At 52.0% G+C, this 278460-nt stretch overlaps 9 protein-coding genes and 1 long non-coding RNA gene across 32 annotated transcripts; 3 read left to right on the top strand and 7 right to left on the bottom strand.

Annotated features, from left to right (window-relative positions):
- The first annotated feature begins 4254 nt into the window (after window positions 1-4254).
- On the top strand, window positions 4255-33198 carry IL12B (interleukin 12B). 4 transcript variants are annotated; one of them, XM_085591607.1, is made up of 11 exons: window positions 4255-7270; window positions 14368-14470; window positions 15470-15544; window positions 23523-23617; window positions 23795-23865; window positions 26944-27028; window positions 27832-28107; window positions 28799-28913; window positions 29831-30024; window positions 30793-30938; window positions 33076-33198. In XM_085591607.1, the coding sequence occupies exons 6-11, from the start codon at window positions 26944-26946 to the stop codon at window positions 33196-33198; spliced, it is 939 nt and encodes a 312-aa protein (XP_085447733.1). In that variant the 5' UTR covers window positions 4255-7270; window positions 14368-14470; window positions 15470-15544; window positions 23523-23617; window positions 23795-23865. The 4 variants fall into 4 exon arrangements, with proteins under 4 accessions (XP_085447733.1, XP_085447732.1, XP_085447731.1 ...); XM_085591606.1 differs by having other exon boundaries at window positions 15291-15544; XM_085591605.1 differs by having other exon boundaries at window positions 14304-14470; window positions 15291-15544.
- LOC110479712 (uncharacterized) lies at window positions 31661-44628 on the bottom strand. Its single transcript, XR_014958354.1, has 3 exons — window positions 41120-44628; window positions 40105-40207; window positions 31661-39997 (listed from the first exon to the last, which is right to left on the bottom strand). It is a non-coding gene; the product is annotated as an uncharacterized LOC110479712 (long non-coding RNA).
- Window positions 41102-46279, top strand: SPINK9 (serine peptidase inhibitor Kazal type 9). Its single transcript, XM_085591608.1, has 4 exons — window positions 41102-41260; window positions 43345-43376; window positions 44624-44751; window positions 45826-46279. Exons 1-4 carry the CDS (start codon window positions 41212-41214, stop codon window positions 45869-45871), a joined length of 255 nt encoding a protein of 84 aa, XP_085447734.1. The 5' UTR covers window positions 41102-41211; the 3' UTR covers window positions 45872-46279.
- Window positions 46280-51724: 5445 nt separating this feature from the next.
- Window positions 51725-72267, top strand: FBXO38 (F-box protein 38). Of its 10 annotated transcripts, none has more exons than XM_085591598.1 (22): window positions 51725-51801; window positions 53975-54110; window positions 55047-55180; window positions 56327-56414; window positions 56756-56921; window positions 57253-57390; window positions 57666-57803; window positions 58146-58239; window positions 58495-58625; window positions 58889-59059; window positions 59301-59443; window positions 60275-60500; window positions 60767-60886; window positions 61570-61749; window positions 62976-63665; window positions 65319-65419; window positions 65600-65702; window positions 66628-66794; window positions 67897-68042; window positions 68950-69053; window positions 69275-69388; window positions 70325-72267. In XM_085591598.1, the coding sequence occupies exons 5-22, from the start codon at window positions 56804-56806 to the stop codon at window positions 70501-70503; spliced, it is 3063 nt and encodes a 1020-aa protein (XP_085447724.1). In that variant the 5' UTR covers window positions 51725-51801; window positions 53975-54110; window positions 55047-55180; window positions 56327-56414; window positions 56756-56803; the 3' UTR covers window positions 70504-72267. The 10 variants fall into 10 exon arrangements, with proteins under 10 accessions (XP_085447724.1, XP_021402864.3, XP_085447723.1 ...); XM_021547189.4 differs by having other exon boundaries at window positions 56251-56414; XM_085591597.1 differs by having other exon boundaries at window positions 53972-54110.
- A 2726-nt stretch (window positions 72268-74993) lies between these two features.
- Window positions 74994-149975, bottom strand: HTR4 (5-hydroxytryptamine receptor 4). Of its 6 annotated transcripts, XR_014958352.1 has the most exons (9): window positions 145517-149975; window positions 125619-125700; window positions 113269-113394; window positions 110660-110860; window positions 101702-101855; window positions 100154-100911; window positions 91029-91104; window positions 78458-78636; window positions 74994-77540 (listed from the first exon to the last, which is right to left on the bottom strand). XR_014958352.1 is itself a non-coding variant. In XM_085591604.1 (8 exons), the coding sequence occupies exons 2-7, from the start codon at window positions 125642-125644 to the stop codon at window positions 91044-91046; spliced, it is 1326 nt and encodes a 441-aa protein (XP_085447730.1). In that variant the 5' UTR covers window positions 125645-125700; window positions 145517-149975; the 3' UTR covers window positions 74994-77540; window positions 91029-91043. The 6 variants fall into 6 exon arrangements, 4 of the variants coding, with proteins under 4 accessions (XP_085447730.1, XP_085447729.1, XP_021402869.3 ...); XR_002466981.4 differs by lacking the exon at window positions 91029-91104 and having other exon boundaries at window positions 145517-149965; XM_085591604.1 differs by lacking the exon at window positions 78458-78636.
- Window positions 149976-153302: 3327 nt separating this feature from the next.
- On the bottom strand, window positions 153303-165782 carry LOC110479710 (sulfate transporter). 2 transcript variants are annotated; one of them, XM_085591600.1, is made up of 3 exons: window positions 160329-165782; window positions 158954-159566; window positions 153303-158234 (listed from the first exon to the last, which is right to left on the bottom strand). In XM_085591600.1, exons 2-3 carry the CDS (start codon window positions 159551-159553, stop codon window positions 156654-156656), a joined length of 2181 nt encoding a protein of 726 aa, XP_085447726.1. In that variant the 5' UTR covers window positions 159554-159566; window positions 160329-165782; the 3' UTR covers window positions 153303-156653. The 2 variants fall into 2 exon arrangements, with proteins under 2 accessions (XP_085447726.1, XP_021402861.3); XM_021547186.4 differs by having other exon boundaries at window positions 158954-165782.
- Window positions 165783-165919: 137 nt separating this feature from the next.
- On the bottom strand, window positions 165920-180157 carry SLC26A2 (solute carrier family 26 member 2). The gene is made up of 3 exons (XM_021547182.4): window positions 179198-180157; window positions 173635-174273; window positions 165920-171410 (listed from the first exon to the last, which is right to left on the bottom strand). The coding sequence occupies exons 2-3, from the start codon at window positions 174259-174261 to the stop codon at window positions 169920-169922; spliced, it is 2118 nt and encodes a 705-aa protein (XP_021402857.3). The 5' UTR covers window positions 174262-174273; window positions 179198-180157; the 3' UTR covers window positions 165920-169919.
- A 3257-nt stretch (window positions 180158-183414) lies between these two features.
- On the bottom strand, window positions 183415-190946 carry LOC110479709 (E3 ubiquitin/ISG15 ligase TRIM25). Its single transcript, XM_021547185.3, has 6 exons — window positions 189849-190946; window positions 189161-189256; window positions 188558-188791; window positions 188447-188469; window positions 187372-187541; window positions 183415-186741 (listed from the first exon to the last, which is right to left on the bottom strand). The coding sequence occupies exons 1-6, from the start codon at window positions 190434-190436 to the stop codon at window positions 186422-186424; spliced, it is 1431 nt and encodes a 476-aa protein (XP_021402860.3). The 5' UTR covers window positions 190437-190946; the 3' UTR covers window positions 183415-186421.
- Window positions 190947-194027: 3081 nt separating this feature from the next.
- Window positions 194028-241738, bottom strand: PPARGC1B (PPARG coactivator 1 beta). Its single transcript, XM_021547184.4, has 12 exons — window positions 241561-241738; window positions 210750-210923; window positions 208198-208410; window positions 206359-206469; window positions 204605-205676; window positions 204078-204114; window positions 203361-203425; window positions 202218-202962; window positions 201628-201703; window positions 200771-200892; window positions 200352-200506; window positions 194028-198790 (listed from the first exon to the last, which is right to left on the bottom strand). The coding sequence occupies exons 1-12, from the start codon at window positions 241642-241644 to the stop codon at window positions 198687-198689; spliced, it is 2958 nt and encodes a 985-aa protein (XP_021402859.3). The 5' UTR covers window positions 241645-241738; the 3' UTR covers window positions 194028-198686.
- Window positions 241739-256054: 14316 nt separating this feature from the next.
- ARHGEF37 (Rho guanine nucleotide exchange factor 37) lies at window positions 256055-271920 on the bottom strand. 5 transcript variants are annotated; one of them, XM_085591590.1, is made up of 13 exons: window positions 271333-271920; window positions 267355-267548; window positions 266902-267025; window positions 266551-266698; window positions 265647-265846; window positions 265034-265164; window positions 264423-264527; window positions 263684-263794; window positions 262755-263081; window positions 261990-262118; window positions 261443-261638; window positions 260864-261036; window positions 256055-260569 (listed from the first exon to the last, which is right to left on the bottom strand). In XM_085591590.1, exons 2-13 carry the CDS (start codon window positions 267544-267546, stop codon window positions 260360-260362), a joined length of 2046 nt encoding a protein of 681 aa, XP_085447716.1. In that variant the 5' UTR covers window positions 267547-267548; window positions 271333-271920; the 3' UTR covers window positions 256055-260359. The 5 variants fall into 5 exon arrangements, with proteins under 5 accessions (XP_085447716.1, XP_085447714.1, XP_021402858.1 ...); XM_085591588.1 differs by having other exon boundaries at window positions 262755-263084; window positions 271333-271919; XM_021547183.4 differs by lacking the exon at window positions 271333-271920 and adding an exon at window positions 269563-269698 and having other exon boundaries at window positions 262755-263084.
- Window positions 271921-278460: the final 6540 nt, after the last annotated feature.

The raw sequence follows: 278460 nt of genomic DNA, 5'->3' as shown, positions 1-278460 counted from the left end.
TCTGAATGCCAACAGGGCTAAAATTCCCTCATTAATACACAAAGATTCTTAACTGTGACCTGTGTGCTCTTTCTGAGCTGCAGATTTTCTCCCTAAGGAATGATCCAGGTGTTCTTTGGCCTCCCCTGAGGTTCCTTGGGCATCCCATCTCCCAGAAAAGCAGAATTGCTTCCTGGCAGGGAATTGTTGGTGCAGTCTGACTGAAGGGAATATTTTATTCCATGTTTAGTGACAGCCCTGCACGAAGGATTTTGCAAGATGGATAATTCAGAATGGGCCTTGCTCAAAGAATTTGACCCACAACTCCAAAATTCAGCTCAGCAAGCAGGGAGAAATTGGGATTATATCCAATAAACAGCAAACAAGAGCAGCAGGGGAGCAGCAGAGGGTCAGAATCTCAACTGGTGGTGGCTTTTCTTGTTCCCTCCAGCTTGTTAATTAGCAAATGAAAGTGCAATGAGTTAGCAAATCCAATAACCTGGGATTTCTCAGAGTCTTTGTGAGTCCTTCCCTGTTCCTGCCAGGCTTGGACTGGCTCCACACTCCAGGCACGAGGATTTCCATGGGAATGGGCTGGTGTTGTCACAGGCAGCAGCCCTGGCTCTGAGAGCACTGAGCAGCTGAGATTAAAAACTTCTTAAGTCACAGCAGAGCAGCAGCAGAGGAAACAAAGAAACCACACTGTAAAAACTTCCTTGTTGCTTTGTTGGGCTTTTTTAAGTCTGAGATAAATTGAAAAGCCTTTCAGCACCTGACTAGGAATTTGGTCCCTGTCTCTCTTGAGCCTTTCCTGCTCAATTGGCCAAAATATTTTGGAGATCAGTGGTTCCCTCTACCCACAGAGTGCCAGGATGGGTCAGGCTGGGAGGGACCCCACAGGTTCCAGCAGGGCCATCCCAGAGCCCAGGGACAGGATTGTGTCCATCCAACTGCTCTGAACATCCCAGAGCCCAGGGACAGGATTGTGTCCATGCAACTGCTCTGAACATCCCAGAGCCCAGGGACAGGATATGTCCATCCAACTGCTCTGAACATCCCAGAGCCCAGGGACAGGATTGTGTCCATCCAACTGCTCTGAACATCCCAGAGCTCAGGGACAGGATTGTGTCAGACTGCTCTGAACATCCCAGAGCTCAGGGACAGGATTGTGTCCATGCAACTGCTCTGAACATCCCAGAGCTCAGGGACAGGATTGTGTCAGACTGCTCTGAACATCCCAGAGCTCAGGGACAGGATTGTGTCCATGCAACTGCTCTGAACATCCCAGAGCTCAGGGACAGGATTGTGTCAGACTGCTCTGAACATCCCAGAGCTCAGGGACAGGATTGTGTCCATGCAACTGCTCTGAACATCCCAGAGCCCAGGGACAGGATTGTGTCAGACTGCTCTGAACATCCCAGAGCCCAGGGACAGGATTGTGTCAGACTGCTCTGAACATCCCAGAACCCAGGGACAGGATATGTCCATCCAACTGCTCTGAACATCCCAGAGCTCAGGGACAGGATTGTGTCCAACTGCTCTGAACATCCCAGAGCCCAGGGACAGGATTGTGTCCAGCTCAGGGCTGATTCAATTCCATAAAAGAGCTGTAAAGTCTCTTCCTGTCCCATCCCCAGCTGACTCCAAGCTCCAGGTCCATGAACTTAATTAGCACTGGCCTTGATGAACCTGCAAGGTGCTTTGCATTTCTCTGAGATTTCACAGCTTCCTTGCTTCAGGAAAGCCATGGAGGGTGTGCCTGGCTGGGCTCTGTGGGAGCTGCTGCCACAGCCTTTGCTGCTTCAGAAACTTCCTCAGTTTCATGCCCAGAGAGAAAAAAAAGAAGAAATGTTTCCCTTTTGACTGAATGCAGAGGCATTTGAGGGTAATGAGGAGCTGAATTCCCAGCATCCATCCCCAGCAGTGATGGATTTTTGGGTGGGAGATGATGGGAGCAATCATTTGACTGGAGCAGTCAGACATGGTTTAGCACCTGCAGTAATGACCCAGGAGCACTCTCAGCTTGATCAGCTCCTCTCATTTCCCTCTGGAATGCTGGAGATGTTCTGTTGTGGAAGTGCCAGCCCGTGCAGGGGCTCTCAGGGGCTGGGACAGCCCAGGCCCCCCTGGCCCTGAGCAGAGCACTGCAGAGGGGCCCTGCTGCTGGGGAGCTTTCCTGCCAAAAAGGACTTTTTAAGGCCTTTTCTGCTAAGGCCGAGGCTAATCCAAGAGTAGGTCCTGGTGGGAATAAGCAATGATTCTTCCTGAGTAAGAATAGCACAATCAGGCCCTAAATGAGACATTTATTCAACCTTTCTCATCTGCCTTCTGTAAATCACCTTCCCTGCGCTGGCACCTCGTGTCCCTGGAGGAAAGGACTGACTAACTCCAGCTTTATTCCAGAAGGCAACAGCAGGAGCAGGGAGGATGCTTGAAATGATATTTCAGGCATATTCTAATAGCCCTGGTTGGTCCGTCCCAGCAGGGAGTGGGAAGTGACCTTCAAACAGGGTCAGTGCAGTGCAAATGCAGACGGGGAGGGCAGGAGGAGCCTCTGAGCATCTCCAGAATCCCTGCTCAAGGTTCAGAGTGACATCTGCAGTGTCCAAAGGGACACGGAGGCACAGATTGCTCCTGCTCTTTTCAAGCTGAGATGCTCAAACGGAGATTTTTCACTACCTGTATTAATGAAGAGTTCAAAGTTTGGTATTAGCACAATCTCCTCCTGACTCCAGAGACCTTCCTGCACTTCCCACAGCTGTCCATTTGTTCTTTCCAAATGTCCTCTCCCTCCGATAGGGAAGGAATTTTCTAGGTTAAAATCACAGATAGATAATACACCACTTATCACCCCCAGCCTCTGTCTGGGCCATTTCTTGGTGCTCTGCTCCAGGTTTCAGTTTCATGATCCTTCTGCAGGAGTGTGTAAAACTTCCTGGGTGCAGAGGCTGCACTCACCAAAGCATGGCTAAAAGGGCTTAGAGAGGACAGAAATTCCAAGGAAAAAAAAATCCTTGGGCACAAGAAAAGAACAAATCCTCTTTTAATTGAGCTTTCCAAGTGGAACCAGCAGCCCTGAGAGAAATAAAAATTTCAGGATGTCCCATAAAGAGCAGAGAAAGAAAGGACAGAGGCAGCAACCCTTGGGTGGCTCTGGGATGAGGGTGGGGTTAATGGAGAGATGGAAAATGTACATTACTTTTACATCAATGCCCAAAATACACAGCCAGCTATTTTCTCAAGTGACTAGGAATAGTTTAGAGATTTTTTTTTCTCAATCAAATAGCACAAGGAAAAATAGTCTGCAGGGGCTGGTGAGGAATGAGGGGATTATGAGGGAGGATGTTACAGAACATAATAACTGCCCTTTTCTGCCATTTCTGTCCCTAAAATCCAAGCTGCTTTCTGTGCTTTTGGAAGAGGAGTGTCCAAGTGAGGAAATGAAAAGCTGACAATGCCTTTGCTCCCTTCGAGCTGACAGGAGCTCAGGAGATCACAAAAAACAAACGAAATGAGCCCAAGGAGAAGGGGAGCAGAGGAATTGCTCAGCACCACCTCCAATTTCTGCAGCTTTGCCTTAAAGCAAAATGCAGATTTTGAGGGAAAACGCCGAAGAACAGAAGCAAACGAACCAGAATAAGCAGAAGCAGCTTTTCCCTGCTTCCTTGGGGGGAATTCAACAGCTCCAAGTGGGTTTTAGATCTTGAGCCATTCCCATTCATGTGTGGCCTCCCTCACTTCACCCTGTCGCTTTTGTTGAGCTGCTCTGCATGAAAAGTGCTTGTGATGTTTGGCAGGGGCCCAGCAGCAGAGAGGCATTTCAGCAGCTTAAATGTCCCTGTGGGGACGGAGCTGCTGGCTGCAGGTCTGCCTGGGAACGGCCTGGGGCTCACTCCATGCAGCCCCTCCAGTGCAGCCCCTCCAGTGCAGCCCCTCCTGTGCAGCTCCTCCTGTGCAGCCCCTCCTGTGCAGCCCCTCCTGTGCAGCTCCTCCTGTGCAGCCCCTCCTGTGCAGCCCCTCCTGTGCAGCTCCTCCAGTGCAGCCCCTCCTGTGCAGCCCCTCCAGTGCAGCCCCTCCTGTGCAGCTCCTCCAGTGCAGCCCCTCCTGTGCAGCTCCTCCAGTGCAGCGCTGCCAGCTCGGAGCTGGGCCCCCTTGCAGGGCAGGGAGCTGCTGGGCCATGGGAGCTGCTGCACCTGGGCTGCACTGCTGGGCCAGGGCTGTGCTGCTGCCAGGACTGCACTGCTGCACCTGGGCTGCTGCACCCTGGCTGCACTGCTGCACCTGGGCTGCACTGCTGCCAGGGTAAGGAGCACTCTGCAGGGCTGCAAGTGAGGATAACAGCCAGGAATTGATCAGTGAGAGAGGGGATTGAGCACAGGGATTGATCAGTGAGAGCAGGGACTGATCAGGGAGAGAGGGCATTGATCACAGGAACTGATCACTGAGCAGAGAGATTGATCACAGGAACTGATCACTGAGCACAGGAATTGATCACTGAGCATAGGAATTGATCATTGAACACAGGGAACAAGGGAGAAAAGGCACCTTCACTTGTCACCTTCCTGGCTTTGTTTCACCTGTCCTTGGCCAGCTTTTTCCTCACTAGAACAGCTTTAATGCTCTCTGTCTCATCCAGAGCAGCAGAAAACACTTCCATATTTTATTTCTATTTTTCTGGAGAGGAATAGAAAGGAGAATGAGACAAACTACTCCTGAAAAACTTGGTGGGACAATGCCAAGGAGAGGAGCTGCAGCCCTGGGGGAGAAAGGGCTGGGTAGGGTCTTGGAGGACCCCAAGCTTGGCACCAAATCTTTCCCTTTCTTCTCACTCAGTCAGGGAAAAGCGCTCAGGATTTATTCCCTGCTCCCTTTGTACCAACAGAGCCATTTTTATCAAGTGGCCATTTCCCAGAGCTTCAATTTCCTGCTGAAGATTTAGGTTTTTAATTCTTGTAATGAAGCTCATCCCAGAGGTCCATAAATTCCTAATTAACTTTAGGATTATACATCAAACCGTGCTCCCAGTGCTGTGCTGGCACAGAGGCTTTGGGGCAGAAGTTCTGGGATGTCACTGCTGGCAGTGCTTGGAGGCCTGGGCTTGTGGAGATGCCACAAGCTCCAAACTCTCTTTTAAAGTAAACACCCCTGGGCTCCAGCCCCCAATTTCATCTCCCAGTTGAACTTGTTTGAGGAAGAAAATGATATTTTTAGGCTTATAAGGCTGGATTTTCTGCCAGCAGCACTGTGAGGCTGGATTGCACAGAGATGGAAATGAGTCTTTACCTTGCCCCACACACTCCTGATGGAGCTCTGGAGGAAAATGTGACTTTATGGCAAAATCAGGCAGTAAAGCTTCACCTCTCTCTCCCCATTGGGTGAGAGAACCTTAAAGTGCATATGCTCCTGGAGAAGCAGCCTTGGGGAGAGGCTGAGTCCCTGCTGGAGCAGAGAGCTGCTCCCACGTCCCTGGCTGTCATCTCCCCTGCACATGAACGGGGCAGGAGCACAGCAAACACAAGAACCTGGCCTGGTGACCTTCAGGGGCTCCAGGACCAGCACAAATCTGACATCCCCCTGTGACTGATCCAGATCAGAGTCCAAATTACCCCAAACCACTTCTCCACAAGGGGAGCTGGGGGAATATTGAACATCCTCCCCATGGCAGGTGTTGGGTACAGGAGATAACAACCTGAATTCCTGTAAAAGGAGCATCTCTGTGGCTTTTAAAGCACTCATTTCACAGTCTCTGAGAGCATTTGATGGAAATGAAGCACTGGGATCATCCATAAAGGTGTCAAAGCAAACCCTGCAGCTGCTCCTGCCTGCTGAACAGGAAATCTTTGTGCATTCCAGGGCAAGCCTTAATTACCTGCTTGCATTCCGTGCTGATGAGGATCTGCCTCAAGCACTGCCCCGGGAATTCTGTGGGATAAATCAGCGCCCAGCAAGGCACTGCTGGAGGGCAGGACTCTTGGAAAGGCTGGGCTGAGGCACTGGGATGTGCCCTGGGGACAGCAAGCTCAGGAGCTGCTGAGCAAATCCTGAAATCCAACTCCTGAGCTGTCTCCAGTGCGAGCTGCTGACACACCCAGGGATGTCTGTGCAGTGCTGGCAGTGCAGGAACAAAGCTGACACTGATCCAGGGGGCAGTGGGGCAGAAAACTGCTGAGGGCATCCCAAAATGTGCTCCTCAGCACCACCCCCTTCTTGGGTGCTTGGGGTGAGCAGTGGGAGCGGTGCCAAAGCCAGGAAGGCAAAGGAACACCAGAGATGGGAAGCTCCCAGACTGGTGCCATAAGTGACTTTTAAAAAGTCATTAAAAGCTGCATGTTGTGAGGAGAAAGGTCCTGTGGAGTGGGATTTGGTGTGGATAGGAAAGGCCATCCCATGTGGCATCTTCATTGCAAAGCCAGCCAGAACAGGAATCCCATTCCACTGCCATCCTCAGGTACTCGTTCAAGCAGACCCAGGTAATTCCATTTCTTGTCCCTTTTGATCAATTCTTATCTTGTGAGCAAGACCTGTCACTAAACAGAGCTTTTCCCTCTCCTCTGCAGTGAATGGCTGTCTCCACTGATTCTCTCCAGCTGGTTATGTCCTAATTCTGCCTCGAAAATGAAATTATTTTGTTACCCAAAGGGCTTTGCTTTAAGAACATCTCTGCAACCATTTAAAGTGTTATCAGGGTTAATGTAATATAACTGCTTTCTCTTTCTCCACTTTAAAAAGAAGAATTCAAAGATAAAATGCTCTGCCTATTGCTCCATCCCTGTAGCTTTTCCTTTCTTCCCAAAACCCATTTTTCAAAATACTAAATACATTTTGTCAGTAAACTCTGATCTCTGAAGTTTTGGAAAGAAAGTACAGCTCCAACGGGAAAGGGTTAAGTTCCCTTTTCTCTTATCTTACATTTCCCTCTAGTGGCTGAGCCCGCGAGCATCAGCAGCCAAAGAGAGGAATTCAAGGTTTTCCTGCTTTGCCCTTTTTTTTAGTAAAATATTTCTCTTTAACCTGTTTGTCTTGCTTTGCTCTGTGTGAAAACTCTGTTTTGCAGTTCCCTTCCCAGGGATAACAGGACACAGGTGCTCCCAACCACCCTTTTAGGAGTTAAAAGGAGGAGTTAAAGGGGAGTGTGAGGAGGAATGATTTTGGTTCAAGGCTCTCCTGGGACTCTCAGCTTTGCACAGACCCGGAAATGTTGTTCTGGTAAGACAAGACCCAAAATTTCCTCTTTCTAGCATGGTTTTCTTCCAGAGAAGTTCCCCAAGGCAAGGCTGGACTTCCAACCTGGGTAAGTCTGGCTGGATTTCAACATAGTAAAAAGCAAGAAAATATTTAAGAGAAAATATTATCAGTGCTCCCCTGCCTCACTCCTCCACTTCATGGCACGTCAATAATGTGAAGAAAATGAAATTTTAAAAAATACCCTGTTTAATAAGTTAGTTTGGTATTTTAAAGCCATTCTTGGTTACTATACTTTCTATTCAATGTTTGTTAGGGGCAGAGAGGATGTAAAGTGTCAATGTCTGAAGCCTGTGGGATGCACCAAAAAAGCTCCAGGAGAGACTGCAGGCTGTGGATCAGACATGCTGGGCCTGGCAGAGCCACCTCCACGCTGGAAAATTTTATGGCACAAAATCTGGGCTCTGAGGGTTCAGAAGCTGAGAGTTTATTTCACTCTCCATCTGAAATGAGTCTCCACAAGAAGCTTTTTCAACGAAAAGGGCTTCTTTCTCATAAATACTTGAAAGCAAACATGGAATTTCTGTTCGCCTCAGGAAGATGATGCCATTCCTCAGCCCTGTCTATCTTGTACTCGTGTGTGTGGGTTTTTTTTGCCCTCAAACCACACTGATTTTGTCAAAACTGTCCGAGTGTGAAAGCCTCTCGAGCAACCATTGCAGAACTGAGACTGTGCCTTGGGAATGCTGGGGAGAGGAGCTCTGCCAGGGGATGCACAAAGCAGAGGGAAACCTCCAGGGACACTGGGCTGAGACAGGGGAGGTGCAGGGGGAGAAGAGAGGGGATGTGTTTGTTTGGGATCCACTGCTGGGTGATGAGAAAATTGCCCAACAGGGATTGGCAGAGCAGGGCCAGCTTTAATTGGGGGTGTTTTTTTTAGCCAGGGTGATAAAGGAGCTGTGAACAGGAGCGGAGGTGAAGGGGGAAGCCTCTCCCATGCAGCATTTTCAGAGCAGACCCTGCAGATTTGGGTGCCTGGACACAGTTTGGGGTCAGGAGCAGCAGAGGGGAGGGAATTTGAAGGCTGAGCCTGCAGGTTTTTATCTGGACCTGCCTGGGGGAGGCTGAGCTGCTGCAGGAGGAGCCTTCAGCAACCCAGGGAACCCCAACGTCACAGTGCTTGCTCTGCTTTCAACAGCCCCCTGCTCTGAGGGGGGATTAAAGGGCTGGAGATGCTGGTTTTGCTCGCCCTGTTGGTTTGTGGCCTTGCTTCTCTCAGAGAAATGGAGTTAAGGCCATCTTGTGCTCACATGTTTGGTGTTAAACCAACCCACAGAACCCCCGAGGTGGGAAAAGCCCTCCCAGCCCATGGAGCCCCAGCTGTGCCCGTCCCCACCTTGTCCCCAGCCCAGAGCTCCCAGTGCCACCTCCAGGGATGGGCACTCCAAACTCCCCTGGGCAAGGCCTGAGCACCCCTTCCATGGAGAAATTCCTGCTGATCCAGCCTGAGCCTGCCCTAAGAAGGGGCAAAGCCAGGTCTGTGTTCAGGCTCTGGCTCCTGGAAGCCCTTTGGGCACGGAGCAGCTGCAGGGTGGATGCCCAGCAGAGCCTTGGGAATGGGCACAGCTGCCCAGAGCCTTCTGATTCAGTCAAAAACCTGAACTGAATACAGGGAAAATAACAAAAAGAGGAACTAGACTGAAGAAAATGACTGATTGTACATTTTTTTTGAAGGAATTGCTCTGGAGCTTGTTCATTCTGAGATGAATTGGGAGCTTTAGCCTTGCCAGTGAGCTCACCCTTGGTCTGAGTCTCTAATGGGGATTTATCCATCAGAGAGTGCCCTGAAACTGCTCCACTTTCTATGAAGCTCCCCCTGGCAGAGCAGTGCCTGCAGATTAAAGCTGGGAGTGAATTTCTGACTCAGAGGTAAAAGACACAATGTCATCCTCGATGACGGAAATTCTTTGTAGGATTTCTTTCCCCTTTTGAAAGTTATTTGCCTAAAAGAAGAAGACTGAGGTTGTAACTGGAGCACATGACAGAAACAAATGGTGTGTTTGTGTTCCTTCAGTCAGGTAGCTTAATCTTTCAGTATTTTAATTGTGCAATATCAAATACCCTGGTAAATCCCCCCCGAGACTGTGAGAGTGCCGAGACTGTCAATGTGAAATTCTTGGAGGGAAGGTAAAAATAATTGAATGAGATTATTAAAACAATGAAGGGACTTGCAGAAGTGGAAGAGGGAAGTGGTGCCATTTTCTGCTCTAAATTAGGTTTTGGTGCACCGAGCTTGGACAGCACTGATGCTTTGGGTGCCTCTGAATGTCAGAGCCCATGAGAAGAGCCTGGAGTGCCAGGATGAGGGGGAATGGCTGAAAACTGCCAGGCAGGGCTGGGTGGGATATTGGGAATTGGGAATTGTTCCCTGGCAGGGTGGGCAGCCCTGGCACAGGGTGCCCAGAGCAGCTGTGGCTGCCCCTGGATCCCTGGCAGTGCCCAAGGCCAGGATGGACATTGGGGTTTGGAGCAGCCTGGGATGGTGGAAAGTGTCCTTTCCCTTCTCCTCTGCTCCCCATTCCTCTCTCCATTTCTGCCTTTTCCTCAAAAACAACACATCTGCCACAGTGAGAGACAATCTCACTCCATTTTTACCATGAGTGCAGGGTTTTTCCCTCTTCCCAAATCTGTTATCCCAGAGAATAACCACCATGGCTGGGCTGTCTTGGAGCAGCAGGGCAAAGACCAGTGGGGTAAAAATACCAGTTTAATTCATGACATGAACTGTGTGCCCTTTGCAGGGGAGTCCAAAGCCAATCCCCTTGTCCAGAGCAGGTTCCTGGGTTTTATCCCCCCAGTTCAGTTCTTTTGATCTGAAATTGGCCACGCTTTGAGCTTGAACAATTTTTCATTTCCTAAAAAAAGCCATTGGCAGGACTTTGTTGTGATGTCACCTCAAGGCCTTGCAGACTTGCACTGGGTCATGTGAGTTTTGTTGGCACCAGAAGTGAGACTTGGACTCACGGTGGGAAATGCATTCGTTGCCCAATTTGAATGTCAGCAGCAAAGCCGAAGTTTCTGATGCCAGCAGTGACCTCAAAAGTGTTAATGAGGTCAGAAAATGTACACAAAGTCAGAGAAAATGTTCACAAAGTTTGGTTAAACTGCAGCTTCTCTTGGGCTTTTTTGGAAATCACTGAGCTTTGGCAGTTCAGGATCTGGCTGAACACTGCAGATAAAACACAGGGTAAACCAAGGCCTGGCATGAAATACAAGGAAAAGTTAAAAATGGGTGTAAAAAATGGGTGTAAACTGTATAAATTTCAGGCAAGGGACACGATTCAAGTCAAGTGTTAAATGCAACTTTATTTTTATTTCCTTCAAAGCAGGGGAGGTTCTGCTGAATGCCCTTGAGGGAAGGAAGTGTGGAGGGAATGAAAAGGAATAAAAAAGGAATAAAAGGCTCGGTGTGGTGGGGAAATGCAGACATTCCACACGGGAATGGAGGCCAGGCTGTGCTCAGAGGAGGGAGGCAGGGGCTGGCAGGCTGGGGGCAGCTGGGCACGGCGAGGAGGGGATGGCCACAGGGTGGGCACAGGGAGCCTGGCCAGCCCCAAGCAGGTTCTTGTCAGGGACACCCTGGGGCTTCTGCTGGTCAGGGTGGCCACTCAGGAACAAAACCTTTATTGCAGTGGTGGCCATGACTCCTCCTTGCTCTTTCCTGTCCCTGTGTGTGGCTCTGCCCCCTCTGGGGGTGCCCAGAGGCTCCTGGTGACACAGTGACAACGTGACACGGTGGGACTTCCATGCTTTCAGTTTGGGTTTGCTTTTGGAAAGTGCTGCAAGCTTCTGACAGAGCAGCCAGCAAAGCTGACTGCAACCACAAGTCCATTACTGAATATGTGTAAAAGCCCAAAGGAATAACTTCCTTTGGAAGGGGGTGCTGTGGATATGGGGGATGAAAGTCACGCAGCTGCAGTTTGTAGCAGAGAATTGGTGACTTTTTGTCTAATTACAAATTCTATTGAAAAAAATAATCTTCAGACTTTATTCTGATGTTTTACTTTGCCACCAGCTAAGCACTGATGAGAATTTGGAGTTGTGTACCTTTAGCTTTGCTTCTTATGGAATGAAGATCCTCCTTGTTTGTATTTAATCTCCACGTTAACTCCTACTGCCATTCCCCAGGTCTCAAATATAAATCACAGGAGGGAAATCCTAACCAGGGGAGTTGAACACAAAGGTTTTGTTCATTGTGAGTTAAATATTCTGTTAATTAAATGACCGGAAAGATAACTGCAATTCTTCAGCACCTGCAAACCAAAGCAGCCAAATCCTGACTCCAAAATTGGTGCCAGTCACCATCCATAGGTACAGGACTGTGCTGACATGGAAAATACGTGACAAGAATTGACTGGTCAATGTCCAGTGGAACGTGCTGGGGTTTTATGTCAAAGGGAAGCATTGGAAACTCATATTTGAAAAGGTTTTCTTAGCAAATGGAGAAAATCGGTTTCTTTACCACGGTCTGTAAGGGAAAACCCAGTGCAATCCCTGCAGAATGTGGCTCAGGCTGGATCAGCAGGAGTTTCTCCATGGAAGGGGTGCTCAGGACTTGCCCAGGGGGGTTTGGAGTGCCCATCCCTGCAGGTGGCACTGGGTGCTCTGGGCTGGGGACAGGGTGGATGGGCACAGCTGGGGCTCCATGGGCTGGGAGGGCTTTCCCAGCTCGGGGATCCCGGGATTCCGGGGCAGCAGAGGTGCCCCATCCTTGGGCACAGCCCAGCACAGGGACAAGGGCTCGCTCTGCTGGGACAGGAGCCAGTTTCAGGCTTGTGGCTTTTGAGGTCAGGCCAGGTCTCCCAGCCCGTCCTGGGGGAAGCTGTGCAGGCACCCTGGGTCATTACGGAGCGGAGCTGCCCTCTGCAGCCACCCCAGCACGGCCCTGCAGGCACAGAGCTGCTGCCAGGGGCTGCTCTGCCAGCCTGGAGAGCCCCTCCGGAGCCCTGCCAAGCAGGGGCAGCCAGCAGAGCTCACACAGAGCCAAACCCTCCAGGACTTCCCAACAAACTCTGGGAACGGGGGGCTGGCTCCTGGGGGGCAGTGCCAGGCTGAGGGGGGATCCCAGCACACAGATCCAGGCTGGGGTTGCAGCAAAACATGGATTATCCAGGAGCAATCCCAGGGTTATCCAGGAGCAATCCCAGCGTTATCCAGGCAGTAATCCCAGGGTTATCCAGGAGCAATCCCAGGGTTATCCAGGAGCAATCCCAGCGTTATCCAGGCAACAATCCCAGCGTTATCCAGGCAACAATCCCAGCGTTATCCAGGAGCAATCCCAGCGTTATCCAGGAGCAATCCCAGGATTGTCCAGGAGCAATCCCAGGATTATCCAGGCAGCAATCCCAGGATTATCCAGGAGCAATCCCAGGGTTATCCAGGAGCAATCCCAGCGTTATCCAGGAGCAATCCCAGCGTTATCCAGGAGGAATCCCAGCGTTATCCAGGCAGCAATCCCAGCACTATCCAGGCAGCAATCCCAGCACTATCCAGGCAGCAATCCCAGCACTATCCAGGCAGCAATCCCAGCACTATCCAGGCAGCAATCCCAGTGTTATCCAGGAGCAATCCCAGCGTTATCCAGGAGCAATCCCAGGGTTATCCAGGAGCAATCCCAGCGTTATCCAGGAGCAATCCCAGCGTTATCCAGGAGCAATCCCAGGGTTATCCAGGAGCAATCCCAGGGTTATCCAGGAGCAATCCCAGGGTTATCCAGGAGCAATCCCAGGGTTATCCAGGAGCAATCCCAGGGTTATCCAGGAGCAATCCCAGGGTTATCCAGGAGCAATCCCAGGATTATCCAGGAGCAAATTCCTTCCTGGAATGGATGCCCAGGCACTGCCTGGGGGGATCCAATCCTCGTCCCTGGAGGTGGCACCGGGATGTGGCACTCGGAGCTGGGGCCAAGCTTGGACTCCAGGGCCTGGGAGGGATTTTCCAGCCCCAGGAATTGCTGGGGTCGCTGCCTCCTGCCAGGCCATCACATCCCCGGGCTGTTCCTGCCTGAGAACCTGCTGCGCTCCCCTGGGAAATGCTGGGCTCTGCTTCCTCTTTCCCTCTGGGCTTTCAGCACAGTTTTTACATCTCCAGCACGTTCAGAAAGCAACCAAAAAATGCTGCCGAAACTCGGAGCCAGGGAGTTTCTTTTCAGTGGAATTGTGAGTGAAGGTGGACTTTCCTTTTTTTTTTTTTTAATTTTATTTTATTTTTTTTTACCAAATGCTTCATTACCCCAGAAAGTCCTCAGTAAGGGGAAGGAGATCCAGACACTTGGGAAGAATTTTTGATCAAAACTGATCAAGGCTGGAATCACAGGCAAAAAAGACTTGGAATGGGTTGTGTCAGTAATTTTGTTTTAAGTCCCTAAAAATAAGATTCCCCAAAAGTAGATTTTGAAATTTTAATGTCGCTGCTTTTTTTTCCTTCTGTTTCTTTTTTTGTTTTTCTGATTTTCTTTATTTCTTGTCTCTGCCTCCCTCCCTAAATCTATCATGACAACCTTCAGTGCCTCATGTTCTCCTAATAATTATGGTGAGACTTGAAACTGTTCTGAAGGAAATCTAAAATCCTTCCTATCTCTGTATGGCCATTTCAGCTGCCCAAACCTGAAGTGATGTGAACAAATTTCAGCACTTTTCCCTTTCAGCCCAGCCTGAACCTTTCTGAAGGGCAGTGTTCTCCTGGGGATCTGTGCATCCACACTGCTGGGATTTAGTGATAATTATTGGGCACTTGCAAACAGCCTGAGCATCACCTGGATTTTTAAATTAATTAATTTAAAAATTAATTTTAAAATGAATTTAAATTATTTAATTTGAAGTTAATGAATGGGATAGTGCCTGTTTTATTCCCCATGTGCTCCAGTGGGATCCTGGGGGGAATCCAGCTCAGCTTCCCAGCCTCCTCCAAGGGCAGCAGTGGCACCACCTGGGATGGTTTTCCTTGGGGCTGGATCAGATCAAGAGCTCTCAGTGCCACATCAGCTGTTCCTTGAACCCTTCCAGGGATGGGGACTCCACCCCCTCCCCAGCGTTAAACAAAGGGGATTTTAAATATATTTTTTTTATTTTTGTTTTGACCAGGATTCCCCTCCCAACTGAAAATCTCAGTTCTTTTAAGAGAAGTGGTTTGAAATTTCCTCCCCAGACGCAGACACGCTGAAGTGGGTGGTGAGGAAGGTTCCTCGAGCTGCTCTGCTGGATCTCAACACGAGGCACGGCGGGGCTTTTGTATAAAATGAGAAGTGGAGGTGAGGAGTCTCATGGTTTGTGTTTGCAGTGACGACAGAGGTTGTACAGAGTCCCACGGAGCTTTCTGTGCTCTCACACCAGGTGTTCCACCAGGAGCTGGAGCTCTGCTCTTCCAGCCATGTCGCTGCCCTGCCAGGGCTCTGATGTCCCAGCCCAGCTGCCTCCAGCTCAGCTCGGTGCAGGGTGAGGTAATGGCACTTCCATTCCCTTCACAAAAATCAAGGTTATATAGCAGAATTTGTGGGTTTCTTCATCCCCATCTTTCCTTTTCTTTGGTTTTTTAAATATAAATAAATCTGCAGTGCAAGTGAGTGAAGTTCTCTCTCCCCTGCTCGGCCACAGGTGTTCTAAAGAGATGTTTGTGCATCAGATAGGAACCCCACAAATATTGTACTTTCTTCCCGTTTCCCTCTCCATGAAAAATCAACTGTCAGGAAAGGGCAGTGCAGATGCAGCCCCTGCAATTAAATGATAATTACAGAATTGTGCCAGTGGGAACCCAGGGCTGTTCCCAAATCCCGGCTGTTCCCAAATCCCGGCTGTTCCCAAATCCCGGCTGTGCCTTTGTGAACAAAGGTGTGGAGCCACTCCCAGCCTGGAATGAACTTTGCCCTGGGTTATTCCAAGCCTTGCAGCAGGTCTGAGGTTTGGCTTTCCTTGGAATGCCAGCCTGGTGCAGAGTTCTCTGCAGGGCTGGGTGGGGACTCCAGGGATGGGGCTGGTTTTGGGTCCCATCCCACATCCCGGGGCTGTGGTGGTTCCAGCTGGGCCCCTGGGGCAGTGCCAGGCTCACCACAGCTTACTCTTGAATTCCTGCAGATCCAGGTGGAAATGTTTCCATGAGGATGCTCGGAACACTGGAGCAGAGTGTTCATTAAATTCAGCTGGTTGAGGAAAGAATTCTCCTCCCCGTGTGCTCCATCCCCTCTGGGCACCAGTAACTGGTTTATACTGGGCTGCACTCTCTGGTGAAAGTGGTTTTCTGCTGAACTCTCCAGACAGGATCCCAGGAGCAATGTCAATCAGGACTGAAGCTAATTTCCTCGGGGCAAACAGTAATTCCTTTGACAAAGGTATTTATGGTTACAACTAGAACTCTCTCAAGTGGTTCTTAATCTCGGGCATTAATTAGAGGTGGAGGAAATTGTCACATGATGTTTAAAGTTGATATTATATTCATGACAGGTGCAAACAAATATTGCACAAGAATATCAGTGTTTGACTGCTGAGCTTGTCCCGGGTGTGTTTCTGGAGGGATTCTGCAATTCAGGGCTTTTCCTGCTGGCTCTCCCTTGCCTCAGGAGCTCCACAACTGATGGGGAGTCAGCACAGCTTTCCCTCGCTGCCACACTGCTGCAAGAGAAACAGATGGGACTCTTGATTTTTTTATCTAGGAAAGCTGAATCTTTATTGCATAGCTCCTATTTTTATAGGAATATTAGAAGGTACTGTGTTAATCTAATTGGGTAACAATACACTGACAGTATTTTGGCTAACAATGTCCAATCTAATTGGTTAACAATACACTGTATTGTTTATTGCTCAGTAAATGGTGAGGGTGCATGTTCCTTAAACCCCTCTACTTTTGGCTAGTTTACATGTTTTCTTCATGGACTCTTACGGGTTTTTTACAGGTGCAGACTGTTTTTCTTACTAGAATCAGTTATTTAAACTGATTCTCCTTCTCTTAATTCCATCTCAAGGGAGCTAAAGCTAGTTCCTAGCAGTACTTAGCTGAAGTAAGGCTTGAGCTGGGATTCTATAAATCTTTTCTTTTGTAAGATTTGTGTAACATCGGAGGGATTTGGAGCATGGCAAAGGCTCTGCAGGAGCCCGAGGAGGCAGAGGCAGGTGCTGGCTTTCCAGCTGTCCCTGCAGTGGCTGTCACCACAGAGGAAAGTCGTGTCCCTTGTGCTGGAAGCCACTCCTGGGTGACTCCTGCTGCTGGGGGAAGCTCTGGTGGAGATCAAAGTGCCCAGTCCTGGGTCACTCCCTGAGCTCTGCTCACAGACTGCAGCACTGCCAGGAGTGTCCTGGCCATTTCACTGTAGGAATAAGCAGGAAAAGGCAGAAGCGTAGGGACAAGTGGAGTGATGAGTTTCTGGCTGAAATAGCTGATAAACCAATGGCTTTGGGGGCAGTGAATGTTTGTGCCCTGCAGCTCTGCACTGTGGAGTTGGAAAGTGAGGTTTGTGCATTTTCCAGCTGGAAAGAGTGAGGGTTGTCCCCCCAGACCCCTTCAGAGCAGAGTCAGGAAGGCACAGAGGAGAGCCCACACTCGCTGTGTGAGGGCTGCAGGGCTCATTTATTTATTGGCAGGAAAACATCCTCTTCTCCCTGAAATGTGCAAGTTCCTGGTTTCAGCCCTTCATATCCTGCCCATAATGAGAGCAAAACCCAGCAGAGACCTCCTCCCCTGGCACAAGGTCAGATGAGCTCCCAGATGTGCAAAAAGCAGTGATTTTTACTTAAATTATGTTTCAATAGCCCTGTGTACAGGATCACCCCCAAAAAAAGCTTTTTTTTTTTTTTTTTGGCAAACAGCAGCCCAAACTACAAATCCATGAGCATTTTAAATGTGAAACACATCCCTTACTTGTTTTGTTGTTTTTTTTTTTCCCATATCTCCTCAGGCAAATCACAAAATTCCTGCTCTGCTCCAGGAATTTACTGGCATGAGTCAATTATTCCACCTGGGTGAAGGACACTTTTTCTGTGGGGCTGTTGAGGTGTTTAACCAGGGTGATGTCAGAGCACAGGGAGGAGCAAGGCAGCACAATTCCCAAAATGAGCAACTCCAGGCACATCCTCATCCTCCCTGGCCCCAGCAGGAACAGATGTGCTCACTCCAAGCAGGCAGTTTCATCATTCTCCTGGGAAAATCCTTGCTGGAAGTTCCCTCATGCAAAGCTTTCTCCTCACTCTGAATTATTCACAGCTCCTCAGCCTGGTGCCACTGAGCTGCAGGAACAGGGATGTGCTCCTGGGACAGCCCAGGACAGGGAAATGTGAGAAATGGATTTGTAAAGAAATCCCAAGGCTGACAAAGCTCACACAGCCTGGTTACACCTGTGTGCAAACTCTGAGAAAAGGTGTGCTGCCTTAGGGAGGCCGTGGAACAGAGGTGCCATTGCTGAGAGAGAGATTGAGCTGGAAACAAGTTTCAAAAAATAGCCTTGCAAAAAGATCAGGTGTTTTAGAGAACTAGAATGGTGAAAGGTGCATTGCAGCAGGACCACGTGGGGTAAAAGAATAGGAGCTTGGTGTTAAATGTATGTTAAAATAGAGGTACAAATACAGTTGATTGGTGTTAGAGGTATTAGCAGCGTTGTGTGGCAAAAGCTAGTAGGCTGAAAAACATTTCTGAGGTGTTGTGACCAGGAAATGGGCTGGCGTTGGGTTTTACATCTCTTATGTCTCACCCTTCATTGAGATTGATAATGGAATAAAACCTTTTAAAATGCCTCTGTTACCCTGGCTCTGGAAAAGTAGGAAAATCAACAGGGGACCATGGAGATTGTCCCAATTCCTGAGGTGTTGGCACCAAAATCTGCCCTGTCCCAGTCAGAAATGTGTGGTAGCACCAAACTGGGTTGGAGGAGGATTTGCCATTCCACAGTCCCTCTCTTCTGCTCTGGGTCCTGGAAACCCTCCCGTGTCAGAGCCCTTGAATTTTAATTTTAAGGGGTTGGTTACAGCATTGTCCCATTTGTAACAACACAAATGCAGCAAAGGGGCTACAGGAGTGAATGTGATGTCACAGAGCAACCCTGGAGTAATTCCAAAATTTTCTTTGGCTTTCAGAAGTTCAGGGATGCTTCAGTGGTTCACTGGTGAAAAGTTTTTGCTTTCCAAATAGGTCTTGTATGACCTCATTCCCTCACAGTCATGGGAGGTGTCAGAGCTCTTATTACATAATTTAAAGTTTCTTTTCCCCACCTTGAGGAACTTGGAATTTTCTGACAGATAAAAAATGATGTAACAAGATGCCTGGATCCTGCTTGGGCATTGAGTGTTCCTGTGAGCTCCTGAATCCCTTATCCTGCTATGCCATTCTCAGTTTGGGTCCCCAGGCTTTAGCATTAAATAAATATTTATATATTAATAATTAATAGCAAAATAGGAAGTTGTCACAACTTCCTTTTGCTTCCAGGTATATCCCTGAGTGCTTTAATTACAGAATCATGGAATATCCTGGGCTGGAAGGGATTCTCAAGGATCATCACTCCAACTCCTGGACCCCCCAGCAACCCCACCCTGTCCCTGAGAGCATTGTCCAAACTCCCCTTGGACCTAGAATGGCCTGGCTGGGCTTTGTCCGAAAACTCCTTTTCTAGGAGCTGTCAGACAAAGAAAATGCTGCTTGAATTTCAGTCAATGAAATGAATTTACTGGGCTTTCCCCTTGACTTTCAGTTTGCAATGTTCTTTCCCCACCCCCAGCACTGTAACATGGCCCAAGCACCGCTGCTGGTGGAGTTCAGAGTTACAACATCCCCAAGAAATGAGCCCAGCTCCAGAGAAGAGCCCAGCCTGCAGCTGGCTCCTCCAGCTGGGTGCTGCCAGGTTTGTCGCAGTGGCAGATATATCAATTATATCATTATCAGATCTCAGTGGCAGGTTTATCTCAGTGTCAGGTTTATCTCAATGTCAGATATATCAATTATATCAGTGAGGTCTCAGTGTCAGGTTTATATCAGTGTCAGGTTTATCTCAGGGGCAGATATATCAATTATATCACTGTCAGGTTTATCTCAGTGGCAGATATATCAATTATATCATTATCAGATCTCAGTGTCAGGTTTATCTCGGTGTTAGGTTTATCTCAATGTCAGATTTATATCAGTGTCAGATTGATCTCAGGGTGAGATTGATGTCAGGTTTATATCAATGTCAGGTTTTTATTAATGTCAGATTTATATAAATGCCAGACTGATCCCAGTGCCAGGTTAATCCCAGTGCCAGGTTAATCCCAGTGTCAGGTTTATATCCATGCCAGGTTAATCCCAGTGCCAGGTTAATCCCAGTGTCAGGTTTATATCCATGCCAGGTTAATCCCAGTGCCAGGTTAATATCCATGCCAGGTTAATCCCAGTGCCAGGTTTGGGATGGCAGCAGTGGGCTGGCACTAGAGGAGCAGAGACCAGAGCACTTTGGAGCAGCACTGACCCATCTCCCTGTGCCTGCCCTCCCTGTGCCAGAGAGGATTGATAACTCTAATTCTGCACTAAATCCATCAGAAATACCAATTCCTCTTGGATCCCTGACCCACATTCCCTGAGCACCTGTAAAGAGTTGCAAAAGCACCTCATGGATTTGAGCACCCAAATCCCACTGACTCTGAGAGTCATTTACTGTAGAAGATGAGATTTGGTTCTTAAACCCCTTTGGAAATGTCACCCTGCATTTGCCTTTCTTTCAAAGTCCTTGTGCAAGGCACTTCTGGCTCTTCCTGCCCTTTCCATCCCCCTGGTGCTGTTTCCAAACCCAGGGGTTTGTGCAGAGGCACCCAAAGCTCTGGGGGTTGCACGCTGAGAGCTCCTGGGCAGGACCAGGAGGTGAAATCTCCTTTTCTCCTCTCGGGGGCTCCTGCTCCGTGTCTGCCCCATCCCAGGTCCCACCCTGCCCTGGGCACAGCTCCCAGCTGGAACTGGAGGAACTGCATCAGCCTGGGCTCGGCTGGGGCACACTCTGCCCATCCTCCTGTCCCCTCCACCCAAGGAGGGGGAGATTCCCAACATCCCCATCCTGGCCAGCTGCTCCAGTGGTACCAAAATCAAATTCATCCTGCCCTATAAGCTTCTTGCTTCTTGGCAGAAGTTGGAAATCTTTTCCCCCTGTGTTTTGTATTTTTCTCAAGGTTGGAGCTTGGTTCAGTGATTCCGTGGAGTGGCTTAAAGGGGAGTTTTTTAGGAAAATTCATTGGTACACTAATATTACACAGTATTTCCTGATGAATTCACATAAATGACTGAATTATAGATTAAGAATGATTTATAGATATTAGAATAGTTAATTGTAGATTAAGAACAATATATAGAATTACAGATAAAGAACAGTGTTCCCTTCTCAGTGCTACAGCATTAAAAATCTTGGGAATAAAAGTTGATCCTTGGCATTAATCTGCCAACGGACATCCATGGAAAATGGATTCCATATAGAGGAATCATACAGATTATACACTTTTTATAATTATTCATTTTCTCTAAGTTACACAGGGTTTTTTCTTTGTCATTGCACAAAGCAAAAACGCTAAGAAAGGAAACCTGTTTTTACATGGGCTTTTTCTGCCAAAAAGGAGATTTTCCTTGGCATTAAATAAAGCACGGACAGGGTTTGCACATTCTCTGTCAGTGTCATAGGGGAAGCAGAGGAAGAAGATTGGGAGAAGCTGCTCCTCTCCGAATTTCCCCTTCAGAATCAATGAGCTCATAGTGGAAAACCAGGCAGTCATCGAAAGAGCTTTTCACAATCTCTACGTTTTAATATTTAAAAATTCCTCTGATGGATCACAGGAAACCATCCCAGCATGGAAGTTCCACCCAGAGGTGTCTGTGCTCCAGGAATGGTTTTTGGGATTCTTGGCATAAAGCTTGGGCATCGAGGCACTGGGAGCTGAGCTGAGGGAATTAGGAAGGCTTGATGCAAACGCACACTGCAAATGTGCATTTGTTTGCATTAATTATTTGGTTCATTTGTATTAAGGAGCAACTGTCCACGTTTCAGCAGCGAGCAGGCACTCGAAGAGCTCTGTTAAGCTCTGCATTAGTCACAGTGACTACAGAGAAGTGCATCCATGGGAGCAGAAAGGGGCTGGTGAGCTGAGGAGAAGGAAACGCACAGAAATTCACTGCTGCCCTTATTTGTACCAGTGACTGACCTCAGCTCCCAGGCTGCCTGTTGCTGCTGGCTTGCTGGAATCACAAAAGGGATTTTGGATGCTGCAAATTGTCTTAAATGGGAACAAATCTGTGCCCATCTCTGTGCCTTGTGCCCGGGGCTGTGGCTGCAGCAGGAGGGGAGCTGCTCCTGCTCCTCATTCCCAGAGTGAGCCAGGACAAGGAGCTGAGCTGGGGATCGGTGCCAGCACAGCCTCCTTTGAGCTGCCCTCCAAGGCAGTCAGGGGCCAGCACGGGGAGGGGACACCTCTGTCACCTGGAGTGCTCTGTGTCCCTTTGGGAGTGCCCAGAGCTCCATCCTGTCCATCCTGGCACTGGCACAGAGCTCAGGTGAGCAGCCCCGTGCTGCTGGCCAGGTCTGTGTCAGGCATGGCCCCGTGACCCCTCTGAGCCACATTCAGCTTTTGGGATGGGAAGGGAGCAGCTTTTGGGCTGTTCAGGATTTGGGATGGGAAGGGAGCAGCTTTTGGGCTGTTCAGGATTTGGGATGGGAAGGGAGCAGCTTTTGGGATGGGAAGGGAGCAGCTTTTGGGATGGGAAGGGAGCAGGTTTATTGGGCTGTTCAGGATTTGGGATGGGAAGGGAGCAGCTTTTGGGCTGTTCAGGATTTGGGATGAGAAGGGAGATTTGGGGTTGTTCAGGATTTGGGATGGGAAGGGAGCATTTTTGGGATAGGAAGAGAGCAGGTTTATTGGGCTGTTCAGGATTTGGGATGGGAAGGGAGCAGCTTTTGGGATGGGAAGGGAGCAGCTTTTGGGCTGTTCAGGATTTGGGATGGGAAGGGAGCAGCTTTTGGGATGGGAAGGGAGCAGCTTTATTGGGCTGTTCAGGATTTGGGATGGGAAGGGAGCAGGTTTATTGGGCTGTTCAGGATTTGGGATGGGAAGGGAGCAGCTTTTGGGCTGTTCAGGGTTTGGGATGGGAAGGGAGCAGTTTTTGGGATGGGAGGGAGCAGCTTTTGGGCTGTTCAGGATTTGGGATGGGAAGGGAGCAGTTTTTGGGATGGGAGGGAGCAGCTTTTGGGCTGTTCAGGATTTTGGGATGGGAAGGGAGCAGTTTTTGGGATGGGAAGGGAGCAGCTTTTCTCCTGCTCAGAGCTGCTCCCAGGGCTGCCCTCCCCGCAGCCCTAGCGCTCCGCCCGTGCCCAGCTCTGCCAGCAGCTCTGGCACAGGGAATTCCCGTGTTTGAGGAGCAGGCTGGGCACTCTGGGATGGGCAGGGAGTCATCAGGGCCACCCGGGAATGCAGAGCCTGGGGCTCTGTGGGGTGGGAAGGAGTCACAGCTCAGCCACCAGAGGTGAGCGTGGCCCCATTCCAGCCCCGGTTCTTGCCTGGCCCCAGCCTGGAGGGACAGGACCCAGGGAATGGCCCCCAGTGCCAGGGGGCAGGGATGGACGGGATTTTGGGAAGGAATTGTTCCCTCTGAGACCCTGGCACACATCTCCCAGAGCAGCTGGGGCTGCCCCTGGATTCCTGGCAGTGCCCAAGGCCAGGCTGGAGAGGGCTTGGAGCAGCCTGGGACAGTGGGAGGTGTCTCTGCCATGGCAGAGGTGGAATAAATTCTTTTTAAGGTCCCTTCCAACCCAAACCATTCTGGGATTCTGTAGGAAAGGATCAGGATTCCAGCACTATAATCCCTGCACTGTGGGAACCCTGCCCCTGGAAAGCACCTGGAATGGAGTTGTGTCTCTCCATTAATCCCTAAAGTGTGTCAGGTTGAGTTTCAAACCTTTTTAAAGCACTGTTTGCCTGGCAAATAATGAGAATTGTGTTCAATTCCTTCACAAACAAACAAACAAACAAATCCACACAGCCTTTCATCATTTTCAAAGCCCATGTGGAGCACAGAACTCTTCTTATGCCTGAGGTGTACAAGGAACACCAGGTTCAGATTATATCTAAAATCTGCAGGCTAATGACGTGCAAATATCAGGTGTCTCTAAGATGGAACTAATTGTTTATTTTTTGGTTAAGTCTCAATTAATGGAACAAACACAACTCAAAACCAGCAATTAAAAATCATTGTTCCCTTTCCTGCTGATTGATGTGGGAGCTGAGATTAGAGGTCACATAATTATCTCATGCTTATCAAGTAGAAAGAGTTTTAGATTATTGAACTTTCTCTTTCTGTCTTCATTCTGTGTTTCCCATCAGACGCTCTGGAAGTTTATTTGGTCTCTTCACTCTTCCTCTGTGATGAAGACAGAAAACCAGCGAGGAAAGGAAATGACTCTGGGAAACCACTAAAGGTCGCTTTAAAATCTCATAATTTCATTTCCTCCTCGAAGTTTACCTGGGACTCCCAAATATTTTTTTTTTTGGCTGTAGCTGTGGCCCAATGTAAAATAGGAACTGGACCCACGTGTTGCAATCCTGTGGTATTGCGGTGGCAGGGAGCGTTTATAAGGCACCCCTTTCCTCTGCAGACCTTGGCACCAGAACTTTGTTTCCTTCACCTCCCAGAGCCAAGCTCCAGCCAGAGGCTTCCCAGGAAACGGTGAGAACTCATTTCTTCTTCTTTACTCTAATGCAAATTCAACATCATTTACTTGGGAGTGCATTGAAATAGTCACTGGGACGTTTTCTTCAGGGCAGTGTTTATATCCTGATAAAGTTTAGCACATGATGTAGATGTGTAAATACTGCTGGTAATCTGGGCCACCAGGCAGCAAGGATCCTGGCATTGGAGCAGGGTCGGTGTTTCTGGGCTGGGAGTGTTGCCAAACTCCTTTTTATGGCTGCTCTGTTCCACTGGCTCCTGCCAGGAGCTGGGACTGGCCCAGGTGAGGTCCAGAGCTCCTTCCTGGCAGGAATCACTCGGAGATTCTCCCTGAAGGAACCTGGGCTCAGCCCCAGCCCTCGAGCTCCAGAGCAGCGGGGACACGCAGGGGACACCAAGGACACTGTGCCCCTGTGCCCCCGGGCTCAGGTGAGAGCCCACCTGCCCTGGGGTCTCCACCAGCAGCAGCACCTGGAGCTGCTGGAGAGAGTCCAGAGGAAAGCACGGAGCTGCTGAGGGGCTGGAGCCAGGCTGGGAGAGCTGGGGGGGCTCACCTGGAGAGGAGAAGGATCCAGGGAGAGCTGGGGGGGCTCACCTGGAGAGGAGAAACTCCAGGCAGAGCTGGGGGGGCTCACCTGGAGAGGAGAAGGATCCAGGGAGAGCTGGGGGGGCTCACCTGGAGAGGAGAAACTCCAGGCAGAGCTGGGGGGGCTCACCTGGAGAGGAGAAACTCCAGGCAGAGCTCAGAGCCCCTGCAGGGCCTGGAGGGGCTCCAGGAGAGCTGCAGAGGGGCTGGGGACGAGGATGGAGGGACAGGAGCCAGGGAATGGCTCCCAGTGCCAGAGGGCAGGGCTGGCTGGGAGATTGGGAATTGGGAATTGTTCCCTGGCAGGGTGCGCAGGGGCTGGGCTGGAATTCCCAGAGCAGCTCCTAGCATGGATGGGATTTTGGGAAGGAATTATCCAGCAGTGGCTGCCCCTGGATCCCTGGCAGTGCCCAAGGCCAGGCTGGACACTGGGGCTGGGAGCACCCGGGACAGTGGGGGGGTCCCTGCCATGGCAGGGTGGCACTGGAAGGGCTTTGAGGTCCTTCCAACCCAAACTGTTCCACGATTTTGTGATTTCCTGAACGTTTGGAGCTGGAATATTCTCATTTCTGAAGTGCTCAGGCACTCCCTGGTGTTGCTCAGAATCTGAGTTTGTTTCTGATTAATTTTTCAATAAAATTTGGAGATGGGGGAGGGGTGCTTTCCCACATCTACAATGTGAATAATCTCCATGCAAATTGTTGGCTGGTTTAATCAAAAACCCGATTCATGCAGCTTCAGCTTCTCTCTGAAAGCAGGAGAAACTTTTCTGCTTTGGATGTTTTAATTGTGATGAATGGAAGAGAAGGCACAAGTCCCACTGCTCTCCCCCAGTCTGAGGTGCTGTTTTGATGTTTGGATGTTCAGTTTCAGGTTTATGAAGTGTGCTGATGAATTTCATGTTTCGTGACAGAAACCAGCAGCTTTCAGAAAGCTGACAAATGAATCTTCCTGTTGGAAATTCCAGCCAATCCTGCCTGAAATCTGAGAGTGTGATGAAGCAGTTATTAGCACTGCTAATGGGATATGATATATTTTAGAGCTCTTTTCCAACCTAAATTTTTCTGTCATTTCTGGCCAATAATAACTGGCTTTTCCCTGAGCCTTGTGCCCCTCTCTGAGCACAGCAGGAGCTGCTGCCTTTCCTGGACACCCTCCAGACACTTCATTGTAGCTTCTGGTCCCACTAAGAGCTGGGTGCAAATCCAAAGGGCACTGGATGATTTGTGACCAGGATTTAGGATGCCCAGAACAGCAGGAGCTGCACTAGGAATTGATCTGCACAGGAACATACTCTGCTCTCAAAGAATCAGGAGGGCTACTCCTCTTTCATTACAAAAAAGAATGGTTTGGGAGGAAAAAAATAACTCCAACCACTTAATTTTGTGTGAAAATTTTAATTTTCCACCTGCATTCAGCCTCCTACTGCAGTTAGAATAGGGCTTTGAAAATGATATTCACCATCTCCGTCTTGAAGAGATTCTGTTAATTTGGTTTTCTCTCCAGTTTGAAAAGGTCTGGAAGTGCACCTAAATAACTGTTATTCAAGTTTTTATGCACCCAGTAGTTATGACAATATTTGGCAAAGGTGTTTTATGTTTTCTGGAGGGTTCTGGTGGTATTTGGAACAAATTCAGCAGAAATATCCATTTATATCTTGGACACAGGGCAGTGATGACCTCCACTCCCAGCCCTCGCTGCAGACAGAGCCGTGGCACTGAATGCAGGAGGATTTTTGCCTGAAGTTGTTCCCAGCTCAGACTGGGGGAGCTCAGCTGGACACCAGAACTGGAGTGGAGCTGGAGCTGGCAGCAGCTCTGCCCTGAGCTCTGGCTCTGCTTCGTTCAGAGATGGAGACAGAGCCCAGCAGAAGCCTCCAGCAGCTCCTTGGGGTTGTCCTCAAGCCTCTGTTTAATGGGACTCCTGAGCTGAGCCAAAGGAGGCTCTGGATGGGTGGGATGGGGTGGCCATTGGTCCTTCAGGGCAGTGCCTTGGGCACCACCGAGGCTGGGGAAGAGCTTTGGGATCACCAGCCCAGGCTGTGCCCATGCCCAGCCTGTCCCCAGAGCCTGAGTGCCACCTCCAGGTGCCACCCGCAGGGGTGGGGATCCAAACCTGCCTTCAGCCCACTGAGCCTTCATCCAGTGCCTTTTCCATGGAATTGGCCTCGCTGCACCAAGCAGGGCTTTTCCTGCACGAGGAGCTTTCAGCGAGGGACCAGCCCAGAGCCACCCGCACAATTCCCTGGGTGATTCCTTCTCTAAACTGCCTGGGGATGAGAATCCCGAGTGGGTCAAAATCAGGGCTGCAGCTCCAGCACAACGCTGAGATTCCACTGTTATGGAACCCCAGAGTTCTCCGAATGGGAAGATGTTCCTCAGCTCACTGGGACTGATTTTGTCCTTGTCACCCTGCCCAGCCCCAGCCTGATTTTGGAGCACACTCAGCCAACCTCAGTGAAGTTTTATAATTTTTTTTTACCCCTATAGATGTCTCACCTCCTCTGTGCCTTACTGTCCCTGCTTTCCTTTGCTGCCATACTGGGAAGTGCCCAGTGGAAACTGCAGGAAAATGGTAAGGAATATTTAGTCAGACCTAAAACTTTGGAATTCTAATTGTGGCCACTAGCACAGGATTTGTTAACTGCAGTATCTTAGGCCAAGGCTAAATATGTTTACTTGTTTGACCATAATTAATTGGAGTTCATAGAAAAATATTTAAAAGTTCTAAAATGTATTCCAACAGCATATTTGCATATTTGCAGTATTTGCATTAGCAAATGTTTTATTTCCTATTTCTTCCTTTTTTTTTCTGCTCGTGTTCAAAGTCTCAGTCACACAGCCTGGATACAAAAACTGTGACTAAGGGAACAGCCCTAAAAAAAACAAGTGAAGAATTAGTTGTGAAAAAGAACATCTATTTCTGAGTAAAACCTAAAACCTATAAATAGTTTATCAGCTTCTCTGGTAAAGAACTTAAATGTACATCCATTTGTAAAAATACAGGGAATATACAATTCTTTTGAATAACTTATCAGAAGATTGGGCAAAATTCAGATTGTCCTCTCTTTCAAGGACTTATCTTTACGTTAACAAGAATATTTATCCTGGGTGTTCCCTGGGAGGGATTTGATGCTGACAGCAGCAGATCTGTTTGCCAACGTTGAGTTTGAAGATCCCCTTTGCCCTGTCCATAGGGAGTTTGGGAGACTCCCAGACTTCCTAGAGCCGAGTGTTTCTGCCAGTTTAGAGTCCGTATTTGACAGGTTTCTCGGTGTCTGACCTTTGAGGAAAAGCCTCCCTGGGGCTCCCCCCGAGCTGCAGGAAGGGCTCGGCCCTGGCCGTGAGCAGCTCCTGAATCTCCTCTGCCATTCCCAGTGTTTGTCGTAGATTCCCAGTGGGACGCCGAGGCCGCGGCCACCACGGTGGAGCTCAGCTGTGCCAGCTCTGAGGAGGCAGTGTACTGGAGGAAGGACTCGGAGGGCAAGCAGAAAGGGAAGACCCTGAGCGTGGCAGTGAAGGAGCTCCCGGACGCCGGCAACTACAGCTGTGTGAGCGAGGAGAGCCACAGCGTGCTCAGCTCCAGCCTCCTCCTCATCGCCAGGATCGGCCCCGACGGCCACCTCCTCAGGGACATCCTCAAGAGCTTTAAGGGTACGGCGCTGCGGTGCTGGCATTGTCCTGCTCAGCCTGGGAAATGGCCTTGCACAGATGTTCTCTGCAGCAGCTCTGCCGCCAGCGGCAGGAGAATCGTCCCTCCTGCAGCTCCGGGCGCTGCAGCTGATGGGCAGCACAGGGAGAGGGGCTGTGGGATTTCTTGGGGATTCTCCAGGCTGATAGGGTGGAGGGGTGGGAGGAATCGGTTTGGAAAGCCAGGGCTACGTGACAGGAGCCAGGGAAGGGCTGGGGATGGGCCAGGGGAGGTTTGGGTTGGATTTTGGGAAATTTCTTCCCCCAGAGGGTGCTGGCACTGCTCTCCAGGGAATGGGCACGGCCCCAAGGCTGCCAGAGCTCCAGGAGGGCTTGGACACCACTCCAGGGATGCCAGGGTGGGATTTTGGGGCTGTGCAGCTGGACTCCATTGTCCTTATGGGTTTCTTCCAGCTCAGGAGGTTCCAGGATTCTGAGGTTTGGCAGAACCAGGGCCTGCCCCAGGTTTGAAGTGCTGTCATTTGGGCCTCTCCATTCAGGAGACAAGCCTGGGATGTTTTGCATTTTCTGCATGAACCTCTTTGAGTCCCTCATGGTACTGCCAGGGAATCTGTGAATTCATGGATTGTTTCTCTCTGCCTCGGCCATTTTGGCAAACGAGTAAATAACTCCTGGTTTCTGTCTTTCTGTCTAGAGCCCAACAGGACATTTCTGAAGTGTGAGGCAAAAAACTACTCTGGAATTTTCACATGTTCCTGGATGACAGAAAATAATCCAAATGTGAAGTTCACCATCAGAAGCCTGGAAGGGTAAGAGTTTGTACTTCCCTTCACAGCCCCACAGAGCAGCCCTTGGTGTTACTCTGTGTAGGATTTCAGGCTGTTAGGGGCATGAAATGGGGGGGAGATCTCTTTTCCAAGTCTGAACATCCTCAAAACATTTTGAGCCATTACTGGGACAAAGTTAACTCGGTAAGGGCATGGAAGTCGCTCAGAAATTAATAAAGCCTTGAAAAAGGAATGAGTCCATTGGGCTGGAGTAGCCACTGGGTAACTTAAGCAACAGCAAAAGAGTCGGTGCAGGGCAGAGAGGAAGTGGAGCCGAGGCAGAGAGAACCACAGCTCGCAGTGCAGGGTGGAGTGGGAGTGGGAGGCTGCTCCCACTGCAGAGCACATGGCTGTGCTGAGGAACCCTGCAGGAACCTGCAGGGAAATGGTGCTGGGAACCCTGGGGGGATTTCCTGCCTCCCACTGCCCTGGGGGGTTCTCCAAAACGTGGAGTGCTCCAGCAAAGGTCACCCCAGCCTGCCAGAGGAGAAACAGCTGCCAGGGGGTGCAGCACAAACAGAGCCAGGCTCAGGTGGTGCTTTGGCAGCTTTTGGTGTTTGTTTCCCAAGGGAGACTTCTCAGCCCTCATTTCTTCAGCAGGGTTTGGGAGAGGGCAGGGGGACAAAGGAGGAAACTGGAGCTTGCCATGGGATGGCGGAAATGAGAGATCCTGGTTTAGGTTTAAAGATTAATTCCTCCTGAAGGCAAGGGTGAGCTGAGGCTGAGAACCGACATTAATCCATCCCAAACACTGGGGATGTGGCAGCCCCACTGACCCTTTTCTGCAGCAGACAAACTACAGGCAAACCAAAACATTTCCTCACCAAACACACGAGGTTTTGGAGCCCCATTCCCAGGACAAAGCAGCATTCCCAGTGCCTCTCCCTGCTCTGTTCCAGCCCCCAGGGAGACGTGTCCTGCAGCAGCCCCGTGGCCCTGAGCGAGGGGGCCCTGACCACCTACACGGCCCAGTGCCACAAGGAGAACTTCTGTCCCTTTGCTGAGGAGCACCAGCCCATTGACATCCTCCTGGAGGCCATTGATGAGGTGCTATATGAGAACTACACTGCCAGCTTCTTCATCAGGGACATCAGTGAGTAGCCCAGCAGTGGGGGTTGATTTTGAGCTTTATTTTGCTGCAGCCCAGCCCTGGGAATCCCTGCCCCGTGCTCTGTAAATGTCCACCAAGCTCCAGTTACAGGAACAGGGGGCCAGGACAGAAAAGGATGAGGAAGTGAAGCAGCAGCATCTTCCTGGCTTGTGACCTCCAATGTCTCAACACCCACAGGTCCCTGAATGTCCCCAAAGGATGCACCTGGTTGGGAAGGGACAAGCCAGAGAATAATCCAGCAGGCTCCTCTCTGAGAACTGTTCAGGCTAGGGATGCTTCCCTCCTCAGCCATCCCTAGCTGGGCAGTCAGGGCAGGTTCACAGAAAGGGACAGGAATGAGAGGGCTCTGAGTTGTGGCCACAGGACACAGGAAAATGAGGCAGCATCCTAAAGAAACAGAGGTTTGCCTAAATGCATTAATGGTCAGCAGGTGCTGAAGATATTCCTGTGTGTCCAGCGGAGCCCTCTGCAACCCTGCAGGCCAAAGAAAGAATGATCTTATGCAGACTGAGTCTAGGGTTGTGCTTAATTTTCCATAAAAAGCACCCAAGGCTACTCCTTGGGTGCTAATTATTACTACTATTACTATTACTTATTATTACTGCTACTCCTTATTACACCTCAAGGCTACTCCTCTCTTAACCTGGAGGTTCCCAAAGCTCCCTCCCATGAAACTATCACCAGTAACACAGCAACAGCTGACTTCCAGTTCTCCACATGAATGAATTCCCTCTGTGTTTTCTCTTGCAGTAAAGCCTGACCCCCCCCAGTGTCAGTACGTGGCCACCAATGGAACAGTGACCTGGACTTATCCCAGGACCTGGAGCACCCCAAACTCCTACTTCCCTTTGACTTTCAAGGTCAAAGTTAAAAGCACAAGGAGACGCAGATACCAGGTAGAAACACAACATTTGAGACACATTTTTTTTGCCTGAACAGTAGAAATAATTTTTGTATGTGAGAATAATGAACTGAAATGAAAAATGAAAAAAAAAAAAAAATAGTGCTGAGCCCCAAAAGTGGCAAATTCTATCCGGGCAGGAAAAACCTTTCCCAGTTCCATGAGCTGGAAAATCCCTGAGGCAACTGAGGACAGAAAACCCTGTCCAGCATTGCATGGTTGTGTTTACTAATTCACTAGGAGGCTGTGCAGGGCCTCATGTGGGAAAATCCCAATTTCCAAACCCAGAACCCCAGGATCCGTGACACAAATTTCCTCCTGTGTTGTTCATCCCTGGGCAGCTCAGGCTTTATAGATGAATTGGAAATCAGGGATCAGTGACTCACCTGGAAGCATTTCCATGGAGAGTCTGGTCTTTGCCCCTCGATTCCCCATTAATTACTGGGATTAATTAACTGTCAGGGTTAAATCCCCGATGTGAGCCCAAATTGCTCTCGGACACACGACACCTGCCTTGGAGAAGAGCTGGAAAATCACTTGAGCAGCTGAAATGAGCCAGGGCTGCCCTTCCTCAGCCCAGCACGAGCAAAGCAGGCATCAGGAATGGTTATCCCGGGTTTATCCCGGGTTTATCCCAGGTTTATCCTGGGTTTATCCCGGTTTTCCAGGGGGAAACTAAAGGTGTCGCTATTGGACACAAAATAAATACACAAACGCTTGGCAAGTTTAAAGGCTAAGAAAGAGAGCCTTTTATTCGAGCATCTGATATTTCTAGAATTCTAGAGGTGGCCGTGGATTGGAGGGTGGAATTGCCACCTCTCCAGCCACACTGGTCAAGCCAACAGCCCATCAATTCTCTCCTCCCACCAAGAAAAATGTAAAACAATTATTATTTACATGAACAGTGCGTGAGAACTCTAGCAGAAATATGTCAAGAGATCAGAAGGTTGAAGAAGTTTTATGAGAACTTTAAGACTCTCCAAAGGACTATAAAAGAAAAGTTAACCCTTTCAAAAACCAGGGCAACAAAAGGCACCAGGGAATGTTTTCTGCTGGGGACGGGACCATCTGCACCAGCAGATGGGGCTCAGTCCCTGGTCCCTGCAGCCTCCGGAGGGAACTGCTGGGGCTGGGGATGCTCCTGTGCCACCCTGCCCAGCCCCCGGGGAACATTTCAACCACCCCGAGGAGGGGCAGCTTCTGGAGTTTAGGGTTCCTGCTCTGGGAGAAGGAGGAAAAAGGGAAAAACCCAGATAAACAAACGACCCCTTTGTTTAATGAGAGTTTGGGTTTGGGGTTTGGGTCATTTAGAACACCAAGCTCAGTGGGTTTGGGTCATTCAGAACATTCAGCTCAGTGGGTTTGGGACATTTAGAACACCAAGCTCAGTAGGTTTGGGTCATTTAAAGCACCCCTTTGATGAGTTTGGGTCACTGTGGGACACCCCCTCAGTGGGTTTGGGTCACTGTGGAACATCCCCTCAGTGGGTTTGGGTCATTGTGGAACACCCCCTCAGTGGGTTTGGGTCATTTAGAACATCCAGCTCAGTAGGTTTGGATCATTTACACCCCCAGTGAGTTTGGGTCGCTGTGGGACACCCCCTCAGTGGGTTTGGGTCATTTAGAACATCCAGCTCAGTAGGTTTGGGTCATCTACACCCTCAGTGGGTTTGGGTCACTGTGGGACACCCCCTCAGTGGGTTTGGGTCATTTAGAACATCCAGCTCAGTAGGTTTGGGTCATCTACACCCTCAGTGGGTTTGGGTCACTGTGGGACACCCCCTCAGTGGGTTTGGGTCATTTAGAACATCCAGCTCAGTAGGTTTGGATCATTTACACCCTCAGTGGGTTTGGGTCACTGTGGGACACCCCCTCAGTGGGTTTGGGTCATTTAGAACATCCAGCTCAGTAGGTTTGGGTCATCTACACCCTCAGTGGGTTTGGGTCACTGTGGGACACCCCCTCAGTGCTACCTGAGCTTTCCAGCTCTCTCTGCCGAGCCCCAGGACCCTGGGACCCACCGGAGCCTTTGGGGCAGCAGCGGGGGCTCAGTGCCCCTTGCTGCTGCCCTGTGTGGTGCCGTGCCCCGGGCTGGCCCTGAAGGAGCGTCGCTGTCCCTGTCGCTGTCCCCAGGTGTACGACAGCGAGGAGCAGGCCGTGCAGCTGCCAGCCCCCGGGCCAGCAGAGGTGTGGGTGCAGGCCAGGGACCGCTGCTACCTCAGCTCCTGGAGCCAGTGGTCCTCGCTCTGCGGGTGAGGATCCCCCAGCCGGGCTGCCGCTCCTGCTCCCCGATGGGAATCCACGCGGAAATTCAATTCCTGACCTGATTTCACAGGTAACCTGGAAGGAGGGTGGCACAGTGCTCCTAGAGAAAGCAGAGAATGAATTAGCACAAGAACAGAAGCACAATTAGAAGAAAAGTTTCCATTTGAGATTCTTAAGAAGCTATAACTTGGTTTTTTTAAAATTTTTTGGTCTTTTTTGGTTTTGTTTGTTTGTTTTTTGGTAACAGTTGAATGTGGTCCTGATTTTGGCAGCTCCTAAATCCCCCAGATTCAAGTTACACTTTTTTTATCCATCATGCTACACTAACATGATTTTCACAGGTTGCTGGCAGCTCTTATTGTATGTCCTGCATATTATTATTGTGCCTTTATTTATTTCATATTTATTTATTTGTTATTTATTTATCTAGTATTTATTTATTATTTAATTTATTTATTTGTAATTGTTTATTTAGTTTTATTTATTTATTTATTTATTTATTTATTTATTTATTGACTTGCAAGGCCAGGGGATGGCAGTTGCTGTTCAAACCACTGCATGTGTTAACTTATTTGGAAAGTCACTTCCTGAAAGAATTGCTTGAGTCTTCCACTGTTTAATGGTTCAATTATTTCTTTATTTACTATTTATTAGTATTTATTTCTGTGGGACTGTGCAAGCACAGAAAGCCTTGGCTGCCCGAGGAGCTGGGTGTGGGGTACCCAGGCCATCCCCATCCTCCAGGATATTGGGGAAGAGAAGGAATTGCAGGCGCAGGGCCCTGGGGATGTTTCCTGCTGCCCTGTCAGCTCTGTGCCCACAGCTGCTGATGCCCAGCTGCAGAGCCCTCCCCGAGGGCTCCGTGGGGCTGGAGCCCACTGGGAGCACTGGGAGCACTGGTGTGAAGGAGCTCTGAGCCTCCTCTCACCCCCCAGGAGCACGGAAGGCACTGGGAGCCAGGAGCTGCATTTGTCACCTCCTGCCAGTCCTGTGGCCTTCTCCATGCTCCAGCTGTGCACTGGAACAGCTGGAATTCCGTGGGATGAATTGCACAGGAGCAGCACAGGGGTCAGGAACCCCCAGGGCAGCTGGAACTGCACCCCCAGTGTCTGCAACGCCCCGGATGCCAGCTGGGAGCTTGGTGTGCATGCTCCTGATCTCATGGAATCAGACTTCCACAGAGATTTCTGTAGCCCGGCGTGCCCCAGTGGCTGTTGGTGTGCTCACAGAGGCTCAGGGAAACCTCCTGGCAGAGCCAGGGCCCAGCTCTGGGAGGAAGCAGAAGCAGAGTTGAAATTTTTGTATTTTTCATGGAATCCTGGAATTGTTTGGGTTGGGAGGACCTTGAAGCTCATCTGTGTGGGCAGGGACACATCCCACTGTCCCAGGGTGCTCAGAGTTCCACCCAGCCTGGGCCTGGACACTGCCAGGGATGGATCCTTTGTCAGAACACTGAGCCCTCACTTCCAGGAGGGAAAAATACTCTGAAATATCTCTGAGGACTCAGAACCACTGACATTAAAGTCTTCCATTGCAACCATGCTTCCTTTTCCCCAGTCTTAGCCATGGGTGTTAATTTAAAGATATTTAAGATATTTAAACATTGAAATGTGTGAAGTATCTGATATTTCAGAAAACTGCTGATAATTTATTTACAGGTCCTGTTGGTATTTATTAAGTTTATATATCTTATTTTGGCTATAAAGGCAACTTATGTGCTTGTTTACAAATGAGCTAATAATAAATAGACCAGAAAACAAGAAAATTTGGTTTATTTGGGATCTTTTATGAATGGTTTGTGTCGCTGTTCACTTTTGCACCAGAGGATCAGACGCTATTTTTGTCTCAATGTCTGTAGGGCAAATGAATTGTTACTAATTAATAATACCAAATTCCCAGCCTGTAAAACTGTCAGGGAGCAGGGCGTGGCAGCAGGATCTGCTGAGCCCTGCCTGCAGGAGGGGAGAACTCGGAGCTTCTTTGTGCTCTGAGTCCTCCTGGCCCACACCTGGAGGGCTCTGAGGCCACAGAACCTTCCTGATCCTCAGGGTTTAAACCTTGGCACCAATCCCTGAAACCTCTCCTGAGCTTGGGCCCAGCCCAGTCTCCATTCGTGGAATATTCAGCTGGATTTTGGTGTCCTGACAAAGCCTAAATCGATCTTTGCCTTTCAGAATTTGTGCCACGATGGCAGAAAATGAGAGAGGCTTCAGGGGGAAGTCACTGGCTGAGTTTATTCAGGAAAAGAACAAAGCTCAGCTCGGAGCTGCCCCTTTCCCTGCAGGAATCAGCTCATTGCCAGGTGGCTGCTCTCTAAGGCATAAAGTTGGCTTTGATTCCAAATTATCCATGGCCTTCCATGGATCCAAGTGCCAGTGAATGTCTCCTCTGGGAATTGTCAGGCTCCCACCTCTGTCTAGATTGGATAAAAAGCAAAAAATATTCACTATGGTGGCTCCACACACAGGAGATCACATTCTAACATACTCCATCTGTCCAAGAACATAATAATTGATGTGTCAGTCAGTCCCTGGGCTTCTCTTCCTTCTTTCCTCTCCTTTTGCACTGTAAATAATCTGGAAACCTCTGGATAAATGTCAAATGCACAGACTCAGGCTGCACAATGTACAAAATTCCCCCCGCTCCCCAAGAAAAAAAAACAACTTTAGATTGCAAAATCCAAAGTTCTGACATAAAATTTCAGATCTAATTTATTTCTGAGAAGAGAGTCATTGCCTTTATGGAAACAAGAATTTTTTGCTGGCCCTGCTCCTTTCCCTGTGCCCCACCGATCCCTGGGAAGGGGCAGCTTCTCCAGCTTTCCATTCATCCCCATCACTCAACCCCTGGCTTTGGGTTCTGCTACCACACCTCCCGAAATCTGCTCTGAGCAGAGCCTGACTAATTCCCCCCGGGCCTTTCTTGGGTGCTGCTCAGCTCAAGGAATGCTCACAGATAAAGACTCGGTGTCCTTAATGAGGCACTAATTGGTCACTGTAGGAATTTGCTGTTCTCCAAGAGCTTCAGCCCCTAAGCTGGGCAAGCAGGCACTTGCTGAGAGCAAAAGGGGAAAAAAGCTGATGTTTAATTAGGGGTTCTGGGGGAGAACACAGATTTCAGCTCCAAATGTTTCATATCCACCCCTTCTCCGTGCTGATCTTCCTCCCATCCCTCTTCTTCATAAGTTGTAGCTTCTCTTTTAGAAATGTTTTATTTTTAATAAAGGGAAAGCCAGTGCACGTGCTCCAGCCTTGTGAGGCATGAAAAAACCTCGAGACCTTTCTTGAAATGTCAGTTTGATTGACTTTGGTGTGGCAAGAAAGGCAAAGTCCAAACACCTGGAAATTGCATCTTAAGGTGATTTCAGATCAGTCCTGTTCAAAGCCCTTTCAGTGGAAGTGTTAAGCCATTAATACTTCGTTTTTGTGAAGAATCAACCCAGAACCATCAATGGTCTTGATGCCTTGTGAAGGCTGAGCTAGAACAGAAGCTAGGTGGAGAAAAAGAATAAAGCAGGGATTTATTAGAGGCCTCAATGGATGCACCTTGGGCAGCACAAGAGCCCAGCCAGGGCCACACCCAAGATGAACCAAAATGGCACAAAGTGAGCCCAAGATGAACCAAAATGGCACAAAATGAACCCAAGATGGACCAAAATGGTCACAGAAATGAATGACTGGGCATGAGGTCTCACTTTAATCGGTTCTGCTCCATTGGCACCTTGGAGTTCATTGTCCCATTCCAGCTCCAGCCCATCAGTCCCATCCTGCTTGTTTTTCTCTCTCCAGCCCACGCTGTTTGTGCTCCTGGGCTGAGGTTTGGATCATTGTCCTTGGTGCCCAGCTGGAGCAGGAATTGTCTCTACTCTGTGCAGAGAGCTCAGCATCCCCTCATGTGAATCCCAGACCCACACACTGAAGCAGCTCAGAATCTGAAAATTAGAAAAGCCAAACCTGAGGCATTAGTCTGACACAGGAATCAAAGGATCCCCAAGCTGCCTGCAGGATCCCAGGACCACTCCTGGCACTGTGTCCCAGAGATCAGGAGGCACAAAGGAAAACAAAGATCAGCTCCAGCCTTTGCACAGCATCTTGGGTTTATTTTTAGTTTCTGAGACAACGCATAAGATCTTCAGCAGGGCTCTGGCCTGGCCTGATACCTGCAGTGCTGAAGAAAGGCTCCTCTGATCTCCACAGGGGTGCAAAATGGGGAATTCACTGATGTCTTCAGAGGCTGCCTGGAGCAGAGGCTGGGCAGAGGCACGGGAATAAAGCAGGGATTTATGGAAAGGCCTTCACAGGATGCACCTTGGGCAGTGCAAGATGGACTCCTGCTCACGAGTTTTGACACTTTTATGAGTTTGGGTCCATTTCCATGTTGGGGTTCATTGTCCAATTCCAGCTCCAGGTGATGCAGTCCCACCCTCCCAGGCTGCTCTCCTCCATTCCCTGTTTGCACTTTTTGGGCTGAAGCTGCAGCATGTCCTTGGTTCTGGGCTGGAAAAGGATTGTTCAGTGTGCCTGAGCTGGTTCTGGGCTGGTTCAGGATTGTTCAGTGTGCCTGAGCTGGTTCTGGGCTGGAGAAGGATTGTTCAGTGTGCCTGAGCTGGTTCTGGGCTGGAGAAGGATTGTTCAGTGTGCTGAGCTGGTTCTGGGCTGGTTCAGGATTGTTCTGTGTGCTGAGCTGTGAGGAGAACTTGCTGACACTTCACATGGAGTTCAGAGTTCTGTACCAATGCAGTACAGAGCGTGGAAAATATGAAAGCTCAAAGTGAAGGCATCATCTCCTTTCCCAGGCAAACACCCAAAGGCTGTGCCACAGCCTGAACAAAGGCAGCCCTTGGTTCTCAAACCCTGAATTGAGCAAGACTTCAAAATCTGATGCTTTAATTGCACCTGGGCGGACAACCCTGAGCCACCCACCCTCCTGGGCCTGGGGATAGAAACACCCCGGGATACCAGGGAGGGGAGGTCCCTCTGTGACTGCAGCAGCCTGGCCAGACCCTCCCTCCCAGGGACAACGTGGTTTTTCACCTTCTCCACGTGCTATTCGTCATCTCTGAGGATGCCCTGCATGGGAGGCTCTCCACGGATGAGTGGGAGCAGGTTCCTCCTCTGGAATGCAGCCAGGGAACATCCTGCACTTAACTAATGACCTGCTGCAGCAGCATTTTTGGCATCCCAGTGGTGCTCCAACCAGGCCTCCAAAACTAAAAGCAATCTAAAATTTGGAATAAATAATAATTGGGAAAAAATTTGTTACCCTCAGAAAAATACACACTAATATTTTACCACAAGTAACACTATGGAATTGCTTTTTCTTCTTGTAAAGATCAACTTGTACGGATAAGAATTTGGGAAAAAATCAAGATATAATGGCAAAGGTATAAAATTACAGGAGTTCCACAATTAACTTACAGGTATTCATGGGTTTGCTGATGAGGGCAAAATTGCCCTCACAATTCTTCGATATAAACTATTTGTTTTCCATATTTACCCTAAATTTCAGAATGAGTTCAGCAATTAGGCCTTACTACCCCAGCTTTGGGAAGCAGCTGTTCCCATACACATCCCAACAGTTGCTTCCCAATGAACTTTTTTCCCATTGTGGTGCTTCAGTGCCCATGTTTGCTTTGTGAAACGTTAATTTCTGAGGACATAGACACCACAAGGTCTCTTGGAATGGCCCACGGAGGTCACCTGGATGCCCACGCCCTTTACCCAGACCCATTTTCACTATCTCCACTGATCTCTGTGGGCAACCTGTCTCCGTGATTGACTCCTCCCGTTGTGAAATTTGTTTTGCTCCAATTCATAATTGGAATTTCTCTCCCTGCAATTTGCTCTGTTCCCTCTTCCTTTCACCCTGCAGCTCCAGGAGGGTTCTGGCTTCTGTTTCCTCCATCTCCAAATGGAACCAACCCCTTCTCCCAAGTTTTCCTCTGTTTCATCCCCTCAGCACTTGGTGCTCCCTCACTGCCTCTGCTCCAGCATTTCAGTGCCTTTCCCTGCCAGGGAGCCCAGAATTGTCCCAGAGCAGCAGCTCCAGCCTCGCCAGGGACACTTTGGGAATTATGGACTGAAATTCAAGTGCAGAGCTGGAAAATCTTCCTGCATGAACTGGGCATGGTTCAGAGAGAGGCTTGTATTCCCTTAGAGGGATGGGATGGGATGGGATGGGATGGGATGGGATGGGATGGGATGGGATGGGATGGGATGGGATGGGATGGGATGGGATGGGATGGGATGGGATGGGATGGGGTGGGGTGGGATGGGATGGGATGGATGCTGGGGCTGCATCCCAGGGGACACTGGGAGCACTGGGTGGGGCCTTTCTTCATCCCAGGGTCAGGATCTGCCAGGCTGCAGTTTTAGTGTCAGGACACCCCTGGGAGCTGTGTGTGCCCAAAACCCTCCAGATCAGGGGGAACTTCCTGCATGGTTTGGGTTTTGCTCCCGTTGCCCTGATTGCTTATAATTGTCCATCAACCAAAGAGGTGTCCTGAATATTCCTCATGAGTTCCTGCATGTTCCTTGCCAGGATTTTCTCCAGAAAAGCTCCTCAGAACCCAAAGTCACTGACAGGCCCAGGCAGGGGGATCCAGACAAACCCCACCCTGCCTTTTGTCCTCTCAGCCTCGCAAGAACAGATGGCCAAATTATGAAAGGAAAAAAAAAAAAAAGAAAAGAAAAAAATTAGAACAAAACCAAATAAAATTCCAGGCTTCCAGATCCAACTGGATCTTTGCTCATCCTGGAATTCAGGTTTGATGGCATTTATGATTTTCATCCTGTTAAGCAATGAGAAATTAAACGTTTATTAATTACCAACTATATTCTTTAAAGACAAAATTGTTCATATCCCTCTTGGGATGTGTTAGAAGGGCCCAAGGCTTACCTGACCTATTGAAATCTTTTCTGCAGGAGCTTTCAGGCCCTTGTTTTAGTGGAATGAGCACTTCTGGCCCAAATCCTGCACAGGGAGAAAGCCTTGGGCTGCCCTGCAGTGAGGGAAGGTGATTGCTGAAATACTGAGAATTGAGGTGGTGTGCAGGGATTTTTCTTGTTGAGATTTTTGCACATTTAGGTGGTAAATCACTAAGAGAAGGCAGCTCTGGAAGGAAGGGTTGAAACCAAACTATCACCTCCAAACTCCACATTACTTTGGATTTATGAAAATGAAGCCTCAGCTCTGAGTGTCCCATGGGCACTCCCCCAGGGCTCTGTGATAAAAGACAGAAATTGCTGCCTTTTGGTAAAGTCACCAACAAATGCAGGGTTTGTTTAAGGAATCCCTCCTGCTGTGCTGGAAACAGGGACATGGGAGCAGAGGGATGTCCCCTGTGCCCAAGGCTGGGCAGGAGCTCAGGGGATGCCCAGGGCTGGAACTCCTCTCTTGCCCTGGCCAGGCAGTGCCCAGAGGTGTCTCTGCTGCTCCTCTCCCAAAAAATCAGGGCTGGCCCCAAACTGGGCACATTTGAAAGGAAAAGGAGCCCCGGGGATGCTCAGGGCTGGATGTGAAGGGCTTCAAGCAGAACACAGATTTCCCAGAGCAGCTGAAGGGCTCAGTGCATGGCCACAAGCAGCTCAGCTCCAGCCACAGCTGAGAAACGGCTCCAGAACGCCCCAAACAATAAGAATTGAGCTCTTCTGGGATGAATATTTTGGCAAAGACCCAGGCAGGATTATTTTTTCCCTGGGAACTGCGTTCAGCTCCGAGTCCCCACGGCAATAACAGAGCAGCAGCCCTGAGTCAGAGCCTGGCTGCTGGGCTGGAACAGTTAATTAGGCTGGTTAATTAGGCTGGGCTCAGGCAGGACAATGCCTGCTCCATCAGCACCGGGACACGCAGCCCTGCCCCGTGCCCAGGACACATCCCACTGACCTGCCCTGGCAACACCTTCCCTAATTACCTGCACGGGCATTCCATCACCAGCTCCTGCCTATAAATGCCTCCTCCTGGCCATGGGCCACTGCAGGGAGCTGAGGTGGCTCTGGGACAGCCATGAAGGTCACCCTGGTGCTCCTGGCACTGGCAGCCCTGTGCCTGGCGTGTGAGTAACTCCCCTGGGCTCCTGCGAGGCTCTCGGGTGGTTCCTGCACTGCGTGGGAGGGAGAAAAAGGGAATTTTCTAGTTAAAATCCGATCTTTGATCACCATCATCGTTTATAAGGCAGCTGGGGCTGGGGTGGATGGAAGCTGCTCCTTGCTGGGGGTAGCTCAGAGCTGTGTTCTGCGACTCAAAAGTGCTGTGATGCCTCAGAACCACCTGGTTTTATCAATTTAATTTTAAATTTCGATCTGAGAAGGGAGCTGGGAGCTGGTGAGGTCCTGCCCCTGCCAAACTGACCAAGCAGGGGACAGCTGATGATGCTCAGGCCACATCAAACAGCTGGGAATCATGTGGTTTTAATCTTATTTTTCCAGGCTGCAGAGAGATTTGAGGGACATGTTGCTCTAAAAAAGAGGGATCTGGAGGAATTTCTTCAGCCTTTACTTGGCAATTTTGTTTTTACTAAAAACTTGCAGTAAAAATGTGTTTTTAGAGAAAAATAATGCATTAAAAATAACTGAACGACTCCACACCTCCACAGGTAGTATAGAAGTTTAAAAGCATTATGAACATTAAAGAAGCAAAATAATGAAAATGTTAAATGCAAAATCATGAAGCAAAAGAATCTTTTGATAGCTCTGAAGAGGTTGCTTTGAAAATTGTCTCAACCCCCAAATTCTTATGAAAAACAGCAGTTTAAATGAAATGTGATGGAAATAATTCAGTGTTTCATTAGCTGCAGGAAAATAAATAAACATTCCTTCCATTAGAATTCCAGAAAATCTCTTCCTTGAACTTTCTGGTTTATCTTGTCTGCTTAAAAACCTCATGAATCAGCACTTTCTGAGCCACACCTTTTTTGCATTCATCCCATTTGCAGAGTGGCTCCTAAAAGGTTACCAGAGAAAAAATCACATCTGAACGTTTGGGGGGAAGTGGAATAGAATCCAATTCCAGAATAATGAAATCTCAGTCAGCCTCTGGTGACAGAGATGGAAACCTGACCTAGAGCTTAGTTCTGCTCATTTTCTTTATACTGAACAACTGTATTTGATGTGAGGATGTAAACAGGTTTATGAAAGGAAGCTTTTGTGGAAATTTAACCTTTGAAGATCAAAAAAAGCTAAATTTATTCTGAAAGACAATTGCTAGAGCTCTGCTCCAGAACACATTTGGAAAGTTTAACCTTTAAAGATAAAAAAAGAAATCCAAATTTAATCCAAAAAAGAAGTGCTAGAGCTCTGCTCCAGAACACATTCCTGCTCCTTCTGCACAGAAATTTCTCCCTGGTACTTTTACCCCCTGGAAGCCCCAGGATGATGATTGTGGGACAGCAGAGAGACAAATACATTCCTAAAGAAAGTAAGAAATGTGTCAGCAGCATGGAGCCACGCCAAGCAGCTGATTACTTTGTGGGAGGTGTAATTAGCATTGTTTGGAAGGAGCTCCTTGAAGCCCCACCTGAGGACAGGGCTCTGTTCCAGAGGAATGAGGTAAAAATAGGAGCCAGTCACTTTAAAACCTATATTGAAACAAGGGAAACACTTCCTAACGTGGGATTATGAGCCAAATTGTATTATCGTTGTTATTTACAGTCAATATTGTATTTTAGTCTCATTATTGACAGAAAATACAGATATAAAAGGGACATGTGGTTTGCTCACAGCCACACACAGCTCTTGATAAGCTCAGGAATTAAACTCCAGTCATGCTCAACCACCAGTTAATCCTGGACATTAAATATAAAATAACGTAAAGGTATTATCTATCATTATGAAATAATGATGAGCAGTAAATACAATCCTGACTGCTGGGTTGTCAGTGGTTTTGTGCTGAGCAGTGGGACAACAGCTCCATTCCCCTCTCCAGCAAAGGCTGCTCCAACAGTGCCACAAGTTTCTGAGGTAAAAAATGCTCCAAACCCCACTTGTTCTTCTGACACCTGGGCCCTGCTGACCCCTGCACAGCCCTGTCACTATTGACATTTAAGGGGATAAAAGATTCACAGCTGCTGAGTGAAATCATCCTGGCTTGCACCTGAGTGTTCATTAACTCTGGGTTTCCATTTTCTCTTTCGTGGTTCAGTTTCCACTGCAGATGCTGCCACACAGCAGGAGGTGAGTGATTTCCTTTTTTCTGGATAAAAAAATATAGAACAAGAGGTAAAAAAATTGTAATATGATAACATGAGGCCAGAAAAGAAACCTGTTAAACTGTAATTAAATGCTGCCAATTTATTGAGGTTTCAGTGAAAGTTCCTGAGCTGGGGATATGAGGTTTCCATAGAGTTATCTTGACAACTTCCAGATGTTTTCACCTGTTTGGCATTCTGGGCAAGAAATTGGGCAAGGACAAATTTTAAGCCAGAGAAATCTAGATTAAAAAAATAATATTTGATGACCCTATTAAGCTTTTTGATGACTTTTAGTTCCTAAATCAGGTACCTGGAGATTTTCGTTCTCTCCGAGTACTCTGGGGTCAATGTCTGGAAGAAATGAGGCACCAAGGAATAAAAATCCTTCCTGGGGTGAGCAGGAAAGTCCTGGCAGAGTGGATAGTGGTGGGGAGAGAAAATTCATCCACACACAGAGCTGGGCCCATATTGGTACAAATCAGCAGGAATTTCTCCATGGAAAGGGTGGTTAGGCATGGAAAGGCTGCCCAGGGAGGAGGTGGAATCCATCCCTGAAGTGGCCAAGGAAGGGCTGGATGTGAATTGATCCCACCTCAATTTACTGATTGTTGTGATCAGATAATAAAAAATTCCAACACTCTACTCCTCTGCCCAGTCCCTGTCACAGGCAGCAGCACTCACACCTCTGAGCAGAAATGTTTAATTTTTGGGGCTTAGCCTCTGCCAACAGAGGTGGTGCAGCCCCCCTGACTGCCCCAAAAATCCATATATTCATGATTTCTGTGTATGGTGGATGTGTCTCAATAAAGCATACAGGGCACAGTTTCTTCATGCAGAAAAAGCCAGTTTTTATTCCCTCAGCTCGTATTTATAGGAATTCTAAAGGCTGTGTTAAACCTAGCTGGATAACAATACACTATCAGTTCACTGGTCAGTAAATGGAATTTTGTGCACCCATCAAATCTCTTTATCCTTGGATTGTTTACACATCCTCTTCAGTGATTCTCATCGGACCAATTTCTTGGTTTTGCGGGTGCAAAACCTTCTCACAAGAAGAAGCTGTTGTGTTACCTGACTTGTCACTCTCAGGATTTTTCTCACGGGGCCAGGCAGATTAGCTGCCCCAGGCGAACCAGCAGGCCTAAGGCACGAGAGTGGAATGCCTTTCTGTGAGAAGGTTTTTACCTTGTGGCCCAGAGGGTGTGGGACTCGGGGCTGCCCTCCTTGCAGGTGGACTGCAGCGAGTACAGGAGGCTGGAGAAGGGGAGGCCCATTTACTGTGAGAGGCTCTACCAACCCTTCTGCGGCTCCGACGGCAAAACCTACAACAACAAATGCTCCTTCTGCAAGGCTGTGCTGTGAGTACTGAGCTGGGCAGCTGGGACTGCCACCCCCCAAACTGCTGGGTTCCTCTAGGGTTGGTACCTCTCTGCTCCTCTGCTTTGCCTTTACACAGTGATTGTTCCTCCAGCTGATCGTGTCCAACTGATCTAAACAACAAATGGTGGTGATGGTTGGGTGAGAGCTTCCTATTCTGGCAGGAAGCACGAAATAGGCAACTAAAAATGACCCAGATATTTGGGTCTGAACTTCCTATTCCAGCAGGAATTGTAAAGTTGGACACTAAAAAGTTACTTGGATAGTTGTGTGAACAACTTCCTATTCCAGCAGGAATTGTAAAGTTGGACACTAAGAAGTTACTTGGATATTTGTGTGAACAACTTCTTATTCCAGAAGAAATGGTGAAGTTGGACACTAAAAAATTACTTGAATATTTGTGTGAACAACTTCCTATTCCAGCAGGAATTGTAAAGTTGGACACTAAAAAGTTACTTGGATATTTGTGTGGACAACTTCTTATTCCAGAAGAAATGGTGAAGTTGGACACTAAAAATTTACTTGAATATTTGTGTGAACAACTTCCTATTCCAGCAGGAATTGTAAAGTTGGACACTAAAAAACTACTTGGATATTCATGTGAGCAATGTTCTATTCTGGCAGGAAATGTAAAATAGCGAACCAAAAAATGACACAAATACTTGCGTGAGCAACTTGCAGCAGGCACTGTAAAGTTGAACACTAAAAAATTCTTTCTATTTGTGTGAGGAACTTGCTGCAGGTCACTAAAGATTTAGTCACTAAAAAATAACCCTGATATTTTGTGAGCAAATTCCTATTCCAGCAGAAACTGTAAACTTGGGCAGTAAAGAGTCCAATGAAAACAGAGACGTGACAAAGCCAACGCAGGTCACACAAAAATTCAGAAGTGGCACTGGCAATGTCTTGGGTTCATGGGTAAAATGTGTAATATTGCACGGGGAGCTGTTTACAGATCAGTGCCCTGCTTACAGACCAGTGAACGCTGCTGTGTCTCCTCTGTCAGCAGAGGCTTCCAGAGGATTTTGGTGCAGTGCCCATGTTTCTCCTTGCAGGAGGAGCAGAGGAGCCCTGCACATGAAGCAGGCAGGAGCGTGCTGAGGACAGCTCCGTGCTGCCCGTCCCTGCCCAGCCCAGGAGAAGTGCCAGCTCTGCTCTCCCTGCTCCCGAGCTGGCTCTGGCACTGCCACCCTCGCAGCCAAACCTTCCTGCTGGCTCCCACAGCCCTTCCTCAGCTGTTCTCCTCCATGGCTGAAGTTCAAATCCTCTGACAATGCCCCAGGTCTCTCCCCATCGCTGATCAAATGTTTTCTTTCCTTTACCCCGAAACTTCAGCAGGTATTTTTCCCCAAAGGTTTGCAGCTTTCCCAGGTAACTGCTTTGACTCTCCCGGTTTTGTAGCTGAATTTTAAGTGCTTATTTTTTATCCCTCTCTGTACAATTCTGATTTCTGTATGTTGTTCAGCTACTCAGCGTGCTTGTTTATTAAAATAAACCTTCACTCTTTTTTTTTTTTGTCCATGGTGAACTTTCTAGAGAATTTATTGCATCCATGACTAACAAGTATTTCCCAAATTACAGAAAACTGGTGGAGCAGGGGCTGAGTGAAGAGGTGAAAATCCAAAGCTGCGATACAAAACTTGTATCCCACTATGTGGCCTCATATACTGGAATTTACTTCTCAGTCTGGCTCTTTTTTTTTTTTTTTTTTTCTGCTTTAAATGAGACAAATCTGGTAAAATGTAAGACTGCAGAAGTCTGTTAAATCCTGTCATTTAAATAGGAACCTTCATAAATCTTTTCACTTGATAAATTTCAGAACCTAAAGAAATTAAGAAACTTATGTCCTGCTCTTATATCCTGATTATCTTCACTTGTAAACTAATTTGTGTCTTTTACTCAATTCCTGGTTATGGGAATGTATTTTCCCAGAATTAAAATTGTGAATGACTGCCCTTAGAGGGCTGCCAGGAGGAAAATTTTGGAACAGCTGGACACAGAACAAAGCCAGCCCTATCCCGAATTCTGTTTATCTGGAAACCAGGTCCCAGCAATTAGGCAGCAGGAATGAAAGTAAGGAAGGAAATACAAAAGTTCCTTGTAGTTCAGAGGCTTCAATGCAGAAGTTCCTAGAACAGATCACCTTGACTGAAAAAGATAAAAATGAGAAAACAAAGATCAGATTGAGAAAACAAAGGGAATCTCTGAGGTCTCCTCAGGATATCAGAAAAATCTGATTTGTGGATATTTGCTGCCTCCCAGCCTCATGGATATTCCCACCCTCTGCTTTGGTTTGCTGAGATATTTAATGGGCTGTGCTTGTGCACCAAACACAAGACACCAAAATTCTCATACAGCCCCAGGAGCTGCAAGTCAGAGATGTAACCTATCCCATGCATTTCCCTGGGACTCCAGTTTTTCCCTGATCATTTCTGAAATGGAATCCCTGAGCCAGGAGCAGCAGGAGAGCAGGACTTGCCCACGGCAGCTCCAGCCACATACCAGAGCACAGAACATCATCTGCAAATTGCTGCAAGTGACACCTGCAGAAAATGCTGAAGTGGCTGGCCAGGCTGGCCAGTCGGGTCTGTGGCATGGAGCAATGGCATGGAAATATGGGGAAGGGAAAATGAGCAGAGCCTGAGCGAGCTGATGCTCGGATTCTGTAAGGCAGAAAATAAAATATCAGCGTGCGTGGCAGCAGCTGTGGCCACAGAGAGCAACACACAGCTATGCCAGGCATTGTCCTGGGGAAGGCTGGGAGAAGCTCAGGGAAAAGAGTGATAAACAATTCTAATCTCCACTTGCTGTGCCTGTTGTGCACATGTGGAATGTGTTATGGAGATTGGTTTACCAAAGGGTGGTTTTGTGATTGGCCAATGGATGGTGTTTGGATTCAAGGACCGGTGAGGCAAAACTGTGTTGGACTGTCTGCAGGGCACTGGGTTTCTTAATGAGTGCAGGATAATGAAGTGATTGATCAGCCTTCTGCAATCGTGGGGTCAATGCTAATCATTACCCCTTTGAGGATGCCTGGCAGTGACAGGTATGGAATAGGACACAGAACAGAACCTGCACTCAGGGAAGATTAGGGTGCAAAACTCTGCACTGGAAAGGTACTTAAATACCTGGTGTGTCTTTAGTGCTGATGTATTTGCATGTGAGGGTCAAGGAAGGGTTTTCCTGAGGTCCTACAAAACATTTTCTTCAGTCTAAGACAAGAGGTGATGAAATCTGGAAATCAGGCAGTGGGATCCCTGCAAAAGCAAAGCCAGCACTAGAATAAAGCTGGCTGGGGATAAACCACAGCACTGTCCTCACCTGTGCTCATGCACCTGAGGGCTTTGCTTACTCAGAGATGTTCTCTTAGAAGCTTTAATTCTGGAATGCTGAGGTTTTGCTTCCTGCTTGCTGTGTAATTAATGTCTCGTTTGGTGATCAGGAGTGTCCAGGGCCAGGCTGGATGGAGCTTGGGACAGTGGGAGTGTCCCTGCCCGTGGCGGGGGTGCAGTGAGATCTCTGAGGTCCTTTCCAACCCAAACCATTCCACAATTCATGATCAGTTGGGATGGAGAACATGCATTCCCTCAGAAGATAAAAGGTTAAAAACACCTCCTAGGGATGCTGCTAAGCAAATGAGAGTTTGTGGGGTGCAAAACTTTGCATTTTTAAAGGAAGGCATGAATTCCCTCAGGCCTTTTATTTTTGATTCAGTAATACCTGTGTCAGAGAACCAGGATGCTGAAACCACCCTAAAATATAAAATATAAACTAAAATATGTGTGTCCAAATAGCTTCCACCAGCTGTAACTGAGAAACAAGAAATGCAATGTGCTCTTTCATTTTGCAGCTGATCAAGACCAGAACAGAATTTTTATTGATGACTGTTCAGCATCTCTGATTTCTGACTTTGGGCTTTAGTTCAGATATCCTTGGGTGCCTCAAATTCTAAATTTTCCCACATCATATGGCACTGGAAGGAGAAAGAAATGGGGCAACCCAAAAAACCTTCAAAGATTCTCATCTATGGGATAAATCACAGGGTTTCTGTTAAGGAAAAAATGGGGTGGTTTTGGTTTCTGCTGTCTTGTAACCACTTCACCATTCACATTCTGTGAGTGTTTCAATGAGAGTTCAACCCCAAGGCCCTGCCCAAATTCCTTAATTCCATGTAGTGTCTCCCATGTCCTTCAGGCAACCTCCTCTTGCTGCCACCCCTGTGTCCCCTGCCTGGGGATGAGGGAGGGCAGGACAAGCTCTGCTGGGCCTTCCTGCAGGAAGCCTCGCTTGTCTCATTTTTGGGGCTGTTTTTTTGGATTTTCTGTTGTTTTTGATGCTGTGTTGCTGTCACAGGTTGGACTCGGTGACCTCTGAGGCCTTTTCCAACCTCAGTGATGCTGCTGACACATCCAAAATCCACAGGGGTTGCCAAGAATTTATTTATTTTGTAATTCTTATTCCACCACAGAGCGTTGGGGATTCCTCTGGGATTACCACTGAACCAACAGCCGAGTCTTTGCACGCTGTCACTCACAAAAAAATAATTCAGCAGGCTGCTGGGTGACGAAGGAGCCTTGTCACCCAATCCCTTGGGGTTTGCATGAAACATGACTTTAAAATGCTGAGGGAATTGTGATTTCTGCTGGGATCCACCCAAACATAGCAATTAAAACAAGGCTCAAGTGCAGACCTGCACAACACTGCAAATACACGTGTGGGGCCAGTGTAAAGACTCGCCAGGAAAAATCACTTATGAACTGTGAAAAATGCATATTTTATGATTGTCTTTTTGCAAATATTAAATGGAATACTATATGTATTATGTATTATGTTATATTGATTAGAAGTGCTGTATTAACATTTTTAGAATTTTTAAAAAGTTTATTAATCATAATAAAATGGTTATAAAAATAGTAATAGAATTTGAGTAATAAAAATTTAGAGTTAGACAATTACAAGACAATACAAAGCAAAGAATTGCAGATGTCTGGATGTTTTTGGGCACTGAGCTGCCAAAAACATGCCCTGTGAACAAAGGAATAACCTTAAAAGCAACAGCCTGTTCATATATCTCATACATTATGCATAAATTCCTTACAAATTAGGAATTTTTCTTGGTTTTGTCAACTTCTTCCCCTTAATCCTGGTGGTTCCATAAAGACGGAGAGAAGGTGGAAGGATGTTTGCCTTTTCCCATAAGGAGGCAGGAACTTTAGATTTCCTGTCGCTGCCATCTCTGTGTGAAGAGTTTCTTGGTTATCTTATCCCTTTCTTGAGCTAGTAAAAAATCTTACATTGCAGAGTTTCTATTTTAACGTTGTGTTATAACCAAAACTATATTCAACACGCTACTTAAGCGAAGTAATACAGCACAACTTTCTAACATCACACATATAATGTTCACCAAAATATATATATTTGTGAAAAGCCAATAATGAAGTATGCGTTTTTCCCAATTTAACACACTAGTTAAGGGAATTAGTTCAGCACAACTTTCTAACATCACACATATGATATTCACTGAAATATTTGCAAAAAGCCAATAATAAAGTGTGCATTTTTCACAATTTAGCACACCACTTAATTAATATAGCATAACTTTCTAACATTATACACATATATTCACTATAATATTTGTGAAAAGCCAATCATGAAGTGTGCATTTTTCACAATTTAACATGCTACTTAAGAGAATATAGGATAATTTTCTAACATCACACATACAATATTCACTGTAATATCTGTGAAAAGCCAATAATAACGTGTGCATTTTTCCCAATTTAACACACTACTTAAGAGAACTAATACAGCACAACTTTCTAACATCAGACATATAATATTCACCATAATATTTGCGAAAACATGAAGTATGCATTTTTCCCAATTTAACACACTATTTAGGAGAACTAATACAACACAACTTTCTAACACCACACATACAATATTCACTATAATATTTGTGAAAAGCCAATCATGAAGTGTGCATTTTTCACAATTTAACACGCTACTTAAGAGAATACAGGATAACTTTCTAACATCACACATACAATATTCACTGTACTATCTGTGAAAAGCCAGTAATAATGTGTGCATTTTTCACTATTTAACACACTACTTAAGAGCACAACTTTCTAATATCACACATATAATATTCACCGTAATATTTGCGAAAACATGATCATGAAGTATGCGTTTTTCACAATTTAGCACACCACTCAAGAGAATTAATACAGCACAACTTTCTAACGTCACACATACGATAGGTCAATGTAACATTTGCAAAAAGCCAATCATGAAGTGTGCATTTTTCACAATTTAACACGCTACTTAAGAGAATACAGGATAACTTTCTAACGTCACACATACGATATTCACTGTAATATCTGTGAAAAGCCAATCATGAAGTGTGCATTTTTCACAATTTAACATGCTACTTAAGAGAATACAGGGTAACTTTCTAACATCACACATACGATATTCACTACACTATTTCGCGAAAAGCCAATAATAACGCGTGCATTTTTCCCAATTTAACACACCACTCAAGAGAATTAATACAGCACAACTTTCTAACATCACACATACAATATTCACTGTATTATCTGTGAAAAGCCAATAATAACGCGTGCATTTTCCGCAGCGCCGAAGCGCCGCGCGGGCTGTGCGCGGAGCCCTCAGCGCCTGAGGAGCCGAGCGATGGCTCCATGACCCACCTCTCTCACGGTGGGTCTCCCACGCCTCCAGCCGGGCGGCGGGGCAGGAATCAGCCCGGGGCCCGTCCCGTCAGCGCTGTGTTTGCCCGCGATGCCGCGGCGGCGGGGCGGGGCCGGAACCGCCGGGGCCGGAACCGCCGGGGCCGGAACCGCCGGGGCCGGAACCGCCGGGGCCGGAACCGCCGGGGCCGGAACCGCCGGGGCCGGAACCGCCGGGGCCGGAACCGCCGGAAGGGGCCGCGCTGGCGGAAGGGGCCGCGCAGGAAGCGGGGCCGGCGCTGCCCCGCGGCCGCGACCGGGGCGAGGGGAGCCGGGCAGGTAGGGCACCCGGGCACCCGGGCACCCGGGAGCCAGGGCAGCCAGGGGAGCCGGGCACGGGGACGCGGCCGGCTCGGCCCGCGGAGAGGGAGCCGCAGGCCGCCGCCGCCCGGCCCCGCTGTCACGGGCCTCTCCCGCTGTCACAGGCCTCCCCCTGGGAGTGAACGGGGAGACCTGGTTCAACCCGGTTCAACCTCGTTAAACCTCGTTAACCCCGCTTTCCCTTCTTCCCTTCTTCCCTTCCCTGTGCTTATCCGGGCACAAATCACCGCGTCCTGCCGTTTTGCCCCGCTCCGGGAGCGCCCCTCGGTGCCGGCGCTGGCCAGGCCGGCCCTGGCTGCTCTCGCCGCGTTTTTCCTCATTTTTCGCTGCTGCGGAGTCTCCCCGTGGTTCTTTAAGCTTTTCAAGGTCCGTGGGGTGTTTACTTATCAAGAATACGGCACGTCCAGTTGTTGTTTCATGCGACGCTCGCTGTCGGGAATAATTGGAGGTGGGGGCCGCAAAATCCCGTTTGGTCTATTGAATAGATAAAGATCTTTCTGCTGTGTAAGAAAGAGCTTATTTTATTGTCTTTTATTTTTAAATAAGAGAGCTCTTTTATTGTCTTTTATTTTTAAATGGGGTCAGCTCGCTGATGTAGAATGAGGTGTTAGAGCTGTGCTCATTAGCTCAGGATAACCCCAGGAGGAGATTTTATTGTGCAGAAACTGCAGACTCATGGAGACAAATCCTTCTTTTCCCCCTTTGTGGCAGGAGCGGGTTGTGCTGATGTCATTTGTGTCTTGCAGGATTTTTGCTGCTTTGGTGGTTAATATTTTGATTTCTCTTGCCTTCTGCTGTTACCTTTCCTCCTGGATTGTTCCCAGCATGTGGCTGTGCCAGCCTGGAAGGTTTTAGGTTGTGTTGTAACCCTCTCTTCAAATTGAGTTATCCCCAGGTGACTGGGGGTTGATGTTTTCCCGGAAATTCAGTCTATAAATAGTTAATTTTGGGATTTCCAAGGTCGATCACCCCAAAATGAGCCCTTCCAGCCTGCCCCAAAAAGAGCAACGAGCTCAGGGTCTTCACTTCTGGCTGGAGAATTCCTCTAATGCAGAGGAGCAGAGAGCCATTCAAACAATAAATCCATTGGGGATTTATAGTTTGAATATCCCCCTTTAAAATAAAACAGTGGCAACGTGCAGTTAGCAATTTAAGATGCACCCAAAATATGTGGAACCATGGGTTTTGCTGTAATTACATCACAGTGAAGCTGTCAGTATTTCAAATTTTGGCATCACAGGGAGGCTGCAATGGAGGCCTTGCTCAAAGCTTTTCCAAAATCTGCCTTTTTTTACCAGTTGTTTTTCCTCCATCCCTCTGAATTTTGGCATCTGACCTGTTAAACCCAGGTTCACTGAGCTGCTGATACTTTGCCCTCCTCGTTCTTGTCCTTGTGTTAGAATAAAACAAATCTTTGCCAGGTACAGTAGTGAAAGGATCTCTCAGCATCTGTAGAAGGTGATTTTCTGTTGGCATGGAGTTAATCTTTCTTTTAGTTGCTTGTTTGTTGCTTCTTATGGTAATTGTGGATGTTTTTCCATGAAGCACTGCAGGGTGGAGGGCAGAGCTCGGGAGGGAGCAGAGGATCCTGCACACTGCTTCCAGTGACTCCCAGTTTTTCTGTGCCTTTGAGCTGTAACTTGGCAACCTGAATATTTTTCTTGGTGCTCTCACCTTGAAGAGGAGCTGGTTTGAGGGCTTTTCATGGGGCATTTTTGGAGAGTCATCAGCAGCAGCCCGTTTTTTCCAAAAGGAAAAATAAATCATTTTCATGCCAGACGGACTTTGAACTTTTATTTTGCACTGGAACGTTGTAGTTGGTGCGGAGCTGGTGATCTCTGCACAGCTTCCCTGTGACTGCCTTGATCTCAGGGTGGGATCTCTGAAGGTTTTTTATTCATAAAAAGAACTGATCTCTGGTTAAACCTGGGTTTAACCAGGTTTAGCCAGGTTTTAACTCCCTCAGTTGAGAGGGTTTGTCTGATAATCCTCAGGTTTTGTCCGAGTCCTTCTGTCTAATCAAACCACAACTTGTTTTTTGCAGCTTCACTGCTGTTCCCCCCTCTGCTCTGTCCCTTCTGTGTTTCAGTTGCCTGAATTTCGTGACTCTGTGCCCATTTCCTCCCAGCAGAGCTCGCAGCAGAGATGGGGCCCCGGCGGAAAACTGTGAAAGCAGCGAGCAGGGAAAGGGCAGAGTCTACCAAAGCTGAGGAGCCAAAAGATTACATGAACCAACTCTCTCATGAAGTGCTTTGCCACATCTTTAGGTGAGCAGCCTGGCAGAAATCAGTTTATTGCTTCTTATTTTAGAGTTCTTTATTTTTTTTCTCCAATTTGTCCTGTTTGTGACGCAGTAAACAGTGGACGTACCATAAGCGGAGTGGTGGATAAAAAGGGATGACAAATGTTTTTTTCAGTCTCCAAAATTCATTTGGAAACTGAAAATGAATTCATTTGAGTGTCATGAATGTTAGAATGAAGAAGAAATAAGTAAGTGATTTAATTATGTTATAAATACTGATTTTAGAGCAGAAATACACTTTTGGGTAGGGCACAGTGGAGGTAACTGATAATTGTTGTATTTGCAGAAGGAATCTGGGATGAGGATGTGACCTCCCACCAGCAAAGTCCTTCTCCCAGGTGTTCACTCAACCCTATTCCAAAACATAACGCCTCACCCACAAATTCTTGGAAAACAGCAGCTCTCCAAAATATTTGGAAATTGAGCTTGCAGTATGTGCTAAAAAAGAAAGTAACTTAATCAAACTTGTTGAGGGAAATGGCTTGGTCAGCAGGGTTTGGGCTGGTTTACATTAACTTTAAGGAGGGAATTGTTCCTTGTGAGGGTGGGCAGCCCTGGCACAGGGTGCCCAGAGCAGCTGGGGCCGCCCCTGGATCCCTGGCAGTGCCCAAGCCAGGCTGGATGGGCTTTAAGGTCCCTTCCAACCCGAACACTGAGTGATTCTATGATAGGCCAGAGAACCAAGTGATCTGTGCATTTAATATTCCAATTGTGTGACTGTTCCACAGTGTCAGGAGCTGCTGAGTCACTGCTCGGCAAAACTCCTGACGTACCGTGAGCCTGGCCGGGCGATTCCGCGTCAGCGAGCGTCCTGCCATGGGAGCAAGGCCCCGCTGCTGCAGCCAGGCTGTGCTTTGGGACAGCTGGAGGCTGCAGCAGGGGCTGTTTCTGCTGTCCCCAGGTACCTGCCCTTGCAGGACATCATGTGCATGGAGTGCCTGTCACGGAAGCTGAAGGAGGCGGTGACGCTGTACCTGCGCGTGGTCAAGGTGGTGGATCTGTGTGCGGGGCGTTGGTGGGAGTACATGCCCACAGGTGAGCTGCTCCCTGCCCCTCACCTCTGCACAATGAGCCTGCCCTGCCTTGGCTCTTCCCTTCTTTGCCTGGCTGCCCTTGCCAAGTCTCTGCGTGCAAACACAAATTTGGCGTGTTGCTGTATTAGGTCGTAGGTTGGTAATGGTCATAGGTTGGTGACTTGATGATCTCAAAGGTCTTTTCCAAGCCAGTTCAGTCTTTGATTCTGTGATTGGGAGTGCTCTGTCAATACAATCTGTGTTTGTCTGATTGTTGGAGGGGAGTTTATCCAGGGGTTATGCCACGAGGAGGCTGTTTGCATGCAGGCAGCAAAAAATACAATGGAGTGAGAGAGCAACTCACCTGCCAGCACTTAACAATGTAAGGATAAGTTTGGATGTCAGACCTTAAGCCACCTGCAGATCAATAGATAAATTTGTCAGTCTGGGTGAACCCTGTGAGTACCAGTATTTCTGTTGGGTTTAAATTACACTGCTGTGATTTGGTGGGGGACACAGCTAAAATGAGGGAATTCTGAAAATGAGAGGATTTGCAAATTGAGATTGGCTATGGCTGGTATTAAGCAGATGTTTAGACCTAACCTAAAACTGGTGTAAGTACAAGTAACTTACCCAGTTAAAATATTTTTTATATGCTGTCTTTCACTAGAATAAAATAAAGCTTTGCTTTAAGAAACCATCCTGTTTCTGTGAGAAGTGTGAGTTGTGGTGAATAGTGAACTAAGGGATCCAGCTGGGATTTTTTTTAGCTATGGAGTTGATAAATGGAATTCCAGGAAAAATAGATCCACAAAGCTTCCTGTGAGGAGGGAGAGAACACAGTGAAACCTGCAGCCATGCAGCTCCTCCGAAGGAAAACTGTAGCAAACCTGCAAAATTCAAGGCAGAGGAGTATTTAGGTCATGATTTTTAGAATGTGGAAGTAAAAGAAAAGCTGTTGCTTCACCAAGTGCATCTTTTCAACATCGCAGAACTTGTACTGCCACATAAAGAGAGAAGTGTGTTTGGCTTTCCCTTCAGAGCCGAGTCTCTGCTGCCACACCAATACCAAATGTGTTGTTGTTGTCTTAGGTTTCACTGATTCCAGCTTCCTAACGCTGCTGAGGAAGATGCCAGACATTGAACAACTTTATGGTCTTCATCCCAGGTATCTGGAAAGGCGCCGAGTCCGTGGCCACGAAGCTTTCAGCATCCCTGGAGTTTTAGAGGCTTTGCAGGCCTGTCCAAATTTGCTGGTGAGTGGCTGGACTTGGGAGAGAACCTCCTTCAGCACTGTTAAAAATTGTGCCAGGGACGTGGTGCTTCCAGGGCTTTGGTTTAGGCCTGGCTACACAGGGAGAAGTTAATTAATTGTGACCCTGTTTGCTGATGACAACTATTTTTAGTTGCACCACTGGGAATCCCAGGTGCTCTTAAGCCCAGCAAGGAATTAAAGCTCTGATCCCTCTGCTTTGAAACAGACAAGTCTTGCTAGAAATGAAAAGTCAAATAATGTTGCATTCTGTAGTTTACATGGTTAAGAGGATGTTGTTGTTGAACTGGTGTTAGAGCATTTGCTTTGCTTCCTTTTATCCAGGGTGTTGAGACCTCTCATTTAGAGCTGGTGGAAGCTATTTGGACATACATGCCCCAAGTCCACATTTTAGGGAAGTTTCGTAATCGTAATGGTGCTTTTCCAATTCCTCCTGAGAACAAGCTGAAAATTCCTATAGGAGCTAAAATTCAGACTTTGCACTTAGTAGGTGAGTGTGGTCGTGGAGAAGCAGTTGGCTTCACACAGGTGGATTTAAAGGCTTTGAAACTCTGCAGATTTGTAATTTTTTGGAGGAGAGGGAGTTTGGGCTGTGGCATCTTGGAGATCCTAGTTGGATATTTGATGGCAGGTGCAGAGGGCAAGTTCTAAAGAATTATTGACAAATCAAGGTGAAGAACTTGTGCTTCAAGTGTTCACAGCTTTTCTCACTTGCCACAAAGCACAGAAAAGCTTCCTTTTGAAAGCCAGGAATTTGTCATGGAGTGGATTAGTTTAAAGCTTGTTTAAAATGTTTGTTTGTTTTGTTTATGTATTATTAGGGGTGAATGTCCCTGAGATTCCTTGTATCCCAATGCTGAGGCACCTTTATTTGAAGTGGGTGAGACTCACCAAACCACAGCCTTTTAAAGATTTCCTTTGTATCAGCTTACGTGCTTTTGTCATGAGGAACTGTGCTGGTAAGAGGGATTCTTCCTGTCTGAAGGGGATGGTAGAGCATGGAGGAAATCTGGTTCTGTTAAAGTCTTGGAATTCCACATTCTGAGAGCAGCCCTTGTTTGATTTGTGGTGTTGGACAGAAATCTCTCCCTGTCCTGTCCCTTACTTGGTGCTGTGTGGTTCTGTTGACTTCCTGCTCTAGAGGGATTTGTGTGGATGTGTTTTAGTTCTTCCATGGGATAATTCAGGGAGAAGTGAACAATCTGCTCTGTCTTTCTGGCCTTGTTGTGTGCAGGACCCACAAACTCTCTGAAGTATGTTCCCCTGGTGACAGGCCTGGCTTCTGCCAGGAATCTGGAGCACTTGGAGCTGGTCCGTGTTCCATTTCTTGGAGGACTTATCCAGCACGTGGTAGAAGACAGCTGGAGATCTGGTGGGAAACTCCTGATCCTTTATACCTTAATAAAAATAAATAAATTAATTAAAGCTTTAGCAAATTCTGGGGGCTTTTTGTCTGTAGTATATTCTGTTTTGAGTGTTTGGAGCTATGGTCATAGTGCTAAACATGCTCTGTGTTGGGTATAATTTTGATATTTGAGCACTTAACTCTTAATGAGCTACATTTGTTGATGAGCAAAACCAGGATTGTAGTTGGGTGCAAATATTTGTTTTCTTGATTTGCTGAAAAAGGTCAAGACAACACTGGTGAAAATGTGTAGGGCTGGGGGCTGTGATGTGAGGCTGAAGTATAAGAAGGGTGTTCTTTATTTGCCAGGTGGTTTTAGGAATTTGCACACTATAGTTCTGGGAGCTTGCAAGAATGCACTTGAAGTGGATCTTGGCTACCTCATCATAACTGCTGCACGAAGGTACCTCCCTTCAAATCTCTCTTGGCTTCCCCTTTTTCCAAATAAATGTCTTAGAAATGATATCCAAGAGCCAGAACAACCATTAGAGTTTAAGGAATACTCATACAAACTTTGCATAACAAGAGTGTTCTGTGATTAAAGCAACTGCAAATACCCTCTGCCAGGTTCTCTGTTTTATTAGAACAGGGCACCTCCTTGAGTGTTTTCTGTGTTTTGGCCTGAATTTTGATAGGAGCAATTCTGAATTCCCTGCAGGTTGCACGAAGTGCGGATCCAGCCTTCTTTGACCAAAGATGGTGTTTTTTCTGCTTTGAAGATGGCTGAACTGGAATTCCCACAGTTTGAAACTCTTCACCTAGGCTACGTTGATGAGTTTTTACTACAGTGTATGACACTTTTTTATATCTGTAAAAAAACCATAAGGATTACAGAAATTGCTGTGTTTTCCATCATGTTCTCAGTAATTAATAAGAATATTAATGTTGCATGTATTGAGGCTGCTGATCTCATACAGCCAACTCTGGTTTTCCTCACTCCCTGAAACTGGGAAGGCTGAGCTTTATTGAAGGAATGATCTGATCAGTAAGGAGTTAGAAAGTCCTGCTAAAAAAGGCAAATTTACTGCTGTGTCTGCTCCTCTCTTTTATAGGTAAAATGACGAGTACGGACTTGGTGAGGTACGGCTTGGCTGATGTGGTTGAAAACCCAGGAATTATTACAGATATTGGTATGAAAGCTGTAAATGAAGTTTTTTCTTTCATCAAGTATCTGGTCATTTACAACTGCCCACATCTACATAACCCAAATAATTGGATCACAGGTATTGCACACCTTTGAAATTTCAGAGCTATTATATGAATTTCTGTGCTAAACCAGAATTTCTCTGCTCTAGTTCTTGTTCTGTTGTTAGTAAGTACAGTAGATGATGCTTGCTTTGGGGCCATGGTGATGCTGGGAACAGGATGGAGATCCAGAGGATGCTGCTGTCAGATCTGAAAAGGGGGTGATAAGCAAGGAGTGAGGTGGGAATCCCTCAGGAAAGGCCCCTCTTGTGTTCCCAGACCACTCGAGGTGGACCCGCCTGGTTGACCTGACCCTGGTGAGATGCCATGCCATCAAGCTGGACTCTTTCAGTCAGTTCATCGAGTTACTGCCAAGCTTGGAGTTCATTTCTCTGGACCAGATGTTTAGAGAGCCTCCAAAGGTAAATTCCAGAGAATGGTTTGGCTTTTTCTCATTGCCAGGGTTTTTACTTGTTTCCATTTCACTGGCATGAAATGGAAACAAGCTCCAGCTGCTGTGCACTCTTCTCAAAGTTGCCATTAATTGAAAAGATTGGTAATAAATTACTTTGGTTTGCAGTTGTCTTTAGCATGGGGAAAGTGGTGCTGCTTCTGCAAGTGGGAGCAGTGGCAGGAAATGAATGTGTGACAAGAAAATCAAACTCACTGATTCTATCAAAAGTAAAACTCACTGATTCTATCAATATCTCTGCTGATATTTCACTGTGCTGCTGCTTTTTCTATTGTTTTTTCTTCTTAGGTCTCTCTTTGCAATACTAAGAGATTTTTATGATTTTTTGCTGGGTGAAATGGGGGTAGTATTTCCCTTTTGAAGTGCTTTCAGAGCTTAGGAATTTTATTTCTTCGTGTTGTCTCTTCCCACACTGAAATACAAATCCTTGGTAAGCTGCTGGCAGGCAATGAAAAGTGTAAAACCTGCTTCTTTTGGCCATTAATGGTACCTTGTGTGCTGGGAAGATTCTGATCTGCTGTTTGTATTCATGTCATCATCCACAGCAAATTAATAAATTAACACAATTAATAGATTAAGATGAAGTGCTCTGAGGACCTTCCCTTTTGTTAGGAGTTGAACAGTGTAAGTTCTGGCTTGGCAGCCTGAAGATGGACCCCTGCAATCAGGAAATCTGAGGGACAGTTTGCCTGTTGGTGTTGTGCTCTCCCAGACAGTTCCAGCAGAGTGGTTTTCCTTTAGGGAATGTTTCCAAGTCTGAATTTCTGCTCTTTCTTTCCAGGGCTGTGCTCGTGTGGGCCTAAGTGCAGGCACAGGAATCGGGGTCTCCTCTGCCCTGGTGAGCAATCAGAACTCCAACAATGACAATGACAACAACAACAACCACCAGAACAACAACAACAACCCCAACATCCACCACAACAACCACCAGCACCCCAACGAGCAGAACGAGGAGAACGAGCTGCGCCAGGAGGGCCCCGCTGAGGAGCAGCAGATTGGGGCTGAGGGTAATCCTGGGGCAGCTTTTGGGGGGTTTGCAGCTGGGGGGAATCCTGGGGCAACCTCTTGGGGGGGGAGCTTTAATCTGACTGAACTAAGCCCCAAAAGTTCGGCTGGGCTTTGGCTACAGAGATGTAGAACAAATCTGTGAGGTACTTTGTGAAAGCCAGAGGCTCACCAAAGGAATCAAAGCAGTTTTTATGTATTTCCTGTGAGTGCTTGTGGGCTCTGTTTGTTCTGTTTCCTGTTCCTGACCTCCTGGTGCCCTTTGCAGCCCTGAATGAGATGGAGGAGGTGGCACAGGAGGAAGGGGACGCTGCTGGCCAGGGCCAGGATGAGCTGCCAGCTCCCAGCCAGGCTGTTGTTCCCATGGAGGTGGATGAAGAGCAAGCAGGTAACTGGCTTTGGGAAGAAATCACCTCTTGGTATCTTCTTGAGGGATTAATTTTCCACTGTAAGTCTGGTTTTACATGTTTTTCTTCAGCAGGGCTGTCTGATTTTGAATAATTATGTTCACACAGCTTAGTTCTGTGAAGGAATTTACTCTCTGTTACAGCCCAGAGCTTTCTTTGCATGTGCAGGGACACACCTTGACCTTAGAGCCTGATTTTTGTGCTCAGTATCATAAATGTCAGAAGGCCTGAATGAACTTGGCCTGTTGTGGTGTTCATGGCCTTAGTTCTTCCACTGCAGCACTTGGGTTGTTTTTGCTTTTTCTCAATCCAGCACAACTTGTTCCAATGTTAATTTAATCTATAGTAGTGACACAAGCCAGTCTTGATTTCTTCATTGCCACTTCTTGCTGGACAATATAATTTTCTACTGAATATCTCAACAACATGAAGTAACACGCCATTGTGACACTCCTCCCATTCCAAACCAGAATGCTCTAATGCTGGAATGCAGTAATTTGCTCTTCTCCCATTTAGATTCTAATGAGGGACCCACAGAATGAGTGGCTAAATTGACTCCAAATAATTGCTTACCAGTTTTTCAAGCAGTGCTAGAAGTTTTTCAGCCCTTTAATCTGTGAAATGGATTAATTTTTACATGAAATGCTAATATTCTCCTTCTCAGGACCAAGTGGAATTCAACCTGTTGTAAAAGCAGCTCCTATTACCATCCATGATTCAGACAGTGAGGATGAGGAGGAAAGTGTGGGCACTTCCAGAGCCTGTATCTCCAACAGCATTGCACAGAGTTACTCAGATGGGGAAGAGAAGAGCAGGGATCCAGTGGAAACCAGAGAACCTTCAGGTGTGCAACATTCCTTCTTGAGCTTTAGCTTTTCCATGTGGCTCAGGTTCATTTCTAGCTTGGTTTGGAATGTAGGATGAAGGTGGAAGGACAAATTTGAGTTCCAGTCACAGGTCCTGTACAGAAACACAGATAGTGGTGCTGCTCTGATCAGAAACCTGCAGCTCCTCTTTGGGATTCCCAAGTGGACAGAATTTATCAAGCCTGTGAGCCTACAGTGTGGGTGTCAGTTCTGGTTTCAGGGAGGAAAGAATCTGTGTTTGGAGAGAGTTTGCATCAATTTTTATACTGCCGATATCTGGGTTTTGGGGCGTGGGGTAGTGTAATGAGCTGAGAAGATTAATGCAGACATTCAGCAGGAATTTCTCCATGGAAAGGGTGCTTGGGCCTTGGAACTGCCCAGGGAGGTTTGGATCCACATCCCTGGAGTGTCCAAGGAAGGCTGGAGGTGGCAGTGGGTGCTCTGAGCTGGGGACAAGGTGGGGATGGGGCAGAGGTTGGGTTCCATGGGCTGGGAGGGCTTTTTCAATCTCAGCAGGATTAAATTCTGTTATGATTTCTGTGGGTTTCTATTCACCTGTGAGCTGAGCCTGCTGTTACTGCTGGCAGCACTACCCAGACCCAGGAGGGGGAGCTGGGGGTTGCTGCTGAGACATGAATTTCAGTCCTGTCTCTGTTCCTGTTCGATTCCTCAGACGTATTCCTCGTATTTAAGAAAACATAAGTGTCTCTGGATTAGATATTAGAAAAAAATCCTTCCCTGTGAGGGTGGGCAGGCCCTGCCACAGAGCAGCTGTGGCTGCCCCTGGGTCCCTGGCAGTGCCCAGGGCCAGGTTGGATGGGGTTTGGAGCAGCCTGGGACAGTGGAAGGTGTCCCTGCCATGGCAGGGGTGGCACTGGATGGGATTTAAGGTCCTTTCAACCCAAACTACTCTGTATTCTTTGATTCTATTATCAGTGTGTCTTTCATATTGCTGTGCCTGTGTGAACAGTGAGCTGCTCTGGACAATCTGGCAGATTTGTGTGGTAAACCCTGCAGCACATCACTCCAAAAATAGCTGCAAGACATTACAAAGATGCAGCAACAGCTACACATACTAATAATTCCCATTCCTGGGGAGATTGTCATTGGCCTCTGGGCTGCCCTGTGTTTTCATGGCTGTCCCAGAGGAGCACTCAGGTTTGTCTGAGGTTTCTCACTGCTGTCCCTCCCTTCACTCCTGCAGTCAGCGGCAAAGGCAAGACTCCCCTGCGGAAGAGATGCAGCACCAGCCACGGGGGCCAGGCCAAGCAGTTCCCTGTGGAGGAGAGCAGCTGTGAGAAGGGCTGCCAGGTGACCAGTGAGCAGATCAAAGCTGACATGAAAGCAGCCAGCGACATGCCCGAGAGGAGCAAGAGCAAGGATTCCTACGGCAGCTGCAGCAACACCCCGGGATCCACGGCAGCATCCAGCTCCTGCAGCGCTGCTTCCCCCAGCCCTGACTGTGCCCAGGCAGCCCAGAGCCGCTCTGCTGGCACCAGCCCAGCAGCTGGAGAGGAGTGCAGGCAGTGTGGCTGCTCTCCCTGCAGGAGGGATGGCTGCAGCGAGAGGGAGCCCGAGGAGAGCTCCGTTTGCTCCCGCTGCTCCTCCAAGGCGCAGCGCAGGACGAGCGGGGGGTGGGATGGGGAGAGCCCCTCCACCAGTGGGGCCTGCAGGGACGGGCCAGACTTTGCACTTAGGACACTGCCAGACTGCAGTGGGGCTGCAGGAGAGCCTGGGGATGACAGGACTAGTGGGAGTGCCTGTGGGGCTGGCAGCCAGGAGCAGAGCACGCAGCCCCCGGGCTGGGAGCTGGACTGCAAGGAGGAGTATCCACGGAGACCCCTGACCAGGGCCAGGAGCAGGCTGTCCCACGTGCCTCTGGTGTCAGAGCCAGGTAGGACTCACACCCAGAGTAACGGCTGAGCACAGGCAGAGCTGCCATGAGACAGCTCTGAGCAGCTGCAGCTCCCCCAGGAGCTCTGATGTACAGCTTGTTAGTCAGGGATTTCAATTAAACCTGAGTGGTTTGAAAGGGTCAGAGCTTGATGGAGCAGAGGTACCATCACCAGGGAAAATCAAATTTCTCTGAAAGTGCCACTGACTTCTTCCTTCATGCAGCTCTTTCTGTGTTCTCCATATATTCTAACGAGTATTTGCTTTACTCCATTGAAAAGCAAATGAAATTTTTTGGTACTCTGCCTGTCTGTGGAGGCTGTGATTCATTGAAACAGAAGTTGTCTCTGCATTAAAATCCTCCCTTCAAAGGCAGCAGCTACACTTAGATCTGAACAAGAAGGCAAAGGTTATAACTGGTGCTTTATCAACCAGTGATGTCATAATTACAGTGGAGCCAGGCTTTTGGACCTGCATTGGGTTCTGCTTCCAAGTGTTTGAGGCAGGGTGATCAAACGTACTGAAAATTGTCCTTTTATTAAACACCTTCTTGCTTCACATGATTGTTTTGTTCATCTGACATAAAATAAAACCCCTGAAGGGCTGGAATGGAGGGAGAACACAACAGATGTGAGAAGAGAATGTGCTGTTTCTTTCAAATATACTTGGTTTCCAAAATAATCATCTTACTGTGGCACAACCTCATATATCCAGGACTCTTTGCTGGGAATATCTGGCAGGTAAAATGAAACTGAAAGATGAAATGTGCTGCTTACACAGCTGTGAGTGTTGGAGGTAGGGAAGATTGAGGGCAAATTCCTGCCTCTGTTAACATGGAATGATTCAAACTCTTCATATCCTGGTGTATTTCCAGTTTATTTAGTGCTCCTAAATGTTAACAAAGCCTAAATCACCTCAGATGTTCTGCAGGTAGATGCAGCTCAGTTTTCAAGAAAAGATCTTGCTAATAAATTTAAAATGTCTGGTTTCTACCTTAGGATCAGTAATGAATTTGGGGATGTTTGTGCACATATGTTTTAATGAAGACAGTTTAGTTTTAGTAAAATCATTTCTCATTTTGATCTGTTAATGATAGAAAATTAATTCTAGGGCATTTTTCCCTCTTCCTGGTGGAAATAATACTTGTGGTGATTTTTTTTTCCAAAGACTCATCTGTTAAATCAAGCAGGAATTTGAGGTCCCTGGTGGAGCTTAGGAACATTAAAGGATTTTATACCTGGGCATCCTTTGCAATATTAGAAAAAACTTAGTGACAGTTACAAAGAACAGATTTTCCAGGAGTTTGAGGTAATTTCTACTATTTAAACATTAAAGCTATTTTGGGTCTTGTATTTGTCAAGGATGTTCTGTTTCCTGCAGAGATTCAAATGTAACCTAACCATGAATCTTTTCTTTTCCTGGCTCCACATCTTTCTGTGGTGTAGGTTCAGCATTCCTGGGTTTTCACCTATAAAGATATTTATTGGGAATAATTCTGAGCACCAAGCTGACAGTGGGGTTTGAGCAAGCAGAGATTTGTTCTGAAGCCAGGCAGGTGTTTGGATTTACCTGTGTGGGAAAAGTTGGCACGGGCTGTTCTCAGCTGTCCTGACAGGGAGCAGAGGAAAGATTTTTGCCATGTTTTTGTTTCCAGAAGTAGCAAAGCCAAAGCCAAGGCAAACCACCAAGAGGAAAAGGACAGCTGACAAATCCACCAGTACCAGTGACCCTGTGATTGAGGATGATCATGTTCAGGTAAGGGCTTTTCCTTCACTCCCTGCAGCTTTATCACCATAAACACCTGCTGGGAACTGAAGCTATATTATATTAATTCATATCTTCCTGTATCTCATAAAATTCAATTTATTTTTTATTCATTTTTACCCTTTCATACATTTTTTTCTTTTTTTTTTTTTTTTTTTTCATTTTCCCCAGGTACTGACTTTGAAATCCAAAAACCTCGTAGGAATCACATTGACCAACTGTGGAATAACAGATTTGGTGCTGAAAGACTGCCCCAAAATGATGTTCATCCATGGTATGTGGTTCATGTCAGGGCTGCCTCCTCCCTCTGGCATTATTGGAAATTCCAGAAAGAATTCAAGTCAGGCCACTGCTCATTTTGTATTCATCAGCTGCATTGCTGGTGAATTAGAACTCCAAATATTGCTGCTTCCCACTCTGAATGGCTCTTATAACAGCTTTAATAAAGATTAATATCTGAAAATCAACAGCTGAAATGATCTGACAATTAGGGAGATGAGATGTTTATTGAAGAGTGGTAATACAGTAATTAGAAGTTGATGAAATGAGTTTGAGTACCTTGTTTTTCTCTCATTTCTTCATTCTCCCATAGGTTTTTTAGCTGACAGGATGATACTTTTGCTCCTTGACATGATAAAAATCTGTTTTCAGTGCTGGCACTTAGCTTGCATTAGTTTCACATGCCAGGGTGTGACTGCTCCTGGATTGGGTCATTTATTGTCTTCTGCACCATCTAGAGTTTTTCTTCTGACATCAGATCTCTGTACTTAGAAGCAATAAAGGAATGATTTCTTTATTCCAGAATACTTGGAACACACACTGATTTTGAAGGAAATTTGGATTACATCAGCAGACTTGCTAGAAAGGAAACAATTTTATTTTCTATTGTGTGGCTTCTCAATCCTCTGTGTTTGAACTGATTTTGGAAGTTGTGGCAGGCCACAGACCATTTCAGTGAAAGGAAACAGAGAGAGGAGAAGGTTATTAGATGAAATTTGACGTGGCCTCTTAAAAGGCCACTTCTGGCAGGGTCCAGCTGAAAAATTTGATGTTAATATGGAGAAAATGAAGAGCTGGCCTATATCTGATATACTTATGTAATCTTTTGGAACTTATATTGCTTGTTTGCCTTCTTTTGAACCTGCCAGCCTTGAAATTCTCTGCCAGGAGGCTCCTGAGGTATTGATTTCCTTTTCTAGCTACAAGGTGCCGTGTGTTGAAACACCTGAAGGTGGAAAATGCCCCCGTTGTGAATCGCTTTGACTACGCCCAGTGCAAGAAGCTGAACATGGATCAGGTCCTGGATCAGATCCTCAGGATGCCCCCAGAGAGGAACAGGATCATTTACCTTCGTCCCATGCAGCAGGTACAAGCCAGCCTGCATTCCCTGGGAGCACACCAGGAGCTCTGCCTGGGGCTTTGCAGGAAGTGTTCCAACAGCACCACTTGGAAATTTGGTCGTTTAAAGCCCAGCAGGGTTTTTATTGCAGAATCTGCTGCTTGGATTTTAAGTTACTCTGCTAGATTAAATATTAAAATTCACTTATCTCCAGTATTCATTGCATTAGGGGATGTTGTAAACTGCACTCTTAAAGGTGCAGAACTTCATATCCAGCATACACAGAACAGATATTTGGGCTACAAGCATCATAGACAGAGGCACTGAGTTCATTTCAAACTGAATAACTCAGGCTGTGGGAGCCTGGGTGCTCCTCATAGCTGTGTGTGAGCAGAGCATGGCACAGGGATCTGAAAGCCTTGACCCATGTGCTGTTAGGCTGAGGAACAGCAGAGTTTGAGATTCTGAAGGCTCCATCCCCTCCTGGTGCTGCAGTGTTGCAGGACACTGGTGGGACTGGGAGCCAGCCTCTCCTCCCCCAGGCTGTGAAGGAGCTGGAAGCAGGGACATTTAGGGAATTGTTCAAATCATCTGATGAGCTTTTATGCAGGCTTCATTTAATATCTGGAAGTTTGGGAATGTTTGATTTTATCCCTTTGTGGTGCTGCTCCTCTCCTGCTTTCCTGTCTTGCCTTGCCAACAAGGGAAGGTTGATTATATATAAAATCCATAAAACTAGCTTTGCTTTGAAACCACATCTATTAAAGGACAGTGATAAAAATATTACATGACAATAAAACCCCAAATCACTGATCCCCTCCTTGTAAGAAAAATTCTGAGGCATGAATGTCGTTTTAGGCCATTCTGTAATTTTATGGAGTCTATTTCCACATTGGAGCTGGGAAAAACATCAGAAATTAGACATTAGAAATTAGACATTTCCCATCCAATTCCAGTACTTGAGAAGATAAATTGGAAAAGCTGCTCTGGGGAGCTTTCACTCCCCTCAGTCCTTATTTATTTGTGTTAAAATTCTCTCCCATTGCTGCATTTTCTGTGGTCAATCCCTGTTTGCTCTGTGTGCAGCCCCATCCCAGTGTTTGAGGTGCTCACAAGTATTTGTCCCCAGGTGGACACGCTGACTCTGGAGCAGAAGATCTTCAGTGGCCCCTACCCCTACCACATCTGCATCATCCACGAGTTCAGCAACCCCCCCAACGTGCGCAACAAGGTGCGGGTGCGGAGCTGGATGGACACCATAGCCAACATCAACCAGTGAGTACTGCCACAGGCAGGCAGCCCTGACCCTCTCTGGGCAGCCCTGAGCCACAGGCAGGGAGCCCTGACCCTCTCTGGGCAGCCCTGAGCCACAGGCAGGGAGCCCTGACCCTCTCTGGGCAGCCCTGAGCCACAGGCAGGGAGCCCTGACCCACCTGCAGGGAACCCTAACCCTCCCTGGGCAGCTCTGACCCTCCCTGGGCATCCCTGACCCACATCCTGGCAGCTCTGACCCTCCCTGGGCAGCCCTGACCCACAGCCAGGGAGCATTTGCCCTCCAGGGAATCTGCCAAGGTGTCCTGGAGCAGCTGCAGCTCCAGACTTGCTCTATTCTGTCACCCAAATTTTTAAAAAAAAATCCATTTGGTTACTGCTGAAGGTTGAATTCTGGGTGGTGCGGTGTAAATCCAGTGTGGAGATGCATTTAATAGAAAACAGACTGTAAACCCACACAGATAATCCTATAAATTCTCCAACAAATCCTATAAATTCTCCAGCAATAACTATCACATTCATCCAGCAATAATGCAGTTGTACACCGAAGTTGTTGGAATAGTTGGGAAATGTCTTCAAGGCTGAAAATAAATCATTTTTAAAAGAGTGATTTGCTTCAAGAAATAGTGTTGGTTCCTGTGCAAGGTGATGTTCAATCAGTATCAGCTCCTGAAAATTCCCAGCAGCAGGGAATTGTGGATCTCTGAGCAGTTCTAAACCTGTCCCTGTTGGCTGTGGTTGCTCTCCAGAGTGAAGGGATGGAGGCTGAGTTGGTGTGAGGCTCTTGGGGCAGTTTTTCCATGGATTCAGGCTCACTAAAGGGAAGGTTGTGTATTAGGATTTCTCCTTTGCTTTTTCTCCCTCCCACCTCCCCATTTCCTGGCTGTGACCTCTCCCTCCTTCTCCCCAGAGAGCTGATTAAATACGAGTTCTTCCCTGAGGCCACCAGGACTGAGGAGGACCTGAAGAAATACCCCAAGTACCCCTGGGGCAGAGACATCTACACCCTGGAAGGTGAGAGTTTGTGGGGAGCTCAGGGTTCCTGCTCAGCCTCCTGCTGAAGAAGCAGCTCTGCATCATGCCAGAGGTGTGGACACCATTCCCTGTGGGGAAACAGCCCAGTGGGGGAATGAAGGGAGGAGGTGCTTTGTGCTGCTCAGTGTTTGAAGGCTGCTGGTGCTGCAGGGGGGGTGTTTCCCTTTTCCTCTCTGGCTCCTCACCTGTCCCTCTCCCAGGCATCGTGGATGGTGCTCCTTACTCCATGATCACTGACTTCCCCTGGCTGAGGTCCCTGAGGACAGCAGAGCCCAACAGCTACGCCAGATACGACTTTGAGGACGATGAGAGGAGTGAGTAACCTGCTTGCCTTCTTCACAGAATTGCTGCTTTGGCAGTGCCTTCCTTTCTTTCTCAATTTTGGTAGATCTGTTGTTAAGGTGGGCTGGAGAGAAGTGAGAAATCTCCAGAAATTTGATATAAAAGTTAAAAACTGGACTTGGAAACTCTGGCATGGAGATGATGTGGGTTAGAATTTATTGCAGATGTGGCTCTTTCTACTGAGGAGCTTGTCTGCTAAGATATGATGGTAGGCAGTGCCTGGGGCTCAATTAAAAGCCTTACTTGCTAGCAGAGAATATAATGTTCTTCCATTACTTAATTAGGAACATCCTGGTTAAAAATACCTCTACCTTCATTAGAGGTATTTTTAATTGATCCTTGTTTGGATATTCTTACCCAGCTCCAGTTTAGGAATATTAAGAGGATGAGGAAGAGGTTTTTTTGTTCTGGCTATACCTTTCTCTGGTTTTGTTTCTTAATTTCTTTTTAAAATTTTATTTCTGACTGATGTAATTTAATTTTATTTTAGCTTGGCTTGATGCCTGTAGTTCAATATGAGGTCTGAATTACCAAACAATTGATAAGTATTTAAGAGTCAGGATGCTCAAAGAGTCACGGTGTTAAAGCCATGAAAATTCAGGAGAGCGCTGCTGCTTTATCCTTGATTGCTGTTGTTTATAAAACATTTAAGTAATGGATAACCTGGAATAATTCAGAGAGGCCTCAGGGAGAGGCTTTCTGATGCTCTGGGATTCATTCCACTGCCAGACTTTTGGACATGGGGACTGGAGCTGTGAAAGCTCCGAGGAAGGCAGGAGAGAACATCCCTAAAACGCAGCAGGTCAGGGGAGGCTTTTCCTCTTTTTGCCAAGTCTGAATGCAAAACCAGGCTGGCTGGGGAATGCTTTTGGCAGAAACATCCCTTTGTCCTTGCTGTCTTTGCCCAGCCACCATCTACGCCCCGAGGAGGAAGGGGCAGCTCTCAGCTGACATCTGCATGGAGACCATCGGCGAGGAGATCTCGGAGCTGCGGCAGGTCAGGAAGGGCGTGTTCCAGAGGGTCGTGGCCATCTTCATCCACTACTGTGATGTCAACGGGGAGCCCGTGGAGGATGACTACATCTGAGGGGTGCCCCCAGCCTGCCCTCCCTCCCTCCCCCTGGCACTGCTGGCCAAGAAAAAGCAGGATTTTTTTCCAAATGCAAAGCATTTCCCACCAAGGCACCCTCGGCTCTCCCTGTGGCCAGGAGGATGTAGTTAACTGTAAAATGGAAAGTACAAATTGTATACTAAGAGTTGTACATAGAGGAAACAAACAAAAAAAAAAAAAAAAAAAGGCAAAACAAAACTTCCTAATACTGAGACTTTATTTCATATGTTTATACAATTTAATTTAAGTTCCATTTTAATGAAGGCCAATAATTAGGAAAGGGGAAGAAGATTTTAACTTTTCAACCCATACAATTCATAGCAGTATTTTTTTTTTCCTTATAAACAACAATTCCATTTGCTGTGTTCAAAAGAGTCATCAGAGTCTCTTTTAATCTGTGCCTTTTTCTTGACCATTTAAGAGTCCAGTCTGAGTAAACCTGTTGAGCACAATCTTGGTGTCTTGTGTGCATTTTTGGAAGGGTCAGAATATTCTCCAGCTGTTGCAAAGAAGGCCAGAACCAGGAAAAAAAAACCAGAAGTAGAAAATTTGGTGATCTGTGGTAGTTTCTAGAGATATTCAACCCATTTTTTGGGGGGAAATGAAGCCCCCATGTTTAGCACCTTGGAAACAGAATGTTCTCAAGCATTTTGTACTGTTAGATTTCATTTTCATGGTGTATTTGCCTCTGTACTGTGGAAATCAAGTTGCTGATTGTTGGTTCCACCCTCTTGAACATAACTCTGCCCCTTGCTGGGAGCTGAGCTCTCCCTCCAGGCAGGCAGAGGGGGGATGTGGGGCAGCCTGGTGCCCGTGGCAGCTCAGGATCCCTGGGACACAGCCTGGGAGCTCTGGGGCTGGCTTCTGCTCCCTCCTGAATGCACATTTTCCATCTGCTCAGTAAAAACTGCTGCTGTTTGCCCCAGAACATGTGTGTTGTGTATGGAAAGATGCTCCCAGTGCCCACAGGTGTTTGCTGCCAGTGCAGGTGTAAAATGCACATTTTGCTGGTGCACTCACAGGGTGCCCAGGGCTGGCAGACCTTGCAGAGGCCAATTCCCAGCTCTGGCCTGGTCTCTCATCCATGCTTGTTTAAAATTGGTGTTACCAGTCTAGAAAATGACACTTCCTGAGGTAAAAGCTGTACAGTTTAGAGCATTTTATCCAATTTTGCTCATCATCTTGGTGGTGATTTTATGAATTTGGGGTAAATGTGGCTAATGGGGATTTCTGTGATGTTTAGCTCTGTAAAACTGAGGTGAAGCTGCTCCACACAGCAAAGGCAGTGTTGTTTTTTTCAGGCTCTCTGTGGGAATTCTTGGGATAATGTGGAACTAGAAATACATGGGATAAGAGGGAGAGAATGGTGCCTAATGGGAGCATTTCCTCAGCCCTGCTCTGTGCTGACTGGAGGAGGAGCACTAAACACCAGAGAACGTGAATGTTACTAAATTTGCTTTAATGCAGGATCGCAGTCAATGGTTTATTATAACTCATATATTTAATTAACCATAGATAATGTATTTAATGATAATTCAGCCAAAACAATTGTGACCCTTTCTAGAAGTGTTTCAAGTCCTCTGAGTCATTGATTCTGTCAGATTTACCATTTTAGTCCAGAAAATGTTACTGAGTTTCTGGAGTATTGCACCACGGCTCCAGCTGGTATCTCCTCACTGCAGCCTTTTGCAGAAGTATTTACACAAATAAAGTGTTTGTTTATATTCAGTATTTCTGGAAGCGATTGAACCTTGCAGTAATCTTGCCCTCAGTGCCTGAATCCCCTGTGTCATCTCTGGGGGTGGGGGTGGGAGCTGGGATCTTCTGGGGATTTGATCTTTTGGCTCTGAGCTTCCTCCTGTCTCTGTTTCGTGGCTGTTTCAGGTGCTTTTTTTCAATCACCATGGCAAGGGAGGGTTTCCCTGGCTCTGCCCAGCTCAGCTTGGAGCATCCCAGATGTTTCTGTGCCAGGCTGCTCCTCCCTCCTGTGCCCGGTGTGTGGCAGGAGGAACTGCTGTCCCTGCAGGTGAGGGGACAGTGATCCTGCTCCTCCTGCAGCACAGCAATTCCAGCTGGGCCTCTCAGCTGCTCCTGTGGGGACAGGCTGGGATCCACCACAGCCCCTGAAACCAGGGGTGTTTGCACCTGGGTGCCACAGGCAGCTTTGAGCTGGAGTTCAAAGGCAGCCTGGCCAGCACTGAAGCTGCAAGGTAAGGAAATGACAGAGGAAATGTGATTGCAGCACCTCTGTGCCCTGCTTCCCTCCTGGATGTGGCTTTGGGGAGAACATTGAGCAGGAATTTCTTCCCTGGGCCAGCTCTGACTCGGCAGCACTGGGGAAGGGAAATCTCGGTGGGATTTCTGTCCCTCTGCAGGTCACAGTCAGAGGGGGCTCCTCTTACAGCCCCTGAGGAGAAATGAGCACCTCCAGGTCCAGCTCAGCTGGAAGGGGCAGCTGGGGGTGATTCCACTGATGGGAAGTGAGCCTGAGGTGACCTTGGCACTGCTTCTCCTCCTGGAAGAGGATGCTGAGATCCCAGCTGGGAGAGGCTCAGGTGCCTGGGAAATGTCATCTAAATAGAACAGAAGGTAAACAGGGAAAGGCCAGAGTGTGTTTGGGCACAGCCTCGTGCTCACTGAGCTGGGGGTTGCTTTTCCCTCTCCTTTAGGAGGAAGGCAAATTCAGTGCTGGGGTTTCAAAAAGGAAAGGAATTTGGAAGTGTTTTTGTTTGAGGAGAAGCTCTAAGGGGTTGGTGGAGACAGGAATTTTGCCTTTCCTCTCCAGGCTGCTCAGGGTCTGAGGATCCCCTTGCCCAGGATTTCCACTTTCAGTTCCCAGATAAGGAATTCCAACATAACCCCTTGTCAGGGTGTGCCAGGGACACCTTGGCCCTGTGTGCTCTGCATGTGATTACAGGACAGCCAAAACCAGGGCCCATCACCTGCAGAGCTCCTTTCAGCTCCTCAGCACTCCCTGAGTGTTGGCAGGAGATAAACTGGGGATTTATTCAGGAAGATTTATACAAAAACTGGAAGAACTAAAAGCTTTGGTATATTTTCATTGGGTCTGTATTATTAATCCCCTACAGATTTCTTGCCTTTTGGCCTGGGAGTGCTCAGAGATGGCTCAAGAACTCAAATGTGGAGAAAAAGGGGATCCTAAACTGGGGAAGGGTTCCCAGCTGCCAGGTACAGGATAGAAATGCTCTCCTTGGCTTCAGCACCCCCAGAGCTGGGTGGGAATGCCTCAGTGCCTGTGTGGGCTGCCTGCTCCCAAAGCAGCTCTTGGCTGGAGCTGCTCCCTGCTTTTCCTCTGTGCTGGAACCTGCTGGACACGCTCTGGGCCCCGTTGGTTGGTCTGGGCACGTTATGAAGCAAGGCTGACACAAAGGAGTGCCTTACATACCTTCTGATTCTCCCTCCTCTTGCTGAGCAGGGCCAGTTGGGAGTGAATTCCATCCTAAAGCCACGAACTTGGGTGAGATGAGCTTTAGGGTGAAGATATCTGTCAGTAATCCCTGAACTGAGAGGTGTTTGGAAATGCAAACCTAGCATTTATGTAGCTAAACCAGCATTGCTGATTGCTCACAGAGCTCTGGAGCCCAGCAGGGGACAGGAGGTGCAGGGGAGGTAAAATCAGAGCCATTTTGAGTCAGAGGCAAGGTGAGCACCGTTTACCTGTCAGTGACACATTCCCAGTGTCCATCCTCCCTGCAGTGTCCTTTGCTGGAACAGACACCCCTGGAGGAGCAGAGTTTGCCAAAAAAGTGTTTCTGGAGCGAGGGATCCACGCTGCTCCACATCCAGGTGACCCTTGGCTTTCATCTCTCACCTGAACCCATTTGGAGGGCTCTGATCCCATCAGCAGCTCCACAGGGACCTGGGAAACCTCCAGCTAAGGCCAGGACAAGGTGGGGGCTCCTGGACTGCAAATAAATCATAAATGAGCAAAGTCCTGTGCGTCAGGACCGGGGCAGGGACTGTCCCCTGTGCTGGCACTGCTGAGGGACCTCGAGGGGTGTCCAGGTCTGGCTCCAGGTCTGTGCCCGCAGGCAGGAGGGACCTGCAGGGGCTGGAGGATGCCCAGGGAAGGGAGCTGGAAAGGAGCTGAGCCCCAGGAGGGGCTGGGGGAGCTGGGAAGGGGCTGAGCCTGGAGAAAAGGAGGCTCAGGGGGGCCCTCCTGGCACTGCACATCTCCCTGGGCAGTTCCAAGGCCTGAGCTCCCTTTCCATGGAGAAATTCCTGCTGATGCCCACCCTGAGGCCGTTCCCTCTCCTCCTGTCCCTGTTCCCTGGAGCAGAGCTCGACCCCCAGCTGTCCCCTCCTGGCAGGAATTGTAGGAAAAGCAAAGAGGGGCAGGTTCCCCTCCCTGTTCAGCCCCTGGAGCCTCCTGGGAGGTGCAGCCTGCTCCCACCCCGGGCTTGGAGCACCAAGAGCAGCAGAAACGAGCCCAAGCTGGAGGTCACTGCCATGGCCAGAGAGGAGTTTTTATTTTTAGGAACACCACACGTCACCGAGCACAGGCAAGGACCGGCACCACCAGCCAAGATGGGCAAAGCTGAACTGGGAGGCCACAGGAGCAGCCATGGAATTCCAGAGTGGGGCTTTCCATGGGACTCCTTTTCCAGGGGAATTGTGCCACTGCTGCTGGCACAGGGGCACGGCTGGGGGCACAGAGGCCGTGCTGGGATTTTGGGTTGGTTGAGCAGGAGCTGCCAGGAGGTTCCTGACAGGGCTGCTGAGCCCAATGGTGGATTAGAGGTGACACAGGACGTGGACATTTGGTGTTTGGAATTTCATCCAGCTGGAAGGGGGAGCCTTTTCCCAGTGAGAGCCTTTGACCATTTTGGCTGGTGAGCCACTGCTCCCGTTGACAGAGCCTTGGGAATGTTGTCCCTGGGGAAAGTGGGAGTTTATTTTAAATTAAAAAGAGATCTTTTCCTACTGCACATAAAAATAAAGGAGAAAGCAATTCCTGAAGGACAAAGCAGATCCAAAAAACCCCTCCCTGTGCTGCTGGTTCCATCTCACTCCAGGAAACTTCACACCAAAATTTCAATGCCCTTCTCTGGGGACAGAGAAAAGCTTTTTTTTTAAGGATTTCGTTAAGAAATTTGACACTTGAGGTGAAACCAAACCAAGCTTTTCTGCAGCCTCGTGTGCCCAAAGCCCAACAAAACCCCTGTGGGCACTTCCACAGAGGAGGAGGAGGATCACAGCACTGAAGCAGCCCTGGGTGGATTTTTCCAGACTTTCAATAATGGCTTTTTTTTTTCACTCCACAGTTCTGGTGTCAAGAGTAAAGTTAAATGAATTTTTTTGGAAATAAAACCCTGTAAAAACAGATCATTGCCAACCAGGTCCCAGTGATGGACCTGGAGCCCCTTCCACCACAAACACCAATAATTTGTGCCTTTCCAGCAGCCAGCAATTTTCTACCTCAGCATTCCAACTGGGGCTGTTTCTGCCCAGTGTCCTCCTGAATCCTACAGGAAAAGGATGTGAAGCTTTATCAGTGACTTTGCTTTGGAAGAATAATTTCAAGAAGTCAGACACCACGGCCAGGAAGCCATTTGTTCTTCTCATGCACAACATTTCTCCTACTGAGCAACATTTTTGTTTGTTCCGAGCGGGATTTGTCTGTTTACAGTAAATACCTGTCACATAGCAACAGAAATATTACTAAATAATAATAATACATAGAATGTTAAGCTCCTTGGTCTAGAAGCTTTTAATGAAAAAACCACATGTTCCTGATAAAAAATAATAAATAATGTCAGCTTCTCTTTGTACATTAAAAATATCTGTACATGGTTCCACGATATGACAAAGTACAATTGTATTTTCTTGGCTCAGGGTGGCATCTCTGGGGTAGGTCTTCACCTAAAAAGGGTCAAGGCTCACGGTCTTGATCCTGCATGAAAATCCTTTTCCCAAATTTGTGGAGTTTAGAGCCTTGCCCACCCTTTCCATGCAGAGGGGGAAGCAGCCCACGAGGAATGTGGCAACACCGACATGCAGGAAGCAGCTGGGAACTGGGATCTTTGCAAATGGTGAGACTGGAAAGTCTGGAAAACTTCTTGCCTCGACTGGAAGAGACCAGCAACAAATAGAAAAATAAAAGTGGCAAAGGTAAGTAGAAGTCTCTCTCCCAAATGTAGCTAGAAAAGGGTTTAGGTGGTTTGTTTTCCAAGATGGCACTTAGTGATCCATTGGCTCTGGCTCCTGGCCAAGCTTCCGCTGCCTCAGAATGCCCAAAGTGAGCTCAGGGGAGGGATGGGGACAGCTCTGGGCTCCAGGGCACGTCCCATCCCCTGGGACTGGCAGAGCAGGGCCATGGCTCTGAGCTGGCCCCACTCAGCTCCGGCACACCCCGGGATCCTCCTCGGCCAGGAAACGCCACCAGGGCCCTCCGGAGCTCTGCAGGGTGGGGGAGGCAGGGCTGGAACCCGAGGGCAGCAAACGTTTCCTCCTGTTCTCCTGGAGAAAACGTGGGGCTGCTCCTCCCCTGGCAGTGCCCAGGCAGAGCCAGCAGGGATGGAGCAGTTCGGGGCCACCCCACAGCTGTGAGCCCCAGGACAGGGAGAGCTGAGCAGCTGGAGAGGAGCAGCTGGAGAGGAGCAGCTGGAGAGGAGCAGCAGGAGTCCCTGCACAGGGGGTTTGGAGCTGTTTTTTGGTCCTGGCTTTGCCAGGAATGCCTCGCTCCTGGAGCAGGGCTCTGGCATGGCTCCAGCTGCTCCTGCAGGGACAGGGACAGAGTCCTGATCCTGCCCATGCTCCCACCCAGCTCCCACAGCTGGACATTCCTGGGAATTCACTGCAGGAGGCACCACGGCAATGCAGATGGATGAATTTTCAAGTCCTGCTGTCTGTGAATCCTTGGGACATCCTAAAAGGCCTCTGTTCCTCCTCTTCTGGGCCAGGACTAGAAACAGGATTCTTGGGATTCGGGGTCGGTGTGGATGGGAAGCTTCTCTTGTTCCTGGTGGTGCCCGTTGTGTAACACCGTGTACCTGGGAGGGGAACACAAACCTCTGTCAGTGCCAGCTCAAACACCAAACTGATGGAAAATGGAAAACAAGATCTTGCAAACCCCAAAGTATATTTAAGGGAGTGATTCCTCCAAATATCCAGATCCCACATTAAAAAGCATGGAATCCTTGCTTTGCTCTGTGACAAGGAATGAAATCTTCAGTTTGGAGCAGTCAAAGCAATCCCTGAAAACCAAGAAGCTGTTGGGATTCAGGTGTCTGAGGGGAGCTGCACTGCCTGAGTGTGCTTGGGCTGGAGGATGCTCCTGCAGGAATTCCCGGGCTGGATGCTGGCTCCCAGCATGGCCGGGGCACTGAACGTGCAGATATTTCCCTCAAACCTTCCTTAGAACTCCAGCACTTTAAACAAGGATCAGGAATTTCAAAAATGTGCTCCCAGCGAGGTACAGACTGGATGTCAGAGACAAGCAGAGACATTTTGCACCTCACACTGAACAGACTCCAACGAGACGGCCACGAGGAGAGAACAGAGCTGGAACTGATGGACCTGGTCAGACGGGGACACCGTGGAACACAATCCACCCCGGAGACCTCGGCAATGCCAAAGGCTCTGCCACAGACGGGACACAGCGAGGAGAGCCCCGACACCTGGAGCAGCTCAGGACGATGGACTGGGATATCCAAGGTTTCAGGTGGACAGGGACTGGGATATCCAAGGATCCCAATGGACAAAGACTGGGATATCCAAGGTTACAGATGGACAGGGACTGGATATCCAAGGACAAGAACTGGGATATCCAAGGTTCCTGATGGACAAGAACTGGGATATCCAGGGTTCCAGATATACAAGGACTGGGATATCCAAGGATCCCAATGGACAGGGATTGGGATATCCAAGGTTCCAGACGGACAGGGACTGGGACACCAAGGATCCAAACCTTCCTCCGTGTTCTGCGGCCGTCCCAGAGTGGAGCAAGAGCAGCAAGAGCGGGCGGTGCCGATTGTTAGAGGTTCATTAAGCTAAAGAGGAGTCATTAAGGTGTCCCGGGATGTCGTGTGGCACAAAGTGTCTGTCTGAAGCCTCTGGCAGTGAGTTCAACACTTCCAGCTGTTCACCCTGTGGGGAAAGAGGACTGGTAGGACAGGAGGAAGGAGCATCCCTGGCTTGGGGAGTGCCAGCTCGTGGCTCGCTCAGGTACCAGCACATCATTCCTCAAATATTGCCAACATCTCCAGGAATCTGTTAAGGGTGTCCTCTGCTGCCAGGCTTTTGTGTTCCGTGGGGTTTTTCCATAGCCTGCAGCCTTTCCCTTCAAATGTAAGTTCAGAGCCCCTGCCAGTTGTAGGGCACCGCTTTAGTGTTGGACAAAAGCTGGGATTTTACAGCCCTGCTTTTTTCTCACAAAAAGGTTTTGTTCTCTTCCTTTCCCTGTGCCTTCACTGATCTCTCTCTGAAAATACGCCTCATTTCTCAGCTCGTGGTACCTGTGGGCAGCAAGTTTCAGAGAAATTCTCATCTGCACCTGAAATTCATCTGCTTCCCCTGCAGGAACACACCTGGTGTGCCTCAGCTCCCACCCCATGGATTTGCCAGGTATTTATCCTACAATGCAAGGAGGAAACAGCACTGGAACCCTCCCTGTGTGGGCTGAAGGCTTCAAGAGAAAGCAGCAAGGTAGGTGAGAGAAATAAATATATTTGAGGGAGCCAGAATATGTATGCAGGGGAAAAAAGATTCAAAAGGTTAAATGAGTTAAGTAAATTATCTACAGCAAATTAATTGTGCCCTTTTCCTGATGGGCTCCTCTGATGGGATTTGTGCTCAAAGGGAATCCCAAGGGGGGGCAGCATTGCTGTCACTTCCCCAGGAGCTTTCCCCAGATCCCAACCACTCCCAATAAATAAATTATAAAACAATAAATCCCAACAATGGGAAGGCACTGCCCCTCCAGGGACCTGCTGCAAACCCTCCCCACGGCTCTGGAATTGTGCTGATGGCCAGCTTGGGGACAATTGTGTCTGCCAGCCCAGGGGGCTCTGGGATGACAGCTGGGATCAGCTCTGGGCACACGAGGGGACCTGTGGGGTTTGCAGCACAAGCAGCTCCAGCTTATTCTGGGAATTTGGCAAATCCCAGGGAGAAGACTCCGAGGGGATGCAGTGGCTGCAGTGTTCCCACTTGCACTCCCTGCAGAGCTGTGCCCCACACCAACCTGGACATTTATTAGGAAAGCAAAGCCCAGAAACGACTGGGTTTTGGTTTCTCCTGGAATAAAAACCACACACCATTTCCCCACAGCCCCAGCTCCTGCTCAGTCCTCACCCCTGGCATCAGCCCTGACCTCCTGGGGACAGGAACCGTGAGGGTTTGGATCACACTGATCGTAAATAAAATTACAAAGAGAGGCCAAAGCCAGGCTGGCCCAGCCCCAGCCGAACCCTGCTGCCTGATTTGGGATTTGTGGCTGCACTCCTGCATTTTCCAAACCCACCCAAACGTGCAGCTGCCTTTGCTCTGTGTTCAGGAATCCCTTCCCACTTTACAGCTGCTTTCTTTATGAATTGCTTCCCTCCTGCAGAGGCAGGAGTGGCTCCTGCTGTCCTGACAGCCCTGCACATGCAGGGCAGGTTCTGCAGCTGGCAGCAGTGCAGGGAGGGACCAGAGCTGCCAGCTCTGGCTTCTGCCACTAAATCCATCCCCTCCCTGCATAAAAAAGGAAGAACAACAGGCAGAGTTGAAATTTTGCTGCAAAGATAGGGATAGGTGGGGGGATTTTGGGTGTGGGGTACCTCAGGTCTCACCGGGTGCACAAATGTTTAGATACGAGCTACACAAAAAGGTGCTAAACCCCAACTTTGGCTGTGTTCACAAATCCCTTTGTAATTCCTGTATTATAAATTCAAAATAGTTACTGACAGACCCCCAGAGAATGCAAGAACAGAAGAGAAAATCCAGGTATCAAATTCACTGAGTTCTGAGCTGTTCACTTCGTTTGCTTTTCTCATTCTCCAAACTTTTTCACTTTCAGATATTTTCCCCATTTCTGATTTGGAGCAAGCCTTCAACTCCTCGTGAGATAAAGAAAGAAGAAAAAAGCAGAAAAGAGCAGATTGCAATTGATGTTCATTGCCCTTTGCTGCTTTTATCAGGGGACTGATCTCCCCACTGTGATACTGACAATTTTGGGAGTGAGCATTCACTGCCTGTGCCTTCATTTTTTCCTTTTCCAGTTGCAGAAGCCCAACTCCAAATGAAACACTTCCAAACACTTTTCTTCCTTCATCTACAACCAGTAAGTACCCCGGGAACAGCCACCATCCCACCTGGAACAATGTCCAAGGAAAAGGCAAGTAGGTGATGATGGTCCCCCTGTACCACAAACCTTCTGTTATTTGCAGGAGCACCCAGGAAAGATTTGGGACCAGAGGAAAACAAGATAAAATTATGTAAAATGAGATAAACTGGGAAGATTCGCTTTTGGCTTGAGCAGAATCCCATTCTCAAGAATGTATTTTTTTACCATTTCTATCCTCAACCACCTAAAATAGTGGAAAGTAGAAGAGGTTTTGAGGTAAAAGTTGGCTGGGGCCACATATTAAATGAAACTGAGCTTCCATTTTGAATGAAGGATTGAGACTTTTCTAAGATTTGACAATTGTGTTACCCCACAATTTATCTTCCCCTGCATTTTCCTTTCTCTGCCAAAGTGATTTTCCTCTGGAATATTTGCAGCACCACTGCTGGAACGTCACCCTCCACATCGTGTCCGTTCCTCAGAGCTCTGCTGCTTCCAGAGGGACTTCCAAGAGCAAGAACAAATAACTGATCTGAGATGGGGATTGTGGTGAACAATCACTTGGCAGAGGTTATCCTCATGAACACATCCCTGAAATCTGCCTTGCACCATCTGCTCAGTTCCAGAATTATAAATTCTGAATTAGAAAACAACAAAATTCCTAAACCACTCTAGAAGTGAGGGGAAGAGAGCAGCTTCAGAGGATTTTTGTGATTTATCCCAGCCTGTGCTGGCTCTGCTCTGCTCCATTCCTGTGTCAGGAACAGGAGGAAAAGAGCCTCTTTTATTTCTGTGTTTTAGGGCAGCCACAAAGCCCCAGGAAGCAACCCCTGGAAGTGCAGGATGGCACCAGGAATTCCCCAGGCTGGAAGCATCAGGAAAAATCCCACAGGTGGAGCTGCAGTGGGGCAGGAACAAAATCTGAGCGTGTTCTCCAGGACAGAAGGGAGCTCCCCTCCTGCTGTCTGCCTGGAAAGGGACTTCTGGTATTTCTGGAAAATTGGGAGATGCTGGAAAGAGAGAACTGTGTGACACAAACCCAAGAATCTATGAAATTCCCTGTTTTAATCTGTGATTTTTTTTTTTTTCCACCGTGAAAGAGCAAAATCCTCAAATCTGAACTCCACCAAATGACAGAATGAACTGGGAACAAAATGCTTTGCTCCATTTCCATCTTCTGCTGAAAAAATGAATTCACAGAGGCCAAATTAAATGGAATTTCACAAAACATTTGCTTTTAATACAGCTGCATATGAAACTTCCACAAATGAGAGCAAATTATGCCTCTCTCAGCACTCCCAGGTTCACAGACTCCAGAAAATGAAAACCTTCCCAGTAACTCTGGGCTGAATTTGTCCTGCTCCCATCGTGAAGTTCTGCACTTGCCCATCAGCATTAAATCATTAGAGCAGGGTAAGAATAAATTGAATTATCCCATTACAGCCCAACGTGAAAACCCAGATCTTGGGAAAACGTTGGGGTTGCTGAATTATTTACATGGCTCTGACTGCAATGTTGATTTTAGAGTCCTTTGTAGTCAAATCTAAACACAAATCTCTCTCTGTCTCATGACAAGTGTTTATTTTCCCACTCCTGAGCAGTTAAGCTAAATCTCCTAATTATCTTTAAATCAAATAATGCTGTTCCAACCTTGGGAGCTGAACTCAGCCCTCATCATTCTTTGCTAAACATCAGGCAGAGGTTTTAGAAAACATCTGTCTCCAGCCCACATTAGCCAGCTTTCAATGCACTTTGGAGGATTTCTGCAGAAATCCAGATTTAAAATTAGCCGTTCTCTAGTAAGCAAATACTTCTTTCTCTTGAATAAGAGGAACATGAAAAAAATAGATAAAAAGGAGTTTTTTTTTTTTTAGTCTCTGACAAGTCCCAGGAAACAAAGAGAGCATCTCCCAATATTTGTGTCTCTCCTTTTTTTCCTCCATTGTTCCATCATTTCTCTTTTTTCTGGCAAACCAAGACTAAACCCCCTCCAGTCCCTTTGTTTTTGTGTTTGCAGGAGCTGTGAATCCTTTTCAAGGAGGATGTTTAGAAGTGCAGGCAAATAATAACCTGAAATAGGATTTTGAAATGAAATGTCCAAATCCTTCAGCATCTGGTTTCCTTTTGGTTTTCTCCTGCTGAATTTCACCCAAATTTTGTTTCTCTGGGACTGCAGGTGCTCATTTCCATCTTCCTTTTTTATCCTCTTTATTACCAGGCTCTATTAATGAATTTCTCTGTGGTCCTCTCCAATTCCCCTCACCACAATTGCTGAATTTGATCACTTTTCCCTTTTCCCACTCTCCTTCTGCTTTCAGCTGCTCCGCTTGGATAATATTTATAATTTTCCCTATTTTCCACTGCAGGATGTTTTGCTCAACTTCAGCTAAAAACCTTGGAATTTGGGTATTATGAACAGGAATTGGTGATGGAAACCAAGGGATCCACACAGCAGCCACGGGGTGGGGATGGCCCAGAGCTGCTGAGCTCTTCTCCTGTACATTTGTGCCACTTTAATGTCGCAGAATTTGATGTTTCCACAGCAGAAAGAGCAATCTGGGCACCAAAGGACAGAAATGAAGCAAATTTCAAAATCAACGAGGAGCTCCTTGTTTGCAGGGAGTGAAATGCATTGGCTAATTAAGAAGCAGGATAAACAAATAAATAAATGAGAGAGGCCACTCAGGGGATTTGGGGAAAGGAGCCCTTTCCCCTTTTTCTCCCATTAACTCCCTATTTCCATTTCTCTCTTGTTAATATTAAGCTTGGCATTCCATTATAGGCTCTAATTAGCTCCAGATTTTGGCCTCCAGTTCGTTTTTGCACCATAATTAATGCAATAGTCATAAGAGCCCCAAATCTGATAATAAGGAGAGCACTTGGAAGTGCTCAGACACAGCAGAAACCCAGAGCAGCCCATTAAGAGCAGCTCCCAAACACCCCCAGATGGGATGGCTCAGAGTGGGTTTAAGTGTTTCAATTAATGAAACAAAAGCAGGATCAATTAATAATGTTCAAATGGAAGATAATGATTATGATTATTTTTTTTAAAGACGCATAATTAAATCTTTTTTACCACTGGCATAATTAAATCTTTTATCTGCTGGGGGGAAAAAAAACCACCAAACCTTACATTTGTTAAAGCTGTGGAGTGAAAGAGTGGCAAAACTTGGAGGTGTTCAGTGGAGTTTGTCAGGTTTCAAATGTGCCACCGTGGGAGAATCCCAAAATCTCAGGGTGGAAAAGCCCTCCCAGCCCATGGAGTCCCATCCCCAGCTTGTCCCCAGCCCAGAGCTCTGAGTGCCACCTCAGGGATGGGGACCCAAACCTCCCTTCCCATATTTACCAACCCTCTCCCTCTGGGAATGAGTGGCTTTTCTCCTGAAAATACTGAAATATTCTGAAAATACTGAAAATTCTCCTGAAAATATTTCTACTGAAATACCCAGTAGAAAATGGAATTACAGCTCGTTGAAATCTGGCAAAAAATTCACCCCTCCTTCCCCACTTTGTGCGTGAACAGCAGAGCTTCTTTTTTAGGTGTCAAAAGCAGATTTTCTCTGCAGCATCATGTGTTTGATAACAAAAGGCTGGCATGTGCACATTGTTCCTGTCACTCCTTTGGTTCCTTTCTCAGGAGCAAATGGCACCAAGTCCCTCAGAGCAGCTGGGTCCCCCTCCCACTCTCCAGGCTGAGGGGAGAATTCTGCTCACCCAGCCCTCCCTGCCTTTTTTCCATGCCAAATCCACACTTCTGTGTCCTGGGAACTTCTGTGCAGCCTCAAGGTGTTGCTGGGAAGCTCTGCTTACCTTAAGGTACCTAATTTAAGGGCTGAAAATTAAATTTTCTTGTAATGGAGTAATGGCGTAAAAATTAAATTTTCTTGTGATGGAGTAATGGCGTAAAAAACAAAATGCCAGTTAAATAATAGTCAGTTTGAAGCCTGTTAAATTTAATAAGAAAAAAACAATTTAAAATTAATAACAAATAACCTTGTGATGCCTTTAACATCTCAACTAGGACTTGTTGTAGGTTAAGCTCAGTAAATCTTATTTATCAATCTTATCACAACTTTATTTGGCTGCCTTCCCTCAGGTCTCCATCCTGCTGAGAGAGCAAACACCAGGTTCCACCGTGCTGTGCTCAGTGTGAGTTCCTTCTCCCCTTTCCCTCTTTATCCAGATTTTCCAATTAATAATTCTATGATTAAAGTAGCACATTCCTGGCTTTGGACGTTCTCCCTTACAACCCACCGGGTGTGAATTTATACCGCTTAATCCGTGAGCTTGAGAACAATATTAATTAATTGCGAGCTGTGCTCCCCACTCCTCATCCTTTGTGAGCCTTTTATCAGGACGAAATGTCACACCACAGATGGGGACATTGGCAGTGGGTGCTGAATTTCAAGGAGATCTCCACATTCTCCCTCCCAAGCCTCGGTTGTGGGATTCCAGGCTCCCTGTTCTCCCTCTTGATGCCTCCCTGGGCAGTTTCTCCCCTTTCCAGCCTGTGCAGCTCCTAGCCAAGGAGCACAGATTGCCTGTGCTCTGTTCCTTCCCCTGTTCTCAGGAAGGATGATGCTGCCCCTGCTCATCCCCTTCCCTGCCAAGAGCTCTGTCCCAGCAGGGTCAGATCCTCCTCAGGAGCTGCTGCTTCATCTCGCTGTGACTCAGAGGCTGCTGAGTCCCAATTTCTGCCACCCTGTCCCCAAACCTGCTGTTATCCAGCTCAGCCTCTCCAGGAGCTGTTCCTGGGATTTAATTCCAGGATCTGTGCAGGTGGTGCCAGGCCCTGCTCCCTCTGGGATTTCAGGGACCCTCTGAACTTCTCTGGGAACAAAAAACTTTTTTTTCCTCTGAGCATCCTAAAGAGCAGAGCCTCAACTCTCCTGAAGGTGCCCAAAATAAAAATGCCCAGCTCAACATCTGAGTGTGCCCTGCCCAGGGTAAGGAGAGGCAGAAATCTGAATAAGAAAATAAAAGGCACAGCTTTTATTCTGTGGGGAGAATGAGGGGAACCCAAAAAACAAGGAGCCATAATCAAGCATATATTTATTTATTCTCTGATGGGTTTGGGGTTTTATTTTATTCAGAGTAAAGCCAGGTCTCAGAAACTCCTCTGGAGATCATTCCTTAGAGAAATTTCCTGTAGACTGGGACATGACAGGAAGAATTCCACTGATCACTGAATTGATTTTGAGCACAGGAGGAGGCAACCAAGGCCAACAAAACACCTCTCTGTGTGTGTAAACCTTTTATTTCCATATCCCTGCTGTTTACACGAGGTTATTTCTGTTATTTTGTGCTTTCTTCTGGTCCTTCTGCAGATCTGAGTGTCTGAGACCCCACCTGTCAATTATTTTATACATTGCCATCAAATTTGCTGTGCAGAGCAAACAAGTTCAAACTTCTGAAGGTTGTGCCATCCCTTGGTTGCCCCTGGGCTTGTCTATTTTCTGCTCCAGAAGAGATGACACAGCCCATAAATCTCTACCCTAGTCCCTGCTTTGGTAAATAAAATCTGCTCAGATTTATGTTTGCTCCTTCCCGAGGAAAAGCAAAGCAGTGATACATGTGGCAAATGGAACAGAAAATTGCTTTTCACCCATCAGATTTCCAGTGTAACTGACTGAAGTTTGGGCTCTCCTACAGCAATAACTGGTCTCACAAAATAAACCCAATTTTCTAGCACAATTCCTTGCGTTATGTTGAGGCAACCAAAGATGTGCTTTGCCCAATAATTTAGCAAATGGCTTCAAACTGAGAATAAGTTTAGGTTGGATACTGGGGGGGAATTGCTGGCTGGGAGGGCGGGCAGCCCTGGCACAGGATGGGGCTGCCCTGCATCCCTGGCAGTGCCCAAGGCCAGGCTGGATGGGGCTGGGAGCAGCCTGGGACAGTGGGAGGTGTTTTGGGGTTGGAACTGGATGAGGTTTAAGGTCCCTTTGAACCCAACCCATTCTGGGATTTTGGGATTGTAAGGAATGAAGATGACGCTGCTGCCTCAGAGAGGAAGTGAAGGAAACGTGTTTATTTTGGCAGAGGTTTATCTGTGCCACCAAGCCCCCAGAAACGCAGGCCTTCACTGCTCCCAGCTGCACAGGGATCCTGGGTTTGGCCAGGAGAATGGGGCTGGTCCAGGGGCTAAATCCAACTCCCTGGGATCCACCTGGATGCTTCTGAAAAACTATTTATGAACCCAGCATCCCACCCCTTTGCTGAGCCAGTTCTGAATTGTTCCCTTCCATCCCTTCCAGCTGTAATTCATGTTGCTTAATTTATCTTAATTAAGTGTTTTGGGCATCTCTGGAGCTCAGTTCTGTCTTTATTTAATTACACTAACGCACCGTATAATGGTCTCTGTTTGATGGGATGTTTTGCACAAGAGTTTAATCCAGAAGCTGAAAGAATTAATTAGTTCTTAGAATGTCTCCAGAGGGTTGGCCAAGTAAACCGTGGGTTTGTCACAAATGCCTGGACCCTTCAGAGACCAGAACCCATCCCTGACAGTGCACACCTTGAGCCAGAGACACATTTCCCCTTCGCTGGGGCTCTCAGATCCCTGTGGGATCTTCTGGAGCAGGAATGAGACTCACGGGAGGCAGGGAGATCTGGAGTTTGTCAAGAGCTTACAGCCTGCTCCTGTTCCAAAAGCTTCACCCCCTGTGCCCTGGCCCCTCTCTGCACACCCCTGGCCTGAGCCAGCCCCCAGCAGGGATCAGCTGCCCATGGAATGGGAATTCCAGTAGGGAATGTTTGCCAGGGCTTCGTGGGAACAGGGCATTCCCTTCCCCAACACCTCCTGGACCCTGGCACAGCCACGCTGATTTCTTTGCCCAGCAAGGCCTGGAGCTGCTGGGCCTCCTCCTCTTCTCTGCCGAAAAAAAGAAGCTGGGATGGCAAAATACAGAACACTGCAGGGAAACTCTGGGAGCAAGGACAAAGGGGAGCAAAGGCAGGGACTGTCCTGTGAGCCTGCAGCTCCCAGGGCTCCTGTTCTGCTTGACAGCTCCGCTTGTGGTGATTTTGTCCCAGGATCTTCTCCCTAGCTGTGATTCCTTCAGGAGTTCAGCACAGGAGTTCCACAGCAACCACCCAAGGGTGGGCTGCTTCGGATGAGCACGTGGTCCCAGACTGGCTGTAAAAGCACAATTCTTCCCAAAGACAAACGAGCAGAGCCTGGCTGGTTTGCTCCCAACATTTCCGTGAGCTTTCTGCTCCTTCTTGGCCCGAGCAGGGAGCTCTGGACGCACCAGCAGCGTCTGCAGGGATCTGTGGAGATTGTTCTGAGGGCAAACTTCCATGCATCCTTCAGGAACAGCCTTCATGGGAGATTCCAGGGGGGCCAGGCCCTCCCAAGCACAGCTGGCAGTCCAGTGCTTATGGCAGAACCATTCCAAGAGCTATGACAATGACACTGTTGATAGCTCTGGAAATGGCGCTGCCATCGGCACCACGCGTCCCCCCTGCTCCTCCTCGGGGCTCCAGGCTGGAGGAGCAGCTTCGGCCCACAAATCCCCGAAATCTGAGGGAAAAGGTGCCACTGAGGGTGTCTGGAGAAGCTTTCAGAGGTGCTGGCTGCAGTCTGCTGCTGCTGGGCTGTGCCCTTGGGACACAGAGCACACACTCACACACACGTGCGCTGTTTCCTCTTTTACCCTGCGTTTAACTGGAAAAAAAAAAAGGGAAAGCCTCCCTCTCTTTCCTCATTCCCCCCATGGCAGCTTTTCTGTCCTTCCCTTTGGAGCCAAGCCAGAGCTGCTGCCCAGCCCTGGAGCTCATTCTGCTGGGGAAAAGCACATGGAAGTGGCAGTGCTGCACCTGCCCAGCAAAGTGCCACACATCCAGTTTTCAATTCACCCTGGAGCCACGCTGCTAATGAAGCACTGATCACGCTTCCTGCCCCTCCAGATGGAAGCCTGCTCCAGGCTGGCTCTTTCCAGTGGTTCTTTTCCTCAAAACTGAAGGATTCATGCTTTGGAAAACTGAGCAGCCCCTGGTTTCTGCTGCTGAAACTTCTTTCCAAGACATCTCTTATCCCTCTACAGCCATAACTCCCAGCAGGGATCATCCTCACCACACCAAGGGGTTGTTAATGCAGGAAAAAAAGACAAAAAGCAGTTTTCCTTCTCTTTCCAGGCACATCCTGCAGCCTCCAAGGACAGTTGTGGGGAAAGGTTTGAGTTACAGGCTGAAAGCACTTTTTTGGATGCCTGAGGTGTTGGAATCAGCTGTATTCCTACAACAGGCACTGACACTCCTCCCTCAGTGCTTCTGAGCCTCAAAAAAACCCCAGCAAGATCTCCAATAATTTTTCTGCAGGATCTCATCAATAACAACTGTGACAAAATCAACTGGGGGCCATAAGCAAGGACAAAGAGAGGAGCAGAAGGACAAGCAGCAGTTTCCTCACCCCAGTTCTGTCTCCAGACCAGGGAAAATTGGCCCAGAGCATGGAAGGAGCTGCCCAGGGCAGCTTTTTCCAGTGCATTTTGATTGTTGCTTTCTGAATCTGAGCTACTTTTGCTGCTGTCCTGATGTTGAGGAGCTGACTTTGACCAGGGAATTGTAAAATCCTACCACACCAGATGGGTAAGGTTTTGTAACTGCTTTGCATAGATATGATGGAAAAATCACATTTTTTCCTCTCTTTGCTCAGCAGAAGCAGGGGAGAGGAGTTATGTCCAAGGGTCACAGGATTTGGCAGCAGCTCAGCTTGGATTGCCCCAGGCAGAGGCAACAACTCCCCGGAGAGCAGAGAGAGCAGCACACCCAGCAGGACACACCTGCAGCCTCTCTCCAGTGCAGCTTTTTGGGAAAATTGCAGCCAAGATGCATCACAACAAAGGGGTGGACACAGGGATGCTTCCAGAGGGGTGAGAGCAGACAGAAACACCGACAGAGGACATTTCACAGACACCTGGCACAAATAAGGAACAACAGCCGGGTCCAGATGCAATTGAGACCTTTGAGTGCTCAGAGGAGATTTAGATCCCAAATTGTGAGGAATCCTGACGTGTCCCAGGCCAGGCTGGACAGGGCTGGGAATAACTGGGAGAATGGAAGGTGCCCATGGCAGGGGGTGGAAGAGGTGAGTTGTGAGGCCCCTTCCAACCCCAACTTTGCTGTGAATCCCTTTCCTGCAGGCTGGGAGGGATGGGGCAGCTCTCCCTCAGTGCTGGCTGCTCTCTGAGCTCAGCTCTGCCTCCCTGTGTGCCCAGCCCTCCAGGGAACCTGGCTGGGGAAATTCCAGAGGGAGGAACACAAACTGCCCTGGACTCTGCTGCTGGAAAGCAGGTGCTGAAATCTGCTGCCTCCCTGAAATCTGTGTGCCTAACGAGGAATAAACAAAAGCACTGAAGGGAAAAAGGAGAGGGAAGGCCCTGCCTGCCCCAAATCTGTTGGGGTTATTGCAGGCTCAGTGGGAGCTGTGCAGTCTGCCCAGGATTTGGGGCTGCAGCTGGAGGGATGGGGATGCTGCAGCTGGAGGGATGGGGATGCTGCAGCTGGAGGGATGGGGATGCTGCAGCTGGAGGGATGGGGATGCTGCAGCTGCTGTGGGGTGTGGCACTGAAGGAGAGAGGCATTCCCTGTGTCCTGGCAGTCCTTGTGACTTGTCACCCCAGGTCCCAGGCAGGGAGGCTGTCCCTGTGACCACCAGGGCTTTCTCAGCCCTGCTCCTTTCCCCTGCCCTGGTTACAAAACCATTTTGAGCAGGATGACAATTCCACACTTGCTCCACGCTTCTGGAGCTGCACGTGTGAAGTGCCCTGGAGCATTCCCATGGTGGCAGGAACCCAGCAGGAACCTCTGAGGGAAGGGGAAGCCTCTGAGCTGTCAGTTTAACCAATTTAAAACAGGTTCAACATGTTCTTGGACACTGCCAGAGATCCAGGGCCTCCCAGGGAAGAATTTTTCCTAATATCCAAAGCCACTCTCTGTACCCTGCTTTTCTCTGTGTGCTGCCCACTGAGGAGACCCTGCAGTGCTGTAGCCTGGAGTGAGACCATCCATCCCAAAGGGGAAAATCCCTGTTAGCCACATTACCCTGCAGCCAGGAGCCCATCCCAATGCCCTGGCAGACCTCCCCATTGCCCTGGGGCTGCTGCCTCCACCCCACAAGTGCTAAGCCATAAATAACTAAAGGAGGGTTTACAGTGGGTTGCAATAAACACCAACAGACAGAGCTGCAGTAATAAAAGAAGGGACTTACAGAGCATGGCCATGGCTAGACAGGAGCTGGTCTGCTGCAGAAGAGCAGGAGGAGCTTGGAGACAGAGGAACAGCCACTTTTAGTGCAGGAAGGAGCAAAGACAAGACACAGTGAGGGAGTTCAGGGGGAAAAAGGAAAAAAACACAGCGCTGGTTAATTGGGAAACAGCCCCACATCAAACACTGAGCAGTCAATGGCATCAGAGCTACACCCCCAAACCTCCCGCTGAACGGAGCCTGACTTTCAGTGTCAGAACCATCTGAGCCATCAGCTGCAGTCCTTCTCTCCACAAACCATTTTGGGATTCATTCTGCTTTCCAAGAAAATCTCCCCATAGGGTTTTAGGCAGGAATCCTCTGCTGAGCCTGTTTTCCAAAAGCTCTTCAGCATTGCTCTGGAAAGGATTTGGGAGCTGGGTCTTGCCTTCCTCCCTCATTCCATGAGTGCCAAACCCCTCTGCTCTGAGGAACCTCTCTGGAGGAAGCCACACCTGGCTTTAAACCAAAGTCCAGGGAGTTGTAACTTGGCCACTTCATTTGTCCCCATGATTTTAGCAGCCATGCTCACGGCTAAAAAATCTGATTTATGAAGGCAGTGCAGAGCTGCTGGAGATCCCTGGCTGGTGGTCCTGGAGTCTTCTGACAGCTCCAATGTGCTGGAAGTGCTGGGTTGGGTTTTTAGGTACACATGGGAGAGAAATAGAGTTACCACTTCATCTTTACCAACACTGGAACTAGGCCTGCCTGCAATTATGAGCTTCAAAATCCCCCTCTGCTGGTCTCTCACCAATTCCCTGAAGTGTAACAGGGAATTCCAGGGGTTCCTAAAACAGCTGTAACCCCTTCCTCATCCTGCACTTTCCTCCTGAGCCAACAAGAGCCTGAAACAATGCACGTGGAACAGAAAATTCTCCTATAAAACAGCACTCCTGGATTGGAAGAAATCAAATTTCAGGCATCTACAATTCCTCAAAGAACTTTTTTTATGGCTAATGTAGAGCTGTCCCTTAATGCACAGCTGAGTCTGAAAGCTTGGAAGCCCTGTGTGTGCAAACAGGAGTGCCAAGAGGGAGGAGAGGAGGGCAGGGAGCTCCAGGACAGCCCAGCAGCCTGTGTGCCCAGGGTTAATTCTGGGACAAGAACAACTCCAAGGTGAGCAGACACAATTTTACAGCCAAATCTTCCCAGGCAAACACATGTGAAGCCAAGCATAGGGGGAAAGAGGGTTTTAAGGAAATTAATTTAGCTTGCAGCTTATTTTAAAGGATTTTATGGGCTTGCTTTAAAATTTATCAAGGACAAAGATCCTTTCAAAAACGGAGGAATTGGTTTGTCACTGAAGTGCATCTTTCATTTCCCTGAGTTCTGTGAGCTGGTGTTTTATGGGGTTCTCTCACAGAATAGAGTCATGGAATATCCTGAATTCTCACAGGATCATCCAGCCCTGCACAGACCCCCCAAAAATCCCACTGTGAGCATCCCTGGAGTTCTGTCCAAACCCTCCTGGAGCTCTGGCTCTGGAGCTTGGGGCCGTGCCCATTCCCTGGGGATCTGGGCAGTGCCAGCACCCTCTGGGGAAGAACCTTTCCCAAAATCCACCCTGAGCTGCCCTGGCCCATCCCTTTCCTGGCTCCTGTCCCTGTCCCAGAGCAGAGATCAGTGCCTGCTTGGCCTCAATCCCACAGTGGCTGAACTGGGCTGTGCCCAAGGAAGGAGCTCCAGGGATGCCCAGGAGCTGCATCCCTGCCTGGGGAGGGACTGGGACACTCCTGCAGGATAAAACATCCCCTTCCCCACTGGCACACAGCTCTTGGGAGCTCTCCTGGCAGCACCTGTGGCAGTGCCAGCCACTCCTCATTGCTTCCCTGCCTGTGCAGCAGCTGCTCCGTGCAGCTCTTGCCTCCAACGCTGGATCCAAGTGTTATGAGGTGCTCTCAGTGCTAATAAATACCAACTCTGCTGCTGTAAAAGGCTGTCACAAAAGCAGCACAGGGCATGAATCTCCCTGAATGCATTAATGTGCCTTTAATATATCAGTGGAAACTGGGACTGCTCCTGTGCGCTGACAGATCAATCAGTGATCAAGTTACTCATAGATAACATTAATGTGAGGCACGACCAGTTTCTTGATTTTTTCTTGAGTTTGCCTGTTTGGCTCTGCTCTGTTTCATGTAGCTTTGCAAAGGGATAAATCCATATTTTTTTGCTTCAATTCTTAAATAAATCTCTACAATATATTGTTCAGCATTGCACTTAAACTGTTGTTTATGTGTTTTTCCAGAAGTGGCTTCACTTCGGTGGTGGAAAAAAGCACTGCCAGGACTCAGAGCTTGGAAAATATGGAGATTAAAGGAATTGTTAGACTTCATTTTGAGAGAGAAAAGTATTTCAGAGCACGAAAAGGCTCCTGTGTGGAAGTATAAAAAAATGGAAGTGGCTGCCCAGGGAGGTTTGGGTCCCCATCCCTGGAGGGGTCCAAGGAATTCCTGGAGGTGGCACTCGGTGCTCTGAGCTGGGGATGGGGCACAGCTGGGACTCGATTCTGGAGGGATTTTCCAGCCTCAGGGATTCCATGATAACACAAACACTTCAGGGATAAAGCAAAAAGCTCTTTAGTGCCACACGCTCTGCCACTCGTGAAGCGCTTTGATGGCTCAGTGGAATGACACCAATTAACAGCCTCATTAACAACCCTTCTGCCACATCTTCAGCAACATCTCTGAGAGGCTGTCAGCGACAGTGGCAGACACCATCCTCACTCAGCGACGTGATCGACTCTGAAACCACTGCCAAGGAAGGCTGAATGGAGCAAGATGGGAATTTGGGAATTCTGACTGCTCGGAGGAGAAGCAGCAGCAGAGGGAGGGAGGAATTCGGGATGAAGCATCAAAGCTCCCGTTCCCAGCCCGGTGCTGCCTGAGCAAGGCAAAGTTACACAGCTGTGCAAAACTCATCCCAGCCTGGGTCTGGAATGTGTCTGTGCCTTCCAACCCAATTTAAGGGCAGCCCAGCAGAAGGCCTGGGTAGGAGTCCCTGGGGAGTTCCCAAACTGCCTCCTAAATCTGGTTCCTGCATCTTAAAGAGCTCTGTTCTCTGTCCTCCTAAATCTGGTTCCTGCATCTTAAAGAGCTCTGTTCTCTGTCCTCCTAAATCTGGTTCCTGCATCTTAAAGAGCTCTGCTCTCTGTCCTCCTAAATCTGGTTCCTGCATTTCAAAGTGCTCTGTCCTCCTAAATCTGGTTCCTGCATTTCAAAGTGCTCTGTCCTCCTAAATCTGGTTCCTGCATTTCAAAGTTCTCTGTTCTGGGCTGCCTGGAATGGTCTGTCACAGCCCCAGAGCGATTAATGCAGAAGTGAGGACTGGAAATCATCAGCTCATGCAGGAACAGCCTCCACCAGCAGGATTTAATAGGGATGGAGCATTTGCAGGGCAGGATGCCATTCCCACATTCCCATGGCAAAAGTGCAGCTTTACCCAAAACCAGGCTGGCTCTGGACCAATTCCCAGGCCAGATGCACTGAGCAGCAAGGATTGCCTCTGCTATGCCAAATAAATCAAAGCAAACCCTCAAATGCCATTTTTCTGTTTTGAAATGGAAAGTTGAAGGCGGAAAGATGCTGAGAGCTGCCCAAGGGCTGGGCTCACAGGTGGGTGAGCACCACAGGCAATGGGAAGGATACCAAAAATGGCAAATTGTTAAAAGACAGTCACATCACAACAGATGTGCTGGATGTCCTCGATACCTTCCTGGAAATACCAAATTTCTGGCCAAAATATTGTGGGAATAACAAGGTTTTCTCTCCCACAGACACTCCAAAAGCTTAAAAGCAATTTTAACACAGCAACAGGGAAGCTTTTGCACATTGTGACTTTACAGTGGGGTGGTGCATACCATGCTTAAATAAATTCTCCTCTAGCAATCAGAAAGGAAGAGAATTATTGAAAAGCAGAACAAAGAACTGAACCTAAAATTAAAATGCACTTACACAATTAGCTCCGAGTTGGAGATACTGCTGGCCCGAGGAAGAACAGAACATGACAATAATTGCTGAGGTTTCCATAGAATTTCTAACCCTAAGGCACGTGGGGTTCTTTGCACATGCTGATTTGCATTGTCTGAAAACACTCTGCTGATAAACCAAATTAATCTCTGGAGAGGAGAGAACCAGCCCAACACATTCAAAGGTCAGTTGAAACAGAAGGTGAGTAGGTGGAGAGCAAATTCTTATCCATAACAGAGCTTATTCAGGTACCAAAATTAGTTTTAAATCCTGTTTTGGAGCTCTGGAGGGAGTGGAGAGATGGCAAAGGACTGGGAGCTGGATTCAGTGTGTGCTGCAGTATGGGGGACGGCTGTTTTAGCTAAATGCAGTTGTTGAAGGTGCACTCCATTATTTAAGTGGGAAGTTTCCACCAGGTCTGGGCTGTGCCAGGAGAAGCTGTCAGACATTCCAGCTGCAGGGAATGTGGGGCTGTGGCCAGCAGGGCTCTGCTCTGGCCGTGGATCCCAAATTCCAGCTGCAAGGCAGGTCCTGCCCCACCAGGACACAGCTGCCCTCACTGCCCAAAGCACAGATCGTGCAATGAGGAGCAGAAAAAGGTGCTATATGTAATACATGTTATAAAATAATTCGTGCTGAATGAAATTAAAAACCACAGCATCTCGTGCCCTAAAACCAGTGTCAGGCAACAAGCAAGCTAAGTGATAGAAATACAAAATACCAAAAAGACACTGTCTCCAGAAATGTATATTCCAAAGGATTTCTCATCTGACAAGACCCCAGCTGGAGACATTTTTGATAGGCATCATCAGAAGCTTCTCCCAGAGATTTTCACCTGAAGCATTCCAGCAATTTTCCACCAGTTCTGGGAAAAGCACAATAATGTGCTAAAGAAAACCCCTTCCAAAGCCCGAGAGTCTGCACAGAAATGGACCCCTCAGAACTGAGCTTGGAGACCCTCGAGGACTTTGGTGCCATAGAAGCCAAGTCCTGAGTCCCCCAAGCACCGACCCCCTGGCTCAGAGTCAAATCGCTTGTGGCTTTCTTTTTTTCCAAATTTATACTTTGATTATTTAATACATTATTATTTAATAAATTTCCTTAATTCTTAAATTGGCGTTTTCATTTATACAAAGGTGAGTTACATCTCAGTCCTTCCAGAGCTCCCTGCAGAGCTTCCCCACCACACACATCCTGATGCAGAACTTCTGATCCCAAATCTTGTATTAGGCCAAATAACAAAAAAAAGGTTTAGCTGCACTGTAATCTCTCTTTCCAACATCCAGGCATATTGAAAGAGATTATCTTTTGAAAATGGAAGGAAACTGTGTTATTGTAAAGCTCTAATCTCCTCTATCCTTTGTAGGAAATAAGATAAATATCTTGATTTCACTCAGCACAATTACAAGAAGCTTTTCTCTTATCAGCAGCTCTCTGTTCCCTGGAGTGAGGCATTTTTGGAGCTGGGACAAGGCTTCAGCAGCTCTTTGAGGAGCAGGGGTTGGGGGAAGGAGGTTCCTCTGGTATGGGGGGGTAACCTGGGCTTTGTGGAACACCCCCATTCCTGCACCTGAGGGTTCCTCTGCTCCTGGACCCTGCAGCAGATCCCAAATCTCTCCTGCCCAGCCCAAATCTGAGGGACCTCTGATGGTCACAGCTCCCTGTGCCTGCTCAGACCCCTGACAGCCCCAGCCACAGGGAGTGGCACAGAAAGGCTGGCACTGATGCCAAGCTGGAAAACCACGCCAGGGAAGTTGGAACATAAGTTTGGTTGTAAATATTGGCAAAGCTTCATTCAAAAATTAAGAAAGCTCCTTCCAGAAATGACAAAACTCTTTTTTTTTTTTTAGTTGTTACTGAGTCTAATCATCCCCTGTATTTTTAGAGAATCCCTTTCCAGGTTGGCAGCTAATTAAATTTAGGTGAAAACCAAATTGCCTGTTGACTATTTAACAATATTAGCATTTCCAGGCAGCAATCAGATCTCCCCAGCCTGGGCTTGGTCTGGAGCCATTTCTGCTGGCACAGGGAGCTGATCCCTGAGCTGAAACCTCTGGAGAGGAAAACACATCTTGAGCAACCTCTGGCTGCCCTGCCCTGGCCAAAATGGATGAAATATCACTGAAATAATCATTTTTAAATGCCCATCATTTGCTGTGTCTCTCAAGTTGTGCTCAGGAATTTCCCAAACAAGAATTTAGTGGGAATGTGCTTTATCAGCACCTTGGCAAGTGGGGGGAAGTTCTTCCCTGATGGTGCCATGAATAAAGGAACTGCTGGAGAAGGGGCAACACAGACCCCAAAACTCTGCAGGTGCCACCAGCACAAAAACTCCACATTTGCCTCCAAAAAAACCTCCAAAAACGCGCAGTGCAAATCCAGTGTGAAACAGAGAGTCTGGGGGACCGAGGGGAGGGCAGAGCAAGCCCAGAAGATCCACCTGGGGTTCAGGAACTTGTCCTGAGGGAGACAGAAGCTGTCAGAGCTCTGATTCATCTTGCAGGATCATTAAAATCCCCAGGCAGCCAGAAATTTTAACCCTTTCCAACCCCCAGCACTCTGCCTTGGGAAGCTCCGTGGCCTCCTCACCTGCCTTAGTGCCCAGGGAAGGATGAAGAACAGGAGGAGGGAGAACAGGAGGAGATGTTTTACCTGCAAGCCCAGATCCTGAGGGACCTTCTGGGTGCACCAGGAACAGCTCTGAGGGACAACCTCTACGTTTCCTGAGCTGAGCCACAGCTGCAGCCCATGAAATCCCAGCCTCACAGGTGGGGTGGGACCACTGCTCCACCCCCAGCACCATCTGTGCTCTGGGGGAACCCTGGCCGAGAGCCAAACATCACAAACCATCCAAAAACCACCACAAACCATTCAAAATCCACCACAAGCCATCCAAAACCCATCACAAACCATTCAAAAACCATCATAAACCATTCAAAAACCATCATAAACCATTCAAAAAACCACCATGAACCATTCAAAATCCACCACAAGCCATCCAAAACCCATCACAAACCATTCAAAAACCATCATAAATAATTCAAAAACCATTCAAAAACCATAATAAATCATTCAAAAACCATTCAAAAAACCACCACAAACCATTCAAAAATCCACCACAAACCATTCAAAAAACCACCACAAACCATTCAAAAACCATATAAACCATTCAAAAAACCACCACGAACCATTCAAAATCCACCACAAACCATTCAAAAATTCACCCAAAACCATTCAAAAACCATCACAAACCATTCAAAAACCCACACAAACCATTCTATGGTTCCAGGATTCTGTGGTCACTAATCCTTTTGCTCCACAGCAGCTCTGAGCACTTTCCTAGCACCAGGGATTTATTTTTATTCCACGGGATCCGTGGAGCTGTTAAACCTCTAAAAGCTGGAGCCTGAGCTGCTGCACTCCTGTTCCAGTGGCAGCAGGGAGCACTGGGGCTCACTGCAGCTCCAAACCCCCAAGGTGCTTCTTTTCTGCTTTTTCCCACTTTGTTTCTCTTGGCTCATTCAAGAGAAAAATCAGGAAGTGTTTTCCTTTGGAGAAATCCAATTGACATTTGAAGAAGAGCTCTCAGTGCTGGAAAATGAGTGGTAAATAAACCTCTCACCAGAGCTTTCCCTGAAGAGAGCAGTGCAGTGCTCTGAGCACTTCTGAGAGGAAACAGAGCACACCAGGGTGACCTCCCTGACCCACACGTTCCAGAGTTTGTCTGCTCAAATAGATTTCCCCCAAAGCCATCTTCTTTGCTACGGCAAAATTTCACAACTTGTTTTATCCAGAAATTCCAGCAATGCTGACCTGGCTCCCCATCCACTTGTGCTGTACAGGAGTTCAGTGATTCATCGAGGCAGGAGTTTGTTGGTTTGTGTTCAATAAATATCTACTCGTGACAGAAGAAATGCAAACAATCTGTTTCAAGGGGAGCACAGCATTTTTCAGATGATTTTGGCTTTTTTCAGTCTGGTGTTGCACAGAGCCCTGAACGCCCAGAAATCCCCATCTATTTACAGTTCATTATTGTGCTAATTTTTGTCATAGCTGAGTTCAGCACAAGATCTGTCCCTCTTGCCACTGCTCTCCCTGCTGGGGGACAAAAAGCAGCTGTAAAATCCCACTGGAACAACCAGTGGCAGAAACCTTTGGTCCCTTTCCTAAAGAAGATGCAGCAGGCAGCATCCACAGGGTCAAGTTGTTTCCTTCAGACCAAATGATGCCAAAATTCACACACAACTTCTGCATCCTCCCAGCTCTTTCCTGGGCACACCTGCTGTTCCCTACAAACCCAGGCTGTCTGAGCACCTCAGGATTGCTTTTGCCCCATCCCTTTCTAAGCACTGACACCACCAAGATATTGCAAAATGAAAGCAATCCTGTACAAACTCCTCTTGCTGGTGGCTGCAGGCTCTGGCAGCCCTGGGCTGATGCCTTCAGTTTGAGATTTCACATTTTCCAGGCTCTGTACTGCGTTGGTACAGAACTCTGAACTCCATGTAAAATGTCAGCAAGTTCTCATAGCTCAGGCACACAGAAAAATCCTTCTCCAGCCCAGAACCAGCTCAGGCACACTGAACAATCCTGAACCAGCCCAGAACCAGCTCAGCACACTGAACAATCCTGAACCAGCCCAGAACCAGCTCAGCACACAGAACAATCCTTCTCCAGCCCAGAACCAGCTCAGGCACACTGAACAATCCTGAACCAGCCCAGAACCAGCTCAGGCACACTGAACAATCCTTCTCCAGCCCAGAACCAGCTCAGGCACACTGAACAATCCTGAACCAGCCCAGAACCAGCTCAGCACACTGAACAATCCTTCTCCAGCCCAGAACCAAGGACATGCTGCAGCTTCAGCCCCAAAAAGTGCAAACAGGGAATGGAGGAGAGCAGCCTGGGAGGGTGGGACTGCATCACCTGGAGCTGGAATTGGACAATGAACCCCAACATGGAAATGGACCCAAACTCATAAAAGTGTCAAAACTCGTGACCAGGAGTCCACCTGGGGTGGAGCCACGGCCAGGCTCTGGCACCCAAGGTGCATCCTGTGAAGGCCTTTCCATAAATCCCTATTCCTTTAGCACTGTAGCCCCTGAGGGCAGCGGGGCAGACTCACCTCAGCACGTGCGTGGAGCCGTTGATGGTGGTGGTGGAGCAGGGCACGGTCTGGCCCAGGATGGAAGGCCTTCGGTAGCGCTCGTCGCCGCAGCACAGGATGATGAGGAAGGCACGTCTGAAAGCCTTGTTGAGGAAGGCGTAGAGGAAAGGGTTCAAGCCCGAGTTGATGTAGCCCAGCCACAGGAAGGCCGTCCACAGCTTGCCGGGCACCGTGTAGTTAATGAAGGGATCCACGATGTTGGTGACGAAGAAGGGGGCCCAGCAGAGGCAGAAGCAGCCCATGATGATGCACAGGGTCTTGGCGGCTTTGGTCTCGGTTTTCATGCGGTGGGTGCTGTGCTGGTCGGGGGGGTTCTGCCGTGGCTCCTGGTGGCCCTGCCGTGGCTCCTGGTGGCCCTGCCGGGGTTCCTGGTGGCCCTGCCGGAGTTCCTGGTGGCCCTGCCGGGGTTCCTGGTGGCCCTGCCATGGCTCCTGGTGGCCCTGCCGGGGTTCCTGGTGGCCCTGCCGGGGCTCCTGGTGGCCCTGCCGTGGCTCCTGGTGGCCCTGCCGGGTTTCGGCCGGGTTCCCCGCGCGCTGCAGCAGGCGGATCTGCCGCGCGTGCGCCCGCGCCGTCACGTAGATGCGGTGGTAGGCCAGCACCATCAGCAGGAAGGGGATGTAGAAGGCCACCACGGAGCAGGTGATGGCGTAGGGCTTGTTCACCATGAAGATGCAGTAGGTGGAGTTGGAGGCCTTGTTGAACTGTCTCTGCTGGATCTGGGGTGGGAGGGGAGAAGGAATCAGAGAACGGGTTGGGCTGGGAGGTGTCAGCTGCACGCTCATGATCTCAGTGCAATCAGCCAGCTTAGGAAGCTTTCTCTACGGCCTCAGGTCAAATGTAGTGCTCTCTTGGGAGTCAGAATCTGTCAGCACAGAAAGTCTAAAATTCTCAGCATTCAGGACTCCAGCAGGGAGGGACCTTAAAAATCATCTTGTGTCACCCCCTGTCATGGGCAGGGACACCTTCCACTAGACCAGGTTGCTCCAAGACCCATCCAGCCATCCTTGGACACTTGGACACATCCACAACCTCCCTGGGCAGCCTGTGCCAGGGCCTCCCCACCCCCCAGGGAAGGAGTTTGTCCTAATATCCATCTAACCCTGCCCTCTGGCAGTGTGCAGCCACTCCCTTGTCCTGGCACTACCAGCTCCTGCTCATTTCTAAAGAGAATAATCCTCCCCATTATTTAAGTGAGAGCTGCAAAGGCCAAGGGGACCATGGACTCCTGAGGTGTTGTCAGGGCCAGCTGGGGTTTGGCCTTTTTTCCAAGGACTCCTCACTGAACTGAGAGTGAATGTGGCTAAAATCCTCTCCCAGGCCACCCCATCCTGTGTCAGTCCTTCCAGGACAGAGCCACCTCAACCCCCCTTAAAGAAATTCAGCAGCCCCTCTGCACTGGCAACAAGAAGTTTCTCCTTCTTTTTCCCTTTCCCCGAAAATTGCTTTTTAGAGAACATCCAGCACTCATCCAGCACATTGGATTGGTGTCCCAGCTTGGCTACTCACCAGATCAATGATGCCAATGCTATTCCAGCCCTGCATGATGGGGAGGAAGGAAATGAAGGTTGGGATGATCCAGCAGCCCCCCAGCATCAGCGCGATGCGCAGCGGGGTCATCTTGTTCCTGTACACCAGGGGCTGGCAGCAGATGGCATAGTACCTGCAGGGCAAAAATGTCATCAAGCAGATGGTTCTCAGCTTCTTCATGCAGCAAAGCCAGTTCTTTATTCACATATCTCATTTTTCTGTAGTTTTCACAGACTTTGTGTGCAGCTCCAGGTGGCTGGGAGTTTTCCTGCCACTCAGTTCATTGGTTCGAAGGTGTTTGTGTGTGTAGCTGTTAAGACTTTTTGTATTCACAGGTGTATATATTTTTGGATTCTCATGGGACAGATCTTTTGTTATTAAAGGTGCAAATTGGTTTTCTTCAAAAGACTAACTCGTTGTGTTAACTGACTTTCATTTTCAAGATTCTTTCACATGGGAACTTAGCTAGCTGCTTAGCTGCACTTAGAAAAGTAACAGGCCCAAACCCTGATTTGATAAAGCTTTTCTTTTATAAGATTCCTACCTATATGAGACACAAAAACGGCACAGAAGCAGTCAGAAGAGATTTTCAAACTTTCTAAAAATTAAATTGCAAAGCCCTTCCTCCAGCTGCCTTCCAAAACAGAGGGAAAACAGGGGTCTGTAGCCTGCTTCCATGGGCCCTCACACAGGAACTGGGGATGTTTCCCCAGGGTTCATGTAAGGAAAAGGCAGATTTTCTGCTTCCCAGCCAGGGAGAACGAGGCACAGGTAAATGCTGTGGGCTGTCTGAGGTGGCAGGGCAAGGGAGAAATCCCATTTTCAGCCCTGCTCTCCCTCTGCACTGAGGATGTTCCCACCCTCCAAGGAATATCCTTTCCTTCCAGGCAACCTTAGCTGCATTTCCTTCCTGCACTGGACATTTATTTTGACAAGGCTGCAAAAGCTGGTAGCACAAATTAACAAAGTCTCCCAAAGCTGTGAAACTGGCAGTGGAATGTTCTTCCATTTCCCAGGAATCCACCTCTTTTCAGCTGGGCTTTAACCTTCCCAAGGACAGGGCAGAGGTGTCTGCACCATCAAGGGGATGTGCCCTGAACTCTCCTCCCTCCTCCTGATCCCTTCAAAACATCCCAAGTGCAACAGGTCCCTGCCCCAGAACAGTTAAGACCTAAAAATGTCTTCTCAAAGAGAGAAGAAATCAAATTTTTCTCTTTGTTTGACCCCCCTGCAGGTGGATCTCTCCATCAGGAAGGGGTAGCAAACATAAAACTGGAATTACTACTTATTCCAAAGAAGACCAGATCAGCAAATATCCAATTGCAAACTTTCAGTGGTCCTGACCTGACAATCAGTCTCAGGTTCCCAATAAAATATTTTCTTCTCTTTAGATTTTTGGATTTCAGCACACTCTGCAAAAAAATTTATGAGGGCAGCGGAACCATGAATTAGAGGAATTAAATTAGCAAGCACACGTGTGTGTATTAAAGAGCTGTTCTTCGAGCTGTGTATTTATTTCATCAAGATTTGAATGGGAACCAAGAGCTTTATCCTAAACAGGCACAAAAATATAAGAATTTCCATTTTTTTCCTAAGGCTTTTTTTTTTTTTTAAAGTCATGTGGAGTCAACCGAATTGCTTTATTTTGATAAAATCACATTATATATTCCACACAGAGGCTTGAAATAATATCAAAGTGTCAAAAGAAAACATTTCTTAAAAGTCTCTTTGGAACAAGATTCAAAATGTCACAGGGGAAAAATGCTGAAACAGGCATTCAACTCCTGCAATTTGATAATTCCTCTATTCTCCTCTGGTTTCCTATGTGCATGAAAAATCAGCCTGTTCCTCTGGAAAGCTTCACTTCCAAAAAAGAGGATTTGCCAGGAGCTGCTCTCTCAGAGCTGTGGGTGAAATGTTCCTCTGGTGGAGCTCCAGCTCCCCTGGGGCTGGTCCCTGCTCCAGGAAATGACCTTGGAATTCCAACAGCAATTTTGGGGATGTTTACTGGGACAGGAGGAGCTTCCCCTGGCATCAGCTCTGACTCTCAACACAAAGGATCTATATTTAAAAATAAATGTAAGCTATTTCATTATTTCTTATCTCGAGGTCACCCACTGGAAGTGCTGGACATCAAAGGCATCAAAGGCAAGGCACGAGAGACTCCATTTCTTTGCAGAAAGGGCAAAAGAAGAAATCCAATCAATGAAAGGATAAAACCAGCCAAGACAGCAGCTACCCTTTGACAAGTTGGAAAGCAAACAGGAAGAGAAAACCACTGTACACTGATAATTAACTGCAGCAGGAAAACAATTCTTGCCAGCAGTTGGAGTGATCACATTTCTCTGCTCCTCTCTCTGCTGCAGCTGAATTACACTGAATAGTTCCTGCTATTAAAGGCCATTAGAGTAAAAATTATGCCTGTAAAAATGACACCTTAAGCTCTCATATTTCTTCCCTCCCAGTGATTCAGCAGCAATTTTCCTCCAGTTTCACGTCAGAAGATTTTATTTTATTTCACTTTCGCTGCTACCAGAACTTCCCCCGTGCTCAGCCAGTCAAGCTGGGCTCCTGCTGTCACTGTTTTGGGTGACAAGTGCCCTGAGCAGGGGTGGGTGACACTTGTGTGACAGGAAGGGAGGCAGAGGAGCACAGCACCCACTCCTCAGAGCCCAGCAGGGTTTCCACCCCAGGAATCAGACACAGACAGCTCTGAGTGCCACCAGAAATCCTGGAAGTCACAGCTGGGGCAGGAGCTGCTGGCTTGGTCTATGTGGTGGCCTGAGCATTTAAACAGCTATTTATTCACTGGGAGAAAAGTAATTATATCTGTGAGATTGTCAATAGTTTTAGCCAGAGGCTGGAATAAAGACATGCTCTGTACTCCTGCTCCATTTCAAGGCAGAGCTGTTTTCCTGGGCTCACAAGGAATATCTGGTACGTGCTGCTGTGGCAGCCTGATGGATGAACACAAAATGCAATGCATGCACATGATTAATCCCATGTCCAGGCCCAATTAAATATTAATTCTCTCTATTATCAGTCAAGTTCTTCGCAAATGTTCACTTCCCTGCACCTACAGCGGAGCAGCTGATGTGAAACCTCCTCTCCTCTGCAATGACATTCTCCACTGGAGGGGAAACACAGGAATCCCTTCCCAGAGCTGCAGCTCTTCCAATAAAGCAAAGGTTATTATAAGACTTCTCCTCTTCCTTATCAGACATTTGCCACAGGAATGAATCAGGTGCTAACATGTTACAGGTGGCTGAAAAGAAGAAATCCATCATTTCTCTGCCTTTGGGGCTCTTCTGGCCACTGCAGAAATCACAGAATCACAGGGAAGGGATTTGGGAAGGGACCTTAAAGATCATTTAACTCCAACCCAACCATGGCAGGGACACCTCCCACTGTCCCAGGCTGCTCCAAGCCCATCCAGCCTGGCCTTGGGCACTGCCAGGGATGCAGGGGCACCACAGCTGCTCTGGGCACCCTGTGCCAGGGCTGCCCACCCTCCCAGCCAGGAATTCCTTCCCAAATCCCATCTATCCCTGCCCTCTGTCAATGGGAAGCCATTCCCTTGCCCTGGCACTCTCTTTTCCATCTTCCCCCAGGCACTGGAAGGGCCCAGCTGGGAACCAGTCCCACACTTTCTGCAGCTCCCCAGCCTGGATCTGCCCTGCCTGCCAGCAGCACCACGGGCTGGGGGCCATGGCAAGCAATTCCTGATTTATCCAAGCACCTCCTCAACCCTGTGGCTGTGGAAAAGCTGCCCTGGAGCGCTCAGCTCCTGCCTCAGACCACACCACCGCTCCTTCCTGCCTCCTGGGCATGCAGAAATGGAATTATGGAGCTGCAGGAGATCATTCCCTGCCCTTGGAGGGGAATTCAAGCATCTCCCTGGTTTGCAGAGCAGTTGGGAGCTGGGAGCCTGCAGGCACTTACCCTGCAAGGAGCTCTCAGCTATCACAGACAGACAAATCCACCCCCAGCCTTACTGACAGCCTGGCTCTGGGGGTGGCCCACACTTGAAAGCGTTTGGTGTCATGTGCATATGTAAAATGATGTACATAGCATATGTTGGATCATCCTGGGGCCAGGATGAGACACACAACACTCACTGAGCACTCATACTGAGTAATATTTCACCCCCCCTTAAATCATCTAGGAAAAAAGAATCCAAAAGACAGGAAAACTGGGGAAAAAAGAAGACAAAAGGATGGAAAAACTGGGAAAAAAAGAAGACAAAAGGATGGAAAAACTGGAAAAAAAAGACAAAAGGATGGGAAATCTGAAAAAAAGAAGAAAAAAGGATGAGAAAACTAGAAAAAGAAGACAAAAGGATGGGAAAACATTGGGTGCTACTGTCTCTCTCCCAAAGTTAGGGTGCAAGAGCCAAGCCCTCTGTCAGTGGGAGATCACTGCCCTTGTCCTTGTCCCTCAGGGAATCCAGACTGGGACAGAGCTCCAGCTGAGCCCTGACCAAGTGATGAACCTAAGGAGCCACAATTTCAATTTATTTGCGCCTGTGGAAGATTAATCCAACACTGCTGTTGCTGATATTTCAGTGAAAACAGGTTCTGGCCTCTGTATAACCAGATTTTAATATTTTTTTGGAAAGAACAGCTCTTTCTATTTTCCTTTTCCCCACTGAACAAATAAGCTTTGGGCTCTCGTTGTGCCAAATAAAACAAAGTTCTGCATCGTCGGTCCAGAAAAAGAAAATGTCCTAAAATGATTATATCTAACAAAATTAAATTCTTATTAGAAAAACAACGGCCTGCTGGTGTTGAGATAATTACACTGAGAAAAATGCTAAAGAGAACAGTTAATTGGAGCTGGATAAATTTAGCAGGGAACACAAACAAATGGATGCTGCCAAATGGGGAGAGAGGGGGCTCCTCCATGGTCCCTGTGAGGCTGAGGTGTGTGGAGGGTTATTGGCAGCCAGGGTGGCAAAATAAATGAAATATTTCTGGAGGGTTTGCAAAGCTGAATAAGGGGCAGAGTGTGCCGTGGCCATCTGCTCTGGGATTTTCCTTGATGCCCTCGGAGGTGGATGCTGCAGTGCCTGGGCTGCTGCTGTGGCTGGCAGGGACAGCTCCACAGCTGTGTCACCTCCCAGAGCCCAGCTGGAATTGGGGGCACAGGAATTTACAGGAATTCCATCTGGAATTTGGGGCATTTAATCAGACTGTAAGCATGAATTACTACCAGCTAGCCAAAGTTTAATCACCCTCCCCACTAACAACCTCCCCGTGGTCCTGGGCAGCCAGGGATGCTCCACAGGGCACTGCTGGGCACTGTGGCTTCCTCCCAGCTTGGGAAAACACCCAACCACAGCCTGGGCATCCTTTGGGCACCAGTCAGCCCCTCGTGCCCGTCTGTGATGCCACGGGCAGGGGAATGCTGGCCTGGAGCACCGGGAGCAGGGCAGTGCCCACCCTGCGTCCCCCGGGGCCACGCTCTGTGCCCTGGCACACGATGGCACCACAGGGCTCGGGAGGCTTTACAGCATCACCTCTCCCACGGGCCTGAGCTAATTTGCTGCCCATTAATGGTAATTAATGTTTGCAAACAGCATGAGGAGCAGCTGTCGCTCTCTCCGGGTGCATCTGCCGTGCCCTAGCAGGGATTTTGGGCTGTGCCTGAGTGGAGGATTGTGAGAACCCCAGGCTTGGTCTGGGGTCTCATGTGCTGGAAAAGTCTCTCCTCCAAGCTGTGCTTCCAAAGGAAAACTCCACAGCCTCTTGTTGTTCGGTCTCAAGTCAGTTTATTGCAAGTTATCTAAAAGATTTTCTCCTTGGGCTGCTGTGGTTTGCTCAGAGCTCAGGCAGAGGCACACACACACCCTGACATCCTCTCTGACCCCGACTGCTTCTTCTCTCCTGCCCAGGGCTGCTGCTGTCTTTTATATGGGACATTACGTGTTCCATGGTTACAGTTTTTCCCAATGCCTATTACCTATATTAAATGGTGCTTTTCTATCTTTTATAAGATACATTACGTATAACATGTTTACAATTATTCCCCAATACCTACTACCTAGATTACCAAGTGCTTTTCTACTCTAAACCAATCTGTGAGTGCCAACATCACCAAGAACATGGAGGCGAGGAAGAAGAAGGAGGAAGAACAGGATCAGCCCACTTTCCTCCATCTTAGAACTTCTGACCCCCATGTACAAAGTAAAAACCCCCCTGGACAGGTGCTAAAACCCCACTGTACAATACTAAAAAATTTTCCCCTCTACTTTGTAACTACTTTTACTATCCCATCTAACCCTTTGTGACTGCTTGTTCCACCTTCAAAGTTGGTAACTCATTCCATGGTTCAAACCCAAAATCACAGCTGTTTGCAGCTGCCTGCCAGGGTCTCAAATGCTTCTGACCAAGGCCTGGAACCTCCAAAAACGTCTGAGGGACATTTGGAGTTCCAACAGATCAAAGGACACACTCAGGACTGGTTTGTAGCCCTGGGACAGGCAGGAGGCTGCAGGAGGCAGGCAGGGGATGCTCCAGCTGCATGAAGAGGTGCCAGATGTGCCTCCAAACCCAAACCCACAGGCAGCTGGGACCTGTTTGTTTCTCTCTTGTTTTCTCCATCCCCCAAAGACTTTGAGAAGCAATTGCATTGCAAATTGGACTGCAAATATTGGAAGAGAAAATTGCCTCTCCTGACAGGTTTGCTGTATTTGGAGACTCCGTCAGAGCTTCTGGGTTTGTTTATCTGCAGTGCAATTATTTTTTATTGCGCTGGCACAAAGAATGGGCATGTATGCATAAAACATGCAATAAATGTATATTTCAAGGGTAAATCTCTCTAATATATTAGAATATCAAAGAGATGATGAAAAAGCTTAAGGCAGTGGCAGCAAACTTTGGATTCAGTGAGCCCTGAGATACCTTTGCTACCTTGGAAAATCCCTTTTCCAACTGAGACTGGCAGAGGCTGTCTGCAGTACTGCTCTCCCTGTGTCTTAGCAGTAAAATCCCGTTATTACATGGTGATTTCTCCAGATTTTCTCCAATGCCTTTGAGAATTCAAGCCTCAGTGCTTGTTTCCATCTTTTCCAGAGGCAGCAGTGGAAATGGATACAAGACTTTATCAGATAAAAGTCTTTTCAAACAACACTTTGTGAATATGCTGAAGGGAATGACTTTCAAACTGAGTCTTTAGGATTAGATTAACCACCTAGTTTCCTTTAAAAACCCCTTGAAACTCACACCTGCATACCCTGAAATAAAACAGAAGGCAGGAGATAGATCACTGAGAAATTACCAACTAGAAGCAGCACACTGCCATAAATTCTGAATGAACACAAGAGCAAACAGCTGAAAAAATGGAATTAAGCCCTGGGAAGGAAGCAGCGCTGCCCCTGCAGCCCAGGGAGGGGGGAAGCTGGGCTGAATCATCCTTCCCTCCACAAAAACCTCTCATTCACCCACCTGCTCTGCCCTTTTGGGGTCACCCACCCCCTCCTCCTCACCTATTCTGGCCCCTTCACACTGTTCTCAATCAGAACTCGCTGTGGGAAAAAAACAACCCCAAACCAACTAAAAAATGTCAGAGAAACTCAGGTTAATGCCCAGGGCTCAGGTGGAGGGGTATCCCCAAAGCCGCAGCTCCAAGCCCAGGCTGTCCCAGGACCTTGGGGACAGATGGGGACAGGCAGCAGGAGCTCTGGACATGGGGAGGTCTCCAGGAGGGCAGGAGAAAGGGGGAACCTCCTTCCTGTGCCCCTTACATGGGAGGTTCCTCATCCCCTGCTGCAGAGCTGGGGCTGAAATCCCAATTTCCCTTCTCTCCACAACCCTCTCTATTTAATTAAGAGCCTGGAGAATCAAACTCCAACATTTCAGAGAGCAAGGTCACGTCCAGAGCACGGTGCCCAACATCTGCTTGCTTGGTAATTGGCTCAGAGTGGCAATTTGTCAATGGTTTGAAGATAATGAGCTTCCCATTTGTGTTCCAGCCATCGAAACTTGCAGATAAGGACAGGAGCTGTGGCTGCTGGATGTCAGCTTCTCTCTGGATACAGAACTGCCTCCCACCCCACAGCACTGCTGCCCATCAATACAGAGGTGAAGCAACTTTTTTTTAAGTCTGGCTGCACTCAGACTCTCAAGGTACTGAAATGCCACGTATTTAAATATCAGCTGTCACAATAACAAGAATAATTATGGTTATTTTGGCTCTGTTAGCAACACTAAGTAGAAGTGTTTTTAAAGGTATTGAAATCTCCACACAGAACTAAAAAAAAAAAATAAAAAAAATTAATGAATAGCCAAAATGTTTTCTACTGAGTGTTTATCTTGTGAAAAACTCTTATGGAAGTTCTGCCATTTACCCAAAAATCTGCAGACAGCAGTCAAACAGAACTGCTCACCATAAATTATTGAGGCTTTGGGCTTTATTTCCAGGTGGCAAGAAAAGTTTGAAAGAAAGGCAAGTTTTTAGACTCTCCCAGGAGATTTAGGCTGGAGAAGACCTGTGCCTAATCCTCACCTTGTCACCAAGAGAACTGAGTGTCACATCCGGGTGACACCTCCAGGGATGGGGACCCAAACCTCCCTGGGTGGCTCCAAGGCCTGAGCTCCCTTTCCATGGGGAAATTCCTGCTGGTGCCCACCCTGAGCCTGCCCTGGTGCCCCTCCCTGTGCCCCAGCTCAGCTCCCACCTCTGGGCACATTGGAGGTGTCTTGGGAACAGAACCACGCCTGCTCAGTGCTGCCAGCAGAGCTGTGCACAGAACAGCCCAGCCCCTCCCCAGAAATCTCATCCCATTCCAAATTTCCCCGCCCTCGTCAGGATTCTCTCCAAAACCAGCCACTGGGAGGGATTTATTGCTCTGCTGTTCCAAGCAGGTCCATCTTTGGCAGCTGGGGCTAACCCAGGAGGCAGCAGAGGCTTCCAGCAGTGCCCCAGTGCAGCTGGTACCTGTCCAGGGAGATGCAGCAGAGGTGCAGGATGGACGCCGTGGTCAGCAGCACGTCCAGCGAGGTCCTCACCAGGCAGAACATCTCTCCATAGATCCAATTGTCCTGAACCAGCTCCATGGCCCCAAAGGGCATCACCAGCACCGACACCAGCAGGTCAGCGAAGGCCAGGGAAACAATGAAATAGTTGGTCTTGATTTTCCTGCAAGGCAGATCACAGCATTAGGGTGGGTTCAGTGCAGCAGCCCCCACACATGGACAGAGATTCCAGCTTGAATTTGGGTTTAATCTGCTCCATCGCACCAAAAGCTCCTCTCTATCACACTCCTCACTTTATATGATTGCTCCTGGCTTGCTCCTGGTTTTTAGGGCTAAATATCCACCATTTTCCTGGCCTAAACACATCTTTCTGCTCACCTAGAGGAGGCAAATGGATGCTCACAGGCCTCTGCATGTGGCTCAGCCTCACAGCTTTCACTGGAGACTTTGGGCTGGAGGAGGGGGATTTTATTTTAACTTGTAAATGGAGAAAATCCTTCCAGAAAGCACTGAGAATAATCTAGACTGAAGCTGTAATTTTAACTTGAAGAGTACTTTTTAAATCACAACAATAAAATAGAATTAAATCCATTAAAAATCCCACGCAGCACATGAATAGAGGCAGTTAAATCTCTCTGCTCCTAAGGCTGGGCTGACAATTCCCAGGGTTAGCAGCAGCCTTGAGACAGGAATTGTGCCTGTGACCCCCTCAAATCATGGGCAACATTTGCTAAGTTGTGCTGGAGCTGCACAGCCACAACCAGCCCTTGCTCTGTGTGCTGCTGCTGAAGCTCATTGGGAAATCTGAGATGGAAAAGGGCCAGAGGCCGACCTGTTTCTCCAGGGAATTGCTGCTTGGCTGTGCTTTTCACTGATTTGTCTGCTCTTCTACACCGAGGATGCTGAAAAGGTGAGGATGGGGATTAAAACAGTGCCAGCGCTGCGGGATGAGCCGAGGGCAGGGAGGGTCTGCAAGGCAGGGCCACCTCCCTGGTGACCCCAGCTCGTCAGGAGGGGCTGTGTCCCCTGGGTGGGCTCTCCTGAGCTGCCTGTCCTGGCACAGGGCCACCACGACCAGCAGGTTGCCCAGTCACCACTGGGTACCACGATGTCCATGCATCAGAAACTCAACCCACGACAGATCCTCACTGTTCACCAGCCCAACAGCCTGGCTGGTTGTTCCTCTGTTCATCAGCCCAACAGCCTGTTTTTTTGTTCCTGAACAGCTTTTACAGGCAGTTCAAATACTCCCAGTGCTGCACAGCCATTGGTCTGGTCCCTACAGCTCTCGGACTCTGAACCAGCCACATGTTGTATTTTAGGAGAGCTGTTACTACTTGGAACCTCTTTCAGTCAGCCCAGCCTGGTTTATGGAACTGCATGGATATTCTCAGTTCAGTCAGAGAAAAAGGAGAAGTTTCTATCAGGCTGGGCCTGGGAAAGAGTTGGAAAGGAATGAAATAATTCTCTATCTCTCTCGTTGTTCACATTGTTTATAGATAAGTTCTGCCACCGTGCACACCAATGGTGGGAGATGTTTTTACTTTAAGACCAATGAAATTAGTCTTCTGGATGTTCTTTATAAAAAGAGAGATGTATTTGAAATAAATCAGTTGAGGTGAGTTCTATTCATCTAACCCTTCTGAACTGGAGTTCTTTTGTTCCCATCCTGCCTCAACAGCGACAGAACCGGGCTGGGTTCTTAATTTCTGGCTGGATTAACGCTGAGCACAGCTCAGCTGGTGCTGCACAGCCAGGAGGGGCTGTGTGCCCATGCCAGAGCTCACCCTGGGTCAGGGATGGTTTCATGTGGTGGAAAAACTTCTTCTCCAACCCGAGCTTCCAAAGAAAGGCTCAGCAGTCTCTGTTGTTGGGTCTCAAGGCAGTTTATTGAAAGTTATCTCAAAGATTTTCTCCTCGGGCTGCTGTGGTTTGCTCAGAGCTCAGGCAGAGGCACACACACACCCTGACATCCTCTCTGACCCCGACTGCTTCTTCTCTCCCCGCCAGGGCTGCTGCTCTCTTTTATATGGGACATTATGTGTGACATGGTTACAGTTTTTCCCAATGCCTATTACCTATATTAAATGGTGATTTTCTATCTTTTATATGTACATTACGTGTTACATGGTTACAGTTTTTCCCCAATGCCTATTACCTATATTAAATGGTGCTTTTCCACTCTAAACCAATCTGTGAGTGCCAACATCACCAAGAACATGGAGGTGAGGAAGGAGAAAGAGGGAGGACAGGGCAGGCCCAAATCCCAAATCCATCTTAAAACCTCTGACCCCCATGTACAAAGTAAAAACCCTCCTGTACAAGACCTAAAACCCCCCTGTACACCACTCAAAAATTCTTCCCTTTACTTTATGACTACTTCTACTCTAACATCTAAATTTTGTGACTTCTTGTTCTTCCTGCAAGGTTGGTAACTCATTCCATGGCTCAAACCCAAAATCACAGCTGTTTCCAGCTGCCTGCCAGGGTCTCAAATGCTTCTGACCTGGGCCTGGAACCTCCAAAAATGTCTGAGGGACATTTTGAGCTCCGACATCCCTGGGGGCTCACCTGAGCTGCCTGTCCCGGCACACGGCCACCATGACCAGCAGGTTGCCCAGGATGGCCATCAGGATGACGGCGGAGATGAAGGAGAGCAGCACGATCTTCTCCGCGATGCCGAAGGCCTCACTCGAACTGCCAGCGAGGGAAACAGAGGCAGAAGTGGGAGAAACACTTGAAAATGTTTCAAACTTTAACAAGGGATAAAAGGACAAATTGCCAAGAGCGCGCCAGTTAGTTCAAACCACTTTCCTTATGCATTTTTTCATTGCACTGATCAAACGCATATTTATGAAATTATACAATTCAAATATTCCTTTGAGTTCTTTTACTTGTTCTGGGAATTCTTTAGTTTTGTTTGACTCCTGACCCGTCACACAATAGTGCAGATTTGAGTTTTGGGAGTCGTGTATGCCATTTCCTCACATTTTATATGCCATTTCTTGTATGTATGCCACTTCTTCACAACAACAAATGGGGGATTATTGATAGTGGCAAAGTCAGTAGCAGAAGTCTTTTTTACCCCCTTTATTTTAATGTTACCTGTGTGATTCCTTCAGTGTTGTCTAATCATAGAGACAGTTTTAGCTATTTCTACAGACTTATTTCAGTTATTCTCACTATTGTCAGTTACAAAAATAAAAGTATTCTGCAAAAGCTAACATTACACAGTCGCTATTTTAATGTTTTGTGAAAGCCTAAACTACAATATATTTTTATCACACTAATACATAGATAAGCTACACATGGCCAGGGCATTGGCCATGATAGTTGACAAATTATACTGCATCAAAACCAGTCCAAAATAATCTGTATCAAAATTATACTGTATTAAAACCGATCCAAAATAATCTGTAGCAAAATTATACTGTATTAAAACCAGTCCAGCAGTGATTACAAACTGTGGTACATCAAAATCGTTGTGATCAATAACAGTTTGCAAAATTTAATACACAACAGCAAAAGCCAACAACTACACAGTTATTTATAACAAAAGGAAAGGAGCTGCAGTGGCACTGGCAGGGGTGGCAGAGCCTCTGCACAAAAATGTTTCTGTGCTCTTTACACACAAATAAATCATGTTATTTTCCATGCAGAAGCGTTTTGGTTTGGTTTTTTTGTTGTTTATTTTTTTTGGCAGGGGGGGTTTGGGGTTTGTTGGGGTTTTTTTGGGGGGTATTTTGTTGGGGTTTTTTGTGTTTTTGTTTTTTTTTTTTTTTTTTTTTGGTTTGGTTTTTTTTTTTTTTCCTGCCTGTTATCTTTCCCAATTTTTTCCCCAAGATTTTAGTGTCACAAAATCACAGAATGGTTTGGGTTGGAAGGGACCTTAAAACCCATCCCATTGCACACCTTCTGCTCTCCCAGGTGCTCCAAGCCCTGCCCAGCCTGGCCTGGGCCACGCCAGGGATGGGAGCTGTGCCTGCCCCACCCTCACAGGGAAGGATTTTTTCTTACCTGTAATAACCTCAATTTGCCCTTTTGCAGTCTGAACCCATCACTCTTTGTCACTGCAGTTCCTGATGTGATGTGACGAGGACTAATGGGTTCAAACTTTCCTCAAGACAAGCATTTTACATCTTCACTTTTTGTTTTGCCTTTTTCTCTTTTCCCTTCACTCTGTGCGAGAAAACACAAAACAGTCTGGCTTTCCTTTTTTTTTTTTTTCCTTCTTTACTTAGTAATTTTTCCAGAGTTAGGGAAAGGAAATAATTTTTATTCCAAGTGCCTAATTTTCCCCTACTGAGATCAATAATTTCTTTCAGTTAACAAAGAGGAAGAAAAGAAAAAGGAAGAATAACACAAACTCCCCCCTCCAATGTCAGCCATATTTTAAATCTGCATTTCTACACATAATTTGCTGTTTCAAAGAAAGATTTTGGTTTTTCTTTTTTTTTTTTTTCACAGCTTGCAAAGTAGGAAGGAAATAAATTCCCAGCATGCAATAAATTCCTCATAAACCTGATTTTATTACAAAATTTTGAGTTATTTTCCCCCTAAAGCCATTTCTAATGATATAGCCTGAATAAACTGTATCCTAAACCTTCAACTGCTTGTATGACTTCACATTACACAGGTGAAAATGGGGTTTTTCCTGTTATCAAATGTGGCTGGAGATAAACTGGCATTAAACACTTGACACTAATTCAGCAGGGAAATTTCTTCTCAGCCTACAGGGCTGGTGTTGGACACCCAGGATAAATGCTGTGAGATTGCTCAGGTAATTGAAAAGTGGAACTGTTTTCCTGTTTTACCTTGACTGGCCCTGGGGTCACTTTTTATGTACTAAACACCATCCCAGGCTTTTTACACTTTATCTCACTGAGCTCTCCTGATTTGGAGAAAAGCTGAAAAAAATTAGAAAGTCCTGGCACACAGAAATGTTGAGTTTTACTCATCCAAACAAGCTCTGGAAACGCCAGAGGAGTGCAGCCCTGAGCCAGACATTTCTCCAGACATTGACAGGGTTTTTTTGTTTTTAGCTTTGAGAGTTTTAAATCCACATTTCCCACCCTGTCCTGGGCAGACGTGATCATCACCCAGGCTCTGAGCAGAGCCCAGCAGGGCAGGAGCTCCCCCTGGAACATCTGGGAGAGGAACTTTAGCTCTGAAATCACTTTTGGGAGTGTTTCCCTCATGCCATTTTGTGCCATTCCCATTCTCTGGACAGAGACACAATTCTGTCTCTCAGGAGAAGCAGAGAGAAGAAGAGAGAACAATCTTTATCTCTGTTCCTTGGTTTTGCCCATGTGGGATGTGGTTGGAGATTGTTCACCTGCAGTGATGGCTGGGTTGGATTTGGTGAAGTTGTTTGGGGTCAGTGGATGGATCCAGCTGTGTTGGGCTCTCAGCAGAGTCACGGGTTTGAGTTAGATGGGCAAGTAAAAAGTAACTATGTAGAACAGGATAGTCTGTCTTTAAATAGTGTATTAATGTAATAGAGTATAATTTTAATAAAGCAATCCTTCAGCCTTCTGATCTGGAGCAGACATCATCATTTCTTCCCTGAGCTGGGGTCTGCCTGATTTCCAAAACCATTCCACTCTGCTCCCTGGGGAACATGGAACAGGCAGATGCCTCACTGGGGTGCAGGAGGGATTTCATCTGGGTTCTTTCTGCCTTTGGAATGATCCATCATCAGGAGAACATGTTAATTATTCAGCCTTAGTAATTCCAAGTTGTTAATAATGGAAGAAGTGGATATTGCTGTAAATTAAAATCAATGGTTTGCATAACATCTTTTATCAAATCGGAGTGTTCTGGCTTCCAAGCTTGCTTCCCTCTTTAATAAAGCAGAGATTGATGGGTTTGCTATTATGAGGAAATGAGATTCAGGCAAAATGATTGCTGGTTAGCAGGAATATAGAAATCACTTAAGGAAAAAGGTGAAATACTGATGGGGAATGAATGCTTAAAACCCACATATGGACATATTTAAAAAGATCTTCTGCATAGTCATTAGTGTGAAAGTAAAAAGAAGGGTAATTACTCTTTCAAGCTCAATTTTCACTTTCCTGTAAACACCCCAACTTTTCTAAATGAACTCAAGTGCTTTTGCATATTTTCTGCGGCAGTCGAGGAGCACAGATCAGTCATGGGGGCAGAGCAGGAACATTCCCTGGTTCCCAGTGCAGCACAGAGGGGAAAACCCCTGAGATGAAAAACTCACAGTCAAGAGTTTTCTTGCTTTAACATTCCCTCGGGTGTGGGGAATTCAGGGCTGGGTTGATTGTTTCCAGCCAGGGCTTTTCCCTCTGTAACTCCGTATTTTATAACCACAAACAAGCTGTCATTGGCCTCTCCTCTTTTCTGCTTCCCTGATTATTCCTCAGCATTAAAAAAATCATTAGGTCTTAAGCACCTGAAAAACAAGATAAGCTACTTTATGAGTAAACCCGATAACGTGTCTCTGTACAGAAACAGGACAATAGGGAAGGGATGATTTGATCTCTGCCTTTCCAGCTGTTACCACATCCTTTTCTAAAACATTAATCAGAAGTCAGCACTAATCCAAAAGCATTTAATTTCCTTTAATGCCTTTAAATGCTGCACTGCTTCGCTTCAGCCCGTGCAGATGGCAGGACAACTCCTAACAGATCCCAGTCAATTATGCCCTTCACTTCTGTTTTAGAAACAGATTGAAATTAATTATTGACAAGCCAGGAATAAACAGCATCACAGTATCAAAATAACTCGGTCATATGATTCGCTTATTCGAGTGGTTTTTTTGGGGAAAAAAAAATCCAAATAAATTGTGGCGGTGGGGTGGGAGGGAAGAGGCTTTCTCCTTTTGTGCTGGTTTGAAACAAAACTGATCCCATCACCAACCCTGCACCTCCAGTCCAAGAATCTCCCGGAGGCTGAAAGCTGCAGTGCTCCAGAGAATGAAGTGTTTTAAGCAGCTGATAACACTGATTAAAACCAATTGTCAAGATGAAGCAGAGAAGACAGGCTATTGGAATGTTTTCCAGCTTGCCTGTGTGGGCAGGCAGTCAATCCGTGCTGGGAACAATCCCCAGTTTGGGGACAGGGACCTGCTGGGGCTGCCACCCATGGGGGGACCTGGGGAGACACCGGGACCCCCAGCCCTGCTCCCACCTCAGCCTCTGGGACTGAATCCTGGAATATCCCGAGCTGGAAGGGATCATCCAGCCCAGCTCAGCCCCAAAATCCCACCCTGGGCTTCCCTGGGAGCAGTGTCCCGTTCATTCCTTGGGGAGCCTGGGCAGTGCCAGCACCCTCTGGGCAAGAACCTTTCCCAAAATCCACCCTGACCTGCCCTGTCACAGCCCTTCCCTGGCTCCTGTCCCTGTCCCAGAGCAGAGATTGGAGCTGCAGACCCTGAAGGACATTTCAGCTAAGCTGGATCTGGCTTCACATCACCTTTCAGTGCTGGTGTGTGTGTGGGACATCAGGTGCTCTGCCTGGAGAAGGGCTCAGGGATCCTGCTGCTGTGCTTTCACAGAGCCACAGAAAGGTTTGGGTTGGAAGGGATCTCAAAGACCATCTGGCTTCATTCTCCCAGCCATGGGCAGGGTCACCTTTCACTAGAACTGAGCATAGAATTTCTTCCTAACACCTAATCTAAATCCTCCTTTTTTTTTTTTTAAAGTTTAAAGCAGTGCCCCCTTTTCCCATCTCTATCTCCCATCCTCTCAGCCTCCTCCAGCTGCACAATCCCAGTGCCCTCAGCTGCTCCCCCATGGCTCCTCCAGACCCTTCCCCATCCCTGTGTCCCTCTTGGGAGCCTCTCCCAAGCTTTAGAGATATTTTTCCCCACTGTGATACCCAACCTGTCCCCAGAACTGGAGGTGAGGCTCTCACAGAGGGCACGAGGGGCTCCCAGTGCCCCGTGCAGCCATCCCCGAGCTCTGCTCCCCCAGTGCCCATCAATCCCTGAGCTCTGCTCCCCCAGCCCAGCCATCCCTGAGCTCTGCTCCCCCAGTGCCCATCAATCCCTGAGCCCTGCTCCCTGCACTCTGCTCTGCTGGCAGCAGCAGAACTTCTGCCTTTGCTCAGTGGAAATTGGATCTGGGGCTGAGCACCCATCCAGGACACTGAGATGCTTTATCCTGGTCTGAGCCAACAGGCAGGAGTTTGCACCTGGGGAATGAGGAGGAATTAAAGGCAGGGCAGCTCTGGGCTCTGCCCGAGCCCTGGGGCTCTCCTTGCAGGGCTGAGGTGCCCAGCAGACACCTCTGGGTGCCTCTCCTGCAGGGCAGCACAGAGCCCTGGCTGGGAGCAGCTCCACAGTTACATCATTTACTCCCACACATGAGCAGATATCACTGCAGGGCTGAGGTGTGCGAGTACAATCCCCAAAACCCATCGACTGTCACCTAGAATATAAGCTAAAATTAACTCATGAAATCAGCATGAGATTAAGATCACAGTATTTACACGGAGCAAAGGCAGCTGCTGCAAATACTTTGTTTGGCATCCTCTAACAGCTTCCAGAGGAGACCCCCTGTGCCACCAAACCCACTCTGGCACACCCACCTGGGCTCTGCAGCACCTTGGCTTAGCCTTTTTTCCTGATCACACGTTTGCAAGTTGTGAATCTTTAATCCAGGTGTCCCCTTCACGTGCTGAGCACCCCCGTTGTGTTCTCCCAGCAGCACCAGGCTCTGGGATGTGAGCACAGGGAGGAGGTGCAGAGAGCCCAGGGGAGGCAGCAGGATGCTCAGAGGGATGGAGCAGCTCTGCTGGGAGGAAGGGCTGGCACAGCTGGGATGCTGTGCAGAGCCACAGTGTGTTAATGGAGTTGCCAAACACTCCACAACAATGAAAAAAGCCCCAAATCTCTGACTTAGGCAGGGATTTAGACACACTACACGGCACAGCAGAGATGTTGTAACAATCATTTCTCTTTGTAAATGCTGAATAAAACCAAAGATCAATCACATTTAATCAGAAATGCCTTGATCAATTCCTAATTAAAATTGCTCCTCAAAGTGAGCCCACGGCCTCTACCAAAACCCACAGCAATATAGTGAGGAACAGAGGAGGATGAAAGAAGCAGAACAGCAGTCCTGACTTTTGGTGAATATTCCATAATCATAATGTGATTGTCCCCTGTTCTCTGGGTGGCTCTTGCCTCTCTGCTGTCACCCACGAGGCTGAATGTTCAACAACCAGCACAGAGCTCGGGAGAGCTGATGGAATGAGCACCTCATTTCCAACATCCTCACTAATTGTCACTCATTTCCCTTCCATATCCTCCAAGTGCTGAAGGCACAGCCCAGGGTGTGCTCCTCCACAAGAATGTTTGTCATTATTCTGCACAGAAAATTAAACTCACAGAGTTAAATCACCATTGCACACATGCACGACTCGAGCTGTACCTCAGAGTTCAGAAATAGGGAGGGACTGGGTCAGATCCATGGCACAGAGTGGGAAAATAAAGGTTTAGGCTCATACCAAATGTACTCTGAGTGCCCAGACTTCTCACAGAATTGAGAATTGTTGCCTCCTGCAATGACCAGGTGCAGAACTGGGGTGCACAGAGCCCACAGCTCTTCAGGAGTTGTGCTGCTGCTCCTGGGCTCAGAGCATTTAATGCTTGTAAAAATTCCCCCAAAATAAGCCCTGCCCTATACCCAGAGATTTGTTACCACTTGATCAAAACCCCCTCTGGCAGTTCTCAGTCATTCTCAGCATTCTCATTCTGACTTCTCTTTCCCAAACCTTTGTTCCCATCTTTGCCCAAAGCCCAGGACTTGCAAGATGTTCAAATCAGAAACCATGAAGGTCCTGCTCTGCTTTTTCCAAAAATATTTGAAGCCAGGAAAATATTGTTAAATGAGAGGCCTTTAGTCAAGACCCTTGGAAGGGTCCTGGCACGAGGCTGGGTATTCAAATATCCAGGCTGTGCCCTTTTCCCACTGCCTGTTTACACCTTGGACAGCAAAAGACAAATACAGCTATTGGCTGTCTAATTTCTGATATTTCCTGGAGAGTTTCCCAGTTTCAAACCTCCAGAGGAACAAAAAAGTTCTTTGCAGATACCTCTGCTAATGGAAAACTTGGCACAGAGAGGATAAAACACTGATTTCTAAAACACATTTTATTTGAGAACCCCCTGCCCCGACCCCCTGTGTGACTCCAAGCTACACAAAAACAGTTCCCAGCCCATTTTGAGCTTTACTATAAAAAACAAAGCTTGATGAAGATAATTCCAGCCAGAAACCTTCCCGGCCCTGATGTTCACCAGCTGATTTTTATGGCCCTCACTGGTGTGGAGGCTCCAGGCAGGTGCCCTCTCTAAGCAAGGACATGGAACGTCCTTGACTCAAGAGCAGAACACTTAATTAAATTCCCTGCTTTTGTTTTATTAAACCTCCTGCACATCCCCAGCTAAGTGCATATTCTGAATACTCTCCACAAAGCCCTCACCACATTTCTCACTCCAGATAAACAAGAGAGGAGGTCAGGGTGCTTTGAGGATGGGAAGTGCAGGCTCTCAGCTCAGATGGAGCCCAGATGCCACCCAGGAGTCAGACCAGCACATTTCCCCAGCCTGGAAAGCTCTGGGGGTGTTTGTTAATTGTGTTTAATTGGGGCTAAGCAGGGCAGGAGCTTCCAGCAGGAAGGTGCTGATCTGCAGAAGTCCCTGATCCCTGGGAACAGCCACTCCTGGGGAAGAGAGCCATGCAAACATGGGGACAAATGGAATTTTGCCAGCCCAGTGCTGAAGGGCAGCCCTGGAAATCAAGGAAGGTGCTGTGGAAAGCCCCTGGCACTGCAGCTCCCCTGGACAAAAGCTGGCAATAAAATCCAGCCCATTTCCAGCCCTGGAGCCTGGTCTGCCTCAGGATACCCCAGTTTTTAGGATGGTTTTCACATCCTTCCACAGCATTTCCAGATCTCCACTCGCTGCCCCTCTGCACAGACACTGACAATGTGATGCAAGACATGAAAAAGTTTGTTTTTGTGGCCCAGCTTTTGGTCCAGGGCATTTTCACGTGCACAGATTGCTCTCATCAAAGCAGATGAAGCCTCACAGAGGCCTGACCTGCCCGAGGGGCTGAGCACAAACACAAACAGGAGCTGCCCCTCTGCACTCTCCAACTTTATTTCCAGAGCCTGTGTGTCTCCCCTGCTGCACAGCTGCCATCAGAGAGCACACGATTCATTTGCAGAAGCTGGAGCCAGGCTTAAAAACTCCATTAATTAAGTGTTGGCGGAGGTGTTTGGAAAGATGTTCCCATAAATATAGTGCTTTAAAGTGTTTCCCTAGAAACTGAGAAAAGAGTTGAACAATATGAAAAATACCCAGGCTGATGACTCCCCCATGGAGCAGTGCCTGGGCTGGAGGGAGTGTTTAGGAAAAAAGAACTTTTCCCCCAGTGTTATTTTTTTTGGCTACTGGAAATTCTTGGCTGGTGGCACAAAATGTAAAAATGAACTTTTTAATCATTCCTTGCTCCCCTGAGGCCTCCTGCTCTGCCCTGGTGCTGCAGGTTCAGGAGTGCCCCAGGTGTCTGAGTGCTCCCAGGGTGTCCCTGCTGTGCCCAAGCACCTCAGCACCTCCAGGCACAGAGAGGATAAACAGGATAAACCTGCCAAACCCCACAGCCTCTTTTAACTGGCTGCTTATAGGATTTCATGGAATCACTGAGGTGGGAAAAGCCCTCCAGATTCACCGAGTTCCACCTGTGCCCAGCCCGGAGCACCCAGTGCCACCTCCAGCCCTTCCTGGGACACCCCAGGGATGGGGATCCAAACCTCCCTGGGCAGTTCCAGTGCCTGAGCACCTTTTCCATGGGGAAATTCCTGCTGCTGCCCACCCTGAGCCCAGCCTGAGGCTTTTCCCTCTTGTCCTGGATGTCCCCCTGGCTGTCCCCTCCTGTCAGGAGCTGTGCAGAGCCACAAGGTCCCCCCTGAGCCTCCTTTGCTCCAGGCTGAGCCCCTTCCCAGCTCCTTCAGCCCCTCCTGGGGCTCCAGCCCCTTCCCCAGCCCGGGGGACCAGGTGGAGAAGACAGGGTTTGGCAGAAAATCTTCTCAATCAGTTCATTTATCTCTGCAGAAATGCAAGAGCAAATCCCTTTCTGGCTGGATGCTGCTGATAGCACAGAAGGATTAGAGTTGAAATTCCCTTGGAAAGGGAAGGAGGAAGAAAGCTCCAGGCTGATTGCAGCCTGTTAAATGACATTTTATAGCCTGCTATTTCTCACCTAAGCACAAGTGCGATCAAAGGACTTGAGATAAACAATGATTTAATGACTCCAAGTGTAGAAGCTGGAGAGGTTTTGAAAAGAGCTTGTGTACACAAGAATAAACACTTCTATTGCAACCTCAGCTGTTTGCTTTCCATGAATCCCCACTGCCAGGGCACTCAGAGCACACAAACACTTCCCTCAACTCCTTCCATTTCCTACATTTTGGATCATTTTGGTGCCTATTTGATTGCAACCACTCGGCCCAGCTCTTGTGCCCCTCAGGAGTGGCTGGCAGTGTCCTGAGCAGGGGGGAAGAGGCACAGTCCAGCTCCTCCAGGACATCCTGGAGCTCCAGGGATGGGTCTTTGGGTCCCTGTCTCTCCCTCCATGACTCTTGCTCCTGTTTCTCCCAGGTTTGGATGGGGAGAGGAGACTGAGGAGCTTCCCTGCCTCCTCCTGCCTGTGCACAGCACCCAAACCCATCCCATCAACAGCTCCAGTTCTTGTGACCCACGGGGAAAAGGAGCCAGCACAGCAATCTCAGGATTTGGGACTCAAACACACAATTCCCTCCCGAGGGCACGGATGGACCAGTGCTCCCCGTGCCTCTGTACCAGGCCTTTGGGTTAAAAAATGGCATTTTGCCTCTGCTCCAGAACGAACACAACCAGTCCCACCGAGCTGATCCCTTGTTCCCTCACCTTGCTGCTCATTCCTCCAAGTCTAGATAAGATTAATGAGCTGCACACAGAACTGCTGGAGGGCTCTGCACTTTTCAAGCCACAAAAACACCTTCAGCAACAAAGTGAGAAAACTAAAGCTGATAAAGCCAAGTTTGGAAGCAATTAACATCAGTCTAAAATTCAGCGGGTTTGGGGGCTCAGCTTAAAAATAAAAAGCAATTACTGCTGTGGCAAACCGAAATAGTACCTTGTTTTTCCAAAGTTGACTTAGCAAAGGGAGCCTGACTTCACCAGCAGCTTGAATGAAAAGGGTTTTGTAAAAGCTCTTAACCTGCACTGGAGGTGCTGGTGATTTTTTTTTTTTTTTCACCTGTTTATCCACACTGTAAGAACCTGAGGAAGCAAGAATCCTCTCTCGTGTGAAGCACTCAGGACAATATCCCAAAATCTGCCTGGAACACAACTGTGGGATCAATATTTCCCATGTGTGGGAAAAGCCAGCATCCCTAAAGGAGACACAGGAGTCCTGCAACTTGATTAGAATAAAAGGAGGAATCTCAAAATTCCTTCTATCCCAAAATCCCGGCTGCATGTAACTCTCCTCCTTTCCCCACTGCTTCTGCAATAGGATTTGTGCTGCCCCTTTTATCTCTGACCCTATAGTTCAGGAGTCAAACCTGTCTGGGGTCAGTAACAACCTTGCCCTTGGAGTTGTGGAGACATTAGGAGCCCCTTTAAAGCCATTTATTAACACCCCCGGAATTGTTTGTAAAGACATTAAGCACACATTTTCCCTTATCAGCATTAAGGAGATTTTCCAAGGGAAATTTCAGCCAGCCCAGGAAAATCAGGTGTCAGCTTTGACACCTGATCACTCAAAGCTCAATTAAGTGTCATTTCCTAAATTGTTGCAGTCGGTAAAGACGAAAGGAGAGGGAAGAAAGGTGAGGGGGAAAGGGTGAGGGGTGGGGAAAAAAGGCAGGGAAAAAGGCAGCAGGGGAAAGGATGGGGAAAAGGCAGGAAAAAGGCAGGCTAAAAAAAAAAAAAAGTGGGGAAAAAGGTGGGAAAAATCAGGTCGAGGAAAAATGTGGGGAAAAAAGGTGTAGGAAAAAGGGAACGGGGGAAAAGGCAGAAAAAAAAAGTCGGGAAAAAGGGGGTGGGAAAAAATGGTGGAGGGGGAAGTGAGGAGAAGGGACAAAGGGAAAAGGGCATGGGAAAAAAGGCAGAAAAATGCAAGGCAAAAATGCCATGCAGAACTGGGGTAGGTAAGAGTCACCGGTGCTCCAAAAATGTAATAAGAGAGTGAGATTTAGCTCCCATGACATAAGGAGGGGCTGTCAGAAGCTCTGCCTCATTCCTGGCAGCTGGGAATGCTGAGCAGGGAGATGAGGGGAGCCTTACCCAAACCTGGGAAGGTTTTCATCATCCCAAAGGCACGGCACAATTGTGACTTACACTGGTAAGAGCCCAAGCCAGGCAGAGTTTGGCCTCTCTCTGGATTGCTGTAAGCAAATTGAGGTTTTAATTTCAAACCACTTGACAGGATCTCGTTAACCTAGTGCCTGTAATAAATGTACCCAATAACAATCGCCGAGTCACATGAAATTAAAAAAATCCAATAAAATATAAATAGGGAATACTCGTGGGTCATTTATTTTTCTACTCTGGAATTAGAGAAAATGAGGTCTGCCACCTCCCTCGAGCTGTGATGAATGCAAGTTCCAAACTGAACTGTCAAAAATTTCCAGGAATGTCTCTCCAACATCACATTGCAACCTTTTCAAAATTCATAACATTTTCTACTGAAAAGAAATCCTTGACTTGTCTGGGTCACATTTGACACCTCTCCAAATACCAGGGTGATGTCACAGCCTCAGAGAAGCTCCAGGAAACCCCAAGCCAGGCCCTGCTGCATGAGCAGAGAGTTTTATCTGCAGGCAGAGAGGAAATGCTCCCCTGCAGCCTTGGGGACACTTTGGGGCTCACTGCCCACCACAGCTCGAGTCCTTCCTCCTACCTCACATTCACATCAAGCTCTTCCATCACAGGCAACAGGCACAGGCAGCTGGGAGTTCAATGTCCATAGGAGAGACCTCATCCTGCAGCAGAGACAGAAACACAGGGATTAGTTCCAGCACCTCCCATAAATGCAGATTTCCCCCACTGGAGGATCCAGCCCATGTTCTTGATGTTCTTGGTGTTTTGGCCACCTGGGCACCCAGCAGCTCATGTTCAGCTGCTTTGGACCAGCACTTCCAGCTCTTTTTCCATCAGGCAGCTTCCCCCAGCCTGGCTGTGCCCCTTCCAAAATACCTGCACACCTGCAAGACTTCCCCAGCAACTTCCCAACTTCCAAAGGTACCAAAAGTAGCTTGAATAGAGCCAAGCTGAAGAAAGTTTGCAAAGCCCAGGTGGGAAAACACAAGCAAGAAGGCTTGGTAAATTAGTTTCTGTTTTTACACAAACCTAAAACATTGACTTACCACTAAATTAAACCAGGTTTCCTGTGACACTCTATTGTGCAGCCTTATGAATACTTAATAGCAGTGCTGTAATTACAAAGAGCTAAATGCTTTGCAGCTTGAGTTAAAATAAATGTACTTACTTCCAGCACCACTAAGTGATGTAAATATTAATGGGGTTTTTAACTCTATCAAAATTCCATCCTGACTCCAAAGAAATGAATGCACCATCTTAATAATGTGCTTGTGCATTTGCTGCTGCTAATCCAGTGGAAAAAATAGGCTCAGTTTCGGAGCACTTGAGGCTGTTGATTACCCCTTGTGCTGTCTCGAGGGAGGCAGGGATAAAGGCACCACCCCGGCGCTGTTCATGCCAGCCCAGATGCAAATAATGCCTCTGTGGCTCCTTGGCTTCAAAGGAAAACTGGAATAAAAGTGCCTCAGCCTTCCCAGACACCGATGGCAGGCTTGCAATGCAAATGAGCCCCCCACTCCCCAGACCTGGCTCAGGGTTTGCCACGAGGAGTAATTCAGGATGTATGTATTAGACATCATCTTGCAAGGGAAATTTGCTGGAGTCAAAAGGATATTTTTATCAAAAAAAAAAAAAAAAAAAAAGACAGAGTTTGGTGGGTCGCTTTTTGCAGCTTAAACCTTCAGCTGGTGATTCTTTGATTCTTTGGGCACTCTGCAATTTGCTGATTCAAAAACTGCTGCTGTGTTTTGCAAAGAAAAAGGTGAGAGGTCTCGAGATTCACCTCTGCATCCCTAAGACCTGACCTCCAACCTGAATTTGGAGGAAAAACCCAAAAATCCACTCTCCCGTGCTCCTGCTCCGGAGTTCTTCCATGGGACAAAACACCTGGTATGGTTTCACCCTGTGAGATATCAGCATAGAACTAATTCTAATTTCTCCTGCAAAATGGTTGTAAAACTTATCAATTATTTTGTATGTCAAAATTCCAGTTAGGGGGGCATCTTTCTTCCTTTGTTCTTCCAGGAAAAAATTGTAATTTTTGTGTGTACTGATGTTACACAATATCTGTACCAGTGGAGACTTCTACAATAACCAAAACTTTCTAGATAAGAGTGAAATAAAAACCCCAAACGAAAAATTTTTGAAACTGAAAAAAAAAAATATTCACATACAAAACCTCCCTAAAAACAAAGGCAATTCAGGAGCCAGCGTGGAAAGGCTGCACTGGTGGCACTGGGGAACTCAGGGGTGCTCCAGCTCACCTGGCACAGCACTGAGCCCCTGGCCTGCCTCTGCCCCTTCCCCTCCTCATCTCCTGTGAATGGATAAAAGGATAAACCCCATCCATGGATAAATGGATGGATCTGTCCCTGGATTTAAGGCATTAACAAAGATTTCACCTGTCACAGCCACTGGGGCTGGCTGGTGGCCAACAGGTGACCACGAAGCCCCACAGAGTGAGCTGCTGTGCCCAGGGGAGAGGGAAGTGTCCCCCCAGATGGCAGCAATGGCCACACCACCGTCCCTGCCAGCACGCCAGCAGCAGCTCACTGACACACCGACGTTCTCCTGCCCCTTTATCTCCATCCCACTCGGCCCATCAGGCTCCGCTCCCTGGCACTGCCGAGCTGGTGACAGCAGGAGTTGAGTCACTGTGCAGAGCTCCCACCCCCATTTCCTGCAGCTCTGGGCTCTGGAGCTGCTCCTCCGCTCGTGCCACCCCAAAGGAAACATGTCCCAGGTGGGCTGAGGGCTCTGCAAAACCCATTCCATCCCCACGGACCCACAGTGGGCTGAAAAACCCATTTCCATCCCCATGGACCCACAGTGGGCTGAAAAACCCATTTCCATCCCCACAGTGGGCTGGGCAATCTGTAAAACCCATTTCCATCCCCATGGACCCACAGTGGGCTGAAAACCCCATTTCCATCCCCACGGACCCACAGTGGGCTGAAAAACCCCATTTCCATCCCCACGGACCCACAGTGGGCTGAAAAACCCCATTTCCATCCCCACGGACCCACAGTGGGCTGAAAAACCCATTTCCATCCCCACAGTGGGCTGAGATTTCTGCAAAACCCATTTCCATCCCCACGGACCCACAGTGCCCCTCCTGCCCCGCCAGGGATGGGTTTGAGCCCTGATCCAGAGCAGCACTGGGCAGGGACGGGCTCCAGGGGCAGGAATTCCTCCAGGGAACCCTCCCAGAGGAGAAGTGACACGGAGAACATTCCGGAGCACGGAACACCGATGCCACAATTCAGCCATGGACAGCAACTGGCAGCTTCTCCAACACTCATTTACCAAGGAACAAAGCAAGTAAGGAGCCTCACACACGCCTTTCCTTCTGTCAGCAATTTGGCTTCCAGCCAAATGCCTTTTTTCCTTAAATACAACAAAATTCCTCACCTGAGACCAAGAGATTCTCCCTTGGCCAAGGCTGAGACCCTGTGCTGATCAGGGACCCTCAGTTCCTGAATTAATTCGGATTCAATCCACGGAGCCAGCTCCATCAGACACAAACCTGTGCACAGGAGACTCAGACTGATAGTAAAAGGGTTTTAAAATCATGGGGATTAAGGGTTAAAAGGAAAAATGAGCTTAGTAGGCCCTGGAAAAATAAACACCCTAAGCACATGGAGAACTCGTACTTGCTAGAGCTGCACTGTGTAGCTGGTACATGATAATTGATATAATTGTTAGATTTGATGATTGTTTAGTAATTAAATAAAATTACTGTTTAATCATAAGACTAATCATGAGAAATTGTGGTCAGTAACCTAAGAAAGATCACGAGAAACTCATGTCAATGTATACAATAGAACAATATAACTTTAATAATTAATATGTGAATTATGTAATGATAGAATATAAAATACGTTCAGCTCTAAAGCCGTGCCGGAGTCAGATTTGGGTCTGTACCCCTGATTCCCAGAGCTCTCAATAAAAGCACCTGCAGATAATGATATTCTGTGATTATTTGTGTTCCTGAAAGCTAAGAAGACTGGACCCAGCTGCACCTAAACTCCATCAGGAGAGCAAAGGGGTCACTCTGAGAGGGACCCCCTGACCCTTTTGGGTCTCTGGTCACTGTGTAAATCATTTGTAAATCATTCTAGATTGGTTTTAACTCTCTTTTCCTTTGTATTTTTCCTCCCTGTAGTAAGGAACAGAGTGAGCCTTGCCGTTGAACTTTCTCAATTCACACTTTTACCACATCCCACCAAAATCCCTTCTGCAATACCATTGGAGATAACTCTGAGTGATCAAAATTACCCGTTTGTGACACACTCTGCTGCACCACAGAGCAGGGAGGGGGATGCAAAAATAAAATAAAACTGAACTAAAAATACTAAAACAACTAAAAACCCCACCTAACTAAATAATAAAAAACTAAAAATACTAAAATGAAACTAAATTCAGTTTCTGCATGTCTCATGCTCTCAGTGAAGAGCTGGACTTATCACTGAGTGATTTTGTTCTTCTCTTTGCAACTGTAAGATAAAAAAATCCTCTTTCTAGTGATGTTTGCCAGCTTTCTAGAGCACAGTGTGGTGTGCAGTGAGGATGGCTGATTTCAGTGCAGCTTTCTGGCAGACACGTTTTTTAGGGGGTAACACAGAAGATGTTTAGAAACCCTTTAGCCTTCCCTTGGAAATTGCTATCCTTTTTCCCTGGAAAAATTCATTTTCCTCTGGAAATCCAACACCTCAGGGAGGAGTTCTTGGAAGTGCAGGGAGTCATTTTTTCTCCCTCCAGTGTGGGATTCCTGATTGGGGCCAGCAGAACCACTCTAACATAAATCACGCCTGCTACTGCAATTAAATCCATTATTTCAAGAGGCTCCTCACTTTCTGTAGAGAACAGCTGCTAAATTGAAGCTGGGACTGAATAAAAAGAGAAGTGTTGCTTGATTCCCTACACATTCCACTTTTGGGGTGGTGATTTTCCTCATAGCTGCATCATTAGCAGATAAAAAGAAGTTGTTAGCAGAGGTGAACTGGACCAGACCTTCCCAGCCCACATTAAACTGCTATTTTTGCAGCGAGGGTCACCTCAATCCAAAGACAATTTTTTGCTCAGCACTGCAGAGAAGTCCAAAACCCTCCAAGTGTTGTAAGAGAATATCCTGCCCGTGACAACGCTTGAGGAGCAGGAGATATCAAAGTGATTCACTTTGTTCTCTCCCAGATAAAATGGCTTTATTTCCCATTTCTGGGAAATTTCTGCCCCCTCCCACGGCACCTCTTGCTTTCCCTGCCACTGCTGTCCCTGCTCTCCCCAGGAAGGACAAAGCTGATAAGCAGAGACAGATTGCTGGGCTGGTGTGAATCCAGCAGCATTCCAGCAGGGAAAAATGGAGCACTTTGCTTAAACAGAGAAATTAAAAGAGAGACGTGACACATCCCGAAAAATCAAATGGAGTCCAGCTTGAAATAGAGAGCACAGAAGAAATGGCTTTATATTTCAAAAGGTCTTTGAGGAAAGGCTCTGCTTGCCCACCCAGAGCACAGGCTGAGTTTAGGGGCTGGTGTTCCCAAGGGATGCCAGTCTCGGGTGGCACTGGGGTGAGTGGCAACCACACCTCGTGGGCAAACAGCCTTTTCTTGGTGCCAGCCTGCCCTTCACAGCCCAGCCGTGCCCTCGGAGCCCCCTCAGCCTCACATCACATTCCTCTGGCAATGGCAAAGCTGAAATTTCATCCTCGAGCACCAAAATAGCCCCACCAGGCAGCACAGCCCAAGGGCTGCCCCCCAGGCAAGGGCACGGCGAGGCACTCGTGTCCTCCTGGATCAAATATTTACGGCAGCAAACTTCTCCAGGGTGACTTTGCTCCAAAGCAGGGCCACCTGCAGCAGCTCCCTGCCTCTGCCAGGCTCATGTGAGCAGGGAGGGGAGCAGCTGGAAAACCTGGGGGTATTGCCTGGGGCAGGGGCACTGTGAGCCCTCCCAGCCCTGCCATCCAAACCAAGCCTTCAGCTGCACTCAAAGCTCAGCCCAGGGACAGGGGAGAGCCTGGCTCTCTCAGAAGACCAAAAATACAATTAGAGATGTCAATTAACAGCTGAGGGCAAGAGGGAGGGTTGAGTCCTGTCTCACCACCCGAGTCAGATCTGTGCAGGGCTGCCGTGCTCCCTCTTTGCTCACAAGTCATCCAACTTCCTCAGAACTTACTTCTTCTCTCCTAAAAACTTCCCAGGTACCAGCTGTGCTTCCTGTGTCAAATAAATTGTTTGTTTAGTGGCCATGCAGACTAGGAATGCTGGTAAATTTGGGAATCCCTCAGCTTTGCCATGGGGCTGGTGCTGCTGGTCCCTCCCAGCCTGCTGCAGGTGATGTCTTCAGTTTGAGATTTCTTATTTTCCAGACTTTTTACTGCATTTATAACTCTGAACTCCATGTAAAGTGTCAGCAGCTCTCCTCACAGCTCAGCACACTGAACAATCCTTTTCCAGCCCAGAACCAGCTCAGGCACACTGAACAATCCTTCTCCAGCCCAGAACCAGCTCAGGCACAGGGTGTGGGGATGGAGTGCTGAATCCAGGGGGATGAGCATTTATCCAGCATTTTCCTGCCACCTCCAGTCCCTGATTCCAGCCCTCCATCCCCTAAACACAGCAAATCTCTCCCTGGAGGATTCAGCACATCCTCACTGAGGTGTTTGCTCTCCTCTCACACCTCAGCTGCCAGGATCCCACTGCCTCTCCGAGGAGGAGAAACTTCTGATGTTCAGACGATGGAATTGTGGAGATTTGGTTCTTAAAATAGCACGAAAAAGGAAAAAAAAACCACCCGTGTGAAAGACAAACCTGTGCTTGAGGAGCAGAATTTCCTTTCCTCCTCCTGTAACAGGAGAGAAAAGAACTCCTTTATCCCCCCAGGGGTTTCAAGCTCTTTCAGATGAGATTTAATTACTCGGGAGAGCTGTTTGGAGCTTTTGTTCAAGATCTGAGTAACTCAGAGAGCACCGAGTGCCACCTGAGAGCCCCGTGTTCCCTTAATTGCTGGGATAAATGAGGCACAGAGATCCCCGTGGTGCCTCTGGTCCAGCCCAGCCTCTGAGGCATCACCCAGGCAGCTCTGAAGGCACTTTGCTTCCCAAATAATCCCCACTTACCCCAGACGCTGGTGGCATTCAGGGAGAAGTGCCCAACTGCACCAGGCTCTGTAATTATAGCCTGGCTTGTTGCTAATTAGTATTTGATTAACCCACTGCTGCTGCTTTATCACCCAAATAAATAATTCCCACTCTCATTTCCCACTCAGAGCACCTTAACCAGGTGTAAAATCATCACAGCTGGGCACGGGGAGGGATTTCCGCATGGAAAAGGAGATTAAACACGGGCAGGTTTGGATCCCCAGCCCTGGAGGTGTCCGAGGAAGGGCTCTGGGCTGGGGATGAGGAGGGGATCAGGCACAGCTGGGACTGGATGGGCTGGGAGGGCTTTCCCAGCCTCGGGGATTTGGGATTCTTGAGCAACGAGGGATGGACAGAGTGCTGAGCTAAAAACATCCAGGCCTCCATGAAAATCCTCCAGCTCAGCTGGCTTTTGGGAGCTGGAAATACAGACTGAGGTGGGGCAGGGAAGTGCTGAGGATCCCCCGTGCCTGGAGCTCTGAACACCCTGCTTGGGTGTCCAACGCCATCAAACACCAGATGTTTCCTCCCACCACATCTGCTTTGGGAAGAAATGTCTCTGGCAGGTCCCTCGTGCTCTCCCCAGCCTCTCTGCCTGCTCAGCCTGAGGATCACAGCCTGCCCAGGCTCTCTCCTGCAGAGTCCAGCTCCTCCTCAGCCCCTCTGAAGCTCCTCCTGACAGGAGCTTTCAAACCCTGGCTCTGCTTGGCCAGCGCTCCTCGAAGCTCACTCCCCCACGACTGACTGCCCCACTCCATTTCCTCCTGAAATTACCAAAAAGAAACTCCCGAAAATCTTCCTGAAAGCATTTTGCAGTTCCCATGTTGCTTGTGAGAAGGATTTTCTACTTTTTATTCCCATGCACAAAGAATCTTGGACTTTCTGCCACTTACACCACGAATATTCCAGCAAACAAACTGGCCAGAAATCCCATGGGAACATCAGATTTTTAACTGAATATTTGGTATAACTTATTAATTAGTTCTGAATTTACAGTGGCAAGGATTAGCAACAAAAACCTGATTTAGTCCCTAAGATAATTCAACAGGACAAAGGAATCAACAGTCTGTGACTTTTACGTTCCTTAGAACTGAACAAAAACAGCTGCAGCATCAGTGACCAAAAATTTGCAATGAATGGCCCACAGATTAACACAGAAAAGAATCTGAATGTTGTCAGAATTTGTGATTCGTAGTTCTTAATCTAAAATTCATCTACATCTAAAAATCTGCAATATAAAGCTCAGCATTCAGCCATCTCCACAGTTCTCAGGAGTGAGATATTCCTTATTCTTGAGCTCACCTGGACTCAGGCTGGGTTCCTCCTGTGCTAAATTACTTTGGAGGCTGCAGCATGCTCAGACTGCAGGGATTTATGGATGGGATGGTCAGTGAGACTGGAAAGGGCACAGGCAGCATCCGTGAAGGTCTTTATTTTGAAATTCTGTGGTTTTAAATGAGAAAAAGGTTTGGTCACAACCAGGTAAAGCAGCTGAAGAAAGACCTGAAATTTCTGTGAAAAATACGATATAAAAGGTTGTCCTTTGTGGGTTCACTTGGAGCAGGAGTCTGAGGCAGGGCAAGAGCTCCTGCTGGCCAGGCAGGTTGGAAATCCTCTAAATACAAGGTGCTTTGGGGCATTTTTCACCAAAATTCCTTTATTTTCACCTACTGAAGCTCCTTTCTGTCCTCCCCAGCACTTGTGCCAAACCCTGATTATAGGCCTGAGTGTGCCCAGCCCCAAACAACTGCAGAGACTCCAAATTGTGGCACAGAAAAGCAAAACCTGGCAAGTTTTCCATAAAGGAGTTGCAGAAGGGACCTGCCACCTTGGCCAGCACACCTCTGCAATTCCCTCCTTGTTTTCAGGCTCACCTGGCAGCACAGGGATACCTGGGGACAGCACAGCACCACTGCAAATGTTTATAAAAACCCCAAAAAGTGCCTTTAAAATGGTGAATTCCTGTTTGCACTCCCTCTCTGGAGTACAGGGACACACAGGGGTGGAGGAGTAGCAGCAGCCTACAGATGCAGTTTGATGCTGCTTTTAAAAACTTCCATGTGGGTGTTTGCCAAAAGAGCTTTTTTTTTATATATATATAATTTATTTTCTTCCCTGCTCGTGAAACAGCTGACTTTTATTCATATTTACACAGTCCCTCAGAAGGCAAATGAAAAACTCTTCCTGAGAAGTTGCAAAGTATTAAATTAGCCAAAAGTAAATGTTATTTTTGGAAAACAAGTTCCAGGTGTGGCTGCCAGACTCCTTCCACCCAAAGCTGCAGCATTTAAGGGAACAAAAGAGGCTGGATATGACAAAAGGAATGTCACTGCTATTGAAATAAAAACAGATTTTGCTCTCAAGCAAAAGCTGTTTGAGAGCCATTTCTTTTACCTGGATGGTTTTCCCAGAGCTGGCAAAGAAATCAGGGGGGTTCTCAGTGCCCAGAATGATCTGGCAGCTTCCCAAGCCATTCACAGTCACTCACAATGGGTAATTTATCATTTTGGAGTTTTTTTAATTTCTATTTTTCGTTCTTGCTCTCCCCTATCCTTTAAGATCCCCCCCCATACACATTTATCACCACGAACTTTTCTGCTTTGAGTTTGTTTCACCCTGAAATCCCCTGACCCCAGCAGTGCTCAGAGACCTTGTCACGAAGTCAAAAACTCCCGTGGCTTCGTTTTAGCCCATGGAATAAGCTGCCAGTTTTGTATGAGGAATTACAAGGGTTTGAGTAGTGTGGTAGCTGAATTAATAGAGGGCAGAAAAGTAGAAATTTGGGGTTTTTTAGAATGTAGTTCAGGGGGTCAAGATGGAGGGATTTGGGTGTGCCCTGGCCTTCTTCTCCTTCTCCTTGCCCTCCATGTCTTGCTGTGCTGGTGACACTTTTCTGTTGGTTTAAGGGAGAGACACACTGTCCAACATAAGTGATAATTATTGGCATGGTTTTGTAAACAGACTGTACCTAACTTTTGATATAAAATGTAAATGCCACCCGAAGGGACAGGCAGATTGCCATGGCTTCCTTTCTGGATGGACCTCAGCAGGTCAGAGAAAGAATGTTACAGATAAAGAAAAATAAACAGCCTTGAGAACTCGATCCTGTGCATTCCAGACTCCTTTGGCTGCACGGGCTGGGAAATGAGGATTTTACACTGCTGGGGTCCCGACAAGCTGACCCCGAGACCCAGCTACAACCCTTCTTCATTCAAAGCAGCAAACACTGAATTTTCTCTTTGCCTGGCAGGAAATGCCATCAGGCCCTGCTCTGGAAGAGGCAGAAGTGAAGTTTGAGCTCTCTTAGCACAAATCAGTGCAGGGACACGGCTCCGAGCGCTGACTGAGCAGCTCAGCTTTGGTCACACCAATTCCCTGGAAGCTGTTCCCTCCAGGAATTCATGGGCAGCAATGCCACGTTCCCCCAACCCTGCTTTTCATCACAGCTCCTCAGAGATTGGGATGGGGCAGGGGAGAGGGCAGGGGGAGGCTGAGATGGGAGGAGGGAACGGATCCGGCCTCCGAAGAGGAACTGACGTTGCAGTTTTTGCCCTGCTCATTGTACAGTAAATAAAGAATTAAGGAAGATTGCTGGAAATGTGTCCATTCAGGCAGCAGCTGGATTTCCTGTTAATTGCTTTGGGAGTGAGGGAGGAGGGAGAAGTGTGGAGACATCACAATGAGCAGCCAGTGCCTGGTGAGTACCCAAAGCCTCACTCTGCACGTGTGCTGCTAAGGATAGAAATAGAGATTTGCTCTCACCAAAACCCCTACTTAGTGAGGGAGGGTGAACACAAAAAATAAATCTGTCTCTCCCTGAGATAGAGAGTGCAAAGTAATTTATCATGGCATTTGTTTTGGAGGAAGGAGTGGCACCAGGTTTTCCCTGCCACGAGCAGCTCAGCCCCAGTTCCCCCAGTGGCTCCCACTGCCCTGAGACTGGAGCCAGCTGAGCACAGGGAGAGGAGGGGCCTGGCATGAAAAGGACCAGCCCAAAGCACAGAAATCACAGAAACATGGGATGGTTTGGGTTGGAAGGAACTCAAAACTCTTCTATTCCACCCCCTGCCATGGCAGGGACACCTCCCACTGTCTCAGGCTGCTCCAAACCCATCCAGCCTGGCTTGGGCACTGCCAGGGACCCAGGGGCAGCCACAGCTGCTCTGGGCACCTGTGCCAGGGCTGCCCACCCTCCCAGGGAGGAATTTCCTCCCTGCATCCCATCTAAACCCACTCTGCCAGCTGAAGCCATTCCCTGTGTCCTGCACTCCAGATTAACCCTGTCCTGTGCCAAGCCTGGCCTTGGCACCTGACAGGCAGCTCTGGGTTCACAGGGAGGGGAAGGTGCTGGGAAAGCTGGAGATATTTGGATATTCACCCTGGGTGCACTCAGGAAGGGGAAGGAGAACCTGTGCTAACATCACACCTTCCCAAGCCAGCCAGGGCAGCCAGCAAGAAGGGGCTGTGAACAGGGAAGCAGGAAACCCTGAGCTGACACAATCTCCTGCCCTGTTATCTGCACCTTTGCTTTATTATATTTAATCAGGCTTTTGATCTGGAGGAAGAACATCTGAAGAGAAAACGGCACCAAAATCTTTTGTCAGCACCAACTTTGCAGATCCAATAAAACCTCCGAGCGACGTCAAGTCAGCAGATCCAGCCAACAGCTTTTCTTTGGGACCATGGCTTTTCACAGAAAATCACATTACACTGCAGTCAGACTTTTCCAACAGGAAGTTCCCATTTGTCACTTAAAAAACCAACTCGCTACCAAGAAAATCTGTCATGCAGTTGTTTCAGCTCTGTATTTCTTTCCAGGCTGTAAAGCAGATTCTGAGGCCATGGAGAGAGGAATCAGATGGAGGAAAAGGCCTGGAAGAGGCCCTGAGGAGCAGTTTGAGCAGACCCAGCTATACTTTAACCTGCTGTGGATGACATTTGGAGATGGAGGTTCCACATTCTCATTATGCAGCCTCCCAGGGGAAGCACACGTAGGGATTTTTCGAGGCTCTCTCCTAAATCTTCCTTGCTGCATTTTATTGCTGTGACTTCTCTCCCAGCTCTCGGCAGGCTGGGTTCATTCCTCTTGCTGCAGACACTGCTGCATCTGCACTGCAGCCCCGTGGACAGCCCTGGCTGTGCTGGCACTGCCCCAGAGCCCCCTGCCCCAGCTCTGCTCATTCCTGAGAGCTCCCTGACCCCTCCCATGCCTTTCCCAAAGTGCAAACCTGAAAAAAGCACTGGGAGGGAGGGTTCCTCCCATGCTTTCCCCATCCCACCCCTCTGGATGGGCGCTGCTGCTGGGTTTGCCCTTTCCCAGCATTGGTTGAGGGGTTTGGTGATTCCCTGTTCTCTCTGTGTGACATCCATGTCCTTTTCCATGCAGTGCCTTCCTACCTGATCATGGAATCACAGCATGGGGTGGGTTGGAAGGGACCTAAAGCCCACCCAGTGCCACCCCTGCCATGGCAGGGACACCTTCCACTGTCCCAGGTTGCTCCAAACCCTGTCCAGCCTGGCCTTGGGCACTGCCAGGGCTCCAGGGGCAGCCCCGGCTGCTCTGGGAACCTGTGCCAGGGCTGCCCACCCTCCCAGGGACCAGCTTCTTCTCCAGGCTGAGCAATCCCAACTCTCAGCTTTTCCCAGTCCTCTTGGCCTTTTCTCCATCCTCCCCTCGTGCAGGCAGTGGCTCCTGCCTTGGCACAGCCCATCCTCACCAGCTCCATGGATTTCCTCGGGGAGATCCTTTGCCAGCAGACACCCAGGGATGAGCACAGCCTCCCAGAGAAAGGCTCAGGAGGGAGGTGGGAATTCTGCACTGCTCCTCCTTCCTGGACCCTCAGGAGCTGTGGGCACTCAGGTGGGACAAGGCTGGCCCCACCCAAGGCTGGGAGGAGCAAATTCCCAATTCCTGCCATGGGATAGCTGCACCTGGGGGGATGCAAACTCCTCACCAGCAGCTCCATGGCAGGTGTGAATTCCAGAGGGGTGGTCCTGCTGCAGAGGCCATCCCACAGCCATCTCTCTCCAGGCTGCTTTTCCTGCTGGTGTTCCTTTTAGCTGGGTTTTGTTAAGTGCTAAATCACCTAAAAATGTTTCCATGAGCCAAGATTGGAGCTCTGCATCACCTATTTTTGGATCCTTGATCTGGGCTCTCACTGCTGATTCTTTTTTTTGTGTGAGTGTTTGTTTTTAAATAAACAAAAGCTGGAACAATAAATGTCTGGGCACCCAGAGAGTAGTGAGGGATCAGACGTTTGCTAGAAGGAGGGATGTGGAAAAGAAAGGAATTCTGCAGAGCCAGAAGACCTCTCAGCTCATCTGTCAGGGAGGGGAGGGCAGGGAATCCTTGGGATGCAAACAAACACGGATGAGCCGGGGAGAAACGTTAATCCAGAATTAATCTGCTGCCACCGTTAGCATTATGGCCAATAACAAACAGTGGGGTGTGCTCACAGCCCTTCCCCAGTGCCAGAATTCCATGCAGCAGGAATTCCTGGCTGCTGGAAAGCCGTCCTCTGCTCCAAGCTGTCCTTCTCTGAGCTAACAATTTCCCTGGCACTCCCATCTTACAGATATTTGTGCTCACATTGCCCTGACCTCACCCCAGCCTGTCCCCCACAGGTGAACACCCCAGATTTCTCCTTCCTTTTAGCATTTACATGGTAAATGGCAATTCCATGGAGCAGGGAAGTCCTGAGCTGAATGGGCAGAAGGAAACTCCCTCTTCCTCCAACTCCCTATTCCCTGGCTGTGTTTTAATCATCCCCGAGCAAGCTCTGCCTGCTGTATTTTATTAAAAGCAAACACAAGTGCAGAAGGGCTGCTTGTTTTCCTCCCTGAGCTGCAATAGCAGGGATCTGATCAATAAAACAACTCAGCCAAGGCGAGCCCGTGGAAAACGGGCCACTCGTAAAAGGCATCTTTGCAATTAGTTTTTATCAGCTCCATGGTTTTCTGCTGACCAAGGAGGCTCCTAAACTCAGAGCAGCAAGGAGATGCTTGCTCTGCACTTCCCCGCTGCCCCTGTGGTGCGGAGCAGCCTGGGCCATTTCTCTGCTTCCCACTGAGAGACTTTGGAAGCTGCAGAGGTGAATCTCCTGGGTCTGGGTCCATGTGCAGCACGGCCTGGAAGTCAGAGCCAAGAACAGGGAGGGGATGAAGGCAAAGAGGAGGGAAAGGGAACTTCATTTTCCAGAGGAGAAGGGAAAGGGAACTTCATTCCCTTCACCTTCCAGAGGAGAAGGGAAAGGGAACTTCATTCTCTTCATTTTCCAGAGGAGAAGGGAAAGGGAATTTCATTCCCTTCACTTTCCAGAGGAGAAGGGAAAGGGAACTTCATTCCCTTCATTTTCCACAGTGGAAGGGAAAGGGAACTTCATTCCCTTCATTTTCCAGAGCAGAAGGGAAAGGGAACTTCATTCCCTTCACTTTCCAGAGCAGGAGGGAAAGGGAACTTCATTCTCTTCATTTTCCAGAGCAGGAGGGAAAGGGAACTTCATTCCCTTCACTTTCCAGAGCAGGAGGGAAAGGGAACTTCATTCCCTTCATTTTCCAGAGGAGAAGGGAAAGGGAACTTCATTCCCTTCATTTTCCAGAGGAGAAGGGAAAGGGAACTTCATTCCCTTCATTTTCCAGAGGAGAAGGGAAAGGGAACTTCATTCCCTTCATTTTCCACAGCAGCACGGGCTCTTGGGTGCTCGCCTCTGCCACAGGACCTGTTCCCCTCTCAAATTCCCATTTCTGCCCCTGACTGCCTGGCCAGTGCCTTCTCTCCCCTGGAGTTTGGTGATAGCTCAGCAGATTTTGTTTCTTGGAGGGTTCAATCGAACTCTGTCTTCTCCTGTTTTAACTCCAGCATTTGAACCCAGCAAAGTTACTGAACACATTCTGGTGGTTCTTAATGTTCTTGGAAGATGCTTTCCCTTCATCCTTAACCCCCTGCTCATTACTATTTCACAGATTCCTTTAGCCTCCCTTATCAGACACCTACATATTCTAATTCTTAATTTATATTCATTGCTGCAACTTTCCCTTATTTTTCTGGGGACAGTGTTGTCTGGGTTTGGGTTTCTATTTTATTTCCTTTTTCTCTTCTCTGCTGAATGATAAAAATTCTGCTTGGCAGTTTTTCCTGTTAGGGAAAACATGTTTTTGTTACAATCCCATGGAGAGCCCATGGAGAAGAAACACATTCCACTGCCTTGGCTCATCTAAAATCAGCTGCAACCTTGAGTTGTGTCAGACAGAGCTCTGAGAGGGGCTTTTATGGTGGCAGCTTTGGCTTCAGGGATGTCAAAGCAGCCATAAAGAAGAGCCAGATCACCCCAGACATCCTCCCCAAGCTTTTGTGGTCCATGTGGAACCAGCCTGGCTCTCACCTCAGCAATCATTTCACCACCAGGGCCCAGCCCACACCCTCTGGTTGAGCTGAGGAGCCCCAGAAGAGCCAGGACACCTCAGAACAACTTCTGGGATGATGGCCATGGAAAAGCTCATTTGCTGGATCCAGAGCTTCAGCTGCATCCTTCCATTCCTCTCAGGAAGACCTCTGAGGAGCTGTTTAATTGCGACTTTCCTGATGTTAAACAGCCCTGGTACACCAAAAATAGGGGATTAATGAGGCCAGATTAACCCTTCTGCACCTGGGGAAGGCGTTGTGGGCTTTCCATGGGTGCTCTGAGAGCACATCAGCTGCTGGCAGGGATAAAGTGGAATTTTAGTGCTTTTGGGGGCTGCCAAGCACAAAGGTGGAAGCCTCAGGCAGTGTGGACAGGGCTCAGATGGGGACACAGCCACTGCAGGCACAAAGAGAAGAGAGGAGGAGGTGGTTTGGGGGGTTGTTTGGGAGGACAAAGGGCCTAAGAAGTGTCAGAATCTGTGGTATTGATGATTCCAAGATTGTAGAAAGTCTCTGTCTGTCAGCCCCCTGCCAAAGCAGAAGCCATAATTGGTCTGTGCTGGTTTCCAGGTTGTTTATTCTGTTTTTCTCTCACATGTTCTGCTGCCCTGCCCAGCTCTGTCCTGCAGGGCAGCGTGTGGGGCTCTGCCCTCAGTGGGATGTGACAAACATTAAATACCAGAAACTCCCTGGGCTGCATTTACAAGAACGTGCCAATATCTGTCACCTACGTTGGACAGTGTGTCCCCAGCCTGAACCAACAGAAAAATGCCAACACCACAGTGAGACATGGAGGGCATGAAGAAGGAGAAAAAGGACAAGGCACACCCAATTTCCTCCATCTTGTCCCTTTTGGACCCCTAATCTAGAATCCTAAAATTTTACTTTTGCACTCGTGCCACACTTAATTATTACTGATATCAAACACTCAGAGCTGATAATTCATCCTGTAAGATTGAAAACTCTTTTCCATGGGCAGAGATCACAGCCAGTGTCTCTGGGGTCTCTGTCCAGGGGGTTCCTGACCCCTGCCAGAGGGAAGCCCTGGATTCCCATAGGGAAGGAGCAGTGAAGGCAGGGCTCTGAGCTGCTCTGAACTAAAGGCAGGGCTCTGAACTGCTGCCTCAGCTCGGGAAAACACAGACCCAGAGCAGGAGAATGATGTCCCTGCTCAGCCTGGTGCAGCAGGTCCAGCCCCTGTGCATCAGCCAAACCCAGCTCTGCAAAACCCATCTGGGAACAGCCAAACCCTCCTGGCTGCACCAGGGCAGGGCAAAACCACCCAACATCACCAAGAGAGGGGCTGAGAGTGGCTTTTCACCCTCAGCTCGCCATGCCAGGCTGGGCACAGGAGCCTGTGCCCAGGGGTGACTCTCCAGAGCAGCAGCATCTCCTCATGAGCCTCAGGGCCACCGCACCTCCAGCGATTTTCTCTAATTGTTTCCCTAATCACATCAAATTGCCCGAGCTCCATTCGTGTTCCTGCCGAGTAATTTGCTTTTCCCCGGGCCCTGCCGGCCCTGTCTCTCCCTGCAGCCACTCCTCAGGGCTGAGGGGGGCCTCAATTACATTATGGGCTCTAATAAAAATAAGCCTAATGGAATTACACAACAAGACCAGATTAAAGCCAGCTGCTTTGCAAATCCTGGGGTTGGATTGGTGTTAGCTGAGGGAGCAAGCACATGGATCATCCCTCTCCCACCCTCTGCCCCAGCTGAGGCAAAGGTAATATCTCCCTGACAAATACTGATATAATAAAAGCAGTCCCACAAAAAGTGCACCAGGAAATGCCAGGAAACAGAAGTGCAAGGAGTGAAATGCAAAAACTATGAAGCATTTTCCCCCCTTTCCCATAAACTGCACCTCAAAGAGGTTCTTCACACTCTGCTTCCTACCAGGGATCCACCAGGTTTACAAAGAAACATTGGCACAATTTCATTTGGTGCATTGGTCTTTTTAGAGAGAGGTTTTTTTTTTTGAGAGACTCAAAAAATGGAATGGGGCACAGGAGTGACAAGGTCAGAACAGAGCACAGTCTCCAACCTGACTCATCAGTGTCTTTCTCTGCAAATGGGCAGGGAAACCCAAAGTGGATATTAATTAGTAGTGTTGCCATGAGAGATTTTCTTTAACCCCCAGAACTTAGCACTGTCATCCCAGATTTTAGCCACAGGGTTCTCAGGGTTTACACCAATATTCACTGCAGTCACAGAATCCCAGAATCTTCTGAAAAAGCCACCCCAGCCCATCGAGTCCAACCTGTGCCACATCCCCACCTTGTCCCCAGCCCAGAGCACCCAGTGCCACCTCCAGCCCTTCCTGGGACACCCCAGGGATGGGATCCAAACCTGCCTGGGCAATTCCAGTGCCTGAGCATCCTTTCCATGGGGAAATTCCTGCTGATCCAACCTGATCCAGCCTGAATCCTTGTGGATCCCCAGGCAGCTGAAGGCAGAGGGACTCCCCAGTGGAATGACTTCGATAATTTCCATTTTGCCTCTGTGAACAAGCCCAGCCTGGGGCGATCCTGCCCTGCTTCCCCAGGCCTGCCCAGCAGCAGGTGCTGGGGGATGGCACTCGCCTGCCTCTCCCTCCACCAGCAGCCCACAGGGAGCATTTCCCGGCTGTGCAGGGTGGCAGTGGGATGTGCTGGGCATGGTGCTGCCTCCTCACACCCTCCTGGCACTCATTCCACCCCCTCCCACTGCTGAGTGCCCGCACAGGACACTGGCGTCCTCACCTTGTCCTCCTCCTCGTCCTCCCCGCTGTCACCAGGAGCACAGGAGTGTGGAGAGCAGACAGAGCTGTCCCCAGAGGAGAGCTGGACAATGCCCAGCTCCTCTTCAGCCCCACTCCCAGCACAGCCTCCTGCATCCTCCGTCCCACACCCAGCTGCATCTCCCCCGAATTCACCTGCAAACTCCTCCCACGAGTTCCAGGTATTTCCAAGCCAAAGGGCTCAACCCCGCTCTGGCTGACACCTGGCCCTTGCTCTTTGTCCTGCCTGGGATTTCCTGGAATTCCCAGAAAAGGGGAGCAAACGTGGAAAACAGAGGCGTGCCAGCTGGCTCCAGAGGATGGAGATGAGGAGGAGGGGGGATGCAGAAGCACTGCTGGCACTTGCAGGAGCACAGTTGGCACAGAGGAGCTGAATGTATGATTTGGAGACTTCCTAGAATGAGGCAGCAGGCTCAGTCAGAGCACTCTTACTTTTAAATCAGTGTTTACAGAGTCCTGGGCAAACTCAGCTCTTTCTGTCTGTCCTGGTCAGACAGAAAGGAAATAAGGAGGAGGAGGAGGAAATAAGACAAACACACCTGGTGTAGAAGGAGTTCTTTAAGCAAACTCAGCCTGACTCATGTTTGTTTTCTAACGGTGTTTTGGGACAGCACTGACAGAGCCAAGGTCAGGCTGGCTGAGGCAACAGGCAGAGGGAAGATCTCAGAGGAGAGGAAGGTGCTGCTCCTTGCCCATCAGAGCAGCCCCCATTCCTGCTGGCAATGCTCCCATCCCTGGCTCCCTGTTTCCTGGGCACACCTGAGGCTCTTCCCCCATGGGGTGGCACTGCACAACTGCACATCCCTGGATACCTTCCCTGGAGAATGACCTCAGCCAGAGCATCCATCACCCTCTGCTACACTGACAAAATCCAAATAATCTCCTAAAAAGAGCCACCCTGCCTTTGCCAAGTGAAACCAGCCAACTGCAGTAACGGGACAGCAAAAAAAATCATCCTCAAAAAACACTGGGCAATATTCCCATTTAAAGGAAAGCATTTTGGGTTTAAGAAGAAATGAAGTCATAATGACATCACACATTTCAAAGCACACTCCAGGCTCTGAAGCTGGCAAACCAGGACTTGGCTCCTTCCTCACTGCCCTCAAGCAGCACAGACTTGCAGCTGGGTAATGTTTTAATTACTCAGCCTTCTATCAAGTTTCCGAGGGTGAAGTTTGCTTTGGGGCACGGGGAGATGCCCCAGGGTTGAGGAAGTGCCTCTGTTCTGTCACTCGCGGGCACAGCTCTGTCTGTCCCCGAGTGGGACCCACAAAGTGGCTGCACTCCCAGCACCTGAATCGAAGCATCCAGGCTCGGGCAGGACTCCTGCGAGCCTCCCTCAGCCTGGGGTAATTCTGAGCAAGCTTCGGCAGCCGTGAAATGCTTTAACCTCGCTGACACGAGCTCGGGACGGATACAGAGCTTGGGGAGCCCCGGTGTGAGCGGAGCCTTTGCACTCTGGACCCTGGCACAGCACAGAGTGCTGGAAAACACCTTCACCACACAATCACACAACAGTTAAGGCTGGAAAACCCCTCCGAGACCCTCGAGTCCAGCCGTTCCCCCAGCACTGCCAAGGCCACCCCTGAGCCGTGTCCCCAAGGGCCACAACCTGCCCGTCCTCTCAGCTCCTCCAGGGACAGCCATTCATTCTCACTTCAGCAAAGTTGCCCACCCGTGCAGAGCCCGCCGAGCCTCCCCTGCCCTCCCGGTGACTTCCCCCGTGCCAGGGGCTCTGCTCTCTGCCCACCTCGGTCCCGCTGCTCCCGCGGCTCCGTGCTGCCCATCCCAGCGGGTGCTGCTCGCTGCCACCTTCACCTGTGCGGCCACGCAGCGAGCAGCCTTCCTCCGCTCCCTCCGAGCGCCCCGGGGCGACAGCGGGCACGGCACCGGGGCGACAGCGGGCACGGCACTGGGGGGACAGCGGGCACTGTATACAGGGGACAGCGGGCACGGCACTGGGGGACAGCGGGCACTGCACCGGGGGACATCGGGCACTGCACACAAGGGACACCGGGCACCGCACCCGCGCCACCCTCGCCGCTGCCGAGGGGCGCTCCCATTGCGATGCCGGCGAACAGAGCTCCCCCCGGCGCGGGTTTGCCACCCTCCCAGCGGATCCGCCGCCCGCCCGCTCCCTCCGCCGCCCCCGGCTCACCGTGGCCGGGGCAGAGCCCCGCGGCGCCCGGCGCGGCTCCCCCGGCGCGGCCGCTCATCCCGGCGGGCTGGGCAGGAGGCTGCCGGCGCTGCCCGGGTGGGATGCGGTCTGTCCTGCCCGCCCGGGTGGGATGCGGTCTGTCCTGTCCCCCAGGTGGGGATGCGGTCTCTCCTGTTCCCCAGGTGGGGATGCGGTCTGTCCTGTCCCCCAGGTGGGGATGCGGTCTCTCCTGTCCCCCCAGGTGGGGATGCGGTCTCTCCTGTTCCCCAGGTGGGGATGCGGTCTCTCCTTTCCCCCCAGGTGGGGATGCGGTCTCTCCTGTCCCCCCAGGTGGGGATGCGGTCTGTCCTGTTCCCCAGGTGGGGATGCGGTCTCTCCTGTCCCCCAGGTGGGGATGCGGTCTCTCCTGCCCCCCAGGTGCGGTGTGGTCTCTCCTGTTCCCCAGGTGGGGATGCGGTCTCTCCTGTTCCCCAGGTGGGGATGCGGTCTCTCCTGTCCCCCAGGTGGGGATGCGGGTCTCTCCTGTTCCCCAGGTGGGGATGCGGTCTCTCCTGTCCCCCAGGTGCGGTGCGGGGCTGCGCTCCCGGCCGAGGCTCCGCGGGCAGCGCCCGCCCCCGGCCCGCCCCGCACGGGGAGCGGGGGTGCCCGGCCCTGTCCCCGCCCCGCCCGGGCACAGCCGGGGCTGTCTCCCCGAGACACCGACCCCGAGCTCGCCCCCGGTGCCCCGGGAGCCGTGCGAGCGCTGTGGGCAGGGCGGATCTCCCTTTGTCCCGGTGAATTCTCGCCGATGTTTCTCCCTCGCCTCCGGAGCAACTTCAGGGATCGGTGGCTTGCTTTGATTGCTTGTGTGCAGAAGGGAAGTGGAGCAAGCCCATCTTACTATAACTTGGTCGACTGGAAACGCTTTTTAAAGATCTGAGGGGTTTTGGCAAAGATCTTTCGATGGATTTCTCAAAACTAACAAAAAATTGGCGGTATTTCCAAGCATGCTGCAAAAGGCTTTTTCAGTTGGAGCATCAGTCCAGCTCCCCTGACATTATTGGAGCTTTGGCAGATGAAATCTGGCCCTGAAACCCTCAACAGAGCTCAGTCTTGGCAGAGCAGGACACCGCAACCAGCTCATCAGCTGAACTTTTAAAATACCCATTGAAATAAACCCAGCACAAACCCGGGACCTGAGCAGCTCCATCCCCAGGTGTGCTCACCTGCACCTTCCACTTCTGGAGCTGCAGTTTGGGGTTCGGGGGTTTCAAGCTGCCTTTGTACACTCACTGCAGGGCTGGGATTTCTCAGAGATCACTGCATTCACGGGCAGATGCAGAGCACACTCAGGGGCAGAGGTGTAATTTGGTTTGGGGCATTTCCATGACCTTTAGTCACAGCTGAGGTCCTTGCCCTGGAAAAGGGACATCTCCAGTTGTGTGTGGATGAGGAGAAACCAGAGCACCCACAGAAGTGCAATACCTGCTGCTTGCTGACAAAATACATCAGAAAAGTAAATGTACATTAAACACATTATCAACTTGTTTGATAGGACTCAATTTTTTTAAGATCTGGGGGGTTTTGGCAAAGATTTTTCAATGTATTTCTCAAAAATTTGGTGGTGTTTTCAGGCAGTGCAGGCAAACACCACCCAGGCGTGCGTGCTACATGTGCTTGTCCATCACTATAGAAACTGAAAGACAGAGAAAGAATAACATGAACAAAAGTAAAGCACATCCAATCCATGAAGAAACACCTTGTCACAATGTGGATTTCTCAGCCTCAAAGGACCAAAATCAAAGTGAAAGGAGCCGCTCTGAGTGGAGCTGTTAAAGAGCTCCTGAAACAATTTTGGGTTGCCTGCATTTTCCTCTCCATGGTACTGATGTGAGTTTTCTGGATATTATTGGTATTTACTAATAGTAGACACTAGTGGTAGCTACTCACTAGTGTAGCCTCTGCCTTTAATGCTGAATCTATACATAAATTCTTCATGGGGCAAACAATTGTAGTTCTTCCTGGCAAGATCTGAGTGCTCAGAGCAGCTCCTCACCTGCCTTCCAAGGTGTTCCCAGCCAGGATCTCCAGCAGCATCTCCTAAAGGGGAAAAATGGCACAAAGGGGAAAAATGGCACAAAGGGGAAAAATCAGAGTGTGGAGCCCTGAGCCAAGCCCATCCCGAGTTTGTGGGAGGGGGAGAACTGAGGTGAAATGGGTTCCTGTGCTCTCCTTTCAATGTTTGAGTGGCTTGAGGGCCAGCAGTGCCCTGGGGCAGGTTAAAGCTGCTCAGGGGGAGGCAGAGCCCAAGCCCCTTCCCCCTGTGGCTGTTGTGAACCTGAGCCCTGCTGAGCCCCGGTGCTGTCCCCAGCTGTGCTCATGCTCCATCCCCCTCCTCTCACTGCACCTTCCTCTCCAGGACTGGCAAAAGTTCATTCCACCTGAATGGGATGCCTAAAAAACCAAAAAAACCCCCAAACAAACAAAAAAGAAAGGAATTAAATTTTTAAACAGGAAAATTGGAAAGTATTAGAGAGGGAGATAAAACACTGGAGGATTTTTTTTTTTTTCTTTCCTGTTTTTCCTCCCCGCCTCCTTTTCCTCCTGCTCTAACAATGATGAATCCCAAGATCTGGTCGGGAAGGAGAGTGGCTGAGTGATTCATCGGGACTGAATCACAGCCCCTCTGCAGAGGAATTGGCTGCTGCTGCTGCAGGTGCAGCTCCAGCCCTGCCCCATCCCTCCCTGCTGCCCCTGAGGAGCAGAGGGACAAAGCCAGCCCCAGGGAGCAGCTCTGCCTCTGCTCCCCCTCTGGGAGGGGATTTATCCACAAGGGATACACTGATTTTCTGAGGGTTTCACCCGCTGCTGGATCACGCAGCCTCCCACTCCCCCGGGGAAGAACTTCCCTTCTGTTCCATTTTAAATGCAAGTTTTCCCCCCTCCCTCTCAGAGATTCCCCCACTAATCCTGGGGTACAGCAGCGGTTGGTACCCAGAGCTAGGCTGGAAAATTGGGATGCAGCAGCTGAATTCCTGGGATTTCCCAGTGCTCGGTTTTTCTCAGGGACATCAGGGGGAAATTCTGGTCTGCAGCTGATTTACAGCATCAGCTGGGTTGCTGCTTGTCCTTACGGAGAATTTTGCCTCTGTGTTGTCACCACCTCCTCCCTTCCCATTTTTCACAGCCAGAACACTCCGGATTGCCAGGAATCCAAATTCCCAGGCTCCTGCTGAAAGTGCTCAGCCGAGCCGAGGTGGGGCCAGCTCAAAACTGAAATGGTCAGGAGGAAGAGGCTCACCCTGGTGATTCCCAAAGGACAGGTTTTTAAATAATCCAACTCTGCCCTCTGTGGTAGGAGCCCTCCCTGGCTGCAGCGCAGCTGATCTGCTCCCCACGGGTTATTTATACCTGCAGACACAAATCTAAAACCCAGTTTAAGGCAGGCCTGACTTTTAGCTGTAAAGCTGAACATTTGGGTCATTTTTACCAGTGCAACTATCACCGTTCTTAACACAGACATTGTCAGTTCAGCTTTCACTGGAGGGGCACAGAATTATTTTGCAGGCCTTGAAAGACCCTCTCAGAGTGACCCTTGGAGATATTTGTTATCTCAAAGGTGGAACCAAAGCCAGGGGCAACCATGTGAGCATCATCTGGAGAGTCAGAGCTGGAGGCAAATTCCACATTTTCAGTCTGTGGGCTGGAAACCACTAAACAATCCCTCAGAAATGTAAGGATGAAATTCCTTCTGGCAGAGCTCTCCTGAGTCCTGGGCATCTCAATTTCTCTCTGTAGGCCACACAAGTGTGACAGAACTTTCCATTCTTTTCTTTTAACTGGTTTTTTTTTTTTTTTTCCCTAAAATCCTCTTTCTAATGAACAATTTGCACTTGTTTCTCTGCTCCCGCAAGGAAGTTTTGGAAGAAAACCAAAAGGGAAGCAGAAATCCAACTCCTGCCATGCCCCCAGGGCTGAGGGGTGGTTGGGGGTTTGTCCTTTTTGCCCTGCAGAGCTCCTTCCCTGCCAGGGCACAGGGATGGATTCCCGGGGTGTGGAGCCCTCCTGGGCTGCCTCATTGCCATGCAGATGAGGCTGGGTGTAATTCCATGCAGTGTAATTCCATGTGAATACAGATAACTGATGCGCCTGTGAATAAGAGAGCCAGTGAATCATTCATCATGGATTATTGATAGGATTAATTTTACCTCTTTTTCTGCTCTCAGGATGCCCACAAACCCCTCCTCCCTGAATTTATTTTCCCCTCTTTTATGGAATATTTCTGGAGACAAAGTAGATTAAATCCCAGTAATTTCTCTCCTCTTTGCTGGTCTGAATGAGATGTTTGCTGTCAGGTTAACCCTTGCAGACTCCCCCTGGCAGTGCCCTCCCCGCTGGCATCACACCCCTCGGGCTCACACTGGCTTTTTGACATCAGCCAGGACAGGACACCCCCAGTTCTGTGGGTGGTGCTCCCGTGTCCCCTCGCTGGGTGGGACGAAGGTCCTGCCCAGTCTGAGCATGGCTCCCAGCACCACGGGGACGGTTTGGGGTGATTTTCCCCAAATCCAGTGATTTTTCCCCAAATCCACTGCTCCCTGGAGATGGCTGCACACCCTGCTGGGGCCCGAGGCTGCTGTTTCCATGGCAGCACGTAGCCAATGGCACTTGGATTGAGCAGGAACCAAAATAAACCTGCAGAGAGACTCCCCCAGCCCAGCCCTGGCCTCTGGGGACCCCAGGCTGCTGCTGTGGCTTTGTCCTCCGAGTTCTCCTGGAGCTCTGTGACTTGGGGCTTCTGTGAAATACAAAACCAATTTCCCAAATCCTTTACCTGCTTCGTGAGGCAAAGTCATTTCTGATTATTAAATCCCTATTAAAAAAAAAAAATAAAAGGAAAAAGAAGGATAATTTTTTACTCAAACAGAAGGGAAGAGCCTGCAGGTGGTTTGCAAACCACTCCTGCCAACCCCCAGAGGTAAAACCAAGCTGTGCCCAGGCAGAGAGTCCTGAGCTCAGCTCCTGCCAGGGCTCCACTTCCCAGAATTGCCTTTCCTCACATTCCTTTCACTTTTCCAGGGATCTGAGCCAGAGCTGCCAGCCCAGAGCTCTGCTACCCAGGGGTTTAGGCCAGGCTTTGATAAGACTGACACGGGGCTTTTCCCCTCTCTGCTGGGCTCAAGGGCACAGCTGGGATTTCACAACCAGCCCTGGCTCCAATATGCAGAAGACAATTCAGTATTTACCCTTCCAGGAAATAAACACCAGGAGCTGCCCGGCCAAACTTAACTCACCTCTTTTGCCACGTTTAACCTTCAGCCATTTTCACATCTCCTTTCTGCACTTTCCACCCTGGTTTGGGCAAAATTCATGGCAACATGCACAGAGCCTTGAAGGGGAAGGCATCAGCAGGAGTTTGAAGCTGAAAAGGCACAGAAGGAAGGGCTGGGCACAGGGCTCAGCAAGAGGAAATCACCTTTCACCAGCAGCAGCTGCTGGCCCTCCTCTCAGGGGTCACATAACATACAGTTATTTGTACAAATGCAGCTTCTGCAGTGACAAAAAAAAAAAAAAAAAAAAAGGAAAAATAACTTTAAGATAGAAAGAATTGTTTTTTTTTCTTTTGTGGGACAGCCCCAGGGCAGGGACAGCAGTGTGGTGTGACACACGGGGCCATCCTGTGGTGTCACCTTGGTGCCACTCGATCACCAAGAGCCCTCAGCTGCCCTGCTGTGGGAAATAGTCAAGGCAGGAAGACTTTCAGAAAGCTGGGAAAGCAGGCCTTAGAAACAGAGCAGAGAAATCACAGCTAGCTGCACAGTCTGAAAGCAGAAACGTTACAATGGTACAGCAAGCAAGGACACGAAACAACAGCTTGGGTTTTAGGCTTGCCTAAGATGGGCCTTAAGAGTGCAGGAAAATATGCTCAGCAAGGTAGGAGAAGGTTTTAAATTAATAATGGGTGTCAGAATCTGTGGTATTGATGATCCCGAGATTGTAGAAAGTCTCTGTCTGTCAGCCCCCTGCCAAAGAAGAAGTTGTAATTAATCTGTGCTGGTTTCCAGGTTGTTTATTCTGTTGATCTCTCACATGTTCTGCTGCCCTGCCCAGCTCTGTCCTGCAGGGCAGCGTGTGGGGCTCTGCCCTCAGTGGGATGTGACAAACATTAAATACCAGAAACTCCCTGGGCTGGATTTACAAGAACGTGCCAATATCTGTCACCTACGTTGGACAGTGTGTCCCCAGCCTGAACCAACAGAAAAATGCCAACACCACAGTGAGACATGGAGGGCATGAAGAAGGAGAAAAAGGACAAGGCACACCCAATTTCCTCCAGCTTGTCCCCTTTGGACCCCTCATCTAGAATCCTAAAATTTTACTTTTGCACCTGTGCCACACTTAATTATTCCTTATATCAAACAGCCAGAGGGATGCCCTGGGTTCCCACAAATGGAATCCTGTGTGTTGTTAATAGAAAGCAGACAAATACTCTGTGCAGAGGTGTAGGCCTGCTTTTGGTGACTGGCTAGAACAACTGTCCGTGAGCTTTGCCCATGTGCTGCTGGCTAGAAAGTTTTTTAAATGCTCTGGAACAAAGAAATCTTTGTCTGCTGCTGGCAGGATGTGAGCTTTGCCACCTTCCAGTTGTCACGACCACGTCATGAGGCTGGTGCTGCAATAAAGCTCAAGGAGCAAAGCCCAGCAGCTCTGTCCTGTTTGTGCAGAACCCCAGCACACCCTGCCTTTGGGGTTTCAGCATTTGGGGTAAAACAGGGCCTCCTCCCTGTGCCCAGCATGGCAGGGGTGGCAGGGGACACCCCCCTGCCAGCTGCCACATTCACAGGAACATCTGGAAGAGAACGCCAAGCACTGGCTGGAAGCTCAAAGATCCAACTCAATGCTCTTTTCTTTAAAAAGATAACCGAATGTAAGGTGGAAAGCACGGATTTCTTGGTAAGGATGGTCTGAAATAGCAACACCTTTGAGATGTCAGCGTTCAGCACTGATTTCTGCTTTGCTTTGGTGAACTTTGGGATCTGCACTGCCTGCCTGGGAGCCTCAGCTGCTGCAGGTATTTCACAAGACATTTCATCTTTGTATAGAAACCACAATTGTGCCTGCTGAACATTCCCCAGTCACCAAAGAAAGAAAACAAAAGAGACATTTTCTTCTTGTTGCACTCTTTTTTCCAGCCTTTAAAATGAAAAAAACACCTTTTCTGTAGCTCTTTCCGTAACTATGTGGGTTATACAATTTTTTATTTTTATTTTAAAGGTGCAACAGCCATCTCCACGAACTATTGTGGTTCCCAGGAGTTCATGTTCACCTGAAAACCCTAAAACTGTGGAATGTGAAACCGAACTGCAGGATTTGTAATAAATGCCAAGGGCAGCAGGTGACCAGAGCTCCTCTCCAGCCAGGATGAAAAGGGGGCAGAGGGCAGAGGCAGTTCAGGGGCAGAGCAGCAATTACAGGAAGATTTCCCATCCCTGGGCTGCCTCCTGCTCTGGGGGAGATCACAGGGACTCAGCCACTGCTGAAGCCACTGGAGAAGGAAGAGATAAATGAAAATAACTAAAATCCCCAAATCAGGAGAGGAGAGCTGAGAGCAGAGCATTCAACTGGACTCCAGTTCCACCTGCCCTGGAGCAGCTCTGGTCACCTGCTGCCCTTGGCATTTATTAAAAAGGATTCTACCCAGAGTCATTTTCCTCCTCAGATCATCCCATCCTGTCCTTCCTCTTTTTCTGTCCCTCTGGCAGCTCCTCCCAGGCCACCCTCTGCTGGCTCCTGTGTCACTGGAGCAGGGTGACAGAGCTCCAGTGATGCAGGCACTGTCCCTAACCTTGACTTTAATCCCAGGAAATCCAGTGCCATCCCCTGCAGCTCCCTGCCTGCTCTGCCCAGCTCAGTTTTGCTGCACACGGGTAGATAAGCACATGCTGGCAGCGCAATAATTGCTTTAGAGCAGCTAGAGAGCAGCAGAAACAACTTCTTGCCATCCCAGGGGCTGTTTTTTTCCAGGAGCAGGAAAAGAGAGAGGAGAACAACCCTCGGTGCAGCAATCAGTGGCTCCAAGGCTCTCCAGAGGGGAAGCAATCAGCACCAGGCACAACCTTTACTCCTTAAACTTCCCCAGAGGGAACATTTCAAAGCATCAAAAGGATTGAAACCTGTCCAGCTGCTGCTGAGCCATAATTAACAGTGGCACAGTCAGCTCTGAGTGGGGCTGACAAAGCCTCAGCAGCAAATCCTCTTTATGCCTCTGCTGGAGGGTTTCTAGAGGCCAGGCAGGAGGAGGACAGGGGAGCTCTGCCCAGGGGGGACAGAATTTGCTTTCAGCTGCCTGGCCTTTCCCAGCCCCTGGGGAGCTCCAGGGCTGTCCTGGGGTGCAGCCTTTGCTCGGGGCAGAGTGGCAGCTCCTGGGGCCAGTGCCCAGCTGGAGCTTTGACAAACAGGGGCACTGGGCTCAGCAGGAGCCCTTCCAGAACCAGGAGCTGCCCCTGCCTCCCTCGGTGCCTCCTGCAGGGCCAGGCTGACCTTGCACAGCTCTGGTTATCAACTGACCTTGGGCTGTCCCATCTGTCCCTCCCCTGTCACATCCACAGCCCCGGGCCTCTCACTGAAAGTGAGAGCAACTAATCATAAAAAAAAACAACAACAACAACAAAAATATCAAATTAATAAAATAATATTATCAATAATAATAGGAATAATATTATTCAGTAATAATATTCATGATTATACTAACAATATTACTTAATGTTAATTAGTAATATTGATAGTATAGATAATAATTAATTATTAATTATTAATAGAACCAGCAATTATTGAGTGCCTTGGCACAGAGTGGCATGGGAGGAGCACTGGGTGCCAGGGCTGACAGGGGCTGCTGGAGCTGGGTGGGACAGCTGGGCTGGCAAGGGCTGCCAGCAAGGTGCCAGGTGCTGGAGAGGGCAGGGGAGGAGGTTATAGAGGAGGGGAGGAGGTTTTCACCCCAGAACTGCTGGACAGGACAGGACAGGACAGGAGGCTTTCACCCCAGAACTGCTGGAGAGGACAGGACAGGACAGGAGGTTATAGAGAACAGGACAGGAGGTTTTCACCCCAGAACTGCTGGAGAGGACAGGACAGGAGGTTATAGAGGACAGGACAGGAGGTTTTCACCCCAGAACTGCTGGCTGTCTCTGTGGCACTGCTCCAGTTGCCCACGTGAAGATCCGTGCCCGTTGCAGGATCTCTGCTCTGGATTGCTCCAGGCTGTGCCAAGGCATTGCCAGCACGGGGTTTATTTCCTGCTGGGCCTTTATGACCCCACTGAAACCATAAATACCTCTAAGGTCCAACTAAAACAGTTTCATTTTCCCCAGAAACAGCCGTGTAAAGGAGATGATGGCAATGCTGTTCAAAAGGGGAAGGGGGGATCAGGTAACAGGAGATTTTTATTGCCTTGTTGCTTTTACTTCCCCCCACGAAGTGCCCCACTCCTCTTTGTTCTGTGGCTGAGGCAACTCCCTGGGGAGTTTCCTCATGCTGGGATGGTCTGAGAGGATCCTTGGGAAGAGCTCCTGGGAGCTGCATCCCAGCCACACCTGGAGCCCAACCACCCATCCCTCCATGCAAGGAGATCTTTGGTCAGTTCAGCCCCCCTGGCACAGCCTTGCCCCAAGAGCTGGGAGCAGCCGGGCACACCATCTAAAAGAACTTTTAAATCCATTTAAAATCGACTTTTAAGCACAAAAAGGCACTTTCCTGAGCACAGCCACAGGATTCCTTTTCCACACACTTTATTTACAGCAGTCTCCCATCCCTGGGCTTCCAAGCCAAAATCCCTCCAGGAGGACTTCTTTTGGGGGTGAGAATGGGATGATGCTCATGATCCCTGCCCTGGTAGGGGTGGAATGGGATAGGTCTGGGGGTCCCTGTCGTGGCAGAGGTGGACTGGGATGAGTTTTTGGGCTCCCTGTCATAGCAAGGATGGATTGGGATGAGTTTTTGGGGTCCCTGTCATAGCAAGGATGGATTGGGATGGGTTTTTGGGGTCCCTGTCATGGCAGGGGTGGATCGGGATGGGTTTTTGGGGTCCCTGTCATAGCAAGGATGGATCGGGATGGGTTTTTGGGGTCCCTGTCATAGCAGGGATGGATAGGGATGGGTTTTTGGGGTCCCTGTCATGGCAGGGATGGATTGGGATGAGTTTTTGGGGTCCCTGTCATAGCAGGGATGGATTGGGATGAGTTTTTGGGGTCCCTTCCCGAATTCCCGGCACTCCCGGCCCCGCTCGCGGCTCACTCGCGCCCCCCAGCGGCCACGCGGGGCAGGCGCAGCTCGGCCGCCCCCGCAGCTCGGGCGCATCCCGGGCTGAGCCCTCCCAAACCCTTCCCAAATCCTTCCCGAACCTTTCCCAAACCCTTCCCGAACCCTTCTCGAACCCTTCCCGAACCCTTCCGACCCTCTGCCCCCATCCTGAGCTCAGCCTTCCCAAACCCTTCCCAAGTCCTTCCCGAATCCTTCCCGAACCCTTCCCACCCTCTGCCCCATCCCGAGCTCAGCCCTCCCAAACCCTTCCCAAACCCTCCTGAATCCTTCCCGAACCCTTCCCACCCTCTGCCCCATCCCAAGCATCCTCCGAGCTCAGCCCTCCCAAACCCTTCCCAAACCCTCCTGAATCCTTCCCGAACCCTTCCCACCCTCTGCCCCATCCCGAGTTCAGCCCTTCCAAACCCTTCCCAAACCCTTCCCACCCTCTGCCCCATGCCAAGCATCCTCCGAGCTCAGCCCTCCCAAATCCTTCTCAAACCCTTCCCAAATCCTTCCTGAGCCCTTCCCACCCTCTGCCCCATCCCGAGTTCAGCCCTTCCAAACCCTTCCCGAACCCTTCCCACCCTCTGCCCCATCCCAAGCATCCTCCGAGCTCAGCCCTCCCAAATCCTTCTCAAACCCTTCCCAAATCCTTCCCGAACCCTTCCCACCCTCTGCCCCATCCCAAGCATCCTCCGAGCTCAGCCCTCCCAAATCCTTCCCAAACCCTTCCCGAATCCTTCCCACCTCCTGTCCTGCCGGCAGAGCATCCCAGCCCCTTCCTGCCGTCACTCAGACGGCACAAACACCGAACCTGCTCCCGAGCCCCTCTCCTCTGAAAACCTCGCACCCAGGGCTACAAAGCCACCTGGAAGTTCTGTTCCTCGGGCTCCGGAGCCTGTTTGTCCTTGCCCTGCCCGCGGTGCCAGCGCTCGGCAAACTGCACGGCGTCGTGGATGCTGTGGAAGGCCAGCTGGCCCCCAGCGCTGCCTGCCTGGCCAGCCCAGCCTCCCTCCCGCAGCCGCTGGCGGATGGAGGGGTTGCAGTTGGCCAGGAGCACCTGGACACCAACCTCCTTGTAGTCGTGGTGCGTCTCCTTGAGCACAGAGAGACCCACGGTGTCTATGAACTGCATGGCCCCACAGTCCAGGATCAGGGTGTGCATATCTGTGGAGGGGGGACAGGCATCTCCTGGAGGCTTCTCAGCCCTTCTCCTGGCCTGTTTCAGGCAGCCAAAATCGGGGGCCCAGCAGCTCCTGCCTGGCTCTGGGCTTGCCTGGGCCCCGGGCTGGGGGTGGCTGGCAGCCAGCAGCACGGGGTTGACCCCGGTTTTCTGGTACAGCACAGCCTTGAAATAATCCTTGTTGGCGTAGTAGAGGGAGCACTCGAAGCGGAAGATCTTGACGTTGGCGATGCTGCTGAGCTGTTTGTAGGCGGCCTGGTCCTCGTAGATCTCCCTGTTGCTGACCTTGCCCAGCAGCGTGGCCCGGGGTCGCTGCGTGCGGAAGATGATGCAGAGCAGGGCGAAGCAAACGCCCACCAGGAGCCCGATCTCCGTGGTGACCAGCGTGGAGCACAGCATGGTTGTCCACCACACCGCCGTGTCCAGCTTGCTGAGCTGCCACATCCTGGGCGTGTCACGGAACTTCCTGAGGCCGCCCCGCAGGTTGACGATGGTGACCACCCCCAGGATGGAGGTCTGCAGCGAGTAGAAGAGCGGGGAGATCCACAGCAGCACCAGCAGCAGCACCAGCGAGGTGACCAGCCCGGACACCTGCGTCTGGCTCCCCGTGGACTCCTTCAGCAGAGTCTTGGTCAGGGCAGCAGAGCTGGCAAAGCAGTAGAAGAAGGAAGGGATGAGGTTGCACATGCCAATGGCGATCATCTCCTGGTTGGCGCTGACGGCGTAGCCGTGCTTTTTGCCAAAGATTTCTGCCAGGGACACGGTCATGGCAAAGCCAATGACAGCGATGGGCAGAGCATCCAGGGCCAGGCTGGGAAACAGGCTGATGTCTGGCACGGTGGGTTTCCTGAAGCCCGTGGGGATGTCCCCACACACGGCGGCCTTGTAGCGCTGCTCGAAGTCAAAGTAGTGGGAGACGAGCGTGGCCACGATGACCACCAGCAGCTCGATGGGGAACGGGGCCTTCATCCTCCCCTTGTAGCGCTCGTTGAGCTCCTTGACGGGCACTATGATGGCCAAAGCCACCAGGCTGGTGAGCAGGTCGCAGATGTTGGTGTTGTGGATGTGCCTGAAAAGGTCCACCCAGGTGAGGATGAAGGAGCCCACCCCCTCGTGCCGGGGGATTTTCAGGCCCAGCAGATATTTCATCTGGGAGGTGATGATGGTGAGGCTGGAGCCAGCCACGAAGCCACCCAGCAGAGGCTCTGACAGGTAGACAGCCACGAAGCCCATCTGGAAAACCCCCAGCAGGATCTGAAAGGCAAAGCAGCCACAGCTTTAGCAGGGGTGAGAAGGGCTGGGAGGGGTGGCTGGAAATTTGTGTCGCTTTGCTGCCACTTTAGCAGCTCTGGCTACTCTGTCTGGGGATATGCTGAGCATTCCATGGGAGGAATTTGTCTTCAGGAGTTAATCTGGGGTATGGAAAACTAGAGACACCTACCTCCAACACTTCTCTGTGGTTGGGGATGCCACACAAAAAAATCCTACAAGGTCCCTGCTGCTGCCTCTTCACGAGCAGCCCCATCAGAGCAGCTCTGGGTATCACTCACTTGGGATGCTCTGAATTTTAGCTGTCCCAGTGGAAAAGCCTGGAACTGCTCAGTGGCAGCTTGGCCTAGGCAGTGGGGACACTGCCAGGGAGCATGGCAGGGTGCTTCAGGGTGGTCCTCGCCAGCCCCAAACCCCTTCTGAGCTGCCCAGCTGCAGAACTGAGGCGGTGGGAAGGCAGTTCACAGATCCTTCTCCTCTCTTGCTGTGTCTGATCCTGAGGATGTTTCAGAGACATCCAAGGACCTGGTTGTCCCACGGAGGAAAACAACCCCCATTCAGCCGGGTTTGCACTTTAAAAATCACTGCATTCACAAATATTCATGGGTGTCAGAGTCTAGAAACATTTCTCAGGGCTCTTAAGCCTGACCCAACCCTTGGAGACCTCAAACTCGGAGAAACCATCACCAGGGTGAACATCCTACCTGGTAAAGGCCCACCAGAAAGCTCAAGGACAGGGCCACGGTGATGGCGTAGCAGCTCCTGTCACAGAGCTCCGTCCCGTTCCTGGGGGAGCTGGAGTTGTCCCCGAGGGCAGCGCTGCTGTCCCCGTAGCCCGCCAGCTGCAGCTGGCGCGTCACCGACTGCCCCACCATCAGGCACAGCACCCCAAAGGAGCCCACGCTGGCGTGGCGCGACGTGGCCGCGGCCGCGTAGATGATGTTGCAGAAGAAGTTGGTGTAGATGCCGTAGATGGGGTCCTGGTTGGCCAGCAGCGAGTAGGAGATGGACTGGGGGATGGCCACCACGCCCACCAGGAGCCCCGAGACCACGTCCCCCAGCAGCTGGGTGCGGGGGCTGTAGCGGGGCAGCCACACCAGCACCGGGAGCAGGCGGCGCAGCCACGCGCCCGGCCCGCGGCGCCCGCACGCCGCCCTGGCCTCCTGCAGGATCAGCTCCCCGGCGCTGCAGGCCGCGGGCTCCTGCTCCTCCAGGCTGACAAAGGTGGCGGGAGCCTCGTGAGGCCGGGGCGAGCCCAGGGTGGCTTTGCTGGGCGCCGGCTCCTCCGCGGACGTGTCCTCCATGGGCACAGGGGAGCTAAGGGCAGGAGAGCAGGAAAGCATCAGGGGGCTGCAGGCACGAGCACAGGGGGCTTTGCTTAGGTCCAGGGCTCGTGGCATGGGCAGATAAACAAACAAACAAACAAATAAATAAATACATTTATTAAATGAGTGAGCAGGTACCACATCACCCACTGTTACCTCAGACAAATCCACCAAAAGTGTTTTCCCAACGTTGATTCATTTGTTGTCACTTCCAGAGTTGATTAATCACAAGCCCCAAATCAGAGATACAGAGCCCCCCGTGCTCCTTGCCCGTCCCTCTTGGTTCGAAACGGGAACTTTATTGGATTTCAGTGAAATTTCACTGAATTTCACTCCAGCTAAAACTCCTTCTGCCAAGACACCGCTACTTAGGCAAAAAACTTCTTTTGGAAATGTTAAGATATTCCAGAGGATACTTTAGGAATCAAGATGTGGGTAAGGGAGATAATTTGCAAATTATTTTTTCCTTCAACATTACATAGTTTTAAATTGCATTAGATTTGTGGCTTGCATCAAACGGGAGCTCCCATCTGCTATCCAGCTTTGTCAGGCTGGTTAAGTAACAGAGACCTTCCAGAGCTAATCCAACTTTTTTTCAATCAAAACGCACCAAAAAACCTTTTTTGTGACAACTGAACAACACACAGAGAAAAAACACTCCTGAGGGGAGACCCCACGGTGGCTGTGGTTTGGAGCTGAACTGGGAGGAGGAGAAATCCCATTGCCTTGCCCTGCACACATCACCAGATCTTACCTCTGGCTGCAAACTGGGTGTTCCCTCAGCACCTGGAGCTTCTCCCCTGGGACAGAGCTGGCTCCACCCGGCAGCAGCCCTGGGCAGAGGAAAACCTGGCCCAGGTGCCACTTCCCTTGGATCTGAGCTCCTGGGCCAGGCCATGTCTCTTTTATCTCTGTCCAGGCGCTGGAAACGGTGCAGCCACCAAGCTGGGCTGTGTTTGGGAAACAAACACCATTCTCCGAGAGTATTTTGGCTGACAACTTGTTCTGGACACGAAGAATGATTGAGAGGGCTTAGAGAAGTGCTCCTGCCAGATAAGAGGAGTGCTTGGATCTGGAGAAGTGTTTGCTAAACAAGGGGAACGATGGAAAGAAACCTCCCTGCTCTGCCCCTCTCTGAACTGAGCGAGCTCAGGTCCTGCTGGGCTTCTCTGCTCAGGTTTTCATCTATTCTGGACAAGCTTTTGTGCCAAAACCCAAGAAGCGAGGTTTGTTCCAGAATGACTTTCCTTTCCTGGCAGTTTTTCCTCCACTGAGGCTGTGTAAAGCAGAGAGCAAAGCTGTGGTGACACAGGTTATTTCAGGGAGGCAGCAGAACTTTGGATATGTCCAATCTGCACAATTCCCATTTTCCAGAGCCTTTGAGCACACATAACAAGGGGCTTTGCTGTGCACAAACACAACTGGGAAAAGAGCAGGGCTTTATTCTTTGGTAGGTAAAGGTGAGCAATTGCAGCAGCCAGGAAAAAAAGGATTGTTCATCCCCCTGAGTGGAAAGAGCAGCCCCATAAATACCAGATGGAACTGCTCTGCCCTTGTCAGCTGTGCCACCAAGCTCCACTAGACCTCTCAGCCCACACTCCCCTTGTTCTGCCCCCTTCTTTTCCATCTCTTTTCCACTGACCCAGCCCAGATGTTGCTGGATGTGCCTGCAGCTGGATAAATTCCTGGCAGACAGGCACCTCGGAGAGGGGGCCGAGAGCTGGGCTGGGGATGGAGAGGTGGAATCCCACAGGGTTTGGCTGCAGATGCTGGGGAGACACCCTGAGGGAAGAGAAGGGGAAAACCAACATCCTGAGCTACATTTATCTCATCAGGGGAAGTCTGCATCTCAGTAATTAGGAGTAAATAAATAAGGAACATCCGTGTTCTCTGGCAGCAGGAGAAAATGAGAGCACATGGTAGGGAGGCAGCTGCTCAATCTTTTTATCTATTTATATCAATTCTTTTTTTTTCTCTGCCATTCCTCCACAGCTCATGTATTTTCAGGTGCAACGTTGAGAGTTCCCCTTTCCCTTCCCCTGCTCTCAGTAACAGACTCTATTTTTCCTTTCAGAAACTTTATAATTGTTCCCAGTCACAGCTCATTTTGTGCCTTGGCCTGGATGATGTGGTAGCTACTCACTCATTTTCTTTTTCCATCTTCTTGCCCAGCAAATGACCCAAATTTCCATTTTCTCTAGGAATCCTTCATCTTGAAATCCACTGAAGTGGTGGTGAGTCAGCCACTGAAGAGCTGGCCAGGCTGCACTTTTAAAGCCTGATTGTTCCCTGCGATGAAACACAGCTGAGCACAATCCATCTTTGGGTTTGATCTCCCTTAGGAAGATCCAGCTCTGGATCTCTGCCCTGTCCACCACAAAAATGGGGTGAAGCACTTTTTCCACCTGTGGCAGGATTTAGGTTACCTTCAGCCTCCAGCCTGCTGCCACTGCCTGCTGCTGCTGTTCCTTCCCAATTCCATCTTCATTTATATATTCTGGAGCTCTTTTACTTATTGAAACTTCCTTTATGCCCTGATAAATCCTGGGAAGCCCTGACAAAGCCCTGCTCTTCCCCCTCTCCAAGCCTTCCCTGCCATCTTCTTCTAGAACTTTTTCCTCCCCTTTCTTGTGTTCAAATTCCCAGTTGTTTTTGTATACTCAATTAATAAATATCTCTTTTAATATACTCCATACTTTACTTTAAAATATTCCACACTCTTTGCAGTTCTCAAGCTCCTTGTCCCTGCTGGAATTCCAGCTGTGGGCACTGAGGAGAGGCCACTCCATGTCCTCCATCCCAGCAGAGGAGCTGTGAGAACATCCTTGGTGACACTTTGGACAGCTCTGGAATTCCTGCATGAGGCGAGGCAAGGGCAGGAAACACAAAAGCTTCACATTCGCTGTGGGAAAAGCATCACAAAAAAAGAAAAAAAAAAGAAAAATAAAGAAAAAGAAACCCACCAGGGGAACTGCAGGTGACCTTGAGGCACCCAAGGCTGTGCTGCCTTCCCCATGCAAGGTCAGCCCAGCTGAAACAGTTTGTTTCCAAAAGCATCTTCAAGGTTTGTTCTTTATTGCCACTATAAACTCGCTCCATGCTCCGCTCCATCCTGGAGCTGCACAGATGGGTTTGGACAACGCAGGTGGGGACAGGACCCTGCCTGCACTGACAGGGCCCCTCTGCTTCCCAGAGCATGAAATCCAAAGTTTTTATTCCTGGCATGGTGTGTGAGCAATTTAACATCCATCCACGCCACAGCCCCTGCAGCCAGGTGAGAAACAGCTGTGCCAACAAGCTCCAGGCACAAGGACATGCAGGAGTGGCATTTGCTGGTTTCTAGCCTAAAGTTAGCAAAAAAAAAAAGGAATTTCCTGCACCTGTGATTGTTATCCTGGCATTTTGTAACAGGCAAATGCAGCAAATTGAAGTTTGTGCTGCTGTGTCAATGCATGCCTTTGGTTTTTTTACAGGACAGGTTTGCAGCTTGTGTGTTCCTCAGAACAGATTGAACTGCACTGCACAAAGAGGCTTGGTTTGCTTTAAGGTTTGTAAATTCGTTTGTGATTGTTTTTGTGGGAGGCCCATGACCTGAGAGGGCTGGGACATGGCTGCACCCACTGCTCCCCATGACTTAGATCACAATTTTTATAAAAAAAGATAAAAAAGGAAGTGAGCCAGGTAAAGGTGCCAGGTTAAGAGAGATGCTTTTCCTTCCCTTCAGATGGGGGGCTCTGACAGTATTTTTGGATGGCTGCTGGTTCAGCTTCACTTGAAATGTATTTAGTGCAAAACACCATCTTTTTTAAGGGGAAAACAGGAAAAGGAGACAAGCCCAGCTGAGATGGAAAAACAGAAGTACCCGAGGACATAAAAGCTGAACAGAACCTCTGCAGTTGTTTCTTGGAAAGGGATTATTTCCATTTCCAAGAGATAACACATCCCAGGAAACAGAGCAGCTTTTGCAGCCCCCTGCTCCCTGGCAGGGCAGTTTAACACTCAGGGCAAAGATAACAAAATACTGGCAGGCCAAAAGTGCCCCTGGCACTGCACGTGGGGGGCTGAGGGACCAGGAGAATTACAAATAAACAACAATAAAGAGCAATTTTCACTCCTGGAAGATGGAAAAAAAACAGAGCCAAGCACATCAGCTATGGAGGGTTTGGGGAGCACTCTGTTTTTATACAAGGAGGAAAAAAATTTCTGACCACCTTTTGCTGCCCCTGTGTTCTTCCCTGCATGACACATTCCCAGTGCTCCTGGCCCTTTCCCAGATTTTCCAGCTGATCACTGGGAAGGCTCTGGTGGCTCTGCAAACAGATTAAACTGATTCCAGATGAACACAGTGGAGCAAAAAGGTGCAGACACGTTTCTGTTTCCCACTGAGCTGGCACCCGGCCCAGGCTGTTTGGCATCCTTAGAGGGGTGAGGACCTGGCACAGGGTGCCCAGAGGAGCTGCCCCATCCCTGGAATGCTCCAAAACCAGCATGGACAGGGCTTGGAGCAACCTGGGGTAGTGGAGGGAGTTTGGAATGAGATCACCTTCCAACCCAGCGAAGAATTTCCTCCTAATACCTAATCTAATCTCCTGCCATGTGACAAGACTGGATCTTGCAGCAGATTTCAAACAGGAGAAGCTTTTCCCCACCACTCGAACACTGGGATGCTGTCACAGGCTGTGGTGGCAGTCAGCAGCTTTGGCAAGAGGGGTGATGAAGCTTCTCCACGGGGAAGTGCTGCAGAAGCTCCACCCAAGGTCTCAGATGTTGGCGTGGGAGGGCTCTGAAGGGGCTGGAGCCCTGGGACACCTTTCCCAAGCAGCCCCCAGAGCCTGGAGATGGAGCTGGGGCGTCCCACCGAGCACAGGATGGCAAGGATGAGTTAATGCCAGGTGTGAAAAATGCACATTTTATGATTGGCTTTTCGCAAATATCAAATTGAGTACTATATGCATTGTGTTATATTGATTAGAAGTGCTGTATTCACATTTTAATAGTATGGGAAATATAGTTTTGTACTTAAAATAGAAACTGTGGATGTGTTTTTTTTGGTTTTTTTTTAAGAATGAGATACTCCAAGATAACAGTCACAGAACACTTAAATCCTCCAGAGAATAGGAATTTATGGTTTTCTTATCAGAAGAAGCAAATTTCTTCAGGCCTTGCTCGGACTCGAAGATGCCATGGGGATTAAAAGAAGGAGTTGACATATCCCAGACAGAGTTTCTTATTTTAAATAGAATGTATGCATAACCATGAAGGATGTATGAATATGCAACAAGTGTATGGTTTTAAGGGTGATTCCTTTGCTCACAAGGCATGCTTGTCATGACTTAAGTTCCCAAGAGCATCCAGACATCCGTAATTCTTTGCTTTTTATTATCTTGTAATTGTCCTAACTCTAAATTTCATTACTCTAATTGTATGACTATTTTTATAACCACTTTATTAGTATTAAACTTTTAAAATTTTAAAACCCAAGCGCCTGGCGCTTTTCACAGCAGGTGAGGCAGAGCTGGCTGCTGTCTCAGCTGGGAGCCAGACTCGCCCTGCTGCAGGCCAGGCTGGTTCTCTGCTTCCCAGGAGGAAACTCCTGCAGGAATTGCCATCCCCCAGTGCTCCTTCTACTCTGCTGGCACCAACACAGAAAGTGCACAGAGGTCCCCTGAGGTAAAAGGCATCCTCAGGTAAAAGCTGAGCCACGCTGGGCCAGGAAAATCTTTTCCACAAGTCAAGGACAGCCCTGCAGAAATGTCAGAGGAACTGCCCAGAACTGCCCTCACAGCTGCTCGCTGTTTTTTTCTGGCCACGACCTGAGCAAGGCACAGAACCTGGGAGAGAATCACAGAGTCCAAGGGAAGGGACCCACAAGGACCATCAAAGTCCAGCCTCTGGCCCTGCACAGCCCCAAAATCCCACCCTGGGCATCCCTGCCCAAACCCTCCTGGAGCTCTGGCAGCCTTGGGGCCCAGCCTGGGCAGTGCCAGCCCCCTCTGGGATAAGAAACTTTCCTAAAATCCAACTTAAACCTCCCTGCACAGCTTGATTTATCTCAAGGAAGGCTGAAACGCACGGCAGCAGTTTTGCAAGGCTGAGTGTGTGACAGCAGCTGCTGTAAGGACAGCTATTGTGAAGTGCAAGCAGCACCAAAGCTGGCAATTTCCACAGCTCAGGAATTCAGTCCTGGCCCACGGGAGGGAGCTGCTCCCCGGCACATGGCACATCACTGTCCCCACATGCTGATTTTGGGTATTAATGCCACCACAAACCCGTCCTGGCTGCACAGAGCAGCTGGGGCAGAGCAAGGCGAAAGTGCCATCAGGCAGTGACAACAAAAAACCCCCATAAATATAATCTTTTAATCGTGCTGAAGAAATCCCAGTGATTTTACCAGATTTGACAGAAAATTCTCATGCTAACAAATCTCCAGTGACAAAAAGGCAATGGATGAAACAACAATGGGTACAGCTCAGACAGGACAGGACATAGAGCGAGCCACCACCAGGCAGGGGATGGACACAGAACTGAGGGCAGGATGGGGATAAAATCAAATTTTCCCTACAAACCTGTGGTTGGTGAGCCCAGAACTGAGGCAGGGGATGGACACAGGACTGAGGACAGGATGGGGATAAAATCAAGTTTTCCCTACAAACCTGTGGTTGGTGAGCCCAGCACTGAGGCAGGGGCTGGTGGCAGCACCTCTGTCCCCACCCTGGGCACTCAGTTCACTGTTTAGGAGCTTTCGCTTTATCAAAAGATCATGAAAACCGAGCAGCAGGTCACATGGAGCAGCAGCACACACAGCTTCTCCTGTTTACAGTCAATATTCGGTGTCTTGCAGCAAAACACAGGAAGGAGCAGCAGGAGGGGGAGGCTGGTCCTGCAGGAAATCAGCATCACTGAACCCCAGCTTGGCAGTGTCACTGAGAAACCCAAAATGAGCCCCCCTGCAGTGCCAGTCCCTGTTTTGTGAGGGGCACGAAAATGGTTTTTGTGTCAGGACACTCAGACAGGTGAAACCTTTCGAGGAAAAAACAGAGCCTGGCATTCAGCAGCAGAGTGCTAAAGAGATTTCCAGTACAGCTGAGACCGAGAGTTCATTTCCATAATGCTCTGTTGTTGTCATTAATGAACGTGCTAATGATCTCTTAATTCTTCATTTAGACTGCTAATTGCTGATTGGGACATTTGGGAATAGAGCTGAACTGATTTAGACCAGCTTCCAGTCTGGCCTGGGCTTCTGAAGGTTGCACCTGGGAGGAACATCCCTGCTCCAGGTGATGGAGAACCCAAACTCAATGGTTGTTCCCAAATTCACAACTCCAGGGGATGGGGGAAGGCACAGGGAGCTGTGAGTATGGCAATTTCCCCTTAAAAAAACAGCCACGTGCCCACCACATTTCATTTAAAACAGCAGAAGGCAGGAGAGGAATATCACAAAAGGATAAATGGAGAGATCCAGCTGCTGCACCCATCACACAGCAGCAAAATATAAATATATAAATATATGGATTCCTTTACAAAACAAATGCCCTAGAGGAAAAGTTTCTAATCAGTGATCCCAGATTCCTAAAGATAAAACTGGATTGAACAAATGCCCTAGAGGAAAAGTTTCCAATCAGTGATCCCAGATTCCTAAAGATAAAATTGGATTGCTTCAAAGAGTCCATAAGCAAAGTCAAGCAAAATGTGCTGCTTGCCAGTAGCTCAAATCAGATTCATGTCACTGCTAAAAAACAATTCCAGGCCCAAGAGGAACAGGGCTGAAATCCACTGTTCTAAGGAATTCCAGCCATAATAAGCTTTAATCTCCAGTTAATTCCCAACAACTCCCTATTGCACTGAACTCTCTGACAAATGGCATTTATTTCAGTTCCCTTTTAGCCAGGGCAATGTGCATTAGTTGATACTTATTAATTTTAAATAAGAGCATTAAAAGGTTGTTGATTTTTTTTTTTTTGGCTGTTTTTGCTGTTGCATTTTAATAGTTTCTTGTGTTTTGCTAGAAACAAAACTTGGAGGCTGCACAAACAGCACTGAGGCCAAATGCAACATGCTCCAGGTAACGTTCAGCACGTATTTTAGATATAATTTAATTACCTGAAAAATAATTTTATTACTGTTTCATTGTGCTTTTATGTAAATAAATACCCAGGAGCCACAAATACACATCCCACTACTCGTGGGAAGTGGGTCCTTTTGGAGTTAACACTGCTTTCTTCCCTTCCTGGCACAGGTAGGAATGGATTTGCAAAACCATCTTTCAATAAATAAAGGTTTGGAGTTTGGTTACACAAACCTGTGCAGGGTCACAGGTGAAAAAATCTCCACTTGGGGAGCATGGAGAGAAGATGGGAGAGAGGGGAAGAGGAAAGAATCACCCAGAGCAGTTTTTATTTGACTTTTGTCCCACTGGTGGTTGACCTGCCCTGATCTTCCTCCTCTCCTGTGTCCTGCTTCAGAGCAAAGGGGTGAGAAAAAGCAGCTGCAGGCAGGCAGGAATATTTGCAAATAAAACATTTACAACCTTCACCTGCTGTCCTTTTTCATCAGCACTTTCTGTGCTTCTAGCCTGCTCTTCCCTCTGGCAAAACAGGAGTTAAAAATCAGCATTTCAAAGGAGATTTTTGTTCAAAATTCCAGAGATTCTTTCTGATCATGTGAACAAACTGTGCTGAGGGTCTCCTTTTCCCTCGCCTCCCCCAGCACTTCTGTGCTGCTCTGCTGTCTTCAAAAATGCAGTAAATTCAGTTAACACAGAAAGGACTCATCTTCCTGCTGCCCCATCCTTCTCTGAGGCTCCCAGAGTGAAGTGACCCGTGACATTCAGCTTTCACAGAAAGAACAGAATAGTTACTGGTCCTTGCTCAGAAAAAAAAACAAACAACCCAACAAAACAGCTTAAACTCAAAATCTCTTTCTATTTAGTAAACATTTCACAGTTCATATTGGATTTACACCTTTTTTTTTAGCTTCTGACTCATTATTTTTGAATTATTAAGGATGAGAATATTGTCTGTTCACAGCACCTTTCCCTTTTAAAAGCTGTGAAGAACCCGAAATTCAGATTGTAAACTCCTCTGGGAGGAAAGCAGCCTCTTCCAGGGGTGTGTGCTGTGTATAGCTGATATTCAGGAAAAGCTTTAATTTCTCAATTCTGCCTTCACAATTGTATTCTACTGCTGTGAGGAAAGCAGTAAAAAATCCTGCCCTTGTATTTTAGCATGAAGAACAGGCACTCTTCACTTCCACAGAATTTAAAATCAAAGTAAAAAGCTCTATTTATACTGACCTGGTAAAAAAAAAGTAGCTCAGGAAAGAATTTTCCTGGCTCCTTTTCCAATGGTCTGTGCACTCCCATTGCATAAAGTCCAGGACACAGGAAAGGGTTTATAGCCAATAAATCCTGCATTCCTGCACAAAGTCTGTGTGACATGGACACATTTGGGCAGATGCTGGATAATCTATTTGTCCCTTTTCACTTTGGTGCCTGTGATTCTCTGTACCTGGCATAAAAAACTGCCTAGAAGGGACTTTTTTTGGTTAAAATTAAAGAGCTAGATATTTTCCATATCTAATGTTCACAGTTCTAAAGAGCTCCTAAATATTAGGAAAACAATTGACTGGCCATAGGAATTAATCAGACTTCTAAAGAGTCATCTATGAAAAAAATAATCATTAAAATCAAGCTGGAGAGGCAGCATTTCCACAGGCAGAGGCCTGTGGAGAAATGAGATAACCATGTCCTTGTGGCCTGGCTGAATTAGGAGGCTGTGCCAAAACCTCTGGAGGTGAGAGGTGCTTGGTGAGAAGATATTCATTAAGATATTTTCCTGCGTGTTTAGATTTGATTTCTCTATCTGAGATTCAGGGAGGTTGAATATTCAAGCACTGGCCAGCAAAGAGCAAACAGTCCCTGGCAGCCATTCCTTGGCAAACACAAGGGGGTGGTGATGGAAAGCGATGCCACAATGAGGGATGAGAAATTAGTTGCCTCATTCTTCAGCTGGACAGGACATCCAGGCTACTCCAAAACCCCACTCCATCCTCAAGGACAGGGTGGCAAAAAAAGATTTGATCACAAGCTAAGAGTGGAACTGAGACGCAGGAAGCTCCAGAGAGGAGCCGTGAGATGAACTATGCAAAGTAAAGATCTGCAGATTGGCCACAATCAAGTTGAGAAGTGCCTTCATTCAGCACCTCCCATGGAATCACCACGCTGGCAGGTCAATCCAGAGAGATTTCCCAGTGCCAGTGTGCTGGCTCCACCCTGGCCCGCTACCTGAGCACGCACGGATCAGCCCCACAGACACACGACACGTTCCAATCTCTCTCTCTTTCCACGCTAGTTCTTGGAAGCGCCGTGCGTGCCCAGGGCAAAGTCCACGGCCTGGTGCACGCTGTGGAAGAGCAGGTGGTCCTCCCCCTGCTTGAAGAGCTCCCCTCGGAGCAGGGAGCTCCTGACGGAAGGGCTGCACTGGGCCAGCAGCACCTGGACCCCGATGTCCCCGTAGTCCTTGCAGACCTCCTTGAGCGCGCGGATCCCGGCCGTGTCCAGGAACTGCACGGCGCAGCAGTCGATCACTATGGTGTGAAACCCCGCAGGATCCGACCCAAAATCCCTGGGGATGCTGCTCTGCTTGGCCCCAGACTCAACCTCCTTCTCCTTCAGCATCCTTTTCTCTGCTTTCTTCTTGGCAGCCTTCACCCACACGGGGTTAACCCCGGTTTGCTTGTAGAGGGTGGATTTGAAGCACTCCTTGTTGATGTAGTAGATGGGGGCCTCAAAGCGGAGCACCACGACCCCAGGCTTGGTTTGCAGGTTCTTGTAGGCGGAGAGGGACTCGTAGGTCTCCGACTCGGCCACCCAGCCCAGCAGCGGCGCCTCCGGCCGCTGCGTGCGGAAGATGACGCAGAGCATGGAGAAGCAAACCCCCACCAGGAGCCCGATCTCGGTGCTGATGAGCGCCGTGGCCGCCATGGTGACCCCCCAGATCACCGTGTCCACCCTGCTCAGGTGCCACATCTTGGGCAGGTCCCTGAACTTGCGCAGGGCCCCGCGGAGGCTGGCGATGGTTATGACGGCGAGGACGCACTTCTGCAGCGAGTAAAACAAAGGCGCGATCACCAGGAGGACCAGGAGGATCACCAGGCTGGTCACCATGCCGGACACCTGGGTCCTACAGCCCGTGGACTCCTTGACCAGGGTCTTGGCGAGAGCTGCGCTGGTTGTGAAGCAGTGGAAGAAGGAGGGGATGATGTTGCAGAAGCCGATGGCGTACATCTCTTGGTTGGCCCTCACGGAGTAGCCGTGCTTCTTGGCAAACATCTCCGACAGGGACACGGTGATGGCAAAGCCAATGATGGCAATGGGGATGGCATCCAACGCCACGCTGGGGATCAGGGTCCAGACTGGAGGGCGCGGCGGCAGAAACCCGGTGGGGATGTGCCCAGAAATGCTGGAGCCGTAGTTCTCCCTCAGCTTCCCAAAGTGAGATGCCAGAGTGGCTGCCACAACCACAAAGAGCTCCACCGGAACCGGAGCCTTGAGCTTGGATTTGAAGCGCTCGTTCAGCTCCTTGCCTGGGATGAGCACCAGGAAGCACAAGAAGCTGGTGATGAGGTCACAGACGTTGGTCCTGTGGATGCTCCTGAAGATGTTGATCCAGGTGGTGATGATGGAGCCGACGCCCCCGCTCCGAGGAAGCTCCAGGCCCAGCAGGTACTTGACTTGTGAGGTCAGGACAGTGATGGAGGCCCCTGTGACAAACCCACTCAGCAGCGAGTCCGAGAGGTAGACGGAGACAAAGCCCACTTGGAAGAAACCCATGGCCACCTGGAAGGAACCAAGCACACACCACGTGTCAGGACACAGATCCCACAGATTTTGTCAGCTGGATAAAGACACCCAACACTGTGCACGGCCCTGCAGGATGAGGCGTGGTCTGAGCAGGGAGAAAAGTCTCCAGTACTCAAACCAGGCTTTTTGGGGGTCTTCATCCCCTGAACAAATGTTTATTGTTTGCTCTGCTAATTACCCTGGTGGGGAAAAAAGAAAAAAAAAGAAAAGCTAGGGAGAAAAAAAACCAAACCCCACATTTGAAATACTGTCTGTATTTGCCATTTCTTTTTCTGTTCCTCTAAACTCTGTGAACTTTGCAAGGATCTAAAACTTTCCTGGTGGCCTGTGCCTGCCTTGCACTGGAGTTCAGAGCCTGCAATAAAGCCACATCTTGTGGGGTGACAACTGTCCTTTGCACTGCAGAAAGTCTGGGGCCTCTGACTCAGAAACCCTGGGAGCTACAAACTCCTCTGCTGCAGATCATAAAAACAGAGATAAGTGGGAACTCCATAAGAATCTCAATTACTGAAGATAAGGCAGGTTTGCAACCTGGACTGGCTGAAATCAGCTCACAGCTCTCAAAAAGTCTCCCTTACAGCCTTGATAATTAATTCAAGGTTGTTCTAAGTGTAAAACATCAATAATAATTAGCTTACCTAGTTAGTATTAACTTGTGTGAGAAGATTTTCTTTTTATGATTTGATTGTAAAATTTCTGATACAAAGAATATGTGATTTTGGTTGAAAAAAAGCCATAATTGAGGGTGTTGGCCTGTAGAGAATCTGCCTAATATTCAGAGGGACTGAAGATAAACTGATCTGATTTCTTCAGATAAAGAAACTTAATTGTATTTGTACTTGCAAAGACTATTAAATGCAATTAACAACTCCAAAACTGCACCCATCCCACAGGGATGAAAGATGAAACCCAAAATCCAGAATTGCCTGGGAGGCCCAGAATATTTCTGAAATCACTCAACAGGAACTCAGTACAAAAAGGTCACATGTTGTGCCCAAAACCTGTGTTTTAAAGTATCACAAACATGTTTTGTTCCCCTCCTGTATATTTTGATTGGCTGTCACCCTGGACAGATGAGAACAAATGAATGTGAACTCACAAACTCAAATACCACAGCTCTGCAGTACAGCTAAAAATAATCCCATTCTGGTTAATGTATAAGACTCTAAAAACAAGGAAAGGATACCTGCTTTAATATAGGCAAGCATTGAATTCTAGAAAATAAGTAGAGGTAGTTTACATATTTTCTTCTTGTTATATGCTATATAGTATTTTATATAAAATAGAATATATTATATTCAAATATATAATATTTGAATATTCTTCTATATAATATTCTAATATATTAGAATATTAGAAGAAAATATGTAAACTATCTAAAACTAGAAAAATTTGACAGATATGTACAATAACCCTTACCAACCAATGAAGTGAGTTTCACTAGATTACTAAACAATTACATTCAAACACAGTAGCTTCTAATACCATAAAGAAATGAGCTTTCCATAATAAAAAATTTAATATTCTGAACAAAACCCCAGATGTCTAGTCTCATTTCCATCTCTAAAACAAGGCCAATAGCTCCAGCTCTTATGTCCCACTGCGGCCAGCACATTTCTCTCCCTCTCAGGATTTTTCATAGAGGTGCACGGAGAGAAATGAAAGAGAAAACAATTTCTATTTCTGCTCCTTGTTTTTCCCATGTGGAATGTGTTTGGAGAATTGTTTCCCTGGGGTGTTGCTTGGTTGGATTCTGGTGAGGATTGTTTAAGCCTGGGGCTGGGCTCTCAGAGGGGGTCACGAGTTGTGTTAGAGTCAGAGAAAGTAGTTTGTAGTTTAGGATCCTCCTTTTATATAGCATATTAATGTATTTTGTCATAGTTATAATAAATAAATCATTCAGCCTTCTGAATTGAGTTAGACTCTTCATTTCTTCCCATTGGGTTCACCTGCATTTACAATATCCCACCTACCTACCACTGTGCCCATTAAGAGTTTCCCACTTCTGTGCATTATTTTGACCAGGTGCAATTCCCTTGTAAAACCAGTTTTGCAAAAGCATGCAGTGCTTTTTTTCTCAGCCTGTCACTGGCTGCAAAAAAGCCACTTTTTAAGGAACAAACCTTTACAGGCAGGCGAAATCACTGCGCTAAATACCAAAACACAACCCAGGAGAGAGAGGCAGAGCAGCCGCCCTTACCTGGTACACGCCGGAGATGAAGGTGATGGTGGCGGCCACGGCCATGGCGTAGCAGCCCCTGTCACAGGGCAGCTCTGTCCCATTTCTGGTGCCATTCCCGAGCCCTCCCAGGCCTGGCACGGCGCTGGGCACAGCTGGCTCCAGCTGGTAGCCAGCCCTCTCCACCTCCCTGTCCACCACCTGCCCCAGCATCAGGCACACCACGCCGAAGATGCTGACGGAGATGTGGCGGGACGTGCCGAAGATGCAGTAAATGATGCAGGAGAAAAAGGAGGTGTAAAGGCCATAAATGGGCTCCAGCCCTGCCAACAGGGAGTAGGCAATGGATTGGGGGACCAGCAGGACCCCCACGATCACACCAGACATTAAATCCCCCAGGAGATACTCCCTGAGTTTGTATTTAGGGAGCCACTGTAAGATGGGGAAAAACCCCAAAACGTAATCTTTAATTTTGGCCGGGGTGCAGCTGCATGTTTCCTTTGCTTGCTTAACCAGCAGAGCCTTCATGTTCTTCTTCTTCTCTTGGGGTTCCAGGAACATTGTGTGATGGAAACTGCACTTGGCATCATCTCCTTCTGGCCCTTCCATCACTGCATGGATATGGTTGGTCTCTGTCATCGCTGCCATCACCAGGACTTGCTGAAAACACAAAGGAAGAGCATTAAATCAAAAATGAATGCACGGTGTGAGGCTTGAACACAGCATTTATGAAAAGCAAGGGCTGAAACTGTCAGTTCAGCAGAGAGAAAGCAATTTCCAAGCAAACTGGGAACCTCTCAGCTCGCTTGGGAATTGAGAAAATGGGATTTTCTCAAGGGAGCTTCCTCACTGTATCCCTGTGAGGCAAGGAATGACCTTTCCCAGGAGGGAAGCTGATATCCTGTGGAATATCCTGCTGCTGGCAGGGTTGGGAAATGGGCAGGAATGCAGCAGCATTGCCTTTCTGAGAGGCTTCCCTGAGAAAATCTCTGCCTGCAGCCTGTTCCACCTTGCAAAGCCAGACAGAGGGGTTATTGTAGTGCCACAGCCACTCCAGCTGCTGAAAATTAACTGCAAGTGGGACATTGCCAGCGAAGCACAGCTTGGTCTACATCTCCTGTGGGTTTTTTTTTTTTTTTGGTTTTTTGTGGTTTTTTGTTTGGTTGATTTTTTTATTTATTTTTGTTTGTTTTTGGCTTTTTTTTTTTAAATGCAGTGATTTCACCTGCCAAATACTGTAAAGGTTTGTTACCTAAGAAGTGGCTTTTTTACAGCCAATGACACACTGAAAAAATAAACACTTCACACTTTTGCAAAACTGGTTTTACAAGGAAATTGCACCTGTTCAAAATAACGTACAGAAGTGGAAAACACATTAATGGGCACAGTGATAGGTAGGTGGGACACTTCTGCTGGAACTGGTGCTCTAGACCAAGCTGCCCACAGACAATAAAACAGGGTAATTATATCACTAATTTAATATTGGGAACATATTGCCTGACTAGGAAAGAGCAAGACCTTGATGAGACAAACCCTAATGAGATTTGAGCATATCAAGAGACTCTCCCACCTGTAGAAAACATCCAGAATTCTCCAGGAAACTCCTTAAGCCCCAATACCTGGTACCACCAGTACACTGAGGCCACCTCACTGGGTGAGACCCAGCAAGAGAAGCCTGAGGAGTGGCACTGCCAGGCTTCCCTTTGTGGCACTGCAGCCCCAGGGTGGCAGTGACAACGTGGATTTGATGTGCTGCTCACGTCCCCTCCGTGCAGTGCAAACCTCAGCCAGAATACTGTCCATGGAACGTTCACTGCTGAATTAATTGCCCAATTCATTGCCCAGTTGTCCTGAATTAATTGCACCAATTAATAAATTGCTACTGGAACTGGCAGCGCTAAGGATGCCACTTGAGTCTGCCTGTTCAGTTAATCACCATTTCACAGGTAGCTGCAGCATCACAGACCTGTGGAGTCACTCAGGTTGGAAAATCCCTCTGAGATCACCCAGTCCAACCACTCCCAGCAGTGCCAAGGTCTCCACTAACCCACGTCCCCAAGTGCCACATCTAAAGTCCTAAATCCCTGCAGGGATGGGGATGCCAGCACTTCCCTGGGCAGCTGTGCCAGGGCTGGACAGCCCTATTGGTACAAGAATATTTCCTAATTAAAACACTCCCTGCTACCATCCCTGCAGTGTGAATTCCAAATAAATGGGAGGGAGAAGTGAGAGGAGATACTTTGTGTGGTGCCTACTGCCCTTAGGACAGCCTGAGCAGAAGGAACCCACAAGAGCAGAACCAGCTACAGAACTTAATATTTACAATGGCTTCTTCAGAGACTTCTAGAACCAATTAGAAAATAATTCCACCCAGCTAATCCAACCGTGGTGTCCTTGTCCCTGGAGCTGCAGACATATCTAAAGCCAACACACAGCAGATGCTGGCAGAAAATACCAGGGAGGAGTTTCTGAGTTTCTGTTTCATCTCCTGCTCCAAGCTGGGGCTCCCAAAGGTGTTTCCACCCAGCACAGACCCAGACATGGAGCATCTCTTTGGTGGGTGAGCTCCTGCCCCCTCCCAAATAACCAAACCCTGCACTCCTTGCTGGCTGTGCCTGAACTGGTGCTGAAAGGAGGGTTTCAAACACAGCCCCCAAACCCTGGCACCAGCAGGGATGGGTTTTCTGTGTGACAGGGGCTGTGTTCCTCCCTGCTGCAACATCCCAGGATCACTGAGGTTGGAAAATCCCTCCCAGTCCAAGCTGTGCTCAATGGCCACCCTGTCCCAAGAGCACTGAGTGCCACAGGAAAAATCAGGATCTTTAAAAGAAAAACCTGCACTGCAAGAAGGGACGTGCTGAAGATGATAGAGTGATCACACCTGCAGGAGACCCCCACCCCGACCCTGCAGGTTTCCAATCTCACCCACCTGTACAGGACTGCAAATTGTGCTCAGGGATGATTTACAGCCCTCACAACCCCCCAAACACACAGTGAGAATCAAGGGAGCATTACAAACCTGTGTCAGCTCTACTTTGCAAAAGTACATTTTGGAGTTGTATTTGCTCAAGAAGTTTTATTGTTTTACCAGCACAGAGTTACAAATCAAAAGGCTTCTCACCCACCCAAAGCTCAGCAAATCAACACTGTAAAAGCTGAGGGTAAAAAAAAAAAAAATCAAGTCAGACTACTTTTTATGTGTACCAACGAGTCTGTTTTCTGAGATTTTGGTAAAGATTTCAGTAGTGAAGATTCTTTTGATTCCTTCTGTCCCTCCTTCAGGACTTGCAGGCAGCTCACTCAAACCTGGGAATTTTCTTAAATGTGCCAAGACAAACCCCAGACAGCAGGGAAATGTTCTAAGTAAAAACCTTTTTGGCTCCAGAACTCTGAGCACATACTGGCTCTTTGTGCTGACTTGCATGACAGCTTTCTCTCCATGCCATGAAAAGGACCTTTCAGCACACAGACCCTGCCCCTTGCCACGTCAGGACAGTAGGAAATGACACAATTTCCAACCCTCATTTCACCCTTTTCTGCCTCAAAGCACTGCCCTGTATTAATTTTGTAACTGTTAGCCCAGGCTTGTCTAATAAAACTGGATTTCATTCTTACACATTTAAAAAAAAACCTGAGAAAACATCTTTGGTTCATGGTTTGGACACTAAAGAACATTCTGTACATTTAACTTGAAAAAGGAGCTGCTGTGGTTTTTATTCTGAAAGCTGCTATTTACACACAACCTAGAATTCACTTTTATCACTCCTTTTGGCCTTTCAGGGGGTGTCTCACTGCCACAAACTTCACTTAAGATAAAAAAAATCTACAAGACAGAACTGAGGAAATTTCCAGTATCTGTTATCAGCTGACTGCCATAGAATTAAGATACAGGGAGGGCCTGCAGTCTCTAAAAACCATCAGACCTCCAGACTATTTCTGGAGCCCATCTGGGCCCTTCTTTCTGATCCCATGATGTGGCAGCATCTGCCTGGCTTCTGTTTTTGGGGGAGCACTACCTGCAGCCCAGGGCTGGCTTGGACTTCATTCATCTGCAGCACATCAGAGTCACCTTGAGAGTAAGAGAAAAATGGATTGTGAAGCTCACTCACCTGCTGAAAGAACTACCACAAGTTGAAATTTCAGATGTGAGCGTTTCAGAGTAGAAACTAAATCAAAAGTATTCTTTCTACAACACCCACCTCAGTTTTCCTTATTTTTCTACATTTAAATTATCACTGTATGTGGTCACCCTCCACCCTCATGTACCCCTTTCTAGACAGGAGAATTTACATGCACTAAAAACTAAAATCCATAATCTAAAAAGACATGAGGAATTTCTGGAGAATTGTAAAGAAGAAGCAGGTGAATCAGAAATCCAAGTTCCACACAAACTGAACCACACCTGGGCCCTTAGAAAATGTGCCCCCTAAAAATATAACAGGAAAGAATATCACAGCATTTTGACAACTAAATCTTTGACCTTTCTCTTGTTGGACAACGACCTTTTTCAAATAAAGACTTTACTGTTGTGGAGCAACAAGGAAATTCAATATTACCATGATAACACCCAGATAAGCACTGGAACAACACTGCCTGCACCTTGGAATTTGACAGAATCCTTCATATCCTCCAGCAAAACAGTCAAGCCACAAACATTTATTTCCACAAAGGACTGAAAATAGCATGAATAATGAAAACCACGTTTAAGGAACACATGTGGAAACTGAGCTGCCTGACTTCTGGCACAGGAACCAGCAGCCATCCACTCATGTGGGGAAAACCTGCAAAGCTGGACAATAAAATCTCGCTTTTGTGCAATATGGGATGTGCTCCTATGCTAAATATGGGATCTCCTCACTTCTCCCGAGCAGCAGCAGTGTCCTGCATTTTTGGGGAATGTCGCACGGATCTGGCTCCCTGCTGGCAGCCAAATATTCCAGGGAATTGTGTCACCTCCCAAGGGCAGCGGAGCGTGCTGGCTGCCCTGCCCGAGGCAGATCCCTCCATTCATCCCGCCCGGATTTCTCAGGGAGACTTTGCCAAGGCTTGCAGCAAGTTATTCCTGTGTTAGGGCGCTTCTCCCAGCCTCTCTGTTAGCAGGGGGAGGTGGAGGTGGGCACTGAGGATGGGCACAAAGGGATGATTTCCTCAGGCAGCAGCTGCCAGCTCAGCCCGGGGCATCCCAAGTGCCCGGGCTGCATCCACAGGGCTGGCAGAGATCCCAATGGGAGCCCGCCGGGACTGCGCTGGGTAATGCAATTGCGTTTTAATTAGTAAAACGCGATACAATTAACAAAAGCCTGCAAGAAGAACCCCGCAGACGGTGCACCCCCTGAAAGCGCGGGGTGCGCTGAGCCGAGCCAGCATTTCGGGCAGAGCAGAAAGGAAGCGAGAGCAACAATCGGCAGCAGCTCAGCTTGGAACGGCACGGTCCCTGCCAGCCCCGGTCGTTCCTGGCAGCCTCCTCACGGCTCCCGTGTGCGCTCTCCTCTCGTCCCGCCGTGCCGGGGCTGCGAGCGGCGCCCGGAGCGGCCGAGCCGGGCCCGCTGCGCCCCGCGCCCGCCCGGCCCCTCCCGGTACTCACCGCCCGCGGCTCCCGGGACCTGCGGCGGCCGCGACCGCCCGGCACGCGGAGGGACCGACACACGGACAGAGTTATAGACGGACAGACAGAGTTACAGACGGAGGGACCGACACACGGACAGAGTTACAGATGGAGGGACCGACACACGGACAGACAGAGTTACAGACGGAGGGACAGACTTACAGACGGGGGGACAGACTTACAGACGGAGGCACCGACACACGGACAGACAGAGTTACAGATGGAGGGACAGACTTACAGACGGACGGACAGAGTTACAGATGGAGGGACAGACTTACAGACGGGGGGAACAGAGTTACAGACGGAGGGACAGACGGACGGACAGAGTTACAGATGGAGGGACAGACTTACAGACGAAGGGACAGACAGAGTTACAGACAAAGGGACAGAGTTACAGACAAAGGGACAGAGTTACAGATGGAGGAACAGACTTACAGACGGGGGGACATAGTTACAGATGGAGGGACAGACTTACAGACGAAGGGACGGACAGACGGACAGAGTTAGAGACAAAGGGACAGAGTTACAGACGGAGGGACAGAGTTACGGATGGAGGAACAGACGGACGGACAGAGTTACAGAAGGAGGCACAGACAGAGTTACAGACGGAGGCACAGACACACGGACAGGCAGAGTTACAGATGGAGGGACAGACGGACGGACAGACCGAGGGACAGAGTTACAGACGGAGGGACAGACGGCCAGACAGAGTTACAGATGGAGGCACAGAGTTACAGACAGAGGGACAGACAGAGTTACAGACGGAGGCACAGACACTCGGACAGGCAGAGTTACGGAGGGACAGACAGAGGCACAGACGGAGGCACAGACACACGGACAGGCAGGCTCACGGAGGGACAGACGGACCGCCGGAGCCGCGGCGGGTCCCGGCAGCGCCGCCCCGTGCGGGCAGGGCCGGGCCGGGCCGAGCCGCGCCCCTTCCATCCCCCTGGCCCCGGGGCGCTTCCCCGGGGATCCCGCGGGGGCAGCCGGGAAAAGGCTGCTCCTCCTGCTCCTTTACTTTGCACTCAGACCTTTTAAATTGAAAGTATAGGGTTGGTAATGGCAGGTGAAGTGATAATGGCAGGTGAAGCGAGATGAAACCTTGTGCAGGTGAGGAACCGTGGCGCTCTCTGGTGCCTTTTTGCTCTGGGATACCGCTGGGATTCATCAAACAGCTGGGAAGGATTGAAGGATCCTTGGCAATGTGGGTATTAAAAATGCCAGGTTTCTGTTAAGGTCTCTGGGCTGCAGGTTCAAGGTCGGAGGGGCCATGCCCAGCCCTGGCTGCCTTCCCTTTCCCGGTCACACAGAAAAGCAGACGTTTCATCTGAAGTCAAACATTGCCCAATATTTGCGTTCCAGGTGGAACCTCAAATGCAAACTGTCACAAACCCCCATCAATACACAGCTGGAGCAAATGAAGCCAACTGCAAGTCTGCAGAATTCATGCTCTTGTCTTTCAGTGTTAAGCAAATGCTGTAAATCTTCCTGTAGAAATACTGAATATTTCCATAGAAAACATTTCCCTTCTCCATGAGGGTTTATTAGATGTCATGGTAACCAGAACAGGCAATTGCTATGGAAATAGAAGAGCTCCTTCCTTCTCCCCTGTCCATTGTCAAAAACATCAGTGACCGACTTCCCAATCCCTTTAGGGACCTCCAGAGAAGTTTCAATTGAGTTTGAAGTATATGGTGACTCCAAGACAACCAGAGCAAAACCTTGGGAGGAGAGACATCTATGACAAAAGCATTCAAAGCATTGTGCAGGGACTCTGCAGAATCCTAATTAGAAATGACAAACCCAAGCAACGAGTGTTCCAGCATTTTCATTCTTGTTCTAGAAGCACAGGCTGTGGAAAACTTGGATCATCCAATACATCACATCTTCATGGAAGAAACAGGGAAATAATATCTTCTTGGAACATGATATAAAAAGAAAAAAAACCCCAAACATTATATTTCTGAAGCTAAAAAAAAAAAAAAATAGTCTTTTTTTCTTCTTACTTTTAGACTGATTTTGTCTAAAGTGGGTGGAAAAAATCCAATCAATTATTTAAGGTAATTAAATAATTTCACTTCCAACTGCTTTCCTCTTCTTGAGGTATATTAAGCTTTATTGTTAATATATTTCTGTGCTGAGGAAACCTTTGGCCTTGGAGAAATGAGCCTTTGGGTTCCTCATGCTCCAGAATCTCCTGCCAAGGAGCTGGGGTTAGCTGACACACAAATGCCAGCATGTGCCACCTGCCCATCCCACTCAGCCTGCCTGGCAAACCTGCTGCTTCTCCAGATCACCACATCACCTCTGGGCTATCAAATCTCCACAGGCCAGTTGGTCAGACTGCAAAATGATCCTGGAAATGCTTTGTTCCCCCGAGCAGATACTCCTGGGCAGCCCTGGGAGCCCTCCCTCCTTGCCTTTTGTCCAGCCCCACGGTGCCCTGGTGCCACCTGGCACATTGCTCTGCCTGTGGTGCTGTTATCAGCCCTCTGGCCATAAACCCCACAGGCAGTGCCTCTCCCTGGCTCTTCCCAGTCTTTCCCAGGCTCCCAGCTCCACGTTATCACTCAGCAGATAAAGGCAGCCTGGGATTTCCCCCAGCTCTCAGCTGCTTTGTGCCACCTGGCTCCCAGCCTTGTGTGTAAGGAGCCTCCTGCCTTCAGTCCCGTGCCCTGGTTCTGCTGGTACAGCTCCGTGGGAGGAAGGCTGAGTTATGCTGAAAGTGGTTAAAAATCAGTTATTCACTCTCCTTGCCCTTCCCTCCCTCTGCAGCTCACACTGCACTGAGATTCAGGCCTGAATTTGCACATTCTTGCATGAAGTTTGGAGATGGAGAAGATGGAACTGCCTGGTTCCCCCCTGTGAGTTCTATCAGAGCTGGGACAAACCTTCCTCCCCACCCTGACCTGATGGGCTTGGGAGGCCCTAATTAATGTCACACACACAGAGGTCTACGTGTGGCAGGTCTGACTTAGAAAACTCATCAGACTAAGTAACAGGAAGAGGCCCATCCTAATGCTTGAAATGCATTTAATTTAATTCAGTCACATCATCCAGTTCTTGGCAAAATCAAAAAAGAAGAGCTAAAATGAGCGGCTTTTAAAAGCTTCCATCAAGGATGAGACAAATGCCAAGTAAAAATTGAGTGCTTGGAGGTGAGAGGGCGTAATACAAAAGGAAAGATGCAATGAATCAGAGTTCTCAGGTGATCAAAATACTTAAGCCATAAAGATATCAAAAAGAAATAAGTTCTGTCCTTATCTCAGGACTGTGCATGTCACAATTACACTGCAATCAAGAAAAAGTGTTCTGCACTAACATCTGTGCAGAATTGCTGCACTTTCACTGTGTGTCACAGTCCAATGTTGTCACCTAAAATCTAGAAATAATTAGCTGATAAAATTTTCAGTGTTGATGTGTGTTAGAAGGCTTAATCAAATAATTGCTGGATTCTGTGTGTTTTCTCATGCTGCTTTCAACCAGTCTTTCAGGTCTTTGCTTCCTCAAGGCTAAATCATGGAACATTAAAACAAGTCACAAATTCCGATGAGTCTCTTTGCAAACAAGCAAACGTATGGGGGAATTAAACTGCACCATCAACTCAGAAATCTAGCACCCAACTCAGAATTTCCACTTTCCTAGATTCTCATTTTCACCCAAAAGCTTTGCGAGCCTGCAGCAGGATTACAAACCCCAGGTTTGAGTGAGGGCTGCTGCCTGCAGGGGTTTGCAGCACTGCAGGACTCTGCAGCAGCAGCAGCAGCAGCACTGACCTGCACTGGCTGCTCCCAGCTCCTTCAGATGCAGCCAGAGAGAAGCCCGGGTCAGGGAAGTGCTGAAGGACAAGGCTCAATTCTTTTGCCTCATCTGAGTGGCTGAGAGCAGGAAGGAATATTTGCAAAGTCACCTTGAGCAACCGCTGAGCTCCCGAAATTTGGCCACGCACTTTCTGTTATGCTGACAATTGATGGGTGCAGCAGAGCCAGGGCTGAGCACGCAGCACAGCTGGGAAAATCCATTTAAACCAGGAAGAGAGATGTTACCCTCAATCTGAGATGGGCTGCTGCGTTGTCTCGGTTTGAAAAGACAGGAGTCTGTGAAAGAAGGCAAAAGCCTCCTGTGAAATGGAAAAGGTAAACCCCATCCCTCCCAGTTACCACAATTTTAAAAAAGGCTCTCAGGCAAAGATATGGGAATGGGAATAACAGTTTTTTACTAGGAAAAAAACAAAATAAAAATGAAAAAAAAAAAGTAATTAGTGCAAACAAAACTAGTGATAGAGTCAGAAACCTGACACCCTGAGGAGTCAGGGTGTTGGGAACAGTCCAGTTAAATGGTGTCTGCTCCTCCTGGAGTGGCAGATGAAATGCTGCTGGAGCAGGGATCTGGAGAAGGGTGGAGTTTTCTCTGAAGCTCTGGTGATGGAGTAGATGGGCCTGGTCTTCCTCTGGGGATCCAGCAGAGAAGAAGGCTGCTCCTTTGGGAGTCCAGCAAAGGGCTGTTCTGATGTCCCAAAAAATGCTGATTTTATGCAGGTAGGAATGCTTGGCTCCTCCCTCTGGGCGGAGCATCTCACCATGGGCTGATGGAACTTTCCCAGCCATGCCGTGAGTCATTAATGGCCATTAACAGAAAAGATCTCCCCGGAGGGAGACATTGTTCTTGGAAGAGATAAGAAAACTGCTCAAACTCCAACAGATGGCAATAGAATACATGCTTATTTTACAAGCCAGGACATGTGTTTATTTTTAATCCCTGAAATCAGGTGTGTGTTGATTATCACATGTGGCAGAACAGAGCTGTAGCCACAAGTCCTGTAAAAGCACAGAGAACTTCAGCCTTGATTTTTTGGGAGTCTACCCACAAAAAATGCTCTCAACAACTAATTCCTGGTGATGGTATGAAACCCTCCAGCCTTGCTTACGTGTACCTAGAGCCATTTATTTGGTTCTTCAGCCACATAGTGACAACAGAGTCACCACAAATCATCGTGCAAAAATAATCAGACCCATGAGATAATACAGCCCACAGTTTGCAATGCAGCAGCAGTTGGAGATTTTATTATGTTCATGTTAATTCTTAGTACTTACAGAAAAATTGTCCTATGTTAAAGAATTTATTTGAATTCAAGGTGGGAGGGGAGATTGAAACACGTGGCAGGTTCTCATTACTAGAGGTAGTTTTGGATAATATTTAGGTTTTTCTTTCCATCTCAGTTCTGACATCTGTTTTTCACATCTCCCTTACATCTGGGCCTAACAGAATCAAAATTCTCAAATATGTATGTATGTTGCTCCTTCTCAACAATGCTTTCCTGCAGTAGGAATAAAGAAGATGAAAAAGTTTCACTTACTGTAAAATAAAGTAATATTTTATAACATATTTGACAAGCTGCTTCCAAGTAGAACATTGCCTTGTCTCAGAAAAAAATATTTCTTTTTCTCCAATGAAAATAATACCCGAGATGTGATTTAAACATGCAGAAAATTCAGGGAGTGTTCAACATATAGGTATGAGTTTGGGGAAATGTACTGGATATGTAAAAGCTACATAGATTTAAGCTACTCTGTTAGCAAAGTGTGGCATATGCAATAGGGAATAATTCTCCACTCCAGAAATTTAGAGGAGCAGGCCCAGCTTCATTTTTCACCCACTCCGTCTGGAGTTTCTTCAGGAGGGTCCTGTGGCAGTGGCACCTCTGGATGTCAGAGTGCTGAGCCCAGGTTTTCCCTGCATGACTTAAACTGGGAGAAGCCACACTTAAAACAGCAACACTCAGCAATATTCCCAGGCAGTAGCTGCATCCCTGGCAGCTGGGAGCCTCTGCCACCCTCCTGGCCCTGGCACAGCCCCACTGCCAGCCAGGCAGAACAAAACCTAAAGGTAATAAGATATATTATGATTAACAGATAATTGTGGAGATTTGGAGTCTGCCTCTGTCCTGACTTGAGGCTCACTGCAGCGAGGGCTGAAGCACCATGCAGAGAGCAGTACCCAGGGAACCCTAATTTCACCAGTTCAGTCAGACAAGTGTCCACTGTGCACAGCCCTGGGACTGTAGGCTGAGCTTACAAAGCATTGCTAAGAAGTTACAGTGGGTTTAGTGCCAGCCAAATGCCAGTGCATCCACTAGAATTATTTATTCATTTTCTACTTCCAGGTAACAATTATGAGGAGAGCAAAGCAGGCTCAAAACTTTTAAGGGTATAAAGAAAACTTTATTAACAGAACTAATAAAACCAAGAAAGAATCAGAATAAACCTTCAGAACACTTCTCCTCCTCCACTGTTCTTTTCTTTCCCACTGACAACGTAAAGAGACACAGCCTGGAACTTTCAGTCAGTTTACCACCTCTAAAATAGTCTTTTTTCAGTTCACTTTGGTACAGTCTCTCTTGCCATGCCATGGAGACTTTTCCACAAGAAACAGTTCTCTTGTCGTTTAATTTTCACAAATAGCAACCACCTGGAAACCTGCAGTTATGAAGTCCCTCCTTTTGGTTATGCAGTCTTTCCACAACTACCAACATGGGCCATTTCAGCTCATTGGGGTGAAATTTTAAGGATGAGCTGTTCTAGTATAGAAACAAAAGTTCTCTTATCTCTGGAAACAGAGGTTTTCTTCTCCTATCCCTGGGGCAAGGTTTCTCATCTCTCTTTGCTCAAGCTTCTCATTGGATCACAGCTACTCCAACATCTGCTTGCTTCAGCACGGGTGCCTCTGCTCACAGCTGTGGTTAGAACACTACATCTCCCCAATGCATTCCATGAGTTACAGGGGGGAAAAAAGCCTGATGTATCAATTATACCTTCACCATAGCCTTACAAGAGAATTTCAGCCCAAGATTAAGGCATCTCCTCCACCTCCTCCCATCTGGGATTTGACGCCTTCTTCACTGAGCTTGTTGTCTCCATGTTTTTGTCTCTACGTGTCTCCACCCTTTTCTTTTTCTGGTTTGGGAGGGAAGAGGTGTTTGTAGGTTTGTTTGTTCTCAAGCTTTATCAATTAAAACAAGTTTTATAGAGTTCTGCAGGACTGAAAGGTTGATCTCATTGGGGGGAATAGCCGTGTCTCTTGCTGCCGGCACCACGCAAGCCATGCTGGCTGCTGGCTCCAGTCTGTGCCTTTTCTCCATGAGGGGTGCTGAAAAAAGAAAAGCTGCGACCACCACGTTGGTCCAGCCCAGAGAACTGCTGGCTAACGCCGCCTAAACAGACGTCCTTGGGCACGCGGGCCGAGATGACCCTGCGGCACTGACCACTCGTGCCGATCTTGGCCGGGCAGTCCTGCCCCGACCCCCACGATCCTGGCCACGCCATCTTGGCCACCTGACGGCCATGACGCGGGGATGACGACGGTGCCACTGGCTCTTATGGCTTGTACCAGCTCCTCTCGCAAGGTCTCGGAGTCAGGGTTCAGCAGCCCTGGCTGGAAATCAGCGGAGGGGGAAATCCCAACAAAGCCGTGCGACACGGCGCGCGGCATCTCAAGGCCTGGCCCGGCCAGCGGCTGGGGACCTGTTCAAATGCCAGAAGCAAGAGAGTTTCTTTGGGGCTGGTTAGTCTTTAAATGGGATTTCAGAGAGGCATAATCAGCTCCCTTAAGTGGTTTAACTGGGTGTCCATATTCAAAATTAGCCAGCTGATTGGTTTTGTTAGGGCCGAAGGAAGCTGCCAAGGTCCCATAGGGAAGCATTTGTGCAGCTTGTGGATTCCCTCCCCAATTAACAGCCAAACTACATTAAACCACGACAGGACTGTAAGTATTTACACAGAAAGGGCAGATTATTTATGTCCTAAGCAACCTCCACCCTACTGCTGCTGGGATAAGTTCTCAACTTTCCCCTTGAATCAAAGGGATACTACAGGATTATTCCTATTATCTTCTCTTAATGCTCCCAGAAAACTCCTGGCACTTCCCAGCCCCTTCATCCCTAGCCTGCTTTAGCGAGGAGTATTCAAGGCATGCCCCAAAGCCCTGAATCCAGGACCAGCTCCCACTGCTGCACACACATGTGCAAATGAGCATACAGTGTGAGCAATTAGCACTTCTAGAGGTACTCGCTGTACTTGGTGCCTCATTTTAGTCCTTTTTTACACATTTTACTGACTTTCCCATCTTGCCTTCATGGTGAAATGAGCACTTACCAGTAGGTGCTGCTCCATATCCTGAAGGTGATGGCTGCTTAAAGGAGACCTCCATGTTTGACAGGAATTGTTGGAAAAGTCTCAGAACAGCATCTATTGTTGGTTTATCCAAAGTAATGAGTGGCTTTGGCACCATCACACCATCCATGCTAGGAAGTGGCCTGCATTTCCTAAAACATGCAGAAGGAATCACAGAACCACAGAGGTGGGAAAAGACCTCCAAGGCCATCGAGTCCGAGCTGTGACCAATGCCCACCTTGTCCCCAGCCCAGAGAAACAAGTGTCACCTCCAGGCCTTTCTTGGACACCCCAGGGATAGGGATCCAAAACTCCCTGGGCAGTTCCAAGGCCTGAGCACCATTTCCATGGGGAAATTCCTGCTGATGTCCACCCTGAGGCTGCCCTGGCCCAGCCTGAGGCCGTTCCCTCTCCTCCTGTCCGTGTTCCTGGGAACAGTAGCCCGACCCCCCTGGCTGTCCCCTCCTGGCAGGAGCTGTGCAGAGCCACAAGGTCCCCCCTGAGCCTCCTTTGCTCCAGGCTGAGCCCCTTTCCAGCCCTCTCAGCTGTACCAGCCCCTCCTCAGCTCCATTCCCTTCCCTGGGCACGCTCCAGCCCCTCCACATCTCTCTTCCTCTGAGGGGACCAGAACTGAACACAGCTCTCTTGCTGTGCCCTCAGCAGTGCCAGCACAGGGTACAGTCACTGGCCACACTATTGCTGAGCCAGGCCAGGTGCCAGTGCCCTCTGCCCACCTGGGCACACCTGAGCTCACGTTCAGCCAACGCTGAACGGCATTCCCAGTTGCTTTCCTGCCAGGCAGCTTTGCAGTCACTGCTGCCCATCCTGGAACTGCATGAGGCTGTTGTGAGCACAGTGCAGGACCTGGCACTTTGCCTCACTGATCCTGCCAGTGCTGCCCGTGGCTCCAGCCTGTCCTGAGCCCTGTGCAGAGCTCCCTCCCGTCCAGCACAGCCACACTCCTGCCGGCCTCGCTGCTGCCTGCGGCTCGCTGACCGCGCGCTCCGTGCCCTCGTCCACACCGGCAGGACAGACATCCAACCTCGGCAACACTTACCTGCCTTCCAGTGCTGAAAAAGCCTGGAAAGACATTTTGGAAGCAGAATTAGCACAGGGCAGGCCAGCCCTGGAGCTGTGTGTCTCTGCGAAGGGGGATGCTGGTAGGTACCTTGGTGAAAAGAAGGGTGTCCTTCTGATTTCTCAGAGCCTCCAGCTCCTGAACATCCTGGCTGGCCAAATCCTTCATGCTCTTGTGATTATCCATCACAGACTGAATCTTGGAAAGCTGTTCCTCCTTGTAGTCACTGAGAACTTTCAGGACTTCCCCTTTTTTCTTCTCTAGCTCCGTATACATCTTCCTGAACAGGCTCTCCAGCTGTTCCCTCCGCTGGCTCACATCAGTCTATTAGGAAAACAATTTCAAATTTGTAAGGGACATTTTCCACATCAGCTCTCCCTCACATAAAAATCTGTCTTTTTTCTGGGATGAAAGAAGTAACTAAATGTTGAAGGTTGGAAAAATAAAAACCACACCCCAGCCACTCAACAGGAGGCACAGACTTTCAAGCTAACTGAGAATGGACCTCCCAGACAGGTAAAGAAGTTATGCATCATCCTTCCCCAAAGAAGAAACCTCAAAAATACACGAGAAACCACCCAGCAACTAAAAAACCTTCAGAATCCATGATCAGGGGAAGGGCAAATGAAAACTCTGTCTCATCATTTACCAGCAAGCAACCACCCCAAGGTGACAGGGGAGCTTGAAACAAACCTTTAGTCCCTCCTTTTGTTTCAGCAGGTTTGCTATGGCTTTATCCACTGCAGCTTCATGGTTTTTCAGTGTTTCCAGAGTCCCAGGAAAAGCTGCCTACAAAGAGCACCAGAAGGAGATATGAGGATAGGACTGGCAGAATGCACGGGACCAGCAGTTTTATCCACAGGGGTTAAGCTAGACTTGCTAAGGGTTTGCTCATTGCATGCTCTCAGGACAAATCAGTAGATAAAGGTTCACTGGAAGGTTTTATCCCTGAAGAAAGACCACAATTACAAGGAAAAAGACAACAATTTCAGGCTGAAAACTGTTCATGTGCACGACCACCTATAAAGCTATTTCCCTGTTGGCACCTTTCTTTCTGTTACTCTGTCATTAATTATCTTTGCATAAGTGCAGCTCAGGCACATCTCTGCCTTGGAGGTGCAGCAAGGACTAAAACCTTACATGAGCACTCAGTCCCACCAGTTTGGCCAAACTCTTCCCACAGGAGGGGGAAAAAAAGCATTTATAACATCTTGTTTTATATCTCAAGGGCTAAACCCAGAGAGAATGTGGGACAAAACTAAGGATGAAAGCCCAGGACTGCAATATAGCCCCATGCTGGGAATGCCCTGTGCCAGGGGCAGCTCTCTGGGCTTTCCCTGGTGCAATCCATGCCAGTCCCCCCGCCCCAGCCGCCTCTTACCTGGGCTGCCCTGAAAGCCTCCTCCAAGCCGACGATCTTGTGGTTTTTGTGGGAGATGACGGAGCAGAGGACGCAGATGCACTCCCGGTCATCCTCACAGAAGCACTCCAGCAATTTGCCGTGCTGGGGGCATCTCCTCTCAGCCAAAAGCTGCTCATGGCAGGGCTCCACCAGCACATGGCCCTTCTGGTCGTTCTTGCTGTTGTGCCTGCTCAGGTGCGCTTGGCACAGCGAGGCTTCGCAGCTCAGGCACGTCTTCACTGCGGGCTGGGGGTCCTGGAGGCAGAAATCACACTGGACCTCCTTCTCCTTGCCTTGCCCTTCCTGCTGTTCCTCCTCGTGGTGCGCGGGAGCCTCCATGAACCTCTGCACGATGCTGCGGAGGTGGAAGTTGGGCCGCAGCTCCTGCGCGGGCGAGTGGCAGAGCGGGCAGCGGGCCGGGCTCTGCTGGGCTCGCAGCGCCTGCTTGAGGCAGTCCCTGCAGAAGCTGTGGCTGCAGCCCACGGCCACGGGCTCCTTGTAGACCTCCAGGCAGATGGGACAGGTCAGCTCTTCCTTCAGCCCGGCCATAGCCCGCGCCTGGGCCATGGCGCTGCAGCTGCGGGCAGGGCTGCGATCAGAGTTCTACTGGGAAGCGAAACCGAAGGCAGTGACGAGGATAGCCCGTGGGCTAAAAGCTGCTGTTTCCTCTCTTTTGCAAGGGAGTGTCATCCTTCCCCTCCCTCCAGCTTCCTTCTTCTCAGGGCCATCTGCCTAGGAGCGTTGGCTGTCTCAGTGTTGATAAAAAAAGTGTCTATAAGTTGTGTTTATTTAAATCTTTTGGAAGTCCTTTTGGTTTACCGGACAGGGCTCTGTCCTGTGTGCCTTGGGTTATCTCAGCCATAAAGACTGAGCAATACTCGTAAAACTAGTATCTTGGTCAGAAACTAATATCTTGGTCAGACCACAGTGTGAAAAACATGTTCACTCTCCTGTGAAAATTTAAAAAGTTTAATAAAGTACAATAGGAGACTAAGACAGTAAAGCAAAGCGTGGGTGCGTCTTGGCACTCAGTCAAGAGCACACCTTTACATTCGGGCATGCCCCTTAAATACCTTTTCCATTACATCAGCTTGTTGCATACTCATAGATCCTTATATATATTCATATTTCCCGTACACTAGTTCACATATTCCAGGAACTATTTTGCATGGCCCCTCCTTGGGTCTGCTTTTTTAGAGCATGTGTGTTTCCTGGCTGTGGTTTTGGCTTCTTCTCCTTATCACTTCCAGTCTGGGCCTTGGCACATACTTCTTTCAAATGGCAGATGCTGATAGTTGGCATATCAATAGCAGGATCCTCATTACATGTTCACTGGATGTTATCCCAACCCTACAGACAGTTCACTCATAACTGTATCAGCTACCACTACTACTGTGTCTAAGTTTTTTGTTAATAGCAGAAATAAAAGCAAAGTTATTTTAACATTATACATATAGCATTCATCTTAATATTTTTGTAAAGCCAAGAATAAAAAATGTATTTATCACAACAGCGATGGGATGCATTCAAAGAGAAGAAGCATTTTTGGTCTGTGACCAAAAAATAGTTGGAGAAATGGGATTTTCCCCAAACAACTACCCAAGACCCTCATAAGAACTCCTCTCCAATGCAAATAAACTCTGAGAAGTGATTTAAACATGCAAAAAATTCAGGGAATGTTTAGCATATAGGTATGAGTCTGGGGAAATGTATTGGATATGTAAAAGCTACATAGATGTAAGCTGGTCTGTGAGCATGGTGTGGTGCGTGTAATAGGGAATTATGCCCCACGTGCCTAGGGCTGAAATAAAACATTGCCACTTTCTAATCTTGAAATTATAGTGTTAGAGAGTTTAATTCCCCATTTTCAGAGACAGCAGGACAAAGTCCCTGCAGCAGCTCGAGGCTGAGAGCTTGGACACTTCAGGGGCAACATGGCACAAGGTCCAGCCCTGCTGTGATGGGTCAGGAGATGAGGCAGGAAGGAAAGCTGGGAAGAATCCTTTTGGGCAGGGAGGCTGGCACAGCTGGACCAGCAGCCAGAGGGCAAAGCAACCAAAGCTGTTCCTCTCTGCAAAGACACCTGGAAATGGAGCTGGACAACAGCCTGGGACTGATAAATGCTGAGTGGGCATTGTGTGGGTTACCTAAGTGCAGCCTCCAGAGCCCTGGGCAGACCTTGTGTGGCACAAAGCTGAGGTCCCTGTCATACTGCTCCTGTGCCAGCAGAGCCCAGGGCAGGATTTGGTGTCAGGTGCCACTGCTCAGGGCACAGGTGGGAGCTGAGACTCCAAAAAGCAGCCCAGGACAGCTCAGCAGGCAGTGAAATGAAGTCCACACAGTGGGCATTCCACACAGGTCAGGAGCACAGCCTGGGGTGGGCTGCCCACACTGCCAGGTGCCAGCCAGCCCAAGGCAGTGACCAAAGCTGTCCCTGTTCATAAAAGCTCCTGAGTGACTGATTTTCTCCCCACCACGAGGCACACCGTGCAGGGACATAAATAACACTGCCCCCTCCCTTCCAGCAGCCACATGAGCTACTCCAAAGCAGGGCCTGTCTGTATGAAAAGGAGTTGTTTTATCACAAAGTTCTGCCAAAATAAAAACAGGACAGCTGGGTTTCTCCCCAAATGGTTGGCAGTAATTGCTGGGACCAAGGGAACTGTTGAGCTGATGTCCACATTCACCAAGAACTCCCTTCAGACAGAGTCTAGGTCTGCTTGCAGGAATTACCCTCGAGAAACAATTGTATTCATTAAACAGAGCAGTGCCTTATTTTCCAGCAGGCTGCCTGGGTGTTGGAGGCACAGGTCGGGCTGGGAGGACAAATGTCAGCTCTGGGTCTGTCCCTCCCTGCAGCCTTCACTTGTTCTCCCCCTGGGAACCCACTCCTGTGTCTCTGCTCCATGTGTGCCCACCCTGGGCACCCCATCACTGGCTGTGCCTGCTGCATTACCACATTTCCCCCCTCCAAATTAATGTTTTCATCTGTCTGGGCACTGCTGGCATCACAGTGCCTGATGTATCTCAGAAACATTCCTCTTTGGTGTCTTGAAGCCTGCTGGTTTTGGAAAGCAGCAGGGAACGGGCTTCCCATCAGCTCTGCACTCTGGCTGCAGCAGTGGCAGGGATGAGGGGCTGGCTTTGGGGTGGGAGGCAGGTTCCAGCTCTGTGCCCAGCCTGGGGGACCCACGCTGGGCTCCCACAGATGTGCTGGGGACAGGCAGGTGTAGAGCTGCTGCCTGAATCGGTGCCAGCCAGCAAAACCCAGCAGCTGGCACAGCTCAGCACCTCGCAGAGCTGCTCCTGGTGGGCTGCTGGGATCCCCCAGCCCAGCAGCTTCCCTGGCCCATGGGCTGGATAAAACCAGTGCCACCCCTCTGGCCTGGTGAGCCCTCACAGGGCATGGCTGGCACGGGGAGCTGTGCCTGCCCTGGCATTCCATACATCCCTTCCACAGCCTGGACTGCCACCAGGACCGGGGCACCAGGACACCAGGAGAGCAGGACATCAGGACAGCAGGACAGCAGGACACCAGGACAGCAGGACACCAGGGTATCAGGGTACCAGGACATCAGGACACCAGGGTATCAGGGTACCAGGACAGCAGGACACCAGGACATCAGGATACCAGGACACCAGGGCACCAGGACATCAGGACACCAGGACACCAGGACACCAGGACATCAGGACACTCCGTGCCCCTGGGAGAGCACTCTGGCTCCCAGGGCCTGCTCTCCTGGCTCCAAGGCCTCTCCAGCTGCCATCCTCAGTTTCCCAGCTGCTGCATCACCACCTGGAGTCTTTTCCACATTTTTTCTTGCTCTCTTACTCCACTCCAGAAATTTGGAGGAGCAGGCCCAGCTTCATTTTTCACCCACTCCGTCTGGAGTTTCTTCAGGAGGGTCCTGTGGCAGTGGCACCTCTGGATGTCAGAGTGCTGAGCCCAGGTTTTCCCTGCATGACTTAAACTGGGAGAAGCCACACTTAAAACAGCAACACTCAGCAATATTCCTGGGCAGGAGCTGCATCCCTGGCAGCTGGGAGCCTCTGCCACCCTCCTGGCCCTGGCACAGCCCCACTGCCAGCCAGGCAGAGCAAAACACCTCACCCCGAGCAGACTTGCACTAGAAACCGAAGTACAGCAGCACAAACTGGTTCCTTTTTTTGTTCTTTCCACTTTATAGTATATATGTTATCGTTTATTTATAGGCAGATCACTTCACTATTTACAGTACATGAGCGTAGAGATTCTACAGTCTTTTTGATGTAAACAAGAAACTCCACGGCAGGGGAGTCTGGAAAAAGAAGCCAGTTCTGAAGTATTTACACAATTTAAAATAGAACTTTTATACCCACTGGATAGATATAGAGAATACATTGAGCGATTTGGTTAAATTATCTATGAAACTATAGAATCTGACAATGTAAAAATACAAGAAAACGTTCTCTCATTTTAGAAGGTAGACAGTTAAATCACACTAGAAATAAATCTCTTTTCTTTTTTAAAAATAATAATAATAATAATAATAATAAAGGAAAGGCATACGAATCCATGCCATCTTTTAAGGTTAAAGTATATTACATAAATAAGGACACAACAGAACGGAACTGGGGGAAAAATTAAATGAAATATAAAAAAACCACTACCAATTAAAAAAAAATACTAAAAACTTGATTCTTAATCATAGAGGGATCAATTCTGCTGCTTTCACTTACTCTGCAAGTAGAAAATTGCAGGGTTAAGTTGTACTTAGCATGAGCAACAGAGGCAGAATTGGCCCCTAATAATTATGAGCAGTGTCCTTTTACTTTAAAAATAATAAAAAGAAAAACACAGAATTTAGCTTTTTAATATATAAATAACAATGCAGATGTGCCCCTTTTTAGGTGAAATTCTTACACCTGTCTGAAGAAATGCATCAATTGAACCGTTCTCTCTCTTTCTCACATGCACTCACACACTCCCTCCCCAGCTCCTGCTGCTGCCCCTGGCCCCGGGGAGGGCGAGGGAAGAGGAATGAAACCCCAAAATGAAACCCCAAAATGAAACCCCAGAATGAACCCCCAAAGCTGCATTTGGCTCTGTATTGCTTGAGATTGTCAGGGATGGACTTAGAACAGAGCGGGCGTCGGGTTCAGCTCCAACGTCGCTGCATCTCAGGACTCAGCAGACCTCCAGAAAGGAAAAAAAATCCCCCAAAAAAGGAGAAAACCGTGTTGATCTGCAATTGCAGAACTCACTGCACGGCGCAGAGCTGGGATCAGGCTCAGCACTGCAACGTGGTGACTGCGCTGCTGCTTGCTGCAGGATGTGCAGCCTTCAGGCGCTGAGGAAATGAGAGAAAGCTTTGCTTTGGGGCAGCATCCCCCCTAAAACCTGGGATTGTCCTCTGCATTCAGCCCACACACTCAGACACGTTTGCTCCTCCCCGCGGAGCCTCAGGGACACGCTGGATTCCAGCCAGAAACCTGCTGCCCCACCCTGAACACCGAGTTTTTTCCTGGGGCAAACCTGTGCAAAACAAGCAAAGGGGCATTTTATCAGAAACTCTTCACACATTCAGCATTTCCCCCACAGCACCTGCAGGAAACGGCTGGGAGACGTTCCTATACTTATACAGTTTTAAAAAAATAAATCTCCTCCTGACTTATTGCCTACCAGAATAAACCCTTTGGCTCCCAGTTTCTCCTGCCCACCCCAGAGCCCTGGCAGGGGGCTGGGGTGTGAGGGGTCCCACAGGCTGGCTGGGATGGAAATGCAATCTTTGGGAAAGGGGGGATCCCCAGTCCCTGGCAGCTCCTGCAAAGCTCTGGGCACCTCTGGCTTCCCTGGCAGCAGTGCCTGGGCATTGCTTTGCTCCTGCCCCATTTCCCTGTCAGCATCCAAACCTTAGGCAGCTCAGGAGGGAGCTCTCACCTGCCCCTGTGCCCGACCCACCTTCCTGCAGACTTGAGCACTGTGAGCTAAAGACACCTTTAGAGTAAAAAAAACCCCAAAATTCAAAACAAAAGAAAAAAAAAAAAAAAGAAATCAAGTGGAAGTTTACATTTCACCCAGTCCTAAAAGGCGGGGGAAGCCCCAGGGCAGGCAGCAGACAGCCCAAGGGGCTCTAAGTATAGTGCATAAGTCTGGAAAAGAAAGATTTTTTGGGGGAGGAATGAAAACAAACCATCCCGAGTGAACAGAAAAAAATGTAAAAACCCACAAAAAAACCCCAAAAAAACAAACCCCCCCCCCAAAAAACCCCAAATAAACCCCAAAAAACCAACCCCACTTATAGGCTTCAGGCACCACGAAGACCACTTATTGCATCTCCTCCTACCCTGGGGCTGCAGTACTGATGAGCTCTGTGCAGGACCAGCTCTCTCCTTCCCCAGCACCGGCCTCGGGACCCACAGCTGGGCTGGGGCCAACCCAGGGCACCCAGCCACAGGAAAACACTGGGAAATTCTGGATCTGGGTACACGAAAACCAGTGCTTGGGAAGTGACTGAGTGATCCCCTGGAGTGGGCTGGAGCCCCCCCAGCTCTGCACAAACCCTTCCCCTCCACCACCCTTGATGCATCCCCAGCAGGGCCCAGCCATGGGTGTCCCCAGCTGAGTGGGAGATGGAAGAATTCCACTTATTTGCTTCTCTTTTTTGTTTTTTTCTTTCTTTTTCTTTTTTTTTTTTTCCCTTGGGTGTTTTTTTTTTTTTTTTGGATTGATCGTTTTCTGAAAAACATCAGCACAGCACAGGACAGTACTACCCACCCTAAATGTGTCGCTATATACATTCTACATAAGCTCTATAGCAATCACATGTAAACATCATCATCGTGAGGAAATACTAGGACAGAAAAAGGCAAAGCTACAATGAGGCAATTGCCAATAGCAGATGCTCAGTCTCGGCCAGAGCTGCTCGTGGTCACTAAGGTGGGATGAGAACCGGGGGATTTTGGGGCGGGAGAGGTGCCAGATTTCAGTGCTGAGGCTGGAATGGCACCAGGACTGTTCCCTGGCAGTGATCGTCACCGCTGGCAGCCTGGGGACGCCGCGGTGGCCTCCGGCTCTCCCGAGGGGAGCAGCCAGGGAGCTGTGCTGGTGTGGGTGCTGCTGGCACTCCTGCTCCTGCCAGAGCCCAGCTGCACCCCAGGGGCCGCCCCGGCGGGGCTCCGGCTCCTGGCGTCACATCTGGTGCCACTTCCCAGCCTTTGGTCGCTCTCCCTGCAGGACGGAACGTGCCCGGGGAACCGGGCATAAAACCCCCAGGTCACGGGGAGGGGAGACCCCAGGAGACTCGAATCTATCTATTGGCAGAGTTAAGGCTATAATATTCTATCTACAGAGGATGGCTGAATCCCTAGTGGTCTCTGGGGCTCAAAAACAAAACAAAAGGAGAAGGTGGCAATGGCTCGAGGAGCAGCGAGGTTCCCGCTCCCTTGGGAAAACAGAGCCTCTGGCTGGCTGCTGGTGGGCTTTGCTCCGGCTGGTGGGGGGCTGTGTCCCCTTCCCACCACACCCACACACCGAGGGCAAGTCCACAGGTACATTTTACACTTAAATCCAGTGCTGAGGGCCCTTGGCCAGAGGCAGAGCTGTGCCCCGGGGCGCTGGCGGGCGCGGGACGGATCCGGGGTGCGGGTGGGTGCTGGGACGTGTATGGCTTATCAGCTACGGGGCAGGGTGCTGGGTGGGTGTTCAGGGTGGGTGCTGTGCCCGCCCTGCCCCTCTGGGTTTGGGGCTGGGCTTTGGGCTGGATTTGGGGCTGGGCTTTGGGTTGGATTTGGGGCTGGCTGCCCAGTGGGAAGCACGGACAGGTCTCCTCGCCCCGCTTGCTTTGCAGAGTGTGGAAGCCAGTGTGGATCAAGCCACAGGGCCTGGCCAGTCTCCCAACTATCCAAGGAGCTGGAGAGGAGCCAGCTCCTCCACACGGACCAGAGACATGCACCCCCAGGCTGTGCCAGCAGGAGCCCTGTGCCCAGCTGGCTGCAGCCCCCCAGCCCCTCTCTCCTGGCTCAAAGGCAGCGGAGGCCCGAGCAGCGCTGGCTGCAGGCAGGGCATCCCTCTCCCACCCTCTGCAGCCTGCAAAGCTGCACCCATCACCCAGCAGGACCCAGCTCAGCATGGGGGTGATGCTGGGGGGCTCGGGCCACGCCAGCACAAAGAATGGCTTTGACAGCAAAGTGGGTGACCCCGGGGCAAGCACCGAGCACCCCGGTTTGCCAGCAGGGGAGGCAGGGGAATGTCAGCTCTGTGACTGCTCTGACCCCCCATTTGCTGAGTGGCAAGTGCCTCATTACAGTGCATAGTTAAAAATCAAGGAAGCGGTACAATAAATCTGAATTACAGTACATCTGAGCCATAAATACATTTTTTTTTTAAGTATATACTTTTTTTTTTCTTCTCTTCTTCTATTAAAAATTAGTTTATAATCCTGATTCTATTCACAATGAACAATTTCATCATCACACACTACAGACAAAAAAATGTTATGGTGAACACAGCTGCAACTCCACGGCAGGAGCATGGGGAGGGCTGGGAGAGGGAAGAGGGGCCGGGGGCTCCTAGGCTCACCCTAAAACAACCAGTCAGAAGCAGAGGGGGGGGACTAACGTGTGGCAGTGAGACATCAACACCATGGGGACTCACAGACAGAAGCAGCTTTGTTCAATGTAAACATCGATCAGGGACAGCAGTCTCTCTCTCGCGGGCGTGCTCTCGCTCTCTCTCGCTCTCTCGCTTGCCATAGACTGAATAATTTCTTTGAAAACGTAAACATATTGGAAGTGCCTTGACTGAGGTATTGAGGTATTCCTCCAAGGTTAAGGCTGTTACCGATGCAGGCTGAGCTGGGCCTCCTGCAGCAAGCTGTCGAAATCCATGGTCTCGTACTTGCTTTTCACCGGGGCTGGGGAGGACTCGTCCGTGCTGCAATCTGGGGATGGCAGTGACAGAAGGCAGATGGGTCAGGGAGGGGGGCATCAGCATCCTGTCTGCCTCAGGGGCAGGGAAACTGAGGCACAGCAGGGCACTGCTCACTGCCCTGCCCAGCCAGGCTGCGCACAGCGGTGATGGTGACGGGGCTGGGGCAGAGGGGCTGCAGCCAGGCCCAGCTGGGCAGGGCACACACCACTGGTACTCACTGCCCGGGATGAAAAAATCTGCTGGGTGCATGAGGATTTGGGAGGGCTGACACAGGGCCATGCCATGGGAGCTGTGCTGGTGGCAGAGCCAGCCTGCTCCACTGCCAGCCCTGTACCAGGAGCTGAACACACAGTGCCCCTGGAAAGCCCAGGGAATTCAGCACGCAGCAAAACTCAGGCTGCTCACTTTCACAGCAGCTTAACATTTTGGGTGTGTATTTTTGAATGGTGTGGTTGCAGTTCACCTCTGCCTGGGGGCTCCCCTTCTTATCCTGTAGCAGGATGAGCAGGATTTTAGGAATGAGCTGGGCTGTGCAGGAAGGGGTGACTGGTGGCTCTGCAGAAATCAGGAGAGGAGCACTCAGGGAGCTTCTCTTAGGCAGAGGGGCAGCTCCCCACAGCACTGCAGAGTCACCGTCTTCCTCACAGAGTGCTATCTGGTTCCTAATTTCTCTGTGCCCAAAATGGGAGGCTCTGGGATTTATTTAGATGAGCAATGGGCATTTGTGCCCACAATCAAAGTCAAGGGATGGCTGCTCTAAGCAGAGCAGATACTGCAAGGTGATAAAAAAATCAGGGAGCACTTGTATCAGATGGGGCACCTGGAGGTAAGTCAAGACTTGGGGCTTTATTTTCTGGACCTCAGTCTTTCACTCATCAAATAATATCTAGAACCCTTCAGCCTCTGCAGAGGGTACAGAAATAAACATGCAGCGTTGGTGAAACACCTGAAGCAAGGAGGGCTGGGCAAAGCCTGGAACACATTTGTCTTGCAGGGCTAGCACAGGGTTTGGCTCCTGGCCCTCAGCTCAGGCTGCAGCCCTGGTGACACAGACACTGAGACCTTGCTGAAGCACTGAAAGGATTAATGCGGCCACAGCACATTTCAGTGCTGTCACTTTGGCTCCAGAGTGCATGTGCAGCGTGCTGAATCTGTCCTGCAGAGCAGCAAACCACCCACATCACCTCTCTGAGCTAATGAAATGCTGCTGACTGCCTTCTCTAATGCCTGGGGAGGGAGTTTTCTGCTGGAGAGCCTCCAGCACTGTGCAGAAACTCAGCAGACACTCAGGATGGGCTGCGCTCAGCTGAGACCCGGCAGCCCTGGGCTGTGATGCCACATTTTGCAGCCAACACACCCTGAGGCCTCACACCAGTTTTTTTCTGTCTCCCCACATCCCAAATCTACCTGTCTGAGCCTTGAGCATTTCCATGAGCCCTAGGAAAGGCAGTGGGCTTTTCCTGCAGGCTCTGAAGGCATTTGGGATCCCTGCGTGACCGGGGCTCAGCGGTGCAGTGTGCTGTAACAGCTCTGTGCTGATAAAAGAGACAAAGCAGCTGCTGCTTCCTCACCCAGGTCAGCGTATCTGGTCCAGAAGAAGCGGCCCAGGCCACCAGAGCTGAGCTGGAAGGAGGGCTCGTTCCTCTTCCTTAGCGAGGGGCCGTTCTTCAGCGATAAGGCGGCGTGCTCGGAATACCGGTACGTGATGAAGCCGTACTTCTCCCCCCTGAGCAACCAGAGAGAAAGTTCAAGATGTGATCAGCCCCACAGCCCTTGTGGTGCAGCACTACAGCCCTGGCCCAGCATTCTTCTGCTCCTCCATCCCACAGATCCCCTTGGAGCTCTGGATCTCCCTGACAAAAGCACCAAGACCGAGGGCTCGGCTGACCCAGGGGATTGATGTGGCACTGCCTGGCAGTGCTGTGGGGTTTGAGGAGAGGAGCTGCCTGAAGCTGCTGGAGCCCTGGCCCACAGCTCACTGCCCACCCACCTGTTAGTCCTGGTCAGGACCTGACACTCCACGATTTCACCAAACACCTCGAAGCGTTTCTTCAGCTCGCTGGAGCTCATGCTGCTGGAGAGGTTTCTGATGTACACCACCCGGCCTTCCCCCTGCCAAAAGCAACCAAAAGCTTTCAGGCTTGGACCCTGCACCTCTGTGCTGCTGATGGGCTGTGGAGGAGCCCCTGCAGCAGTGGGAAACACAGCCATGGACACAGCCTGGCATCTCCAGGATCTGGCTGTCTCCACTCCAGACGGGTCACAGTGTCCCCCGGAACAGCCATAACCAGGCTGGAGCAGCCACTGCTCCCTTCTTCTCTTTTAAAATTCTCCTGCATTCTTGCAGCTTCTCCTGCCAAATGTGAGATAAATTCCCAAGAATTGCCAGAGGCAAACTCCAATTGCATCGCAGGAAAAAGTGCCAAAGCAGCACGTGTGAGTGTGAGAGTGTGTGTGTGTGTGTGTGTGTGCACAACAGCGGGGAGCAGCAATGTACTCTCCCACTCCTCTCCCAGCTCCCACCACGTGCCCACGGGGATGCAGCAGGGCCGTATCTGTGACATCAGGGATTCCCCAGTTCACCCCACAAACTGCCAGTGCCAAGTGCACTGAGGCACCAGCGTAGGATGCTCTGGGCATCGCTGTGCCAAGGACTCCGTGTATTGCCAATCGCTGGCAGCTTCTGCTGCACGCTGGCTTTTCCTCCCCCCACCACCCCCTGTCCTTGTTTAACACTGGCCTCGCACCAAGGGATGCTGAAGCCAGGGCTAACGGGCTGCACTGCTGCTTTTTGGAGCAGGAGATGAGCCGAGGGCTGGCCCTGCTTTGGGGTCCCCTCTCACTTACGATGGCCTTTTCCCGTCTCTTCTTCAGCTGGCCCCGCTGCCCACTCCCGCCCTGACACTGCTCGCCGTTCTCACACCTGCAAGGGAGGGACAGGAGGTCAGCCCGGGGCTGGGGGAGCTGCTGGGGAAGCTTCAGACATCAGTGAGAAGCTGAGACGCCCACAGGAGTGGGTGGGCACTTGGGGGGCACTGGGAGCCAAGGAGAGACTGGGATCTGGAAACACTGGAAAGAACACTGCCAAGTTTTCTCTCATAGACACCAGGGTGTCCCCAGCCCCTTCCCAGGCCTGGCTGGGGTGCCTGCCCATGCCCTGCCACCCATGGAACCCCCTGGCTGCTTCAGTCCTCCACTGCTTCCTCAGGCCATGGCTGATGCTTGCAGCAGTGGCTGATGCAGCACCAATTATTTTCATCATTTTTCTTTCATTAATTAGCATTACTACTGGCAGCGCCAATTATTTTCACAGCTTTTCTTTCATTAATTAGCATCTTTACTACTCGAGCCAGCAGAGCAGAGAGCACTGGGGCTGCCCTGCACCATGCTGGAAGTTCAGGGGACAAAAGCAGTGCCAACGTCCCCATGTCCCCTACCTGAAGGGGCGTCTGCTGGCAGGTGACCGCGACCGGCAGCACGAGGAGCCCGAGCTGGACCTGCTGCGGGAGCAGTAATGCAAACTGGTCCTGGAAAGGGCGCTTCTCCTCAGGCACAGCTCGGGGTCGCCATGCTCCTCCTCTTCCTCCTCCTCCTCCTCCTCATCCTCCTCCCCGGGGGAGCCGCTCTCACTGCAGCTGTCCTCAAAGACGGTGTCGTACTCGGGGGTCTTGCAGAAGACCATGTCCTCCTCGTCGAGGGCACTGTCCAGAAAGCCAAAGTGCTTTGTTAAGCTGGCTCTGATCTCCTGGTCTCTCAGCTGCTTGACTCCGTCCTTCCAGAGCATCTCAGCGCCCGTGTCCTTGCCGAGCTCCAGCCCCTGGTAGTGGGCGGCCGGGACCCTCCTCTTGTGCTCCGTCTCCACCCGGCTCGGGGGCTCCCACGACTTGAGCACCTTCCTCTGCAGGGCAGGCTCGGGTTTCAGCACCTGGCAGTAGTCGTGGTCCCCGAAGGAGCGGGAGAAGGGCCGCTTGAGCAGGCCGGGCTGCTCGGGGCGCGCCCGCCTAAGGTGGGCCAGCAGCTCCGTCCTCTCCGGCTGCTTCCTGGGGCCTCTCCTCGCGTCCCCGGCGGCGCCCCCGGGGCTGGGGGCCATCCCTTCCTCCTTCCCTGCCTCCTGGGGGATGTCTGGCTTGTACAGGTCCTCCTCGGCGGGTTTATATGGCGGAGTGGTGGGCGGTGTGAGACCTGGACCCCCAAACAAAGGGCAGGAGTCAGCTCTGCCCCCTCCGGCCTGCCCTGCCCCACCCCAGCGCTGGGCTGCCTCATCCAGGGGCACTTTTGGGAACAAGAAGGATGCCTTGATGCCAGTAGGGACCAGAGGACTCTCCCTTCCCTCCTGGCTCATGCAGGGACCCCCTGAACAGCTCGTCCCACCCCAAATGGGAGCACATTCCCCTCAGCTGCTCAAGGTGCTCGGATGTGGCAGTGCACAGCAGTCTCCTGTGTCTGCAGTGTGAAGGGGATGAAGGTGCCCCCTTGGCTGGGTAGGCTGGAACTGATGCCTCCAGACTGAATTTAGGGTAAATGAGCCCCCTCCTAGAGTACATTTTTGCAAAACTAAAAAAATTCAAAGCCTGTCCTACCTGCTGTACCACACAGCTCCACAGTCAGCATTGGCTCAAAGTTTCTCTTCCCAAAGGTTGGGTCACTGGAGAAGAGCAGAAAACCAGGAGAGAGAAAGTGTTAGGTGAACCACAGCCCCAAAACCCAAAAAAAGCAAGCTGAGAAAACACTTCCCACAAGTGAACCCTCCCGCTTTGGCTGCTGCCTGACAGAGTAATCCCACGAGGGCAGTGGAGTGAGCAGCTCCAGGGCACACACAGAATGCCCTGCCCTGGGCAGGGGCCTCTGCCAGCTCCTTGCACCCTGTGGCTCCCCACAGCACTGTGCCCAGCAGTGCAGCTCCCTGTGCCCTAAAAACACAGCTCTCTGTGCCCTAAAAACACAGCTCCCTGTGCCCTGCAAACACAACTCCCTGTGCCCTAAAAACACAGCTCCCTGTGCCCTGCAAACATCTCCCTGTGCCCTGCAAACACAGCTCCCTGTGCCCAAATACACAGCTCCCTGTGCCCTGTAAACACAACTCCCTGTGCCCTGCAAACACAGCTCCCTGTGCCCTAAATACACAGCTCCCTGTGCCCTGCAAACACAACTCCCTGTGCCCTGCAAACACAGCTCCCTGTGCCCTAAATACACAACTCCCTGTGCCCTGCAGTGCTGCTCCCTGTGCCCTGCCCAGCCACACAACCCCAGGCAGTTTCCAGCCCCAGGCTGGTTCGTTCAGCCCCAGCTGCACTTACGTTTGTGCCAAGGACAGCGTGAGACACCTGGGTGTTTCTGAAAGGCAGGAAGAAGCAGGTTACCAGTGGAGCTGTACCCCTGCAGTGCCCACTGAGGGCTCTGCCTACCTGAGAGGGACAGCTCACGCTGCCAGGGCTGAGCCACTCCTACACTTGCAACTTGCTGGGGTTTTGGGGCACCACTGTAGCTGAACCCCAGAACCCAGACCCAGGGAGAACCCACAGGGAAAAACCAGGAGGGATGGGGCAACCTGGTCCTTGCTGGGCTGTGGCCACACCAACTCCTTCACCTCATTATAAGGATGGGGAAACTGAGGCAGAAGATGCCCATGGATTGAAAAAGCATCCCAAAGGAGAGCTGCCCATGCATGGGACCCCAGGGCCAGGCAGCACAGGGGCTGCTCACAGCTCTCCTGCCAGCCGAGTGCCCAGCACCTGGCCAGCACCACTTGCCCCAGCAGGGATGGCACGGGCAGCACGGGCACGCTGGGGAGGGCGAGCAGAGCGACAGCCCCCAAGCCCCTCACCTGTTTGCTCCAGCAGGGCACAGCGCCGGCTCTCGGCGCCCACCTCGCCATCCCCCAGCGAGCCCGGGCAGAGCGGCTGGGGCTCCGCCGACGGGGCTGTGCCCCCCACCTCCACTTCGGCCGCCGGCTCTTCAGCAGAGAGCCCCTCCAGCAGCGGGCACGGCGCGGCCTCCCTGCAGCCCAGGGGCACGGGGGGCTCGGGGTGAGGCTCCTCCAGGAAGGAGAGCCAGTGCCCGAGCTCGGGGTTGAGTCTCTTGGAGCGGCGCACGGCGTAGACGGCGCTGTCCTGCTTGCGGGCCGCCTTCCCCGTGCCCGCCGTGCCCTCCTGCCTCCCGGCATCGTCCTCCAGCTCCCGCGGCGCCTCCGCCTCGGGGCTCTGCCGGGGCTCGCCCCGCTCTGCTGCCGCTGCTCTCGCTCTGGACGTGCAAGTCCCGCTGGCATCCTCCCCGTGGGGCGGCACGGGGGAGCAGGAGCCGGGCGGCCGTGCCAGGGCGGCGTACACGGGCCTGCCCAGGCGGTATGGCTTGCTCACATCGCACAGCAGGTCCCGCGCCAGCAGCTCCTTCAGGATGGAGAAGGATGCTCCGGGTTTCCTGCAGCTGCCCTGCCAGGCGCAGCCCGGCCGGCTCTGGGCGCTGCCCGGCGCGGGGGCACAGTCCGCTTTGGCTCTCTTGAAGGGGCTGCCGCAGGGCTGGGCCCCGCTGCCGGCGGGGTCGCGGGCGGGCAGCTTGCGAGGGGGCAGGCAGTAGGTGTGCATGTAGCGGATCAGCTCCACCACCGAGTGCAGCTCCCCCTCGCAGGAGAACTGGCTGCCCGTGCCATCCTCCGCCGAGGACAGGGCGGCCGCCGAGTCGCCGGAGCTCAGCGAGTCCTCGCTGGAGTCGCTGTCGTCCTCGTGGTGGGCACAGTCGCCCGGGGACGGGTGGTGGCTGCTGCCGGGGCACTCCTCGGGTGCCTGGGGGGCTTTGGTGTGGGAGCAGGAGGTGCTGGAGGTGAGGTGCCGGTGCAGCTCCGTGCAGCTGCGGCTCTGTGCCTGCGGGACGCTCGCCCTTCTGTCCCGGGGACCCTCCGCCTTCCGAGAGGAGAGAGGGGAAAGTCAGCCCTGAGCCCCACGGCCACGACCCCTGGGAGAGGCTGACAGAGCCACCCCACACCCTGGGGTTCTGCCTCACCAGCACCCCGACCTCCCTGGGGTCAGCCCCGTGCCTTGAGTGCTGCCCCTCCTGCAGGCAGTGATGCTCCTTCTCCCCAGGAGGGATCTGCTGCTCTTCCCACACAGTCTAACTGGCCAGGCCTAATGCACCACACAAGCATCATTAGCAAGGTAAAAGGGAAATTCTCTGGTGGCACCTTCTGCCGCGTTTCAGATCAGCTCAGGTGCTGGGGTGGGCTCTGCAGTAAGACAGGCAGCAACTCCTGGCCAAAAGCCTTGACTTGGGCTGAGAGTCAGCAGGGAGGCGGCCAAGGGGGTGAGCAGGGATGGAGCACGTGGGACTTTCACAAATGGATGCTCAGGGAAGCTGGGAGAGGCCAAACCCCCCCTGGGTTCAAGTGAGATCAAGGTGCTTCTTAGCACAGCACAAAGTCTGAAGTTTTGCAGAGCCCAGACTGCATCAGCCAGGGATGGGAGCACTGCGGGTGACAGCCCCTGCCTGTTCCCTACGCCTTGCCCAGCCCGGAGGCTGCTCACACTCCCCAGCACCATCCTTTGGGCCAGCTCCCAGGAGGTGGGCGCTGCAGGGGCTCCAGAATACCTTTGTGCAGGGCCGTGGGGGCCGGGATTTTGGGGTCCCCGGGCGCCGGGCGCTCCCGTCCCGCTGGGCCTCGCAGCTCGGAGGCGACGGAGACAGGAGCAGCTTCTTCAGCTGCAAAGAGAAGGGGCAAGAAAAGGAGTCGGCACCGCAGCGAGGGCAGGAGAAAACGCCCCTTGGCTCACGTGTGAGCGCATCCATCCCCGAGCACCCGACCCAAAAATGGGGCAAAACACACATATCAGGCAGGGAGGGTTGGGGTTAGTAGTTCCCAGCTCCTCGGGCCGTGGGGCAGGTGCCTGGCTGCGTGCAGCCCTGTGGGGGTCGGGGCTGTCCCCACAGCATTCAGCCCACGGACCCCCAGGCGGGTTGGGGCAGTGAGGACAGGAGGGAATTCACTTCCCACAGACACACAGGAGCTGCCGTGGCATCCCAACTTCTCACTCCATCACTTCTGCCCTGAGGTGACAGAGGCTTTACACTGGTGTGAGTGATGGGTTTGGACAGCTCGCTGAGTCCCTGCGTGAGGCTCATTTAGCCAAAACATCCAGAGAGGGCCTTGACTCATTAACGAGCTTTCAAGGCGTTTTGCAGATGCAAATCCCTGTGGGATCTGTTAGGATCTCCCCCAGCACCGTGGCAAGCCCCTGGTCGCTGGGAGCGGGGCTTTCCCAGCTCACCCGCAGTGCCACCACTTCTGATGGCAGGGTCAGCACATTGTCCTTCTACTCGACCCCAGTTTTGGTCAGGGGGAGGGAAAAACACCCCAGACCCCACACCCAGCAACAACATTTGAGATTGTGCCCATGTGGCGCTAACAACCGGAGGCAACAACAGCTCAACAGCAAGACGACTGCGTAGGCACCGGGGACTGCAGGAGAGACAGATCTGGGGGGTTAGGGACTGATAGAAAAGGGGTGCCCGGGTCAGGGTCTGCCAGGAAATGCCAGCCAGGGCACCCACAGCTTCAGGAGAGAGGCTCCTGTGGGTGGAAGCGCCCAGCTCCCGTTCCCCCCCCGCCCCTGCAACGTATACATCCTATATATACACATACAGGTCATGTGTGATATATACCCCTGCGGGGCGTGGGCGGTGGAAATGCACGCTGTCACCACTGGATGTCACTCCTCCCCTTGGCTGGGATTTTGGGGACACCCCGGGACCGGGCTGGGGGCTCTGGGGGGGACTGGGAGCCGCAGGCTGGGTGTCGTGTGCCAGGGAACCTCCCAGGCATGGCAGGAAACGCTCCCAGGTCATCCTGGCCAGGAAGGGGAGCGGGGCTGGAGCCCCAGGATTGCAGGGAACCAAGAGGGATAATCCAGCCACCAAATCTGGAGGGACTGGAGGCCACACAGCCCCTGAGGGGCTTTGGTGGAAGGCACGGGGAGGGTCAAACCCTCCCCCTGAAAGCTGAGGGCAGGGGCTGACACTCAGGGAGCTCAGCCCAGGGCAGAGCCAGGGGGAAAAGCCACCACTGCCCATGGGCAGGGGGCTGGGATGAGCCGGGGAGAGCCCCGGCAGCCCCACACCTGCAGGTGGGATTAAAAGCAGGTGTGGGTGTGCCAAAGCAGCCCCCAGCCCTCTGCCACCCGCCCCCACCCCGCCCAGAGATAATTTGTATACACACAGCTCGTCCCCGTGAGGATGGCGATGGAGGTGACAGCAATGATGCAGAACATGTATACGTATACAATACAAGTATATGCTTTGGTATTGACGGTTAAAGAGAGTTTTAAGCCTAGAATGAAAAAATTCAGACCTTGGCTTCCTATCATACCCATGCAGCCGGCTTATCTGGGGCTCATCCAAATCCACCTTAAACAGTAGGAAGTGGGTTCTTACTAGAGACAGCTCATCACACTCGGGGGCCGGGGGCGGCCCCCCCGTGACCGGGGCGGTGGGTTTGGGGGAGGGGGCAGGTGAGGTGGTGGCAGGGTTGAGCGTGTCCCCCTCTTCCATAGTTCGGAAGGCAGCCAGGCCCATGTCATCTCCCTGTATATCATCCAAAGTCTCGGTGAGGGCTGCCAGCAGCGCTTCGTTCTCGCTGTCTATTATCTGAAAGGAGCAGGCAGAGAAGAAAGGGGGGGTTAGGCTGAGCTGAGGGTCCCCGGGATGCTGGAGAGGGGACAGGGAGCAGCAGAGCCACAGCAGCTCCCACACTTCCCAGTGACCCCTCTGTGAGATCTGGAAGAGGAGCATCAGTCTGTCCACCTGCACCCCAGCAGCAGAATGAATCAGAGCATCTTCTCTCCCCACTGTCCCTCCACCCCACCAGGAGGCAAACAGCAGCACATAAAGGATGTCAGGAAAAAGCTCCTGGCCCAAATCCTCCTGGACTCTGCAAGTGCAAGAGCTGTGAGCTCAGCAGGGCTGCCCAGTGGACAAGAGGGCACAGGGGAGCTCTGCCCGGGCTGCACCGCTGGCTCGTGACAGCCACTCTGAGTTTTGTGCTCACTGAAAGCCCCCAAACACAGGCACCTGCAGCTCCTCGGGGGCTCTCAGCTCTCACACACACAGCTGGTGCACCCAGTGCTCTGTGAGAGATCCTGTCCCGAGCAGAGCCCCAGTCACTCCCAAATCTCCCATCAGCATCCCCAGACCATGCTGCTCACCCCAAAACTAGGTCAGGAGAGCTGTAGTACAAGGCCCATCTCACCCTGGGCCAGGGGCTGCTCCTGCTTCTTCCCTGCCCACTGCTCCAGCTTGGCTTGGGTCCCTCCTGTCACCTGGGCTTTGGCTTTGCTGATGCACCTCCAGCTTCCCCAGTGCCCTCCCAGTCCCACCCAGCCCCACGAGCTCTGTTCCAGTCTGGCAATACAATGCTGAAGGCCAGAAGAGAATGCAGAAGCTGAGGAATGGCTGGAGTGAGCCAGGAGCTCCTTCTTTTTGGTTCTTCTCCATCACAATCTGAATGTAAACCATGTCCAGGGAGAAGCAGGCTACCATCAGTGATAAAATTAGCACGGGGGTGAAGTCAGGCTCACAGGCAGGACTGCTGCCTGCACAGAGCCTCCTGTGTTTCTCTCCTCTTGTTTGAAAATTAAACATCTTTTGTTCCATGCCCTAACCTTGCTCGCAGTTACTAGAGCAGGCTCCAGGGAAAGGCAGCAGGATGCTCCATTTTTGGCTCCGTTTCTTTTCCTCCTGTTATTGGCACAAGATTGCTGTGCATACAAGTTCAGTGGGATACATTTCATCATACTCCACTGCTCCTCATCCGCCTGGCTTTTGCATTTCTTTTCTGTTTATCTTTTCCCCAGGAAGTTCACGGAAAATATGCATCTCGTGATGAAGGTCCCTCAGCTGGACTGGACCATTTTCAAGCACAGCATCAGCCCAGCTTAAAAGCCAGAGGGTTGTTATTATGGGCAGGTTAGAAAATATTGAGGCTTTTTTTTTTTTTTAAATCTCCTTGTTTAAATAGAAATCTTCCTCCTCCCAAAATGTAACCCAGGGTTGGTGATTAGCCGGTACCAGTGGGTCACAACCTCCTTGTGCAAGGGGGTAAAGGCCTGGGTGCTGCTCAGGAGGGCACAGAGCCCCCAGGGACCGGCACATCCAGGGCATGGCATGAGCTTTGGGCAGGGCAAGGGCACTGCCCAGCCTGCTCTGTGCCCAGTCCCCTCTGCATCTCCCTGCTTCCAACCTGTCTGTGCTGTGCCCACAGCCCTGCCCTGTGCTCACAGCTCCAGGAGATGAGGGACAGCAGCAGAGGGGCATGGAGCATCCTGCCTGTGCCCAGGAGCATCCCCTGCCCTGTGCTGGCACAGCCATGGATCCATCCCAGCCTGGAGCTGAGGAGAGGAACACAGGGACACAGGGGGCTGCCAGGGCTGGGAAAACAGAGGAGGGGGCTGCTTCTGTGAAGGAACAGAGGAAGGGGCTGCTTCTGTGAGGGAACAGAGGAAGGGGCTGGTTCTGTGAGGGAACAGAGGAAGGGGCTGCTTCTGTGAGGGAACAGAGGAAGGGGCTGGTTCTGTGAGGGAACAGAGGAGGGGGCTGCTTCTGTGAGGGAACAGAGGAAGGGGCTGGTTCTGTGAAGGAACAGAGGAAGGGGCTGCTTCCTGCTCCTGGGAAAGGAATTTTTCCAGTGCTGAGACCCCCGCACTGCCACCCTGGCATTCCAGGAATGGAACAGGACACAAAAAATTCCAGTGACTTGAACAGGCTGCAATTCCAGTGAATAATCCAGCACAGGATGGCTGGCTCAGCATCATCATCCTCCTCCTCCTCCTCCTCCTCCTCATTAGCCCTACTCCGCTTGCCCCATTTAGAGCCGGTGCAGAAATTAATGGAGCACTAATCAGCTGGGGAGGAGATATTAATAGTCGTGTGTGCTCCCTTCTCCCAGCCTCCTCTCCCCCCTGCCTGCATCCCCGGGGGGACGGGGGTACCTGGAGGAGCTCGGAGTCGTCGGTGCTGTACTGGCTGGAGTCGGTCTCCGAGTGCTCCCCGCCCCACGGCAGCTCGCTGAAGCAGCCGGCAGAGTCCAGGTCTCCGGCGTCCAGCTGGGACAGATCGATCTCGGGGAAGTCGGAGTAGAGGTGCTCCTCTCCAGACACCTCATACTGAGCACAGGAGAGGAGAGAAACGGCTGAGCTTGGAGGAGCAGGCAGCGAGGACAGCAGCATCCCCCCCGTGTCACCCCCACTCACCCGCCCCTGGTGCTCCCAGCCCCGCTCCAGCCCCTCTGCCCAGGCGGCTCCGGGCACTGGCAGGGTGTGCTGGGCACCTTTTCACCCACTCGGCCTGCACAGCCTGGCACTGGTCACCGGAGCAGCCCCAGAGCTGCCACCAAAGCCCCGCTGCTGGCCCAGGTTGGAGCAGCAGGACCTGCATGGGAAGAGCCTCGTCCCTCCCGGTGAGCAGATGGTCAGGGCACAGCACAGCCACAGCACTGGCATCTTGGGGACAATTCCTGCCCTTGGTGCCCTAAAAATCACATCCAGGGGTAATTCCTACCCTTGGTATCCTAAAAATGACATCCAGGGGCAATTCCTGCCCTTGGTGCCCCAAAAGTGACATCCAGGGGCAATTCCTGCCCTTGGTGCCCTAAAAGTCACATCCAGGGGTAATTCCTGCCCTTGGTGCCCTAAAAGTCACATCCAGGGGTAATTCCTACCCTTGGTATCCTAAAAGTGACATCCAGGGGTAATTCCTACCCTTGGTACCCTAAAAGTGACATCCAGGGGCAATTCCTGCCCTTGGTGCCCCACAAGTGACATCCAGTGTTGTCCTGGGGATCAGCACAGGAGATCTGGGCCAGCAGCACACAGGGCCAGCCTCACACCTGGTGCTCAGCCTGTCCCCAGCAGGGCCCTGAAGCTCTCAGGACACCCCTCAGGGGAAGCTGCACATCCCAAAGGCCACCAAGGCCACCCAGACCCTGCTCCCTGCACCCTGCGGGGTGAGGAGGACAGCCTGGAAATGAATGGATGGGTGTGAGAGCACCCGGGGTGATGGGAGCTGCAGGAACTGAGCTAAAAATCTCCGTGGAACCACAGAAAGGAGCTGGCACTGCCCACCTGGGCCTGGATCGCAGCCACAAAACCCCACAGCTGCACCCAGCACCCAAAGGAGCTGGGGCTGGCACCAGCACCCACTGCCTGCCCTGGCACAGGGCCGTGCCTGGTTCTGCCTCGGTGTCCAGGGTAAAAAAAAAGGTCTGCTGAGACTCCTCCCAGCACTGCTGCCCAAGGGGAGTCTTCTGGCAGCGAGGGAGGCAAGTTTATTTACAGAGCAAATGGATTTTGGAGCAGGCAAACATCCGAGCATGTGAGAGAGGCTGCAGGGGAGCGTGGGGGCCCCTCCTCCTGAAGCACCCTGGAAGGGTCTCTCCATCACCCAGGGGGAAGGAAAAGGGATTTCAGACCCAGCTGCAGGAATGGAAAACACAGCTTTTCTCTCTTTCTCTTCTTTAATTTTTTGTTTTTCAAATTGGGATAATCTGGGATTACCGACTGTGCTCCCCCAGGCTGAGGAGCCTGTCTGCCACGCTCCCCAGCACTGAGGACACTCCCTGCACACACTCACTCCCTTTTGGCATTTCTCACCTGCTTCCCAGCCTGCCCAGTCCCAGGGGAGGTGGAAAACAGGGAGAGCACCTTGGAGGGCACAGCAAGGGCAGGGAGAGGGTTTTATGGCCTGATGGTGAGCCAGGGCCACATCTGGGGGCTGCAGTGGGGCTGGGGGTGCAGGGAGCTGCTGGTGCTGCCCCAGACAAAGCTCTGGGAGCTGCCCCACTCTGGGGATGCTCTGCCACACCTCCCTTCACCTTTCTGCTGCAGGGATGTGTGTCAGGTAGATACCACAAGTGTGGTGCCACAAAGAGTATCAGGCACCCCTGAGTATGCTGTGACTCCTCCCTGGGCCCCCAGGGATGGGGATTTTCTGACCTGCCCTGCAAAAACCTTTGTTCCCAGGTGTCAGAGCACGTGCAGCAGGTCAGGAGTCCCCGCTGCCAGCTCTGGGGGACACCAGTGCTGCCTTTCCCCTTGTTCTGTCCCTCTGCTCGGGGATCAGATGTCCTTTGGCCTTTCAGATGTGTCCCTTACCTGCTGTGGCTTGTCCCTGCCTTCCTGTCCCTGCTCAAGCGCCTGCTCCAGAAAAAGTCTTGTGACAACTTTGTCTCCCCCTTCTCCCCAAACCTTCCCATGGGAACACAGGCAAAGGCTTTTATTTTTAGCCAAGCCATACATACATAGATATACGTGTGTCTGTGTGTGCGTGTGTGCGTGCAATTAAAAATAGCAGAGCAGCCAAATTCTCCTGCTCCTTTTGATATGCCACCAGGGAAAAGATCCCGGTGCTGAGATCACAAGGAGCAGCTGACACCAGTGCTCGGGATGTCTTTTGATCAACCCCACAGATGTGACACGTCCCCACATTGGCAACAGGGCTGGGTAAAAATAAACTGCTGCAATCTAACGCTGCTGAGCTGCCCTCTCTGGGCACTCTGGGCAGGACTGCCCTGCCACTGCCACGGATGTTCCTGCAGGTCAGGAATGCCCAAAACTCAGCTCTGGCTGTGTGCAGCCTCCTGCTCTCCTTGAAAAACACGGGAACAGCCTTTTCTTGCTGGGGTCACCCGCAGTGCCACCACGCCAGCCCCCAGCCATCCCCTCTGCTCGGCAGTGCCACTCACCCAGCCCAGCTGCCCAGGGCTCCAGAGGGAGCCCACCACTCCCAGCTCAGGACCCTGAGCCCCTCTGGGCTGGCCACAGGGCTGGGGAAGGGGCCAGCCCCTGCCTGGCTCGGGGGTGGCAGCAGCGATGGGGACGCTGCCTGTGGGCACGGGACTTCATCTGCTCCAGCTCTCCCTTTTCCCACCCTCTGCACTTCCTGCTGCCTTGGGAGAGGAGTGAACTTTTGTTCTAATTTTACTCGGGACTTTGTAGGAAGATCAGCCATGGGTTCTTGGTGTGCAGCCAGCAAACACCCATGGAGACATGCTCAGAGATCGGGAGGCATCCTCCAGCCCTGACACCTGGCTCGGGTGTGCTGCAGCAAGGAGAGAGCTGCTGCCAGTGTCTGATGGATCCCTGCTCCAGGGAGGGCTCCTGGTGTCCCCTTGGTCAGCATCCCTCTGTCTCCTGGCACTGAAGAGCTCCTGGGTGGCTCTGGCTGCTCCCACTCCCTGTCCCTTGGTGACATCCCCAGTCTGTCCTTCCCAGAGCAGTGGCAGCATGAGGAGCTGGCACAGGGCTGGATCCATCTCCCTGCCTGATCGTGAGGGTGTTCCATGCAGGCCACTGTCTCTGGTGGCCCCAGAAGCTCTGGGGACGTGTCCTGGGCTGGACCTGCAGCCACATCCAAGGATGTCCCAGCTCAGCGCTGGCTCTGGTGCCCTGGGGACAGCAGGTGGGACATGTCCCTTTCTGTCCTTCTGCTTTGGAGCAGTGTGAACTCTGGCACGTGAGGTCTCATCTGGGAAGAGACACCAGACTCCTCCCCAAGCCCAACTCTAATTCAAACACGGGATTAACGAGACAGGAAATGTTTTCCTCATTTTCAGTGTCAACTTCGGCTCCCCAAAGGAAAGCCCTGCAGTCAGCAGGACTGGTGACGTCCCCCCTTGCACAGCCCCTGAATATCAGGGTGGCTCAGAGGTCTGAGGCTGTGAGGGGAGGAATATCAGGAGATGGCAAAGATCTCCAAAAGAGGCTCTTACCCCAGATATGTTGGTGCAACTCTCTTTATTCTGTGGTGTCCATGTGGAGAGTGGGGCACAAGAGGATGAACAGGAAATGTCAGGGGTCTGTATAGACTTTGGACAGGGTGGGCTTCCCTGGCTCTCCCCCAACCCTGTTGGGGCAGGAAGGAGGGTCCAGGGTTATCTGATCAGAGTCACAGGGAATGGGGAAGGGGGCACAGAGTGCCCATGGGCTCACTGTGACAGACTGGAGAGGCTGGCTGGGGTCAGCTGCATCCACCAGCCCAGGGAGAGCAGGGGCAGCCCTGCTGCCAGGAACAGAAACCCCGAGCAGGGCAAGGGCTCAGCTCATCATCTGCTCTGCTCCAGCAGCTCGGCAGCTGGGGACAGCGCAGTGACCGTGCCACACAGACCTGCAGGTGCTCTCCTCTGGCTCACTGCAACACTGCTGGAAATTACCCTTATCTGCAGAAGCCTGGGTCCAACCCCTTGAAGTCAGGGCCAAGAATCGTGGCGCGGGCACACGGGGTGGTGGCACACGCGGGGCTGGCGCTCGCTCAGCCTGCACGGGGGCAGCCTCTGAAGTGCCGCTGGCCAGGGCAGCACCTTCCAGGAGCCTCATCCTGCCTCATCCTGCCTCATCCTGCAGCCCCGGGGTGCCCTGCAGCAGCCCTGGCACTCACTGCCATGGAAAGAAGCAAGGAAGGAAGGAGGCAGCTCGGAGGGGCCAAGGGAAGCAGCCAGGGCCTGCACCCCCTCCTTGCTGGGGAGCAAATGGTGCCTCAGCTCCTCCCCTGCCTGCCCGAGGCACTGAGGGATAAATGTATAAATTAAATGGACATCCACACTGCTGCAGGCACTGCCCGGGTGAGCCAGGCTCAGGCTGGGACCCGGAGCAGCAGCAGGGAGAGATGCTGAGCACACCAAGCTGCTGCCAGCAGCCCTGCCTGCCCCGGGAAAGGAAAGAGAATCCTGGGGCAGGGCTTCTGCAGAGCTCCCTGGGCTCATCAGGGAAATCCCAATCACAGAGCGCTTCCAACGGGGATTACAGCCCTGCAGGGAGACGGGCACCGCGGGGCACTGCGGGACCATGGGCTCTACACGGGCTGCTGGCACTGGGCTGGCTGGTGGGGCACTGGCTGGTGTGGGCTGGCTGGCGTGGCACTGGGCACAGCCACTGCCCCTTTTCAGGCAGGGCTGGGTGCCAGCAGACCCCCAGCACCCTCCTGAGCTGCCCCACAAGCAGAGTGAGGAGGCTTTGGGGGCATGACCCAGGCCAGGGGTGCACCCTGCTGTCCCCACAGCCCCCATGGGGTCACCCATCAGCAGCAGGCCCGGTGTGCCAGCCCCTCGTCATCCCCAAGGATGTGCCAGCCCCTCGTCATCCCCAAGGATGTGCCAGCTCCATGCCAGCCCAGAGGGATGCGGGATGTGCAGGGTGGACAGCCTGGCTCCAGCACCAGCGGGGAGGGCAGAGGTGAGCACGGAGGAGACAGCTATAAATAAGTGCAAATACAGCAAGGAGGCACCTGGCCAGAGCTGTGAAGGTCACCGGAGTGTGTGCCAGCAGATAAGCAACCCCCCTGCCCAGTGGCATTTGACAAAATGTCACTGTGGATGAGGGAGAAGTGGTGTCGGGTTGTGCCTTGGCCCTGTCACCCCTTGACACCCCCAATATTTATATCCTGAGAGCCCCCCAGTGAAGGGCGAGGGTCCCTGGAGGTGAGGGGAGCACAGGGAGCACAGCTCAGCCCCTGCCCAGCACACAGGAACCTCCCAGGCTGCACAGGGCATGAGACACCTCGCTGTCCTGCCAGGCATTTCGCGCTCTGCTCCCCTGTTAATTTTTAATTCCTTTTTTTTTTTTTTTTACTTTCTACTGACCCGTTTTAACCATTCAGCCCAGCCAGCAAGAGGCAAAACCTCATTTAAAAGCCAAACTGAGAAACCAGCAGCTCTTTCTTCCTCCTGAGCCACTCCAAACCAACTTCTGCTGGTCCCTCTGGGTGCAGCACGTGGCAGCTGCCGGGCTCCACGCTGGGCACCTGTGCCAGCACAGCCTGGGCTCAGAGGTTGGACTCCGAGGTTGGACCTGATGACCTCAGGAGTCCTTTCCTGTGGGAACCCCAGCCTTGCTCTGGGGTCCTGTGTGGTGGTGAAATTTCTCCTCCAGCCTGTGCTTCCAAAGAAAAACTGTGAAACTGTGCAGCCTCTTGCTGTTCAGTGTCAAGGCAGTTTATTGCAAGTTATCTAAAAGATTTTCTCCTCGAGCTGCTGTGGTTTGCTCAGAGCTCAGGCAGAGGCACACACACACCCTGACATCCTCTCTGACCCCGACTGCTTCTTCTCTCCCACCCAGGGCTGCTGCTCTCTTTTATATGGGACATTACGTGTTCCATGGTTACAGTTTTCCCCAATGCCTATTACCTATATTAAATGGTGATTTTCTATCTTTTATATGGTACATTACGTGTTACATGTTTGCAGTTTTCCCCAATGCCTATTACCTATATTAAATGTGCTTTTCTATCTTTTATATGGTACATTATGTGTTACATGTTCACAGTTTTCCCCAATGCCTGTTACCTATATTAAATGGTGATTTTCTATCTTTTATATGGTACATTACATGTTACATGTTTACAGTTTCCCCCAATACCTATTACCTATATTACCAGGTGCTTTTCTACTCTAGACCAATCTGTGAGTGCCAACATCACCAAGAACATGGAGGCAAGGAAGAAGGAGGAAGAACAGGATCAGCCCACTTTCCTCCATCTTAGAACTTCTGACCCCCATGTACAAAGTAAAAACCCGCCTGTACATGTGTTAAAACCCCCCTGTACAATACTAAACAATTTTCCCCTCTGTTTTGTAACTACTTTTACTATCCCATCTAACCCTTTGTGACTGCTTGTTTCACCTCCAAAGTTGGTAACTCATCCCATGGTTCAAACCCAAAATCACAGCTGTTTCCAGCTGCCTGCCGGGGTCTAAAATGCTTCTGACCAAGGCCTGGAACCTCTAAAAATGTCTGAGGGACATTTGGAGTTCCAACATTTCCAACCAAAATCATTCTGTGATTCAGTGGCACACGTGGAGCAGCCTGAGACGTGCTGGGTGGCAAAAAGAGGGTGCTGGGTAGGAAAAGGGGTGCCCAGGGCCAGGCTCTGAGCCCCAGCCTGGGCACAGCCTCGCTCCCTGACTTTTGGCTTACATTAGGGAGCTGTAATTAAGATCGACCATGAGATGCCAGTAATGAGAAATATTAAACATTAACCGCAAACAATGAACGTGAACTTGGCCAGGAGAACTTTGATAGGCAGGAAAGATGGAAGAAATTGCACTAAACTGTCCTTGAGTCACGGGAGAGAAAAAAGGAGCCCGAGCTATTGGTAATAATGCCCTGGATAAACAACATTCTGCTGGAATACTTCAAACAAAGGTGTGCCAGGCTTGGGAAGAAGGGCAGCACAAAGTGGATCACAGGTTACAGAGCTGCAGCTCACAGCACGCTCAGCTCAGTTCCTCAGGCTCCGGACTGCAGAGTCCCCTTGGGTTCTGCAGCACCCACCAGGGAACCCCTGCAGCCCCACAGACCCTAAACAGCCCCACAGACCCTAAAACAGCACCACAGACCCTAAAACAGCACCACAGACCCTAAAACAGCCCCAGTGTGCCAGGCACAAGGCAAGGGCAGGTGGTGGCTGTGTGAGGAGCAGCCAGGGCAGGAACAGGCTGTTCCCAAGGATCAGCTCCTCTCTCACCACCTCCCCCTGGAAACAGCCCTGCCCGTGTCCCTGTGCCCTGCCAGGGCTGGCCAGGCAGTGCCAGCACACCTGGGCACCCACAGAACCGTGCCCAAGTGGGACAGCTCCATCCTGCACCCCTGGGGCCAAACTGCAGCACCCCGAGGGAGCCACCCGGGCAAACACCACCCAGCACCCAAACATGCCCGTGCCAGTGCCTGCTGCCAGCCTGGCACGGCCAGGCGGGGCACAGAGCCCGGGCTGAACACCGGGGGGGTTTTCTAGGAAATTCCTTTTTACCTCCCTAAAGCAAAGGCAGAACAATGGAGAGCAGCTGAGCCGGGCACAGAGCACGGGGGGCATTGAATGTGCCACCAGCACCCAGCCTGGCATGGGACACTCTGGGGACAGAAATGTGCCACCAGCTGCCAGCTCTGCCATGGGACACCCTGGCCTGGGGACAGGCAGGGAAGGGGCAGGAGCAGGAGAGAAGCAGGAGAAGAAGGAGAAGGAGAAGGAGAAGGAGAAGGAGAAGGAGAAGGAGAAGGAGAAGGAGAAGGAGAAGGAGAAGGAGCAGGCAGGGCTCTCCCAGAACTCCTCCCTCCCCTCCTGTGAGGTCTCATCCAGCCTGTGTGGCACAAGGACAGGGCAAGAGGTGGCACAAGCCCTGCAGCCCCAAGAGGATGCCCAGGGGAACTGGGAGCAGGGGGGACCGTGGTCCAGGCCAGCAGAGCACTGAGACACTGAAATCCTTGGGATTGCTCCCACTCCCACCCCTCTGGAGCTGTGGCTGTGGCTCCACGCAGGCTGGGAGCCCCAGGAGCCAGGCTGGCAGCAGGGGGGACCAGGCTGTGCCACCACAGGGGACAGGTCCTGACTCACTGAGGAGCTGACTGTTAGCCAGCTCTGCTGGTCACAAGAATTCCCCACGATGGCAACTCCCTCCTTTCGTCAGGAAAACATGAGGGGGTGATTATTTTCAGACCTTCCTCTTCGGCTGCCCCTGCTGCCAGCAGCCACATGAGTGATGTGGGCACGGGGACAGCAGTGAGGAGGAGCAGCCCTGGCCCTGCCCTGGGGAGGTTTGGTGCCCAGCTCAGGGGCTGGCAGGGCTCCACAAGGCCCTTTCTGCCCAGAGGACATTGCAAACATCTTCCCATGGCACAGCCTGGCACACCTGAGCCCAGCTCAGCTCCACGGGCACTGCTCACCCCTCCCAGGCAGCTCCATGAGCAAATCCCAGTTGGGAGCACCAAGTGTCCCTCTGGCTGCCACACCATGAAGTCAGAGCCCTGGTGGCACTCAGAGGCAGGCAGAGCCACTGCCCATGGGGACATCACTGCCTCGTGCCACCAAGGCCAGCCACAGCCCTGCTCCCCACCCACAGCCACAGCCCGGGCACCTTCCAAGCCTCCAAAGCTCTCCTTGGCTTCCCAGGAGCCACAGCCACCACCTTGGCATCTTCCAAACCCCCAAAGCTCCCCTTGGCTTCCCAGGAGCCACAGCCACCACCTTGGCATCTTCCAAGCCCCCAAAGCTCCCCTTGGCTTCCCAGGAGCCACAGAACAGCCTGGGAATCCCTGAACTGCTCCAGCCTGGGCGAGGGCTGCAATTCCAGCACATTCTGGCACTGGGTGTGACACAGGAGCTGAGGTGACACCCAGCCTGACCTGCCCCAGTCCTGACAAGCAGGTGGAGAGAACCTGCTGCCTGCCAGCCCCCCCTGCCCGCTGTCACCCCCTGCCAGCTCTGGCACCATCCCCTGCAGGCCACCCCTCACCTCCCCGAGCCACAGGAGCCTTTCCACAGCTGGCTGGAGCTCTGCTGAGGAGCAGGGGCTGCCTGGACAAGCTGTCCCCTCCTGGAGCCCTCCTGGCAGGGGGAAAGCCCAGCTCCTGCCCGCCCTGCTGCAGCAGCCCTGCTCCTCAGGGGGTTCAGGTGCCCCTGCCAGGGAAGGCTCCGTGGGCTGGCACTGCCCGAGCCTCTCAGTGCTAATCAGGCCGAGGCTGGAGACGGGGAAGGTTCAAGCTGGGGTTAAGAAGGCACAAGGAGGATCTTCCTGCATTAATTAGCCTGAGCTCGCAGCCAGCCCAGCCCCAGCACAAGGCAGGGATGGCCCTGCCCTGCTGGGGGTCAGGCCAGCAGCACCAAACCCTCAGTGGGACCCTCCAGGAGCCTTCTCCTGCTGGGCATGGCCTGAGCTGGCCCTCCTGCCATGGGGGGGCTGGGGGAGCCCCCACTGTGCCCGGCTCCCACGTGAAAATGAAGTTTTCAGCTGGGTGCACGAGGTCTCAGAGGATGCAAACCTCAGTGCAAAGGGCAAACCCACTCAGATGTGTCCTTACCCTCAAACCCACCCAGATCTGTCCTTACACTCAAACCCCTCAGATCTGTCCATACCCTCAAACCCACCCAGATCTGTCCTCACCCTCAAACCCACCCAGATCTGTCCTTACCCTCAAACCCACTCAGATGTGTCCTTACCCTCAAACTCACCCAGATCTGTTCTCACCCTCAAACCCACCCAGATCTGTTCTCACCCTCAAACCCACCCAGATCTGTCCTGACCCTCAAACCCACCCAGATCTGTCCTCACCCTCAAACCCCTCAGATCTGTCCTGACCCTCAAACCCCTCAGATCTGTCCTCACCCTCAAACCCACCCAGATCTGTCCTTACCCTCAAACCCCTCAGATCTGTCCTCACCCTCAAACCCTTCAGATCTGTCCTTCTCCTCCTGCCCATCCTGTCCAGTGCAGCTGGCAGCCCCACCTGTGCCAGGTGGGTGGGCACTGCTGCCCACCCCTCCCTGCTGCACTGCCCATGCCAGCTCCTGCTTCTGCCCTGCCCAACCTGGCACCCTGCACCTCCCTGTCCCCATCACCTGGGGACAGCAAGAGGTGATTCCCCCCACTTCTCCTCCTGAATCAGGGGCTCACTCTACACCCAAATAAATTATTGCCCATTTTCTGGAGGTGTCCTGGCCAGAGGGGACAGTCACCAGCCAGTGTTGTCACCTCGTGCCTCTGCTCTGACACCTCTGTGCCCACAAAGCTGCTGGGGAGGGGCAGTGCTGCCAGCTGGGTATTTTCCAGGGGGGCATCAGCAATCCCTGGGATAAAGTGATTATTGGTATTGACACCACTCCAGTTCTGTGGGAAACCCCAGGCTGGGCAAGGCGAGAGGAGAGCGGGTCCCAGCAGGTCTGGGGCTGCAGGGACAGGCTCACAGGTGGATGGTGGAGGTGAGAACCCTGAGCAGCACCCCTGGGCAGGCTGGGCACACAGCAGCAGCACAACCTGTTTGCTCCGGGGATTTCCTGGGGTGCACGAGGCTTTGCTGTGCCCGGCTCTGCACCCAGGCACTGCCAGCTGTCCCAGCCAAGCCACCGGCCCCAGGGCTGGGCTCTGCCCCTGCTTTTTTTGGCTCTGCAGGAAGCATTTCTAGGAGGCACAGCCTGGAGCTGCTGCTGCCAACCTGCTTTCCTCGGGCTTCCTACTCTGCAAACAACTGACTCACCCTGCAAAGAAACGGCTCCAAGATCTGCAGATAGAAAAATCCCGACCAGGGCAAGAAGCTCCTTCAGGAGCACACGCAAACCCACATTCACAGAGCTTTGTTCTAGTCCAAATTCTCTCCTGTGAGGGACCACACCTTTCCCCTCCCCAAAACCCCAGGCAGGCTCCAACAGGGCATGAGAGGAGGGGTCTGGGCACTCCCTGCAGCAGCAGCTGGAGCCCTTCTGCTCCCCCCAAACCAGTTGGGAGCCATTCTGCTCCCCCCAAACCAGTTGGGAACCATTCTGCTCCCCCCAAACCAGTTGGGGTGAAACCCACTAGCCTGAATTCTGACACTAAATCAGTTCCTTTACCTGCTCCACGTGCTGTGCCAGCTCTCCCTCACCACCCTGCCCTGATCCTGCCTGCCCCAAGCCTTGACCCCCTATTTCTGACCCCAGCTAACCCAGGGATCAACACAAAGCCAAAGACCCCAGGGCAGGCTGGCCTGAAATCCAGCCCTGAGCTCGGGGTCTGACAGGAGCCACCCCTGGGGCTGGGACCATCAGAGCCAGGGGTCCCCTCTGGGTGGGGGAAACCACCTCTAGCCTGGCAGTGCCACATCCCAGGTGGTCTGAAACCCCACAGAGGGCTGGCAGGGGTTGGTGTGCCACCTTCCTGACTTTGCCAGGCCCCAGTGCCTGGCAGCAGCTCCCCAGGCATGCCAGCAGCTCCAGCTCCCAGCTTGCTCTTATCCATCCCTCTCCCCCTGCTGCCTCCGTGCCAGGGGCTGCCGGGGGGGAACGTGGCCAGGAGTCCTTGCCAGAGCCTCCAGTGTCACCTTGGAGGGTCCTGCAGGGAGGCAGGGCACGGGGCCGGGGCTGTGCTCGGCGTGGCACCGCTGGGGACTGGCAGGGACATTGCTGGGCTGGAGCTGGAGGAGAACAGCCAGCCCTGCCCTCCCAGCCTGGCAGCAGGGCATGGAGGGCACGGAGGGCACCCTCAGCCTGCCCACCCACCCCGCTGCCAGCCCGGTGCCCAGGTGACACCGTGTGTGCCCAGAGCCAAGCTGGGTTATGCAAACCACAACGGGAGCTGTTTCAACTAGTTGGACTCCTGCCTGGCAGTCAGGTGCCTTCCTCCTCCTCCTCCTCCTCCTCCCCAACGGCTGCCAGTGCCCTGGGCAGCTGCCCAGGCTCTGCGGGTGCCTCTGCCCCACGCTGCACACCCCTGCCGTGGGCGAGGGGCTGTCCCTCCTGGGCTGGCCCAGGATGTGGGGGGCAGGCAGGGGCTCACTGACCCCCAGCACCGAGTGCTGCTCTCCCCCAGCTCAGCTGTGAGCCAGCTCTGCCACTGGGGTGTCCTTGGGGTGTCCTCGAGTGTCCCTGTAGTGCCAAGGCGCAGCTGGCACCACGGGCGGGCACAGGGAAGGTGGTGCACCCTCACAGAATCCTGGAATGGTTTGGATTGGGAGAGAACCTTAAAGATCTTGCTCCACACCCTGCCCTGGGCAGGGACAGACACCTTCCATATCCCAGGCTGCTCCAAGCCCCATCCAGCCTGCCCTTGGGCACTTGCAGGGATCCAGGGGCAGCCACAGCCTCCGTGCCCAGCTGGGAGCAGAGACGTGGGGCTGGGCAGTGCCAAGGGGCTGTCTGCCCCATTGCTGGTGAGTTTTACCCAGTGCTGTGCTCACGCTGGCTTTTCCCCTGGGAAATGCAGGAACCCTGTGGAAGGAAGGGTGCAGGACAAAAATCCTGGTGCTGCGAGCCACAAAGGAAGGCCTGGGCAGAGCTGGTCACCATTGCTGTCACCAGCTGCCTCTGCCACACTCACACCTCATGGCAAGGGCTCAGTGCTTGGCTTTGCCTGGAAAAACCCTCCCCAGGCCAGGAGGAGCCAGCAGTGGACAGCATCCTCTGTTCCCAACATCCTCTGCCATTGCAAAACACAGGGAAAATCCCAGATGCGAGCACCAGGAATCTTCATGCAAATCTCATTCCAGCCTGGCAATCTGGGATGCCAGGAAAGCAGGGCCTGGCTCTGCACAGGGCTTTGCACAACACTGCAGCCCTCCTGGAATTTCAACAGGGATTACCAGGCACTGCCTGATGGGCCCAGCAGCCCCAGCTCCATCAGGAACTGTCCCCTCCCCAGCCCAGCTGCTCCTGGCAGCTGCAGGGCACAGCCAGGCTGCTGGGGGGGTTTAGGGACCACAGGGCTGGGACAGGAACTGGCACCGGGCTGGGGTGGCACAAGGGATGGCTCCATCCCTGTTTTCTTTACTACAAAATTCTGTGCAACAAAATAAAGCCTTTGCCAAAGGAGACGGGCCCCAAGCCAGCTCCTTCCAAGGCTCCCTGGAATGCTCAGCTCTGTCATCCCTCGGCTGAGATTTTGTGCAGGTATCACTTTTTCTGTTCAGGATGCTTTTCCAGCTGGATGTCTTTGATGAGCTTTTCTGCAGAGGTGGCATGGAGCTGGAGGAGCAGGGAAACCTGCCTGTGCTGAATGGTAAAACCCTCTGGCAAGGCTGTGACGCTGCTCCAGACACAGGGGCTAAATATAGACTCCTCATTTATTATCCTGCAGCTGCTGCCTTTGGTGTGAGAGGAGCCAGGGGCTGCACTGATGCTCCCCTCACCCATGGCTGGGGCTGCCCGGCCACATCCACAGGTTCACACTGGCCCAAACTGGGTGCAAAGCATAAAATAATCCACAAACCTTTTCCCTGGGTGTCTCCCTGAGAGATGAGAGTGAGCCTAAATCCCCCACTCTGCATCCCACCAGGGTTTGCATGTGCTGGCATGAGCGGGGTGGCAAGGGGCTCCCCCTGCTCCTGCTGAGTGGTTTCTGGCAAAGCATGGGTGCCTTTCCCGTGGCTTCCCCACTGCCAAAATCCACGGATCCTCCTCAAGCAAACCAGCCACAGCTGGTGCAGAGAGGCAGGAGGGGCAGGGAGCCGTGGGTGCCTCCATCTCCTTCCCTCTGGATGTGCAGCAGAGGTAAATCCTGGTGTGACCCCGGTGCTTGGCAAAGGATCCTGTGCCTGCAGTGCCAGGGAGACAGCAAGTGCAGCCAGGCTGAGCCCTGGCACCCGTGGGTGCCTCGGCTGAGGAGCCACCCCTGCGTTCTGGCGGCAGGGAAGCCACAGCAAAGCCTCCCCTCCTTTGGCAGGAGGCCTGCGTGCCTCCATCAGCACATCTGGGAGAAAGGGGTGGAAAGGAGGGGTGGCCAGGCAGCCAGGCTGGGCTGTGGCCCTGCTGGGACCCGCAGCAGCCACCCCCCAACTGCTGGCACCGAGTGCCACTGAGACAGGGCCAAGCGGGATGGAACTCCAGGCATCTCATCCTGCTGCCACCCATCCTGCTGCCACCCATCCTGCTGCCACCCCTCCTGCCTCCCAGGCTCCTGGCCGGGTCACACTGGGACATTTGGCTCCCTGGGTGGCCAGGGCGCTGCTGCCAGCACAGCCTGGCCTAAGGAACCACCCCCAGCTCCCCAGCCTTCCCCCCACAGCCACCCCAGTGGCCTGGCAGGAGGCTGGGCAGTGCCAGGAGAGGGTTAAGCCATTCATCATCCCTGCTGGGTGCTGCCCCACACACTGCTACCAGGACTTCTCGAGGGTGTCCCAAGCTGTGGGGTCTGCTGGGGCTGCCTCGTCCTCCTTGGGAACAATGGGGTGGAGTGGTGGCAGCAGCAGCTTGGTGCCCACTGTGCCTGTGCCACCTGCTCGGGAGGGGACTGGAAACCTGCCTGGCACTCCTGCTGCACAGCCACCCTCTCACACTGGGCACTGGGAGGGTGGGACACAGCCCCCAGAGCATCCCCAGCAGGGACAGAGGTGACAGTCCCTGGCTGGACTGAGCCTGGTGGCTGCAGGGACACCAGGGACACCAGGGGTCTCACAGGCTGCTGTCCCCTTACAGGGACAGGCAGGAGCTGGCACAGGGCTCATGGAAAAGCCACTTGGAATGACAGGTCCTTGGCCCCCCCAGAGTGTCCCCACTGTTCCTGCCACTGACCCACAGCACCAAAGACCTCCCTGCGCCTTTTGGGGCGGCTCCCCCTTCTCCCCTCATTCCCTTTTCAGGCACCATCCTATGCACGGACTTTCAGCAACCCAAAAAATCCCCAGATGTGATCCCTGGGTGGCCTCCTCCTCCTCCTCCTCCTCCTCCCTGTGCTGACATCTGCTGAAGCAGCACAGAGGGGACATGGGGACGCCCTGTTTCTGCCTCCCCCCTCGGCCCCAGAGGCCTTTCCCCTGCTTCTCCCCGGCTCAGGAGGGGCACAAACCCTTGGGCAGTGCCTGGTATTTGGGTAAGAGGCCAGGCTGGGCTGCAGAGGCAGGAGCACGTGCTGCTGCTGTCCTGCCACCCCGAGAGCCAGGGCTGTGCCTGGCCACCAGCACACGCTCAGCAACTCTCCCACGGCCGCCAGCAACACCCCCGGGAGCCCAGGGCCAGCTGTGAGGGGTGACAGGCAGGGGAAGAGCTCAGTGGGGAGCAGAGCCTGCCTGCCTGAGGCTCTGCCCTCTCTGCTCCCTGCACGGGAGGGCTCCCTCTGCTTTTCCCCACTGCTGAGAGCAGCCCCGTGCCCATCCTGGAGGGGGTATTGTGCCACAAAGCTCCTTCCCCCTGTGCCACGCTCCTCACCCTCCTCTGGCTGCCAGCAGTGACCCTCTCCCACCTTTCCCACGGGAGGATTTTCCTAGAGCCCACCAAGGGATCTGCAGGTATAAAATGCTCACTCAGTGCCAGCGGTGCCCGGGAGCCGCTGGCATCCACCTTGGCAGACACCCAGAGCTGTCCTGGAGGAACGGGGGCAAAAAGCTCAGCCTGGCACTGCTGAGCCCAGCCGTGGCAGCCCCTGGCCCCGGCCATCGCCCCTCGCCAGGGGCACGGGTCCCGTGGGGGGAGGCAGTGCCCGGGCAGCCGGAGCAGGGCACATCCAAAGAAGGAAAAGAGTTGGACGGGTGGAGGAGCCGGCCGGGCTCCCTGGCCAGCCAGCCCATACTGTAAAAGGAGTGGCAGCAGGGAGTGCACAGCTCTGGCTCCAGCAGTTTTAAGATGGCTGTGAAGCTGAGAGAAGGAGGAGGAGGAGGAGAAGGAGGAGGAGGAGGACATTAACCCTCCCAGCACTGCGCTGCAGCCACCAGCACTGCAGGGAGATGAATGGCAGCTTTCCAGAGGCTCCACTTAACAGGAGATGGATTGGAGACCACTCAACTCCCACCCAATAAAATCCAGCTGGTGATGCTTTCAGGCCTGGCAGGGCTGAGCTGGGAGATGCTGACCTCAGGCAGGCTGTGGGAAGAAGGAGGAGAAAGAGAAGGAGGCACATGACAAATAAAGGACCCACCAAGGGACAGGACATTCAGCAGAACCTTAAAGACCCCTTGAATATGGACTCCTTGAAAAGATGCCCTTCCACTCATCCTGTCCCTGGACTCAGCACAGCAGAGGGGCAGGAAGGGGCACCCCTGGTGCCACCCCTCTGGCTGCCTGCATTGCCATCCCTTGCTGGCTGCTCAGCAGGGAGCAGCAGAGCCAAGTGACTGCTCAGCTTCCCTCCTCTTGTCCCTGTGGACACTCACGTGAATATTCACGTTTTTCCTGCTTAATGTTTTCCTTTAAAAACATCGGGCTTGGCTTTCCTGGTGCTTTTCTGCAGGATTCATCAGAGCTGCAGCGACTGAGGAGCAAAGGTATCGGGCACTTAACAACAACTTCCCTTCTCCAAAGTTTTAATTGGTCATTGACGTCAAGTGATTATTGAGAATTATTAATTAAGAAAGCATTTAAGAGCCTGGCTTTTGTTGAGGTTTTGCCGTTACAATTAGTTTATCGGCCAACAGGAGAAGCATCAGCTTTTGCAGTCACTTGGAGCGCAGCAAAGTGCCCGTAATTAATTTCCCTTTCCGCAGCAAGTGCTTTGCTCTGCCCTGCCTTGGGGACTTGCCTTTCCCCAGGTGTGCCAACCACAACAGCCCTGCAAACCCCAGCCACGGGGCCATCAGGCTGGGAACACCACGTCCCCTCCAGCCCCTCACCACGCAGGGACAGCGGCTCTTTTCGGGAAAGCATCCTGGCCACACGCCCTGATCCTGGGGAGGAGGCCACCCTGCCTTTGAAAGCGATTTTCTTTTTATCTCCTTCCTGCCCTGGGGAAGCAGCTGCCTCGCAGGTGCTTGGCACAAGAGGATGAGTTTTGGCAGCCCAGCGCTTTCCAGGAGTTCCCTGAAGCCCCTCGCATGCCAGCAGCACCCACAGCAGACAGCAGCAGGATGCAGGAGGGGTGAGCTGAGGCTGGAGAGGCAGGAGAACCCCACGGGATGGCTCCAGGAACGGGGCTGGAGCACTGCCTGATCCTGCCTCAGTCTGTGCACAACCTCAGGCTGCTCCTGCAGCAGCAACTCCTGCCTCTCCATCTCTGCTGGGCCACCACAGCTCCTCCCTCCCTGGGGAATCTGGGGTGCTGCTGGATGGGGGAGGCTGGGAGGGGTGCTCAGGGGCTGGCAGGCTGCAGGGCGGCTGCCAGCACAGCCCAGCCCTTCCAGAGCAGGCTGCAGGCTGCAGGGATGCAGGAATGCAGGGATGCAGCCGGATGCTGCTGCTGCATTCCCTCACAGCACCCCAAGTGCAGCTCCAGGAGGGACCAGCAGCCCCTGCTCAGCAACTGGGTCAGCTAAATATAAATGGAGCAGCCCCAGAAGCAGGCACCTTCCTGCCTTGCATCATTGGCACCCTAAAAAGCACGGCCTGGGGACAGGGGCTGTGGCAGCTGCTGCCTCACCAGAGGCTCTGCTGAAGCTGCTCCTTTGGAGCCACTGCTCCAAGGAGGACTCCCACCCTTCGCCCTGCTCGCCCAGGGCAGCCACCACGGAGCTGGGGGACCAGGTGGGACAGATGCCTACAGGACACAGGGACCAGGTGGGACAGATGCCTGCAGGACACGGGGACCAGGTGGGACAGGTGCCTGAAGGATGGATGTTCCTGGGAGGCCACAGCTACAAGCTGTGTGTGCACTCCCTCACACAAAGCAGGCCCCCAGGAGGGAGATTTCCACTTCCATTTATCCAAACCAGCCAGATCAGCTCCCAGGCACCAAGGCAAGCAGCTCAAACCTCCTTATTAGGGCTGGGCAGATTCCTCCCAGCCCAAGGGGTGCAGGCATGCACCCACAAGTTTGGCTTCTAGGTGAAGTCCAACAGTCCCTGTGCTGCACATCCCTGGGTAAGAACATTTTGTGGGAAGACTCTGCAGCAGGATGAGTTAGTCCCAGTATCCCCAGTTTGCTGCACTCCAAGGGCAGATGCCACCCTCAGTACAGCCTGCCCTGTAGTTTGTGGGTGCAGCAGGTCTGGTGCTGGAGCCCAGGAGAGGCAGGTTTGGGGTGCTTTGAGCTGCTCCCTTCACAGCCTTTTTGGCACCGTGTGGGAGAAGAGGGATGGTGCTCATCCTGCACCCCACACGCAGCCCAAGCAGCCCTTTGCAGCCTGCAGGTCTCCAGTTGTCTGCAGCTGAACATCTCCCAGCCCGGAGGGCTGGTTATTAGGGAAAAACACTTCAATGAGGCAGCTCATTAAAGGCAGGAACAGATTAACCCGGGAACCTGAGGAACTCGGTGGCTGCCGAGTTCAAGAATAGGAGAAAGAGGCCTTTCCCTGGCAACGGTGGGAGATGCTGCCTCAAAGCAGTGGGATGAGCCCTTGAAGCCTCAAAGCCCTTTCAAAGCCCTGCACCCTCCCAGGAGCTGTGTGAGCTCTAGAGATGAAAGATGCTGGGAAGGGTGGACCACAGCTTGAAACCCATGAAAACACCCACTGAAATACAAGTGGAAAATACTCCATCCCCAATAGTTCGACTTCATGCACTGCCTCCTCCATTGATCAAGCAAAATCCCAGCACCAGCGTGGACTTCCAGCAGGGATGCTCCAGGGAGAAAGCCTTTGGCAAGACACAACCCTGCTGCACAGGAGCGACGTGGGAGGAGAGGCAAAGCCAAGCAGAGTTCAGCGTTACGGTCACCACAGAAAAATGAACCCTGGAAAAGAAATCCAGCTCCATTTCCCACTACAGGGAAAGGTTTACTGCCCATCCCTCTCCACAGGCAGAGGAAAGGCTGCTGAGTGGTGGAAGCCCAGGCGAGTGGAGCACCTGGGGATGCCGGGGTTACCTCAAAGCCACTCCTGCAGCAGGGCGAGGAGTCAGGCCCGTGCCATGGCTGTTATGAATGAAGGTGGGAGCAGTGCAGCTAAAGATAACTTTGGGAGCAGGTACTATTAATAGCAATACTCTCAGGCTTTTCCTTCGTGTTTCCTGCGAGGCCCTGCGGGATGGAGGATCTGGGGATCCATTAGATCTCCTGTGCACCCCCGAGCCCAGCAGCGGGACTGATGCCCTCGAGGAAGGGGGCGAGCAGCGGTGGCCGAGGCTGCCACCGGCGTGGCACCGGCGTGGCACCGGCCGGGCACTGGCAGTGAGGAAGCTGGCGAGGCTGCTGCCATGCCGGTTTCCATGGCGACTTCAGCACTTGGCTGGAGAAGGAGATGACGGGATCAGCCAGCGGAGTCACTGAGCGGAGCTGGCGTCCTCCGTCTGCCGTGGCCAGCGGCACAGCCCTGCCAGCCCCGCAAGAGCGAGCGGCTGGCACAGGGCGCGCACCCGGAGCCTCGGGGCATCTGGGTCCCCCTCCTGACAGGGCGCGTGTGGCTGCTGGATTTCCTGGCGATGCAGAGCCTGCACATGCCCTCAGCTCCTCCCTGGCACCTCCAGGAAAGCTCTGTGCAGGTCCTGACCCCAGCCCTGTGCTGGCCACCCTGCACACCTGGCACTGAAGCCATGCAGGTCTGTGCCCCAGGCTCTCCCCCAGCAGTGCATTTCCGTTCCCAGTGGGGCTGTCTGTCACAGGGACATTTCTCTCTCTCTCAGGATTTTTCATAGAGGTGCACAGAGAGAAATGTCCCTGTGACAGCTGTCTCCCCGGCACAGGACACACATCCCTTCACATCCCAGTTTGTGGCACCGGGGCCCACTGGCACAGCCTGGTAGGATGGTGCCCAGCTCCTCTCTGCAGCTGAAGAAGATGCTGCAGGCTGGGGCTGAGCTGGCACCAGGACAACCCTGATCCTCACTGGCCCTTGGCCCCGCAGAGGCTTTCCCTGGCTTACAGGTAATCTAAGATCAAGCGCTCCAGCCAGCCGTGCCTGGCCAGACACACAGGGACACCGCGGAGCACTGGGGAACCGAACACCTGCGGCATGTGACTCCGGCTGGCTCGGCCTCCCCGGCCCCAAAAGAGACCTCCCTGGGGACCCCAGCCCTCGCCAAGCTGCCACACGGGGCCGTGGCATTCCCAGGCTGCTGGCAGGGAGCACACAGAGCCAGGGCAGCGGGCGGGGGGCTGGGACCCCCGGCACCCTCTCCCGCCCGCGGGCAGGATCCTCACCACGCACCCTTTTATTCCAGCAGCGCAATTAGCCTTGCTGACCCCTGAAATCCTCAGCCTCTCTAAGCAGCCATGCATTAAATCCCGGATCCAAGAGTGGAAATAGACTTTGTAAAAGGCTTATGGCCCTATTTATTACATTTTACGCATGACGGAGCCGGACAGCGCGGCAGCGGCGCTGCGGCGGGCACCGGGGCAGCCGGGCACACGGACGGGCAGGGGCGCGGAGCCTCGGCGGGTGCCTGCTCCCGGGCTGGCTGTGCTGCCAGCTGAGCGCCAGGCCGGCAGGGATATCGATCCAGGTGAAAGCCAACACCGCTGCCGGGCCGGGTAACCGTATCTGCCGCACATTTGTATTCCTCGGAGCAGGGCGGGAGGGCCGCAGCCATCTGCCAGCCAGCTCGGGGATCCTGGGGACACTGCGAGCCCTCCGCACGGAGCCCACCACCCTCCTCCTCCCCTTCTACGTTCTCAGCCTTCTCCATTTCACCTGCACCCTGCCAGGGCAGAACAACACCGACCTGAGCAGGGCAGCGCCCAAATGGGACCTGCCTGCGCTGGGAGCTGAGGGGACGTGGCATGGGGCTGGCAAGGTTGTCCAAGGGCACCGTGTGAAGCCAGCGTGCAGGTGTTCACTGACACATCCACGGTTTATCCAGGTGGCTCCTGCCCCAGGGGGATGGCAGAGGAGCCTGCACACCACAGGCTGCACAGCTCTGAGCTGGGCACACGGGCCTGGGCAGCAGCGGGGATGAGGTGTGCAGGGAGGCAGAGCCAAAAGCACACCAAAAGCACAGAGGCAGTGCTCAAACAGCTGAGGGACCCTCTGCTTTCCTGCAGAAAACACAAAGCAGCTCCTGTTTGTCTCCCAATCCCAAGGAGCCCCTGCAGCAGCCCCAGGCCAGGGAGCTGCTCTTGTGTCAGCACTGCAAAGCAGATGGGAGCAGAGGGAAACACAAGGGTGTCCTCTCCACACTGTTAAAACGAGCCAGCTGCACAGACTGCTGCAGCATGTGTCACCACGTCCCTGGGACACCAGCACACAAACAGCCATTCCCCACGCCTTTGGAAGCGGCACACGGCACCCTCATTGCAGGGCAGTTGGAAATACTACCAGACAAAAGCAAAGGTCACTCTGGGCACCTCTGAGAAACTCAGCTCCCGTCAATACTTGGTGCAAGGTGCAAGCCTGGCTGATGCCACGGGGTGCTTGAGACCCCCCCCAACGCCACATGGTCAGATCTCTTGTGCTCATCCCAAGGCAAAGGGCTCTGGTGTGTGAGGAGAAGCAGAAGTGGGTCCACGGGATGTGCGCAGTGCCCAGACTCTGCCAACACCTGCATCTCAGAGAAGTGGCAGGCCCTGGTGCCCAGGAGGGTGGCTGTCCCTGAATGCCCACGGACATCCCTGGCAAAGGGAAATGCCACCTGTGGGGTGTCCCTCAGGCATTTCAAATGCTTGGTCCCACACCTTTCCCTAAATGTGCACCTTACCTGAAGTGCACCTACGGGCAGAAGGACCCTTGCACTTCCCTGCCTTTCCACCCAGTGCCACGTTGTGGGGGTGGTTCATCTCCAGCATCCCTCACTGATCACCCCGAGTGCTGCAGCCCCACGGGGCCCTTTGGCAGGGCTGGATGTGGAGGTTTCACCCCATAGCTCAGCTCTGCTTCAGTGCCTTGGAGAACAGATCCTCCCTGCAAGGGGAGGTGGTGGTACAATAACAAACAGCGTGTTTGGGCATAGAAGGGCCCTGGCCTCAAAAGGCATCGAGACATTTAGAAAAAGCCCTGCAGTCCACATCTCCACAGGTTTGTGCTTCCCAACCCAGCCACTGTGTGAGCTCCCTGCTGACCCAGACCACTGCAAGCCCACCTTGATAATGGCAAGGGGAATAATCCCCACAGGCCCCACTGAGTGAGGTTTAAATTCCCCACAACACCCGTGCACAAAGGTCCCATACCCGCCAGGGCACTTGCAGGCTAATCCTCCCTCTGGAGCAGCTGCTATATTTAGGTATCTAAATGAGACAGAGTGGCTCTTTCCAAAAAAGAGTTCGTTTGGGTTACATAAATACAGAGAGAAACTTGAAAGCTGTATTTCCAGGTCCTTGCACTGCCATAAGTGAGCGGCAGAGATGAGGACAGTCTCTCCCTGATAATCTGACTTTCATGTATTTTTGACTCAGCTGGATGTGCAGACTGGTTTCCAGCTCCTCTGGGCAGCAGGCACTGGTGGACACTGAGGTGGACACTGAGAGGAGGCAGCCAGGGCAAGCAGACCCTCAGTTCTCCCCATGGAAACCACTCTGCATCCCAGATGCCCTGGCAGAGGAATGGAGAAGCCAGCACTGCAGGCAGGCCAGGCAGCACCACTCAAAGCATGGGCAGGAGGAGCCAAGAAGAGTAAAGGAGGAGCAGCTCCAGCCCTTTTCATCCATGCTGTCCCCACATTCCCTCCATGACATCCCAACATCCTTCCTGCTGCATCCACTTCCACCCCCCGGAGCCTCTGGTCCCATGGAGAATTCCCAAGGGAATGTTCTGCACATCTATCACAGCTCACCCCAAGCTCCAGGGGCTGCTCCCCAGTTCAGCTGCTGGGGTGGGTTTTGGGGTGGGCACCAGCAAAGCAGTGTCCCCCCAGAGCTGGGTGGCAACAAGTACCGTGAGGGTTTCTGGGGACACGGGCCACGTGCTTTCGTTTTCAAAATATATATAAATAGACATACTTATTCCTTCTTAAAAGGACACGGCAACAAGGGAAAAAAAAAAGGCAGCTCAAATACCATCCAACCTTTCAGCCTGAGAAAACCACACAGTTCTCACAGGCTTGAGTTCTGTTACCTGGGAAATGGGTTCTAGCACTCGAAACCCGCATGCGCCAGCCTCCCTGTGGGGCCCACACAGAAACAGAAACTTCCTTTTTAAGAAAAAAATTGTGATTTTTTTTTTTTCCTTTTCATTATCAGCACGGTTTGGTCGTGACTGTGCACAAGCCTGCTTGAAAGGAGAAACTATGCTGGTGGTTTAAATCTCCAGCTGTGCAGAGCTCTGGGGTTGATGCTGTTGAAGGGGAGATTTGAAAATCCTCCTGCCATTAAAATGCAGGAAGGTGGCCCTGAGCCACACACACCTGGCACAGGCAGAGCCACAGATCCCCCAGCCCGGGGCAAAGGGAAGCAACTCAGCAGCCTTGGTTTGCAGGGAGCCAACAGGAATGCAAAGTTTAATTAGCTGGAAGCCGTGGAAGTTGCAAACATTTGCAGCGAGGCAGGGAAAGTGCCAAGAAATCAGGACTGAAGCTGGACAAAGTTCATCCCCGCCGTGCTGGTGCCCAGTGAGCAGCCTGTGCGTGGCAGGAGCAGGCTGGCAGCTCAGCTGGCATGAACCAAGGTGAGCCCCATGCCAGCTCTGCCTGCAAGCCCCGATCCCACACACAGGAATGGGATCTGCCCTGCTCCCAGCCAGGAGCGTGGGTTCTGCCTGGCAGCACACCCGGGGCAAAGGACCACAGCCACCAGCTCTGTGCCCACCGGTGTCACCACACCGTGCTGGCAGAGGGATTAACCTCTGCAGGGCAAAGAGAGCCAGAGCCTGGCCCTGCTGCGTCCTTCCAGGAGAGCTGTGAGTGCCATGTTTGTCACCTCCAGCTCCTCGCTGTCACCCTGGCACGTGCACAGCCACGGCCTCGGGGTGACCAGTGCTGGTCTCAGCTCCAACCCAGCCCGGCTGCAGCCCAGTCCTGCGTGCATGCAAGGGGTCATGGCAGTCTCCCGAACACCCTGCAGCTACAGATGCACTTTCTTCATGAAAAAATAATAACGCGACTCCCTCCCACCTAGGAACTTGGCGAAAAAAAACCGCAAGAAAAATGCTCAGCAAAAATGCTGCACCCCCAGGGACAGCTGGGGCTGCTCCAGCCGTGGGTCACCTCGTGGCAGGACAGCCAGGTCCCCAGCTGTCACTTGTGAAAGCCACATCCCCCCTTGCAGGGTGCAGGAGGGAGGAGAACAAACATGAAGAGAGGCAGCTGAGCTTCCTTCCATCCCCAGGCTGCCCCAGCTCGGCCCGCAGCCCCGGCCAGGACGCTCGGCCCTCGCCACAGGATTTCCTTGCTCTTGACGTCCATGAAAATTAGGAAATGAGGGTTCCTCGGGGAATAGGTGTGGAAGGCAGCTTTTGGCAGCGGGGGCGAAAGGATGACACTTCCCACACCGCTCCCCCCCAATGTCGGGGACAAAGCGCGTCCTGCAGCCTCCCCGGACAAAGCGGGCAGCAGAAGTGACAGCAGTGGTGGCTGCTGCTCTCTGAGCCAAACTGGCAGCAAAATGAAACGGGAACCGAGGGGCCTGGCCCTGGCTGCTTCAGCAGAGGGGCTGTGGTGCTGCCCCGGCCACAGGAAGAATTCAGAAAATGCATCTCAGTAAAGATATGCTGCTGCCCTGCAACTGTAGTCCCTGCAAGAGCTGGAGGCGCCACCTCAGCACAAAAACATCCATATAAAGCATGTACTGCTCATCCCAGGGGAGTGGAGAAGTGTCACATCAGCCCTCCATGGGCTCTCCAGCCTTTGTCCCCATCTGGGTGGGCAGGGGGCCATGGGGACAGAGGGGACACAGATGGAAAAAGCTCCTGGCACAGGAGACACAGATGTTAAAAGCTCCTGGCACGCTTCAGCATCATCATGGTCACTCCAGGGAAGCTCCTGGTCCTGGGGTGCCCAGCCAGCTCCCAGTGCCTGAGGGCTTTGCCTCGGGACATGGGATGTGAGATAAGGGAAGTATTTTCCCTAAGCCCCACATTGCTGCCTGGAGCAGGCAGAGATCAAAGGTTACTCTGGCTACTGCATGGGGCCGTGTCCCCAGGGCTGCCACAGCCTCTCCACATCCCCCACCAGCAGATACCACCACACTCGCCAGGTGAAGAACCCCTCCCCCGGGAGGTTTCCAGATCTTCCAGGGCCAAAGGAGACTTCCAGCTTTTACTTTTCCCTGTGTTAATTCAGAAGTGAACTGGTTTAACGCAGCAGCTCGGCCTTGGCTGTTGCCTCCACGTGGGGAAGTGCAGTGAGACGGGGCTGCGTGAGGACAGGGCTGTGCAAAGTCCTCCGGCGTTTCTTGGAAGCTCCCGTTATTGAAAGAAAAAGGTAAAATAAACCCAACCGCCATAAATAAATAAATAATCGTTTGTAAGGCAGAGTTCAGGAAAAGCGCTGAAAAGCAGAACGGCCGAGCGATAAGGGACGGGAAACACATTGGCTGGATCATCACCCAGTGCCCACGGTGCCCGTGTCCCTGGAAATAGGTCACTACCTCACCTGACCACCCGCCCCATTAACTTCAACCTTTAGTCCCTGGCTCCTTACTACAGGCACAGGCATCTTCAACCATCCTTGTCCAGGCTCTGCAGGCAGCAGGAGTGGGATCCTGCCCGCTCCCGGGCCGTGGGCAGCCGGAGCCCCACGCGGCCGGAGCGCGGCGGTCACCCCGGCACGGCTGCGCTGGCGGCGGCTCCGGCGCGTACAGAGATCCCCGCTGCTAAATCACTTCAGGCTGCCAAGCAGTCACGAGAAATATAAGCCCGCGCCGGGTTGCCATGGAGCAGGGCTCAGCTGCGGGAGCCTGGAGCCGATTCCTCCGGCAAACGTGTCCGCGGCCCAGGCCCCGCCAGCGCCTCGCGTCCCCGGCCAGGAGTGCCACACGCGTGGGCCCGGTGGAGCCGCGGCTCCGGGGACGGCTCGTCCCTTCCCCGACAGAGCCAGAGCTGCAGAGCCCCACAGGGACGCTGCCCCTCGCCCCGGTGACACCACGGTGGTGGCTTCGGTGGTGGCATTTGGCGGCAGCAGCAGCACAGACGGGCCCTGCACAATGCCGCTGTCCCAGCCCGGTGATGTCCTCAAGCTGACATGGGGCTGGCACATGCTGGCCAGGGGGAATTACGTCCTTCACGGGATCACGGAATTGTTTGGGTTGGGAGAGACTTTAAAGCTCATCTATTCCACCCCCTGCCATGGGCAGGGATGCCTTCCAGCCTGGCCTTGGACACTGCCAGGGATCCAGGGACAGCCACAGCTTCTCCGGGCACCCTGTGCCAGGGCCTCCCCACCTTCACAGGGAAGGATTTTTTCCTTGTATCTCCTGTAACCCCACTCTCTGTCAGTTAGAGTCCATTCTCCTTGTCCCACCACTAGAGCACTGCAGTTCCCATACCCTGCCACAGCCCCCAGCCCCACCAAAGGGGATCTCAGAGCCTGGTGGGCTCCTGCCCTTGGCACCACAACAAACCATCTGCCAGGAGCCAGCCTGTGGCATCCCTGTCCCTGCACCAGAGACACGGGGCCCATTCCCAAAAAACAGGAGTTTGGTGTTGGAAGGGGCATTCCCAGAGCATTTTTAATTAGACAACCAACCGTGCCAAAGAGCTCGTGTAAGTGGAGTTCCTCCCTACGAAAAGGCTTTTGACATTGGAAAGGTTAATGTGAGAGAGATCCCTCTCCCTCACAAAGCTCCCTTTGCTGGAGGCCCTCGTTGAGCCCTTAATTATTCACCTGTTGGAGAGGTGCCTTTCCATTACGGCATGAGAGCGGGGCAGGGATGTGCAGGCAGGCAGGTGGGGGGAAACCCCCGGCATGGGGCACCCCTGGCATGGGGAACACGGGTCAGAATCCCGGGGGGAAGGCAGGCAGGTGTGGGGGGAGGCTCTGAGGGTTCCAGCCCTCCTCTCCCTCGGCTGCTGCCGGCTGCTCTCTGTCTCCTGGCTCAGCTCAGACTCTGCTGTGCTCGCCAGCCTCCGCTGTGCTGGGGACAGCCACCAGCACCCCCAGCTCCAGCACGGTGACAGCCACCAGGACACAGCCACCCTTCAGCCTCCTCCAGCCCTGCCACTGCAGCAGCCCTTCGACCACGCTGCAGCAATGCAGCTGAGGATGCATTTTGCACAGGCCCTCGGGCTGTCCATTGTGCAAGCCCACCCCAAATCTTCGAGAGAAAAGCCACAGAAAAAGCAGGATATCGGTCAGCTCAGCGAGGACTATCAGAAATTAGAGATGCATCCCCACTTCAGCACTAGAAATGCCAACCCAGCGCGGGCTCGCTGTGCCTCTTGCACTCATCGATGGATTAAGCTGTTAGCAGGAGGCTGGGAAGTTAAAGAGGGAATATTGTATTTCAGTTCATGTGATCTTTAAACATCCCTCTGAGAAGCAGCCTGGGTTTTTTTTATTATTTTTCCCCCCCCACTGTTGCACTTTGTTTGGGGTTTTTTAACGAATTGAAGCCGTCAGAGCCACAGTGCTCCAGCCTCTCGCAGGGATGCTGAGAGCTGCTCCGTGGTGCTCTCAGCAGAGCTGCCTGGCTGGCACTTCCCAGTGCCTGGTGCCAGCAGATGAACCAGCTACAACCAGCTTCATACCTCTGAGCAGCAGAGTTGCACAAAATGGATTAAGCAGGCCCAGAAATGACACATTTTGAGGCGCAGCAGAACAAAATCACTTTTTTTGTTGGAAAAAAAAAATTAAAAATAAAAAAAAAAAAAAGAAAAAAAAAGAAAAAAAAAGAAAAAAAAAGAAAAAAGGAGTTGGCAGGAGAAAGGCAGATACCAAGTGAAAAACCCTGACTTTCTTTCTGTAGCAATGCAGGTAGCACGTGAATCATCGCTGTCCTCGATATGTAAATAGAGGTTAGCTGGCACCCTCAGCACAAACCCTTCTGAATAAGGGACTGATGCAGATACCCCTGTCAAACCTTCCCTGTGCATCTCCCCAAGAGCCTTGCTCAGGATTCCTCCCCTGGAGAGGAAGGGATCACCTGGCACCTGCACCAACTGCGCCTTTCTCCAAACCTCCTGCAAAAGCAGGATGGGGGAGAAGCACGGGCGAGAGAGAGCATGAGAGTCCCAATTCCTCAAAATTTCCACGAAGGCAACGGCCACTATTCATCATCCCGTGGCCTCCTGACAGCGCAGCCTCTCAGGATGATCTGCTCTCGTGCTGGGGCGCGGGGGTCTTTGGGGAAGCAGCTTTGGGGCTCCCCGGAGGAGTCCGTAACCCAGTTGTAAGCTCAGCTCGTACAGTAGTAATGGGGAGAGACGTCAGAGCCAGCCCGGCCCGCCTCCCGCTCCCAGTTAGAAGGCAGCATGTGACAGAGCCAGGGCTGGAGCCTTCCCCCAGTTTCATCAGAGGTTAAGGTACAAGCACAACACATGCTTACAACTTCAGGCGGTTCTTAAGCAGACGCATGCAAATCATAGCTGGGAGGGGGGGGCTGGTTTTCCTTCCTTTTTCAGTCTTCTCTTTTCTTCCCATCGCAGCCCTGAGCCCCTCAGCGCACATGGGGACAGAAGAGGAAATGGAATTATCGAAAGCAGGCACCGGATGGGAGAGCACAGAGGGGCTGCACGGGAGCTGCAGCGAGCTGCAATGCTGCCCCGGCTGCTCCTCTCCTCCCACACCTGCAGATTTCAGAGCAGCGCTACCTGTGCTCCCTCCAGGAGAGAGCACGCCGGGGGACAGGGAGAGAAAACAGGGGACACAGCCAACTATGTTTCATCAACACTGTCTCCTTTCAGCACAGGCCATTTCACAGTTCCAAATTTTCCAGGGAAACGTTCACAACATGGTGGGCTTGCACCAGAGAGGGATGACAATTTGTGGGATTTTTGTTTTCCCCTTCCCTTAGCAGTGGCTTTTTTGATTAAGACTTTTAAATTGGCACATCAAATGCTGACCAAAAAGCAAAGAAAAAGAGAAACAAGGCTCCAGGCACGTGCTGCAACCATAGGGGCTTTTCATGGTTAACACATGGAGAACAGGAGGGTTATTATAGGGAAGCGGAGCCAGGAACTTTCACCTGCTCAGGCAGCAATGGTGCTGGTGGGAGCTGCAGCTTTTGAGCCGTACTTCCAGGGGATGGCATCCCACACCCGCAGCCCACTCGAGGGACAGTGTCCCACAGAGCCAGCCAGCCTCCTCTCCTCCAAGCCGACGGCTCCCGCAGCAAAAACAAAATGGAAAAACCCCACGAAGTGCTTACAAAATCTCGGCCCACTTCTCACCTTTCCTGACCCTGCTGCTGTAATCAACCTGTCAGCAGCTCTTGGTTAAGAAGCCAGGCTGCCTCCCCCCTGCCCTGCCGCCCGGTCCCGTGCCAAGCCGGAGCGCTCTGGCGCTGGTGCAGGCGGGCAGAGGTGCCGGGACTACATCAATCTGGCTGGTGGCAAGCCCTGCCTGGTTCTGTCTGGCACACGCACCGCGGGCAAATCTCATTTACCAGCTCTCTTGTTTGTTTTGAACCCAAACCGGCGGCAGGATCAGCCCTGGTCCTGCTGCTCCCCGCAAACACACACACGCTCCGGGCTGTTTGCAATCGCGGGGCTCAAGTGGTGAGAGAGCAAGGGTTGGGATGAATGCGCTCGCTTCACAATCAGAGATATTTTGTAATCCGTGGTTATGAAAGGGAAGGGTCGGGGGGGAGGATAAATAACTACAGAAAACTCTTCCCACTTGCAGCAGCCTCATCGAGCCGACTGCGAAATGCGCGGCCGTGCCCGGGCTCAGCCCCGGCTCCGGCTCCTGCCCGCTTTATTGTATAGCGCCTCTCTTGCAGCCCCCAAAATGGAAAAGCATGCGAGCCCTATAGCCAGCACGGCTCGCTCTCGTGATCCCGCCGGAGCTGCCAAGGAGCCTTAATCTGATTTTAATACCCAGCTCCGTCCAAAACACAGCCCATCCACATTTCGGAGCCGGCGACTCGCAGCACCGAGACCCCTGTCGCTGCCGCACCCCCCCTCCCCAAACCTCCATCCCCCAAGATCCCAGCCCGTATGCGTGGAACTGACGCTCGGCATGACTCATCCCACAGCCCGGCTCCATCAGCCCCCACCGCGCAGCCCCCTGCGGAGCCCCCCCCAGCCCCGCGCCGCCCCCTCCCCACCTTTGGGGGAGCCCTAACAACCGGGGGGGGGGTCGCTCTGTACCGAAACCCATCGACCCATCAACTTGTCCCCTCTCCCCCCCGAATTCCCGGCCGATGGGGGGGTGTGGGGGGCGCGGGAGTCCACGTGCGAGTGGTGCTGAAAGCGCCGGCGGGGCTGCGGGGCTGCGGCCGCCCGGGAGCCCGGGAGGGGCGCGCACAGCCCCGCGGGCGGCCGGCTCCGCAGCCGCGGGGAGAACGGGACCGCCGCGCAGCCCGGGCCACCCCCGGAGCAGCCGGGCCCCTCAGCCCCGCTCCGGCAGCAGCGTTTCTTCCCCGGGGTGCCCCGGCAAGGGGAGCGGGGGGGTCTGTCCGTTCGCCCCCTCCGGCTGCAGCGCTCCGGGGAGCCGCGCAGCAGAGCCCCCCCCCCAAGCCGCGCCGCCTACCTGGCTGTCAGCTAGGTAACTGAAGACGAAGGAGGAGAGATCCTCGTCGAGCAGAGAGCTGCAATCCGGCCCCGGCTCCGCCATCTTCCACCTCCGGCTGGGGCTGAGCACCGAGCATGCAGCAGGCGCGGCGGCGGGAGCCGGGCGGCCGGCGGGGCGGGGAGCGCGGAGCGCCGGGGCGGAGCCGCCCGCAGCCCCCGCCCGCAGCGGCTGCGGAGCCGGGCTCCGGGGGGATGGATGGAGCGCTGCGAGGGAGCGCCCCGGGGGCTTTGCGGACACGCGTGGGACACCACTTGGTGTGTGGCACTCGGAAGTGGCACCCCGTCAAACCGGGGGTGTGCCCCGCTGCCGCGGCGCGGCCCCTGGGTGGCTCCGGGTTTAGATGTGTAAGCGCTGGGTGCACATCCAGAGCAGGGGTACATCCAGGCTCTCTCTGGGGCGTTTAAAGTGCCGCGTAGTTCCTGCTGGAGTGCCTTCCCCAGGGGCACGCACCCACAGAAGGAACCCGCTTTGAGCAGTGCCACTGCACACACCTGAAAACTGCCAGTGTTTAAAAGTGGGAGCACCCAGCAGTGCCCCGCAGCTCTCAACAGTCCCCAGATCACCCCATGTGGAGATACCTAAACCCTGAGAGCCGCGCTTGGGCCAGGGGTCACTGCCAGGCTCGGTGGGTCTGCACTGAAATGGGACCAGGGGACTGCAGTAAAGAGTAGAAAGGAGCAAAAGATCTTCTGATTTTCCTTGTTTTCTTTTCAGCTGCGGCTGCGAGCATCTTGATGTCACGCACGTCATCTTTCTGTCTGGGGTTTTGAGGCATATCCTAAAAGCCCTTTCAGAAATAATTAATGATGGGACCAAAAATCTCATGAATGCTCTATTTACTTACCCGTAGCAATTACATGGGAAAGAGCAGGGCTTGGCACTGCAGCCTGAATTAGCTGATACACAACCAACCAAGTGGCAACACCTGCAGCCTAATAGCTCCAAATCCTTGATTCCCCTCAGACTGCCTAGACAGGACTGCAGGGTCACTGTAAAGAGCTGATGGAGCAAAGTGGTGTGGAGCTATCAGGGTGGGGAGCTCTGTGCCAGGCTCTGCAGGGTGAACAGAAAGTGCTTCTTCCTCTGGCACGAAAGGCCCACTGCCCGTCCGTGTTCTCTTTGCTGTTGCTTCAAAGGCAGAGCTGGTTCCAGCCACTTTGAATTCCCTCTGGCCTCCCTTTGGCTCAGGATATGTTGTGAACACCACGCGGTGTAGCAACACTGGGTTTTCCCTGATGATCCCAAGCCTTGCACCAAAGGGAGATGTCAGGAACAGCATCTGTCGTGTCACGCTGATGAGAGCTGTGGACCAGGGTGGCCTGGCTGCTGGGATGGGACAAAGCAACTCTTCCTCATTGCTGTGCACTCTAGTACTAATTACTGAGTGCCAAAACACTTACCCAAGGTGCTTTTCCGGCTGCCCTGCCAGCAGTGAAACTTCTCTGCCCATGGGTGGGAGGCCTGGGCCCCGGAATGCCCTGCCAGGATTCCCAGCTGTGACCAGCGGGCACAGCACACTCAGCAGGGCCAAGGAAGGAAATTGCCTTGCTGTGGGGCATGTGCAATTCCTTGAAGACTGAGACTCAAATTCCAGCTGACCCTGCTGAGCAGTGATCTGACATGCATTCCTTTCCTCACAGAAGGTACGAGTGATGAAGGCTACGGTGTGATGAAGATGAACTGAGAACAGAAGGGCAGTTTGCCCCGTCAGGGCTGGAAGGCCTCTCCACACTAGTCCTCTGGGAGGAATTTGTTGCACAAAAGGCGAAGTTCACCCCTGAGTATCTCATGATTTCCTTTGCACCATCTGCACTCAAGTAGGAAGTAACATTCGTGGGAATTACTCGTCAATTGTCATCTGAAAATCAAGTTGTGCATAGGTTTTTCAGAAACACCTTTTCCCTTCTGGTCCATGTGCAAGCACAGTTCCTCCTGCCTTGCTTTCTAACCCGAGGAGGTGAGCCCTTCCCAGCCTCCAGTGGTCACAGCTTGCAGGACACCCCCAGGTGTGGAGGATCATGAGGAAAGCAAAGCCCAGCCTGCACTGCCCCATTTCTCCTCTGAGCAGACAGGTGAGGGCTCCTTCCAGCCCTGCAGGCAGAACTGGATGTGGCAATGGGGTCAGGAGGGGGACAGAGGACAGCAGAGCACAATGGGGGCATCTTGGCCAAGCGGACTTTCTGCTGCCTCTGGGTTTCTGTGGGATCCTGCAGGATGAAGCTCACGTGGCTGCAAGTTGATGTTAACCTGCCCAACTTCAGCTCCTGACTGCTGTGCACTTTTGCACAGTCCAAGCATTTTTATGTTCCTTTTGGTTCTTTTCACCTGTGAAATGGAGATCACACAACTTCCCTGCGCCCTGCAGTTTCTGGAGGAATTGGTTGAATAACACTCATAAAAAGGGTTTCGGAAGCACCAGGAGAGAGGCGAAGGAGGACAAGATGTTATAAGTGGTGTTGTCTCCACCTTCTAAGAAGTCAGTCATGTGGCAGGCTCAGAAACACCTGCGGTGGGCAGGAATGGTGTCTGGGATGCCGTGCTGTGAATGGGACATCACTGCCCGTGTCACACACCCCACCCTGTGCCAGCTCTGCCGTGTGCTCACAGCTTTCCTCCTCCACCAGACCCCGAGCTCCGAGAGCAGGGCAGCTGCCAGAGCTCAGCTCCTGCTGCTCTCTGCATTTATGGACTCCAAGAGGTGTCAGCCTCTCTCCAGCAGAGTTAAACCCCCCGTGCCCACCCTGGCCTGGCAGCCCTGGCTGCTCCGGAGTGCCCCGTGGCACCGCGCCGCTGCTGCAGCAGCACCGCGATGCTCAGCCCGGAGGGGCTGGAGATAACATTACCGAGGGAAAACATAACAGGAAATCTTGCAAATGTCCTTTCAAAACAACAGCGAGTGAGTAATGTCATGGGGCCAGCGGTCAGGAGGGGACAGGGTTGGAAGGTACCCTGAGCCTGCCAAAGGCCAGGCGTGGGACAGGGGCCGGAGCCAATGAGCGCGGGCTGGCAGGAGCCACCCCGGCCTGGCGACCGCCCGCCCTCGCTCTCACGTTGCAGCTGCCTCTGTTTGTGGATGGCAAAATGTTGTAAGGAGCGGGCAGTGAGAGGCAGCAGCAAGTGGGGCTCCTCGGAGTTGCAACATCCGCAGCCCCCCGCCCGGTGACACTCCGGGCTTGGCACTCGCGGGACATGGGGGGCTGGCGTGGTGGCTGCTCTCAATCAGGACAGGGAAAGGCTTTGTGGGCTGGCAGGAGCTCTGTGAGCCCGTGCCTGGGTGAGCTGGGGGCAGCTGAAGGGGAAGGTGTCCCCAGGCTCCCCAGAGCCTGCTCTGGAGCGCTCTCCATCCACGCACGCTGCTGGCGGGGCCCCACTGTCTGGGGGCACAGCGGTTGGCAGTGCCATGCCCAGGGTTTTGCTGAGTTTCTCTGCCTGGCTCCTTTCCACGAGCTCTGCTTTCCCTTCCCTGCAGCCCTGCTCAGCACTCGGCTCAGCCTTATCCTTCACCTGAGATCACGAGCACAGGGACAGAGTGTTGCTTTCCCTGCACGCTTTCTGTGCCTCATTAGCTGCGTGCACCTGGGAGCTCCTGCCTCCTCCTCCTCAGCTGCTGACAGGAGGGCTCTGTTATGCTTCACGGCCAGCAAGGAGTGAAAGTCTGATGTCCTCTCTGCCACAGGGCTGAGGGACTGGCCCCTGGGGCTGGAGGAGACCTAGGAAACAAGTGGATTTTGAGGGCAAGTGGGTGCTGGGTGGGCTCTGGCTCTGAGGTCCAGCTTGTCCAGGGGGCAGGGCTGAGCCTCAGAGGTTGCCATTCCTGCTCCAGGCTCCTCAGCATCATTGTGGAGCGATGTCCCACTGTGCCACAAAGCCCTCAGGCAGGCACGCCTGGACACCAAGGACACTCTGCCATGCTGTGGCACAGCCCCCCAGGCCCCTCTCTGCAGCACACCCTGCAGAGGGTCCCTCCCCCTGTGCCACCTGCCAGGCTCTCTGCAGCTCTTTCCCCGGAGCAGGGGCTGCTGCAGCTCCGTCAGAGGAGCCCGTGGCCAGCACTGAGGGCTGGAGGGATGCGCCCGTGCAGGGGGATGCTGTGCAGGGCTGCAGCCTGCCCCACCCTGCAGCCTGGAGCGTGCTGTGGAGGTAAATCCACGCAGTGATTGCAGGGGAAAGCTGTGAGCACATAAATGTGATAGCAAAGGAGCAAGAAGGGGCCTTTGTGGACGCATTGTTGAAACAGATGGGAATTTCCTGGAGCAAGAGGCAGAGCCCAGGCAGCAGAGGGTAGGGAAGGCTCCTGCACGATGGCTCATGCTGCCCACCAGCTGTGTGGGCCGAGCAGGGGACCAGGCTGCCCATTGACTCCTTATGGCACTTCCAGTGACTCATTTGTCCGCGGAAGCAGCACACCCACAGCAGCTGAAGCAGCCTGTCCTCCTCTCCAGGCTGCTCTGGCACAGCAGGGCCAGCCGGCCCCTTCTGCCCGGGGATGAGAGGCTGGCAGCAGCCCAGGGCACTCGGCTCATCCTGTACCTCACTTCAGCAGAGAGAAGGAACATGCTGTCAGAGACCTTGCACTGCTCCTTCTGCGCTGCCTGACATCCCAGCCTGCAGCCCGAGCCTGCCCCTCGCTGGTCCAGGGTCGGTGCCCCCCGTGCTGCCCCAGAGCAGCCGGGCACAGGGCACCAGGCAGCCCTGGGACCGGCGGGATGGCACCATCCGCTTCGTGTCCCTTTCACTCCGGCTGAGCTCGGCTTTCCCACAGCTCTGGCAGCTCCCACACTGCTCTGCCAGTGTCTGTCACAGCCCATCCACATCACCCCACTGGCCTCTCACTGCTCCCCCGCCTCATCCCTGCCCACCGAGCTGCCTCTGGCGCTGGTGGTGCTGCCTGGGCTCCCTTCACTGCCCATCCCTGCCTGGCAGGACAGCACCAGGAGCTGGGCTATCTCCTGTATCCCCTCTATCCTGCTGCCAGCTGCTCCCAGGAGGAGTGAGGGGTGTTGAGGGGGGCTGGCTGAGACCCAGACCAGCCTCATCCTTCTCTGTTGATGGCTCCGAGCAGGGTAATTCCCCCTGCCTCTCCCTGGAGCTGCTCAGAGCCTGCGTGCCTCTCTTCCTCTCTCTGTTTTAACTGCCTCATCCCAGAGACGTGCCATGGTCACCAGAGCAGGTCCTGATCCTCCTGCACCAGCAGAGCTGGCCGAGGCAGTGAGCAGCAGAGGGAGACAATTTGGATCTGCAGCACTGCTGAGCAAGGACTTGCTGTTCCCCAAGCAGCTGTTGCTGGCAGGGATGTCCATGGGCATCTCCTGGCTCGTGACTCCCAGCCTGCCAGGCTGGCTCTGTCTGTGCCTGGGCCTCCATCTCGCAGCACCCCCTCCTCCTTTGTCACCAGCTCTCCTCTGAGCATCCCCCATCAGTCACTGAGCAGTGACTGGCCACCACTGTCCCCAGCTCCTGCAGCCCTGCCTGGACACGAGGGGTGGGAAGGGGCTGGTGCTCGGCTCCTGGCACCCCCTGAGCACAGACACTGCTGTCAGAGCAGAAACCCCTCTGCAGATGTTCCCCCCTTGCCAGGCTGGCGGGCAAAGCCGCCCTCAGCACTTTGGGGAGCTGGGGGGCTCGGTGGGGCTGGCTGGTGCGGGGTGGGCACTGGTGCATCTCCCAGCCCTGTGCAGACACTGCTGTGCTGCTCCTCAGCGCCTCAGCACCGTCTCCCTGAGCAGGAGATTCTTCAGCTCCAGCCAGTGCTATAAATAAAACCACGTTCTTTTGTCCCGCCAAATAGGTTCTCATTGATTTTACCTATTCCTCCTCCTCCCCCCGAATCCCTTTGGAATGTGAAGTCAGCTGTGGAGGAGCTTGGGGAGCCGCCAGCCCGGCTGGGGAGATGCCACCCCCTCCAGCCCCTCTTCCTGGGAATAGCTGCTCTCCCCTGGCTCTCGCTCTGAGCAGGCGGCACCGCTGGAGGAGAGCAAACCAAGCTCCCTGGTGGAAGTTTGCCGGCTAATTATTTATTAATGTCCTGACAGTGCAATCGCCGGCAGCCAGGCAGCCCCTGAGCCCCAGGAGAAGGATGAGGAGGAGGATGGAGAGCTCTGCTGGAGGAGCTCGGGGCGAACTGACACCGCTTCGGTGTCCGGCTGCTTTGGTTACCCACGGCTGAGCTAGAGGGGACCCATCCCAGAGACGCTGGGAAGTGCTGAAAGGTGCCAGGGTGGCCCCCAGTCCCTTGTGGGTGATGGCAGCTGTGGGGCTCAGCCTCCCCCAGAACAGGCAGCGTTTGGATGCTGACTCGCTGCGAGCAGCTCTTCTGCACACAGGAGCTCCCCGTGCAGGGATAGCAACAGAAATAATGCAGCAAATCACAGCTCGCACAGCCTCCCCGGCACTTGAAAGCATCTCGAGAGCTTAAAAAGCTGCAAGATGCTCTCATTCCCATCCTCTCCCTACTCCTGTGCTTAGAGGACGAGGGGGGGGAGCACCAATTTCCCCGGCAACGGGGCCCGGGCTGGGCTCGGCGGGCAGGGGCGGGAGGCCGGGCAGCCTCGTGTGCCCGAGCGGGGCTCGGGCTGACTCATCGCCGTGCAGCCGGCAACCACCGCGGCAAGTGCGGGCCCCTGCTGCTCCCGCACAGCTATCTGTGTCAGCCGGGGCTATTTCCAGCTCTCGCCGCGCTCCCGGCTCCGCCGAGAGGTAAGAGCACAGCCGCCTCGCCGCGCTCCCCCGCAGGGACGGGCGCGGGTTCGCCGGGAGCGGCGAGCCGGCGGGGCTGGGCTGGAGACGGCATCGAGACAGCCCGGATTGCAGAGCCGGGATTGCAGAGCCCGGGTTGTACAGCCCGGGTTGCAGAGCCGGGATTGCAGAGCCGGGATTGCAGAGCCCGGATTGCAGAGCCGGGATTGCAGAGCCGGGATTCCAGAGCCCGGATTGCGGAGCCCGGGTTGCACAGCCCGGGTTGCAGAGCCCGGGTTGCAGAGCCCGGGTTGCAGAGCCCGGGTTGCACAGCCCGGGTTGCAGAGCCGGGTTGCACAGCCCGGGTTGCAGAGCCCGGGTTGCAGAGCCCGGATTGCAGAGTCCGGATTGCAGAGCCCGGGTTGCACAGCCCGGATTGCAGAGCCCGGGTTACACAGCCCGGGTTGCAGAGCCCGGGTTGCAGAGCCGGGGAGGAGGGAGCGCGGGGCCGCTCCGTGCCCACGCGTTCCGCGCCGCGGAGGGCGCACGCTGCCGCGCCGGGAGCGCCCGGGGCGCGCAGCGCTGGCACCGGGCAGCCGGGATTTACGGTGGGCACTGTCGGCGCTGGTGGCGCTGGAAAAGGAGCGGCAGGGATGGGGATAAAGCACAGTTCGAGAAATGCTCCGGCCTGGAAAGGCAGGGGAGGGAGCGGGATAACGGGAGTGCAGCAGTGAGTGGCAGCACCTTTCCTTGATGGAGCAGCGTGGCAAGTACACTTCTCTCCCTCTCAGGATTTTTCATAGAGGTGCACGGAGAGAAATGAAAGAGAAAACAATTCCTATTTCTGCTCCTTGTTTTTCCTATGTGGAATGCATTTGGAGAATTGCTTCCCTGGGGTGATTTCTTGGTGGGATTCTGGTGAGGATTGTTTGAGCCTGGTGGCCAATCTGGGGCTGGGCTCTCAGAGAGGGTCACAAGTTGTGTTAGAGTTAGAGATAGAGTCAGAGAAAGTAGTATGTAGTTTTAGTATCCTCCTTTTACATAGTATATTAATGTATTTTAGCATAGTTACAATAAAGAAATAATTCAGCCTTCTGAATAATCATCATTTCTTCCCATTGGGTTCGCCTGCATTACAATAGAGCAGATAACGGGAGCTCCGCGGGCCGGCTCTGCCTCTGGACATCGAGTGCTTGCCATTCCCCAGCAAGCTGTTGAGCCAAACTGTGCTCACAGAGTGAGATTTTTGGATTCCCGAAATGTTTGCCTAAGGTTTTGCTCGCTGCTTTTCCCGCTGGTTGCCGTGAGCTGGGATTGGGGAAAGCCTCAGGTGATGGGCACCTCTTGGACAAGGATGGAGCTCCCCAGCCACAAGCCCCGATCGTGGCAGGGGTTCTGCAGCTGGGGCTGTCCCAGCAGGGCAGGAGCTGCTGCCCTGTCCCCGTGGCCATGGGCAGAGGCAGCTGTGCCATCCCACCAGTGCTCGGACTGGGAAGGACTGGTGTCCCTTCCTGGGAAGCCTGGGTGGGATGAGCCTGCCCAGGGGGAGCAAGGCCAGCCTTGCACAGCCTTTGGGGGTTTTCCCGAGGTGCTGGAGGTTTCCTCACCTTCCCCTGGAGGGTGGGATATGGGGGAGCCTCCTCATGTGATGGAGATGTGCCCGGCATGGGTCTGCCCAGGGTGGTGACACGATGGGTGTGTGACATCCCTGGAGCCCCGGGCTGCAGGCTGTGTGGCAGGGAACATTCAAAACCCATTTTCCCTGCCCCGAGTGTGAGCTGTGCTCACCCCTCAGCTGGGCTCGGGTGGCTGGGCCTGCTGGGGGCAGTTGTTGGGGATAATGGGAGAAGAAGGGATGGATACATCCCTTTGTTGAGGCAGGGCTCTGCGCCTCAACATCCCTTTGGCTTTTGCCCGACCTGTGCCCACCAAAGCCTGGCCAAGGAGGGGTGAGGCCACAGCCAGACCTGTGCCCCTGCTCCAGGTGCCAGGCTGAGAATGGCACCCAGCACCTTTTTCCTGCCCACAGCTGTCAGCAGAACCTTCAGCACGGGAGAACTGCTACAGAATTTCACTGGAAAAACCACATTAATCATCTCAGCACCGCCTCCCTGGCCTTTGTCACAGTTTGGTGCCCCAGCGCCGGCTTTAAAAGCATTATTTATTTTTAATAAAAGCTGATCTAAAGAGCGGCGTTGGCGGGATGATAAAAATAAAAATGCAGTGGTTGTCACAACTGTCAGCATCCCTGGGAATGGGGTCTGGCAGTGCCTGGCTGCCTTCCCCTCCAGCCCGAGTGGCTGCACAGGAGGGAGGGAGCAGCCAGCAGCACGTGCCTTGGGCACCCTCTGTGCCAGGAAAGCAGCTCCTGCTCCTTGTTCTAATACACAGGTGCACGTCTCCAGTGTATTTGTAATTTTCTAAACCTTTAGCAACTTTAATTCCATTTACTGCATGAATAAATGAGCAAATAGGACATATACAAATGTTGGGAAGTAAATTAGCTTAAGGCCCTCCATTAAAAGAGCTATGTGTTATTAAAACATCTGCGTTGCAATGCGCTGATATCGCATTAGCAACAGGAATAAGAAATCCTGTTTATCCCTAGGAAACTAGATTTTCAGGGCATGGATCTGGCAGCGTGCAGCAGGGCTGAGGCTGTAAAAACCACCGTGCCTGGCAGCATCTCCATTTCCCCAGGAGCCCTGCAGAGTCACGGGGCAGCATTCCCTGTCCCAGCTCCAGGGCCAGCTGAGAGCTCCGTCCCCAGCCAGGCAAAGCTCTGCCTGCACTGCCCAGCCCCAAGGGGCATGCAGGGGAGAGGTGGGCGTGCAGGAATTGGGCAGGAATTGAGCAGGAATTGTACCAGAATTGAGCAGGAACTGTTCAGGAATTGAGTAGGAATTGAGCAGGAACTGAGCAGGAATTGTGCCAGAATTGAGCAGGAACTGTTCAGGAATTGAGCAGGAACTGTGCAGGAATTGTGCCAGAACTGTGCAGGAATTGAGCAGGATTTGGGCAAGAATTGGGCAGGAATTGAACAGGATTTATGTAGGAATTGAGCAGGAATTGTGCAGGAATTGAGCAGGAATTTTGCCAAAATTGAGCAGGAATTGTGAAGGAACTGAGCAGGAACTCTGGCGGAATTGTGACAGAATTGTGCAGGAATTGAGCAGGACTTGTGCAGGATTTGGGCAGGAATTGTGCAGGAACTGAGCAGGAATTGAGCAGGATTTGGGTAGGAATTTTGTCAGAATTGTGCAGGAATTGGGCAGGAATTGTGCAGTATTTGAGCAGGAGGGATGCAGGAAGCACACCTCGCTCACTTCCTGACCATCTCTTCTCTTCCCATCACTTTTCCTTCTGGCAGACGGGATCAAACCTCACTGGAAGCCTGGGAAGAGCCCAGCACATCCCCGCTGTGCCCGCTGTGCCAGCCTGGCAGGGTGGCATGCAGGGCTGCTCCTCAAGCTCAGCTTTGTCGCTGGCACTTCCCAGGGCACTCATGCCCCGTGAGCAGCAGGGTTCCAACGCTGCCTGGCAGAGGCAGGGCACAGCCGTGCCTGGGACAAAACAAAACCAGCATTCAGGGCCGGTCATTGGCATTCCCAGCGGCTGTTCCCTCCCAGCACAGCCAGGTCTGCCCTCCTCTGCTGTCCTCAGGGACCTTTTCCTGCGTGGCAGGGGGACAAGTCCACCCATGAGCAGCATCCCTCCTCCTCCTGCTCCTGCCTGAGGAGAACAAGCCCTGCTGGGGTGGCACTGCCTGCTTCGGTGGGTCACCCAGTGCCAGCTGGGTGCTGCTCCCTGGCAGGACACCCCCAGCCCCTGCCCTGTGTCCCACAGCCTGCCTCCAGCTCATCCCCACCTCCTCCTGGTGCTGCCTGAGCCCCTGCCAGGCTGTGGGGGCAGCTGCCAGCCCGTGCCCAGCACCTCCCCACGGGGCTGCAGCGGGAGAACCCCCGGGACACCGGGAGAGCGCTCGGGGATGGGCAGCGGGCCAGGGCAGCCTGAGCTGGAGCTGCCATGCCAGGAAGGAACGGCCCTGGCACGGGTTTTGGTCAGGGTGGGTTTAACCCCAGCCCTGCCTGGCCCTGGGGCAGGCAGGGCACGCTGGGCACGGCAGCAGAGCCAGCACACAGCGGTGCCCACCAGAGCCTGGCAGCCACTCGCTCGTGCCAGGAGCCAGGGCTGAAACCGCCCGCAGCCCTGGCACAAAAGAGTCTGGTGGCCTCAGTTTAGTTCCCATTTGGACACGGTGGGATATTCAAGGAGGGAGAAGGAGAGCAGAATCCCAAATCAGCCCTGGGATGGGATGGGATGGGATGGGATAATGGGATGGGATGGGATGGGATAATGGGATGGGATGGCATGGCATGGCATGGCATGGCATGGCATGCTGAACTGCAGACATGCAGGAGGCACGAGGTGCCAGGGGTGAAGGGTAGCAGAGGGGGTGTCACTCCCACTGGATGTGCCCAGTTCCTGCAGCTGGAGCCACCAGAGTGGGGCTGCACCAAGCACGGAGCTTCCCCATCCCAGGAAATCCCTGGGCTGCCAGGACAGTGCCCCTCTGCCCCTCCTCTCCTCACCCAGGCTGTCCCTGGGGCTGGAGCACACCCAGCCGAGGGAAGGCTGGCACAGGGAAGGTGCCACTTCAAGCCCTCAGGAGCCAGGGCTCGGATTTCAAAAAATAAAGTGAGGTTTTCATCTGTATTTGCTTAGCAAGGTAATGACTTTATTGCTGATTTGATGCTCTCGTCCCTGATGACTCAGGCACAAAAGGGAGAGCTGATAAGAGTGAAGAGGCCAGGCCACAGGGATGCTGGTGGCTGCTCTGTGCCTGGCATTCCCCGCCTGGATCCCTTCCAGGAGATTCCAGAGATGCTGTCAGCCCTGCGAGCTGGACTGTGGGCATGGGGAGGGCAGCAGCTCGAGGAGGTGAAAGCAGCAGCAGGCAGCCCTGATAAGAGCTGGGCTCTGCCCCGTTATGGCTCTGGGGAAGGCACCAAGAGGAGCACGAGGTGTTCCATACTTGCTGTGACCTGCCTGGGTCACGCTGTACCTCTGGCCTCAGCATCTTTGGGAGGAACAAACCTCTCTGGGGGGGAGGAGAGGAGATATCCCCCCTCCCTGACAGCCCTCGATGCCCACCCCATGCCCTGGGTGACTGCTGAGGCCTGGCAGGCAGCAGGATGCCCCTCCCTGGAGGATTGAATCACTCCCAGCTCCATTTCTCCATCACAAGGAACAAGTTGATGTGTTTTGCCTCAGGTCACTGCTTTAGACTGGGAGGGCAAATCCCAGCCCCGCTGCACCCAGTTCCCCCCAGCCTGAACAAGAAGCTGGGCAAAAGACACTTTATTTTTGCTGAGGAGGTTTCTCCTCTCCCCCACCACTTGTTCCAAGTTTGCCAGTCCCACAGAGACACGAGCAGAGCTCTGTGCAGCTGGAGGGTTAACATCTCAGCTCTTCCAAATAAATGCAAAATGACCCAGTTTCTTTATTTTCCTCTTTTCCCAAAGTCCAAACACCCAAGAAAATGAGATGGTAAGTGGAAGCCACAAATAGATTTCATGTATCCTGGCAGAGCTGGGAGATGAAAGCAGGGAAAACTCCTGCCTCCCCTGCTCAGACCTGGGAATGGTGCAGCACATCTTGCCAGGGGTCGGTTTCCCTGGATCAACAAAGCAGGAGAGGTTTGGGGTCCGATCCCAGCTCCAATCCTCATCCCGGGGGGGACCAGGCTCTTCCCAAGCCGTGCTGCTCCCATCTGCCTTGTCCCAAGCATTAAGGTGAGTGGCAGAACGTGCCCAGCCTTCAACTATTCCTATCACGTCCCATCTGGAGACAGAAATCTGCCTGCTGGCTTCACAATTAAAATTGAAATGATTTGATTATGGGGCTTCATTAGGAAAAACAAACACCAGGCAGCCTCCCTCCCTTGCTCTCCCCCCACATCCCCGCCCAGCCGCTCCTCCCTGGGGCTGTTTTAGGTAAATCCCAGCCGGGTCGGGCTCACAAAAGAGTTCGTGTCTGCAGCTTGTAGCTCCTGTGAGCTCCTCCTGAAAGAGGCAGATTTTAGACTCCAAATCTCCTCCTTTGGGCAGAGATGAAGATGTGGCTCTGCGGGCTGCGTGGAGTACCCAGCACAGCGGGGAGGGGAGCGGGATGCTTCCCAACCCCTCTGGATGCTTCCCAGCCCCTCTGGATGCTTCCCAACCCCTCTGGATGCTTCCCGACCCCTCTGGATGCTTGAGGACCTTTCCCAGGGGTTCCCACAGCTCCTGGGGCTCCTGGATCCCATCCCCATCATTCCCTGAGTTTTTGCCATGGGGGCATTTGCACCCCCACACCCGCCTGGCCTTGTCCTTGTCGTTCCCTTTCCCTGCCCTGGATTTCTCCAGAAGTGGCAGGACAAGGGCGATGGTTTCCACCTGACAGAGAGTAGGGTTGGCTTAGATGTTAGGAAAAAACTGAAGTGTCACCAAGCCAGTGGCATTAACAGCATTGCTGTCCTACCCCGGCTTGCCTTATGGGCTAAATCGTTAACCAGATCAAGGGTTTAACTTTATCAGTAGCTGGAAAAAAGTGGCACCACTTCCCTGGGGCAAAGTATCTTGGGCCCAGCAGAAATCCCTTTTCCTGGGCCTCACTCAGCAGCTCCTTTGGCACGGGGACCCGTGGGATCCTCTGGAGCAGGGAGCACCCAGTGCCCCGTGCCAGACCTGGGCTCCCAGCTGCTTTCCCCTCCAAAATCACGATTTTCACGGCCCCGAGGAGCTGGCACTCCCCCTGGCAGGGTGTGTATTGCCCTGGATTGCCCTGCTGGTGGGCAGTGCAGGAGAGGAGCCACCCCCGGAGCAGAGGCTTCTGTGTCCCCTCAGGGGAGCCCCCCAAAATCCCCCTGCCAGCCCCACCAGCTCCCCAGCACTGGAAGACCTTGCACATGCCCTGCCCAGAGCAGGATGATTGATTATTGTTATTAGAGGTGGAGAACAGTTTCTGTGCACAGCCAGGTGGCTCAGGAGCCATTTGTCACCCACGGGCGAGGGCCGGGCTGTCCCTCTGTCCCTGCCGGGGGGAGCTCCGCAGCCTTGGCACGGCCGGAGGGAGCCAGGTCTGACGGGCACGGGCAGCGCCCCACCGAGCTGACCCGGCACCCTGGGCAGCCCGCGGGGTGAGGAGGTGGGACAGCGCCACAGCAGCCCCATGGCAGGGATCCATCCCCATCCCCACGACAGGGATCCATCACAGCCCCACGGCAGGGGTGGGTGATCCCTTTCCTGGTGCCCCCATCCCCTGCCCCCATGGCGCTGGTGCTCCTGCCCAGCGGAGGGGCTGCGAGGCAGGGAGGGGACGCTGGAGCACCCGCAGCCACCGGCCCAGGGGCACTGGGGGCAGTGCCAGGTGCGGTGTGCCATGTGCGGTGTGCCATGTGTGCCATGTACGGTGTGCCATGAGCGGTGTGCCATGTGTGCCATGTGTGGTGTGCCATGTGCAGTGTGCCATGTGCGGTGTGCCATGCGTGCCATGTACAGTGTGCCATGAGCGGTGTGCCATGTATGGTGTGCCAAGCATGGTGTGCCATGTGTGCCATGTGCGGTGTGCCCTGTACGGTGTGCCATGTGCGGTGTGCCACGTGTGATGCGCCAGGCACGGTGTGCCAGCCCAGCCCGGGGCTCAGCTGGCAGTGCCACCACAGCGGGACACGGCGCGGGTGGCACGGGGGGGCCCTAAAGACGGCCCAGCTCAGCAAAGGCAGCAGAGCACGAAAGCAATTTCACGCTTTATTTGACAATTCAGGTGCCAGCTGCGCCAGCCCGGAGCGAGCGCTGCTGGTCACGGCTGCCCTCCTGCTCTGCAGCCCCGGGCTCATCCATGGCGTTCATCCATCCCTTCCTCGGGCCTCGCTGCTCCAGGGGGCTCCTGAGAGGCCGGCGAGGGTGGCCGGGGGCTCGGGCTGCTCCTCGTGGGCCACCGTGGGCAGGTGGCAGGGATCGCTGCGGCACAGGCTGGCTCTGCTGGGAGCCAGCTCGGCCTGGCAGCGCGGGCAGCTTGAGCTCCGTGCCTAAAGCCACCCGGGCTGGCTGTGCCCTTCAGCCCAGGTGGCCACCCTGCTCCTCCTGGCTGTGCCCTCCGAGCCTTTTGGCCCTCTCCCTTTCTGCACCCCGTGCTGAGGGATGGCTCTGGGATCGCAGCCTGGGCTTGGGGCTTGTGGCAGCTGCTTTTTCTCACATCTCCTCCCCCGGGGCGCCCCGGCAGAGCCGATGGGCACATGGCCACCTGGGCACTCAGCCATCCATCCTCCTGGCATCCCGGGATCTCACCTGGGATGCGCTGGTGGCAGCGCCGTGTCCCCAGGGAGCAGCAGGCACATGGAGCTGCCCCGTCCTGCTCCCGGAGCGCGGCCGGGCTGGCACCCGCGCCCTGGGGACACGGCCGTGCCCTGTCACACCCCGCGGGTGGACACCATCCAAATGCCCGCACGTCCAGGATATGAATCAGCCCGGACAGGAGCGCCGCAGCCGCTCCGGGACAACCGGAGCTGCCCCGGAGGCGGCTCCGGCAGCAGCGCCGCTGCCAAATTCCGTGCGGGCAGCGGCGGCTGCCTGGCCCCGCTGCCACCCCCAGATCAGCCCCGGGCACAGCAAAGCCCTGGCCTGGCATTAATTTCCCTGTTTGCACGGCTCCGTTTCCCCGGTGCCAAGCCGTGGCACGGTGGCACCGGGCCAAGGCCGTGCCTAACCTTGACCTGGGCTCCTGGCGAGCTGCCGGCCCTGCCCGGCTGTCCCCCCGTGCCCCCAGCCACTGGCATGTTCCACCGGGCCAGCCAGAGCATTCCTCCCGGGAGAGCCTGTCCTTGACAGGCTATTTAAAGGCACTCTTGTGCCCTTTATCCCCCCTCATGTTTGGGCTGGAAGAGCCCCGTGCCCTCCCGTGACTCCGAGAGGGCACTTCCAGGCTCGGGGTGAATTCATGGCAGAAGGGAGCGATGGGCACCCATGTCCTGCAGCCAAGGACCGGGCCCTGTCCTGGGGACAGACCCCCGGGAAAGGTCCCCTGGCTATCGAGGCTGGCAGCAGGACTGGGGGAAGAGCAGAGCCCAGCTCAGCCCTGGGCACCCAGAGGCCGGAGGAGCCACAGGAGCTCATTTCCCTCCTGCTGCTGATGCCCAGCCCGGCCCTGCCCAGCCCAGCGCTCCTTGCACGGGAAGATCGGGGCCCAGGCAGCAGCGGGCTCGGCGCTCCCTGTGCCACTGTCACCTCCCAGCGCTGCACAGGACCTGCCCGGCTGCTGCCACGGCCTGGCACAGGGCAAACAGGGAAACCCGACCTGATGGGATTTGATCAGGGATGGAAAAATCCAGAGGAGCCACCAGCAGGGAGCTGGAGGGGTGAGCCGTGTGGCTGCAGGGCAAGCACAGACACACGGCCCCCGCTCAAGGACCCTCGTCCCCAGCCTACTCCTTTCCCCTTGCTGAGGAACCCACCAGCCTTTCCCCAGGCTGGCAACATCCCCAGGGCACGTCCCAGCTCTGGCACTGCTGTCCCCTCCCGGGTTTTGTGGAGGTGAGCATTTCCTCGGGCATTTCAAGGGCACCTGGGCAGAGGTGGCTGCCCCCCAGCCACCCCACAGGTGCAGCTAAAAGGGGGGTGAGCCCCACTCTGCCTCAAACAGCCCCAGCCCCCCCGGGGGACGCGCAGGGCACTGCCTGGGGCTGTGCCCACCCGTCTGGCACCTGCTCGGGGTTGGGTGAGGACGTGCCCGCCCTGCCCCGCTGCCCAGCCCGCAGCCACGGCTGCACTGGGGAGCCCGCAGGGAGCCCGTGGGTGGCCGGGCGTGCTGCTGCCCCCGGGCACGGCAGGGCACGGCAGGGCACGGCAGGGCACGGGGCATGCCAGCACTCACCAGCCGGCACGGGCACCTTTGATGTGGGCAGTGCCTGGAGCCCAGGGCAGCCGGGGCGACGCCAGCCGGGTGCTCCACTGGCCTCGGTGAGGGATGGGCAGCGTGCGGTGCCAGGCCCGCGGCGCTCCTGATGGCACCGTGGCAGGGCTGCCCAGCTCAGCCCCACCAGCATCTCCTCAAAGTGCGGCCACGGGGAAACTGAGGCACGGATACCTCGGGAATGCTGCCTCCGTTCCCAAACCGAGCCTTAAGTCAGGACCAGCACGGATTGATTCTCCCAAAAACCTCTTCCACGGGACCTGCGCCCGCCCGCCGGGGGTCTGTGAGGGTGGCAGGGGCACTCGGGAGTCTCGGGAGACCCGGTGCCCGCACGGTCCCGGTATCCCCGCACGGTCCCGGTGCCCGCACGGTCCCGGTGCCCGCACGGTCCCGGTGTCCCCGCACGGTCCCGGTGCCCGCACGGTCCCGGTATCCCCGCGGTCCCGGTGCCCGCACGGTCCCGGTGCCCGCACGGTCCCGGTATCCCCGCACGGTCCCGGTGCCCGCACGGTCCCGGTATCCCCGCACGGTCCCGGTGTCCCCGCACGGTCCCGGTGTCCCCGCACGGTCCCGGTATCCCCGCGGTCCCGGTATCCCTGCACGGTCCCGGTATCCCCGCACGGTCCCGGTGTCCCCGCACGGTCCCGGTGTCCCCGCACGGTCCCGGTATCCCCGCACGGTCCCGGTGTCCCCGCGGGCACCGGGAGCGGGCGCGGGGCTCCCTCTGCCGGCCGCGCCCAGCGCAGCCGAGAGCGCAGTGCCCGGGCAGCCAAATCCTCAGTGCCCGGGTAACCAAATCCTCAGTCCCCGGGCAGCCAAATCCTCAGTGCCCGGGTAACCAAATCCTCAGTGCCCGGGCAGCCAAATCCTCAGTGCCCGGGCAGCCAAATCCTCAGTGCCCGGGTAACCAAATCCTCAATGCCCAGGTAACCAAATCCTCGGGTACCCAGGTAGCCAAACCCTCAGTGCCCAGGCAGCCAAATCCTCAGTGCCCAGGTAACCAAACCCTCAGTGCCCAGGTAGCCAAACCCTCAGTGCCCAGGTAACCAAATCCTCAGTGCCCAGGTAACCAAACCCTCAGTGCCCAGGTAGCCAAACCCTCAGTGCCCAGGTAACCAAATCCTCAGTGCCCAGGTAACCAAACCCTCAGTGCCCAGGCAGCCAAATCCTCAGTGCCCGGGCAGCCAATCCTCGAGTACCCAGGTAGCCAAATCCTCAGGTGCCCAGGTAGCAAATTTTTCAGGTACTCAAGTGCCCAGTGCCCATCTGCCCAGTGCCCAAGGCTCAGGCACTCAGGTGCCGCGGTAGCCAAATCCTCAGGTGCCACGGTAGCCAAATTCTCAGGTGCCCAAGTGCCCAGTTTCTCAGGTACTGAGGTACCCAGGAAGCGAAATCCTCAGGTACTCAGGTGCTCAATTTCTCACGTACTCAGGTGCCCAGGTAGCCAAATTCTAGGTGGCCAGTTTCTCAGGTACTCAGATGCCCAGGTAGAAAATTTCTCAGGTGCCCAGGTAGCCAAATTCTCCTGTACTCAGGTGCCCAGTACCCATCTGCCCAGTGTCCAAAGCTCAGGCACTCAGGTGCCCAGTTTCTCAGGTACTCAGATGCCCAAGTAGCCAAATTCTCAGGCACTTGGGTGTCCAAGTAGCCAAATTCTCAGGTGCCCAGGTAGCCAAATTCTCCTGTGCTCAGGTGCCCAGTGCCCAAGTGCTTCAGGTGCCCAAGTGCCCCAGTGCCCAGGTGCTCAGTGCCCAGGTGTCCGAGTGCCTGGCTGAGGACCCCTCTGCAGGCTGCACTTTGCTGCTCAGTCCTGCTCTAACCAGGGCGATGCTGCCTCATCACCCCAGGACACATTTGCCACTTGCAGAGATTTCAGCAAATCCCTGGATAACTGCAGCCCCCTGCCCTCACTCACTCCCTGGTGCTGCTCTGCTTTGTGCCAACACACACACGGGACCTGGCACCCTCACACCTCCCATCCAAAGGCGCCTCCCAAGTGCCATCCTCGTGCCCACGTCCCTGGGCTTTGTCCCACCACCTTCCCAGCCGGGGGCTGCCTCCCTCCAGCATCTCCTGTGAGGTGTCCTCAGGTGCCAAGCTGCCATCCGTGCCCTTGCCGGGGCTGCCACGCTCACACGGGCAAGCTCCAGCCCGCGGGCTCCTGCACGGGGACGGTCACCAGGTAGCTGGAGGGCACGTAGCCCCTCTGGCCGTTCACCTCCACCAGGCTCCACTCCGTGCTGCCCTTCTTGTCGTGGGGCTCCAGCAGCTGCACGGGCTGCCCCGCCTGCAGGCTCAGCTCCTGCGGGCTCCGGGCGGCGAAGGAGAAGCCGGCGACCACCTGTGGGAGGCAGGGAGGGAAGGAGGGAGGGAAGGAGGGAGGGAAGGAGGGAGGGAGCCCTTGCTGGAGCTGGGAGTCAAGGGAGGAAGGATGTGGCAGTTCCGAGAGGGCAGCACAGCAGTGCCATGCATGGACTGGGCACCCACCAGGGACAGTTCTCTTGCCCTGTCCACCCTGGTCCCACACTGGTCCCCCACCCTGGAAAAGCAGGTCCACCTTCCCACCCACAGCAGGGCTAGCAGGGAGCTGGTAGGGCTGCTAGAAATGGCCCCAGGGGATGTCCCCCACTCTCACCTGGAATGTTGGGGTGAAGGTGGCCACCTGTGGCCTGGGAGCTTCAGGGGCTGCACAGGAATGTCTCCTCCCCTCAGTGCCACCGTCCAGGCCCAGCAGCTGCAGCACAGGCTGCTGCACTTGTGCAGGGCTGTAGGGCCGGAGTTTGGCAGCAGGAACAAACCCTCGGGGACCTGCAGGACATGGACACACACGGCTCGTGGGGCCCTGCTGCCTGGCACACACAGGACTGGCTGCAGGAGACGGGAATGACAATTTGGCTGTTGCCTGGCACGACACAGCAGCCCTGCCCATCACTAGGGGATATCCAGGAGAAATCCCTGCCAAAAAAGGCATTCCACGTGTTTCTGCGTGTGTGGATTCTCCTTCCCCAGCCATGACACTTCCCCTGGGGAATCAGCCAGGGCACCTGGACCTCAGAGCTGATAGCAAAGCTCAGGGGGCATTGGGCTGAGCACAGCCTGGCAGCGAGCACCAGGAGACCACGGCCTGCTGCTTCATCCAGGCTGAGGAGATGGCTCAGGTGAATCTGGCCCCGGTGCCAAGGCGAGGAGAGGCTGCCCACAGTGCCCACAGTACCTCCAGCATCCACCAGCCACCTGCTGGTGTTGCCCCTGGTGTCGGCGCTCTGCAGCAGAGCCACGATCTGTCCCCTCAGCAGGGTCAGGTCCAAGTCTCTGCTGCCACTGATGTTGCTGGTCACTTGGTACAGCTTGTCTGGGCCGTGCTTGCTCACAAGGGAAAGGACCTTCCTCTCCTCAGCAGGGGTCAGAGGCTGGTGGGGAGCACAGGGAGACACAGGAGCATTCCGTGAGACCCTCAGGGTACTCCTGTTGCAGGTACACCTGCTCTGCTTTCTGCAGGATCACATCCCAGGGGCAGGTTAAGAGCAGAAACTCCTTCACGTTCACTGCTCCACGCCCAGGTTTGGAGATGAGTGTCCAGAACCAGCAGAGCTCAGCTGCTTCATCCCTGCTCATCCCCAGCTCTCAGGGGCTTGGGGAAAATGCTGTGGCAACCCCCTGGGCCCTGATCCGAGCCAGCCTCCCCACCAAGGGGATTTTCTGCCCTGTGCAATCTCTCTCTTCATGCAGCTGGCCTAAGCCGTGCCCTGCCCAGCCCCTACCTGTGTGCCAGGGCTGGGTGTGACCGTCTCAAAGGCCTGGCAGAAGGCACGGAGCTGGGCACCCGACTGCTGCAGGCTGTCCTCCACCACCTTCCAGAAGCTGGGCAGGGGCATGTGGCCATGGGGCAGCTGTGGAGACAGGCTGGCATCAGGGAGAGCTCTGGGCAGGGGCAGGAGGGAAGCAGGAGGAAGAAGGGCTGAGAAAGAGAGCAGACCTGACCACCAAATTCACCTCGCACAGGGGATCAAAGGTGCTCCTCTCTGGCTCTGAGCTGCACCTTGTTCTCCTCCTGGTCGTGGCTCAGGCCAGGGCTGTGCTCAGCTCCTGGCAGCCCTCATTCCCATATTTACAAACATCAGGCTCAGGGTTCTGAGCAGTTGGGAGTTCTGGGAGACATCTCCCAGGGATGGGGCTGGGGGAGGCTTTCCCTAGCCCAGGAGCTGCCTTTCTCCTCCCTGCCTTCCTGGCAGGGGCTCTCAGGAGCTTTGAGCTCACACTGATCTCTCAGACAGCAGCACATCAATAAATTACCAGCAGTGTCCACAGACAGAAAGCAGGACAGTTTCTAACAGTGCAGAAGAGAAAATTTGGCTTTTCCTGAGCAGGAAGGAAGGGAGATCCTCACAGATGCTCCACGGGGAGCTGTGTGTCTGCAAGGGCAGGTGGGCCCCAGCAAACCTGCAGTGCCCTGATGTCTGAGAGATCTCCCAAAGCTGGAGAAGGCAGTTCTAGCTCAGCTCCTGCACCTGAGGGGTCCCACTCACCTGCTCCAGCTCCTTCTCTGCGTGGTGCAGGACCTGGGTGGCCAAGTCCAGCTGCAGGGCGCTGAAGGAGCGCAGGATCTGGCCCAGGAGCTGCACGGCCACCTGGTTGAACTGGGGGAGCTCGGCCACCAGCAGGTCATTGATGGCCAGGTAGGTGTTCATGGCTGCCTCCTCGTCGTAGCTCACGCTGCCCACCTCGCTCTTCCTCTCCTGGATCTTCTCGTAGTCCAGCAGCTTGTCCAGGCGCTTCTTGACCAGCTGCTGGGGCCCCTCCAGCGTGTCTGAGAGGCTGCAGAGGGGCTGCCACACCAGCCTGTCCACACGCTGCTTCTGGGAGTCAGAGAAGCCCAATTTCCACACGAGCCCCCCAGACAGGAGCAGCTGCCAGCACAGGGGCAGGGGAAGAGGCCTGGGCATCTCTGGAGGGGCTTGTGTGGAGTGAGGAGCACCTGGGACAGCTTTCCCTGAGGGCACAGGGGATGCCAACCAACACAAACCCTTGGGAGGAGCCCAACACAATTCCAGAGGTGTTCTCCATGGAAAGAGCTGGGCAGGACCCCTGAACGGCTCAGAGCAGCCTCAGCTGAGTCTCCCCCCACCGCCTGCCCAGAGCCCATTTCAGGGCACGCTGCCCCTGCCTGGGGGTGCTCTGTTCTCCTCTCCATCTCCCTGCAGGCACAGGGACACTGCAGCTCATCCCAGCCCTGGGTGGGCTCAGGAGCTCTGCTCCTGCTCCGGCTCTGCCCTGCCCTCCCTTCTCCCCTGGAGCTGCTCCCTCTCCGTGTGCCAGGGACTGCAGGTGGATCCTGTTACTGCTGCTGGGCACTGTGAGGACACCGGGGTGCCCTCAGCTCCGGGCTGCCAGCCCCCACTGCGCCCCGGCAGAAGGTGGGAGAGCTGAAGGAGACGTGCAGGGCAGGAGCACTCACAAATTCAGGGAAAACGGTGCTGTGGAGGAGCTCGGAGAGGCGGCGATGCTGCTGGGCTGGTCCCTGCTCCATCTGCAGCTCACGCCGGTGCGGGGCGGGCAGCAGGAACACCTGCAAGGGAGGCAGCACCACCCTCCTTTACCTCCTTCCCAACAATCCTGTGTGGGCAGCCCTTGTCAGGCTTTTCTGCGAGGTCTCTCCAGCCCAGGAATTGCTGCTGAACCCTCGGCCGCTTCCCGAGGTTTTCCTGGTAATGCTGTGCCTGGGGATTGCATGTTTTGCCAGCACTGACTTGCATTTTCCTCACATGCCCCAAGGAATTTCCATGAGCAAATCGTAGCAGCTGCTGATCCAGGTGATTTTAGGAGGGCAATTTGTTGTCAGGACTGATCTGGGGACATTTCTGCCTGACACACATTATTAAAGCAAGAATTCCCAGGCTGAACAACAGCCGGCCTTTTCAATCATTTAAGACCTTGAAATAATGATAAGTTTAAGGGTGGATCATTCTCAGGTGACACCAGCTCAGAGAGTGTTGTCAAAGCCTCAGCTTTGGTTTAAACTCCCCTGGACCCGAGCAATCCTTGGATGCTGTGCGACTCCCTGACACAACAGCTCAGCTGCAAACCGCTGAACATCCCCAACAGCTCCAGCTTTGGGGCTTGAGAGTATTCCACAACCCCAAGGAACAGCTCCTGAGGGGATGGGGCCAACCCCTGGCCTGTGCTCAAGGTGTTACCTCTAAGTGGCCCAGGTAGGACGCCACGTTCTCCTTCAGCGTGGCCACACTGGACGCCACGCACTGGAACTTCTCTTCCAGGTCGTCATATTCCTTGTCCTCAGTCTGCAAGGACAGAGGCAGCTTGTCACCAGCACGGGCAGGGCTGAGGCCATCCCTGGGGGCTGCAGCAGCAGCCCGGAGCTCACAGGGCAGGGCAGAGCCTGAGAGGTTCCGTGAATCTGGGAAGGGCCAAAGCATTGGTGCAGGCAGCAACAAAGCTCTTGGTGTGGTGGTGGTGCTGGGCAACGCTGGGGTGTTCTTCCTTTTGCTGGGGGGCCCAAGGGTCCTGCTGGTCCTTGAGGGGCCAAAGTGCTGCAATGCTCTGGGAAGGGGTGGCCCTGCATCCCTGCAATCCCTGCATCCCTGCAGTTCCTGCATCCCTGCAGTTCCTGCATCCCTGCAATCCCGCTGCTCCTTGGCACGATGGAGGACCGGGAGGCAGCACCAGCACCCCACCCCTGCTGACCCTGTGCTCCCCGTTCTCTTGAGGCACTTCAGGAGCAGCCAAATGCCCCAGGAAAGACCGAGGAGGGGCAGCAGTGCCCGGGCTGCGGGCGAGGGCTGCCCACCTTGGCCACGATGCCAGTCTCGTGCATGAGGAGCCGGCTGAAGCGCGTGGTTTTCTTGGCGATGGAGTGGGCGTTGAGGCGTGCCAGGCGGTCCCGCAGCGTCAGCTGCTCGGCCTTGTTGTATTTGGTCGCTGCCTCGGGTGGGAGGACACAAAATAAGGGGGGAAAAAAGGATCAGAAGAGGAGACCTCATGGCTGAGCAAGCAAGGAAGGTGAGCAGCACAGAGGCTGAGCAGCAGGATAAGCACAAGCCACGTCAAAGAAGGAAAGGATTAGGAAAACCTAAAAGAAAGGGGAGCCTGATTTCTCCTATCCCAAGGGCAAGACTGTTATTCCCAGCTCCCCAGCCCCAGGAATGTGGACAGACTGGTTTTGTCCTCAGCCCCCCCATGCCACCCTGCTCCTGCAGCCTCTGGGTCTTGCCCAGAGTGGCATTTACAGGACCAGAGCAGTTCCAGGAGCTGCCTGCACAGAGTCTGCAGCTCCACCAGGCAGGGTTAATGGAGTGCAGGAGAGCTCTGAACTGATTTAAGTGGGAAATAGTGCCCAGGAGAGCCCTGGGGTTGTTCTGGGTGCTGTGCCCCTCTCCTTCACTGAGCCCCTGGCCACTCACCCACTTCCCTGCGCCGTTTGTGCTCGTTGATGTTGGCATTGACCTGGGCCATGGCACGAGCCGCTGCCTGCAGGGCTGAGTGGGCACTGGCACTGCTCGGGGTGTTCTCCAGGATCTTCCCCAGCAGCAGAGGGTATTTGGTGACCCTCTGCACGGGCATCACCAGGAAGAAGCTGAGGTCTGACGCGCCCGTGTGAGGCCTGATGGAGAGGGGAATGGCTCAGGGCTGGTGTGCGGGGCTGCCTTCCTGCCCTGCTGCTCTCCACGGCTTCTCTGGGAGTGTTTTTGGGAGACAGCAGCCCAGATGTTGTGGGGCATTTCTGGCTTCTACCCTCCAGCTGCAGGGGGACTGTCCCTGGCAGCCCCGAGGCAGTGCCAGCCCTGGGTGGGTGTCCTGCCTCCCTGAGCAGCTGTGCTTGCCCAGCCCTGGACATGGCATCAGTGGGCAGCAGGGAGGGAGGGCGCTGGCAGCGTCTCCCTTCCCTCCATCTCTCTTTTGGGAATCACATCACTTGTGCCCTAAGCAGCAAATCCCAGCAGCTCCTCCACTGCCACTCCTGCTTCTCCTGCCTCTGGCAGCGTTTGTGACCCCCCTGACAGTTCAGCTGTCCTAGGGCCAGCCTGTGTCTCTCTGGTCCGTGTGGGGAGGCTGTGCCCTCTCGGGGGACGGCAGCAGCTGTGGATGTCACCCATCCCTTCTTTTGGCATCCATCATAAAAGATTCTGAACCCAGGGTCCAGGACAGCTGCCAGGGATTACACCAGGAAATGCCACAAAGGTGGTGGCCATGATATGACACCCTGGTGACACTGATCCATGCAGGCAGCGTGTCCTGAGAGGAGAAGGGCAAGGCCAGGATGTGAAACAGGGACAGGGAGGTGGTGGCTCAGCAGCAGGGACCTACACGGTGGCATTCAGGGTGGCCAGGATCTCCTCCTGCAGCCGGGGGTCCCTGCGGTAGCTCTCCACCAGCTGCAGGGCATGGTCATAGCTGGCACAGTAGATCTTGTAGACAGTCTCCATCTCCTCCTTGAACTCCTGGAACAGCGTGCCTGGGGAAGGAGAGGGGGGCCAGAGAGAGGGTCCTTTCCCACGGGCTCAGAGAAAGCAGGGGTTTATCCCCAGCCTGCTGGAAGGACAAAGCCCATGGAGCAATGCCAAGTGTGCCAGGGCAGGGCTCTGCTAAGGTGGGCACCCTGCTGGCACATCCCCTCACGGGTGGGCACGGGGCAGCCACTGGCACTGCACCACTTACTGATGCAGAGCAGCTGCTCCTGCCCCTGGCCGGCCGTGGCCTCCAGCCCCTTCAGAAACCGTCTGGAGACGTGGAGGATGTCGTCGGTGTTAGAGAAGAGTCCTTCCAGGTCCAGCCCGGGCAGCTGAAGGGAACAAAGATGCCCCAGGCTAAGCCAAATACATCAGAGATGGACCAGGGGCTTTAGAGGCGCTGCTGGTGGCCGTCTCCCTGCCCCATGGGACACCCCAGTGAGTGACGCTGTGTTTCAGGAGGCTTTGGGAATGCTGAGACCTGGCTGGCTCCCAGGCAGGACAGGGTTAAGTCACTGGGTGGCTGCACTGGGTCAGACCCAAAGTCGATCCTACCCCAGAGGCTGGCTGCTGAGGGGGAGCAGAGGAAGGGGGAAGGAGCCCCTGCAGTGATTCGGGCAGATTGACCCTGCAGCCCCCGGGCAGGGGTGGCCCGTGTCACCTGCTTGTCCCGGAGGTGCGCCCGGATGTCGCACACGCACAGCTGCAGGTTGTGCACGTAGCTGGCCTCGCTGCTGATGAGCTCGTCCACGGCCAGCCGCTGGCTCTGCTCCGTCCTGTCCCACGGCATCACCTCGTACTCGGCCTCTGCAGCCTCAGCTGCCTCCCCAGAGCCGGGCTCTGCACTCGCCATCTCTGCAGGGGTGGCACAGGCGGCCCTGGCACTGGTGCTCTGGTGCCCAAACCAGCTCGGTGCCTGTGCTCCCTCCCCTGTGGCCCTCAGCACGTCCCCAGGGACACTTGACCCGTCTGCACGCTCCAAACCCAGAAAACCATGAAGGGCTGCGAGGCAGGAGCAGCCTCCTGCAGACACCCACGTGTGGCAGGCAGGGACTTGCTACACATGTGTGCCCACGTTCCAGTGGCCCCGTGTGGGGCTGGGGTGCAGGCAAGGAGCCCCCCAGGTGCCAGCAGGGGGCTGGCAGCTGCCAGCCAGCACTGGGACAGTGTGGGGACCCGTCCCCATGGGCAGGGCAGGGTTTGCCACCTCCCCTCCAGCTCCTTGCTGCCAGGGCCAGTTGTTCCCTCCCTGCCTTGGCTGCCGGTGCCTGGCACCCTGCCTGGCATTCAAGGGTCCTGTTCAAAGTACAAAGAGTGTTTCTGCAGTGCTGGAACAAGAGATGTTTCTGTGACAGCAAGAGCTGCTTTAAAAGCCACTGGGATGGGGGAGAAGTGGGCAGAGCTGCTGATGCCTCTGCCAGATGCACTGGCAGCCCCTGGTATGCAATACCAGGGCCCTGCGTGGCACAGCATGCTCTCCTCTCTAAAATCCGAGCTGATTGCTGATGTTTTCTTCTCAGGAAACACGCTCTGCTCTGATACCAGGGAGGATGAGCAGCTCCCAGAGCATCACAAACAGTGCTTGGCTCCTGGCAGGAAGGCCTTGAGAGAGGGAGGTGTGGCACAGGCACAGCTGGGCTGTGACCAGACCCGGGGCGGGCAGGAATGCGGCCATGCGGAGGAGGAGAGGAGCAAAGGCAAGGCAGAGGTGGCAGATAAAATCCAGATGGCACAAGCAGCAGCCCAGACTTTGCCCTGCCCTGCCTGCCCAACCAGTGCCAGACTGCACCATGCCAGGTGCCCACTTTGGAGGCTGCAGCCCCTCTCCCTGTCCCCACCAGGTCTGGCTAACACGTGGCTGATGCAGCTGCGAGCCGTGGGCAGGGCCAGTGTCCCTTCCTGGCACATGCTGACAGCTGGGCTTGGCACAGCAAGCAAAAGGAGATGGCACTGGACCTCCTCTTGCCCGACAGGGGTGCATCACCCTGCCAGCTGTCGTCCCTGCCCTCTGGGATTTGGCTGCCTTCCCTGCCTGTGGGATGGGGCGTGGAGAGGAGGAGGCTTTTCTGCACCCCTCTGGGGGCTCCCGAGGTGTCCAGGCCCATCAAGGACCAGTGTCCTCTGCCTGGGGTGGCAGCAAACCCCAGTTCAGTGGAGGCAGGTGGAGAGGCCCGATCTGAGACACCCCCCTGAGCCCTGGAGGGTGCCCTGCAGCAGGGCATGCCAGTATTGGGGTGTCCCTGGTTGCTGCAGCACTGAGCTGCTCGGGGGGGCTTCCCCAGGCTGTGGAAACCTCGTTGTCTCCCCTCACCCCCTTGGCCTGAGACCTCAGCGGGACAAGAGGACAGCGCAAAAATGGAACCGCAGCATTTCTGGGCAGCGTTGGGGCAGGCAGCCAGCGCAGGAGCAGGTTTCGTTTCCCCAGCCCCCCCTCCCAGGCAGCTTCCCGCATCTGAGCTGTCACTGATGCCTCGGCGGCTGCCAGCATCCCTGTACCTAAGGGGGGCTGCCAGCATCCCTGTCCCTAAGGGGGCTCCGGGCATCCCTGTCCCTAAGGGGGCTCCGGGCATCCCTGTCCCTAAGGGGGCTCCGGGCATCCCTGTCCCTAAGGGGGGCTGCCAGCATCCCTGTCCCTAAGGGGACTACGGCCATCCCTGTCCCTAAGGGGACTACGGCCATCCCTGTCCCTAAGGGGGCTCCGGCCATCCCTGGCCGTGACGCGGAGACCGGCCCGGCCCTCCCCGACACCGGCGCACAGAGGTCGCCAGCTCCGGGCCCGCAGCTCCCACCGCGCCCCAGGAGTGTCACCCCCTCTGCTCAGCCAGCCCAGCCTCGCCCGTGCCCCCGAAACCCCCGGCCCCGCTCTCACCTGCGGAGCGGGCGGCGTTGCGCAGGTCGCCGTGCCCGGCCGCGCTGCCGCCGCTGCGGGCGGGGACACCGCAGCGCACCGGGCGGGATGCCGGGCGGGGGATGGCCCCGAGCAGGGGATGGCCCCGGGCGGGGGATGACCCCGAGCAGGGGATGGCCCCGAGCAGGGGATGGCCCCGAGCAGAGCCGGTCCCGCCCGGGGGCCCGGTGCCGCCGCGGCAGCCGCCGCCGGTCGGTCGGGCGGAGCGGGGCGGTCCCTGCGCACGCCCGCCTGGCACCGGCCCGCCTGGCACCGGCCCGCCTGGCACCGGCCCGCCTGGCACCGGCCCGCCTGGCACCGGCCGGCCCCGAGCGCGCCGCCCCCGCCGGCCCGGCACCGGGCACGGGCTCCCGTCCGCCAGAACGGCCGATCCCCCGCTCGGTACCCGCCCCCGGTGCCGCCCTCCCCGTGCGCCCCGTCCGCACAACCCCGGGCGCTGTGCCGGCAGCGGCTGCGGGCCGAGGGCAGGGGACACACCGGGAGGGCAGGGGACACACCGGGAGAGAAGGTGACACACCGGGAGGATACACCGGGACAGCAGGGGACACACCGGGAGGATACACCGGGAGGGCAGGGGACACACCGGGAGAGCAGGAGACACACCGGGAGGACACACCGGGAGAGCAGGGGACACACCGGGAGAGAAGGTGACACACCGGGAGGATACAGCGGGAGAGCAGGGGACACACCGGGAGAGCAGGAGACACACCGGGACAGCAGGGGACACACCGGGAGGACACACCGGGAGGGCAGGGGACACCCGGGAGAGAAGGTGACGCACCGGGAGAGCAGAGGACACACCGGCACAGCAGGGGATACACCGGGAGGACACCCCGGGAGGGCAGGGGACACCCGGGAGAGCAGGGGACACACCGGGACACCGCCTCGCCCCTGACACCGGTAACAGGGACAGGTCCCCCATGTCTCCCTGGCATTGCTGCGCCCCCATGCGCAGCCCCAGCGATGCCCGGCTGTTCCCACAGCCCACCCCAAAGGCACAGGGCTCCCGCCGTGTTATCCCAAGGTCAGGCGTGTTCCCGGCACTGCCCCCCTGCTCTGCCGTCCCTTACCCGCTGCTCAGCCTCGGGAACGGGGACAGGGAAAACAGAAATGAAAATACAACCGAGGAAGCGGTGGCCAAGGTTAGGGCATGGGGAAGCAGTGCCTGCTTGGCATGAAGTTGTTTTTTTGCTCGGTGAGGTGTCTGCATCCTTATAAATAAGCTATTGAGAAGAGAGAGGCTGAGCCCTTGTCCTGACCACAGGGAGGGAATGGCAGCACTGGGTTTTTTTCCAGGCTGACCCACAGCGTGCAGAAAGTGTCACTGAAAAGGACTCTGAGTTTTTCAGTGACTCATGCAGGACAAGGCAGCGTCTGTGACCGGATCCAAACCTCCCCATGGGCCAGGACAAGCTCTCTGGCACTCCCAGCCCTTCGCTCTGGGTCCCTTTGTGATACGGGCAGGACAGGGCAGCACAGGGACCCACATGCACCTGCTCCTCTGGCTCCCAGCCAGTGCTGTGCCACAAAGGCCATCCTGTCCCACTGCTTGTCCTGCCTGTCCCACCTCCTGCCACGGAGAGACAAAACTCCCAGAACTGGCTGGGTAGGAGGGCGGCTGGGGTAAAGCACCCCAGGAAGATCATTCCCAGGCTGGTCTGTGCCATGTGGGCTTAGGGAGTGACATGGCTGCAGGAGGGACCCGCACAGGCTGGGCAGCGAGGGCGTTACCTGGCCGTGGCCTCGGGCACACAGATGTCCTTCCTCCCTTGCAGGTGGCAGCAGGGCTTCAGTCCTTGCCCAGGCGCTTTCTGAAGCAGCAGGAGGCCCTTTGGGCTGGCATTGCCCCGATGCCAGGAGTTCTCAGCTCCATCCTTGGGCAGGAGCCCTTACTGCCATGTCCAGCAAAGCCATCGGGACACATCACAGCTGCTTTGCTCCCATCAGCACGTTGTGGATGACCCAGGACAGGAATCCCATCAGGGCAGAGCTCCCTCCTCCCCCAGCATCTTCATCCCACCAAGCAGGACCAACACCCCCAGCCCCAGCTCCTCCCCGGCCAGCTCACAGCACGGGTGTTCCCTCAGGCATATTTCCCATTCCAGGCTGGTTTTTCAGAGGCAAGATAGCCTGGCTCCAGAGAGTTCCTTGCAGGATGGGCTTGTCCTTCCTGCCAGCTCCTTCCCTCAGCACAAGCCGTTTCCTTCCTGCCCTGCTGCTGGCACCACACACCTCCCGTCCAGCCCTGGGCTGGGGCTGTGGCTCCACTCGCCTCACCTGGGCGGCTCAGGGAGCACCGGGAGCGGTGTGACAGCGCTGTCACCGCTCCAGGGCTCCCCAGGAGGTGTGACACTGGGTGTGACACTGGGCTGGCTGCCCTGGCCCGGCTCTCCTTACACCAGGAAAACAAACAGGCGCCGGCTGGTCGAGCACAAGTGTTCGTGTCGCAGGGTGAAGCCAAGCTGAAAGTGTCCCAGCAGGGTGGGCTGTCCCCTGGCACCCAGCTGGGTGTGCTCCCACCCTGCCAGCACAAACCCGGAGAGCTGTGGCAGGGAGTGGGGTGTCCTGTGGGAGCCTGCAGGGAGGCAGGACCGGCTCCTCCTGCAGCAGAGCCAGCTTTGAGCAACCCCATTGCAAAACTGCTTCTCACAGAGCAGGGGCAGCCACCTCCACAGCGCTGCCCAGCGCTCCCCATACCCACTGCCACAGCAGGAGTGCTCTGCCAGCCCTTCTCGGGCAGTGTTTGAGAAAAACCCAACCCTGTGAGGCTGGTGGGACTCGATCCCCTGTGACCCTCCTTGTGTGATGAGCACAGCCTCTGCCTCAGCCCAGGGGCTGGAGAAGCACCTGGTGATGGTTCTGTGCTCAGGCTCAAAACAGGACGTGGCGAAAACCTCGGGAAGAGGAGGCAGGAACATCCAGGCAGAAGGCACCACCTCACCCTGAAAAGGGGTTATTTCCACCCTACATCTCACCCTGAACTTGCTGGCTCCTGCAAAGCCTTTTGCTGTTTTGCCTTTTCCCAGCTACTCCAAACATTAACGCTCAGGATATTGGGATGAAAGCTAAAGCCATCAGGGGGCTCTCTGGGAACACTCCAGACAAGCTTGGCATTAAACAGGGCTTGCTCAGAAAATAAACACAGCTTCCAGCCATGCAAAGCACGACAGTTCAGGCTCTGCCTAATATCAGCAGGTGGGGGGTTCTTCTCCAAGCAGCAGGTTTGTACAGGAAAGTTACATTTCCTCAATTTAATCTCTTCCATTCTTACTGTTCTTTCCTGTCTAGAAAGGACCTGGTTACCACAGGATGGAAAGGAAAACACAGGGAGAAAAACAGCAACTCAAGAATGTGCTCCCAGGTGCGTTCTAATAACAAAACTTCCTCCCACATAGGGAGGCAGGGATCAGAACTGGACTTTGCCTGCAGTCCCACTGCCTGTGTGTGCTGTGCTCCAGCTCCAGCACTGGAAAGGAAGAAAAAGCCTGTGAAATTAAAGGTTTTCATTCTGCTGAGCTTGCCACCAGCATGAGCAGCTCCTGAAAAACCACAGGGATGTCATTGCTTCCTCTTCCTGCTTCCTTTTCCAGCTAATGTGCTTAGGAGGAAAGGAGGGCTGTGCCTGCCTGCTGGGGATAATCCCATCCAGGTACTCGGCCAGGGCTCCCAGGCAGGTGGAAATGGTGTCAGCTCCAGGGCTCTGGATGGAGCTGCAGGCTCCAGCCACATGCCTGCACCACGAGGCAGAGCACAGCCTAAAAATAAGCAGATAGGATTTGATCTAGGCAGAATAAACGAAGAGTCAGCTCTTTATTTCCAAGAGGGTTATTTATGGGCCTTGCAGAGGCCTCCTTCATGGAGGTGGCTTCAGCCCCTCTTGGCCTCTGCTGAATCCATGTTTTTGTGGTAAAAGCTTCACGTCCACCAGCCTCTGTGGTCCTTCCCTCTCCCCTCTGCTGCTCTGCCTTGCTTTTCCTACCCCCAGATCTCCATTTCTCTCCCAGGGCTGGTGGCTGTGGGCCTTTCACCCGTTTATCACAAATCCCTGTAGCCAGCTGAGCCAGCTGGTGCTCACAACAGCTCAGAGGCTGGTGTGAGGGCACTGAGCTCTGAGATATTCCTGTTTCTGCCCTGTTTCTGGGATATTCCTGTTTCTGACAGAGGATCCTGCTCTCTCAGGACCAGCAGAGAACGCAGAGTTGCACAGTCCATGGGCACCAGAGCTGAATGCAGGCAGAGAGGGAGGTGTCTGCAGCATCCTGCAGCTCTGGCAGGAAGGACACATGTCCCCAGGCCAGTCCAGCCCCACACAGGGCCACCCACACCCCCATGGGGCAGTGCCAGTGACAACACTCCTTGCCCAGGGCACCCCACTGAGGAGCTTCTGCCTGCAGCAAGAAGGTAACAAGACATGGGAAAAGTTAGAAGGGCTCAGAAATTTCTGGTGGTTTCTGCTGATTACTCATTCCCACTGATCCAATACTGATCTCCTCCCTGGCTGACTTTGTAGGATTTCTGCTCCTGCCACGTCATCACAGCCACCCACTCATGGAGCTGGAACTCCACGTGAGTTCCTCCTCCTCCTCCTCCTCCCTGTGGGCACCCCACACCCCCGGGTACCCCGGGCATCCCCTGCCCACAGCTGCCCCCGGGTGCTGCCACTCTCCTGCACAAGGCAAGGGCTTGGGAAGCCAAGGGAGACACATCCCCTGAGAGTCACCTTCTCCTTTGGGATCAGGCACCTCTGGAGTCCCACCAGTTCCTCCAGGCAAATCCCTGCAGGAGGGGTTGTTCTGGAGGCACAGCAGAAGCTGCTGCCTGCGCAGGAGGAGCTGCAGGAGCTGACTTCTCTTGCTTCAGAGAGAAATGAGGTGGCAGGGAGGCGAGAGCCCCTTCAAGATGCCAAGCTAGTCCTTGGGCAATCTCCCCATCCCTTTTCCCACTGATGCACCCAGGAGCGCCTGTGCTGCCACAGGGCTCGTGTCTCTGCCACAGGCAGGTGCCCCTTGAGAGAGCCACTGGGTGCTTGTTTCACTGCTGGAGGCAGAAACCCAGCCCAGGGGCTCAGGTGGGGCTCACAGCATGGTGAGGACACCTGAAGCAAAGACCTGGCAGGTCACCAGCTCCAGTCGCTGCTGAGAAGGAGGGCAGGACTAGGCAGCCCTGAGTTTTGTGCTACAGCCTGGGGAAATTCATGGCCAAGAGCTCTTTCATGGGAGCAGCACCTGGGTCCCTCTTCATTTTGGGAGAAATGATCACCAGAGGCTTCAGAGAGCTGGGACTGCTGGGGCTGCCAGGTGCCAGGGCTGAGAAAACAGGGAGATGTGGCTGAACAAAGCCAGAAGGGATGAAAAATGGTGGAGGTGGAAGGAAAGCTCCAGAGGTCCCTGGAGCCTCAGCAGCAGCAGAGGCTGCAGGGCCAGCTCATGGCGTAGCCCACACATCCTCCTCTCCCCACCACATCACACCAGAGCAGGGAGGATGTTTTACAGGGGAGGAAGGTGTTGTGGAAAAACCCCAGCAGCTCATGCTGTGGAATAGAAAATGACAGCCAGGAATCTCAGTTCTGGTGGCACTGAGGTCTGCCAGCTCAGCCTGGGCGCCAGGTACAGCTCAGAATCCCCCACGGCTGTGGGTTAATCCCAGCTCTGGCCATGTGGAGCTTCCTGCCAAAGTGGCAGCGCCTGCCCAAGGTTATTGAGCCTGTCCAAGGTTACTGAGCCTGTCCACTGCTTCTGCTGAAAGCAGAGCTCCCCTGTGTGTCAGCAGCCATTGCTTCACCTCCTCCCTCCAGCCACAGGGTGGCTGCAGTGTCGGAGGGACGTGTCCATTATTAATCAGTCTCCATTATTAATGAGATTCCAGCTCTTGCAGCCGCCCTGACTCACCAGCCCATGGCCCAGCTCCTCCCCAGTCCTTGCTGGTGAGAACCACCAGCCCTGACACCCCTGCCAAGCCTGGCTCCTGCTCTGGGCTGCGAGAACACGGGGCCATCCTGCAGGGATGGGGAAGGAAACCTGGTTTGTGAGATTTTGTGAGAGGTCCGGCCAGGCCTCCCAGCAGAGCTCCTCAGGGACAGGGGAGGGACGGAGGAAAAACCTGCCAGGCAGAGCAGTTGTTACAGGCAGGAAAGGAAGGGCTCAAATAAAGGGGTTGTTTTCACAGCTAAGGGATGTTACCTGTGGGAAGCCACTGAGTTTGTCCACAAATTGTCTGGAAAAGGGCAGGGCCAGCAAAGTGACCGTGTTTGGCACCAGCACCGAGCTCTTTGGAGCTGCTGGTCCATGTCCCTGAGCAGGGGGCAGCCAAGGGAACTCAGGAAAGGACTGGGAAAACACATAAAACCTGTCCTAACACTGGTAGCCCGGTGATAGAATCTGACTGGTGCATCTCCTCCCAAGAAGAGAATCTTGGGGGTCGTGCAAAATGATCCTTCCAAAACGCCTGGAGCAGAGAAAGCAGAAAATTGCCTGTTGGAAATGAGCAGGGAAGAAGCAGAGGATGGGAAAGGAAGCACTGGCACAGTGTGAGCTGGGCATGTGCCCACGCTGAGGATGCTGCCTGCAGCTCTCCCCGCTTCCTTATCTCCAGAGGGGTGTGGAAGAAGCTCAGAGAAGAGAAGCGAGATGCCCCAAGCTCTGCAGCATGAGGAATGGCAGCGTGGGCAGGAGAAGGGGTGAGGAGAGGGGTGTGATGCAGATCTGCCCTGCCTTGGGAGGCGTGTGAGGGCAGGCAGGGTGATTACTCACAAACTCCCTGCAGGAGCACAGGCTCCCAGTGAAACTACCTGCAGGGAAGGCTGGGGCAAGGAAAAGGAAGTGGTTCTTGGTGCAGTGTGTAGTTAAACCACGGAGCTCCTCGCCACAGGATGTGACAGATGCAAAGCATTTAAACAGGAACTGGATGAATTCATGGAAGAAAAATCCTTTGGGTTATTAAAGACAAAGAACTACCACCTCTTCCTTAAGGCTGGAGGTCTGGGGGGAGCTCAGGGGACGTTCCTGGGACAAGCACTCTGCAAACGTCTGCTGTGGGCCACAGCTGGACCAGAGATTGGGTGAGCTGTCCCATGGCTCTCACATGTTGGCCTGAGATGGAACCAGAGATCAGGAGTTTCCTGGGAACACAGCACACCACTTCCTCACCCAAGGAATGCTGTCACCTGCTGCACCCCAAGGCTTGCTCACCTTGTGTGAGCACTCAGCACTCCTTCCTTCTTTTTCTGGACTGAGGCCTTTTTTCTCTCTCTGTGGCAAGCACTTTTCTCCCCCTCTCAGGATTTTTCATAGAGGTGCACAGAGAGAAATGAAAGAGAAAACAATTCTTATCTCTGCTCCTTGTTTTTCCTATGTGGAATGTGTTTGGAGAATTGTTTACCTGGGGTGATGGCTTGGTTGGATTCTGGTGAGGATTGTTTGACCCTGGTGGCAAATCCAACCCACCTGGGGCTGGATCTCAGAGAGGGCCTCGAGTTGTGTTAGAGTCAGAGAAAGTAGTATGTAGTTTTAGTATTCTCCTTTTATATAGTATATTAATGTATTTTAACATAATTATAATAAGAAAATAATTCAGCCTTCTGAATTAAGTCAGACATCAGCATTTCTTCCCATTGAGTTCACCTGCATTTACAATATCTCTCTGCAGAGGGGAAGCAAGTCCCACATGTCTGAATTTTCTTGAGAAATTTCAAGGTGAAACATCTCCTCAAGAGAAGGCAGGTGGGATCCCAGTCCCAGGGCTCCACCAGCCCAGGGAATGTGGGCTGGCTGTGGGGAGGCACTGTTCAGTCAGCACACATTCTGGGGACACAGAGCACTCTGTGTCCCTTGAGGTAGGGTCACAGGACACCTTGGGACAGCATGGGGACTGCCTCTCTTAGAACCCTGAGAGGTGACAACTCCTGGGCCTGGTCACACGAGATTTTGATCTGCTCCCCAGCTACCAGTGGGGTTTGGACTGGGCCAGCAGCACCGTAATGGGGGTGAGGTGTCCTGGCTGGGTGACATTTCTGTGCCAGGCATCAGCCACCACCTCACAGACCTGCAGGAGCTGCTCAGGAAGCAGTGGGGTTATGAGAGCTCATGCAGTGACAAATCTGTCTGTATTTTCAGCCAGCCTCAGTGCCAGGGAGGCCAGGCACAGGGCAGTGACCAGCAGAGCTGTGCTCCCATCATGAGGCTGCTCTGCAGCCAAATCTGGTGCCTCCAGCTCTGCAGCAGGGACCAGTCCCTGCCAGGATGTGCTCCCCCATCAACAGAGGATGCTGCACAGGGAGCCTGTGCCACTGTGCTGAGCAGAAGGGAGCTTCATCCTTGCCCCTGCTGCTCCCACCTTTGCACTCCTGAGCACCCTGCCCTGCAGGGCACCCAGCTGCTTCCCAGGGCTGTCCCCTGAGCAGCAGGTCAGCCCTCGGGCTGCCTTGTGCCACAGAGCCCCAGCCCAGCTGTCCCCACAGGGTCTCAGAGCCACCCAGCTCTGGGGCTGAAGTTGGATCTGGTGCCCATGAGACCCCACAGAGCCACTCCTGGGGTGCCTAAATAAAGGCTGAAGTGTCCAACATGGGCAAGAGTGCAAACCACGGCCCTGCTCTGTGCGGAGCTGCTGCTCATCACTGCTGAAACTCACTGAGGGCACAGAAAGGAGCCCTTGACAGAGCTCCCCAAGTGCATCCTAAGTGCCAGCCCGTTCCCTCTCCATCTGCTTGTTCTGCTCCTCAGGCCCTGAAGGACCCACCTGTCCTGGCTGCTGCTCCAGAGGCTCGTGGGGCAGCGCCTTGTGCATCAAGGGGCTGATGGATTCATTAGTTTTATTTCCAGTGCTGTGCTGACAATAACATGTGATGAGCCTTTCCCCTTATCT

The sequence above is a fragment of the Lonchura striata genome, chromosome 13 (genome assembly GCF_050655825.1).
Source record: "Lonchura striata isolate lonStrDom1 chromosome 13, ASM5065582v1, whole genome shotgun sequence".
NCBI lineage: Eukaryota > Metazoa > Chordata > Aves > Passeriformes > Estrildidae > Lonchura > Lonchura striata.
This window is presented reverse-complemented; position numbering and strand designations above follow the sequence as displayed.

Excerpts from the sequence above, each read along its gene's own strand:
- IL12B (XM_085591607.1), top strand. The coding sequence starts at position 26,944 with ATGTCTCACCTCCTCTGTGCCTTACTGTCCCTGCTTTCCTTTGCTGCC. Across the intron at positions 28,108-28,798 it reads CATCCTCAAGAGCTTTAAGG|AGCCCAACAGGACATTTCTG; the intron begins GTACGGCGCTGC and ends CTTTCTGTCTAG. Across the intron at positions 28,914-29,830 it reads ACCATCAGAAGCCTGGAAGG|CCCCCAGGGAGACGTGTCCT; the intron begins GTAAGAGTTTGT and ends GCTCTGTTCCAG.
- SPINK9 (XM_085591608.1), top strand. The coding sequence starts at position 41,212 with ATGAAGGTCACCCTGGTGCTCCTGGCACTGGCAGCCCTGTGCCTGGCG. Across the intron at positions 41,261-43,344 it reads GGCAGCCCTGTGCCTGGCGT|TTTCCACTGCAGATGCTGCC; the intron begins GTGAGTAACTCC and ends TTCGTGGTTCAG. Across the intron at positions 43,377-44,623 it reads ATGCTGCCACACAGCAGGAG|GTGGACTGCAGCGAGTACAG; the intron begins GTGAGTGATTTC and ends CCCTCCTTGCAG.
- FBXO38 (XM_085591593.1), top strand. The coding sequence starts at position 52,261 with ATGCGACGCTCGCTGTCGGGAATAATTGGAG. Across the intron at positions 57,804-58,145 it reads AGAAGACAGCTGGAGATCTG|GTGGTTTTAGGAATTTGCAC; the intron begins GTGGGAAACTCC and ends TTTATTTGCCAG. Across the intron at positions 58,626-58,888 it reads TGATGAGTTTTTACTACAGT|GTAAAATGACGAGTACGGAC; the intron begins GTATGACACTTT and ends TCTCTTTTATAG.
- HTR4 (XM_085591603.1), bottom strand. The coding sequence starts at position 125,644 with ATGGAAGAGCTTGATGTGAATGTGAG. Across the intron at positions 110,861-113,268 it reads TGCCGGGACAGGCAGCTCAG|GAAAATCAAGACCAACTATT; the intron begins GTGAGCCCCCAG and ends TCTGCCTTGCAG. Across the intron at positions 77,541-100,153 it reads GGCTCCACGCACGTGCTGAG|GTACACGGTGTTACACAACG; the intron begins GTGAGTCTGCCC and ends TTCCCCTCCCAG.
- LOC110479710 (XM_021547186.4), bottom strand. The coding sequence starts at position 159,649 with ATGCCACGAGCCCTGGACCTAAGCAAAGCCCCCTGTGCTCGTGCCTGC. Across the intron at positions 158,235-158,953 it reads TTCTGGTGGGCCTTTACCAG|ATCCTGCTGGGGGTTTTCCA; the intron begins GTAGGATGTTCA and ends TTTGCCTTTCAG.
- SLC26A2 (XM_021547182.4), bottom strand. The coding sequence starts at position 174,261 with ATGGCAGCGATGACAGAGACCAACCATATCCATGCAGTGATGGAAGGG. Across the intron at positions 171,411-173,634 it reads TCATCTCCGGCGTGTACCAG|GTGGCCATGGGTTTCTTCCA; the intron begins GTAAGGGCGGCT and ends GGTTCCTTCCAG.
- LOC110479709 (XM_021547185.3), bottom strand. The coding sequence starts at position 190,436 with ATGGCCCAGGCGCGGGCTATGGCCGGGCTGAAGGAAGAGCTGACCTGT. Across the intron at positions 189,257-189,848 it reads AGGCTTTCAGGGCAGCCCAG|GCAGCTTTTCCTGGGACTCT; the intron begins GTAAGAGGCGGC and ends TGCTCTTTGTAG. Across the intron at positions 187,542-188,446 it reads TTTTCAGCACTGGAAGGCAG|GAAATGCAGGCCACTTCCTA; the intron begins GTAAGTGTTGCC and ends TGCATGTTTTAG.
- PPARGC1B (XM_021547184.4), bottom strand. The coding sequence starts at position 241,644 with ATGGCGGAGCCGGGGCCGGATTGCAGCTCTCTGCTCGACGAGGATCTC. Across the intron at positions 210,924-241,560 it reads GTTACCTAGCTGACAGCCAG|TATGAGGTGTCTGGAGAGGA; the intron begins GTAGGCGGCGCG and ends TCCTGTGCTCAG. Across the intron at positions 204,115-204,604 it reads TGCCCTGCTGGAGCAAACAG|AAACACCCAGGTGTCTCACG; the intron begins GTGAGGGGCTTG and ends CCTGCCTTTCAG.
- ARHGEF37 (XM_085591588.1), bottom strand. The coding sequence starts at position 267,546 with ATGGCGAGTGCAGAGCCCGGCTCTGGGGAGGCAGCTGAGGCTGCAGAG. Across the intron at positions 267,026-267,354 it reads CGCACCTCCGGGACAAGCAG|CTGCCCGGGCTGGACCTGGA; the intron begins GTGACACGGGCC and ends TGTTCCCTTCAG. Across the intron at positions 264,528-265,033 it reads AGACTGGCATCGTGGCCAAG|ACTGAGGACAAGGAATATGA; the intron begins GTGGGCAGCCCT and ends CTGTCCTTGCAG.